The sequence below is a fragment of the Anastrepha obliqua genome, chromosome 3 (genome assembly GCF_027943255.1).
Source record: "Anastrepha obliqua isolate idAnaObli1 chromosome 3, idAnaObli1_1.0, whole genome shotgun sequence".
NCBI classification, from domain to species: domain Eukaryota; kingdom Metazoa; phylum Arthropoda; class Insecta; order Diptera; family Tephritidae; genus Anastrepha; species Anastrepha obliqua.
In genome coordinates this window covers 75,850,841-76,123,892 of record NC_072894.1, presented here as the reverse complement: position 1 = coordinate 76,123,892, position 273,052 = coordinate 75,850,841, and the positions used below count along the sequence as shown (strand labels likewise).

The 273,052-nt window shown below is 36.4% G+C and overlaps 12 protein-coding genes and 1 long non-coding RNA gene across 29 annotated transcripts; 8 read left to right on the top strand and 5 right to left on the bottom strand.

Moving 5' to 3' along the window:
* Positions 1-2,698: 2,698 nt before the first annotated feature.
* On the bottom strand, positions 2,699-3,483 carry LOC129241030 (ribosome biogenesis protein SLX9 homolog). Its single transcript, XM_054877155.1, has one exon. It carries the CDS (start codon positions 3,373-3,375, stop codon positions 2,791-2,793), a length of 585 nt encoding a protein of 194 aa, XP_054733130.1. The 5' UTR covers positions 3,376-3,483; the 3' UTR covers positions 2,699-2,790.
* A 2,166-nt stretch (positions 3,484-5,649) lies between these two features.
* Positions 5,650-7,204, top strand: LOC129242632 (cyclin-dependent kinase 8). The gene has a single exon (XM_054879387.1). The coding sequence runs from the start codon at positions 5,740-5,742 to the stop codon at positions 7,042-7,044; it is 1,305 nt and encodes a 434-aa protein (XP_054735362.1). The 5' UTR covers positions 5,650-5,739; the 3' UTR covers positions 7,045-7,204.
* Positions 7,067-9,279, bottom strand: LOC129242631 (probable splicing factor, arginine/serine-rich 7). The gene is made up of 2 exons (XM_054879386.1): positions 8,646-9,279; positions 7,067-8,592 (listed from the first exon to the last, which is right to left on the bottom strand). Exons 1-2 carry the CDS (start codon positions 9,033-9,035, stop codon positions 7,492-7,494), a joined length of 1,491 nt encoding a protein of 496 aa, XP_054735361.1. The 5' UTR covers positions 9,036-9,279; the 3' UTR covers positions 7,067-7,491.
* A 1,190-nt stretch (positions 9,280-10,469) lies between these two features.
* LOC129242630 (DENN domain-containing protein 5B) lies at positions 10,470-23,093 on the top strand. Of its 2 annotated transcripts, XM_054879384.1 has the most exons (18): positions 10,470-10,871; positions 10,957-11,566; positions 11,655-11,764; positions 12,805-12,975; positions 13,036-13,274; positions 13,346-13,635; positions 13,698-14,754; positions 15,535-15,741; positions 19,573-19,747; positions 19,848-20,160; positions 20,232-20,267; positions 20,328-20,457; positions 21,316-21,566; positions 21,652-21,797; positions 21,857-21,975; positions 22,037-22,416; positions 22,469-22,718; positions 22,826-23,093. In XM_054879384.1, the coding sequence occupies exons 2-18, from the start codon at positions 11,191-11,193 to the stop codon at positions 23,013-23,015; spliced, it is 4,440 nt and encodes a 1,479-aa protein (XP_054735359.1). In that variant the 5' UTR covers positions 10,470-10,871; positions 10,957-11,190; the 3' UTR covers positions 23,016-23,093. The 2 variants fall into 2 exon arrangements, with proteins under 2 accessions (XP_054735359.1, XP_054735360.1); XM_054879385.1 differs by lacking the exon at positions 20,232-20,267.
* A 3,846-nt stretch (positions 23,094-26,939) lies between these two features.
* Positions 26,940-79,020, top strand: LOC129242591 (choline-phosphate cytidylyltransferase B). Of its 9 annotated transcripts, none has more exons than XM_054879318.1 (5): positions 26,940-27,047; positions 62,668-63,488; positions 72,381-72,704; positions 72,799-72,961; positions 75,640-79,020. In XM_054879318.1, the coding sequence occupies exons 2-5, from the start codon at positions 63,048-63,050 to the stop codon at positions 76,194-76,196; spliced, it is 1,485 nt and encodes a 494-aa protein (XP_054735293.1). In that variant the 5' UTR covers positions 26,940-27,047; positions 62,668-63,047; the 3' UTR covers positions 76,197-79,020. The 9 variants fall into 9 exon arrangements, with proteins under 9 accessions (XP_054735293.1, XP_054735294.1, XP_054735295.1 ...); XM_054879319.1 differs by lacking the exon at positions 26,940-27,047 and adding an exon at positions 57,410-57,497; XM_054879320.1 differs by lacking the exon at positions 26,940-27,047 and adding an exon at positions 57,712-57,885.
* Positions 26,941-42,867, top strand: LOC129242593 (guanosine-3',5'-bis(diphosphate) 3'-pyrophosphohydrolase MESH1). 2 transcript variants are annotated; one of them, XM_054879328.1, is made up of 2 exons: positions 26,941-27,047; positions 42,253-42,867. In XM_054879328.1, the coding sequence occupies exon 2, from the start codon at positions 42,277-42,279 to the stop codon at positions 42,814-42,816; it is 540 nt and encodes a 179-aa protein (XP_054735303.1). In that variant the 5' UTR covers positions 26,941-27,047; positions 42,253-42,276; the 3' UTR covers positions 42,817-42,867. The 2 variants fall into 2 exon arrangements, with proteins under 2 accessions (XP_054735303.1, XP_054735304.1); XM_054879329.1 differs by lacking the exon at positions 26,941-27,047 and adding an exon at positions 42,019-42,114.
* On the top strand, positions 50,678-55,894 carry LOC129242077 (uncharacterized). The gene is made up of 2 exons (XM_054878637.1): positions 50,678-51,849; positions 52,093-55,894. The coding sequence occupies exons 1-2, from the start codon at positions 50,678-50,680 to the stop codon at positions 55,892-55,894; spliced, it is 4,974 nt and encodes a 1,657-aa protein (XP_054734612.1).
* LOC129242594 (uncharacterized) lies at positions 67,134-68,569 on the bottom strand. Its single transcript, XR_008582194.1, has 2 exons — positions 68,088-68,569; positions 67,134-67,478 (listed from the first exon to the last, which is right to left on the bottom strand). It is a non-coding gene; the product is annotated as an uncharacterized LOC129242594 (long non-coding RNA).
* A 4,660-nt stretch (positions 79,021-83,680) lies between the features above and the next one.
* On the bottom strand, positions 83,681-87,217 carry LOC129240475 (RING finger protein 10). The gene is made up of 5 exons (XM_054876296.1): positions 86,613-87,217; positions 86,020-86,554; positions 84,835-85,961; positions 84,619-84,773; positions 83,681-84,557 (listed from the first exon to the last, which is right to left on the bottom strand). Exons 1-5 carry the CDS (start codon positions 86,698-86,700, stop codon positions 84,072-84,074), a joined length of 2,391 nt encoding a protein of 796 aa, XP_054732271.1. The 5' UTR covers positions 86,701-87,217; the 3' UTR covers positions 83,681-84,071.
* A 2,823-nt stretch (positions 87,218-90,040) lies between these two features.
* Positions 90,041-91,528, top strand: LOC129242734 (peroxisome biogenesis factor 10). 2 transcript variants are annotated; one of them, XM_054879537.1, is made up of 3 exons: positions 90,041-90,282; positions 90,349-90,668; positions 90,722-91,528. In XM_054879537.1, the coding sequence occupies exons 2-3, from the start codon at positions 90,360-90,362 to the stop codon at positions 91,349-91,351; spliced, it is 939 nt and encodes a 312-aa protein (XP_054735512.1). In that variant the 5' UTR covers positions 90,041-90,282; positions 90,349-90,359; the 3' UTR covers positions 91,352-91,528. The 2 variants fall into 2 exon arrangements, with proteins under 2 accessions (XP_054735512.1, XP_054735511.1); XM_054879536.1 differs by having other exon boundaries at positions 90,041-90,287.
* A 5,151-nt stretch (positions 91,529-96,679) lies between these two features.
* On the bottom strand, positions 96,680-156,169 carry LOC129240311 (probable WRKY transcription factor protein 1). 3 transcript variants are annotated; one of them, XM_054876034.1, is made up of 4 exons: positions 156,006-156,169; positions 118,906-119,022; positions 118,535-118,837; positions 96,680-100,956 (listed from the first exon to the last, which is right to left on the bottom strand). In XM_054876034.1, the coding sequence occupies exons 3-4, from the start codon at positions 118,675-118,677 to the stop codon at positions 97,293-97,295; spliced, it is 3,807 nt and encodes a 1,268-aa protein (XP_054732009.1). In that variant the 5' UTR covers positions 118,678-118,837; positions 118,906-119,022; positions 156,006-156,169; the 3' UTR covers positions 96,680-97,292. The 3 variants fall into 3 exon arrangements, with proteins under 3 accessions (XP_054732009.1, XP_054732010.1, XP_054732008.1); XM_054876035.1 differs by lacking the exon at positions 156,006-156,169 and adding an exon at positions 119,242-119,257; XM_054876033.1 differs by lacking the exon at positions 118,906-119,022.
* On the top strand, positions 136,893-142,671 carry LOC129242076 (uncharacterized). The gene is made up of 2 exons (XM_054878636.1): positions 136,893-136,925; positions 141,478-142,671. Exons 1-2 carry the CDS (start codon positions 136,893-136,895, stop codon positions 142,669-142,671), a joined length of 1,227 nt encoding a protein of 408 aa, XP_054734611.1.
* A 3,369-nt stretch (positions 156,170-159,538) lies between the features above and the next one.
* LOC129243063 (transmembrane protein 184B) lies at positions 159,539-212,248 on the top strand. 4 transcript variants are annotated; one of them, XR_008582238.1, is made up of 10 exons: positions 159,539-159,986; positions 192,455-192,722; positions 192,837-193,002; positions 193,075-193,333; positions 193,391-193,560; positions 193,630-193,796; positions 197,658-197,732; positions 197,791-197,875; positions 198,637-198,748; positions 198,812-200,159. XR_008582238.1 is itself a non-coding variant. In XM_054880153.1 (9 exons), exons 2-9 carry the CDS (start codon positions 192,456-192,458, stop codon positions 206,939-206,941), a joined length of 1,464 nt encoding a protein of 487 aa, XP_054736128.1. In that variant the 5' UTR covers positions 159,539-159,713; position 192,455; the 3' UTR covers positions 206,942-212,248. The 4 variants fall into 4 exon arrangements, 3 of the variants coding, with proteins under 3 accessions (XP_054736128.1, XP_054736127.1, XP_054736129.1); XM_054880153.1 differs by lacking the exons at positions 198,637-198,748; positions 198,812-200,159 and adding an exon at positions 206,667-212,248 and having other exon boundaries at positions 159,539-159,713; XM_054880152.1 differs by lacking the exons at positions 198,637-198,748; positions 198,812-200,159 and adding an exon at positions 206,667-212,248.
* Positions 212,249-273,052: the final 60,804 nt, after the last annotated feature.

Below are 273,052 nucleotides of genomic sequence, written 5' to 3'. Positions count from 1 at the left end.
AAAAATGAAAGCATAATATTTCTAAACAGTAACAATAGGAACATACTAATTATTAAATTAATTTTTGTCTTTCACACCTGAGCATACATACATAATATATTTAGTCTGAAAATACTTTGTAGATCTAAAGTCGTTATAAAACACTACTTGAACAATGTAAGAAAAAAGAATAAATCTTCATTATAATATAAAGTATACTCCTTGAAAAGATTAGTATTAATAAAGAAAATTAAAACTAGTTTTATTAGTTTAAATTAAATGTCGGAAGGAATGTTCACCCTTTTTACAAACAATTCGGCGATGTTAACATTAAGATGGGGTGAGCTCAACCTAGACACATTACGGCCGAACTCCGTCTCCAATATCTTGTATGTGCTTATGGAAAGATAACAGTAGAAATGCAATGGAATAGCTTTTCATAGAATGCGAAAAGAGAATTTTATTATAAAAACAACTTTATTTATATTGTCCAACCGTGATTCTGAGAGAGGTTGTCTTCCCGACCAATTTTCCCAAAGGCAGCACTGGTCCAAAGGGTCGAATTTTTTAACGGAAAGTTAACGTTTTACCATTTTGGTCGTAAGTGCAACTTTGACCCGCTCTCAAAACAGCTACATATAATAAAAGGCTGTTAAAAAAGCGAAATTTGTAAAAAAAATTTAAAAATTAGGTTTTTACGAACTTAGCTTGGATTAGGCTTTTTATGCACTTATCTTAAACTGTAAGAGTTTTTGATATACAGCAGTCCCCCGTAAAATTGTATACTCTAAATTTCCCTCTAATTACCCTTTTTTTCAAAAATCCCTATTTATATATTTGTTAAAATACAGCCTACAGAGCTAGACTAATTAAAAATAAAAAATAAGTTTAACTCAAACATGTGGTGGTCTACTGTGGCTATATATGTTTGCCGCATTCAATAATTACAGATATTTGGTATTACGACCCTGTTTTTCGATAGTTTGTTGCTGATAATCAATGGATTAGCTGTTGCTTGAAAAATTGGATCAATACCTTCGTTTCATTTGAACATAATTTTGAGCTAAATACAGAATATTAATCTACAGAGTAGTATTTATTAAATAAAAAACTTTATTTTCCTTATTCCTAAATTTTATACTGCGTTTGATAGGAAAGTCAATATTTTACTGACGGATGGTTGGTTGGTTGGTTAGAGTGGTGATTCATGCAGAATCCAACTAGCGCTTCCGCACCATTTTGTTGCCACATCCTCGTTACCAAATTGTTTAACAGTTATCTGCAGCAGGACTATATCCAGTCTGTGCGGTTTAGGAACCTTATTAGGTTGTTGACGTCTAAGCCAGACAGTTGTTCGAGACTCTCGAACAGCGGTTTGCCCAGGGTTAACATTCTGTCCTTCCATAGGGCAGGGCATTCACAGAGGAAATGGAAGATTGTTTCTTTTTTCTCCGGTTGTTTACAACTATGACAGTATGTGTTGTGAGGGATGCCCATTATGGCGGCTTGTTCTCCGATAGAAGCCAGTTATGACTGCCGTAAGTCTGCAGGTGTCCCGTCGTTTCATGTTTATTAATGCCGACGATTGCTTGAGGTTGTAGGTGGGCCATAACGTTCTGCTGATTTTGCATTTCGTCTGGTCTCTCCATCTACAATCTGCAATTCGAAGGTGTTTTAGGGAAATTGCATTCTTGGCCGCACCTAGTGGAGTGAATACTGGTACTGCAAGAGCGCTATTCATGGCAGATCCCCCTCTTGCCAGTTCATCAGCTTTTTCGTTACTCTATAGTTTTCACTCAAGTTGGTGAGGCTATTCCTACTTTGCTCCACCACTTTAGAGGTTGTTATAGTCGCGTCCAGCGCCTAGATTGCGGCTTGGCTATCCGAAAGAATAGCGATATTGCCCTTAAAAGAGAAATCTGCGATTAGTAACCTACAGGACGGAACAAGTGACAGAAATTTTGTAAGAGATCGTGATGCCATCTCATAGAAAGTAACACTGCCGAAATTATTATAGCTCCACTATACTCTTATAAAGTCTGACGAATTGTAAACTGTCAAGAAGAGTTTAACATCATCGCCAAATATTAAGCATTTAGCAAATTTAAAATGAAAAGGTAGGTAGGTAAATATTAAGAACAATAGCGATGCACAGGGTCTCTTGTGGAATATCTAATCATGCATCGACACCTATACTTGATTTTGGTAGAAGGATTAAATGATCAACTTTATCAAACGTTTTGAAAAAGTCCTTGAAAATAATTTCAAGTTGAGCACGATTCGCAAAAGTATTGAATATTTGGGTTAAGACTAAAGCTAATTAGTTAATTTTCGTATACATAGACAGAACCTATGTTGGCACTCAACAATATTAGCACTACTTATATGGTCAACTAATCCCTGATGAAATATGTCAAGTAGCTTAATCATGAGACCCTGCTTCACAATTGGCCTGCAGTTTCAAGCATCAGTTCTATTCCAGCGCAACCAATATATTTTTATTTATACTAATGCTTCATCTATTCGCCACTTATTAACGCTTGGCGAAAAGAAGTTTGCCAATTATAAAAATGCCCCCTAAATATAGTATGTAAATGCCTCCTTGCTGCATGCAACATCCAACGAATGAAGGAATCTTTAAAAAAACATATATTTTATTCCTTCGTCATGAATTCAGAGTACGGGGATTTTCCAAAGTTGTACGAATACGGACTCCGGCTTTCGTGGTATACCAGTTTTACAAAAATATATAACGATTTTATTCGATATACAAACATTTCAAATATACATTTATTAAAATAACCGTTTTGATCAATCATCAATGAGCCCATGTGTATATTTAATGTGATAGGAAATGGCATCGCGAGGATTTTTTTTGAAATCCGGATCTTTAAGTAAAGCAGTATAAGAAGTGACTTGGCGTATTAATTTTTCTTTTTTCTTCTTCAGCTTTTGCTGAACATTCATTTTTTTCTCCTCTTTTGTTGTGTGATTATTTCTGGTAGATTCGTCGATGTCTTTGGTACCCGTTTTTATATCCGATTTTTGCTTGCTCAACTTGAAGAGCTCGTCCAAAGAAGGCAACGCATCCTTTAGTGGTTTCAAATCACCAATAACTTCCGTCTTTTCCCTATTTCTGCGTGCTGCTTCCTCTTTACGTTTCTTTTTTATCAATGCAAATTTATTCATAAGTTGTTTATGCTTCCGTCGCACTTTCTCTCGTTTTGTAATTGTTTTTCTCTTGTTTGTTGGTGATTTTGGCAATAGTAATTTATCCTTCGTGATACTCGAATCGTCTGACTTTGCTGCTGCACGCACATGTGATTTAATATTGGCGGCCGCTATCGCAACCGATGCCTTGGCTTTCATACGGATATTTTTGCTGACTTTGACCATTTTTACTAAAATAACTGTTACGATTAACTTTATTACAATATATTTTGTATTGTAATTACAGAATATTTTGTTTAACTTTTAATACTAAGGATGTGAGTGGCATAAATACATCGACGCATTTCTTTAATTCGATCCTGTGAAATGTAAATCGATATTTTTCGATACATCGGAAATCATACATCGATGCATCTATTCGCATAGGATTTTTCAAATGTTGCATAGCTTGTTTTCTTGGAATATCCAGCACAGTGTCCTAATCATAGTATAATAATAATAATTTTTAGGGGTGTGAGCAACACTGACACAAAATTTCTGTTTGAATAGTAATAATAAATATCTATAATTACTCGGGGGTGTATTCTTCACTACATTTCCAATTATAATATAGCACGGCTGAAATGTAAATAGTAAAAATACATGCGTTTGTAACGTGGTGGGTCCAGATGGAAAGCGGTATCAGATGAGTAGATTTAAGGACGCGCATCAATAGCTGATTAGTATCGTGAGGACATCAGTTGAATATATCAAGGACGATTCTGGATAGGTAGGAGTTTAAGTTCCAGCAATACCTGGAACTTAAACTTACGGAATATTTAGTTTATACCTAATGGCATAGCATTTGAATTTTCTGTAAAAAATCCGTCATCTAAATTTTATTTATTTTTTATATACAGATTCTTCATTTTGTCTTCAGTATTTTTTTATTATTGGAATACATGTTTATAATATGGCCTGGCAGCTAGTACTCGTTCTTGTATTAGTTTTAGTATTATATATTAATTCCAATAAATAAATAAATAAATAAATCTTTATAATATGTTATGTATGTGATTATTTTATAATGAGAACTTGCAAAAAATTAGTTTTATTTTTAACCTCTTAGTCTTAGTCAGAGGGGCTTAGGATTTTGTTGATGTTCATTACTATTAAGAATTAGTTGACATAAAAAACAGATTTTTGAGCTTGTACTTAACTGTATTAAACTTTTTGGCTACAATGTTGCACTTTTTAATTTTAAATGTATGCACATACATATTTAAGTACATGAGTGGTTGTAAATACAATTTACTGTAATTAGTCACGCAGTCACGACCTCACCTAACTCACTCAAGAGTTTTATAATTAAATTCTTTGCGGACGGACAAGCAGATAACGACAACGAGGAAGTTTTGATAAAATACGTAATCTGTAATCAATTAAAAAAAAAAACATTTAATTAAATTTTATATACTTCTTTCATTTAAGCACTAATTTTTTGTTTATTTATGTATTTTATACTAATTGTTCTTACTTTTATTGCTTATATCTGTAGAAGGATATATAGTCTTACTGAGGAACCGAGCTCTCAATAATGTGGAAACTAAAAATTCATATTTAATGTTTCTTCCGGTGTGGCATTAGTGACAAATGTTTTAAAAAATGCATGAATGATAGAATCAAGCCGAATTTAAAATCCACCTTGGATAGAATATTCGGTATTTAATTCGCCTTGTAAAAAATGTACATAACAGAGTTTTCGGAAGAAAAAAGGGTTTCGCATCTAGTCATCTAACAAGAATGATAGAGAAACAGATTACGCATTCCGAATTCGCCATGTCGTAAAAGCGGATGAATAAACAAGGAAAAGGAAGGTTAATTACTTGTTTGTGAAGAGGAAGAGTAGTCGAAACCAATGGCAACAACCAAGCACAAGAAATTATACACACACACACATACTTTCGTGCCACGGCGCCTTCCGCATAAAAACGCAAACAAACTGCATTTGAAGACTTTATATTAATTTATGCTTTCACAATGTAACACACGGTATTTCGTTTTCATTAGTTTGATTAGTTTAAATCTCACAAAACTACCAAGCCATTCACTGAATTATGACAAACAAGTAATTTTTCCTACTTTTGTTTGTTTTGTTCGTTTGTTTTGTATTGCGAACTGAGCTGACGTCAGACTTGTCAAAATCGCGAAAAATAAAGTAACTGGTTTTTAATGACGCAACCTTAGTACTCAATTCGCCTTGGTCATCCAAGAATGATAGAATAAGAGATTTCGCTCTCCAAATACGCTGCGACATCATACAAACAAAAGGAAGGGAAATTGTTTGGCTCATTCATTGACTTTGAAATAAGTTTCCATTTTTCCCCCAACATTGCTCAAGAGTGAAGCGATACGTTCGGCGGAGCAGTGATAGATCTGTCATTGTGAAGAAAACATTTGATTAAAAAAGTGGTATATGGACCACCCTATACACATATGACAGGTGGGAAACAGCTGATAGACGCCACAACAGATATACAGTATAGTGGTTTTTTACCGCGGTTTATTAATTAATATTTTGGAAAATAATTGTTTGTCAACTATCTCATCATGGATTATGACTTTAAGATGAAAACGCAAATGGAACGCACAAAAGTAGAAGATATCTTCAATTACGAAGGTTGCAAAGTTGGACGTGGCACGTACGGCCATGTTTACAAAGCGAAATGGAAGGAGCGCAGCGATGGAAAAGAATATGCGCTAAAGCAAATTGATGGAACTGGATTGTCCATGTCAGCGTGTCGTGAGATTGCACTGCTGCGGGAGTTAAAACATCAAAATGTTATTACTCTCATTCGGGTGTTTCTATCTCACAACGACCGGAAAGTATTTCTTTTAATCGATTATGCTGAACATGATTTGTGGCATATCATCAAATTCCATCGAGCTGCCAAGGCTGCCAAGAAGCAAGTAATCGTTCCTAGAGGTATGGTGAAGAGTCTACTATATCAAATTCTGGATGGCATACATTACCTGCACAGCAACTGGGTTCTGCATCGTGATTTAAAGCCAGCCAACATTTTAGTCATGGGTGATGGCAATGAACGGGGACGCGTCAAAATCGCTGACATGGGATTCGCCCGTTTATTCAACGCACCTCTAAAACCGTTAGCAGATTTAGATCCTGTAGTTGTCACATTCTGGTATCGCGCACCGGAGCTGCTTCTGGGCGCACGTCATTACACGAAAGCAATTGATATTTGGGCAATAGGTTGCATTTTTGCTGAGTTGCTAACGTCTGAACCAATCTTCCATTGCAGACAAGAAGATATAAAAACGAGTAATCCCTATCACCATGATCAGTTGGATCGAATATTCAATGTAATGGGTTTTCCTCAGGATAAAGACTGGGAGGATATAAAAAAAATGCCGGAACATCATACTCTAACGAAGGACTTCAAGCGTTCCACTTATTCAACATGCTCATTAGCTAAATATATGGAACGACATAAAATTAAGCCAGATAGTAAAGCATTTCATCTTTTACAAAAACTCTTACTAATGGATCCGAACAAGCGTATAACTTCTGAGCAAGCTATGCAAGATCCCTACTTTCAAGAGGATCCACTACCGACTCAAGACGTATTTGCCGGAATGCCTATTCCCTACCCAAAGAGAGAATTCTTAACAGATGATGATCAAGAAGATAAGACCGACAATAAACGACAACAACAACAACAGCAGCAGCAGCAACAACAGCAAGAGCCAAGTGCTAAACGAGTGCGCTTATCTGGACCTCCTGGAGCGGGACCACAGCAACAGCAAGTGCAGCAAACACAAGACTTTCATCATCAACAACAACAGCAACAGCAAATGATGTTTAATCAGCAACAAAACTTTCAACAACGGTTCTAAAAAGTGAATAAGACTCTTGGTGTTGAGCTGGGTAGCGTTTATTTTTTTTTATTTTTTAAATTTGCAAATACGTAGACGTACATATGTAATTCGAAAAAAAACCATTCATTTTCCGAGTTAGTTATATCCACCACAATAAAGAGTACTTACTAAACTGAAACTTTGATGTATTACTTAAAATTTCGGAAATCATTAGGAGTAATGACAACCGCAGCTGCTACCACATTAAAAGTTTGTATATAAAAATTTTTGGAGTGGATAATCGAGTTGTTTTTATTGTTATAGCTTTGTCTGAGTTAACTTAAATGACTATTATGCATAAATCCCAAACTGTAATTATATGACAGAAAAATCATATACACTTCAATAAAAAATTACGGCCCTGGCGAAAAAAATTATCTTAAGCTTAAGATTGAAATGATTATCCATTCATTAATAGATACATAATTATGGTGAATTAGATATATCCATATTATCTGATTTCTCTACGCTAACAGATTTTCGCGGCTTAGAATCGACACTAGATCGTGTGCTTTTAACTTCAATATCTTCTGTAATGGGTTTTAACTTGCGATCTGGTGTACGCGAACGCCGTTTAGACGAAGATGATGACTTTAAGGGTGGAACAATGTCCTTGCTGCGGCTTGAACGTGATCGTGTTGATAGAGATGGTGAACGGCGTTTGCTGCGTGAACGTGAAGAACGGGAACGTTTTTCATCACGGGCTCGGTGTGAACGTTTACGTTCTCGTGATCGTGAGCGTTTGGTACGCGAACGAGAACGACGCGATCTGGATGTGCTACGACGATGCCGCGAACGAGAACGTTTAGCACGACGATCGCGAGAACGTGAGCGACGTTTAGAACGAGAACGGGATCGACTTTTACGACGTGAGCGAGAACGCTTTCTTGAACGGGAACGCTTGCGTGAGCGTGAACCTCGAGAATGTGAGCGAGAACGTCGCTTAGACTTGCTTCGCGATCGTTTACGAGTACGAGACCGAGAACGACGCCTTGAACGTGAACGATGGGAACGAGAACGGCTAGTACGACGATCACGAGACCTTGAACGTGAGCGAGAACGTCGACGTTTATCCTTAGCTAGCATTCCAATAACTGGATCAATTGCAGCAGATATCATATTTTGGGCTTCTTTTACTATAGTCATTGCTTCTTCAATTTCCGCCTGCGCTGCTTCATTCGATTTTGCTTCCGGTTTGGTAATAGAATCAGTTGAATGGTAAACGTTCAGATATCCACCTTTGAATTCTTGTCCTTGCATTTTAAGAGCATGAATAATACTTGGCTGATCGCAGAATTCGATCATGCAATACGTTTTACTATCCTTCTCGGCCCAACGTGCATATTTCACCTCACCAGCGCGTTGAAAACATTCCATCAAATCGTCTAGACGCCACTCATTTTTGACATCGCATACAATGATAGTCCTACGTATTTCCTCAATTTTTCGAGAATCATAGAAAGACGGCAAAGCCGGATACTCCGGTAAATTGTTGTCTAGTAGTTTGGGGTCGTAGGTCTTTATTACCTAAAATTAATAATATTGCAGTGAATTTAATAAATGAGTAATTTTATGCAAACCTGTTGCGGCGACTGGCCCTCAATGCGGTTTATAACTTCCGGAGGCAGTTTTGAATCGGGCCTCTGCAGCCCAGGTACAATTGTGCCATTTTTGGACATCTCCAATGCTCGGTATTCCTCAGGTATTGCCAATACAGGTATGACGATAAGTGCTCGATCAATAAAAACAGTGTTAGTAAGATGTTGGGCCACCGGTACATAGCTACTTTCGGCATACTTGACATAACATATACGTGACTGCACAGGACATGATACATCGCGCACAGTTGGGTATAATCTGATTTCTTCAATTTTTCCAATATTACCAAATAAGGTCTGCATTTGATCTTTAGTGGCCTGGGGTGCGATATTCGTCACTTGTATGACGCGAGCTTGATTTCCACCAGCCATGTTTTAGCAAGATTTGTAAAATATGTCCGAAATCAAGAACTTCAGCACATGGGCGCTGTTCTCCAGCCTAATCGCATGGGTGACGATTTTTTTTTAATTATCCAATTATATGGCCTTTGATTCTTTTTTTCATAAGATATAATGCAGTTAAAACACTAAAATGGATATTTTTTTAAATTTGCCGAAAATCACCATCACGAAAATGTAGCGCATTAAATTTCTTTTGCGACAGAAAATAGATCCACTGAACAGTAATACCTATAAAGGTTGCATTCTACAAGCAGAGTTGCATCGAAAATAAAATAAGTACAATTCACGTAAGCCCGCAAAGGTTAAAATGTAAATTATGACATCTGTAGTGGATTTTCTTGTTGAAAACATTGACAATTTCAGGCAAAGTATTAAGTTGGAAGTATTAGTGGAGCTCTTCTTAAATTGAATTTATAAAAGCTAGAAAAAGTATGGAAAAATCCAGGTTTAACCAAATTGTCTTGAAATATGAATGTGCGTCTCTATTTTGAATTTGTGGTCGCACCCTCTGTCTAGGGCTACCATAAATACTATTCAAACCCTCTTCCACATTAAGCATTAATTTTATAATAACTATATTTTACAACCAACAAAAATCTCTTTATACACAATGAAATATAATATTTTCTTTCACTGCAAAAACACCTGTTTTTTTATTATAAGCGTCTCATATTGCAGTTACTAATAGTATTTAGGTAATTCGTTATAAAACTTTCGGCACTGCCATCACCAAATTTAAATATACAACTTCTTTGAACATAAGTTATAAGATAACCAAAGCTAGTAGATATTAAACATAAAATCAATGTGCTTTGATGTGTCTTTTCTAATATTGTTGATGAAACATATAACAAATACATGTATTTCAGCTTCTCCTCTTCTGCAATTTGTTCATTTAGACGCAGCGCTGACGTCACTACGAATTTGTGATGCGCAATCTCGTATTCTATCATTCTTGATAAGCACTCAGTATTCACAGAATTTTGGTGTCATCTATAATATGATTATTGTACTGTGTGGTTCAAAGCATGACAAAAACACTTAAACCATTGAAAATAATTCGCATATTTTGAGGTTTCCATATCATTCAGGCTCACAATCTTATTTCGTCTGTTTTGAATTAAGAAAAACAAAAATTTTCATACACAATGAATCTTGTTTTACACTCATAAAAATGCCCTAAAATGGTTGTAAATTACTGAAAATACCACTGACGTCTCTCAATCTTGATAAATAACTAAGTCAATGAATTACATATACTTATCTGTAAAGTTTCTTTGTGCTAAAGGGAAATAAAACAATTAATTTCAACACCGGACATAATTGAGCTGTCAAGTCTCCTATTACGTAACAGTCAAAGTTACGCACGATTTTGCTTCAGATGGATACATTTTGTAATCCATCACTCTTAACATAATCCCAATCATGATATTTGTTGAACCTGTAGGGGTCGACTTAGAGTGCTTCTAGTGGTGGTGATGAATTGGTGTGCGGATAAAAAGTTGTTCGATTTTATTAGTAGCAGCCGTCTAATATAAACAAAATATACGGAGCTCAAATTAATAAGTGAACATTTGGGCTAATTTGACACACGAAAAGTGAAATGTATTGTTTGTGAGAAGAAATTTTGCGAAGTGAAAATGTTTATTGTGTATTTGGCGAAGCAGAAAAGAAAGAAGCAGGCGCAGAAGAGGCAGAAAGAAATAGAAAATTCAACATTTTCAGCACTTGGACTAGCCACAACAACAAGCCATTTGCTGCTGCCAACAACAATTGAACACAAACTACGTACGCAATACACAACATGTAAGAAAAGAAATTTCTAAATTTGTAGCTAGTTGGCAAAATTTTACTAATTGGCACTCGTACTGTAATTTAATTTTGTTTGTAGAAAAATCAATACCTTGAAAACAGTTTAACAAAGGAGTGGGTAAAAAAGCGAAAATACTGTGGATCACTCTATCTAATTATCTTTTGTAAGACAAAAATCCCTTGTCCTTCATAACACTGTTTTGCGTCCTTGAAAAACGCCTTCACTTTGCCTAGGGCCACAGTGCTCAGCCAAAACCACTGATGTTGCCGCAGGTGTCAGTGATTTTGGAGGCAGTATACGTAAAGTGAAATTATGACGACGGAGAACAATATTCAACGAATGACGAAACTCATGCTCGTCGACCAACAGCTACAGCACAATTCGCAAACGGGCACACCCGCACAGGCAAACTATAATCAGCTGGCTGGCACAGTGGTGATGAGAAAGCATAGTAATATTAATGGCGCAAGTGGCAGTAAAAACTCCAATAGCAATCGCAATGAAGTTGGAAACAGTGAGTCAACGGTCGACTGCTTGGCTACATCTCCTACTTCACCTGGTGAGATGAGCTCTAACGAATTATGCCAGTTGAAACGCGAATCAGACCCACAGTACTCGCGTTTTGCAGATTTTTTTGTGATATGTGGTTTGGATTTAGATACGGGCCTAGAGCCTGATCGATTTGCAGGTATGTGTAAAAATATGTTAAGTACTAAACATCATGCGCTAATTGATTTTGTATAAAATTTTAAATTTTTGTTTACTTGCTATTAAAGGTGATAATTTGCATTGTTCGCCTCTCGATCGCGCCTATAAGAGTAAACCGTTAGCTCACTATCCCGAAAACGTACCATGGAATCCATTTGATGCCCATGGCATTTGTATGGTATGTTATGTTAAATATATGTGTATATGTACAATCAAAATGAATGCCAACATTAAACATTAATTTAAAATGTTGAATAGAGAATAAGGGTAAAGTTGGAGGATCAATTTATCCAGCCGCCTTTCTGTAGTAAAATTTATATAAGAAAATTTATTTAGTGTACAGATATACATAAAGTCATATATGTATGAATGGTATATATACATATAAAATATGTACACACATATTTTTACATATTACAAACGAAGCTGCTTGGTTAGCCAGCACTCAATTGATTTCAATTAAATTTTAATTTGCGTCACTTCAGCGGCGATAGCGACGATAGGCAGACTATGATAAATAAAATATGAAAAAAATACAAGTTTGGTAAATTCACATTGCAATTTATTCTCGCATTAAAAAAAAACGTAAAAAATTTCAATGGTGGTAGTTCAAGAGTTACATTTTATATTAGCTCTCAATTAGAACTATGATACCAATTTTATATTTCGCTTTGCCCATTGGAAAAATACTATAGTAATCGAAGTCTTGTTTGATCTATGCAAGTAATCCTTCTTTTTTGTTGACCTTCACCTTTAAAAAAGGAATCGAATTACTACTTGCCGCGTAGAAATCTGTATATTAAAAATTAATTGTTTACGGACAAAAACGCTCGTCGGCTAGGTAAACTCTGGTGTGTATAAGCTTCATGGTTCTTATGCACACACAAGCCTTCCAATAGAAATAACTCCCAAAGGCAATCGGTTTTATATATACCATATATAACTATTTATATATGTATGGTATTATGTATAATTGGCGCGTGCATCCTTTATTAGGTGTTTGACTAAGTTTTTCCTCCAACTTGATTTTGTCGAACGAATGAAGGTTTTTTTTTCATTAGAAAACAATTGCCCATTATTTGAGGATTTATGCCCACAATGGAATTTGTTTTAGTAATATTTTAGAAACTATTATTCTCTTTATCTATCTCTACCTATATAAAACGGCTAATTAATTTTGATGACTAACGTATGTATATATTATATTTGTTTTCCAAGCTTTCACTACCGCAGGGGCTTCGTTTTCGCACTCAAAAGCACGACATTGAACCAAAGTTTCATTCGTTCGCTACTACCAGAGAAGATGGAAAGCGTTGTTATGGATTTAGCTTAGTGTTCTATGAGGAAATTCGTAATCGGAATATTTGTAGTGCAATGCACACGTTGCAGGTATTTTTTTATACAATTCCTTTTTGGTTGCAAAATTTGACTTCTATGTTTATTTCACAGTCCATGTTTATAACGGAACTCTCGAGCGGACAACAAACCCATTCACTTGATCGTGTGAGACAAAGTCCTGTGAGTCGTTCGCTCCCGCGTCATTTTAAAGTGGCCGGACAGGCACCACAATCAGCACAAAGTTACTATGATATTACGAAGGATAAGCTGTTTGTTGCCAAAAGTATTTCACTTATATGCCAAGTTCCATATGCATTCGCTGCCCAAGTATTTCTCAGCAACCTCTACAAGTTAGAAACTTCAATCATGCATATTTACTAAAAAGATTTATCGAAAAAAATGTATTGCATTTATATTCTAGATGTCTTCCACGTCAACCTGGTCCAGGTATCAGTCTCGAATCCTACGTCTACAATATTCTGTACGAAGTAATGTTGCCACAGCCTGGAAAATCAATACGAATTTACTTGCCGCCTCCTGAGCCGCACTTGCCGCCTTTGGCTGTGGTGTTGCAGCGCCCAGAGCCAAGCACTGAACTGCCATTACTAGACTTTCCATTACGATTGCTCTTCACGTACCTTGGTGTTGAATGTGTTATACAATTATTGACCTGTGTGTTGTTAGAAAATCAAGTCTTGTTGCGTTCAAATGGTAGGCATTGCTTTGTGAAACTTCTTAATTATTTTATTTTCAATTTATTTCAACTTATTCAGACTACCAAAAGCTAATGATTGTTGGTGAGTGCATCACTTCAGTTTTATTTCCATTTGTATGGCCACACGTATATGCCCCAATATTGCCTGCTTCCCTACATCACTTTTTGGATGCTCCTGTGCCATTTGTCATGGGCCTTCATGCCGATTGCGAATCCGCTAATAAAATTGGAACCGAGGCTACACTTTGTTTTGTAGACATAGATAAGAAAATTATTCAACTACCTGAAGAGTTGCCAATATTTCCGCATAAAGTCGATTTCATGGCAGAAATTATATCAATTTTGGACAAATTCGAAATAGAACGGGATCGTTCCTATGAACCAATACTCAAAAATGGTTATGCGACACGCGATCGCGACGTCATGATTAGTAGTTGTACGCTGCCGTCTGGACTACAAGCGGCACGGCGTAGTAAGGAACGCTTTAGTCAACTGCAAGAGACCGTTTACACGCTGGCCGGTAGCGGTCATGGCAGTCCAACTGGTGCAGATAATGGCAATGGTCATCATCTCGAATATCAACCACTCATTGCACATCCTATGAAAATCGATCATGTACCACGTATTGCTGATTTTTTGCGACGAAAAGGAGTGCGAACACAATCACCTAGTGCCGTGTCACTTAATGACACGACAAGCTTTGATGCAGTCGACGCAACAATGTCTCCTACAAAAGCTGCAGCAACTGCACGTAAAGACACAAAAGCGACAGCTATACTATCTCTGGAAGACCAATACTATCAGGACTTGCGTATTAATAATTCATTGCGTGAAACTTTTCTCAACCGGTTTGTGCATATGTTTTACGCATACGAATTTTTCGTCATCTATCCGAATCAAGCTCGCGACGAATGGCTATCAAACCGCGAGACATTGCAAAATTTTGATAAATCATCATTCTTATCCGATCAGCCTGAACATCATCGACCGTTTTTGTCGCGCTTTTTAGAATCTCAAATGTTTGCTACCTTAATCGACAACAAAATCTTGGCGATGTGGGAGAAGGAACCTGACGCTAATTTGCGCATATTCGATCAGCGCGTAAAGCTTTTAAGGTGATCATTGTTTTATTAAGTTAGTTAGATATTTTTACATTAACTTGTTATTGCTATCGGCTATGGTGTTGGACAATCATCTGGCAGATAAATCGAATAATGGAAAATGAGAGAGAGAGAGAGAAAGTGAATTATCCTGCTTCTCACCACGTATCGCTCAAACTGTTATGTACAATAATTCCAGTAGTTTTCAAAACATCCCGCCTGAAAGGATGTATTGAAAAATTACAATACACATATTGCATAGCGCGAGCCAACCGATATGCCACCATCCTCACTGCTTCAACGTTTTCATCTTTTGTTGACGTGCGTCATTGACATCAATTCGGCCATCTTTAAAGAGGTGGTACCTCTTATGAAATTTTTTTCACTCAAAGCAGTCTCATTGTGTGGCCTTGCAACATTTAAAGTGCTTTGGAGCACTTAATTTTACACAAAAGTTGAGTCAAATTCTTTGATTAAGTTTTTCGATAGCAAAAAATTATCGAGCACCCCAAAACACGTTTAACCTTTGTGTCTGTGAAAAACAAAACTAGTTGAAACTTAAACATATGTTCAGGATATGTGTATCAAAAACAACAAAATCGAATGTAAGTTGACCGTACGAAATTAGAAGTCACCTCACTTTTTGAACACACATCGTATTCTGTAAAATTTTTATTACACTCTTAGCATAGGTATATGTAATTGAACCCCATTACAATTTTGTATATTTTTTCAGAATAACTCAAAACGAACAGAAAAAATTTATATTTATTTTACTTTAATTTATTTCAATAGAAAGCGGCATGGAGAAAATATGATTTGCGCCACCAGTTACGAACCGTGCGTTATGTCACAGGAGGCGCAACAAGCGTACGAGAAACGTTTACATTGCATCGACATTGAAGTGACACCGCCCAGCGAGATACTCTCCAATAGAGCTGCTTACTTTCGAAGTTTTCCGCTACTCGAAAAGTCTGTGCTAAATCAGGAGTGTGCTTCTAGGTAGTGTTGTTATTGTTGTCGTGTTGTTGACATTTAAAAAGCATAACTAAAAATATTCAATTACCATGCACGCAATGTGGGGTTGAGAGGCAGCGTACATACATACACATACGTTGATTTTGTTCATTGTTCATTGTGTATAACTTAAGTCTTTAGATTTTCACGTAATGCAATGACGCTAAGCGAATGTTATTAGTAAAGTAATGATCACGATTATTATGAAAATCAAAATGTACATAGCTGTATAAGAGTTGTAATGTATTTAGTTAATTTTTTAATCCACTCATATGATTTTTTTTTACTAAATAAGCACATTAAGTAGTTGCGTCACAAAAATTGATATCTATTTATTTTGAACTGCGCATACCTAATGCAGATTGATATTATTTTATGTTTTAAGAACACTATTAAGAAAACTTCTTTAGAACATGCATATAAATTGAAATAATATTTAAAAAGAACACATTTAGTATTTCAATTGCAAAAGTCGTTCCCTAATATTTCTGTGAAAACATATATTTTTGTTTCGTTTGTTAAATTAACAGTTAATGAAAATAAAATTTTAATGCGTTTTAATATTGAGTAAAGTCATTTTTTGTTTTGTTGGCATGAAAAATATTAGATTAGTTTAAGAGATGAAAGATGTGGTTTTATTGTTAAATTGTACACTAAATTTCATTTAATTTGAAAAATAATTTCATGACTGTTTATTTATAGCTTCTTTAATCAACATGGAACTGTGGCCATTGTCGAATCGATTAGCTTATATTTAACGTTTTCCATTTATAGTTTTCACAATAATGTAATAATAGAAAGTGTGTCAGCCATTTTCATTTTTCCCTTAGCTTTAGATGCTGAGTTGTTACAGTTTTTTTTTTCAATATATAGCTACATGTTTAAATAACACTTATTTCTTTATTTTGTATTAATTATATATATATATATATATATATATGTAATTGGCGCGTGCACCCTTTTTGGGTGATTGGCCGAGCTCCTCCTCCTATTTGTGGTGTGCGTCTTGGTCTTGATGTTGTTCCACAAATGGAGGGACCTACAGTTTCAAGCCAACTCCGAACGGCAGATACTTTTATGAGGCGCTTTTTTCATGGCAGAAATACACTTGGAGGTTTGCCATTGCCTCCCTAGGGGCGACCGCTATTAAAAAATTGTTTCTTAATCTTGGTGTTTCACCGTGATTTGAACCTACGTTCTCTCTGTGAATTCCGAATGGCAGTCACGCACCAACCCATTCGGCTACGGCGGCCGTATTAATTACTTACTTAAAAAAAAAAATTCCCTATGAGGGTTAAACATTTTCTCAAGAGGTAGAAGAAAAAAATGACTAATACTGTCAAGGCGAATTCGTGAAAGGTGGTGTCACAACAGGCCAACAACAACATTTAGTACATTAGAATGTAACTCCAAAAAAAGTGATTTATTTATATAGAAGAAACTGCGCACTTCCCCATTATTTTATTTTATTATAAAAAGGCTTTCGAATTTAAATTCATTACAAAATTTCAGTCTGCGTACTAAAAACGAATATCATTGCAATCTGGCACACTTTATATCATTACATTATGGTTTTCACAAAAATCAATTTCTGATAATAACGAAGTGAAATAAGTACTTACATACATGACATTTAATATTTCAATAAAAAAACTCGATCTTGCTATTGAAAAATAGTTAAATTTTAAAACGAAGAAAACAGCTATTCGAACACTTGTTAAAATAATTATAACGGTGAGAGTGAATGGATTGTTTGTCGCTATTTTATATGTAGTACTAATATACATACATATATGCGTGCATATGTAAAGCAAGTGGCTTTTGATACCTCAGGTACAAGAAAAAAACACCACAATGTACACAAGTGAACAAAGTATTTATTTTCATGTTGTCAAATTAGCGTACTTCAAATACTTTTCCCACTTTGTACTTGTTTATTACTTACTTTGTTTAATACACTTTGGATAGTAGTATCTATCTCTGACGTCAGTCATAATGTTGACGTTAGCTTAAAAATAATGTAATTAAATAAAGTAAATAACTAATGAAAGTACAAAATGAATAAAAATATTGTAAATGTACACGTGTACATAGATTGGTTAGCTTGCGGCCTGAATAGTTTTGAAATGCCTTATAAAATGGTACAATTTTGCTACTTATGAAGCATTGACAGTCCGTTCTTTTGCAAATGGCTTCAAAAATATGTTTACACTTTCGGAAATCAATTGAATGAAATTTATGATAAAACTGTATCTCTTTATAACAAAACACACTACACGTCGTATTTTTATCCAAGTAGATTATTCCTTTATTATTATTATATATGTATGTATACAATGTTCTTTTTTAATCGATAGCACTGTACGACACAATAAACCTTTTTTCCAAAATAACAGGGCCCCGGCAGTGGATTATGGTTGAGGGGACAAAAAATATACGTGCATCGGCGATTTGAAAGTATACGTCTGAATTTTTTAATAAGGGGGTCAAAGTTTTCGCTCAATAAATAGATATTTCTTGTCTCTCACAAAAATACTCACAACAGAGAGATATAACGGTTAAAATGTTCCACAAAAATATTTGTCACAAGGTTCTACTATAAGTCTCTTGATACACCAAAGCTTAAAATTCAACCTGAACACAAGGAATAAGTCAAAACGAAAAATATGTAAGGGTTAATTGTGTTAGTGTTATTGAAAACATATTTTCTGTATAATTGCAATACATATATCGCACCCTAAATACAAAAGGGTCACAACTCAAAATACTAAGATTTTCAGGAGAGACGAAAAACGTTTTATGTAAAAATTATTATAATATTTAAAGAAAATATTGTTCCATCATGAAAATATAAAACATTGAAGAAGGTTCTACTATATTTTTTTCAATTTTATATTATGTTTGCGAAAATAAAACAAAATTTTGATTTATGACTCTTTAACTGAAATTTTTTCGATTAACTAGTGATATTATCTTAATTTGTGCCTTTTTAACTGATAAAATGTTGTAATTTTATAAGTTTCCTAACCTAATTGAACTCACTTTTCACAACTAAAGAGGCACAATGCAAAATAATATACCACGAGATTTATCACTTTTTACAGTTATAGAGGCAGAACTCAAAATAAAACTCTTTATGTGTAATAAAAGTAATCAGCTGTTCTTGAGCCCATTAACGCAACTCAAAATAATTCTCTTTAGTTGATCGTGCAAAAGCAACACACTTGACATAAAAATAGACATAACTGTATTTTTCCAGTTAAAGAAGATAGTTATGTGAACGAAATATTTGCAGCAGTGTGTACTCTGAATTAATTTATGCAAAAAACTCAGTTTTGGAAAATTTTTAGTTGTGACCCTTTTGTATTTAGGGTGTGATATGTATGTTATGTACTACTGAACAAATTATATATGTATCTAAAATGCAAAGATCGAATAGTTTACTAAGCCGATTTATTGAAACAGTTTAGAATTTCAAAATTTAGACAAACTTTCAAATACACGTGAATTTTTTTTTGTCCTCTACCATAATTAATTATCGGATCTTGTTACTTTTTTGTGTTGTACAGTATAATTAATAGTTTTTTTTTTTTTGATTAATCGAAATTAATACATATACTTGAATTTATAACCCATTCTTTTTAAAATTATACCTTTAGAAATTCTACAATTCTACAATCCTCCATTAAAACATTAACTCATAAGAAATCCTTATTGATATTCCCAACTAACTTACAAAACGCTGCCACAAATTCGCGCATTTTTTCTTTTCTTTCTCGTTTGGTTTTGTCCCGCGCGTATACCTTACGTTTACAGGGGCAACAGTTTGCGGCGGGTAAAGAATGGCAACAAATGGCGTGCTAAGGAAATTTCTATAGAGCAGAAATCAACGAATGCACTAAATCGTCTATCAGCAAATCTGTCAACCGCCGAAGTTAGTCCGGCATTGCTGGCACAGGCCAATTGGACTTTTGTGGAACGGCTGCTAAAAGTAAGTATTCCATAATTAACGTATTATATACTCATGAAAAAAAAAACTAAAAATAAAATTATAATATACTCAAGAGAATCATAAAATTGATTCTTTATAGGATATTAAATCGAAAACCAAGCGTATGCTTTTGGAGAAGATGGGAACCGAAGCGGTAGCTCTGGGTCTTAAGGGTGACGGTGTTGAGGAGAATACATTAATTGCCTCTTTATGTGATTTACTGGAAAAAATTTGGTCTCATGGCCTACAATCAAAGCAAGGTAAATCGGCACTGTGGTGTCATTTGCAGACATACTTGGAACTGCAGGATGCTCGTGCCAATAACAGCACTACGACGACTGTCACAAATGCTACATCCAAAGCGCTGGGCGGCAACAAAATTGGCAGTGGCAGTTACGCCGGCACAACGCCCGGTGAGTATGCAGCTAAAAATAACAAATGTATGTAAGTATGTGAATATAAATTCACATGTTTTCCTCTTTAGCACTCGCTTGGAATGTAATGCGTAAACGGATGGACTGTTAGTAGTTGACTCTTTTTAATGGGAAACATAATAATTTGTTGTCACTTTACTCTTTAGATTTATCAACATTCCAAACAGATGTCGATAGTCCACCCAGTCCAAATCGCAGTCGCTCGCGTGATCGTAACAAATTCGTTGGCCTCGAACAATTATGTCCATTGCCAGAGTCATTGGAGTTTGATGTCAAGTAAGTACATAATTATATAATCCACCTAATATTTAATCAAAATGTCAGCCACCATAACCGAATGGGTTGGTGCGTGACTACCATTCGGTAGTGCTCGGATTCGAGCCACGTTGTGGGCCCGATACCCCAGGCAATGGCAAGCTTTCGAGTGTGTTTTCGTCATGAAAAAGCTCCTTAAAAAAAAGCCAAGTCCCTCCATTTGTGGAAAAACATTAAAACGCAGACCACAAATTGGAGGAGGAGCTCGGCCAAACACCCAACAAAGGGGTGAGCGTCATTTATGTATATATTAGGGCGGGTCGATTTAAAAATCGCTCATTGCTCTGTGAAAATCGTATTCTAGGGATCAAAATAAGAAACTTTGCCGAAGGAACCGTACCTCTAAAACGAATTCTGATGTCCCCCAATTTGGGTCGAACGAAAAATCCCACTTTGACCCATTTAGAGTGCTCCAATCGAGTCCAAATCTATGACCGACCCCCACTAACTTTGGACGGCCGATCCACCCATGCCAGTGGCACACCCCCTGGAACTCCCTGGGGGTTCCCCATACAATCATTTCAAAATATCACCATTTTTGGCCTTTACATAAGAAAAGAAACTAAAAAGTTCAACCCAAATTGGGAGACATCAGAATTCGTTTTAGAGGTATGGTTTCTTCGACAAAGTTTCTTATTTTGATCCCTAGAATACGATTTTCACAGAGCAATGAGCGATTTTTTTGCCTCCCCACAAATCGACCCGGCCTAGTATATATATGTATATTTATATATATAAAAATATACTTATATAAAGATATTAAGCCGTAAAACCTAAACATTATAATTTATACCTAAACGTTATATATTTTTTGCTCAGAAACGTGCTGGCCATGGCAGATATAAAGACTCATATTGGTTATACCCGCGCCTGGGTGCGTCTATCGCTTGAGAAAAAATTGCTATCACGCCACTTTAGAACTCTACTTTCTGAAGACTCATTGCTGCGCTCGCTATACAAACGTAATGCCTTCCTGCGCTGCGAAGAAGAGAAGGAGCAATTTTTGTATCACCTGCTAACACTCAATACAGTAGATTACTTCTCATTCACCAACACGTATCCAACAACAAGTAAGGCAGTTGGCATTTCGAATAGTTTTCAATAGTTTATACGGCTACTGTTATATATAATACAATATCTTGCTTCATTATTTAGAACTACCCTATCGAGTAGTGATATTTCCTTCCCGAAAATATGGCTCCTATCATACCTCTAGCAATGTATGGATAATTGTATCCGGAACAATGAATGAGACACAACGGGTGCCTGTACCCAAAGGATCGCTGGAGTTTATTTTTCATGTGAATCACAAAAATACTTATATATGTTTTTCAGTATAATTTTACATTCATTTTTTCAGTATAAGAATCTCGGTTTGTTGACAACAATGCGCATTGGCCACGATAACTCAGGACCATCGCACAAATGGCTGGTTGAGCATGTAGTTATGCGTAATGAAGTCACCGGTCACACGTATAAGTACGAAAATAAACTTAAAAAGTAACTCAAATTTCTTGCAACACGATTTTATAAACTACAGGTTTCCTTGCGGTCGTTGGCTCGGGAAAGGCGTTGATGATGATTCTACTGAACGTTTACTTGTTGGGCAACGCGTTTCTACTAACTCTAAGAATACTGAAGTGCCAACTGTTGCCAATCAGACACCACCGCGCACGCGCAGTCCTAGTGTACAACGTCAGGATACGGTGCCCACTTCTGAGTTGAAGCATCAATTGGGCAATTGCGTAAATGTGATTGTAAAGTGGCACTATAGGCCAAGTCGTGATCGCGATGTCGGAACATTAACGAATTTGCTTTGTGGTGATGATGGTTTGGTGAAATGCCTAGAGCGAATATTCTTATGCGGATTTCGTTCAACGCGTTTCTTCGGAAAAAATCTTTATATATGGGATTATTTTAGTAAGTGTTTATGCAAAAAATGGAAAATATAAACTTATGTTTTTATTTTTAGCTAAAATCAAGGAACAATTCGAGCAGTACATGCATCACGAGCAGCAACAACAACTACATCAGCAGTTGGATGACTCTGCATCTAGTATGGACTCATCGTTTAGTGATGGTAGTGGTGCAAATAGTTTGCAACGGCGTGAATTGTCAGCCATTTGGCGTTACTACGTGCATTTGATGGATGAGATAAATGCGGCCGGTAGTCAATTGGGTAAAGATGGCAAATTTCAACTTCTTATTTGCCTCAGCTTGCGGTAAGCTAAAATATAGTGATGTGTATGTGGTACACTCTAAAACTATGATACACTCGAATATTTGAAATGATATTTATTTTCTAATATACCTTACTTAATGCTTATAGTGAGCATTTGCTAACGCGCATGATCAAGCCCATGGCTATGACGAAGGTCACACAGGAAATGTATGAAGAGGAAAGTTTTCTTCGCCGTAAAAATCTGCTGACATTTCTCATTCAAATACTCGAACCACTGGATGATTGTCATATTGTGCTGGAAAATTCAATTACTCAAGGAATTCCATCACAATGTTAATTTAAATAAAAAGCAAAATCGCACACGTACAATTTTAAGTTAGCCGTGCATTCATAGCTGTCTTATTGATTCCTAGAATTCAAGTTTTCGGGCAGCTAATGAAACAAGTCTTAATCTGTAGTCCCCTTTTGCGACAAACAAAACAAATTTAGTTATTTACATATTTGCACGTATTTTCATAAATGGCACAAGTTACCGCCACTCTTGGAAGCGTGTAAAATAGAAGTGAAGTCAAATTCTTGCCCAGTACGTTAACCAAAGACTTCAGCAATTACGAACTATTTTTCGTTAAATTGTATTAACTTAAATAGTTTATATTTTTATTATAAATATAAAGCATAGAAAACAAAGACTCAACAAAGACATTTGATTTCCAAATTACAAGTGATGTGGAAATTGTTGTGCAATTAATAGTTATATAAGACAAAAATTTCAAAAAAGGATAAGACATTTTTTATTCTGTAAATGTGTTTAAAAAAACACATTCGCACCGTGTCAAATACTTAAACTTTTTTTTAAATTAACGATATATTGGTTGCTTTCATCCTTACGTAATACATATTTCCTTAATATACCAAAGATATTTTGCATATTCACAAACTTTTGTAGTTTTTGCTCGTTATATACACAAATTTGTGTTATAAAGATGCTCTTTTTTATGAGATTATTTACATTTTTATATGTTGATATATTTAGTTTTTGTTTTTCAATTATATTAAGACATGTACATGATTAAATTTATTTTTGCTATGAATGATATTATTTACTTCTTTTTGAAGTGTACACCTTAAGAATTACAAAACAATGTACTTGCAACATTCGAATAACTTAACATTTAATACTCTACGGTGTGGCATGTTCTAAAAAATGTACTATTCTATACATGTGAACACCTAAATTGTGAATCTCTGCAAATTGTAAAAACATAAATATTATATGTAAAACTGGATTAAAATGAAATTTAAATATATAATGTGGTACATAGTCGTTAATAATAAAGTGAGTTGTTTTCCTCCGTTTTTAGTCTGATTGAAAATAACTTTAATAATTACAAGGGTAGCTGTCGTCTAGTAATTATTAATATAATAATACAAATTTTATTGTTAGACAATTATTTTTAATGGTTACAAGGAAATTGTATTGCATTTGTAAATACAATTTTCGCACATTTAACTTTTTAAAAAGTTTACCAGTGCCAAATTTGCTCTTTTTCAGAAGAGTGGCCTTCATTTTCATTGTTTGTTATTTTCACCTTTGTTGCAGCTGGATTACTTAACGTATTTTGAAATATTAAACAAATTGAAAACCCTAGTAAACAAATGTTTTACCTACCACAGCCGTAAACACCGATCCGTGAACATTAAAATTCATTATATACCGTGGCCAAATACCTGATGACGTTGCGTTTCACATTACCACTGAATAGTAACTATCAAAATTAAAGCATTGAATTGTCGTTTCACGGTAAAGGGAAAACTTACATATGGACCTACTTGTGCACTAAAAAGTGTCAAAATCTTTCAATTTTTCTTCGGTGTTATATTAATTGAAAAAAATAAATAAAAATTATTTTTGTGTAAACTGGATTTTGGGTAACTATGCGATCCAATAAAGTTTTGTGTTCCACCAAAATTCTAAATAATGTGTTATTTTGAGCAGCTTCTGTAATAATGGGTGTAGATAAATAAGATTCGTACATACAGTATCTCACAAAATTTCTTCAAGATACCCCAACTAAAACCAACAACCAAAGTTTGAACGATAATCTTTTCTCCAAACTGCTTGCTCTTATTGCAGAAATTTTCAATAAAATTCTGATCTGAAAACCTCTGTGAAAGGCATGAAGCACTGTGGACTCTCCATTTTTGCATGGTTTTTGGTCTTCATTACACGTATATGTAACCTCAATAGCCATTTTTAAATACACTTTTATATAACTCAAATATTTTTAACATGTCACAACAGCTACAAAACTTCTAATTAATTAGAAAAAAGAAGAAAATGCATACTGATGCATGTTGCGGAAAATCCTTCAGAGGTTCCTTTGGAAATTTGGGCATGACCGTTCGACATTTTCATGGAAGACAGATGGAAGAAGAATTGGATTATTATCATACTCGTGAGGTAAACATACAAATGTATACTTGGCATTTTTCATTAAACACTATTCTTTTTCATAAACGTAGATTTGTTTAGAAAATGCATAATTAACAAGAATTGAGGGGTTTTTGAAAAAAAAAAAAATTTCTAAATCAAGTGAACGCCGTTATTCAATACATATGTACATCATTGTTTACGATTGCCTCGATTTTATCTGACTTAACATATTTCATGCTGTTCTTTTTGCACAATTTGTTGTGTTTTCAAAATTTGAAGCCTATTTTTAAAATGGTTGCCGAAAAAGGCGTTCGTACTCGGACATACATTTCTGCACTAGATGCTATATGCAATAAATTGTGCTGTCTGCCTTGACAACAACAGGAAAATTTTCTACAAATAATTCCAGTATATCATTAGTTATCTTTACAATATCGTAAATGTGTCGTAAATTGCTCAGTACCCTATAAGCGCAATGTAAGAGCAAAAATTCATAGAAAATATCGTTGTGAATCCCAATTGCTCCTGTATAGGCAAGAACTAGTGAAAATTAGTGGTCTTCGAATTACATAATTTATCTAACGATCCAAGTTTCCGAAATTCTTTTTGAAAAAATGTTTTTTAATTTCACGAGTTCAGGATATATAATATTTTCGTTAAATTTGTTTTTGGAGTAATTCTTTCTGTTGTATCTTTAATTATTCAAGTAAGCATTTTTCTTGAAACTTTAAGGTTGATAAGCTGGCTAAAGGAGTTTACGTTACCATACTAAAGCCTATTTCTTCGAGCGGAGTTCTTTCATCTTTTTTTCTTTTTAAAGAAAGGTCTGCATCGGAAATCAAAGTGCCTTTAAACGGTATTATATGTTAGCATATAATGTGCACTTGGTGTAATCATTCAATACAGTATAACATTAATACATTATATTACTATTTATTCATTAATTAATTATGTGTTAGTGTATAATTTTTACCCGGTTTTATTCGAATATAAATATCTGCTAAATATGTATGTAAGTAAAAACGAAGTGTTTCCGCAGTTATTTTTCGCGCCTTATTTCTGGCAGCCCGTTTTTCGTCTATCAGCTGTTCATCAGCCCAGAGATTGCACAGTGACTGGATGTCAAGTACTCAAACGAGTTCATGGTTGCGCTCTCACATAAAATGTGAGAGATGCAGAAACGTATATATAAAGTGTATTTAAGTAGATTTTAATAAAACAACCACTTAATTCAAATTCAGAACACAATAAATATGCAAATTTTGGTGTTAAATTGCCAGTTTGTTTCCGATATCAAAAGCCGATTTTACGGGAACTAAAACCGATAAAAAAAGAAATTCGAACATAAAGATCGATACCATCGGATCGCGTAACATACAGGGAAACTTTTTTGTTTTAACTTTTCGAATTCTCATTTGATATTGTCTATGTCGTTTATATCGTAAATGTACTTAAATACGTTATAATATATTGAGAGAGAACTCCAATTTTTAAAACAGGTTCTTTGTGCAACGAATGCGACCATGTGTTTTTCGAACATAAAGTACAACAAAATTGGAAGAGGAGAAGTTGTTATTCGCACATTTAATTTCTTTTCAGATGCGATACAAACCAATTTTGTGTAAAGAAATAGTTCTAAATTATTAACATAAAAATAATTGATAATAATATTTTTATTTTTAGTTTCTTAAAGTGTTTAAATTTTCTCAGCATTTTTTTACATGCACAAAGTGAAATCATCTTTAAAGTTCAGTGAAATTTATGTGTTAATTTATCTCAATCGATTTTCCCAAACTCCCATTGGTTATTTTCACAAAGTTTTTTCTGAGTCAAGGTGAAAAGAGAAACAAATAATTGAGACGTAACAGAAAATAATTATAAACAAATTAACAATTGGATTGGATCAATTAAGAGTGCGAATTTGGATTAATAAAGGTAAGAAATTTCAATCTGTTTCTAAATATGAAGCTACAAACGCAAATAGTCCGTGTTTTGTATGCCATTTCAAGGATTTTCATGCCACTACGATAGCAGTAGAGGTTTAATGAGTAATGTAGAAAGGCTACCCAACGTGGACAGATTTCTACTATGCAAGCATTCGGCATATGGTCTTTTTGCTCCATAGGAATGGTTTACTTATACATGCCACGAATACAGCATAGCAATTAACGTGAGAGGCTAGAAAATATGTATTGCGCTTAGTAATTTATATCTATATATTCATATATTATATATACATACATACATACATATGTATATGCTGGTTTGCATTCATCATTTTATATCATTAATATCACATCTGATTGCATAATGCGTTTCGCATAATTTCTAAATATCTGGTGAATGACATTTCTATTTTTTTTTTTTTTTGGAATCTTATATCGAAACGACGTGTATACATATTTACAAAGTATTTGCTCACGGTTCAACCAATTTTCAAAAGGCAAAGGCCAATAATAGATAATAATATTTAATTTTAAAACTCAAACATAAAATGGAACAGTAATGAAAATAAAGGAAAATTGATGAACTCATATTTTGTGCAATATATCTTTGCTTGGAGTCTACTAGAGTTTTAATGACATCTCTTGGAATAATTTATTTTAGTCGTAGTACATTCAATAAAACAAAACGAGCCCACTCAATTTGCCGTCATTGCTATCCAAATCATAACCCGCCTGCCACAGTGTTTCACTGTACCCGCCACATTAGACGGATTGAGCGCTGTACCTTCCCTTCTCCAGACAAAACTACGGCCATTCGACCAAAATTTTGTTGAATTTCGACTTGTCGATGAAAATAACGTTGTTCGAAAATTCATTTGGCGTTCTAACGTTTTCTTTAGCATAGTAAAACCTTTCACTCACATTAATTCTTGAAAGAAGGGACGTGTAGGAGTGCAATGCCAATGGCGAAATGTGTTAAATAAAACTAACTTTTGCAGTTCAGTAATGAAAAAATAACGGTAAGTAATTCCGTTTACTAAAATTTGCTAAACATTAGAGTGTTCCATTCTTTGTTTGATTTTGAAAAATTACGTTATTGCTGTTATTACTTAAATAAACGGAGTTAATATTGAAATAAAAATTATGCTTTTTGAATAGTTAAAAATTAAATATATTCAACGCAAATGATTTCTTAAAAATATGTGAATAATCTGTGAACTGCATACATATCTATACAAAATAATCCAAAAAGCAACAAAAAACTTTTGAAAATGACCGAAGAAACTGTGCTGCCAAACTAACGTTCTGCTCTTGTAAATAAATTAACCCTTTAGCCTATAGCCACGAGTCTGACTCGTGGTAAAGAATTTGTGCCATAAGCGAAAACAACGAGTCTGACTCGTGGTAAAGACTTTGTGATCAATTGATTATGATTACTTCCTAGACATCTTAAAATTACTATTTGTACCTAAACATTGTTTATTATTTCACAATTCCTTTCGTTGCATTGAAATATATATGTTACGAAAAGTATACACTTTGCGCCAGTTCGGGTACACGGCTGAACAGTTGAATGGCACGGCGCGCGAACGAATTTCTTGCGTATTATAGCTCGCGCAATTGGTAGATATCGTGTAGGCTAAGGGGTTAAGCAAGATCTCTATCCGGATCAAATCGTGTTTGCTGCATTTGCGTGTAAAATTTATGCCCCGATAATCGGTTGTTGGAAAACAACTATTTTTGACGTGATAACGTCTTATAATTCGATTTAACAGGCTGCACGCACGAAAAAATGTGTCGTTACCTTGCTCATTAGTGTTACCTTGCTCATTTGTCGTTACCTTGCTCATTGCCGTTACCTTGAATGAACTGCAAGCGAAAGCGCGGAACGAACAAAGCAAACGAACGGCATCTTGCTCTCTCCTACTTAAGTGAGCGTATATATGTATGTATATGCGCATATGTACATATAAAAATTCACGTATTTGTATTTGCATATGCCTTCTTATTGATTATTATTAATTTGATTTACTTGAAGAATTTAAAATAAAACCAAGTTTGTTAATAATACCTGTTGTTTTAATGTTATTATTATTAATTTTTTAATTATATATGAAGGAAAAAATGTATGGTAATATTTACCACATACCTTATAAGATATGTTGTATACTAATATATGTATATAAACATGCATATATGTACATATACAATTTCGCGCAATTTTCAAAAAAAAACAAATCTATATGTAAAGATGCATACAAGTCATATGGACATATCAAATATACGAATCTATTCCGTACGCAAGCAAAAGTAAGCTAATGTGCTTGAACTGCAAGCGAGAGCGCGGAACGAACGACAAAGAGTACAATCGGTCCCCGCGTTCGGCAACGTTCGACATCTGGCTCTGTCCTACTTGAGTGAGCATATATATGTATGTACATATATGCGCATTTGTATATAAATTCACATACTTGTATTTGCATATGCCTTCTTCCTGTGTGCATGGTAATGAACCATTTCTCTGTTGAGAATAGGACGATGATAGAAAAAGTAGGAAATGAAAGGGAGTGTTTCGAGTGTAAAGTGTCTTGAAAAAGGCAAATCGATGATGGTGCCTCTGGTTGGAAGCACAATCGAAATTGAACATATCTTTCATGAATTTGATAAATGTTTCGTCATTTTTCACGTTTGTGTAAATGTAACTTGCCCTATTCCATTGCAATTCCATTTACCTCCTCCTCTATATCCATACAAAATATCTATCAAACAAATAAAATTAAAATTTTGTTTTGAAAATTCCAACCATTCCATCAATATTTTCTAATGACGTTGTCACGTTAAACTATCGTCAGTAAACCGAATTTACAGACAACCTCTTTTTTTTTATATGAAATAAATGCGCAACACCATCAAGAAAAAATAATCAAAAATCTACATATAAGTACATATACTATACACCATTCATACATATAAACCATCAAATTGTAGTTGCCGGTTCTCTTATGATTAAAATTTCGTTTCAAAGGTCGGTGCTAGGTATACATACATACATATATATATAACTGTATATATGTAAGTCCATTACTTCAATATATTCGAATTTAGAATATTTAGGTTTACAATTCTAATTTTTTGATTCCATATGAGTTCTTATATATTCGACATTAATAGCTGAATCGCAATTGGGTGTTTGGTCGGTAGCGCGTTGATCCTACCTATCTGCCGCGATGGATTGGCCCTCGATATTGTATGTGCTAAGAGCTGTCAAATCAAGACGAATGCGTTGGTGAATGGGTACAATTCGTTAGCCTAATATTTGCAATAATAGGATATGAAACATGAAGACAGAATCAATTTAGACGAAACAGGGTTTAGCTGAATTTAACTTTTCCAGAGATATACACGATTTTTATACCCTCAACTATGAGAAAATTAATATAACGATATTGAAAAATTTTACTTTTGAACAGTTACAATGCCTTAATCTTGCATAAGAGAAGTGTTCGTTAGGATACCCATATCTCGAACATGCCCAATATTACTGGTGTTAAGTAAGTTATACCTACATACCAAATTAGTAAAAAAAAAAAATAAAATCTTAAAACCCATACAACTCTATTAATTTTAATTCAATTACAGTCAAATATAGCTCATTCGACGCAAAATTAAATTTACTATAACAGTAGTGTACTAAAAAAAATCCTCAATATCGGATAATATCATAAAAATTATGTGAAAGTTGAAAAAATAGAGAAAAATTAAAAAAATTCCAAATACTTCCGCCTACAGTCTCGTCAGTTGTCATTTCAGAAAAATTGTCAACACACTGTCAAAATGGCTTGTTTTTGTTCTTTCGAACTAAAAAAACAAATTCGAAATCGGATGGAAATTGGCGAAGTTAGGAGTGATTCTTCACATCAACCTACCGAAAAACGGTTTTATGGCCATAAAATGAGATTTTGGGGGTGTATTGGAAATTTCTCCTATACCATTTTTCTTAGTTTTACTATACCTATAAGTTGTACTAGGTCTTCATAAAAGTATAAAATCACTGTCGCACAGTGTTATTAAAGAAATTTATCGCCACGTGTTCCAAGGTCTGCTTTGGCATAGATGGTTTAATTTGGTTGGAGAAATAATTTTTGAAATATGCAAACAAAAAACACATAATTGGGAAGGCTTGTATTTCGATTCAATTTTTTTTCTTTGTTAACTTCTCTCGGGAGCATAGGTCCTCTACAAGACTCTTCCATCGTGCACGTTTCTGTGCTGTTGTTTTTGCACCGTCCCATGAGATGTCGGCATCTGCTAGTTCGCGCAGCATCGACTTTCTGCAAGTGTTTTTTGGTTTGCCGCGGCCTCTGCTCCCTTGCGGATTCCAGTCCAGTGTCTGCTATCTGGTGGTTTACTCAATGTGTGACCAATCCATCACCACTTTCTGCGTTTGATTTGTCTAAGGATGGGTTCCTCGTTCGTTAGTCTCCACAGTGCGTCGTCATTGATAGTATTTGGCCACAAAATTCTGCTGATGATGCGGAGGCATTTGCTGATGATTCAATAGAGCATGGGATCTTTCTAATTGTATATCAGCTGTGGAAGAAATATATATTAATACTAAGTGTCCTCCGAATGCTGGTTTAAATTGTAGACCATAAAGGCCATCAACCGACTGTGTTGCTAGTTTCATGTGATGCAAATCATACATTCATGGCCGTGGACACTTCCTATGTCAAAGCTAAAGGGAAGGGGGAATTCTGAAGAATCTTCGTTTAGATAATTACTCTTAACAGGGCACTTAAATTTAAACTTCAGCGGTTTTTTCACAGAGTAATACACTATTAAATAATTATATGGTTGGCGAGTCTGCGTTTCCTCTAGAACCACATTTAATGCGACCATACACTGATTACTTTATGAATAGAATACTTACATATTTGTACAATTTGCGACTACGACGAGTGCCAAGGTTAATTGAAAACGTTTCGGTATTATAAGTGCACGGTGGTTAATACTTACAGTAGCTCTTAATATGTTACCTTAAAAAGGGAACCCGAGTGAAGAAAAATGGATTTAATTGTGTCTGAGTGCTGCACTTGCTAGTCTGTCCCGACAAAAAAAAAAACCTAAAAATGCATATGAAACAACAGTGGTTTTACATAATTTCTTCATTAACATCTTTTACAATTTTTCTTTATTTTTACATGTTCTAATAAAATTTTTATTTTTTTTTTTTCAACATTTTCATAAAAACATCATTATCATCACCTTTATAGGAAAATCTTCCATCATCTTTTGATGGGTTGCCGAAAAACTCCAAAACTGCAGATTGCTCTACTTATTGCTTCCTTTTAGTAAATTTTTGGCTTGTTGAAGGGATTTCGGCATCTTCTGGATCGAAATCTATAATTATTGATAGTTCCGGCTGAATAATTCCTGTTGACTGTTCAACCATGCTTAAGTTACCTACTTGTTTGCAATATAAAAAGGCTTACAGTAATATAAGTATAAATATTTAAGTTAAAAAATAATTTCAATAATTGAACATTTTTATATTTATTACTTACTCTCTATGCTAAAAGCCGTTATTTAAAAATTGAATAATTGGGAAATATTCTCGTTCCTCACATTTTTTTTGGTGGGTGAGGTGTGGTTCAAAATGTCTTCGCACTTACAACGACCGTCATCAACTGCGTCGTGTTGTGTGGCCACTAAAACAATCCCTCCTCTTCTGGGGAGACACCCTTCCCGGGATTGCTTTCTATATTACTTCGGGAAGGCCCAGAAAGGCATCCATAAAAGACCAGCTTTCATGCGAGGTCAATATTTTTTTTCGTAGTACGTTCTCGATGTATTTCCGCGTTACGGTTGTCCTCGGGTTCGAGCATTTTGCTGATTATGTTGCTTGGCGCGATGTCGCCTGCTCCCTCAGAGCATTTCTTTCCGCGAGCTATATGTCACAACTAACAGACGTGTGTTCGCTCAGCACTTCCCAGTATATCCACTTGGTTGAAATCGGTTACCTTGCCCATGCGCTGCAATGTAAGTCTGCTGAATTAAGTGTAAAAAAATATGCAGTTTATTTCCCCAAGCAAAACAAATCCCAAATTCTAAGAAATATTTATTATCCAAATTTCGGCTGGACATTGTAGAAGATTTTCTACTGAATAATATTTCTGAATACCCAACACGCGGAAGGACTTCTTAAGATAACACACCATTGCGTTTGCAGGCAAAACAACGGGGATATTTCCCACGAAAAACTCCACCTACACAAAGTAAACAAAAGCCTCAACGAAGATGTCAGGTATGCGCGCAAGAGAATAAATGCAGTGAAACTGTATGGGAATGTAAGAAATGTGCTGTTAGACTGCATATTCCTGATTGTTTTGAAATTTATCACACTGCACAAAATTTATACAATTAATAAAATTCTTTAAAATATAATTAATTTTATTTATATTTGTTTAAATATTGTGACTATATGTATTTGTTAAACACACTCTGCTAAAAGCTTTAATAGAAATTATTCAAAGCAAGCGTTCGTTATAAATTGGTTTATACGATACGGTCACCGGATTTTGGAAATTAATTTCCAGCGCAAGGCGTTCAAATATTTTTGTAGACGCGCGACTTTGTGTAGTATAAAAAGTTGTTTGTCGAAAACCCCGAAATGTTAGAGCGTTGCGTAGTACTGCCATTGAGCATACTATTATAGATGTGTAAAAAATCTACGATCAAACGTTTGAGATCTCATTGCGAGTCGCTTCTAATAAAAGGCTTTTTAATAAGAGGTGTTATTTTGATATTCAAAGAAAAATGCTATTTTTTAGTATAAATGATCGGATGTTTATTTTATTATAAAGAGGAAGGTATGCCGTTAATAGTGGAAAATAACATCAGGGAAATGACCACCACGACCACGCTTACAGGACAATATCCTTTTCATGAAATTTGTCATAACCGAATTGCAAAGTGGTCCCTATGTCCTCGATAACCTCACGAATTCCATCTTTGAAGTCTTGAATCGACCCTGGGCTGTTGGCGTAGACCTTCTCTTTCAGAAAAAATCGTTAATCATCTCTCGATAGCGCAATCCATTCACCTGTAACACTTGTTATTGGAAAACCCTTTATATGGAGCATTGTATATGCATTTCTAATTATCTGCCAAACGCGCGATCGAACGAACGCCTAATTACGATTCAGCTATAAAATGCAGATTTATGTACATATTCTTATGGATTTCGATATGTTAAAATTCAAATAAATCTTTAATAATAACCCCTCCCAGTGCGATCACTGGATTATCGAATAAAAGTCGCAACTTAATGGCAACACCATTTGTGTTACTATATTTCCCATACTTAACTGCTTTACTTTACACGTTCACCTTAAAGTCCAAAGTAAAGGTGCCATAACGCCATAAATTTGCTGGTCGAACCAACATACGGACAATACTGTCATCGATTAGAAGTGGCATGCCATAAATCCGTAGTTATAACCATAACCGTACAGACCAATTGAACTTTGGTTTTTCGCCGTAACCATAACCAGTATCATTGGGATTTTCTGCATTGTGGCATACATGTCATTCTCTTTTCTTTAGTTTGCGTGTAATATAGTATGTATGTGTATGTTTAATATGTATGTAAAGATCAGCCGCTTATGGTTATGACACCAACAATTAATTACATAAATATCGATGTGGCTAATACTACGGTTAAGATTATGGAGTTATGGTATGGCACCTCTACTTTGAGCTTAAGACTGAATTACTTTATTACTTCTTGTTTACTCGCTTACACGCTCAACCTACGACTCAACTCCCTATGCGCATGCACCCCTACTTTTATTCATGCAATTAATAGCTATCATAATTTCTAGACCTGGCAGCTCGTATTTTCTGGCGAGCTCTGTCCCGCCATCTGCTGCCGCCATCAAGGCGAATTCATATTTTTGTTTGGCTCTCATTCGCTCGTTATTGTTGCCAGTCGGTTCACGAATATAAAGTAACCTGGTTAGTTAATTGGAAATATGGCAGTTTAATTTACAAGAAAAATGTATACCGAAAAATGTTCCGGTCTCGGAAATGCTTTAACATTTTTAAAGGCGTCTCATAGCTGGATATATATGTATCTATGTACTGGTGGCAGAATTTGGTTTTAAATTTAAAGTTTCCATCGCTGAGCGTATGAGCGGAGAGGGACCGCGTTAGCTTCGTTATTCTTGCGGGTTATTTAGTCAAGAAGTCGCAATGGGCGGGTGAACACTGTGTTTTTGCAATCGAAGCGTATTTCAAGGCCAATGATGTTCCCAACAAGATTCGACGTTTACGTGATGACCCAAGTGAAGAAGGTTCTGGGCCACAATTTCGGTAGCAAACAGCCCACAGCGGGGGAACAAATGAAAATATTGATGTCAAGTTTGCATATTGATGTCCGTGAAAGCGGCTGTCCTGGTATTTCCAAACACTATTTTGCTCGAAATATTGAGGAAGAATCGTAGACATCCCCCTTCAAAGCTACTACAATAACAACGGTTTGGTATGAATTGTCAAGCAGTGGAATAATTGGACCATTAGTTTTTTTGGAAAACCGTCGAGGGCAAGCAATTTCTGTAGACGGTGTCTCTTATCAACGCATGTTGAACGATTACTTGTTACCCAATAATGAGAGAACAGTTTTCCCACAGTGCAGATACATTTTTTTAACAAGATGGCGCCACGCTGCATACGGCCAGCGAGACCATGATTATTAATTTTTTTTGTGGGGGTACCTCAAAAGTAAAGTCTATGAAAAAAGCCCAGCGACCATGTCAGCACTAAATGAAAATATAATTAAAATATAGTTAATTATATTCCGAGATCACTTTTTTAGCGAGTGGTACGAATTACGGACGTCCGAAAAAAAACTTCAATTTGCGATTAAAGATTTGAAAACAAATATTGAACTTTGTTTTGAATCGTACGATTCTTATTGTATAAGCAAGGCTTCAAACATATTTAGCGTGTTTTCGTGGGTGATCTGATAGTAGGACTCATGGTAGGACTGATATAAAGCTTGTGTTTTGTTAGTAATAATAAATATAAGTATTTGCGGGTGCATTCTCCACTCTATTTGTTGTTTACAACATGACAGCATTGAAGATGAAACATTAATATATGACGAAGAACCTGTAAATATTATACGACGGGTGTAATATAGTCTTTAAATCCGAATGCCGTACTAGTATTAACGACGAAAGAATAGGTGTGAAATGAGCGAATAGAATTCTGCTGGCCAAATCCTCTATGACGTGGCTATCGAATTTACTCTCACAATTTTCCTTTGGATGACAAAATCTTGTAATCGATCATCCTTAGGCCACACTTTTTGAATTCTCTCCACCGTGTCGCATATGTGCATACAGTGGTTCACGAAAATATTTTGCATACTTCCTTCCTTGTATGTACAATGGATATGGGTACACTACAGACAAAAAATTATTATATACAACTCTAAAATGCGTATTCTAGTTGCTGCATTACCTAAATAAATTGGGTAGTCTGCAAGCACAAATATTATACCGATGCGTTTATTAATATTATATATGCATGTTCGGAATAATTTCGTTTTTAATTGTAGTACTGTGCATATTGAAAATGGCAAAGGATAAAGAAAAAATTACCAGAAAGCAAACATTCTTTTATATCTATATATATATATGAAGAAAAATTTAGGAAAATATGTACATTTGTAATATGTTTAGTCGATGTCACCAAACGATAGAACACGAAAAATAAAACGGTGAAAAGAACAAATATTTAAGTTGGTTAGCAGACTTTTTGCGTTATGTGTATACCAGTGCTAAAAATAAACAACAAACTAAAGATAACACTTTACATCCAAATATCTGATGAAACAGTTCGTAGGGTACTCAGAAATAAAAATATCGGGTCGCGCGTTCACGTAGCACGAGAAAAGCCGCTTATACAAAAATAAATAAAAAAAACTACTTTTATTTCTCAACATCTATAAAGCAAAATGTTTTGAGTTTTGGAAAACTGTAATTTTTGCTGACAACATTTTTGGATCGGTGACCTTGTATGGTTTGACGGAAGTCAAATGAAAGGCTGCAAATAAAAAACTTCAAATCCATTGTTAAGTCCGCCATAGGTTTTTCCATTCTTTAGGCTTGCATGCGAGCTCAGGGATTCGGAGAATCAGTTTTTTTAGATGGCACGATGGATAAACATCATTTGTCCATTCTCAAGGAAAATTTATACCTATCTAGAGGATAAAGTGAGGGCAGAAGCATAGACGCTGTGTCCAAAGTAATGGTGAGCGTACGGGATTTCGGCAAACAACTTTCGAATACGTTTTTAGGCGATCCATTTTTTTTCGTTGGAGATACGATACTGATATTCTGAACTTGTTTTGGGCGTGAAATAACTATTAGTTTCAAAATAATTTGGGGGCAATTTTTCAGGAAATTTGTCTTTCAATTTCCATACATTCATCAACTTGAATACAATTTTGTTTTCAAGCGAATAGCAGTTTTTTAGTTTAATTCATCTTGAAACTAATAAATAATAACTATCAACTCATGTTATTTTTGAAAAACTTGAACGTTTACGCCGCCGTCCAGTTATGGAACATCGTTGCAGCGGCGGTGTTCGTCATCCAAGGAGTAATGTATAAAATTTGCATGGTGTTCAGACCAAAATATATTGTACAATTACGCCATAAAATTTCGGGAGGGTATTAGGTACCAATTTAAAGTTATTAAACAATTTTTCTGGAATATACTCATCGATCCTCGTATAAGGAATTACACGGCGAAAAATGCACTAAATCACAAGTTTTTACTTTTAAAACACAAGTAAAATACATTATTTAACTAATTATTCAAAAGGCATAATTTTTACAACAATAAATTGTTTAATTTATTTTTATAAAGGGTTTTCCAATAATAGGTGTTACAGGTGAATGGATTGCGGTATCGAAAGATGATTAACGATTTTTTATGGCCGGTATTGGATGGTATTGATCTGGACAACGTTTATTTTCAACAAGACGGCGCTACGTGCCACTCAAGCAACGAAACCATTGATCTTTCACGGGAAAAGTTTCCGGACTGTGTTATATCTCCAAGAGGTGATCACAATTGGCCACCGAGATCTTTTTATTTAACACCTTGTGACTTTTTTTTTTGGGGCCACGTGAAAGAGAAGGTCTACGCCAACAGCCCAGGGTCGATTCAAGACCTCAAAGATGGAATTCGTGAGGTTATCGAGGACATAGGACAGCCATTTTACAATTCGGTTATGGAAAATTTCATGAAAAGGATATTGTTCTGTAAGCGTGGTCGTCGTGGGGGTCATTTGCCTGATGTTATTTTGCATCATTAACGGCATACCTTCCTCTTTATAATAAAATAAGCATCCGATCATTTATATTAAAAAATAACTTTTAATATCAAAGTAACACCTCTTATTGGAAAACCTTTATATGTATGTGTTGCTGACCCACAATGACAAAATGCAAAATGGTGAACTTTGCCGTCACTACTCGTATATTTACATATATTATATTTGGTAATAGTACTGTCCTTTGCTAATTTTCGAGCGAAGTGAAAACTCACAAAACGAGAAGTGAGAATTCTAAACAGAATACAACTTTGGCTAAATTTAAATAAGTATGTGTAAAAATAGTAACTGCAGCTATTACTATTAATAATAAATTTTACTAGATTTTATGTATACATATATAATTTGCCCAAGCTCTCGAGTTTCTCGCCTTGCGTCAAAGCGAAGCGAACTTTTCTGGATTTATCAGGTCAGTCCATAAGTTCGTGCGTTTTTTAAAGGTGGTTTTAAAATTAATAAAAAAGATGTTTAAAGTATTTATTATATATATATCAATAATATATTTTCCTTCATTATTTACAATGTCTTCCCAAAGTTTAGGCAAATTTTTAACTCCCTTTTCAAAAAATTGGTTGTCCTTGGAGCAAAAATACGTTTCGATATCCCTTTTTATAGCTTCTTTTGAGGAGTAGTTCTTGTTACTCATATGGGATTGTAGTCTACGGAAATGGTGATAATCACAAGGTGTAATATCCGGAGAGTATGGTGGATACGGCATTAGCTCCCATCCGAGCTCGTTCAGCTTGCCTAATGTTTGCCTTCCGGTATATAGGTATTGCGTTGTCGTGGTGAAACAAAACTTTGCGTCTATTCACTAAAGACAGTCGATTTTTGTTAAGTGCCTCATTCAGGCTTGATAGCTGATGGGAATAATAATCAGCAGTTATCGTCTGGTTTGGTTCCAGAAGTTCATAATAAACAATACCGGCCATATCCCACCAAATAGACAGGAGAATCTTCTTAGGGTGATGGCCATCTCTAGGGGTCGGTTCTGGTATTTCATGTTTATCTAACCATTGGCGTTTGCGAACAGGATTATTGTAAAGGACCCATTTTTCATCACCAGTAACGATATGGTTCAAAAAACTCTCATTTTCAAGCCGTTGCAGCAGCTGAGAACACACATTCATTCTCTGCTGAAGGTTGGCGGCGTAAAGTCTATGCGGAACCCATTTCCCCAGCTTTGAAACCTTTCCTAACTGAACCAGGTGCCTGTCAACTGTTCCGTGCGATAAATTTAGCCTCTGAGCTATCATATCGACTGTCAAATTTGTCTCAGCTTCCACGAGTTCGAGCAACGCGTCGGAGTTAAAGTCTTCAGGACGACCAGCCCGCGGGGCATCCTCCACGACGCAGTTACCACTTCGGAATTTTGAAAACCACTTTTGCGCAGTCCTTATACTCACGGTAACCACTCCGTGAACAGTTTTTATTTCTGCAGCAGCAGTTGTTGCATTTTTACCACCTTTATAAAAAAAAAATAAAAAATATGCCTCTTATACGCGTTCGAAGATTCCATTTTATTTTTTAACAACACGTGCTTCTATTCGCGATTAAAATCACTTGTTGAATGCACAATATATCAAAGAAAATATAAATAGTTCCGTTATATTCCGCGAATACTTTTTTATATGCAAAAATCGTACATAAGTGAAAATATGGGTAAAACGAACGAACTTATGGACTGATCTGATATAAGTTTTGTTAAACAATGAGCTGTACTCCCTCCCGCACAAAAATAAAGAACATTAAAAAAAGAAGAAAATTGTCAAAACTGGTTGAAATGTTGCTGTGACATTCTTTTCTCGCGGAGTGTATATATGTATGTATGGACATGCATTTGACACATGAATAATCAGAAAGAATTTGTTTTATATATTATTATTTTCAAATGGAATTGCTGTTCGCAGCAGAAGATTTCGTCATCACTTTATTTCGCCTCATTCATCGTTTTATTTTGAGCATTACTCCCGGTATGTGGCGTGACAGCTTTTACTTCGTACCTTAGCGCATTACGCTGATCCACTCTTTTGATCGTTTCGGAATGTCAACGACTGGACTTTATTTCAGTTGAATTATTATTTGTTTGCATTTGATTAAATTTAGCTTTTGTTAAATTAAAAACTTCAATATGTTTATGTGGGTTAGTAGCATTATTATAATTGGTATGAAATGATTATTTAGAAGTTTCACAATAATACTACTTCTTGATTTATAAGTCACAGTAGGTGACTTTGATATAGAAGCTGATTTGATTTTTTCTAGCGATTTTCTGTCTGGAATGCCAAAGTGCCCTGCTTCTTTTTTGTTGCATTTTTATTTGCATTCTCATTGAAGCGAAGGGCTTTAAAAACAAAATGCATGTAAATGTTGTTGCTCTAACGAAGCCACCTCTACAAAGTCGCCCTGATAAAACGCTTATTATATACATACATCCGAGAATGATAGATTACCAGGTTTGGCCATCAGCATGGTGTCCATGTAACTTCGGCTGCCACATAGCTCATTTCGCTCATTCCTCTTATTTCACATGTATTTTACACGGTGTTCAGAAGGGCAACGAAGCAACGTGAGCGAAGGCTGTGTAGATTTTTTTTCGTATACCACTAATACAATTTCAGTTCTTTCGTAAACAAACCGCTACAATGACCCATATTACGTCAGCCAATCAGCTGATTACTTTAAATTCGCTGAGAGCCGGTTAGCGGTCCGAACTCGGCCTCACCTCTAAAATTAGTTAAATTCGTTTTTTATTGCTGTATGGGTGCTTTAGAATTCTGCTTTCAATTTTTACATCATTTAAAGCCTTTTGCTAGGGCTAAGGAAGCGTGTATTGATTAGTAATTGCGAAACGTTACTTAACTTAGATTTGGGTATACTTGTTCGTACCATTAATAATTCGTATTTACGATTTCTTCTCATATACACCCTGTTGCTAATTATAACTATATGTATATTGCTAAAAATCAAACGGTATTTTGTAGTCACTTGAAGCTTGCACTTTGTTATAGTAAAACCCAACTGTATGTATGTATACCCAAAAGAATTCCAAAAATTATATTTTAATAAAAAAAAATAGTGGTGTGTTTATAATTTTGCAACAGGGTGTATAGTACTCCATAATACAAAGAGATTTAGTAACTAAACGGAACTAATGTTTGCGTTGTCCGTGCACGATCAGCAGATGGCACTGCTTGGTAAATGCGCTTGACGGGCAAAACATTTTATGATGAAAGCTATTATAAATTTAATACTCGATTACTTAATATATGCATTTACGTAAATAATGATAAGTCGTGATATTCCAGTTATCGCGCCGAGCTGTCAATTTTCAAAAAACGGATGCACACATTGATTTCGAATTTAGCTTTATTAGAGCCTTTTTCGGAGGTATAGCACGCCACCACTAATTCAAGTCAATTAAAATACACGCCAATAAACAGCTCTGGGCTACAACAATGGCTAGTTACAATGAAACTTTTTAAGTACAAATTAATTCTGATTTATATACATATATTTGTATATGCTTCTTTACTGGCAGCGACTTTTTGGTGCAGCGCCTGGCGCCAAGTTGCTCGATGCTTCAGTGTTATGCACACACGTTTTTGTGGGTGTAGTTGTTGTGGTTACTTTTCCGTCTCTTCTATAAAGTAAGTGCAATATGAAAGTTCTTCTTATCAAAATTGCTTATCTGGCATTTGATATTACCAAATTTAATTATATGTACAATATTTATATTTTTGTTTTTAAAAACAATGCACTGAAACAAGTATTGATTTCACTCTCAGCTGGCCGATTAAATTGTCTCTGCTATGGAATCGATTCACCCAACAGCGAAGTTAATGCAAGGCCTTCAATTCGCTGCTAGCAAGCATCGGACACAACGGCGCAAGGACAATGAAACTCCCTATATTAACCATCCTATTAATGTGGCTACCATTCTTGCTGTAGAAGGTGGCATCTCTGATGAAACTGTACTTATTGCTGCTCTTTTGCACGACACTGTCGAGGATACGGACACTACTTTTGAGGAGATCGAAACACAATTCGGTGCTGAAATTTGTGGAATTATACGGGAGGTCACCGATGATAAGTCATTGGAAAAACAAGAACGCAAGCGTTTGCAAATCGAACATGCGGCAACCTCAAGCATAAAAGCAAAATTGGTGAAGCTAGCTGATAAATTGGATAATCTACGTGATTTAGACAGGAAACCGCCTATCGGCTGGTCCTTGGAGCGTCAAGAACAATACTATGTTTGGGCTAAAAAAGTGGTGGAAAATATGCGTGGCACAAATGCCGAGTTGGAGCGGAAATTGGATGATATTTTTAAACAGAAAAATTTACTTTAATTTCATTTCAAGAAAGCATTTTTCCACCACACTTTAATTACATTTTGTGGATAATAAGGAACGAAAAATGCTAAATGAGTTAAGGACATATTTTCACACGCACATTTTCATATATAAAAATGTGTGTGCATTTAATATTGTTGCTAAACGGAAGCTTTTAAAGCTATTTGAAGAAATCTTAATGCTTAAATAAATATAGTACATTTCAAAAATTAACTAATACTGTTCCATATTTAAAGCTTTGTTTACCTTTTTCAAACTGCTTATCAAACAAAAAAAATTGGTTATGAAAATATTACGTTAAAGATGGTAGTAGCATATGTCACTTGCATATACATATGTATAACGGAAACATGGGATTCTGTTATAAATAATTGACAAAGTAATTTAAATAGCTTATTGATTGAAGAGAAACGAAAACGAACAACTAATGGTGTTAAATTCATTAAGCAATAATTTTAAAAACAAAAGCTAAAGGTATTAATTTTATTTTTTAATTTACGTAAAAAATATTAACGGCTTATGATTGCAATTACTACGGCATAATTTTTGCTTAGTATTGAGTAGACCGAACCCAAATTTTGAACACAGCCAGTAACACAGGTCTACGAAATTTTTTTTCTAATACAAAACTTCTTCCCGATGCGTTTTTGTACGCCGAGCACGATTCTAGGGTGCGAGTACCTATGCTCATCACGTCGTGGTTCTGAAAACATCTGAGGTAAAATGCACAAAAACATACTAGCTCCAAAAAAAATTAACAACGTTAAATACAATAAGATTAACCCTTTCAGGTTCAGTGATTACGACGTTCTTAATATTGTTGTTGATACTTTCCTTAAGCTCATCAGCATTTCCAATGCTTTTCCGAAACCTTAATTTTCTTGCCAGGTTTCCCTATAAGTTCGGTGTCGGGGCTCAAGTCTGGGCTTAAGGCTGACCGTTATAAAACTGGGATGCCAACGAACTACTTTCCTGTAGAGTTTGCCATATGAATAGGCGCGTTGTTCTACTGGAATACATATCATCTTCCAAAAGGGTTATAAACAGAAGAAGGTATTTAAACAGTCGGCCCTGATACGCCAGAGTAACCATTCCGCATTTTCCGGCCTGGATTAATTTTTTAATGCTGTCCAGACCATCACAGATCCTCCCCCATCCATCTGGGTAATATAATATAATATGATGACGTGCTTACAAATGGTTCCCCTTTTTACGAATTCTTCGTTTCAGTCAACCATATTTAAAAAGTGCTAACAAAAAATTTGAACGAAACTGTTAATAGGTTTTAAATGAGTAGCAGTATAGACCACATTTCAAAAAATCATGTCATAGAAAAAAATGTTCTGAGTTCCGCTACCCTTGAGTTTATAATTATTTACAGGATATATCAGCACAAATTCGTTATTTTGTTTAAATAACCTAAATTTTTAATAGTGTAATACTCCTCATTAGCGAAATTATCATTTGCAAGAATACCACTTGTTTACTCTTTTAATTGCTTCTCAAAGGGGATCAACATATGTTAAAAATTTCTTTCTATAAATTTTTATCTTATATGAAGTGTGAAGATGTGCAAGCAGTTGAAATCTAACCACCTACTTTAGCACTCAACTTCAGTATACTTCCAAACTTACTCTAATACCAAGAGTGTTTTTTGCGTTCACAATAACTTTATTATATATGGCCTAACGCCAGCCATAACATTGACAGCAAAAGCTTACAAGTATTTCCCTGGAATTTCTCGCATCTCAGAGGCCATCCTATTTATGGCATGGTTGTGTTAGAAATTCACACCACATTAATTCCGACCGTTAAAAAATCCAAAATGAGAAACCCCAGAACTACTTGCTTTTCTTCTCGCATAAAACTTTAATATTAACTAAACTGAAGACTCATAACGAACTCCTCACGACACTAGTCGGTAACAATTTTACGGAAAACAGAGACACGTTGTTGGAAATATTTAAAACGAAAGCTTTATAACCGTCGAAATCTCTCATTAAGGACTGCTACTAGATGCCTTATACTTGAATTGTTTACTAAATAGCAAATCAAAGCTCAGCCCTTTATGCTATGTTATGAATTCTCCCATCTGTAAAAATAATTATTTTATGTCTGGTTAATTTACTAAAACGTATTTTATTAATTTTCACATTTTTGTGCATGTCTGTCAAACAAAAAACCAAACCGCTTTATATGCCACATCGTTAACACACTTGCTCTGAATACTTCTAATATGGCATTTACTGGCCAAAAGAGTTACGTCAGCGCTAACATCGAATTTTTTTTTAATTTCTACATAAATATTTGAGGGAATTTCTGTGCTTTCACGACTATATGAATATGGAAAAATATATATATTATGTGTACATGTTTGTTTTGCTAGCGATTTAATATTTGTATACATATGTATATTGGTAAACTTGTGTTTAAATAGACACAAATGTGTGTCATGAGCTCAGTGCGTGTTTCCTTGAGTGTTGGTCTGTGTTTTTATGTTAATTACGAAAATTTATATAAAAAAATATTTCGACTACTCGATACGTCGTATTGTTTATCCAGCTACTAGTTTTTTCTCTTTTACCGAAATTCTCATTTTCGGCTTAGTTACTTATTATAGCCGCGCACTTGTGAACAAACATGAAGGAATCGAGGAATAGACATATACACATTTGTATACCAAAATGCTGAGAATGACGGGGGAAGTCGATTTATCTATGTTATGTCTGTCCGTCCGTTTCTCTGTGCATGCACGATAACTTCAGCAATAATTGTAACATTTCAATGAAACTTGGTAACTCTTTATCCAAGTGGGTGATTGGCGCGTACACCCTGTTTGGGTGTTTGGCCGAGCTCCTCCTCCTATTTGTGGTGTGCTTCTTGATGTTGTTCCACAAATGGGGGGACCTACAGTTTTAAGCCGACTCCGAACGGCAGATATTTTTATGAGGAGCTTTTTCATGACAGAAATACATCGGAGGTTTACCATTGCCTGCCGAGGGGCGACCGCAATTAGAAAAATGTTTTTCTTAATTTTGGTGTTTCACCGAGATTCGAACGTACGTTCTCTCTGTGAATTCTGAATGGTAGTCACGCACCAACCCATTCGGCTACGGCGGCCGCCTCCCACCTCCCATATAACATAAATTTTGAGAAAAAGAAAAAAAGTAATATAATAATTCTGTTAAAAATGAAGCAAAATTATTCGAATGGGTAAAAGTGATAAACTCCCCAAAAAACAAATAAAAAAAACAAAAACAAAAAAATACGAGATAAGAAAACTTTTGAAAAATGTGCAGTGCCCACCTTTGGTAAATGCGTGTATTTCGATAACGACTTAATAAAATCCACCCAAACTTAGTATACGCATTTCTCACCGGATAAAAATCATGCTCACTTTTTATATGTTAAGACTTAATTTTCGTCGTCTGACGTTACAAGCTGCATACATGTAACTCTCATTGTCTATGAGTTTCCACAAAATTAACAGCCTGCCTAAACTAAATTTTACTAAAATATGCGCGGGTATATAAAGTTCGGTCCAAACCGAATTTAGCACTTTTTTCATTTTTATTTTTAAATTAAATCTCAGTGTATTGCAATGAAAATGCTAATTTAATATTTCTTCCTTCAAATTGGGTTATTGTCAACAGGGCATCGGATCAAACGATTTTTTATCGCTTTGCTCTATTTCCGCTCTGGTATTTTATTTCGGTCTGGGCACCGCTCCTAATAAAAAAATAAATAATTTTATTTCATATAGTTATTTACATGTTTTTACATATTACATAAGATTTATATTTATTTTGTGTGGTCAATAAAATGACAGATATTAAATCCTCTTGCAGAGAATGTCTTAGATCGCTAACGTTGGATTTGAAGGATGCAAATATGCGGTTTACTTCAGAATTTTATTTTATATGTGTATAATGTGTTCAGCAGCTCTATGTAAAAAAAAGCATCAGGAATATTTTTGAGGAACATTTTAGAACTAAAAATGCGCTGCACCGTCAAATTATAAAAAAAAAAAAAGTTTTCTAAAAATTCTAATTAAAATTTGAAAATTTTCTAATTTTTGTATAAAGTTTGAAATTGTTATTTATGTATGTATATACGATGAGGTATACTATTATAAAAAAATCAACATTCGAAAAACAAGTAATAAAAAAATGCAAAACTGGCCAAAACTGTTGAGGTGCTATCGCTTTGTCGCGAGCTGTATGTATGCAAGTATGCATCTTGGCAAGCTTCATACCCTTACTTAACAAAAATTATTACGTATACGCTCCGAAAACTGTGATAAACGAAAGTGGAACAACATCTACGTACATACATAACACGCACATATGAGTCCTATGACGTGTAGTTGGGCAAAATTAGCAAGCGAAGGCAAGGGTGAAAAATGCGAACTTCTTGCGTACATATAGGTATTTATTTAAAAAATAAAAGATAAAGTCAACATCACGAATATGTATTCATGTATTTGAATAATCGCACACAATCGCACATATCGCTTGCATCATAAGTAAATGAGTGGCAGCCAAATTTGTGTGAGTCAAACCAGTTAATCATTGTTTTTTGTTTTTGTTTGCAGTGCAAGTTGTCATTAGCTGTTTCGATTCACTAACCACCTAGCGAGTAATGAATAAAACAAAAAAATCCTTTGAACCCTACGTTGCGTATGATTTGACAGCACTGTATTATTTTTATTTTGAAAGTTCATAAAGAAAAAAATATTTTTAAGCAATTTGTTGTGACGAAACAAAAGCAAACGATGCAAAATACGTACACAAATGGGCAATGAACGATTAAATTTGGCAAGAATAACCATAATCCGAAAAATATCTACCTTCATATGCTTGAAAGGACTCGGTTTTAATCGCTTAATCAGCTTGTCGCTTAATCATCGCTAAACTGTTATTTTTTTCACATAACATTTTTTCGCTTTTGTTGTATTTGCTATTGTTAGTGCAGCAACGCTTATTTATACAAACATTTTTATATACAAATGTATGTATATATGTATATGTACACATATGCATGTATATTAAGACTGTATCAGATGTGACTGGTTGTTAACCGGCTAACGTGAGTCACTTATGAAAAAACCACCATGTAATACATCTTATAGTAAATCTATACTAATATTATAAAGAGGAAAACTTTGTTTGTTTGTTTGTTTGTTTGTAACGAATAGGCTCAAAAACTACTGAACCGATTTTAAAAATTCTTTCACCATTCGAAAACTACATTATCCAAGAGTAACATGGATTACATTTTATTTTGGAAAAAAATAGGGTTCCGTAAGATATTTGGATTTTTCGGACACAAACTGAAAAAAATCTTATATCTATACTAATATTATAAAGAGGAAAACTTTGTTTGTTTGTTTGTTTGTTTGTTTGTTTGTAACGAATAGGCTCAAAAACTACTGAACCGATTTTAAAAATTCTTTCACCATTCGAAAACTACATTATCCAAGAGTAACATGGATTACATTTTATTTTGGAAAAAAATAGGGTTCCGTAAGATATTTGGATTTTTCGGACACAAACTGAAAAAAATCTTATATATAAAATAAAGTCAACTTTTTGTGTGTGTTCGCTAACCGGCCGTGTCTGCACCGAATTAAACCAAACTTACATACATAGTTAAGAAGGTATTGAAGATGGTTTCCGTATAGTTTGGATACCTATTGGTGGATAGGGCTCGAGATATAGGTCAAAACGTGGACCCGGGTAACCTTCGGATGTGTATGTACAATATGGGTATCAAATGGAAGCTGTTGGTGAATGCTTTAGTTCAGAGTATTTTTCATGCCGCTCCGTGACTAGGGTCTCGAGATAGAGACCAAAACGTGGACCCTAGAATGTGTATGTACAATATGGGTATCAAATGGAAGCTGTTGGTGAATGCTTTAGTACAGAGTATTTTTCATGCCGCTCCGTGACTGGGGTCTCGAGATATAGGTCAAAACGTGGACCCGGGTAACCTTTGGATGTGTATGTACAATATGGGTATCAAATGGAAGCTGTTGGTGAATGCTTTAGTTCAGAGTATTTCCATCCGCTCTGTGACTAGGGTCTCGAGATAGAGACCAAAACGTGGACCCTAGAATGTGTTTGTACAATACGGATATCAAATGAAAGCTGTTGATAAGTGCTTTAATACGGGGTAATTTTCATACCTATTGATGACTAGGGTCTCGAGATATAGGTCAAAAGGTGGACCCGGGTAACCTTCGGACGTGTATGTACAATATGGGTATCAAATGGAAGCTGTTGATAAGTGCTTCAATACGGTGTAATTTTCATACCTATTGATGACTAGGGTCTGGAAATATATGCCAAAACGTGGACCCACCGTGTCTTTGCACCGAATTAAACCAAACTTACACACATTGTTAAGGAGGCATTGAAGATGGTTTTCGTATAGTTTGGATACCTATTGGTAGATAGGGTCTCGAGACATAGGTCAAAACGTGGACCCGGGTAACCTTCGGATGTGTATGTACAATATGGGTATCAAATGGAAGCTGTTGGTGAATGCTTTAGTTCAGAGTATTTTCATCCGCTCCCTGACTAGGGTCTCGAGATAGAGACCAAAACGTGGACCCTAGAATGTGTTTGTACAATATGGATATCAAATGAAAGCTGTTGATAAGTGCTTTAATACGGGGTAATTTTCATACTTATTGATGACTAGGGTCTCGAAATATATGCCGAAACGTGGACCCGCCGTGTCTTTGAACCGAATTAAACCAAACTTACACACATTGTTAAGTAGGTATTGAAGATGATTTCCGTATAGTTTGAATACCTATTGGTAGATAGGGTCTGGAGATATAGGTCAAAACGTGGACCCGGGTAATCTTCGGACGTGTATGTACAATATGGGTATCAAATGGAAGCTGTTGGTGAATGCTTAAGTTCAGAGTATTTTTCATGCCGCTCCGTGACTAGGGTCTCGAGATAGAGACCAAAACGTGGAGCCTAGAATGTGTTTGTACAATATGGATATCAAATTGAAGCTGTTGGTGAATGCCTTAGTACAGAGTATTTTTCATGCCGCTACGTGACTGGGGTCTCGAGATATAGGTCAAAACGTGGACCCGGGTAACCTTTGGTTGTGTATGTACAATATAGGTATCAAATGAAAGCTGTTGATAAGTGCTTTAATACGGGGTAATTTTCATACCTATTGATGACTAGGGTCTCGAAATATATGCCAAAACGTGGACCCGCCGTGTCTTTGCACCGAATTAAACCAAACTTATGCACATTGTTAAGTAAGTATTGAAAATGGGTTTCGTAAAGTTTGGTTGTAATTCGGAGCAGTGGCAACGGGTACAGCGTTCTTTTGAGCCAGCCATAATGTCGCTTACTTTTTTAACGCTTTTGGCGGAACTGAACTGTCAAATTGACAGTGTTAGTTACAATGTGTCAATATTTCTTTCTGATTTGGATGCCATAAGGAAAAAACGTAAGTGCAACATGTAAAAATTGTTTGTGAATTTTTTTGGAGTGGATTTTGGAACAGTGAATCATTTCTTACGAAATTTGAGAATTTAATGTTGTTCAGAATTCGTCCAGTCTGGCACCACCTTAAGATGTTCATCAATTCGTCCAGTCTGGCACCACCTCAATTTATAGCATTATTGGTATTATTTCTTCGAATTCATCTATGCACAGTTAGCTTTAAACAGTTATTGAAAAATGAGACGCTCAATAAATTTAGTGCTTGTACAGCATCGGAGTAATCAAGTCTTTGTCTTTTGCTTAAACATTTTGGTGCCTCCTGTGAGGACAAATAATTAAATTGTGAAATAGAACCGTTTAATTAAATTATTGTTCAGCTAATGGCAGAATTAAATTTGCGCGCTTCGGCAATAAAGGCCATTAAACGCATACACGATCGGGTGAGTGGATTCCAGCAGGGTGCATTTGATGAATTTCATCTTCAGCAAGAGTTGAAATCATTGTCAGCACATTATGCACGTTTCGTGACCAACCATGACCTGTTGGTGGGCAATGCAGCAAACGCCGAGTTGGAGGCCCACGAGAAGTTATGGGAAGAGGTTGAAGGTATTTACAACAATGCATGTACCCACTTGAACCGTGCAATCATGGGTGCAAAACCGAGTCAGTCTGCTGTGATGCCTGTGCGAGAATGTGAGGTTAAGTTAGAACCGCTTGCAATTCCAACGTTCGATGGAACTATGCAGAATTGGCTGGCGTTTAAGGACGTTTTTGAATTGCTTGTCCACAATACAGACTATCCTGAGGCCTACAAGTTAGGCAAGTTGCGGCAGGCAGTAAGCGCAAGTGCTGTACCGCTCGTCGGGAGTGTATATTCTGGGGGATACGCTGAATTATGGAAGGCGCTTAAAGAACGTTTTGACAATAGAAGGCAACTGGCTGAGACTCATGTGTCACGCTTACTCAATATCAAGCCGACAACTGAGGACACACCAACTGCGTTACTGTTCATCGTCGACACGGTACATGAATCACTACGAGCTTTACATGTCATGGGTCTACCAGTGGCCGAATGGGATGCTGTGGTCGTACCGATAATAGTTTCGAAACTTCCGATAACTACACAGCGCGAGTGGAACATGAGCTGTTCACCCACCGAAATTCCGAGCCTCGATGAGCTGCTTACGTTTTTGGGTCAGCGGGCTCATAGCCTCAGCACAACAGTTGTCACATGGAGCAATGGGGTTGAATTTACGTCCAAGAGTCATCATCGCGCTGGTGGTCCGTCAAGAGCTGTCAGATCACACGTCGTATCTGCAGAGGAGGGTAAATGCACATACTGCCAAGGTGCACATCGTATTATGAAATGCGCACGCTTTCTTGGGATGAAATACGAAGACAGAATTACTGCTGCAAAGACTGCACAGCTTTGTTTTAACTGCCTAAAGCAAGGTCATGCAGCAAGACAATGTCCGTCGGGGAACTGCCGTCACTGTGGTCGTAAGCACAACTCATTACTTTGCCGCGAATCATTATCTAAGAATCCATCAGAGTCAGTGTCAACGTGTCCGGAAGGAGCCGTCACTGCTATTGCATCCAGAAATTCGAATCTCTGACTAGAGCCTGCTGTGGTAGGTTGCCTTGCCAACGCGAGTTCAACAGTGTTATTGGCAACTGCGCGTGTATACGCATGCGGCAACTCTACCAATGGACGTCTGGCGCGGGTGCTCTGTGATCCCGGATCACAGGTCAGTTTTATAACAGATAAATTAACTAACTCTTTGTCTCTTCATAGGAGCAAATGCGAAGTTTCGGTGGAAGGAATCGGAACTTACTCCTACGCACGTACACGTGGGCGTGTCACACTCACGTTAAAATCGCTCTATTCCAGTTTCAGTTTGGAAATCGTTGCACTTGTCATGCAGTCAATTACTAAGGTCATCCCAACAGTGCATATTGACATGACACGGTGGCAGCATTTGAATGGTCTAGAATTGGCCGATACGCAGTTCGGCATTCCTAGCAATATCGACATTCTTATTGGTGCGGATGTATGGGGAAAAGCAGTCGAAGGGGACATAAGACTCGGTGGCCTCAATGAGCCACACGCCCAGCGAACCCGCTTCGGCTGGGTTGTCTTCGGTCCAGTGCCAGCAGCGCAGCCAGCAACGCCGCCAACTCTTTCCTTCATCACCCAGCAAGGCGAAGAGGACGCGCGCTTGGAGGAGCTAGTAAGAAGCTTTTGGAAGTTAGAGGAAGTGCCTTCACAAGATTGTAACGGCGAAGATGAATGTGAGAAAATCTTTTTGACCACACACTCCCGCACAAGGGAAGGGCGCTACATGGTTCATATACCATTTCATCCGGACGCACCGGCTTTGGGCAACTCATACGCCCATGCTTTACGACAATTTCACCTTCTTGAACGACGACTAGCAGCGAATTGTGAGCTCAAGAAAAAATACATTGCCTTCATGCGCGAATACGCGGACCTCGGCCATATGGAACCCGTTAGTCACATTGGAGATGGGGGGGTCAACTACTACATCCCTCACCATGCGGTTCTGGAAAAGTTCCGCGTTGTGTTCAATGCTTCAGCGCGGACCACGAGCGGCCTCTCACTGAACGACGTCCAGTTGGTGGGAGCCATGATTCAAGAACCACTTGTGAATATCATCTTTCGTTTTTGGGGTTTTCGCGTAGCATTAACAGCAGACATCGAGAAAATGTTCCATCAAATTCTGATAACTCCCGAACATAGGGATTTCCAACGCATTATTTGGAGAGAATCACCAGACACTGACCTAGCAGTATACCGTTTAACTACAGTGACGTATGGGATGGCTTGTAGCCCGTACAACGCAGTTCGCGCACTCAATCAATGCAGTTATGATAACTACAACGTAGTCGCAGATGGCCATCAGTCGATTGTTGCGTGCGATGCGATTCTGTCATCATTTTATGTAGATGATTTTCTCATCAGTTGTGACACTGAGGATAAAGCCTTCGAACTCGCTGTCAATGTGAGTGCGATTTTGTCGGCCGGACAGTTCCGTTTACGAAAATGGAGTTCTAATAGTGGTGAGGTTGTAAAGCGTTTAATTAGTAACAATTCCTCAATCGTAGAGTTAGCAAGTGAACCATCGACGGCAACTGTGCTTGGTTTAAGTTGGGACCCAACAACAGATGAGATCTTTTTCAAAGCGAATCTAAACCAGAACATCGGATGTCTCACAAAACGTCGGGTTTTAAGTGAGGTCGCCAAATTATTTGATCCTACTGGCATGCTTGCTCCAATTGTTATTGCCGGGAAGATATTTATTCAGAAGTTGTGGTCTGCTGGCTTAGAATGGGATGCACCACTCCCAGATGCACTTCAAAATACGTGGGTCTTATTTTACAGAGAATTTGACGTGATAAACCGTATCCGTGTACCACGATGGTTAGGTTTGGCTGAGGGTAAGACTACTATGCTACTTGGGTTTTGTGATGCAAGTCCACTTGCCTATGCGGCTGTCCTCTATACTAGGACAACAGACGGTGAAGGTCGGTCAACTGTATCATTGCTAACAGCTCGCACCAAAGTGGCGCCACTCAAGGGTGCAACGATTCCTCGCCTAGAACTTTGTGCGGCACATTTACTCGCATCCACACTTGACAGTGTGCGAACTGCTTTACGTCTAACGGACGCTTCTTATCATTTATGGTCCGACTCGCGAATCGTGTTATGTTGGTTACGTAAACCTCCAACTACTCTCAAGCCGTACATTTCCAATCGTGTTCGTCACATTCAAGAGCTGACATCACCAGATCGTTGGCATTATGTACGGTCTGCACAAAATCCGGCAGACTGTGCCAGTAGAGGTATCCGAGCATCAGAGCTGGTTGAACATCAGTTGTGGTGGCAAGGGCCAAAATGGCTTATGGACAAACAGCTACCAATTTCCTTTGGGATCGAATTAAAAGATGACGAGCTTGACATTGTACGTGGTGAACAGAGAGTGTCATCATTTGTAGCAACGACGGCCCACGCGAGCATTCTTACAACTCGACGTCTAGACGGCCAAATAATTCCATTAAGCGAACGCTTTAGTTCATTGCAAAAGCTTCTTCGTACCGTGGCAATCGTACTTCGGTGGCTACCAGTTCGCCGACATTTGCGAAGACTGATCGTCAATCCTACAGAAATGGACGATGCTCTTAACGTGCTAATCCGAAACGAGCAATATACCTTTGCGACTGATATGTCTCTGATTCGGAAGGGATCGGAAATATCCAGCTCCAGCAAACTAAGGTCATTGAACCCTTACATAGATTGTAACGACATATTGCGAGTCAGAGGTCGTATTGGTCACGCTGACCTTCCAGAAGATCGACGTTTTCCGATAATTTTACCGAAGCATGGGAGTTTGGTACACTTACTCATCCGACACGCACATGAAACCACGCTTCATGGTGGGGCGCAAATCACTCTTCAAACTCTTCGCGCACGGTACTGGATATTGAACGGAAGGCAAGCAGTCCGAAGCTTTGTGCAGACTTGTGTTATTTGCCGACGACATCGAGGCGTAACGTTATCTCAGCAGATGGCATCCTTACCCAGGCATCGCATTACTGCAGCACGGCCATTTATATCTTCAGGCGTCGACTATTGCGGGCCTTTTACAGTGCGCATCGGCACAAAAAGATCGCGTACAACGATCAAAACATATCTAGCTGTTTTCGTTTGCATGGCGACCAAGGCCGTGCATATTGAAGTTGTCGATGATCTTTCTTCACCTGCATTCTTAGATGCATTTACGCGATTTATAAGTAGACGAGGTCCATGTCGAGATCTCTATAGTGACAACGGTACTACGTTCACAGGTGCTAACCGTTTGCTTAAAGAAGACTTGGCTGCTTGGCAGAACGACAACAACCAACAAAGTTTGGCGAATCTCGGTACTCATTGGCACTTTATCGCTCCCAGCGCTCCTCATCAAGGTGGTCTCTGGGAGGCTGCGGTAAAATCTGCCAAATATCATTTGGTGCGCCTCGTTGGAGCGCAGTCATTATGGTATAGCCAACTTCAGACTTTGGCGACACGTATTGAAGCATGCCTAAATTCTCGTCCGCTAACACCTATATACGATGATCCCAATGATAAGTTAGCTTTGACCCCTGCCGACTTTCTGGTTGGCGCTCCACTGGTTGCAGTCCCTGAAGCTGACATCAGAACAATTCCGTCCAACCGTATTAAGCACTGGCTCTGGCTGCGTCAGATACATCAACAATTTTGGCAGCGATGGAGCGAGGAATATTTATCTACCCTTCAAACTCGAAACAAGTGGCAGACGAAATCAAGGGACGTAAAGATCGGAGACATAGTCATCGTAAGACATGAGAACTTACCACCAACATATTGGCGCTTAGGGCGCGTAACTGCGGTTCATCCGGGCAGCAATGGTTTAATACGTAATGTCACGCTTCAGACGGCGAACGGTATGATGACGCGTGCGGTACAGAAATTGTGCCGGCTTCTGGACGCAGAGCATTTTGAGGCCAACACCTCAACCGGGCAGGATGTTCAGAATTCGTCCAGTCTGGCACCACCTTAAGATGTTCATCAATTCGTCCAGTCTGGCACCACCTCAATTTATAGCATTATTGGTATTATTTCTTCGAATTCATCTATGCACAGTTAGCTTTAAACAGTTATTGAAAAATGAGACGCTCAATAAATTTAGTGCTTGTACAGCATCGGAGTAATCAAGTCTTTGTCTTTTGCTTAAACAAATGTGAAATCCGAATGAAATTATGTGTTCGTGGAAAAAACAATTTTTTTCGTTTTTTTTTTTTAAATATAAATGGATAATGGTTAAAAAAGCTCCAATGCTTAATAAAACATATAAATTGAAACGAAAAATTCATGGATGATCAGGAAAAAAGACGATTGTTTATTCATATGCGTTGATTTGAAATTTAAAAACAATCTTCTTTTTTCCTGATTTTCAATTTATATTTTATATTTACTCAAAAACAAATAGAAAAACAAAAAATATTGTTTATGCTAAAGCGTTTGAATAAAGAATAAAGAAATAAATAATATGAAAACCATATATTTTCTGTTCTAAACCATATCTATTCTATTTTAGTGTGCCCAGCGAAGGGGGCCGGGTTTGCTAGTATTTAAATAAATGAGGACTTATATTATAATATATATACATATGTAAAGCAAAACAGACGACACATACAAAACGGAAGAAACTTTGATCACGCCATGGCCGTAGTTGACTGCTTACCGGTCGCTTATCTATAATTCTTTGCCAACGTACGCATTGTTGATTTTTGCCGATGTCGGGCTGATGCACGAGTATTACGTATTGTTTCTCTGCCTGCTGACTGGCTGATCATGTTTGCGAACATTACCAAGAGAGAAAAGTTCGTTCTCTTTAACATTTTTATATGCATAATAAAATAAATTAAAATAAAAAAATATAATAATGTACATACTTACGTATATTAGGGTGCCTCACCTAAAAAAAATTTGCTGTTTTTCACCTTACTTATAAAAAATGTTTAAGAATTTAATCAGCGGAATCAACGGATGAGATTTTTGGAGGTACTTTGAAATCGGACCAGCTCACGTAAATCTTAAATTTTTCCGATATATTTAGGCGCAAGTGTAGGTAAGTTTTATAAACAATAACAATTTTTTTTGGAATGGAGAGTGATGCACCCTAATGTATACGTATAAAAGAATTGAGTAGCAAGTTTTGCTATTACCTCAGTTTTTTTCTGCGTTATGTTCGAAAAGTACTCGGCGTTTTGCAACAAAAATGAAAATAGCTAAATTCATATTTTTTTGATTCCCTGCACAGTAATGTCTATGATAACTATTATATCAGTTTTTTTTAGCTGCATGAGAGTTATCGGTATCGTGACTTGTTTTCTAAGTTACTCAAAATGAGAAATTCCAGGTACTTTTTGAACAGAAGTTACGAGATACATACATATGTATACTACAATCTTTTTCACTTGGCCTCGTCTGCATGTGAATATGAGTATGTATGTAATTTAGTATCGGTGCATGCATTCGTCGTCTTTCCGCCGGTCAATTTACTAACTCATCAAAAGCGCTTTTCAGTGTTATTTGACTGTTGCTAACGTTTACTCGCGTGTGCTGTTCGTCTTGCCCATGTCTGACTTGAGCTTTATTTAGTATGTAATACATTTTATTTCTACGTAACAAACTCGTATAGTATTGTAGCTTATTTGAAAGAACTATTTGGCATTGTGGTGAAAGCAATTGAGTTTAATTGAGATTTTGATTGCGCTCTTTCTTCTACGCAGTATTATAAATTTAGACAATTTTGTATACAAAAAAGTAATATTTATTTATAAAGATCACGTGTTTTCATTCAAATAATAATAAAAATTAAAAATATATTTCTTTTACTGTACACAATGATTGGTGCACAATAAAAACAACACTTGCATCAAATTGAGTGGCAAAACTATTTTTGTAACAACTGTGACGTTTAAGCTAATACATAGAATGTGTTTGTTTACACTGCAGTATGAATACCCCTGGAATTTGCAACGAATGGTACATACATATTTATGCGCATAAATTCAATATATTATATTACATTTTTTTGTAAAGAAATATAAAAAATAAATGTATACAATTACACGATATTATACATTATTTTTGTATGACGTATTCTGCAAAATATTTCTGTTGGGCTGATAATTACAAAGCAAATAAAAAAATCGAATTATATTAGCTTTAAAAAAAGAAACTACGGCTGAATAAAGATAATCTCAGATTATATATGAAAGTGTATAGCGGACGTTTCAGTACAATGTGATTAGTGCACAGATAAGAATTCATATTAAAGTATGTGTACATATGTAAATATAGTACCTAGTAATGAAAATATTAAAATGTATTCACTTACATATTGGTGTGATTGCTGCCTGAATTCCTTAATTTTTAAATCCTTAGGAAGGACCAATTCCGTTCAAAACAATTTTTTTCTAGTTTTGACCAAGTGTTGATTGCCCACCCAACAAACGCCCAATTATATAAAAGTCCGAGTGCATTCTGTATTGTTTCTAACAGTACACATACCAACTAATTCTTTTCTCGTAATAATGTTGCACTTATTCCTGCGCTGGGCGGTCAAATTTTGGTGTTGCACTCTGACTCTAAAAAGTGCGGGTGAACGTTGGTCAGCTGATTTTAATTTATCTGTGTTGTATTTTATTATAGTCAATACATGTTCATGGGTGATCAATTTAGAGTTATCGGATTTTAAATTGAAATAAAGCAACGAAAATTCAAATTGATTGGGCAATCTTTATTATTTTTGTGTAGAACCATTCACGACATTTATTTTTAAAGATAATCCCTTTCAAGCGTTGGCCGTACCTGCACCGTAATTCGGCCATCCGCAAACACTACTTTTCCGGTATCTCGTGAATAACTGTGTTGGCTTCCAGTGCCTCAATCGAAGCTGGTTTATCGGCAAAGCATTTAGGCTCTACATACCAACGCAAATGAAAGTGCAAGTGTTGGCGGCCAATTCATTGATCCGAGACGAGAGATAAATTGCTCATCCTTTCCGACGCAGTAAATCCATTGTTTCACAGGTTGTGTGCAAATGGAGATCACGATCATTAAAAAGTTGTTGTTGTTGTAGCAGCATAAACATTCTCCATACATATACGGGGAATGCTGCTGAAGTGACAGTCCTTGGCCGGATATAAATCCGGGTCGTTCCGGTTGCGTAGAACCGACTGTCGTGGGAACGATCATTAAAAAGTCGTTTATCATGGCGCGACTTGATTCGCCATTCATTGTTACATTGGCGCTAGCGTCGTCTTTGAATAAATATGGGCCGATGATTTCTCCAGCCCATAGGCCGCACCAAACCATTGTTTTCAATGGATACAATGGAGGCGGTATAAAACTGTAGGCAATTCCATTTGTGGAAAAATATCAAGGCGCAGGTGCTCGGCCAAACATTCATTGAACGGGTGTAAGCGCAGTGATTTTAGAGTAACAAAGAACACGGAACATCTATTTTGCAACCCTATCTTTCATTAATTTTTCTTGTTAGATTTCAATCAAAAAAGATGGTGCCCAAATCTCATTATTGAAAGAGCATTTCCACGGTAATTGTTGAACAAAAATGATGAATACATAGTAAATCATATTTTTTTCATAATTATTTGCAAATATATGTTATTTAATTATTTATTAATATTATTTTTACATAATAAACTTTTCTTAAAAAATTGAAGTTTAAAACCAAAAAATTATTTTTTATTTTCAACTTTTTGCCATTAACTGGAAAAAAGATCGCATTAAATGCAGGCAATAAGTATCTAATCTTTAGCAATGAAAATATGTAACTTTAAAAAATTACTCAAATTCAAGTGCTTATTTGTATTTCGCGTATAGTTTTTAATTGCTTGCTTTTAGCAATTTTTTATGAGCTCATCTAATGTATCTCCACAACTACGACTTTCACATTGAACTTTGTTATCTACAGTGACAGGCATAAAAATCGGTGTAGCAAAAACACTTTTGACAGGCGAATTTTGTCATACTTTTTATAGATAACTAGGTTATATATTTTTCCTTTAAATCCTGCTAGAGTTATATTGTGGAGTTGTAAGTTAGACTTTGCCTTTATACGATGCCATAACTAGGTTAGGTTAGGATAAATGGATGTCCATGCGAGGGGCCCACTTGGATAAACAATCAAAATTCGTCGATTGTGATGACATACGGAGGAAATAGTGGCTTTGCATTGGATGGCGACCAACCGTGGCTAATTACATTTGTATCATATTAACCGCTTCAAGCTACTGATGAAATTCATGCTACAGGATTTGCTACTGATGCTATATCTGCAGGTGTAGCATAAAGGTGAGAGCCCAGGTATCTGAATCTTTGCCCAATGAAAGCATGGTTGCTGAGAAGAAGGTGCTTAGATGATTCTACCTCATCTTCCAGACACAGAAACGACTTAAAGCAATCCCAAGTCTCACCTAACCGTTAATGACCGGTAAGGATACCCACCAAATTCGAGAGCTAGGGCCAGAAGGATCTCGCAACTTTGTTCGTTTGTGCACTTTCCAGAAGTAGTGCACAGGATCTGAAGGGAACCCCAATCCTCTCATTTCAGGGTCCCACTGTAACCGGGAAGCCAAATGAACCTAAGTATTCGGTTGCAGTCGAGAGAGAGAAGTCAGACATTCCCCGACTAATTTCGAACGCACATACAGGGCCCTAATTACCACTTGGCTTTCGGAGTAGATATTTACGTCCTTTACTGTAATCACGGAAGTAAACAAGCAATCCAGTGATTCTTTAATTGAGGCTAGCTCTGATTGGAAAACACTACTGTGGTCCGGAAGCCTAAATTTGAGCTTGATGGGGAGCTCCTCGCAGAAACTCCCTTACTAACTTTTTCATCTAGCTTCGAGCCATCCGCATACATGTTTGTCATAACCTGTCTCCAAATGTTGCATACCGCCTACTTCTCCCTTGAGGGGATATGAATGGAAAATCGACTGCACTCTGAAAGTACAGTGGAAACTCTAATTTTCTAAGAGTACTAGATTGTCCGTAGCTTAAGTCTAGCTTGTGGTCCGAACACATCAATCTGATTGCGACGCATAAAGCGGTATTTTTCACTGCGATGTCCATGGGTACTACATTCAGCATAGCGTTAAGCGCTAAAGTAGGAGTGGTCCGAAGCGCCACATTGAATTCTAATGAAGGCAAAACTTTGGACCCTCTCCATCTTCTTAACTGATGTCGTCCTTACCAGCGAGTTCCACCAGACAAAGACTACATCAGGGTTGGGTATAATGAAGTAAATAATTAATGGGCGGATTGGTAAAGCACTGAAAAATATTGATAATGCAACCCTTATTTTACTATCACTACAAAATTTGTGACAGTGCAATTTAGTGGTAGTGCAAAATTGGTTTTATAATTGTGTTATATAGCCAAAATGTAACTTAAGGAGGGAGAGAGAGAAAGTTCTCTAGGTTTTTCTGTTTTATTTCGGTGATGAAAATAACATAACCTTTTGATGGGTCTAACAAAGATCTGTTTGATACATTTCAAAAGAAACTTTTTCATGATAGAAATGCTTTCGTAAGTTTGCTACATTGCATTCATTAGACAAAAATATGACCAACAGCCACTGTTTTCACTTGATTTAGCTCCGTGTGATTTCTGATTATTCTATAAATAAAAATAGACCACCGTTCCGAACAAGAGATGCACCGTAGGCCGCTGCGTGAACAGAGTTTAACAATTGTTTTGGAAATTAAAAACGTTGATATAGAGAATGTACATGAAAAAAACTAGTCAATGCTATTTACTTGTCACTTGCGTAAAATCAACTGTAAATAGAAAAAAATAGTACACATATTCATACTGTTTGTTGTCATTATTAATTGAGGTATACATTTTTTGTAACTTCTACGATTTCTTCAAAATGTGTTCTGTTAAGTGTGAACTTTCGGAGAAAATTGTGTGCAAAAAGCGGGAAAATTGTCATTTGTCACACAATGGCATAGCAAAAACTTTAAATTGTGTTAAATTATGTGCTACAAAAGTTTAATTAAACGTTATCGACTGAACGAAGGCCTGAAAGTGGAAGAAAAACGGATTTTGAAAAGCAAAACGTTCATTACAACGGGCACTATAGTACGCTGAATAAATCAAGAAATTTATATGAAGAAGTGTTTCCCAAAATGTTTGCTGTTATTCATAAAACAATATATAGATTCAGTTCTGTTTTGGCCCGATTTAGCCGCCTTGCCTTGAACTGGTACGAAGACGACTCGGAATATTTTTCAAAAGGCTCACAACTGACCAAACTGTCCACAATTGCGACCTATTGAAAATTGTTGGACAATTGTTAACAGAAAACTGTTAAAAATAAAAAAAAACTTTAAAATGAGCAGCAGTTTAAAATGAATTTGCAGAGCGCGAGAGATACCGTAACAAAAACTAATGTCCATCGCCTAATGAGATGTCACTTCTATCTTAATTGCGCCAGTTTGTATAACCAAGAGAATTGATATGAGTTTTGGTTTAACATAGTACATTGAATAAAGAAGAAAATAAAAAAAAATTGGTTTCGATAGCTTACACAAATTTTATGTTATAATGATTTTAGGTAGATTTGATATCTGGTAAGATTTTTTTTTTTGCACTCTGAAATCTGTCCACTGTTGTGAGTTTCTCCAAATCATAACTACTCTTTTGAAGCGAAAAAAAATAGTACCTTTTTACAGACATACATACATATGCACCATACATATAACCATTATAATTTTTACTCTTTAATTGCAGGCCACTTCAATTAAATCGCGCAAATAATAAAAATCTCGCGATATAAGCACAACTACTGTCTAATTATTGCTTGAGCATTGAGAAATCGCAGCGACCGCCATAATTTATATTATTATATAATTGAATCTCCTCAGTCAAAGTCGCATAAACAGAAATAAACAAAAAAACATAATATTACGCAATTGGTTGGCGCACAGCTACTTAATAAGCTCGTCCCATCGGAAGAGGAAGACAACACAAACAGTTCAAAATTTTAACCACCAACCGGTACATTATTTTCGACCAGTTCATCCTTATCATCCCTCCTACCTCTTCTCGTCTACATCACTACTGTGTTGTTGATCCTTTAAACCATTTTGTGTTTTGAACGGTTTGCTGCTATGGCATCCTCATCAGTGCTAGCTAACAATCCAATTTCGAAACTAGCATCAGCGGTCGCTGTGGACTCCTCGTCATCTACGACTACTACCTCACCTACTCTAATTTCTACACGTAAACGCACTTACGAGACTGCAATCTCAATGCCCTCTGCCCCAACAAAAAGTAGAGGAGCAACTGCAGCTGTAGCAAAAGCATCAATCGCCAGCAAAATGAATATTAATGGCAATGATATTGCCCATAGTGATATATTTGTGGATGGTGTCTGCACTGCCACCAACGCAATAACAAATAAAGATTATACACGCACAGTTTCACAATGTGAACCGGACGAGGAAGCCTCCGGTTCGTCATCAATATATTACGATAGTCCGGTGAAAAGAGAATACGTACCAATACCACAACCTCTACCGACGATCAGCAGTGGCACATCAGATTTTATGGTGAGTAGTGTAAATCACGACTATATGAGTATTGCGGCCCAGAAATGTTTGCTATTATTCTTCTAGAGCGTTTAGAATTTAACTGTCAGATGACGTGTAGGATAGGGTTTTCAAAAGTGATATAACACAATTTTTGTAAAGACTATTCGTAGAATTTCAAATGATACAAATGATCAAGAGGCTTAATTTTTTTAATTATTTTGATCTTATAAAGGTGTTAGCCAGGGTCCTTCAGTAAAGTTCGCCAATCGATATTGGTTCAACATTCAAAAATTGCTTGCCGACAAATTGATCTAGTATGATTTCTTCTATCCACTACCAGTATCTGAACTAGAATTTGCGATAATAGCTTGGCTTTCCCCTACAGGGAATTGAAGCTATGTATAGTGTGTGCATAAATAATGTACAGTATGTACAATAGAAGCGTGATCGCTATGACTTAGAAACTATTTGACATTATATATGCATTACATGGGCTTATAATATTTATTATAAAATATATTCAATAAAAATGTATAGTCGCTACCATTAGTTATAATGACTTCACATTTATACTCGTAATGGCTTCACATTTGTTTTATTTTTTTCGGAAGTTGTGAAAATTATGCGAAAATGGAAAATAAGTCGAATTTGCCTTGACAACAGTTGGACCGTCCACATTTGTTTTCCTCTGAGTTTTTACTTAACATTTTCAATAGGTTTGACATCAGAGAAGGCCCATCCAGTATGTATATCCCAGTTCGTTGTTTCCACTCTAAATACCTGGGGCTTCGGTGCATTGGGATTGTTGTCTTTTGGGAAATCCAAGGTTAGCGAGTTCTTCCTAACATCTTCTCAGCTGACAGTAATAATGCTTTTTGATAAATTTTAATCATTAAAACTGTATTCAAATTGGCAGTAAACATAAATAAACGACGAATAAAGTTTTCGATTATAAGCAGTACACCAGGACCGACATATGCAACTATTCGCCCAAAAGGAAGATTCATCCGTTAATGTTACGTTTGAAAAATTCCGTTCTAAATTTACCTTAGCCCATTTTTTCAATGTGCTGCGGAATTTGAGGTCTTCTGCGTGTAAGCGTCCTCCAATCGTGACTATGTATATACATATTGACACTACTTTTCCTCAAGGGGTTAGAGGTAGTCAGAGGCCCGAAAAATTATGATTTTCAATAATTTTTTTTTTGCTAGTCAATGGCTTTATTTTACAAAAATAAAAACATTGCATTAATACATCATGTTTCTCCAGAAGTCCCTTGCGGTAATCATTACAAGGCCTTGGAGTTCACATCTAAAATCAATCGGACAAGAGAAATTAGTTTTATTAATAGTTAGTCTTGCGTAATAATATGGCAGCCTCAGGAAATATTTTTCAGATTTTCGAGAAAAAAACCGTCAATTAATTGTTAAAAAATTGCCTTCGATCAGGCACGAGTTTTTTATGTTTTTCAAAAACAGTGTACATTTTATTGAAATCTACCAAGCTATTTTTAAATACCAGTTCAAAAAACATAGTTTTGAGAAAACCGCATTTAAAGTTTTGCTACTTGCTCGAATGCTCCGGAGCGCCCGAGCGCCCTTTGTTAATTGTTGAATAACTCGAAAAGTATTTGTTGGATTCACTTAAAATTTTCACACAATAATTTTAAGATATTATACTTTAAGCAAATACAAAAAAATCCTATTTTTTGAAAATTCTGACTACCCCTAACCCCTTAACACCACTTTTCCTTAAAAGTGTTTCATCTTCACGCAAGTTTGGCTTTGTCACAAACAAATCAATGATCTTCTGCTTGGAAAGGTTTTTATTTTCTTTTTTTTATCTTGTCGGGGGAAGTCGGAACTTCAATATATCGTTGCACCTATTTATTTATGAACATCTTCGGTTCCTTTAAATACTATGCTGCGGATGCATGTGACATTTCTGGACCTTTAGGGTGTGTATAGAATACTGCAATAAATCGTTTTTCATATGCGGAACTCATTTTTTAAAAACATCCCACGTTTTTTAAATTTCTCGCAAACTTAACAAATTACACAACGCGTATTGCGAAACGGATACGCTTATTTAGCAGCATTTAATTTTCTTTATAACAGAACTCTAAGTTTGAATTTTCCCGGTCACGCTTCCATTAGACATACGGTATTTACACCATTTATAAACAATTTATTGAATAGATAAGTGTGTTTTAGTATTACTCAATACGTTTATTGTTTAGATTACAATAGTAAATAATAGTGCAATTAGTAATGCATTACTTATTACATGAGAATTATAATACCCTAAAACCTTATTTTTATAGGATATTTTCTTTTATAAGTAAAAGATATTTCAACAAAAAGTTTTATTTTAAATTGTAAAAGCAAAGTAAAGGATCCTAATTTTAATTCTTATTATTTTTATTTTGAAGTCAAAACTAAAGCAATGGGCTTTTTGGCGAATAGGGTAAGATCGGAGGCATGTGACAGTGGAGCAATGCGAACAATTTAATTAATCAAGTTACCCCTATATAAGTTAACAAAACATAATCGTGTTTGACAGTTCCAATTTTATGTGTCAGAAGGTAGCACGCATTTCATTTTTCTGTTCTTGCGATATTTAATGTAATTTTAGCAAACGTTGCTTACTGTACTAAATAAATATGAAAACTTTCTTGGCAGTGAATAAAAAATGCCATTCGAAAGTGCACAAGTTCGAAATCTCATAAACAAAGTGAAGTTTTTATTAAAAATTGTTTGTAAATAATTAGATAAAGTACTTTTTAAATGAATTGGTTAATTAAATTTATGCAAAGATATCAGAAAAAACATTTTCATTTCTTAAAAGTAACCAAACCACAACCCACTAAACATTTTGTTGGTGTCTCATACATTCGATCTTAACAATATTTATGTTGGTTATATAAATAAAGTGGCGTGTGAACCCCTGACACCACTCATTTTTCAAAATTTGTCTTTTGGACTTGTCATTTTTATCAAATTTGAGCAATTTTGCTTCATTATAGTCAGGATGTTATGCTTTTTTCGTTTTTGAAAATGACCGTTATATGGGACGGGGCGTGGTGCATTGGCGCATTTTCAATACCCATATACCTTGGATAAAGAATAATATGTGTACCAAGTTTCATTGAAGTGTATTAATTTTTGCTCAAGCATCGTGCGCACATCACACGGATGGACACACAGACATATCAATATCCTCATCATTCTGAGGATTTTGGTATACATGTGTGTATAGATATATATCTATAAGTCTATATATATTTCGATCTTTTTATGCTGTTACATATAACCGTTATGTGAATAAGGTTATAATTCCCGGGCACGTGGGTTTATAGTAGTATCATGTTTTCGTACGTTTTAATAACTTAAATAATAAAAATACGGGCCGATATTTCTAATATAAAATTCATCAAAAAGTGTGTTAAAAATAAACCGAGTAGTAGTGAAGTATTAGGGTAACCTGCTCAAGACTAAGGTGAATGTGTTCGTGCGTAAATCAATTGAACCTCCACTCAGCTGTTGAAAAATGGTAGAGAGAGTTTTTTATGAAGCCATTTGACTTGCGGAAGGATAATAATGCTAAAGAGTTCTCCATTTGAGAGATAGCGTGAAGACTCAAGCCATAAAAATGAGAAGTGTCTACGTTAATAATATAAGATGTGTGGCCTGCCTTTTATTTTCATTTCTTATACTATATTTACTTATTATAAACTGAATTATACACTCACTCCTTTGCTATACCTACAACGCTCCATTCGAATTTTCCATTGTTCGAAACAGTGCACGTGCTGCTTTCTTCTTTTAGAAAGGTGCTGCTTTCATCTTAAGAAACAGATAGAACTCACTGCTGCCTTTGCCTAGAAACCTCTTGATTGATAACGTGAAATGAGTTGGCGCATTGTTTTGGTGGAGAGCCCATGTTGTCCTTTCTCTTTAAAATTTATTATCAAAATCAGTGTCCTTTTCGCCAAATCTTCCGAATCACCTGAAGTGATGAGGTTAATTTTTGGTTAAGTGGGCAAGTAAAATGGCCCGATTTATAGTAATAAAAATCTACGGGAGATTCATTAGGCACAGAAAAAATCATTGCTTTGAATGGATATTGTTCGAACATGCACAAGGAATTACACGCCAATTACAAGGATGAGCTATTCGCCCGACATTTTATTTTACAAATATGATACAAAAAATTGTAGAACTATCACTTATACTATTTTATTTCATTTTACAGTTCTATAGCTCTCGGTCTTTAGTGTCCTATCCCGGAATCAAATGTAGGCTTAAATTAATTAGTCTCACAGGTTTGGTTGTTGGCGCAAAAAGTTATATGCATTCAAAACGTTTGACTCGTGTGATTTCCATTAATAAATACGAATTGTATATCATATTTTAACAAACGCTTAATTGATTCCAACCAGAAGGCAATTCGTCTTTATTTAAAAACATAATTGCTTTTTAAAAAATAGTAAATGATCGTCTATTTATTATCAATTAAATTCATCATAGCCTTACAATGTGATGCAAACTCGATGTTTATTGGAGTCTATACGATTCCTGCATGAAATGCTCAGTACAATAGCACATATGTACTTACAGTTATTAAATAAATCACAGCATATTTTTCTATAACAAACAATGGCCATCCGTTACGTGTTTGGCAACTGTGAGGCGCTCCAAATCTCTGAATAAAAAAGTGTCTATCTGCAACCCGATAATAGCTCCACATTAATACATATATGTATGTATACGGAATATGTTCAGGCTTTGACTAGTGGTCGTTTCTACTTCTAAAGCAAAAATGTAAGATTATCATCAAAGCGAATTCATGCAAGGTACTCGTAATAGCGGTATGCAAACACACAAACAAAATAGCAACAGAAAAAAACAGATAACTTTGACATTCAAACTACCAAAATGTAACAAAAATAAACAAATATGCTGTTCTATCACTTTGTATGAATTCGCCTAGACTGCCATATTGCAAGTTCTAACAGAGAAGAATAAATATATCAATGCGGTAAATAAGCTTAAAAGAAGATCTTGGCGTGCTTGAGGGGAGGAAATATATGTATACGTTTGTATATAAAATTGTATAAAACGAAGCCATCGGTGAACGCAAGTAGTCATTCGAGGATTAGATCGCACGGTGCATACAGTGACGTGGAGATATACGAATACCGTTTCCGCCATCTGTTTTGTTTAGGCTGTGTACCTCGTCGGCTTAATTGAATGGAATTGGCAAAGCTAAATAGTGATTACTCTATTAAGAGGCGATTGCTTAATTGCCTAATTGAGTGATTTGTTGTGGTGTTTTCTTTTTTCGTAAGAATGTCGCATTTTTTCTGTATCGTGGTCTTTCTCAGGGCTGCGTATTCTTTTCTCGAACTGTTACACTTTTGTCAATAAAGTGTATTGCATTTTCTACCCTCTATAAAAAGTGAGAGTATACATATAATTTATTACATAGATTAAATATTATATATAATTTGTGGAAGTGCAATACGCATCATTTTCGTAGGTCGTATGGCAACAATGCGATTACATTTTTTTCGAGAAAAGAAAATACTGTTAGTGTTTCGATGTAAATGCTGGTTTATTTAAAATTCTTGAGCTCAAGTGCTGATTTCGGTTTTGTCATTATGTGTATATTATGTACTTGACTCATAGTCATAGTCCCTCGCTCCCACGCCAGTCGGATCTGCGCTTCTGGAACAGCAAGAATTATGACATCCAACATGGATGTTTTATGTTACTGCAAAAAGAAGAACCAATTATCATTGTATCTATTTTTAGATTATTTATAATTCCAATATCAACGTAATTATTATAATAGAATCCTCCTATGCTTAAAAAGAAAGAATATTAAAAAATAAATAGTAAAGACAAAGTTGGCGGCCGCCGTAGCCGAATGGGTTGGTGCGTGACTACCATGTGGAATTCACAGAGAGAACGTAGGTTCGAATCTCGGTGAAACACCAAAATTAAGAAAAACATTTTTCTAATAGCGGTCGCCCTTCGGCAAGCAATGGCAAACCTCCGAGTGTATTGCTGGCATGAAAAAGCTCCTCATAAAAATATCTGCCGTTCGGAGTCGGCTTAAAACTGTAGGTCCTTCCATTTGTGGAACAACATCAAGACGCACGCCACAATAGAGCTCAGCCAAACACCCAAAAAGGGTGTACGCGCCAATTATATATATATATATATATATAAAGACAAAGCTTTTTGAAATTAGTTATTTTGTTGAGAGTTAATATATTGGGTCAGTGAACATACTACGTACGTATGTGAAAATATTTTTGGATTGTAGATAAAATCACAAGCCACCAAATGACACTAGTTGTGAACATGGTTTCTAGCTATTTAAATTTTCCTATAGGGCATATATGAAGAAACAAAAAAGTCGATGAGTAAAACAAACTGTACAAAGAGAAATTGGCAGTAATAAAACCATGAAATAAATGCAGCTCGCTGCTTGTGTGTACTAACATCAACCCGCTATTGTTTAATTTTTTATATACCTATGTATATATATATACAGTTGTGTTCATAATAATAGCAGTGGGGAAAATACGACTTCATTCAGAATAAACGAAATAAAATGTTTAATTTTTTTTTAATTGGAGAATGAAAGCAAATGTAATTACTACAACTTTTGCACTTTGCTCCAATAAAATGAAAATGCAGTGAAATTCAACAGAAACACAAAATGAAACGTGCAGTAAAGGTACAGCTAAAATAATATTTAATCGTATTCTGAGCTGGGTAAATGCAATTATATTAAAATTACAATAACATTTCTCAGTTTTTGTAATTGGTAATCAATTCCTTCAGTTCACAGCAAAATATTTGATTACTTTTTCAAATCCCTTTTTACCAAGTGGTTTAAAAGGAATTAAAAATATAATCTTTTGCTTACAATTCCTCAAAGGATAAAACATCCGTATTTGACCCTGAAATATATATAATATAATATATAGAAAGAGCAGAAATAAGTGCAGATAGAAAAATCTAATAATTTTTTTCCTACCAAATCTATTTTTTTCATCGACAAATTTTGTGGAAAGAGTAGATTTTGATTGCACCAGACTCTCGTGTACTGATCTCTTGGTCATCAGTCAACAAATTATTTAAGAAATTTCTTGGATTACATTTTAAATTACTTTAAGGAATCGCAAATGGAATTGGGAGCAAAAATATATTTTTCAATTGCATTCAACGGAGATGAAAAAATTGATTATATTCTTAGTTCCTTTCAAAGTAAAAAATCGTTTGAAATTACTTCTTAGAAATTGAAAAAGTAATCAGTTCCTTTTCTATTAACTGAAGGAATCGATTACTAATTACAATTCTTCGTAATTTGTAATAAGAATAATTTTATTCCAAAAGGAATCATTACACCACAGCTCTGGTCGTATAGCTCTTATTTCGAATGCATTAGGGTTGATTACCCGCTTTTTATTACATCCTGACGCCGACTTTTCGAACCGAAAAACTACACAAAATATTTCGCCATTTTGACAGTGCCCATTGGCGTGAATATCTAAGAAGATTAGCTTATTCTTCAAGTGCCGCTTTCAAATTTGACTAAAACAGATTTTTGCTACTGCACTCACATTAAACTGTAGCTCTTTTTCCTTAATCTTTCGGGAAACTGGCTGTCGTCTTACTGAACTGTTTTGCGGTAAATTTTTTCATTCTTTAATCGTTTTAGATCACGAGTTTCAGGAGGACTCTTGAATGTTAAAGCATTGGACACCATTTTCGCCGAACAGCTAATTATTTATTGTATTTATTTGTAGGTTTTATCCTCCTAAATTTTTTTATATGACCCTTATTTTTATGAATTCAAAGTTTTCATTTAACCTTATCACTCGAAGACTGTTACATACCAAACAAATTTGCTCTAGGGCAGGAATACTTTTTTTTACATTGCTTGCTCAGGGGCGATCGCTGTTAGAACCAACCTCCTCGATCATTAGGTCTTTCATAAATACAGCTATTAACTAAAGTTAAGTTCTTGGTGGAAATAGGCAATTATATGCGACAAAAGACTAGTGAATCACTCCAATACACTTCACCCGAGATATTCAGATATTTGAATTGAATTGATTTAAAAAAAAATTGCCAGAATTTTATTTTTCTCTGATTCTTTCGTCTTTACGCCAATTCCTAAAAAAAGTACGTTTAATAATAGTTAGTCGAGTGAAATTCCTGGCAGTGGTTCCATCATATTTTTTGCCATAATAGAAGAGCAAATAACTGTGTCTTTGGATATTTAAGCCTAAACTGTCTGTATACCTATAAATAAAATATGCACTTCTTCAAACCCAATCGAACTCAACAATCAAATTTCGCTTTGTGTCACAATCAAAATGTTTACTTAAAAGCTGACAAATGAATAATGAACATAACCAAAAGTACTCCTTTTATTCGAAAATTTAAAAATAAAATCGACTTTGTCTCATTTTTAATGCTATAAAAATATTCGCATTTTGACATAAATTCATAACTTCAATAACTTATAATGAATAAAAAGTTTTGGGAAGAGAATAAAATTATATATTTACTGAATAAATCAAATTAAAAATAACAACGTATTAATCGCCATCGCAAAGACAGAGTTTTGTCCATCTCAAATTCTATTTCTGAAAAGTGTATAGTCTGAGCGAGCCCAAAGGGAAAATAAACAATAAGATGACAACAAAGTTGGTAACGGCTAAACCAATGGCCATTAAAATGCTACCAATGCAAATGGATTTTAAGGAATATGTAAATGCAAAAATTTAATTTATAAAAATTTTATAAAAATAAATTTGTTTCAGTTTGAAATTAAGAACTCTATTCTCAACTCTCGTTTAATATATAGTATACCATCTTTTTTCAGACAATTTGTAAGCCAGCACCTCTTTCCACCGATGAAGAGGCCGTTGTGGAACGTGAGAAGTGTGATTATAATTATAAAATCACCTATCAAATGGCGCGTTCTGGCCAGACGAAACGACGTGTACGTGTTTACGCCGATGGTATTTACGACCTCTTCCATCAAGGTCATGCCAGACAACTAATGCAAGCCAAGAACATTTTTCCGAATGTTTACTTAATTGTGGGCGTGTGCAACGATGACTTAACACATCGCATGAAGGGGCGTACCGTCATGAATGATCAGGAGCGTTACGAGGCTTTACGTCACTGCCGCTACGTGGATGAGGTAAGTGGCAGAAATGATCAATTATAATTACTACTACTTTTATTTGTAAGGTTCTATGCATATACATTTGATTGATCGCGCTATTTATGTACAGATCGTTCCAGATGCACCTTGGACTTTGTCGGATGAATTTGTAGCAGCTAACAAAATTGATTTTGTTGCACACGATGACATTCCATACACTGGTGATGGCATGGAGGATATATATGCGCCACTGAAGGCTAGAGGCATGTTTGTGGCTACCGAACGCACCGAAGGTAATAAAATCGATTTTTTTAGTCGAAAAGTCCTTATCGAAATCGCTTGATTTCTGACAAACTTTCGAGTACATACCTGCAGTGATAAAAAGGTACCTTCAGTCGTGTTTGATAACACAAACATTTTTAAGTTATTCCTAATTTTTGCAAGAAGGTGTTCATTAGCGCCAAAAAATTATCCACCTCTCAAAAGTTGAGAGAGCAAAGTGACAATTCGATGCAAGAGATATGTTAATTTTGTGCCAGAGAAAGTTCAGCCACCAAAATTATCCATCACGAAAACAAATAATTTGAAAGCATATGATTGAACTTCTCGTAAACAAACGTATACATTTCTTGAGGAATCTGGTATTTTGTGCACCTCTGTCTCGTGACGCGGTTTGTAATTAGCAGCACGATGAAATGTAAAATTTATAAAAAAAAAGAAAAATCGGAACTTATAAAGTCAATTTATGATAATTTTTTGCCCAACACAAAAATTAAACAATTCCAGCTGACATGTCTGCTTCTTTTACTGTTTTTTTTTTTTTCAAGTGATGCACGTTGAATTATCTTCGCTTTTTCTGCGTTTTGGGAGGCAATTTTCGCTTACGCTCTTGATATAGATTGATTTATCATGATGGCTAATTTTGTTATTGAACACAACTATAAAAACAATTTTTCGTTCGGATGTGACGCGCTATACAAGTTTGAGGAAAGCTTACCGAACACATCTTTTAGGCTATTCTTATTTTTTCTTTTTATGCCCCAGTGCCATTCCTAGACTTTTTATTTTTCTGATGAAAGTGTGATAAATATTGGATATGGGAATAAGTTTCCGTCCTTTCTTAGTCAAAGTTACGAATTATTTAAACAATTATGTAAATAATACATGATATTATGTGAAGTACAATATGTGCCATTGGGAGCTATAACTTTACTCCATCTTTCAGGCAGCATACGGATTCCTCTGACGAAAAATGCGAGCTCTTTTGACTTAATCCATTCAATGAGCTCGTTTGCGATGCTCTCGTAAGAAGTGAACCGCTCTCCAATGAGGGCTGACGGCATTGGTGGGAACAGATGGTAATCAGAAGTTGCAATGTCTCGGGAATACGGCGGATGGGGCAAGATTTCTGGACCGATTTATAACCGTATGACCTGGCGTTGCCATGCAGCAAAATCAGTTTGTCATGCCTACTGTTCCATTGCGGCCGCTTTTCTTTGAGAATTCGATTCAAATGCATTAGCTGCAGTCGGTCACGGTCACCAATGATGGTTTCAGATGGAGTTCACAATAAATGACACCCTTCTAATGCACAACATAACCTTTGAAGCATGAATATGTTTTTTCGCTGTCGATGGACCTGGTTTACTTATCAGACTACAACATTTTTGACGCCTTTTCTTTTCTGCCATATCAAGAAGCATCTCACACGTCAACAAACGTCTCTCGATATCCCCCTCCTTCATTTGATGTGGTACCCAATTACCTGCTTTTTGGACCATACCCATCGCTTGCAAATGTCAACGACGGTTGATCAGTCAACTTCCAACTCTTATCATATCAACAAGGGTTCGACATGTGCTGTCATCCAATAATTGTTGTAGTCGATCTTTATCACTCACGTCGATGTTGCCACTTTGGAAGCGTCGAAATCCCTCTTTAAAAGTTGTATTTGATGGAGCCCGATTACCGTAAATATTGATCAATATACGACATGTTTCAGCTGCACTTTTCTTTAAAAGGTAATAATGAAGTATGACTTCCCGTAAATGCTGTTTTTTCGCGACGAACATAAACATTTTTGACGTCAGATAAAAAGGATTTTTACGCTTCAAACGAATGTCAACTACTGCGATAGAGACCTCACATATACACCTTCAAATCTCCAGTATATTAAGAGAGTGAACACAAAACTAGTATCAGCAGCGACGCCTCTTTTACGAAGGCGGAAACTTATTTCCATACCCAATAGCAATTCAATCCTATTTCATATAAGGCTGATATTGAGTTTGAGTTCTTTCTGTTCTTTAGAACGGAAGCATAAATTATTTGTACCGCTTTGAAAGTAAATGTCTAATGTTTACTTGAGAGAATGCCAAAGTTTTCATCCTTTTGTACATTCTTCTGATAAATCGGTAATTTTAGATATCCGATGTGTTCAGCAGTTCTATATAAAGAACGACGCAGAACATTTATGTGGAATATTTAAACTCTCTATCTCTTTAATAGATGGGTACTTTTTGACTCATTTGCGGGGAAGGACGAAAAATACTAATAACAAAGGAATACAAAAAAAATGTTTGCCATCAAATTATACTGTATATGGGCCCATACACGATAGCCACCGAGAGATTGTGCCGTCAAGCACGATCCACATACCGCAATAGTAAACTTATGTGCACTAGCGTGCACAATACTCATTTCTTTACAAAAAATTCGCGAAGAAGATCATTAGAAATAAATAAAAATTTGTGCAGTTCAGAACCTTCAATTTTCCATAGAATTCGATTAGTTTACCCTAAACGTTTTTTGCTTTAGAATTCATATCGAGAGATCAAAATCACAAATGTTATTTTTTATGTATATATTATATTTATATACATAATAGTACTGCATATAATATATATAATATTAAAAACAGAGTTCATAAAAAATCATATCATTCATATTATTATCTCTTCTATACGATTAGGCGTTTCCACATCAGACATTGTAGCACGTATTGTCAAGGACTATGATTTATATGTTCGTCGAAATTTGGCGCGTGGCTACTCAGCCAAAGATTTAAATGTCTCATTCCTTTCGGAGAAAAAGTTTCGATTTCAAAATAAAATGGATGAGCTGAAGGATCGCGGACGTCGGGAGCTGACCAAAGTGAAGGATGATATCATCACAAAATGGGAGGAAGCATCTCGTGATTTCATAGACGCATTCCTTTTACTTTTCGGACGGGAGCGTCTCAATCATTTGTGGAATGAATCTAAAGGGAAATTGATTCAAGCACTTAGTCCACCCGGCAGTCCGAGTGGTTCAGTGAATGGCGATGATGAAGACGATGGCGATTATGAAGATGACACTGATTTCGAAACGGCACGCATTCCGGCAAGTGCTGCGCGGATTCGTGTCCCTGATAGTCCTTCAGTGCGTGGTAGCACCGGACGTGGATCATCTGCGACTGCCGCCGCCGAAGCGGCTCAATTGGACAATGAAGATGACGATGATGGCGAATATGAGCATAGAAGTAATTAGAATAATAGATCACCAAATATTTCGTAGGTAATATTATTATTGTAACGCAAACATACGAAAATAATAGAAAGAAGAGTTACATTAAAACTAAACACAATTATTTGCAGACATGTGAATGTCTTTGAAAACTTTTCGTCAGTGATGAAGCATAAGATAAAAAATACCTACTAAATAAAAGCTGAGGTTGCGCAAGTAAAAAAAGTACCAAGACCACAAAATTACTTAGAGTTCTACTTTTTGTTAGTTGACCAAAACAGAAGGGAGTGAGGCAAGAGAAGAGTTATGCTTTCAAATAAACCGTTATATTAGTACAACATATTTACAGATATGTGTATATTCGCATTTTGAAAATCTGTACTCCGAGTTAGTCGAGTCGAATACACAAAAGTAGGATTACTAAATATGGCCGTGGCCCACGATATTGCACATCTTTTATCTTTTTACTCAGCTATAATTGATTTGACGACAAACCGCCAACATTTCAGAAAAAGAAACAGCAGCAACAAGCCACAAAATACGATGCTATTTACTCTACAATTTCTAAGTAGTTTAGTCTATGGTTACTTCTTAGTCTTCAACCCTATGAATATAGTTAGTAAGGAACACTTGTTAAATTACTGTGTATTTATGCTTTCATAGATAACTGTGGACATTTTACAAAACTTCGTACTTTCTACTTGTAATCCACAAGTTTTTAAATTTTTAGGGGAACATTTAAACTTTTAATCATCCACAACTGACGTTTAGGAATCCAAATTAATAAAACAATTTATATAATTATATTATTATATTTTTCTATTAGAAATCAAGGTTTATGGTATTTAAGCGAAAAACGATTTATTGTTAAAAGTCCACAGGTATACTCGTATGTATACACCACATACACATATGGTCACCGAAATAAGTGCATACTATATACAATATAAGTAAATCGCTCAGTAAAGTTTTGCGATACTTTTTTGAAAACATTACAAAAAACAATTTCTCTTGTTTTAATTTTACAAAAACTAATTTAAAATTATGCTTTGATGCGTAGGAATGAAGTTTTCAAAGCTATAAGGCAAAAAAAAATTGTTGAATAACCCACGACTGCCTTCTGACTTTATTCGAATGGGACACCTGCGAGTGCTGTGAAGTATTGCTAATAAAATTCATCATAAAAAACAAAATCAATTATCTGATAGTGGTGCTATTATACAAATTTCTCAAAACTAAGAGCTGGTAATCTATTATTTCTTCGTAAAGCGAATTTTTGGAAGAGGAGGGAATTTTGTGTATAAAAGATAGTCAGACTTATCACTTAGTGCGTCGTAAAAAGAAAGCTACGAATACAATAACCCTTGGGAACTCGAAAAATGTGCTGTAAAACTCGAATGCCAAATTTTGATTTTTCGGAACCAGCTGGTACGTAGCAAACAAACAAATTTAGTTAAAAAATGATTTCTTTCGCGTTATTTTGTAACTTTTTTTTTGTGCGATTCAAGTGAATTCTATTGGAACTTGTGTAATAATAATTTTGAATGAAAAGAAGCAGCAACATTTAAGAATACTTCAATGCAGCGGAATGATGTCACTTTGTAAGTATGACACTCTGAAAGGAAAATTGGCGGTCCCAAGCTGTTTACCTACTCTTTTTGGCATTTGGTTTAACCATCTCCAATTTCTGGATGTTCTTGTAATAGTTCCAGTAACTAAGCGTTTTGGTGACGCGTTAAATTTAGTACTCACACTTTAATTTACCGTATTTTTGTAAATTGATAAAATATAAGTGGTTATTCCTTCTGAATATTATTTTCCAACTTTTCTTCGATAACCAAAACCCTCCGTAACAAATTCGTTGAAAAAAATTGTGAATTGCTATACGAATTTTGAATTTGCAACGTAGCCATTCGAACTCGTGATGCCTTTTTCGTAGAATATACGAAAACTGCTGAACTCGATGAATTCAGCGAAAGGGCTGAGTATATGATCCGCCAGCCTTAAATACACCTTTCATACATATAATATATCATTTATATATACAAATGAACACATCTACATAAATATATGTATATATAAAAATGTAAAATGCCAATGGAACGTATCTATTTTAATGGCCATATGTGTATATGCATATGTACATAAGCCCCGTTAAATTAAACAATACATTACATATTTAAATGTATCATGGATAATTTAGGAACTTGCTAATCGCAGCTATTATGTAGAGGCTGCAGAACTTACGCAAAAGTTGTAACAATGAAAAATTATTGTGTCAACCTAATAAATATGTGTATGTATGTACGTATGTATGCAAGTGTAAGTGAACTGCTATTTAAGTTTTATAAGAGCCTTTACATGATTCAGACAAGAATGTAAGTGAAGTATTAGTTTACATTCAGGATTAAAAACAAGCTTAATTTTTGAAACGAATTATGTAGATCTGAATGGTTAATTGAAAAAATGTAATTTCCTCATCTTATGTCTAAGTATAGAAATTGGCATACACAGATATATGTATGTGTAGATATACTTATGTACATATATGGTATGTATGGTTGATGGCATTTTATGATTCTTTTTTCATGACTGATTTCTTATATATATTATTAAAAAACTAAATGAAAAATTAGCAAGGCAAAGACAAACGTTTGAACGAAGATTACAAAAACTTGATACATGGAAATGAGCGTTTGTGCCCAAAATACCAATGTGCACACAAGTGGAGAATTGATAAAAAGTTTAAAGTACGTATGTCATGTATAGAATGTCATAAATAAATATATAAATTCGTGTGTCTCACACCGAAGTGTTGACAAGGATCTTGAAATGTGCTTACAACAAACTATTGCGTTTTTCATTATTTTTGTCGTAGCAGCATTACTCAAACTCTGTTATGGTGGATGAAAATGCGAAATATTGTCATCGAGATCGTCTAAAGGCAGAACCATGAGTGGTCTTCGACATAATGAAGTCGCATGATAAGGGGTAGGAGGTGTTCGGTGAGTTAATTTAAATGGGTATCAAAAAGGATCGTTAGTCTCATCTTCAATGAGGTGGCAATTGCGATTTTAATTAAAACTGGTATATAGTATGTTGATATTCCTACAAAAACTCAAAATATCGAACAATTTCTCTTGCTACAAAAACTGGGAAGACTATACAAGCAGATCACAAGTAAAAATAAATATTTAAAACAAAGCAAAAAGTAAATTGTGAAGGCTTTACTTAATATTCTCCAATTAGATAATATTATATTATGGCACACGTGCGTGGCCCACCATCTGTTTTTTTTTTTATTTAAAGCGGTCATCGACTATCTCTCATCTATTCAGACGTGTGCTTAACAAGTGTACTTCGTTCGCGAAATAATAACAAAAAAATATCCGTTAATCGTATATTGTCATTTCTCGCTTTTGTACAATTTCGCATCTGGTGATTCTTACACAAACGCAATTTAACAGATTGGTTAACCTCTACAGCGTACCAACAAGCAATAAAATGCAAATACAATCAGAGCCGCCGGGCATATCAGAAAACAGATTTGCACTACTAAATAAATTAAAAAAACACCACTCAAAATACCAAATAAATAATGAAGTACAAAAATTAAGTCCAGTCCGTTCGTCATAAAAAGGAGCATAACTCACTTAAACTCACATGAAAACAAACCGAAAACAACGCATGATAAATGCTGATATTATATGGAAGAAAACACAACACCGTCAGCAAAAAAATTTCCAAAAGTCAAAGCGATCTTTGAATCACTTGAAGCTTACACTTTATTATACAAAAATTCAATGAGCTATAAAACGGCATGTTTATCTAAAGATTCTGAGTGAAAAGTTTGAAATTTTAATGAAAATTTGCGGAATTTTTATAATTTTTGTATACTGGTGTTTGCCGCAGTGAAATTGAAAATTAAAAAATAAATAATTAGTCAAAAATTGTTGTGGCGCACTCTTTCTTTTGCCGGTGACAGTACTTCAAAACCTCCACTACTATGTAGTGTTTTACCATTTACAAAAAAAAAACTTAAAAACCATGAAATAAAAAGGAATACTAATGAAGAAGAACCCAAATTATAAGTAACCAAAAAAATAAATAACAAATAAACCAATTAAATATTAACAGAGACTGTAACTTTTATAATTTTTCAAAAGTTTATAAGTTAAAATTTTACTTTTATTTCTTCAGTCAAATATGAAAGTTAAAATCTGGAGCTTTATTTTTCGATCAAAAATAAAAGATCTGGCAAATATTATTCACCAAAAGGCAGCGACAAAAGTCAGTTTAGAACGCACATTCTCAGTGATTTGCGATGTAATTTGTTCGAGCAGGGCTCTATATATTTTCATATTATTATTATTTGTATTGTACAAGGAGAAGTCCAAAATAAACAAGACTGGTGCCATAAGAATGTTTTTGTCCAGTTCTCGGTAGATGGCGGTAGTGATCGATCCCTCGTAAAGCATCGATCAAACAATTTAAAGTTTATGCTCGTTGTTAAGGTGACATTTCACACTAAAAAAATTATTTTGTTGTTTTTTGTTTGCTCCATTCAGTTGTGAGTTACAGGGTGTTAACAATCGAAGTCAACAAAGAGAAAATTGGGTACATTTTACTGCTTTTCTTTGATAAAGGCGAAAATGCAACCCAGGCCGCTGAAATTGTGAATGGTGTTTATGGAGCCGCTACTGTAACAACCAATTACGTGCAATTTTGGTTTCGTTGATTCCGTTCATCATTTTTGATGTCAAAGAAAATATCGCTAAAATCACAGAAATAATCAAAGTTGACGGTCATGTTAGTAGTCGTAGCATCGCCAAAGAGCTAAAAATCGACTATGAAAGAGTTTCACACCATTTGCGCAAAATTTTTACGCAAAAATAATGGGTTTCTTTTTCCTCAATCAATATTTACAGAAGATGAAAAAAATTGAGATTACTTTGATTTTTTTTATTAAAAACTATTTTTACAGAAATGTAAATTACTATTCTGCATCGAAAAAATAAAATCCAAATTTTAACTTTTACATTTGACCTGAAAAATAAAAGTTAAAATTTAACTGCCATTTTTTATTGGAAAATATTAATCACAAAATAACAGTAATTTTTTTTTTTTTTCAAAAGCAATTTAAATCTTGTAGGACTAATATTACTTGGCTAACAAGCATCACATTGCTATATATAGGGTGTTTTTTAGCTGCATGAGAATTATCTATATCGATAACTATGGTTTAATGAAGGTTTGGTAAGTCATCATGAATCGTTTAACGCCAGAACAATGTTTCCAAATTGTACTCGTACTTTGAAAAAAAAAAAAAAAAATCTGTTTGCGAAGTTCATAGAGCCCTGGCGGTATTATAAGCCCTTATTTCTTCTTTCTAAAGGAGCTGATGTTATGGTGAATGGCGAGCGCTATCGAGCCATACCGACTGAATTTTTGTTTCCAAAAATTAATGAGCTACGTAGGTATATACGATGACATTTAGTTCCAACAAGACGGCGCAACTTACCTGAACATTCGATGTATTGCAATTCAAGCCACCATTGACGGCATACGGACGAAATTGGATTGATCGAATGGACCACGTAACTCGTAGCCATGGCGGACATATGCCGGATATCATATTCAAAAAATAAATGCCATGCAATTATCTAGCAGATTATAATAAAAAACAATTTTCCATTTTAAGTTTTTAAGCTCTTAGAAAAATAACCGATACAAATGTTAAATAGACAAATTTTTTCCGACTGATTTTTTGAATTGAAATTTCGAGAATAACATTATTTTAAAAAAGCTTCTCATGGAAACTATGTATATGTATGTATATCAGATAATATGTAAAGCTTATTATTATTACCCATATTCACCACCCATCTTACAATCACAAACCCGTCTTACATCAAAATATAAAACAAAATTGCTTTGCATTGATTTTTTATTACATTTAGAGTATTACATTCTTAACTGAAATTGGTAACATTTAAGTAGAGGGATACGCTGAGGGCTTCGCTGTGTGATGTGGCTACGAATTTTGAATTCAAATGCACACACCTCATTGGTTTATAATTCAAAATTATAATCTTTGGATACTACATTTTTTTTTTTTTGCACATTTCATTATTATTCAATTCTTAACATAATTTATATATCAATTTGTAAAGTTCTGAATAATGATTACCATAACCAAATAAACACAAAATTAAGCAACATATTCAATAATAGGTATTCACGATTTTTTTAAATCAGTGAAATGGCATATATTATTCGTAAAGATCGGACTATATGCACTTGCGTGTTTGAGGCAGGTAAATATAATTAAATTCTCATTTTGCAGAAGTTTCATGGGAAACCAACAGTAATTAAATGACTTTAAAATTGCAGATGCATAAGCAAAACGCAAACTAACCAACTTATAAGTTCCATTTTTGATGATATTGAGAATTGGTGTTGGGCATATTTACTTTGCAATAAAATTACATTTTTCTGTTGTTAATATTAAATGATAGGTCCAGTTATTACTTTATAAAAATTTTATATTCAAAAAATAATTTTTAATTTATTTTCAAGATTGCAATTTTAACATTTTTAAAATCGCAATGCGAAAAATGTTTAAAAACTTAAAATAATTTGAATGATAATTTTCTTCTGTATGCTGAGGAAAACGTAAAGTGCATAAAATTGTAAATATCTGACTGGATATTTGTAATCAAAATACAACTAAAAATCTTGGATTCAAAAGATACCTAGCACCCGGGAGGATACAGGATTAATAATTCTGAGCATTCTGTGTCTGAACTTTACAATAATGATTTTAAGTTTTGCTATGAACTCTGTGAAGTAATGGTTTTTGCTAGTATTCCATGGAATGCGTTGAATAATGAAAAGTTAAAATCGTTTCTTGGGTAGTATGTGAAAAGAAATGTACCGGGTGAAAGCACTTTAAGAAAAACATATTTTAACCAGTGCTACGAGGTAAAAATTCACAATATTCGGAAAGATATTGGTGACAGCTCTATATTTGGATATTAGAACTATCAACTCCGCTGAACGTTAAATAGCCGATTTGGTAGTTAGAAAAATTGACGAGGGTACACCTAATCGCCTGTGAAGAAATTGATGAAGTAAATAATTCATCCTATGCACGGTATGGTACTCATTACTGGTTTGGTGAACCGCAGAAACACTGCAATATTGTTCTGGTGGGCAAGTACATAACAGTGGTAAAGAGAATTTTTTTAAGGCACCAACTCGTGCACCGCTTCATCAAAAACATATTTGAAATACTACCGACAATTCTGACATCTTTAAAATCAACATTTTTGTCTTTATGCTAGAGAGATTAATGAAAACGCTCATGGTGACTTAGGCGAAAAATTAAAAAATATATTTGCAAATATACTTCAACGAAGCGCCGATTTAACTTCCGCGATGGAAACCAATAACGTATTGTCTAAGGTGGACTATATTTCTCCAGCCACGGATAAAATACAACATGTCAAAATTCAAGTATGCGCCATTAACTTTCGCAAAAGTGGTGAGAAGTTTCTTAGCTTCCAGCGATAACATGGAACATTTTTTAAATTATTAAAATATAATAATACAATAAAATAGCACTTATATTAAAAATAAGAGTTTAGATCGTAGTATCAAGTACTTTCTTTTCAATTAATTGATTGCATATTTCGAATATGCACATGACATATTTATTGTGTTCTTAAAATATGTTTATATACCAAAAGAACAAAATCGATTGTAAATTAAAAAATTGCATCTAATCCGATCTCTATTGGGTAATGGATTTAATATCTGAAACAGTTCTAAGGTAAGATTTATGGGTACGCATAATGGGTCATTCAATTTATTTTCTGTTTTGTTCTTGAAGTGAATTTATTTACCAGCGTTATTTATGCCAGTTGAGAAGAGTGGAACCATTTTTTTAGCTTTCTTACTCTTTTTTCCTCCCATTCCTCCAGCATGCCCAGCATTAGTAGCTGCAGGACCCGGCTTCTTTTGTGATATAGCCATGGCAAGAACATCGCCTAAATCTGTTGGCTTTGGCGAAGTAAAATCATTATCTGCTAAAGATTCCTCAAGCGATTCACATTCACTGGAACGCTCAGAATTAATGTTGCGATTTGTTGTGTTGCAAATAGCAGATTTGCCCCAAGTAGATAATTCCTTGTACATGTTGTTACTATTGTTTCTTGGAGATGATAATGTGGGCCAATACTCACTGGTGTTAGGCGATTCACCTCCCACAACCGCTACTGTTGAATAAGTTGCCTGACGTTTGATTTTGGGTATATCGGTTGATTTGCTGTTGGGTGCATTTTCAACGCCCCCAACGCTGGGAAGTGCCTCTTCAAACCCCCACTGAAAATAATAGTAACATATGAAAAAAAGAAGAAAAATAAGTTTCAAGCGATTCCCTTACAGTTGGAAACTCGTGTGCGGAAGTTAAATTCAAGTTTGTTGTGCTAGCAATAAATTTTCCCATTTGTCGATCGTTAATTTCATTTATCTTCCTTTCGCGGCGACTCTCCTCGCGTTCGCGACGTTGGCGCTCTTTCTTGCGCGTAAGTATATCCTCTTAATTATAAAAAAAAAATTTACAACTTTCTCGTCCATACTCTAATTTATACTAACATACCTCTAAATAGACGCAATATTCCGCTAGATACAAAAGGCGGTTGTAAATCTACCTCAATAATCGCGAACTGACATGTTAAAGGTAAATGGTTTAAGCATGTGAACTTGCGTCGGTGCTCTTCATCCATGGAGTGATGCTCCTTTTGTAAAACAAGTGCGCTAATTACTGACGGGGCATGTTCCAACGTGCCATAGCAAGCTTGCAGCATTTTAACATTCAATGGATGCAGATAAATGTTTTGCCCATCCACCGATTGATAAAAGTAGTAATATTTTCCACTCAATTTTTCGCCTCCAGCAGATGATAGAGTTAAAGTACTTATGTTGTATAAAGTATCCTCATTGCTAATACTGCCTTCAGAATTTGAAGCATCGATATCCTCCATATTTTGCAAACTCTCAACATTTTTCCCGCCTTCAGCATTATAATTTTCGTCATCTTCAATTTTTATATTTTCAATTTCAGTGGTTACGCGTTCACATTCATCAAGCAAATCCATTTCATTTTTGCTTTCTATTTCTTCTTCCATTTCTTCTTCTACCTTCTCACGTCGTTCCTTTAACAAATCTAAAGCTTGTTGTATGAATACATACTCTGGGCATGTAGGGTCCTGGCCAACAACCAACTCACGTTGTTCACGATCGATTATTTTTAAAATATCATTCCGTTTAGCATACAAAAATTTTGAAAATTTTGATTCTTCACCGGCCGAAAGTAGTGGATAGCTATCTAGCTCGTTTCGATTAGTACTTGCCTCGAATTTTTCTATCATCATGCATCCCTTTTTGCGACGCATTAACTGAAAAGTAATTTCGTCGCCTATATTAAATTGACGTTGTTGGATGATGGTTGTACTTTTCAAGTCAGCCGTATGGATAGCTTCGTAGCAAATTGGACATTTACGCCAAGTTTTATCGCTTAGAGCCAAATAGTGCAGAATACAAGGCCAGCAGAAGACATGACCACAACGTGTTAATTTAGCTGCAATGGGAGGATATAGACAAATAGGACATTGCGGCTCCTCTTCAGTTTGTATATTAATTTGTTCAATAAGATGCCAATCGATTAAATTGTCGGGAGATGCACAAATACTCAAATTAACACCCGATTTTATAACGAACTGAAAACTAAATAAGAAGATTTAATTAACATATTATTGCTGTAAGTTATGAAAGGAAATCTCACTTTGCTTGTAAAAACTGCTCCTTATTGTAGCGATGGCGTTTGCTTGCGCCACTATTGCCTCCATGACGATGAGTAGCACCAGTTGCACCGCTACCACCGCTACGTCCAAAAACGTTAAAGCTAAAAGCGTTGTCAGCGTCGCGTGGAGCATAATGAAAGTTTAGCAGATGGTTCAAATTCTGTTTTTTGCTCCCTGGCATGTACACTGAATTCAGCTTGTAGTCAACGTATTGCAGAGATTTTTTTTTGGCCAAAGCACCGGTCACCACCGGTTCCACAATATTGGCTAATCCGGTGCTGGTAACAGGAACATTGTCAGTAGTGCATGCAAGGCCGTCTTCGTTATTGTCAGCTGCATATACGTTACCAGCTTTGTTCCCACCGCCACCGACGCGGTGACGTGGTCGTTTATCAACATTGGGACGAGTTTTGATCGAAGTGTATTGCTTAGAATTGCGCTGAGAGTCGCTACGTGTGGAAGATGGCTGCTCACGACGTCGTGAGTTGCGAGGCCAAAGCTTATTGGCATCTAAATCTATTTATATACGTAAATAACATATTATGTAGAATATTTGCGATACAACAAAATTTACCTGAAGGTGACTTGCGGACTAAAGAATCAGTAGGTTGACACGCCTTCGAGCGTGTAAAATTGCTTTGTTGCTGTTTCTTGTTTTCCATTTTTATTTAAAAAGTTACTTGCTGAAGCGCAGCTCGCGGCTGCACGAAGGGAACTGGGGAAGGTGAAAATGAAGGAATTCGTCGACAGCGAACTGTTAAAGGTGAATTTATCTCCAAATGGAGCGTTATGCACTGTATTATTTTTAAATCGAGACATTTTTACTGAGCCATGATTTTATTTAAGAAATACACGAAAAATTACGTCGCGTATAAAATTTTTTGCACGAAGTATTTTTACTTCCGAAAACGAGATTAAGACTCGTAGGTGAGTAGACGTAGCAAACCAACGGACGACGTCGTTGATTTCTTGATTATATCCGCAACCTTTTGTGGCTTATTTTAGCACACAGAAATCTATTACACTATTATATTAACTTTTCTACTGATTTACCGTAAAAAATTTAACAAGAAAGTTAAAATACCCTAAATATGTATATGAAATCTTCACGTTTTTGCAATTCCTAAACGAAATATGGAAACGATGACGACGAGCTAGAAATTTTTATTCAACGAGTAAAAAATTTCCAATTGTCATTTGCCTGATCTATGACGAATTTATATAAGGTGATAGCAGAGGAATAGTCGATTTTTTTTTTCTGCGATTTGGTAGTTAGAAGGTCAAAGCCATCTGTTTTTTGTTGCTATTTTGTATACCTCGGTATAGCGCAACTGTCGTATGCTACACTGGAGATGATTCTAAAGCTAACTCTGTTTTATATAGTCGTTCAGTAGCCAGCCAATCGTATCCTGTTTAACATGACTAAGGAAGGTTCCGGAAAAAAGTGATCTCATCAAAAAAACATGGAATCGTTGAACGTGCAGCTCCCACTTCCCCAACTTTCCAGAAATCATATCACGGAGCGCATAGTTTTGGAGCAGTCGTTTATTATTAGACTGGACATTGAGGCAAACTGGAGTACCTTCTTCTGGAAGAAGGAGTAGATTTCTCGGCCTGATACAGTTGGAAGAAAATAACATTCGCTCAGCTCCCTCCATTATTGAGGGAACTGTATTTGGGTGAGATATTGGGGTGAGTAGAAAGATAATTAGGTTGAAGTGCAAAACTGCAAAAATTGTTTAAAATCAAGGTAACTCCTTGAACGTGGCACATTGACTTGAGTTATTATTTTATTTTTTTTTCCGCTTTCATTTCGAAATATTTTCAACAATATTAGCATTTAGATTTATTTGGGAACATGTCAGAAACATTATTTGTTTGTTTACACATTTTGCGTTGAAAATCTACTTCGAAATCATTGCTTTTAAAATCCAGGGAGCAAAACTTTCCGTTTTCAAAATTAACTTTCGTCAAGCAAAAGTTAGCCCCACTGTTCGCAGGATTTTTAGGGAACTATAAAAATTAACCAAGTTTTCCAAATTTGTGTTTAAAAATGCCCTTAATTATTTAGATCTTTATTTTAAATCCCGGATTGTTCGCTTGAAATTACTTATATTTTTGCTAGATTTAAATATTGTGCACTTCATTTTGAGATTAGTCGATTCGAGTTTTTTCAATTATATACAAGTAATATTTGTGGGATTAATTAAGTAAATCTAATTTTGGAATTAATTTCTACTTATCCTTCCATTTAAAGCCGGTAAAAAGCTATTGCGGTAATTAGCTTCTAAGCCAATTTGGATTCTAATAGAATTTGGATTTCGAGCATTAAACATCAAATGATAGAAGAAATTTTTTCTAATAGCGGTAAGTCCTCGGCAAGCAATGGTAAACCTCCTAGTGTATTTCTGGCATGAAAAAACTGCTCATAAAAAAAAATTCTTGCCGCTCGAAATCGGCTTAAAACTGTGGGCCCCTTCATTTGTGGAACAACCTCAAGACGCATGCCACAAATAGGAGTAGGAGCTCGGTCAAACACCCAATATAGGGTGTAAGCGTCAATTATGTGCGTATTTAGGGAATATATTCCCACATTTACCATATGACGTATCTATTTTTTACACGACTTCTTTTGCACGCTTTTATGAGGAACGTATCTACCGTGTACAAAAAAGGTTGGGAGCCAGCTTGGCAATTTCATCGCTAGCAATCATCCGCTTGACAATTGGTATTTTTTTTATCTATGAGTTTGTTTATGAATTGCTTAGCATATAGAAGGGCCTTTTTTGCAAAGAGAATATTTTCATAAAAAAACGTGCAAAAGATGTAATAATGATATCAATATTTCATAAGTATTTATAAAACAAAAACAATTAATTTTTATCACAAAAAAAAAATTAAAATTAGTGTACAGTGAAAATTCAATCTACATATAAATGCAAAACATATATTTACATATTTAAATTATTCAGTAAAAAGTTATTCAAAACCAAAATTGGATGATTAAACTGTGTTATTTCAAAATCGTGTAAGCAGAGAGTTGGAAGCACACGTAAAACTCCCAAGGCGTACGTGCTTAATTGTTAGAGTTTTTATAGTACCATATTTGTATACATCAAAAATATGTACATATTTAATATAAGGCTTTAACAATTTTTTTATTCTGTATTAATTTTTTGCATAAAATATTATACTCAAATTTTTGTTCAAATGCTTAGTTCTAAAATATGTACCACTTGTTCTCTTTCATTTCAAATTAAAAAAAAAAATGTTCACTATGCCAGTTAAATATTTTTAGAAGAATGAACCAGAATAAAAACAAAAATGACTGCATACTGCCAAATCTGCGTACTGAAAAATAATGTCATTGCTACCTGGCACTCTTTATATTATTACACTATGGTCGTTATGAAACAGGTGAATATCATTTTGTTGTAATCTTTTTTTCGGTGAATCGTATACGATTAATAAATATCGCCGTATTTGGATTGGAATACTGGATCGTGATATTTGTCGACCGTGTAGCGTAAAATATCGACTGATCGTGATCGAATCGCAAAATACATATTTAAAAGCTTTGAAATCTGGATCACGATCCATTTTATGCCTGCTTATTTCTATAGTACGCGTAATTTTTCGTTTTTTCCTTGATGTTTCTTCATCCGTCGTTGCTGACGGTAACAAATGCGTTTCCATGTTAGTCGGTTCTACGTTCCCGGAACGATCTGGATTTACATCCAAGAAGGTCTGTCACTTCAGCAGCATGCATAGGAAATTTATTTTGTCATTAGAAACTCTGAATTTTCCCATTCCATTTTTCAAAATTTGAACAACATAGCACAAAAATTATAAAATACTGACGTTATTGCTTTATTCATTGAATAATGAACATACCAATGTACATCTATATACTATACATATGTTTTCCGTTGTACTGCTATCACCTTGTACGAATTCGCCTTGACTAGTTGGTTTTCTCGCTGAAATGAAACTTCAAGCAAAGCAAGCTGCGAAGTCAAGAATGATAGAATACATTATCTATGTAGAATACACCGTGCAGCAAAGTAATATAATTAAAATATAAGTTTTAAATTTATCAATATTGCGGTCTATATGTTGGCTAGGCTCTACATATCTAAAATAAAGAGTAATTTTTGAAGGCTATTATTAATGGACGAGCCATCCAAAACTAGTCATTCCGTTTAAGAATTTGTTTACATTTGTCTCGCACACAAAAACAACAGGTGCAGTACGTTTGTTAACTCTTTGTACTTTGGTCGGTCTATTTACCAAAACTAACGATTTTTCAGGTTTTTATAAAATGTTGCCTCGCGGTAAATTCATTGGAAAAAACCCTGTGGATTTTCGAAATGCCCGCGCTCGACAACCAGAAATAGTGCGATCTGTACAAAAGGATGCCAAATACACAGATGACCTTGCAGAGGATTTTTCGGATTTACTTCGCTTAACCGGCTCGCGTAGCTGGATAAAATATAACCACTTGTGCAAGCTGTTTGCTGAAATCGCATATCACGGATTTGCGTCGATTAATAATTTGCAAACGCTTGGGGAGGAATACACGGGTACTATTCAAGTGGATAGCGCTTATATGCATATTCCATCACGTTTGGTATGCACTTTGTTTAAATAACTTGTAACTAAAACATATTATATTATTTGTAGTTACAACTAGTTGCCATTATCCTTGAATTCGGTGGAGATGCTTTGTATCTGCGAATTTTACAGAAACTTGAAAAGCATATTGAGGATAATGAGGAAATCGTGACAGAGGCAAAGCAGAAGCTGCTAACAGCAGTTCGAGTAATGCGTTATTCCCCGCAGTACATCAAAGCATTACATAAATCGCTTTTTTACCTTCAGTCCAATAAGTATCAAATTTCCAAGCGCCTTACGGGCATTAATTATGTGCTGATACGTCATTGGCTACAACCAGAATTTTCGCTATACGGCTATAAAATACTTGGAATTATAACATTTTTACAAGTAACAGTATCACTAGTTATAAGCACATATGAAGCATGGAAAGTGCATAGAAGAAAGCGGTTAGAAATGATAAGTGACAAAACAAGACGTTTGCTCAGCATAGAAGAAGAAGTGCCGGAGCGTAAAAAATCTGAAGCACCACAGTGCATCCTTTGTCTGGAGCCACGCATTAATACGAGTCTCACGCCGTGTGGTCATTTGTTCTGTTGGAATTGTTTACTGGATTGGCTGGACGAACGTGATGAATGTCCGCTATGTAGAGAGAAGTTAAAAAAGTCTAACGTAATCCAGTTACAAAATTACTTGTAGTTTATTGGAATGTTGTTTCGAGTTAAAGGGGTTCATAGGATTGTGGGTATAAATAAATACAAGTATTTATCCTAAAGTTTTGACTAATATATTATATATAGATATATTTTAATAATGAAATGGCAAATTCAGATACATACCGTGAACCAAAAAAGAATAAAAAAAATTGTTAACCAATGGGTTTTGTGTTTGACATTCATTATCTCTAAAATCATTTAAATTTTAAAGTTGCAACCAAAAGTAGCTAAAAGGCTAATGTATTTTCTTTTAAAAAGAAGACACAATTTATTTTGATACATTTATTTTATTTCCCAAAACTTAAAACCCAACAAAGGGTGTAAGCCCCAATTATATACCTCGGAGAATAATCCTATATTTATCACATCTAACAGAGAGGAAGTTCTGGAAGTAAAAAATCGTTTTATGTAAGTTTTTTAGAATTTTTCCTTAAACGTTTTATTTTTCAATAAAATCACACAAGAATTTAAGAGTATTTACATCAAAATAAAGGTATTTTAATTACCTTTCTAATGACGTTTTCGATTTAGTAACGAAAGGTAATTGATATAAATATGAAATTATATTTATATATTGTATATATGTATATATAATTGATGCGTACACCCTTTTTGGGTGTTTGGCCGATCTCCTCCTCCTATTTGTGGTGTACGTCTTGATGTTGATCCACAAATGGAGGGACCTACAGTTTAAAGCCGACTCCGAACGGCAGATACTTTTATGAGGAGCTTTTTCATGGCAGAAATACACTCGGAGGTTCGCCATTGCCTGCCGAGGGGCGACCGCTATTAGAAAAATGTTTTTCTTAATTTTGGTGTTTCGCCGAGATTCGAACCTACGTTCTCTCTGTGAATTCCGAATGGTAGTCACGCACCAACCTATTCGGCTACGGCGGCCGCCATTTGTGAATTATATTTATATTATGTTAAATGGGCAATTTTCTAAAAAACAAATAATTTTATGCCACTTTTTTCGTGTTCTATAAATAAAAAAAAAAAATGCTTCATGACTGTATGTAATCCTAAAATTTAGAACGCATTGACCGATTCAGCAAATTTTTTGTTTGTTGAATTTTTGCAAGGACAAGGGCCATTTCAGCAAATCGCACGCCAGCAGGCGATGAAGTCGAGTTATTATTAAAAATCGTAATTATGGTCCGATTTGGTTCATATTCGACGTATGTATGAACTTATAAAGAATACGCCCCAAAAAATTTTGAACGTCGGCGAAACCGACAAACAAACCAGACCAAAGCAGACCGCCAATTACTGGATCGGATAGGGTGCAGACAGATAATTAACGACATTCATCAGGAGACTCTTACCAGCTTTTAAGCTCCCGAGCCCCGAATGCCGTCATCGGAGTCCAACCACCACCTAATGCAGACGAAGAGCTTCAACTTCCCCGAGAGTCCACACGACACTAACCACCTTTTCACATGCCCCATCAAACCCACTCATCTAACACCGCTCTCCCTCTGGACCCAACCTGTCGAAACAGCAAGTTTCCTGGGCCTACCGTTAGATGAGCGGTGAAGACGGCCGGTGATTTACACTACACTAACAGGGCAAAGTTACTGCTACAACAACAAATCTAACAATACGTAATGGGCGTTCGGCGTTAAGGTACGGTTCAATAGTAAATTACGCCGCGGATATATCGGTCGTCTTCGGAATAATGACCGATGCTATTTGATTTTGCTAGAGGTTTTGTGCTTGATGCCCGGTAAGATGTTGTACGAATTAGGAATAACAAGCGAATGATGGGCTTAATAAAAAATTTGACTTAATACAAGGAAATATTCCATTTCTCAGTAAACAGAAGAAAGCCGCCTGGTGTATGGTTCCATGTGTAGAAGTCAACGCAAGTCGGGAAAGTCGCCATCCACTTAGGAGTGACCAGGACGATTCTTCTGCATATGGTGCAAACAGCACACAACTTCCGGGCTTCACCCAAGTATCCTCTGGGTAGCCTCCGAACATTCGTCCGACAGTACGAAAAGAAGTTGCCTATATGCTGCGATGTCTAAATCCCAGAAAATATCGTGCGAGCCGCAGAACTTAACCGCTCAGATACAATTTTTTATAAGAACGTACAATTTCTGGACTTAACTTTAATTCTGCCTTTTCTTAACTGCATAAAAAAGCAAACCGAATGGGTTTGGTCGTGAACGAGGACAAATCGAAATATCTCCTGTCATGAAAGAAACAGTCGGCACCCACTTCAGTGTGGCCAGTTACCATTTAGAGGTTGTAAAAGAACTTCGTTTACCTAGGAAGCAGTATTAATAATAATATCGGCATTGAAACCCAACGAAGAATCTCTCTTGGACTGGACAAAGCATAATGCCTGTTGTTGTAGCAGTATCCTTAACCCTGCTAGTGTAGTGTAGATTACCGGCCGTATTCGTCTAGCTCATCTAACTCTTTGAAGTGTTTCAGACATACATACATAGACGTAGCCCAGCGAGTAAAGATACAACGGCTCCGTTGGCTGGGTCATGTCTTCCGAATCGATAGAAACGCTCCCGAGGAAGGCCTCCCCTGCGTTGGAAAGATCAGGTGGAACTTGGCTTCACTTGATGAGTCCAACTGGCGCACGAGAAAAACGACTGGTGCGTTTTCTTAAACTGGGCCAAAATTGCCTAAGCGGCTATCGCGTCAATCAAGAAGAAGAACAAGACCACATACAATACATTGATGAAAGCTGTCAACGACGGCTTAGGAACCGGTAAAACTTTCCTGGTTTCATTGATATTAGCTTCGCACAAAAAATTAAATACTTCTAGTTGTCGCATCCTTTGGCATTGTTGCAAAATTACTAGAAGGGGTACAAACAACTCATTCTGCGCTCAAACTATCACTGAATTTGTAAACGACATGAAACATTTCCAAAAAATATGTACCACTTGTTCTCTTTCATTTCAAATTAAAAAAAAAAATGTTCACTATGCCAGTTAAATATTTTTAGAAGAATGAACCAGAATAAAAACAAAAATGACTGCATACTGCCAAATCTGCGTACTGAAAAATAATGTCATTGCTACCTGGCACTCTTTATATTATTACACTATGGTCGTTATGAAACAGGTGAATATCATTTTGTTGTAATCTTTTTTTCGGTGAATCGTATACGATTAATAAATATCGCCGTATTTGGATTGGAATACTGGATCGTGATATTTGTCGACCGTGTAGCGTAAAATATCGACTGATCGTGATCGAATCGCAAAATACATATTTAAAAGCTTTGAAATCTGGATCACGATCCATTTTATGCCTGCTTATTTCTATAGTACGCGTAATTTTTCGTTTTTTCCTTGATGTTTCTTCATCCGTCGTTGCTGACGGTAACGACATGAAACATTTCCAAAAAATCAGCAATGACGAAAGCAGTATAAAGTAGCAAAATTATCATTTGGGCCCCACAAACGAGTATTGGAAGCACTGGATCGAAGAAAGACTTGCGCATTAATCAGAACCTCTTTAGGGGTACGATTCTACTGCTGGCCGACAGTTTTCGCCAAACGCTGCCAGACATTCCAAGATCATCAGCCGCTATTCAAAAGTATGCGAGTTGCATTACAAAATGGCTAAAGAGTGGTCATATTTCCAAAATAATTATTAGACATTTGCAATGGTAAAATTCAAGTTGACGATTTTTCCAGCCCCATTTCGTTTCACCTGATTATTGTCGAGACAATAATTGGCGCAGCAATCTATCCGATCGATATAGTGCGATTTACAAGGTGAAGTCCAAAATAAATAAGACTGAGCTAAAATAGAAACAACAGGAACTTTGTTCTGATAACGTCGAGTTTATTTATTCAAAATAGTCCTCTCTGGTCTCCTTTTAAACGATGTAAGAGTTTTCCAAAATAGTGTTTCAAGTAATTGACCGGAATGTCTTCAGGATGTCGGAAGAAGCCTTTTGGATAGCCTCTACGGACGCAAAACGTTTTCCTTTCATGGCCAAATGCAATTTTCCGAATGGGTAGAAGTCACAGGGAGCCATATCAGGCGAATACAATGAGTGATTGATGGTGATGGATCGATGAGATGGTGCATTATCATGCAATAAGCGTCACTTTCCTCCTTCGCGGTATTCAAGGCGAACTCCACGAATGCGATGCAACAAACGCTTCAAAACACCAAGATAGAAAATTCATTGACGGTTTGGGCCATTGGCACGAACTCCTTGTGCACAATTCCCTTGGAATCGTACAAACAAATGAGCATCGACTTGATTTTTGACTTCTCCAAACGCGGTTTTTTGAGTGGTGGCTCGTCTGGAGCCTTCCATTCGGCACTTTGAGCTTAGTGTCAGGTTCATGTTGGAAACACCACGTTTCATCACCTGTTACAATGTTGTAAAGGAAGTTCTCGTCTTTTCTCGCCTCTTTAATGAGGTCTTTCGAATGTTTAATTCTGAGCAATTTTTGGTCCTCAGTTAACTTGTGCTGAATGAAACGTGCACAGACCTTTTGTAAGCCGAAATTATCAGTTAAAATGCAATAAATCGATGTTTTGGAGATATTCAATTCCGATTCCATGAATTTCAACGATGATTTCGGTTCATTTTTGATAAATTTACGAACAATTTCGATGGAGTTTTCGGTGATGTTCTGATTTTGGGCGGCCCGTATGTTCATTGCAATTTATGTCCTCACACCCATCTCTGAAACGTGTAAACCACTCATGAACTCTGGAACGAGATAGACAATCGTCGCCATAAACTGTTTTCATCAATTCAAATGCTTGGGTAAACGTTTTTCCGATTTTAAAACAAAATTTGATATTAGCTCTTTATTCGAAACTCATTTTTGTACCAATGACACAAACATACTGACACTTTAGACGGAATAACTTCAGTTCCACTGAACTGAATGTCCCCAAGCTTTCACTGGAAGTCAGATAGGGATGTGACGCCAGTCTTCTTTATTTTGGACTTCACCATGTAGATCTATTGGGCCTTTGCCCTACGAGGAGATCAGGACAGCAGAAAGTAAGAATGCAGAGCTGCCTTATGGGCCTTTGCCCTACGAGGAGATCAGGACAGCAGAAAGTAAGAATGCAGAGCTGCCTTATGCTATTGAAACAACAAAATTAGAACTTTATTACGCGATTTACACTGTTGTAAGATAGCTTCCACCCCTTAACGTTAGAACCATACTTGATTCGAATGCTTATGCTGATCCTCATCAGCATTAGCAGAACTGCATATCTCTAAATAATAGTTACAAGCTTGTAATAAAATAGTATCAATATTTTATTCAATTTAATAGTATCAATATTTTATTTAACAATAAAATATCTACACAAGTAGATGAATATAAATGGTATGTACATAAATAGATATCTATGTATCTATAGGTATTTGTGAAATGGGTTAAATGGAGCTTAGGTAGTATTATATTTTTCAGAGCCACTGAAATAGTATGTTAAAGTACATCTTATATACGTATAGTACATATAATATAATAAGTATGATTATGATTATGATTATCCTTTTCAAACCATCAGACAAACACTCAGTTCAACTATTGATATAACGATTACAACGATATTTTTAAAATATAGCCCATGGTTGCTATTAAAATACAAAAGTAAACATTTCTATATATATTGTGTTATAATATTTTGGTTCCCTCTGAGCTAACCTATTTACATCAAAATAAACTCCTTAATTTATAGACAAAATGAAGAAAAGGCTTGAAAAGGTTTCAATGACACACCCACTCAACCAATTGCATTATCTCATTCATACAAGAAATTCTCGCACTTACGGAATACAATTATTTATGTTTAACATTAGTAAACTAAATATTAAAACTAGAACTTACGGGAATTAATTCTTATTATAATTCATATATAGCCCCACTACTAAATTTACAACCTTCATTACATAATTACTTCCCAGTATCCTACAGCAACGTTAAACGTATTGTGCGATTGAAAATCTGTTTTCTTCGTCGTGAATTGTAGGCAGAGCGCGCCATGGATGGAGTTGCGAAGGTCACACGTGCATCACCTGTTGCTGTGCCATCATCATTGAAACGTCTTATGATATCGTCAGGCGTAAGGTCAAAACCAGAGAAAAATTTTAGTATATCTATAAGCTCGGCTTTGTAAGGTACATTCTCCATAGATATCACGCAGCCGGGACGTGTGAATTTCTCTGGTATGCCACCATTTTCACTGCCATCATCACCGTTTGGACCATTATCAGCACTAATAATAACATCGTTACTGCTGTCTTCGATGATTTGAATGTCATCATCCTGATCTGAATTACGACCATCGTGGCTGGAGCCGCTATTGTTGTTACGACCTCCGTGATTGCGTGCACCGCTGCCTATATGATGATCAGAGCGACTACCACGACTCATCGGACCACAACCTCGTCCGTTGTTGTTATCATTATTCATATTATTACTGCCGTAGCGTCCGCCAAGACTACTGCCGTAAGCCATCATCGGCGGTGGACCATCGTTTAGTGTCATTTCATTGCTATTTCTTGAAAATGGGTTTCTGTCGAATGGACGCCCACTTGGGCCACCACCTCCGGGATAACAATTCATGAACGGCTTTCTAATACGGTCGGCGATCTCTTGCGGCATTATGGAGCGTATGCGTAGTTTACGTTGACGGAATGAAATGTTATTAAATTGGCGTATGGCGTTTTCTGCGTCTTGAGAATCTTGAAACTCGACTATGAACTCACCAGTCGGCATATTACGTTCACCACGCAATGGTTCAATGTGTTTCAGACGTAAAAATGCTCCCTGTAACAGTTCAGCGACATCATTTATACGCGTGTTGTAGTCGCAGTTTTTCATAAGTATAAAGTTATTATTCATTCCCATTGGATTTGCGTTGAAGTTCATGTTGTTATTATTCATATTGTTATTGTTATTGTTGCTATTCATCATCGGTGGCAAAAAATTTCCTCCACTGTTCATGTTCATATTCATACCCATGTTGGAGTTCAATCCCATGTTATTGATCATGTTCGTGCCCAAGTTCATACCCATGTTACTATTTAAGCTCATATTACTATCCATACCAATGTTGCCAGTTTTCATATTTGGGTTCATTTCGTCCGCCGGTTTTAATGGTTCAAAACGACTTGGTTTTTGTCGACGCAGGCGAGGATCGCTTGGTGCATTATTAAATTCATCACCTCTTGCCAGACTATCATCATTTTTGGATGAAGACATATCGAAAAGACTTGGTATCTTTGGATTACTGGGTTCTAAAGAAATATTGGGCTCATTTTGCTCGTCGTTGTTAGTATCTGCGCCATTTAGACTACTTGCATCATCTGCTACGTCCATATCGTCCTCTCCTTGGTTTTCCTCTTCTTTCAACCTCTCCGCTTCCGCTAAGGCTTCCTCTTCTTTCATCAGCTGTTCATTTGCTAGTCTTACTTTCTCCTTTTCTCTTTCCATTTCCTCCACTGTACCAGGACGTACACGTACTTTTCGATATCCAATCATATGCTTTGATTTGTCCTCCAAAGCTGCTTTGGCTTCTTCAGCACGGGAGAAAAGCACATGCCCCTTAAATTCCCGCCTATTTTCGCGACTCGGAGTCAAAAGTATGTCGAAAATAGTATACGATGAGAACATGCGCATTAGATCGTGCTCGACAGCTGAAGACGGTATATCTTCAATATAGATAACAGTAAATGGTTCACTTTTTGGTTCGAAGCCCAATGTTCCCTCGCGATCACTACGGTAGTTCGAGTTTCCACCGTTGTTGTCATCATCTTGACGATCGTAATCACTTCGACTGTCTTGATAGTTACGATCTCCTCGATCACTACGGTCAAATCGACCTTGAGGACGATAACTGTCTTCCACTTGCTCGAATTCCTCATCGCTCACTAGCTCCACTTTGACCAGTTTCGTCTTAAGTAACGAGTTGTTGCGCATTATCGCTTTATGCACGCTGGAGACCCGCGAGAATTGTACAAATGCTACTCCGATGCGGAGACCATGTTTATCGTTTACCATTTTAATACCGTTGTGTGGTATAAAGAGACCCATGAAGAATTTACGCACGTCGCTGTAAGTGGTACTGGCACACATGTTACTAATCTTGATGCAGCAGCTCTCTTTCAATGGCTCTTTTGATCTCTGTATTTCTGGTTCTCGAGCTTTCTGTTGAATACCACTTGGTTTGCCAATACTGGCGGCAGCGGCTTGTGCGAACAGATTCGGATACATCTGAGCATAGGGGTTTGTATTGGCGAAAGCTATTGGTTCTTGTGTCAGCTGGCTCACTGTTGCAAAATTAGATGCCGATGTCGATGGGGATGGATTTGTTTGTGGCAATTTTAGATCCGATTTATTCTCGATTAAACTGATACCTGAGAACATTGTGTTGCTGGGCTGTTGTGTTGGGCTGCGTGTTGTCGAACTAGAAGATTCTAATGAGTTTGTATTAATTGTAGCTTGTTGAATTGCAACAGTGTAGGGATTTTGCAAGGCAAAATGTTTGGCAGAGTCACTACTATTTGAATTAGAATTAAAAAAATTTATGCTGTAATTGTTTGAAGTTGAGACTGCAGATGAGCCACTTTGGAATGTTGGAACGGTGGTGGCGGCTGGTATATTTGCGGTGTTCGTGTTAGATTGAGGTTCTGGACTTTTATTACTTTTGGTGCTTGTGTAGGAGTTCGCCACTTGAGAGCTCCGTATACCTGGGATAGTGCCACCCATACTGAATGGATTCAATATATTATTGATACCGGGAGTTGTTACATTAAATGCCGTAGCGCTGCTTACGACAGTTGTACTGTCATTTGTAATATTTGTTTGGTACGAATTCATGGCAGGTATCCCCCACGAGGGAATGATTCCCACCTTGGCGCTAGCGCTCTCACTTGTATCCGTTACTTTTGTGGAAATTTTATTACTCGGGATGTCTTTCGAGGATTTACTAGATTGGTTAGCATTGTCTCGTTCTTTATTAATTGCATTGCTCCGACTCGAATTTCGGCTGCGCTCAGTACTACGATCACGAGTTCGATCATGGCTCCGTTCTCGACTGCGTGAACGTCGGCTGGATCGTCGACTCTTATAATCCCGATCTCGTGATCGGGAGCGACTTCTCTCACGTCGTCCTCGTCGCGAACTACTACGATCGCTTCGGTCGTTGCGGTCACGTGACCGTGATCGACGACGATCACGAGATACGGAACGACGACGATCGCGACTCTTTTCTGCGCTACTACGATATGTATTCGCAGACTCAGTGGTACTACTTTCAATCGGATTTTCTATCAAGGTGATACCAGCTTGTTTCTGGTAAGCCAAAAATGATGGTGCAGCACTTGAAAGAATGTTATGTAAACTATTAGGGGTAATGACTGGCGGCTGCGGTGTGGACAAAGATGGTGATGCTACGGTGGTTTTAATATTTGGCAAAGCACCTGCATTTTTTAGGGCTAACAGGGATTGTTGGCGTGCAGTTTCTATGACTTTTTGCATTTCAGCTCGCGAGGAGAGTAATAAACGTACTTGAACCTCATTGATTTTTTCACGATCAAGCATCATTGCTTGGCGGGCATCCTCATCGGTACTATAATAGATGAAAAAAAACAAAATGGTTGTATATTATGCTTATATATTCTTTAAACATCAATTAAAAGTCCAAAGCAAGATAAAACAATTGAGTCCTCTTCTTTTCGGTTTTTGTGCGGTGATATTTTCATAAATACTTTTTCTAATACATATATATATATTTGTTTTGGATTCAACACAGGACACATTTAAGTATAGTAAACTAACGATTATCAGGTAATTTTTTGTTTAAAACTTACCTTTGCCCATCTCGCTGGTTTGTTTTTTGCCCATACGTATGTAAAGAGTCATCAATTTAAAGATATCGGATTTTAAATTGAAATAAAACCACCAAAATTCAAACTGGCTGGGCAATCTTTATTATTTTTTAAAGATGTTCTCTTTCAAATGTTGGCTGTTTGTGGTCAGTATCTCGTGAATAACTTTAGTAATGTTGGCTTCCAATGCCTCAACCGAAACTGGTTTACCCACAAAGCATTTAGACTTTATATCCCCCACAAATAAAAGTCCACAGGTGTGATATCACACGGTCTTGGCCCGAGACGAGAGATGAATTGCTCACCGAACCGACGAAATCCATTGTTTCACGGACTGTATGGCTAGTAATGCCATCCTGCTGTAAATGTTATGGAGATCACGGGCTTAATAGCGCAATAGCGTTCGCCATTAAGTGTTACATTGGTTTCAGCCTCGTATTTGAAGAAATATGGGCCGATGATTCCTCTAGCCCGTAGGTTGTTGTTGTTGTAGCAACATAAACATTCCCCATGCACGGGGAATGCTGCAGGAGTGACAGTCCTTGGCTGGATATAAATCCGGGTCGTTCCAGTAACGTAGAACCGACTGTCATGGGAACGGTCATGCCCATAGGTCGCACCAAACGGTTGTTTTCAGTGGCTTTGGGTTGTTCTTCAGAACAATTACAGCAATTTTGCTGGTTGACGTAGCCATTAAGCCAAAAATGGGCATCATCACTGAACAAAATTGTTGGCCTGAGCGTGCGATAAAAACTTTTCGTCGTTTTTCGTAGTATAATTGTAAAATATGTGAACGTTGTTTAGGTGTAAGTCTTTCCATGAGTAAATGTCAATGAATACTGAAAAAATCATGTATTTACTTTGATAATAGTCACGCGTCATCTGTCAAAAGACCCTTATTGGAAAAGTACGTCCTATCTGATCACCCTTTATGGATATATCTATATGTGTGGGCATTTCCAGAGAAAACTGTTTTAGCAGTTATTTTGAAATAACACTACTTTTTCAGTAACTTTTGCAAATTTTAAAGTATTCTCAAAAAGAAAAATATTATATAAAAAACACGTACAAGAACGCAATATTTGTAAGTTCCATGGACAGCTGATACTTTGATTATTTAAATTAAGAAGGGTAGATTAGTCTCTAGAAAGAGTTCATTCGGTGGTCACAGATATCCGCTGTGGGTAAACTCACGCCGCCGGAGCCGAATGGTTTGTGCGTATCTACTATTCGGTAGAGCTCGAGTTCAAATATGAAGCATCAAATGATGTAAAACGTTTTTTCTAATAGCGGTAGCCCTCGTCAGGCGAGGACAAAACCCCGAATGCAATTCTGCCATGAAAAAGTTCCTCATAAAAAACAACCCGCCTTTTGGGCGCGACATAATACTTTAGACCTTCCCCAGTTGTGGAACAAAATCAAGACGCATAGCACGAATTGGAGAAGGAGATCGGCAAAACAGTCCACAAAGATGTACGCGCCGGTTATAAAAAAAGTTACTTTCTAATAAAAAAATTAATTTTTAAATTTAATAATATTATATACATTTGAAATAAAGCGCCTAAGCAATATCATAGAAAATAAACAAATAATACCAACACACCAATTTGGATTTCGCGCGCGCCACTCAACTATTGACCAAATTCACAGATTAACTCGTATCATCGAGAACACATTTGAAGAAAAAAATGTCTGTTCGGCTGTATTTCTCGATGTCTCTAAAGCTTTCGATAAAGTATGTTATGCTGGCCTGCTGTGGAAAATAAAGAATGTACTGCCAACAAAATGTTTTAATATCTTAAAAGCCTACCTATCTGAGCGCTATTTTCGCGTCAGGTACGAAGATGAGTTCTCTGAACTGAAAGAGATAAAAGCTGGTGTGCCGCAAGGAAGTGTGCTTGGACCTCTTCTCTATCTACTTTTCACTCACGACCTGCCAAACAGCAGAAATTGCTTTATAGCAACATTTGCTGATGATACTGCAATATTAACCGTCGGAAAGATAGAAATAGAGTCTACTACACAACTGCAGCTTGCTATCAATAAAATATACAATTGGACAGTTAAATGGCACATTAAACTGAACGAAACAAAGTCTGTACACATCAACTTTACAAACAAAAAGAATAACTACCTGCCAATATACATAAACAGCATTAAAGTACCATACTCTAATACAGCAAAGTATCTAGGTATGACGCTCGACACGAAACTTAGATGGAGTGCGCACGTGAAAAAGAAAAGAGAAGAACTGGACCTAAAATTCCAAAATATGCATTGGCTAATGGGTAAGCAATCAGCGTTATCCACACCCAACAAGATACTGCTTTACAAACAAATTCTCAAACCTATCTGGACCTATGGGATTCAGCTATGGGGTTGCACCAGCTATAGTAACACAGCGCATATACAAAGATTTCAGACTACGGCACTCAAGCATGCAGTTTGTGCTCCATGGTACATTAGGACGCAAGATCTAGAACGTGACCTCAATATTGATTCGGTTACGGCAACCATAAAGAAATTTGCTAAGTCGCACACAGAGCGACTAAGCAAGCATATTAACAATGAAGCGTTGATTCTTAACGATAATACACAATGGAAACGAAGGCTCAAACGTAAAAAACCTCTAGATTTAAACTAATAAATAAATAAAAATCAATTAAAAGTATGAATTGTATTTTGCTGAGGATTAACTTAAATTATTTGTTGTAACAAAACTCCACAAAAATTGCTCGTTAGTATATATATGTAATGTTATACTAGTTGCAATGAAAATACTAATAATAAAAAAAAAAAAAAAAATTTGAAATTTGACTGCGTATGACAATATGTCTTTGGCAAAACCCACTAACCCAATGAGACTTAAAAACATTCTTCGAATGTTGAATTTCGCACAGGAAGTGCTTTGAGTCACGCGTAACACTGGCACAATTGCGTTCGGGGTTTTGTAGCAGGTTAAACTGCTACTTATCTTATCACTCATCTAACACCCCTCTCCCTCTGGACCCAACGACCGGTGATATACACTACACTGACAGGGCTTATACCTGCTGCAACAACAAAAACAACAACCAATTTTCGATCTGTCTTCTGCGTCCATTGCGTGTTAGCCAAAAAGGGCACGATACCCTGCGGTTATCCATATTAGCCCATATCATGTTGGTAGCTAGGAAGAGGGACTGTATGATTCTATTTGCTTCTCGGAGAGACGGCGTGTTGTGGGACTGTTGGGATCTTTGCCCTTGTTGAACTCTTTTGAAGTTACTTGCTACCTAAGGACCTTAATCGCAGCTTGACTGTCTACGAAAACAAAGAAGACGAATTTTGAAGGACGGAGGTTCATTACACCTACCAGTTTTTTCACTATGTAAATTGCATAGATCTCTGCTTAAGAATTCTCCCAGGTCTACTTCTAATGTCCACTTACTTAAAAAGTGTCAACACTATATAGAGAAGTTAAGACCAACTTACTCAAATGTCTTCACAAAAAAATATTTACTTACTTTATTCTTTTTAGGATCATGTAGAAATGCGAGAAGTAAACTTTTAGAGACGCTGCCAAAACCACATGGCCGTAGAATGTCATTATATAATATAATCTATATGTACATGGCGCTTATATCGTTGTTTGATTATTTGGGCGAGCTCCTCCTGCAATTTACTTCCTTCCTCCACTCCTCATTTGGTATTTCATATCCGGGGTTTTGAATCCGTGCACTACGGAATAGTAGTGACGCCCCCATCCATTTGGCTACGGCGGCCGTGAAGGAGTATTATTATGACGACATTTACTACTGCGATCTGAAAGATCTATTATCCGCTTGATGGGTACATAGCATTTCTCTGAGCCCAACTTTACGCTCCAATTGACCACGCTCTTAGAGAATTCAATGAGATCTCGAGATCTATTCCGCTTGGCTTGTCGGTGTCAAAGAATGAATTTTATGAATTTCTAAACTCTTTTTTTTATTGCTCTAACAATTTAGTAATTTAAGCTCATATTAGTTCTAAGTGGTCTGTAAAAACTGTAATTATGTTTCAGACTTGAAATAAACGAAAAAAGAAAATTTTAGTATTTGTCCAATTTTTTTTATGTTCAGGTCCACCTTAACACATCACTTTTTAGTTAGTTTCAAACCTAATTGAGTTCTATTACATAGAGTATCTTCGAATTTCCCTCTACATATTATACTATGACTATTTCGTCAGCAAAGCTTTGAAATATCTAATTCCATGAAGAGTTCATATAGTACTAAGCTCCACATTAATGGTGATAGTACACTATCTTGAGGATGTATTTGCCGTTATGCTCCCCGAAATAGTTGCTATCTCTCGTGAAATAGTTGGTTTATCTAGAATTATTAATTTCGTTCCTACTTAGAGCTTTCCCAGCTTTCTTCTTTCTATACTGTCTCGAAGCACATTGGCAGTTGATCACCGAACCCAATTTGAATGTTGACATGAATGCAGTGGTGCATTTTGAAGGATCATGTCCCTGATGTAGTTGCGTATTACATTTTATTACCTTTTCTATCATTTTTAAAGTAAATGACGTAAGACAAATTGGTCTGAACGGTTTAGGACGATGTGGATCTTTTTCTCCTGCCTTCGGTGCAAACTTTTGCATCCCTTGTTCTAAAAATTCTGGTAAGTGGTTCTAGAAGCTATGCCTTTTTAGAGTAATGACGGAAAGATGCCATCAACACCAGGTGATTTTAGCGGCTTGAAGTTGTTTATCGCCCACCTCAATCTTGGTGTCGTACATAACTTATGGGCAATAATCCATTTAATCCTGTTAACTTTTCCCAGGCTTTCAGTATGCCAGTATAATGCACTAGATTTTCGGGAGAGAAACGGTGTTTGATGTATTGTGTAGCTCCCTCGATATTCCCTGTTCAGTTCAAGAATGGACACTCATGTGATATTCGATATAAATACTAATATATATTTTTTATTTGTATTGTTGTTTAGTTCTGTAATTCTCTGGGCATACTTTTTATAGTAATTTGCAATAGCGAAATTCTTCTATCACTCCTGAAAAAAATTGAACACAATACTCGTGACAACTGTGTTCATCATAAGGTGGTAAGTAGATCGTCCATAAAACATCGGAAAATACGACCCTAATACCAAAAAAATCACAAATAGACAGAGAATGTTTGACATTGGCTAAAGAGTTTGCTAGCTAAAGATTCTAACTTACTTTTTGACTGCCAATTTCACATAAAAAAAAAATAATATAATAATAATTGGCGCATATACTTCTGTTAGGAGTTCGGCTTCCGAACGGCGGATGATTTTCTATAAGGAGCTACACTCGGAGGTTTGCCAATGCCTGCCGAGGGGCAACCACTATTACAAAAATTTTACTGTTTTTCGCACGGATCTTCGAACCTGCACACTCCCAAATGGTACTCACGCGATAACCCATTTGGCTACGGTGGCCGTGTTTATGGTGCCTTTCTACGAGGTAGGCCGAATAGTTAGCGGACTGAAGTGTATGAAATTACTTTTTCGATGTATGCTTCTTTAAGCCTAATAAACCTCACACGTATTTAAGTTACACCAGAAATATAATAACTCCAGTGCATCATCACGAAAATTTTTTTTTTCCAGAAGCTCTCTGAAAAATGGCTGTTGATTAACTGGTTCGTACTGCAGATGAAATTCATTAGGCGAATGCATAGTAAAATAGTGGTGAGAACGCAGATGCTTAAATCTTTTTCACACAAAAGTAACACAGAGGGGAGGGTGCTGCGCAAAAGGGACCTTGGTGCACTTACTCAACAAAGGGGCAAACCAAAGGTAGTCAAGGGAGCCCTAACCCGCTCATTGTGCGGGTAACTTCATAGTCCCTTGTCTACCTAGCAAAGTCCTTGTGGTTAACACGTTCCCTGTCCGCTGAGCCACATATGGTTCAGTAAACGTGCGCCTGATAAGCACTGATACGTTCCTGAGCCATATGTGCGTCAGGGGGTATATGAACCACATGTGTTTCATGAACGTGCAGAAGCAAAAATGTCCCTCTACGCTCGTGGACCATATGTGTTACCCTACATCCGTTTTTTTTTTTAATTATTATTATTACTAAAGCTATAGGATACTCGACTACAAAAAAACAAATTATTCAAAAAACCCTGTTGGATTTGTCGGTCAATTTTGCATTTTTGTATTGGGACAGGGAACGTGTTAAATACCTATATCAGCTTAATTTCAAAGCACTCGGACGCGGTCGAAAGAACAGTTAGATAGTTATAATTTAGGAATTTTTTCTGAATCTTTAAATCTGTAGAAATGGTTTTAATTTCAAAGAATAATAGTACAGGGTCCGGCACCCGAAGTGTAACCAACTTCAGACCGCTCGCGCAGCTGATGCCCGATCATGTCTGTTAGTTGGCTAAATGATAGTCCAGAGTATTGTTTACAAGCGCGGGGAAACATTTTGCCGAGAGTAAACGCGAAAAAAGAAGATCAGTAAGGGGTTTCAAACGTAATAGTGTGATTGAATTATATTTGGCTGGAAAATCACAACCAGTGAGCACCTTAAAGTAAATAAGGTTTTTGTTTAGTGCACCATTACTCGTTACAATCATACTGGTAGCATCGCGAAACGTCATGGAGGTGGTCATCAAAACACTGCAACGTCACATAAAATGGTTCAAAAAATGAAGAAGCAACTTGAGCGAAATCCCCGACCACAAGTGCCAATCAAATGGCGAAAGAACTGAAAATATCTGACCATAGCATCCGCCGCATACTGAAAATGATCTCAAAGTTTGATTCATACGAGAATTTGAGTCATCGATTGGCCATCATGAGGCAGCACCCGCCACAGGTAATCGTTTGGGCCGCTGTAACCGCAGATGGGCATTCTCCAATCGCTTTCAGCGAGTCTAGGGTCAAGGTAAATGAGAAATATTATCGGGAAAGTATTCTGGAGGTTGCTTTGAAGCCAGACAAACATTTCGGTGACCATGGACGTTTCAACAGGACTCGGCACCGTTTCACAAAGCTGGAGTGAACCAAGAAAGGCTAAAAACTTCATAAATTCACTGGACTCTTTGGGTCATTTTCGAGAGCAAGGTCCGAACTAAAAGATTCACCAGTCTCGAGACACTGAAAAAAGCCATTGTCCGCGAGTGGCCCAAAATATCTGCAAACCACATTCGGGCAGTTTGCGATTCGTTTCTGGACCGTCTCAAGGCCATAGTCAAAGCAAAAGTTAATTGATTCTTAATTTTGTATTATTTTCACACATTTTTACTTTGAATTGAATAAAAGTAATTTTCCAAAATAAATTTATGGCCTTTTTAATGGGTTACACTTCTAGTGCCGGACCCTGTAAGTTTAGGAGTTTATAATATATGTGGTATATACATAGCCCATAAAATCTGCGTACAAATATATTTAAATTTATTAAAATCTCAATATATGTAAATGTATAATGCTGAAAACATATTTCATTTATATTATTTTTTCCCCCCCCTTTACATTCTTAAGTTACAAAACCAAAAGAAACTAGAAATAATTCCTCACTTCATTGTTTACATAACGGTAAGTAATTGCAGTAACATGTAAATATAGCAACCCGAAAGTCTGCGTACAGTTCATTTCTTTTAATAATACCGTTGCTTTATTAGGATTTGTTTTCTTTTTTCGATACTTTTCGTTATTTCTTATTATAATTGATGAGTTAGTGAACTCAGTTGCACATTTTATTTTTAAGTTGTAATAATATGAAAACACGGAAATCAAAGGAACAAAATTAGTGCATCAGAAAGAAAAACAAATTTTAATTTAGAAAGATGGAAATAGTTTGCGACGCGTAGTAAACAATTACAAACAAACCGTGATTTTAACATCTAAGGCCGGGTCTGGGCGTCCAAGAACACTATCGGTCCGAGAAGTGCGCAGCGTAATCGATATGGCAAAGGTTAGCTCTCGAATCACATCAATAACAATTTTTGAAAACGTTAACCAAATATTTAAAAAAGTATTTGTGCGGAAACTGCTAGAAAAATTTTACGTGAAGCTGGATACCATGGTAGTGCCGCTCCAAGAAAGCTGCTTATTTCACTTTTGAACAGAAGAAAGCGCATTGAATTTTCTAATAATAATAATTTGCCTTCAGAGTTTTGGAAACGAGAAATTTTTTGCGAAAAAAATAAATTTTGTATTTTTGGGATAAAAGGTCGTCAGGCAAATCTTGAGAAATAAAATCTTGTCGGTACAGTCAAACACGATCATGGTGGATTTATGGATGGATAAATGGGATTATTTGAACATTTTAAAAATAAGTTTGAAACAGGATGCCAGATATTTGTCTTATCAAATTGTCTTTGGTTCCAACAAGATAATGACCCAAAACACACATCCGAGATCGTTAAACTGTGCCTCTAGTACAACGCTACAAAAAATCCCACAGTCTCAACCTTATTGAGCATCTATGGCATCTGCTAGAAAAAAGAATTGGACATTACCTATGTAATAACAAAAAAGGAGGCTTTGAGAAGTGTTATGCGAGCAGAAAGTGCGAAGATTACAACTGAGGAAATAGATAAGTTAGTAAACCCAATGCCAAATAAATTGAGTGAAGTCCTAGGACATCGTGGCTATCCAACAAAATATTAATTTTCGTTTTTTGTATATTATTTATAAAGGTTTATTCTATATGTTTTAAAACTGTACGCAGACTTTCTGGTTCTATAATATACATATTGCTGCAATTACTTACCGTTATGTAAACAAGAAGTGAGGAATCATGGCTTCGTAACTTAAGAATGTAATGAAAGAATAAATAAATAAAATATGTTTTTAACTATAAATTTATATTCAGTTTTTTTGTTTTTTAATATTTGAAAGGTGTACGTAAACTGTATGGGCTATGTGTATGTACATTACAACATATAGTGGCACTCAATATGTTAAGAAACATTTATTGAGAAGCCCTCTCTGTTATTGTACCAATTGGGATATGATGGCCCGTACTATCATAGAACCCTCTCTGGCCAGTGAGGGTTCAGAAAATGTTGCCTCAGTAAAATTAAGTCAAAATGCTTGTTACTGTGGATAAATTCCTTATAATACAGCGTGGGCCATATAGCGTTTGCTTTTTGAACCACCTATTTTTTTGAGAATGGTAACACAAATGACATGCCAAATGTGTTCATAATTTACTTAAAGGTTGAACATTTACGAAATGGGACGGTATACCCTTGAACAAAATTGGGAAATATTGAAAACCTATTTCCAAAGTGGTGAGTCTTCTTCTTCTTTTCTGATGAAGCTCATTTTCACATCGGTGGCTACGTCAATAAGCAAAATTGTCGGATTTGGGGCTCAGAAAATCCACACGTTACTGTGGAGAAGCATCCACAACGAGTCACTGTTTGGTGCGGTTTTTGGTCTGGCGGTATCATCGGGCAATTTTTTTTCGAAAATGAGCGAGGAGCCACGGTTACAGTAAATGGCGAGTGTTACCGTGACATGCTCATTCCAAAAACTGAAGAGGATGACATGGACGACATTTGGTTTCAACAGGACGGTGTAACTTTTTACACTGCCAAAGTTACACTTGAAAACCGAATAATCAGCCTAAATTCCGATATCAATTGGCCGCCTCGGAGCTGTGATTTAAGCCCGTTGGACTATTTTTGGTGGGGACAAATGCTATGCGAACCATTCAGAGACGATTGATGCTTTAAAACACGAAATCGAAGTTGCCATTCATGAAATTGGAGCCCAAATAATCGAAAATGTGCTTAAAAATTGGGTTGATCGAATGGCCTACTGTAAAGCCAGTCGTGGCAGTCATTTGAACGATATTATTTTTCATTCATAAATGACAACGCTCAATCTTCAAAATAAAAAAAGTTTGAAAAATCATTGATTAGTTTTTTTTTTGCCGATTCAAAAAGCAAATTTTTCATGGCCCACCCTTTATATGGGCTGTGGCTATGCCTACCCTTAGATTTTTAGGATGCATGTTCTTAGATTAAATGGGAGGCTGTCGAATTGTTTTATGCCTACCGAACATAATTACAGACCACAAATGATCCTTACTAATACATACATATGTATACTCACATTCTTTATTTGTGTCCATAGGTATATGGTGGATCCGTGCAACGGGTGGCACAACGAAGGTACATAGTTCTGTATACGTGGTCGTATTGCTATTACAAAAATCAAACCCTGGCAAAATTACTATTTCCTCTTACATTGGTTATTTACACGTAAATTTGTAGAGACTTCTTTTGCAACACTTTACTTTAAGAGTGCCACGTTGTCGATAATCTTGCCGATTACTATGCCCAGTATTGGTATCTGAAAGCTCTCTGCATTAATCCGGCGTTATCTTATTTGTATTTAATTATTTTATATAGCAGTAAAGTACTCTGCACTTACCTCGCATAGATAAATATATCGTACAAAATGCAATATAAGTGTATGCTGTCTAAAACTCATATATCAATAATTGCTTTCTTATGCCTGATGAGAATTTTTGAGTACCATAATATAATATATCATATTTTAATTGAATGAACACTATAACTTCGGAGTACTAGTGGTTAAGATTCTAAGTGTGGGAGAATTCTAAACCACAATAGGCGTCCAATTTGCGAAACTTACTTGGTGCGTCATTACCATTCGGAATTCGGAGAACGTAGGTTCGAATATCCGTGAAACACCAAATGTTTTTTCTAATAGCGGTCGCCCCTCGGCAGGCAATGGCAAACCTCCGAGTGTATTTCTGCCATGAAAAACAATTCGTCGTTCGGAGTCGGCTTAAAACTGTAGATCCCTCTATTTGTGAAACAACTTCACAATACACGCCACAAATAAGAGGAGGAGTTCGGCCAGACACCCTAAAAGGATGTAAGCGCCATTTATATACTTAGTCCTGACATGAGTGCTGTGTTACAAGTTAAGTCCGTTATAGATATTAAATTATAATACTTCCTTAATGAAGTTACTTTTATTCAATCACGTAAATATTAAAAAAAATGAAATTCTCATTCGAATTGGTCACCATTTGCTTTTACACAAGCCTTCAAACGATTAGCCCATTCAACTATTGCAGCACGCACGATTTCCATGGATATTGACGTCGCTGCTCGAACCAAAGATTGTTTGAGACTCTTCACATTTCTGTCAGATCTTCGATAGGACTTGTTTCCAATTTCCTAGAGGATTCAGATCTGGACTTCCAGACGGCCCATCTTTTGCGGAATATTGTGTTTTAGCCACTGCTGGGTGGTTTTGCGTCTTTAGAAGTTTTCGCATAGATTTTGTCGTTTTGCTTCGTTAAAACTTCTTCAACAGTGAAAATCTTCTCATCTGTGAAAAGTATATTTTCATGGCCGTTGATCGCGTGCCACCGAAGAAGCTACTAGCATCTGTCGAGTCTAATTTTCTTTAAGCGCGTTGCCAAAAGATGACCAGTTGAGCCACGGAAGGCTTTCATGAGGAGATCATCTCTAATTAATTTTGACATGGATCTGGTCGATGCATTAATTTCCCTGGACATGATGTTCTGCTTTCTAAGGGGATTTCTGAGAATTCTTTCTCGAACGACTTCTATGGTTGCACTGGTTCGAACCACGCGAGGACGACCACTTCTTTTTCTGTCTGTGACTTCAGACGTTTGGGAAAAATGATTGATCGTGCGGTAAACAAACATTCTCGAAATATTAAGTTTTTTCAGCAATTCGTAGATCTCACGTGCACTTTTACCACACTTTTGTAATGCAATCACTGCAATGCGATTAGCTCCTTCTACATTGTTAACAAACGAATTTTGCCTCGAAGATGAGTATAATTTATGAGTAGTCAATGCACACGAACAAAAGCATGAATTTGTTCTCGCCGTATGCATTGTAAAATTTGTCACAGTATTTATGGCAAGTCTAAGTATACATATAATATGCCATAGCTGTTTATATTGGACACCTATTATCATCTCTGGAGACTGATGCTTACAGTAGCACATTTTGGAATTCACCTTATGTGTCCAACAATAAAAAAACGTGAAGCGACGTACAGAGGCGACGTACAAAGGCGGCGTCCTTTCTTCAGCAGTAACCTCAATAAATACAATTCGAGTTGGAGCATTTCAATCCATTCTTCCATCATCTAGGCAGCTGAGTAAATTATTTTTAAGCCACTGTGCTATAGTCATGACCTTGCAAAACTTAAAGACTTCACCATTCCATTCAATTTGGTGTACATTCTCCTCAACTCGTGAATGACCGTCGTATCTTTCAGATGTTGTCAACATCCAACGTTTTGCATAATACGAGCATAATAATGGACGAGCATAATGAAGCATTCACAAGGTGCGTTATATTGATCAAGAGAGTACTTCAAACCTCAGCTGCCTACTCAGTCCAAAATAACAGCAGAGCGATGTTCCCCCTTCCATTTCAACGTTAAATTCCTACAGAATGACATTGTGTGCCGAGATTAAGAAGCGATTCGGAAAAAGCTTTTCCTGTAATCGGTGACTGGACCGAGCTATGATGATTTTTTTTTCGTCTTACAAGACAGGAACATAAAGGGCTATCTAATAAGAGGTGTTATTTTGATATTCAAAGAAAAATGATATTTTTTAATATAAATGACCGGATGTTTGTTTCATTATAAAGAGAGAGGTATGCCGTTAATAGTGGAAAATAACATCAGGCAAATGACTCCCACGACGACCACGCTTACAGAGCAATATCCTTTTCATGAAATTGTCCATAACGGAATTGCAAAGTGGCTGCCCTATATCCTCGATAGACTCAAGAATTCCATCTTTGAGGTCTTGAATCGACCCTGGGCTGTTGGCGTAGACCTTCTCTTTCACGTGGCCGCAAAGAAAAAAGTCACAAGGTGTTAAATCACAAGATCTCGGTGGCCCATTGTGATCACCTCTTCGAGAGATAACACAGTCCGGAAACTTTTCCCGTAAAGATCAATGGTTTCGTTGCTTTTGTGGCACGTAGCGCCGTCTTGTTGAAAATAAACGTTGTCCAGATCAATACCATCCAATTCCGGCCATAAAAAATCGTTAATCATCTCTCGATAGCGATGGATAACACCTGTTATTGGAAAACCCTTTACTAATAACCTGAAGCCTTTAGCTGCAAATAACTGGGCTTGAACGGATAAAAATTAATCCAAAACCAAGTTTAAATTGCATAGCTGTATGAGGTTCATATAAGAATACAAGATCCAATTGTCGTGGAAACACCTGCGTACATTCTCGCTTTGTGGCCACATAAAATGAGTCCATAAAAAAAATACCTAAATTGGTCATCACTCAATACGTGTACTAAAAGTTTATACAGCGGCTCACAGCCAAACAAAATATAATTAAATTTTTAAACACCATAATGAGATTAACAAAAAATAAAACAAATCTCAATAAAACATTTCTTATAACTATAATGGCAATATAAAGTTCAAGGCAGTAGTAAATTAATATTTGGTGAGGTAGCGCCTATTGTCAGTAACAGCCAGGACCCTCTTTGGGACCGATTCCACCAACTTTTTAGTATATTGAGAAAAAATGTTTGTCATTCTATTTTTAACGTATCTTTGAGGTCAGATGGGTTTCGAACTTCATGTTTTCGAATCCCTTTGTTTAGAATCGGCCAAAAGTTATCAAGTCCATGATCGATATGATACCAATCCAAATGAGCCAATCATTCAAGGGCCGATTTAAGCTTCGGATCGTTATATGATAGAAACTTAATTTTGCGGTACTTTGTTAAAAATTTCCTCTAATATATCCAAATATTTATGCCTATCCAAATTACTTTCAATAAAAGTTACGCTTCCTTCAGATGACACGCATCTCCATACTTTCATATGTTCTCCATGGTGCTTGATTGTGCTGCGCAGATTTTGTGGCTGTAGCTGTGTATTTGATTTCCTCAAAACAAAGCTTTGTCGTATGATCTGAAAAGGTTAAACTTGTTTTTTCGTCAGCAAAAATTATGATGTTACGAAAATTTGCATCTTTAGTTACTTGGACTCTTGCAAACTTCAATCTGGCTGTACGGTTTCGGCAACCCCAAAATGTCTTGTTGGGGGCTGTGCGTCTATGGAAATCAGCATCTCTTAGAACACTGCGAATAGGATGACAGGATGACACTTTTCCCCAAGAAATTTTTCAACTCTATTTGCAATTCTTGGAACGCAAGTATGTGGATTTTCCTGTACTCTTCGCAAGTTCATTGAACATCTTTTTATACGGAGTTTTTGCTTATTTTGAACACAATTTTCGCACACATAACGCTCAATAATGTGATGAACAGTGTCGGAACTTAATTTAACCATTTCAGTGACTTTTAAATATGATTGTTTTGTTGTTCTTAGACACTAATATCACTTACTGCGTGTTTTAAATCTGGCAGCGCTCTGTCACAACTAGCAGTAAATGTGTGCGCATAATTTTTGCTGTGACTGTTATGTATGGACAATACATATAATTGTTGTTTTTCTCCAGATTCCTACAATTTACTATTTCGCTCGAAAATTAATTAAAAAATTGGACTGATATTTTCGATTGTTATAATTCTATAATCGAAAAACTTGAGGCAAGTGCTCATGGTCGCCCATAGTGGCTATGTTACCAAGTTAAATTGTTATCATTGGAGCTAACACAATGCATAAGTATTCAGCCAAATAATCATGTATAAACCAAGATTGGCTGTTTGGTGCGGTATATGCCATGGCGGCATTATCGGAACATATTTCTTTGGAAATGAGGACCGTAAGTAGCACCGTTACTGTCTATGGTCTTCTGTAAAAAGTAGTATTAAACGACAAAAATATGGCGCTACATACACAGAAATTTAAAAATAAAGCTGGAACCAATTTTATATTTCACATCTTTATTGTTTTAATTAAATTACTTTCCCCATTGTCCTTCTCTATCCTCTCTTTTTCCATTTCTCCTTGCTAATGGTGTCGCAAAGGATGACGATTTATTGTCCAAGTGGACCCTCTTATGGGCAACCATAAACCTAACCTATCTGCTAGGTTAGGTTTGGCAGCCTCATCGCACATAGAGACAACGATGCCACTTAGACCACGAAATGGGTTCGTTGTGAGCCGCGGGAGCTGGGCTACATTTCTCTCTTCATATTGAACCATCCTGAGCTTTTGACAAAGCGTAAAAGGTGGTTGATACCTAAAGTGTATAGATTATCTATATTCGTTAAGAAGTAGGATTTTAAAAATCGGTTCCTGCTTCTGGCTAGAGCCGGGCATGTGCAAAAAAGTTGTTGAATTGTTTCCAATTCCACCTCATTTCTGCAGCTACGAAAGAAGTCATGCGTGTAAACGCCTTACCTCCTTGCATGATTTCCTATGAGACAATGTCCTGTGAGGGCAGCTACTAAGGCCCAGATTTGAAGTCTACTCAGTTTTATAATACTCTTGGACAGACGTAAGTTTAGCCTTGGCCATGTTTGCCTAGCAATTTCACAGGTGTTAGCGCTAATCCATCTTTGATTTGCAGAACTGATTAGTGCGTCCTTAATGAGAAGCTTACAAGTTGCGAGAGGTATCTCCATAAAATTACTTATGTCTGGCACGCCTTCTCCTGCAAGTTGGTCTGCCATACAGTTCCCTGGTATATCTATGAAACCCAGCATAAGATTATACGATATTGCTTGGCCATCTCATTTAGAGATTGGCGACAACGTAAGACACTACTTGATGTTGTTTGGAATGCATCCAGGGCTCGTAGGGCAGCTTGGCTGTCTGATAGAATGCAGATATCCGTTGATGATATTCTGTTTATCTTTAACCATTTTAAGGCTTCAGGAATAGCGTTTATTTCCACTTAAAAAACGCTGCAGTGAGTAGTTTAAAGGATTCACTAATAGAAAGCTCTTCGCAAAATAACCCTGATCCTACACCGGTGTTCATTTTGGATCCGTCCGTGTAGATCTTAACATGTGTGTTGGTTGTTGGATCTTCTTCAAGCCATTCCAGTCTAGAAGGGATTTTCATTAGGAAATTCCTTTCGAAGCAAAGAATGGGAGGGTGATAATCACAGCCACTGGGTATATCCGTGTAGGAGTCTAAGATGGTTGAATGTCCATGTGTGACAGTTCTCCATTGTGAGCTCGCTTTGAGCCTTAAAGCGGAGCAGGCCGCTGAGTATTTGCAGAAGAGATCTAGGGGTGGCAGATGTAGCATGATGTCCAAAGCCATGGATGGCGTGGTTTTCATGACGCCACATATTGCTAATTCCGCTACCTATCTGCTAACCTTATTTAATAAAATACGGCCTATTTTTTATTTTACGTGGGCATTGATGTTGAGATGCAAGAACGTAAGCGAATAAAGATTGCGAAGATCTACCAAGGAAATAGAGGAATTTGAAAATGTCGCACAATTTTTGGTAACTTTAAGGAAGGGTTTTAAGTTAAATAGGGTCATAACATAACTTTGTAGAGCCAAATCGGAGAAGTTTCGGTGCTTCAATTAATCAAGAGACTTTACTATTCGAATCAATGTAGATTGAGAGATTCCCAATTCATGTGAACGGCGTGGAATGAACAGGAACATTGAATAGTGAAGGGGTTGTAGATACTTATTTACAGCTCGCCTGGTTTAATTGCAGTAAGCGCGCCAACGAACAATGTCGATAATATTTTTTATCATTTTCTGAATGTTGCCTTTTCGTGAACTTCGTAAACCTTACCAATCCATAAAAACAATATACTTGTATGAGTGCGTCTACCTTTAAAAAGAAAACTGTTATATCCCCATAGGAAACCCCGTTATTAAGAACTCGTTGACTATGTCAGTAAACAAAATTGTTGCATTTGATAAGCGAGCTGAGCAAAGAGTAACCTCACAATTCGAGTTGATCAATCTTCTGCCCAAAATATTGCTGGCAATGACGTCACTCTCAATGATGTTCTTACTTACGCTTGATATAGAATACAAACACGAATTAATTCTGCCGCAATATATCATTACGAAACATGAGTCGGTGGATAGCTTCGGCATAAGAGCGTAGTTGAACTTAGTTGTATTTATATTTTATATATTATATATATTATACGAACCCCAAAAGTAAAACAAGTTTTTTAGAGTTATCCAATCATCAGTATATCTACTTATATAAAAATATAAATTACCAATGGAAATATTTTAGCTTACCTTTTAAATTTATGAATGCAACCTTCCTTATTTAATCCTTTTTTTTACATTGAATATTTCTTACCCAAATCAGAATGACTCAATTCATTTATCTTTCATCTTTTCTTAAAATTAATACTAAATTTAACAAGTTTAAATATCTACCTGAATGCGATAAAAGCATCGCCCATTTCACCACCGACAATGTGTACACCTCCATCCGGTATCGAGAGGCCTTTGAAAAATTGACGTATATCCAATGCGTTTGCCGACCACGGCAAATTTTGCAAACGAATTATAACACTCATGTTTTACTTGTCCGCGTACTCAATGTAATTATTATTTATTTTATTACAGAGTCAAAACATCCATTCATCGAACAGCCATACAATAACTATTCGCTAGGTTCAATTAAATATGTTGTCATAAATCCAATAATGTTAGGTCATATGTAGAGATGCCCGAACTCTGAAAAAAGAGGATAAATATACAGATAAACATAAAAAATAGCCTTACATTTATTAACATTAACATACATATTTTTTAATTCACGCGCATTTGTGCACAAGGGTATTATAATCTTGTTTCTATAGCGGTTGTATGTAACAGATAAGGTAACCCAGATAGATATAATGTTTGTTCGCCCAGTTTTCCTGTAAATATTATATTATAGCAGCGAAGTATGATCTGATCTCTCTCTCTACGATAAATATACATATTTACAAAAGTAAACGATCAGAAAAGCATTAAAAACTTGAAAGTTTCATTGAACATTAAAATTGAAATAAGGAAAGTGGAAAATGCAAAGCCCTGGACATATCGTAGTGTTTTCCCCAGGCATATTTCATAGAATACCAGGTAGATTTACTTACTTCTTTCATATTTAAATTCTTTACATTTACTTTTTCCAAAGCTGAATTAAATTTTGGTGGTGCGCTCGATCACAGTGTTTCTTATTTTGCTGGATATTTATTTACGTATACGAACTCCAAGAACTTATAGTTTTAGATAGTTATCAAAAAACGTTCAGCTTCGCGAACAAAACTATAAACACATACATACATATATGTATAACGGTAACTCAAGCAAAAATGTATATATTATATGAAACTTGGTACATGTGCTACTCTTTGTCCAAAGTATTGGTATTAATAACCACGCCCGCCTCCCATATAACTATAATTTTCAGAAAGGAAAAAAGCATAAATCTCTATTATAAATTATGCAAAATTTAGTAAAAATGATAAAACCAAAAAATGAAATACAACACAAGCCAAATATGTATTGAGACGTATATATGTATACCGATAACGCGCTAACAAAAAACCCAAAGTTGAATCCCATGACAGTCGATTCTACGGTACCGGAACGACCCAGATTTATATCCGGCCAAGGACTGTCACTCAAGCGGCATTCGTGTATGCAAGCATGTTTATGCTGCGACAAGAACTTGGTACACGTGTTGCTCCTTAATCAATTACATCCAAAATAAATATTAGTGAGATCGAATAAAAACCACGGTTCCTTTTTATATGTTGAAACTAAATTTTAGAAAGAAGTGTTAAATATGGAACGAGAATACCAAGACGAATATTTAAATTGAAAAAAATAGGCCCACAAAATTATGTCTTGTTGCGTATATGCGTATATAATTCAAATTCGTTTGTGTATCGCAATCGGCCGCTTGTATGACTATGATATTCCATTATAAACATGCGGCGAATATATAAAGTGTTTTACTTGTTAACATTAGCTTTTACTACACGTAGAGCTAAGACGTTCTTAGAGGGATGTTCGTTGTTAAAAAATTAATAATCTGCTTAAGAATTGCAGACAGACTGAAAAAGTCTTTAAGTTCCGCTCCTAATATTTTGTTCGATGACGAGTTCCCAACGAGATGCCAACTTCATAATGCCCCTCTTATAGAAGCTCGCTTCCCTATTGTCAAAAAACTCGGAGAGCCAATTTTCACAGGACTCTCTTGTGGACAACTTCCGACTACCAAACTCGTTCGCCATGGACAGAAATAGGTGGTAATCACTTGGTGCGAGATCCGGACTATACGGTGGATGCAAAAGAACCTCCCATCCGAGCTCCCGGAGCTTCTGGCGCGTCACCAAAGATGTGTGTGGCCTGGCGTTGTCCTGATCGAAGACAATTTGGCCTCTGTTGATCAAAGATGGCCTCTTCTGCATGAGTGCTGCATTCAAGCGGTCCAGTTGTTGGCAGTACAGGTCCGAATTGAGCGTTTGGCCATAGGGGAGCAGCTCATAGTGGATGATTCCCTGCCAATCCCACCAAACACACAGAAGAACCTTCCTGGCCGTCAATCCAGGCTTGGCCACGGTCTGGGCAGCTTCACCGCTTTTCGACCACGACCGTTTGCGCTTCACGTTGTCGTAAGTGACCCACTTTTCATCGCCAGTCACCATCCGCTTCAAAAACGGGTCGATTTTGTTGCGATTCAGAAGCGATTCGCATGCATCCATACGGGCAAAAATGTTTTTTTGCGTCAAGTCGTGTGGCACCCATACATCGAGCTTCTTTTTGAATCCAAGCTTCTTCAAATGGTTTATAACGGTTTGATGACTCATGCCCAGCTCTTGGCCGATGCTACGGCTGCTACTATGCCGGTCTCTTTCGATCAATTCAGCGATTTTATCGCAATTTTCGACGACAGGCCTTCCGGACCGTGGCGCATCTTCGATCACCTCTGCACCAGAACGAAAACGTTGAAACCATCGTTGTGCGGTGGAAATGGAAACTGTATCGAGTCCATAAACTGCACAAATTTTATTGGCAGCATGAGATGCATTTTTGCCTTTATCGTAGTAGAACTGTAAAATATGCCGTATTTTCTCTTTATTTTGCTCCATGTTTGCGACGCTATAACTCACGAACGACTAAAAGCAAACAACAATTAATCAAACACGTGTTAGCACGTGAAAAGAGCTTTCCAAAAAGCTCTAGCGTGAACCGATGCGACGAATACAACTAGAACTACGCGCTTGCAAAGACAAGCTTGCGGAAATACCGCAAGACTTTTTTGACAACCTTTATAACCAAAAACCGTTTCTACTTATATAATATATGTATATATTCACCTATGCATATGTATGAACATATGTATATAAAAAAGAAAAGGAAAATCTAAAGGGTGATTTTTTAAGAGCTATAGGAAAGTTTTTCAAAAAAAAACCCACGTAAAATTCAGAAAAATGCATGAAATTTTTATTTAAATCGATAGTACAGTTCATATAATTTAATGTTTGAAGATTATTTCATGCAAATGTTGACTGCGCTTCAAATGGTTCATCCGCTTAGTCCAATTTTGGCATACTCTTTCCAATGTTTCGGCCAGTGTCTCACATATAAATGCTTTATTGTTTTCTTCCAATGCGTTAATTGAAGTAGGCTTGTCTGAATAGACATGAGCTTTAAGGTACTTGACCACCTTGGAAAGCTAAAAAGTACAACATATTCAATAATTTTTTTTTCATGTTCTGAATAATATATTAAAATAAATTTTTTTTTTAATTTTTATTTAGAGCTTATATAATAAAAAAAAAATTGATTTATTAAAATTTCTTTTTTTAACATATATCCAGGAGGCGCCAAAGTCGAGGCCTGAAGAAAATCATGTCTTGCGGCGGACAGTTAATCTTAGAAATGGTAATTCTAAAACAAAAGAGAGAAACAAAATTTTCAAAAGGAAGGTTCCTTGCGTGAGAATTTACCACAAACTGACAAAAAAAAAAAATAATAAAAAAATGGCGGATGTTTGAAAAAAAGTTAAGAAAACACCCCTGTTTTTCACAATGTTATGCTTAAAAAGCAATACTTTATTAACTTTTTTTTTGCAAAATGTGGTAAATTGGCATACAAAACATCTTAACAAATAAAACAAGACCAAAATCATTAAAATCGGCTAAGCAGTTTCGGAGATCAAGTGTCCGCCATTCGAAAAAAAGTAATTTCTGGAAAAACGCGTTTAAAGTTAAAACTTGCTATTTTCTTTCCGCTGAGTCAGCAAGTAATGAGTGCAGGATGCGCCTGCACATTTTCACTGATTTCACTTTGTTAGAATTCGAATTTAAAAAAACAGTTTCAGGTGATGATTTTTAAAAGTATAAGGATTGAAAAAATGTAAAAAAAAAAAAAATTAATTTTTTGAAACTTATAAGGTGGTCAAGTACCTTAACATAGCCCCACAAAAAATAATCTAAAGGCGTTATATCGCACGATCTGGGTGGCCAACTGACAGGTCCCGAATGTGAAATAAAATGTTCACCGAACTCGCCTTTCAACAAGATCATTGTTACGCGTGCTGTGTGGCATGTGGCACCGTCTTGCTGAAACCACATGTCATGCAAGTCAAGCTCTTGCATTTTGGGCAAAAAAAGTTGAGTATCATTTCACGGTAGCGCTCACCATTCACAGTTACGTTACGATTCGCAGCATCTTTGAAGAAGTACGGTCCGATGATACCTCCAGCCCATAAACCGCAGCAAACTGTGACCTTTTCTGGATACATTGGTACCACTTGCAATTCTTCTGGCTGATCTTCACTCCAAAATCGACAATTCTGCTTATTTACGTACCCATTGATACAAAAATAAGCTTCGTCGCTGAACACAATTTTTCGATAAAAATGCGAATATTCGGCCAACTTCCCAAGAGTCCATTCACCAAAAATTCTGCGTTGCGGTAGGTCGTTCGACTTCAATTCTTGCACCAGCTGTATTTTAAGGGCTTCACACCTAAATCCTTTCGCAAAATTTTCCACGGTGTTGATTAACAGAGACTCAATTGCTGCGAACGGCGACGAATCGATAATTGATGGTCATCATTACCACTGGCCGATACATCTGCGATATTTTCTTCAGTTCGCACTCTACGTAAGCGTGTTGGTGGTTTGATGTCCAATAATGTAAATTTGGTTCTAAATTTAGTCACAATACCAAACCGTTAAATTATAGACCAAACTGAAGATGTTTGACAGTGAAACAAAACACGAAACGTGTGTCAGCTGTTTAAACTGTTTAAAAAGATAATAGCTAAAAAATTACCCATTAGTAATCGTATATCAAAAACTATACTACACAAACGATCTAAACTATGTCCCTTTGATTACTGAATTCAAATAGACGGCGCAGATAACACATGGGCTGAAAAGTGCCGGGCCTAACAAAGAAAGCGCGAAACAACTTAATTTCCATTAAGAGCAACGCAATAATTCCAGCGCCACTCTAACATTTCAATATCACTTTTGTAGAACGATTTATTTTTGCCTCAATACAGGCCTCAGTTTCAGCGATAACCTCTTCATTTGAGCGGAATTTCTTACCGGCGAGCATTTTTTTAGGTCTGTGAACAGCCAGTAGTCGCTGGAAGACAAATGTGGCGAATACAGTGGATGTGGGAGAAATTCGAAGTCCAATTCATGCAGTTTTGTCATTGTTTTGTTTGACTTATGACTTCTTGTTTTTGGTCAACAGTGAGAAAACGTGGCACCCACTTTGAACAGAGCTTTCTCATAGTCAAATGCTCATACAATATAAAGTCAACACCTTCTTTTGATATCTTTACGATGTCAGCAAACTCGCGCAACTTCACCCTTCGATCATTCAAAACGATTTTGTACATTTTTTTGGTGTTACCGCCTCATTTGGACGTCCAATGCGTTGTCAACATCGGTGACTCTACGACCACTTTAAAGTCGGCAAACCATGCGCAACCGTTTTATTGTTGCTTCTAATGGAGCGAAGTCCCCATAACTAGACATTACTTCGCTTGAACGGTATTTTTCCCATCAAGAAACGGTGTAAAATTAAAACACGAAATTCCCTCTAATCCATTGTTTTGAAAATATTAAAAGTAGCTTCACTCTTACACAATAACTCACGAACTAATTAATGGAATATCATGAAATTTGAAGGGCTAGATGCCTTTTTAAAGTTCGTACTAACTGGAAAAGAGGTGAATGCAATAAAACTAGTGCCATCTATGTTGGACTAGGCCCGGGACTTTTCAGCCCATGCGTTAGAATACTGTTAATATAGAATTTCATAGATATACTATATAAAACAAATAGATATTTCAAATAATAATAGTTTGATCCTCCAGTTAATTTTACTTGTTGAATAACTACAAAAAATCGGTGATCATGGAGCGATATCGGTAACCATTGTCTCTGAAGGTAGTTGTAATCAACCTATCTTCTACTTCCTCTGTGAATGCCCTGCCCTGTGGAAGGTAAGGATGTTAACCCTTGGCACACCACTTTTTGAAAATCTCGAAGAGATGGCTGGTATAGACATAAACAATCGTATAAGGTTCGTTAATCATACAGACATCAAAACTTTTCAAATAAACCCTTCGAATTTCAAAGTGTACGCTCTTAAGAGGACACCCTATACTAATCGAATTTATACAGATTGGAGTTAGAAGTAGAACTGTGATGTTGATGCGAATCCTTAAGTAAGCACTTTAACAACCGAATATGTATCAATGAAATTTACAACCTAAATTCTTTTCGATCTATTTTGGTCCCTTCATGGTAACATATATTTTCCAACACTTTCTGTGATTTTTTTGAAACTTTTTAATGTTTTTTTTTTTAGAGAACCTTATCTCTAACGGGGTTCCTACACCATTCTTATTGTTTAAATCGTTCGACAAACAAAATTATTACACTCCCCTTGCTCTATAGAATCAAATATTGTAAAAATCGAAAAAAATTAAATTGAAAAGTGGGAATATTCTTTATTGGACTACAATTCGTTCATTGTATGATACAATATTGTTTGGTCACTCATCCGACTTATGCAAATATGATTTGAACATCTTTCGTTTTCGAAATAATGCGTTTGGCAATAATCTCGAAACTAAACACGACGTGAGTAACTAACCTCCAATTACTGTATTAATGCTTTATTTAACCGTTAAATTCACGTTGCCACCTTATATGTAATGAACTGAACACTCGCTTTTACAGCCACTAAGTTTAGTTTTCTTTTGTTTAACCTAAATATATTACAAGTTAGAAATATAAGGAACACCTTTCTTTTCCGCCTGTCTTCGCAAAGTGAAATTATTAGCGTGATGTCTTAGGTTATCTAGCTCAGCATACTGCTTAATTCCAACGGAGACAACCCGGATCATTTTTATAGGTGTTGGCAGCACTGATAGAACCCTTCTTCTTTGTTAGTAATAATAGGCCTCTTCTTTTTGGCGGATATATGAAGCAACTGGTATAAATGAACATATCTTGGCAACGCTGTAATAGAGCCGTCTTATTATTATTATTATTAGAAGGCCATTACGCACTGCGACCAGAGCTGATCTATTGTGAAAGCCGTCTTAAATTACATGTGTTTGTAAGATAGTGAGTTATACCAGTTTAATTAGGTATAACCATATACGCTAACGGCGAATCTTGCTCGATAACTTTGTTGTTGCTTTCGCATGAGTACATGTTTACAAATAACGATATTTCAACTGGAAATCGGGTTTTCAGGAGGTAATTAATTTAAGTATAATATTATAAATAGTTTATGGTAGCACTAGAACATTCTGCAAAAAATTGCCGTAAATATAAAACTTCTTTCTGAATAAATTACTTCATTCACTTGTTGATGCTACCAATTAGAAAAGGCTGTGCTGCGAAACTACCGTCGAAAAAAAACGAAAAGAATGGATCATAAATAGAACCAGATCGCATATCAGAATCACGGCATTATTGTTGCACAGCGTTGCAAAATTTTTGTCCGGATCCCGATGAAAGACCATTTTAACACATCTGATATCAATAATAAAAAGTGAGTAAAATTGAGGTTAATTTTCGCAAGTGGTTGGTTTGTTGGTAAGTTGGAGTGGTGATTCATCCAAAATCCAAATAGCGCTTCCGCACCATTTTGGTGCCACATCCTCGTTACCAACTTGTTTAATAGTTATTTACAGTAAGATTATGTCCAGTCTGTGCGGAACTATTAGGCTGTTAACGTCTAAGCTTCGAGACTCTCGAGCAGCGGTTTGACCAGGTTTAAAATTCTGTCCTTCCGTAGGGCAGGGCATTCACAGAGGAAATGGAAGATTGTTTCCTTTTTTTCCGGTTGTTTACAACTATGACAGTATGCGCTGTGAAGGAAGCCCATTTTCGCGGCTTGTTCTTCAATAGACCAAAAGCCAGTTACGACTGCCGTTAGTCTACAGGCGTTCCGTCGCTTCATATTTATCAATGTATACGATTGCTTGAGGTTTTAGGTGGGCCATAACGTTCTACTAATTTTTGATTTCGTCTGGTCTCTCCATCTACAATCTGCGATTCGAAGGTATTTTAGGAAAATTGCATTCTTGACTACACCTAATGGTGTGAATACTGAGAATGGCAAGAGCGTTATTCATGGTAGATCCCCCTCTTGCCAGTTCATCTGCTTTTTCGTTACCTTCAATTTTCCGGTGTCCCGGGACCCAGTTTAAGGTTATTTTATAGTTTTCACCCAAGGTGGCAGGGCTAATCCTACTTTGTTCCACCACTTTAGAGGATGTTGTAGCCGAATCCAGTGCGTGGATTAGAGCTTGACCACAGAAGCGGAGTAATGAACTGCAATTTTTTGTGAAAAATTTTTTTTTTTTTATAGCAAACCACTTCTTAAATAACAAATGGGCATTTGAGGGTTAAGAAGTTAATTATTTCAAAGCCTAGTTGCGAAAAGTGACACAATAATCGTCAGTTTTAAATATATAATAACACTCAAGAAAAATCCAAATACCTACATACATTGCTATCATTATTATTAACTGTGCGTAGCCCAACTTAGTTGTTTTTCCTTATTGAGTGCAAATAATTGTAAAAATTCACAGACATTCCCAACATGAAAACACCAGACAATTCCGGCAAATTTACTTTTTTTTATTACTCGTATAAAAAAGGAGGAAAGCGAAATTAAGTTTGTTGCATTATCTCGTAATATATATATATAAGTAAGGAGTATATGTAATGATCGAGTGATCCTAAGAGACAACTTGTCGCAAACAAGTTCCTGAGATATCAAGCATATCAAACCAGATAGCAAAATGTACGAGCCATTAGCCGCAATGTCTGCATACGTGTGCATAACAAGCCGTAATTTACCATTGCATTTGTGTGAAGATCACACTAATGCCATTGTAACGTGGAAAGTATTTGAGTCAATTACAGAAGCTGTATAGGAAATCAATTTTTTTCAATATTTTCCTTTTATTTTTTACCGTTATCTATAAAAGCTGTTACAATGCATTGTATACGATTATATGAGATTTAGTCGCGCATAGTAAAGCTGGTGATCGGTAAAAATAAATACCTAAAAATAAAAGGAAATTATTCGGCTTAGTGAAAATGAATTTTTGTATTGTGAGTTTTATAATATTAATTAGTATGAATCACACAATCAAAGGGCAAACATGCAGAACAATGAAGCAAAATAAAAAGATACAAACAAATTAAATGATTCAGTTATTAAATGACATTTAAAAACGAAGTGCAAATATATTTATATTAACGACTTTCACTGAGGATCGGTTTTTTCAGTGCTAGTTTAACGGTGATGATTTTTTCCAACTGAGTTTAAGCATGCGAAATCGGACGTTTATACTTAGTTTAACGGAATGCATAGTTAAACTAGTGATGTATAGTACATAGTACCCTTACAATTTTCTGGTGACAAAATCTTATTTGATATATCGGAATAAGCAACTTTCGGTTTCGAAATCAGTGTTACACAAAACGCTAATCACTTATTGCAATTACGATAATTGTAAGTGGACTCTATCCTTTAAAAGTCGGAATTTTGGTTTCCTTACCTTCTGTGTGGGTCGGGTCCAACAAGAGGCACATATCTTGTAAAGTGATTTCATTAATATTGAGCAGGGGGTTAATATTATGAGTTCTTTTTCAACAAATTAACGAGATAATCAAAAGTAGGCACACCACTGAGTTTCATCTTGGGTTCTAGGTTACAAACAACTTCTTTAATATTGTATTCAAAAATCTCTTGAATAGTTTGTGAATTATTCGCATAACACCAATCTTTCACCATAACTCTACAAGGAGATCCCTAATGGTTGGATAAATCTTTTCATTTTTATTCTGTATTATATGACACTTACACCCTGTTTGGATGTTTGACCGAGCTCCTACTCACAATTGAGGGGAGCGTCTTGATGATTTCCACAAACGAGTTTTACGTTGCCTCTGAACGGCATATGGTTTTTTTATTAGGAGTTTTTCATGGCAGAAATGCACTCGGAGGTTTGCCATTATCTGCCGAGGGGCAATCGCTTTAGAAAGAACTTTTTCCATTAGTGTTTTGTGCCCGTGATTTCGTGCGCTTGTGCGCTTCCGAATGGTACTCACGCACCAAGGCTAGCCCACGGCGGACACGGCGAATGTTAGCACTGGATATTTCCTCTTGTGGATTAAGCCAATTTTTATATGAGCCTGACGCTGTAAAACATTTTAATTTGATTTCATAGACATTTACCTGTTTTCACCTGTACCACTCCTCTACCCGCACCGCGTTCTGCTATTATTCGAAATATAGAGGTTTTTTTTTGTCAACTCCTTTAGAACTTGCGTCACCATCTCTCTAACAGCTTCCATGGACTCATATCTTCTTCCTTTCATTGTAAATTTCAATTTAAGAAGCTGACAGAAATCTATGTTCTAACACCGTTATACCGTTCACCGGATACCGTTCTTGAAAACTTTTGGTATACAAAAGCGGTAAGAGAGGTGGAAAATGGAATGGCGAACTGATTGAACTCATCTAAAAATATGCAGTTTATCGAGATAGAAGCCAACGACGAAATAAAAATAATTTCTGTCCTCATTAAATTATTTGATGTAATAACTGACAGGGGTAGCTGCTCGAGATAATTTCAGCGAAGAAGCTAACAATTATACAAATATATAGTATATGTGCATACAACCAACGTTCTTTGGATTTTCCGAAAACTGAGTTCCCTTGGCTACCTAATGTTTGCTCTTGGATGTGTGGTTTTTAAGAGAAGTTAGCGAGAACGAAGCAAAAACCCTCGGAGAAATTGAGGGGTGCTTCCAAAGCTGCAATTCCCGATAGTGGCACGGGACGCCACCGAACAGTACCCGATTGAAGAGACTTAACACAACTTCCATTCCTTTCAGTGTGGAAAAAGTGTCTGCATTTATTCCTCAATTGTGCTGCATTCGCTAGACTAACATCCAGACATATTGGGGTGCCACATTTAAAATATGAGGCTTGGATATTAGCTGTATGCGAAATTTTCTCATCAGTACGCAGCGACGTTACTTCTGAGACTCCCAATTTTATCGCTCATACACATACACCATTTCTCCTTTTTTCATTTAATGGCACCACAAAGGACTGATCTATAGACAACCATCACGCGGAATGCGCGTCAGTTCTTTTGGCTTGCATTCTGCTTCCAAAAATGATTCTACAGATTTATTTGGTATTTTAAAATACCTCCGAATCCCGGATTGTAGATGGAGAGACAACAAACAGCAGAACGTTATGGTCCACCTACAATCTCAAACAAACGTCAACATTGCTAAACATGAAACGACGGAACGCATGGAGGCTCACAGCAGTCATAACTGGCTTTTGGCCTGTCGGGAAACAAGCAGCCGAAATGGGCGTCCCTCACAACACACACTGTCAGAGTTGTAAACATTCATTCCCATGGCAGCCGGTTTAACATTACCGGAAAGACTCGGGTTTTTCCCAACCAAGGGCTGCCGCCCCAGTAAACTAGCCCTGTCTAGTGAACCGGGTAGTGGGCGATTGCAGCAGCTCGCTTGATATAACAATAGCTAGCGCTATTCTGATAAATGGCATAACCTGGCGACCTATGCATCAGACCTCTTGCCCATTATCGTCTCTATTGAGAGATCTACCGACTTTGTTTCCGCGAATCACGGGTATTATATTAACTTTAACAAAGCTAATTGGGCCGGCTTCGCGGAATTCACCGAGGACATCTTCACCGCTCTTCCCATCTCCACTGATGTGTGTGTAGGCGAACGCGCATTCCGCAAGGTGCTCACAGCTGCTGCGGCTCGCTTCATACCTGCTGGAAGGCTCAAGGACATACATCTTAATTCCCCAGCCGAAGCAGTCAGTTTAGCAAACGAGCATGACTACCTACGCCAGGTCAATACCGAGGATATCCCTTACGCGGGGAATTGATAAATTCTGCAACTGATAAATCAACACAAGTGGACCCAATGGGTTGAGCACCTGAAGACCTGCAACGTAAGGTCCCTGTCGAACCCGACGAAGCAAATTGACAAGGTGGTCATCACTTTTAACTGTTGCACTTCGTCGAACCTGAAAAGATGCCCGAGCTATTTTAGCCGAATATTCACACTACATCCTCCGGCCGACAGATCCAAGCGTCGTGCCACCAGACGACTGCACAAACTGACGATCGACAGTGCGCCACTTACTTTCTCCTGTGATGAAGTTCAAGCAGCCATCAACAAAACCAAATCATCTTAAACCATTGGCCCTGATGGACTAAACATACTGATTCTGAAGCACCTGGGTCCATTGGGAGTAGGATTTCTCACAAGACCACAGGGAGAGTGGTCCCGCTACTTAAACCTGGGAAACCCGCCAACCAAGGGGAATCTTATAGGCCGATAACTCTCCTTTCCCAAGTAGTGAATACTCTTGAAGCCCTCCTACTCCCACTCCTCACGAAACACCTGGCCCCAGCCCCACAACAACAAGGTATCCGACGAGTGCGCAGCACCACCACAGCACTCACCGTCATAAACGCCCAGATAAACCGCGAGCTTAACCAAAACCGCCCCTGCGAGAGGACTGACCTAGTAGCGTTGGACTTGAAGAAGGCTTTCGATACTGTCAGCCATTCCACACTACTAGATGGTATTTATCAGTCGACACTCCCGCCAGGGCTGAAGAGGTGATCCGCGAACTATCTGAACGGTCGCCACTTATCAGTGCTTCTCCGAGACCAAACATCCAAACAAAGGAAGATCAAGCAGGGTGATGTCCTTTCACCCTTGCTGTTCAACTTCTATTTATCGAAACTCTCCCAACCATCAGGGGGATCCTCCCTGGTCTCATACGCTGACGACTGCACAATAATGTCGTCGGGCATTGACACTGATGGCCTGTGCGCCAAAGTGAACGTCTATCTCAACTACCTTTCTCGCTTTTTCACTGCGAGGAATCTCCAACTTTCCCCCACTAAGTCCACGGCAACCTTCTTTACCACCTGCACAACTCAATTTTGGGCGTTACCTTCGACAGTTTATTCTCTCTCTGCGCAATTGCCACTAAAGTCCAAAATCGCAACAAGGTCATCAAATGGCATGCCGGCAGAACTTGGGACATAGACAAAGAATTGTTGCTATCGACATTTAAAGCAATTGGCCGGCCGGTTCTAAACTATGCTGCACTTGTCTGGTCGCTGGAGCTAGCGACACACAGTGGATAAAGCTTCAGACTTACCAAAACACCGCTATTCGGACAGCGACGGGTTGCCTCTAGATGTCCCCAATAAACACCTTCACAACGAGGCACAGATGCTCTCTGTAATGGAGCACAATAAACTGCTCAACAAGCAGTTCCTGTTAGGGTGCTACCGCAGGTTTTACCCTTGCAGGCACCTGCTTGAGCCAGAGCCGTATCCCCCACAGAGCAATGGGCGTTGGCCGAGCTCCTCCTCCTATTTGTGGTGTGCTGCTTGATGTTGTTCCACAAATGGAGGGACCTACAGTTTCAAGTCGACTCCGAACGGCAGATATTTTTATGAGGAGCATTTTCATGCCAGCAATACACTCGGAGGTTTGCCATTGCCTGCCGAAGCCCGACCGCTATTAGAGAAATGTTTTTCCTAATTTTGGTGTTTCACCGAGATTCGAACTTACGTTCTCTCTGTGAATTCCGCATGGTAGTCACGCACCAACCATTCGGATACGGCGGCCACCGTTCAAGAGTGATAGTCGTTTAAAATTTTTCAACATATCCCTCAATGCAACTAACGTAATCGGCCAAGCACCGTACTCACCTGGAATGGCTCTGAGGTTTCATTTTCCCGAAGCTAAAATTACTGCGTACGGTCTTTTCTTAATCCGCCTACGAAAAAAGAATGGAAGATTGTACACCAACAAACCTCTTTTAATCCGAGGTATAAGATATTATCAGATTTCCATAACTCGTTACTCAGAAAACAAAAGTAAATTGCCTTTCAAAATGCGCGCCTAGATGTTTTAAAATAAAACATGTACAAATTAAGATTCTTTCAGGTTTCACTATTTTTATGCAAAATACAGTTTTTAACAATTATATGTGAAAAATTACATGAATTAAATGTCCACCATGAGCACGTCTACAGGTAAAATCCTCCAAACTACCGATTCATGAATGCCTAGTTGTTGAGAACGTCGACATATCGATGTTGAAGGTTGTTCAGCAACACCGTGTTCAAGCAGCAATATTCTCAACAGAACATCCAATTTCTGCGCTGCCAGTCCTTTTTCTATCCTCGACCGAACCAGTTTTCTGACATTTTTTCACCAACCTTTGAATTGTCGACTCAATGGAACGATTATTTCCACCAAAATAATTACGAATTTTTCGATATGTTTTTCTTAAAGATCGACTATTTTCATAATAATTTGAACGGGTTGTTCTATTGTGTAAAATTGTACATCTGTCTACTTGACAAATGTCAAAAATGACATAAAAAAAATACCGTCTAGGAATTTTCATTACTGGCATTCTGGGCGTCACTTTTGAAAGACTCTTTATTTACAAAACAGATCTTGGAAGCCTTTTGCGAAGAAAAAACAATGAGTAGGTAAGCCGTTTTTAAATTAAAGCAGTTTTTACGTCGGTCTTAAACACATCTGAAACATACGAAATGGACTTAGTTAGATTTAACGACAAAGTCGTCTGGACTTAAGCAGTTTTTAAAAGCATAGAATTAGCTAAAGGGTAGCGGACTTCATAGAGCCTCGCTTTCCATACAATTATTTAGGACTCTGAAAATATTAATATATACCATATAAAAATGCATGCTATAAGCTTTGAGTAGTTTATATAGTTTATTTTTACACTTATATTATTATGCATATATTATTATTATATTATTGCAAATGTCACGAAACTTAAATTAGACATATTTAAAATTTTCTCTGGAAACTGTGCAACCTGGTAAAGATTGATTCATTTGGACGTATATGAATTGTTTTGTGTTATTTTGCCTTGGATGTCATACAACCTTTCATGGAATTAATGTTTTTTTTCATGATTGTCTTCGGTTTTTGTGGTAGCGCTTTTGATGATTACCTGAAGGCCGCATTCATACCTTTGCCGATTTGCGAAACCGAAAACAGCACAAGGCCCGAACTGGGTTGCTATTTTCACAATATTGACAATAAATATAAAAATACTTACAATCTCTCCTGTGATTTTTGCTTTTTTGTATCTTTTAATAATATTTAATTTTTTTGTCTTATTCGATGGCAAAATTTTAATATAATCATTATTTATATCCATTTTTTCTTTAAGCACTCGCATTATGAGACTTTTCGATTTTGGAAATTACGTTAGATATGTTACAATATGTAGTGTCCGAGGGCAATACGATCTACTCGAATGGACTTAAGTAAATTTTGATTTACACGTACGGTAGGACTTATTCAGCTTTGAATGAATCGCCAATATCACAAACAATTTTTTTCCTACGGACATTAATAAACACATTGTTTTAGTTTAAATTATTTATTTGTTCGGCCAGGGTGCAATGCATCAAAAATCTGCATATATTTCGTCTGAGAATTTACGTAGTTTTTATATGTACCAACTCATATATACTCCTATTATCAGTCTAGTTTAAATTTAGAATCGTTTGATAGTTGGCAGAATACGGAAAATGCAAACTTCGCTCAGTAGCGCCTGCTATCAAAACTCGGATACTTATTGGTCGAGTCTGTTAGATAGATAGATCCATACTTTGCGGTAATTCCTTAGCTAACAAAGCAAATCTCCGGTGCATTGCCAACTAATGTATAGAAACTAGATTCTTACCAATTCAAAAACAGCTAAAATCTGATAGATTATACCTTTCGCATTTGGTTGCTATTGTACTAATTCGAAAATATTAAAAATAATGATATATATAACACCAGAAATTACGTCTTTGTAGTGCATAATCGTCTAAAATTCGACAGTTCCTCATATAGGAAAGGAAGAACACGTTCAAAATTAAAAAAAAAAACGAACCAGTTCGAAACTAGTGAATTTCCCAGAGGCAGATTAGGCAACGTTGCACTGCATGCTACTTCTAAATTTAGCAACAATTCGTTTTCTTAGAAATTGATGGCAACGATCCGACCATCTTACATTTTGAGCGGACTACTTCTAAGTATAGAATGACTTATTTATTTAAGTTTTTCTCAAAGTGCCTATTGGGTTGTTTGAACCTTTTCAGGACTCACTCAATACTCAAACTGACAAATTATTGGACTACATTTGGGACAAACTTGCAAATACGCAAACTTATGAACGCAGTTAGTCTGTAACAATAAAAGCCCTGAACAACGTATCTCTTTTCCGAAATTATATCGACCATTTTATCCATTATTTATATAAATTCTTTTGTAAATTTTATTATGTAAATAATAAACAAACATACAAGAACGGCTTACAAATAACACATCATATTTATTTTTTTATTATATTAAAAAAAAAAAAATGTAAACACCATTTATCGATTTATTGCGAGAGAAATTACCATTGCACTCTTTCAAAATAACGGCGACGTCCATATTCGTCTCGCATTCCCAAGCCTTTCACACTCACATCAGGGATACGCATTCAGAAATTGATGGCAGACGGATTCCATTTTTCTTCTTTTTTTTGGTTTGCAATTAATGTCACACAATATTTCTTGAGCGCTGACTGTTACTTTTGTACCGAATTATCTTTAAGTACAGAAGTAACACCAAACAGAATATACTTACTTACTTTGAGAATAGTCGTTTAATCTTTTGATAATGCCACAGAGAATTCTTAAAGGGGAGAATTCTTAAAAAGGAATGAATACGATATTCACGATTACCGGGAGCAGGTTGATCACTGCTTTTTATTTTTTTTCTCATGTACAGATATGTAAGTATTGATGCATCCTAAAAAAATTAACTATTTATTAGTTTCATCAAGATTTTACGAATTTAGCAAACGATGTAGTGCTTATGTCCCTTATATGCTTTAGCGTGGTTTTGTTTTTGTTTTTTTTTTCCCCCAAAGAATCCAAAATCTATGCAACACCCAAATCAGTTCGTTAGCAAGCGGATGGACCGGGCCAATTTCGACGACTTCTTATATATCTCGCCACTGTCTCTGAAAAAGGCCCCCCAAGAGTTCACGCAAAAAAATTAAGTTGCACTTCAATTAAGTTTCACAGAATTTGTATTAATGTGCCTGTATAAAAAACCCTATACATATTCCAATACGGACATAACGTAACTTTTTCTTAGTATAATCGAAGAAATTTCAATTAAAAGATTCTACTTCTTACAAAAAATCGCCTAATCGGCCAAAATCTTTTTGACTATTGTTCTCGTATCTGACCCATTCTCATTACCAGCCACCACATGCTTCAAAAATTGGTCAAGTTCTTTACGTTTCAGCAAAGAATCGTTGACTGTCACGAACTGAATAGTTCTTTTGCGCCAATTCGCGTTACATCCATACTTCGAGCCTATTCCTGAACCTCATGGGAATGATTGCAATTGGTCTTCTGACCAATCTTCAATTCCTGGGCAATAGAATAGGTGGTTACATTGCGATTCGATTCCACCATTTACATGATTTTATCAACATTTTCGAGGATTGGCCTATCATAGAGTGCCTCGTCCATATTACCAGATCGAAATCGTTCCTCCTGCATTCGATATTGTATTGGATCCATAAACAAGCCAGCTGTTCCAACTTTTCACATTAGTCCTAGTGGTGCTGAAGAATGTATAGAGTTTTCCCTTTTTTTGCCATCATGGAACTCTGTTCTAGCCCACTGGATTCACTAAACCCAAAACTGTCAAAGAACTTTTTTGTAAGAGTAGTGTGATCCTTTAAATCAAAGGTTAGAATGCATTGATGCAATGAATATATCGTGGGACATCTAGCGAAAAATGGTCAGAACTATTTACTTCACCCATACACGTAAAGGTTTTTTGAGATCATGAGGACATTTGCTTGTAACCAAAACGTAAAAAAACTTTTTAAATTTTTGTGTCTGTCTGCCTATCTGTTTGATCGTGCTAGTCCAGGTTTGGACGAGACTTTCACCGACACACAAAGTTTTCAAGGCAAGACATAAGCTTTTTGTACCCCGAAATTTGCCCGGCTATGTGAAAAGAAATATTTCTGCTTGAGGATATTAAAATTTCGGAGCAAAGGCTTGTGTGTTATACCAGCACGACTACAATGTAGGTCAGGAACCAATGGCAGGTGGCGTTAAGAATGAGAATGCAATTGTAAATTATTCGATAGAATGTTGGTATACGTTAGACTTACCAGGAATATCACCGCACAAACGCTGTTACTCAAAATTGGTGCGCTCGAAACCCTTTTCGGCAACTTATGTAAATAAACAACAATAACATGCCGGGCTTTCGCTAGTTTTCACATGAATTATAAATTTGGGTATCGAGAGTGGTGTTTGAAAAAGTTGTTTCATAAATTTTTTTAAAATTTCAACTTGGTATTTTTTGTCATTCAATTAAAACATGGCTCTTATTAGCCACAGCTAAAAAAAATTAATAATCTAATATTTATACTGTTGGTACACAAAACTTAAAAGGTTTAGTTCGATTTGCCTCCACAATTTCTGGCATGCGATAATATCTGTACATTAATGTGGACTTCGAATAGCAAATATTATTTTATTATGGTGTTTTAATGTCCGAAATGCATTTGGGAGGTGAAGTTGTGTCTTTAGCCTGCGACTGGTTGTGTGGAGCTTCGCATAATATATCCATCCCTCAGCCGCACTCATCCACCGAGTTCTACTTGGTGTAAGCTGTACTACTACCAAATAGCTTCTATACCATAGCAACAACGAAGCACCCACCCTACGACTTTTACGTCATACTTACGACTTTTTGTATTGAACATATACTCTTAGTTTAAATGAAGCGATAGCTTTGTAACTTCTACGTTCGTTTCCCACTATGTACATAAAAGCATAATCAATTGTTGATGGGTAAATCTGGACCCCTCCTATGGGCTAAAGGAGCTTCTCGCCCGATGCGACCAATACAACACACATTACTTTCTCTTTCATCTTATCTCAATTTCATCTTTCACAGCAAGACATATTCACCTACAGGGTTTGATTGAAAAATAATGAACCTTATTTTTTTAAGCAGTTTTATTAAACCTTTTGGCTTATACAACTAATATTCTTCAAAATAGGACCCTTGAGCGTCAATACACCGCTGGTAGCGGTCCTTCCGCTGCAGGAAACATTTTTTAAACTCATCCGCCGGAATCGCGTTCAATTCAGCTGTCATAGTTTTTGGGATCGCCTCGATGGAGTCGAAACGCCTCCCCTTCAGCTTTCTTTTCAGACGCGGGAACAAGAAGTCCGGAGGGGACAGGTCTCGGTTGTAGGGAGAGTGGGTAAACACCGGAACCCCCATCTGGGCCAATGCAGAGGTGCAGAGGAAGGCGGTGTGCGCCGGCGCATTGTCAAGATGAAGGGTCCAATTGTTGACGAGGTCGGGCCGAACCCGGGCAACGCGGTTTTCAGCCGAAGGAGCACTTTGTAAAATGCCGCGTTTACAGTGCTTTCTGGAGGTAAAAACACCTTGTGGACGATGCCTCGAGAGTCGAAAAAGATTATCAGATTCCAGATCGCTGTTCATCTTCGACGTCCTCCCGGCCTTCCTTGAACGACTTGTGCCACCGTTTTACCTGGGCACTGGACAGAGATTGGTCCCCGTAAGCCTCCTTGAGTAGCCCAATGGTTTCGGTACTCGTTTTGTTTAGCTTTACGCAAAATTTGATCGAGAAACGTTGCTCCAACGATCGCTGCATTTTCGCCACTGCAAAATCCTAACACACTTTTAAAGCAGCTTTCACGCGCGGAGCGATGTTGACTGCACCGCTGTTGCCAGCGAGCTGGGACCGGTTTTTAATGGCAGGGGAAGGTCCAACGATCATTTCCCCCACCAGCCGATTCGGTTGATCGCTTGGCAGACGCTCCGCGCAGGAAGGCTCATTACTTTTCAATCAAACCCTGTAATGTGAAACTTTGCCGAGTCGTATACAGATGTTTCATATGAAATTTCTTGAGTTGTACCAGATACGCCTTTATGTAAACAGCGATCGTACCTCGACGATATTTCATCCTAGCTTCCCATAGTGCTATTTTCCGATTCCTCTAGAAAAACTGCTATATCAGTTCATCTGTGCCTGCGGAGGTGCACTTATTGAGGTCCCTTCCGAATTTATCGTCGACATTCTTTAGCTACTTGGTGGTGCGCTTCCTCACGAAGCTTCCCGATATTTTAGTATAATTTGAAACCTGTTTGCAGGTTGTTGTTGTAACAGTATGTAATATTTCCCATACATTTTTGAAGTAATAATTTTAGGCGGGTCGTTCGGTAACGTAGAATCGCCGCTCGGGTGAACCTTTGTTGGCAGATCACTTTAGGACATTTAGGGTAGCTAACCGAAAAACACTCCAAATTTTATTGTAAACGCTTTACAAATTCAAAAGCCACTGTGAGTACGAAACATGAAATGATAAAGGTTTTTTCAGATAGTAGTAACTTTTAAAAATCGTAGGTAGTTGAATGCGGTTTTTAAAAAAGCAAACATTTTTGAAATCGAATTATATTTGAATTAGTAAATTAGATTTAAGTAATCATGTTGAACACAATCAGATCTCACATATTTTAAAGTTTGTTGAAATTTTTACTCGTGCCGTTTTTCAAAGCTAGATAGGCAAATAGCTTCTTATGGGAATGATTACTTTTCATTGAACTTATTACCTTTTCAGCCGTGTCATTTCCAACAAATATTCTTTATAATAATAAGCACTCGATATATTAAAATTTATTCTGCATACCAATATCTGGTTGAACTTCATTAATAATCACATTACAAATCTATTAAAACAACCATTAAACTCAGACACTTCATGTGTTTTCAAATAATGTGGTTAATTTCGAAAATAATTTTTTTTTAATAAGCCATATACGACTGGTACCCTAAGCCCTGAAAGATTGTGGTGCACTTAAAGACGTGGGAGTACCGAGATTCGGCGGCGCGATATCGATATTAGATACTCTCATAACAATATTGCTATGAAAAGAGTTTGTAGCGTAAATGCGCAACGTCTATGCTTTTTTCAACAGAATTTTATTACAATTAGTTGTCTTTATGCGGTTGATAAATACTACTTATTTAAAAAGAGATTAAGTCTATAATTCAATCCATGCAATAAATGAGGTAGTACAGATCTATGCGTTTTCGGTTCAGCACCTGGTCATGATAAATACCCAGCAAATATTTTATTATTATTATTATTATTTAGTGACTGGTATGAATACCAGTACTAAAATTATGTTTGAGCGTTGGCTGCAGGGGCCATCAGCTCTGTGTCGTCTGTGGGTGTCTGGATTATTTGTTATATTGCCAGCAAATAATTCTTAACAGTTTACCTGTGAACCTTCGCTGAAAAACTTGATACTACCTAGTCCTATGTACTGGGTGTGAACGGTATTCGAGGACAACTTAAGAGCAAATATTAGCTTTTATCTTGAACAAAATTTAATGAAACTTCACGAATTTTTACACAAGATTAACTTATTATGATTCTATATTATAATTATTCAATAAAATTTCCATTTCCATGTTCTCCTTGTTCATATTGACGCGTACCGGTATTAATTGTAGCCTTCAGAGAAGAAATGGTGTTATGAGGATGCTATTGGTTTCACGCGCAACTACGCCCTATACGTAGTAACGTAAGAGATTGAGGTGTAGGGAGTTAGGCGACCATAAGTTCGGTGTTATGTGATCATGGAAATTTTCAGCCACCCATGTTGCCATCGTTTTGTGTGAAGTAGCAGAGTCTTGCTGAAAAATGTATAGGCTGTCATCGCGTACACTACCACTAATCCAGGGTTTCATTACTATCTGAAATCTGGTAGAATGGAATGACCTTTATTGCTCACAACACGGTTGGTTGGTTTCCCATTTCTGCGGCCTACGCCAAAATTTTCGGCACAAAAACCATAATATCTCAGGCTCTTCAAGGTGTTTAATTTGTTTAGAAGGCATTTTGATCGGATAACTCGCTGTTCTCGTGTTTGCACCGACATAAACTGTCTTCTGTCTCCATGGGCAACTCGACGAATAAGACCCTCAAGCAAATTAAGCTCCTTCGCATGGGCCCTTATTAATTTTGAAGGGTCCTCGTCAATGATCACCTGTTGAATAAATTATGAAGATCCGACAGTGTCAAAACGTTCCTCGTGCTTTTTGCGTTTTGCAACAGATTCTGCATCGCCACCTGACGATGAACCTCATGATCGAATCAAGTGGTGCTCGTTTGACAATAAGAAATTTCTAAATCGGTGTAATTTAAAAATTTAACGACGATAACTACATGACTCGTCATTTCTTGAGTTAAGTTGTAGTCCTCTATGTCTTATCTGAAAAAGAGCAAAAGTAAAAAGAAAAACAATGGTTTCGGGAAGTTATAGCCACATAGCATGTCCTCAAGTACCGTATGCACCCTGTATAATAGTAATTTTAAATTTTTGCCGGCTTAACTACTAAGCATTTCAAAAAATACAAATTGTTGAAATACGACTGTCACACACTGTGCGCCTTTCAAACGGCATATATTACTGATAACGGTAATTTATTTATTTTTTTGGAGCAGTTAAATTTTTTCCCGGAGGAAAATATTACAGCTATTTTAGATATTATACCAGTATTAATATTGGACTTACCGTATTTTTTCTTATTATCGATTTAACACTCCATATACTGTTTCCCCTATCTTTACAGATATATTCTTTCATAATTATAGTACTCATACTAGTCGACGCTTCAACAATATTTAAACACAATCGTGGTTCCCATGTAGAAATATCGGACATATTCGGTGAAAGATTGGCAGACCCAAAATCTATGGGTCAGATTAAAAGGGACACAAGTCTTAGCTATGCAGCTACGAACATAGATTCCAAGGAAGGAACACGTGTGAAAACCATTACCGTAATTAAAAATCACAGTGGTAAAAATAATGGGAAATTAGTAATTAATCCAGAGTTCCATAAGAATGAAGAATGGGCTAACGCGTTTAGAGATAACTTTGATACCTACGGCGGTATACCGGATGTGCCAGGTATAGATGACCTGTTCGATTTTGTGAAAAAGAAAAGTAAAGATGATGATGGTAAAAAAGGAGCACCCAACCCAAAGTCCAAAGAAATAGGGAAAAAAGAGTTTACAAAGCCCGTTGATGAACCCTCCTCGGAAATTGAAATCACTACACCCCCAGTGCAAAAGATTAAAGGCGATGCTGAATTAGTACCAGGATTAAAAAAGAATCAAACTAGCGCACGTTCACAGTCGCTGGGATTGGATAAGGTTAAAACACGAGAGCCATTATCCAATTCAAATTATACCTCCTCAGAAGAATCCGGTGACATATTTTTTGAAAAATATATACAGGAGATCCCCAAAGGCTATGATTATCCCAAACCTTGTCCACAAGGAGGAAAAAGTGTCGTTAGTATTACGAATCCTTCTTCAGGACGCACATACGATATACCAGTGGAAGAAGACTCACCAGCCACACCGTACATTGCACCATCAATAAACAAAAAAAACCAATTGCCAGGATTGCAATCGCTGCAGAATAATACGCAAAGCGTTGCATCTACTTTTGTGCGACCGAATTTTTCAGTTAACTCCATTTTACCACCACTTCAGACGAATTCGGCAACAACTCAGGATTCACTGCAACCGCTGAATACTGTAAATTCACAAACACAAATTACACAACAACAAGGAGGAGGCATCTACACCAGTCAACGTCCGTATGTTGCGCCCAATATACGAAACAGCGTCAATACAAATATTGCATCTACGCTTCGGCCGTTATATAGAAATGATATAGCTACTTATCGTGGAAGCTCATTTCTGTTGGGTCCAAAGAGGGTGAATGTGGCAAGATCACGTGGCTTGAAATACTGAAAATACTACTAAATTCAATACACACTGATGCAGATTACCTCTCTAAGGGAACGAGCATGATTCAAGGTTTTTTCAACTTACGAAATGATAATTGAAAACTATCGCAAGAAAATAGTGAATCCATAAATGTTACAACACACAACAGATAATATATGTTATATTAGATAGATATCAAGAGAGTATTGTTTAAAAAAAATACTCAATGTATGAATTTTTATAGGTTAAGCAAACAGTGATAGTTTAATGCGATTACAAATTACAAGCGACTTATTAGTTTATAAAGCTTCTGAAAATTAAATACATATATTTAAGGCACTACTTTGTTGTCTAGATACAATTCGGGTGAAGGATTTTTCATCAATGGGTTTTGAAGCATTTAATTAGTGTACTATAAAAATTCTTGTTGAAAATATTACCGTACATATGTATGGAATAGCATATACATATAAATGTAACATTCGGCATTTAACATTTGAAGGGTATGGATTAATCAGGCGTAGTCGTAAATACATAATTGAAGCAAGGAGTTTATAGCGATTTATTAACGTTGAAATTATAAAATAAATACTTATAATAAACATTATAATAAAAAATGTTGTTGCAGCATCATTTGAAGAATGCAGCTGGCAGTCCGAAATCCACATTATGTTTATTTCTGTCAAGTAGTTTTCGAAATATCGCCAAATAACGGTTTTGGAGTAAATAAAAAAATATGTAGATCATACAAATTTATAACATATGGAGAATCGGGTAGCTGATAGGAAGAAGTGTTATATCAAATTAAGAGTAATAATCAATAAGAATGAAACGTTTACAAGATATTAATAAAGCTGAAAAAAAAAAATGTTTGTGAAAAAAATCTTCAAATAAATATAAAAGTTATGAGACTAGAAATACCCATTTTGCATTGACCATACTTAAGTAAAGTTTAACTAATGGCAAACCTAGGTTTTCCTAGTAACAAATAGCTTAGGTAAGGGTAGCAAAAGTTCAGGCACCAAATTTGAAAGACGAACTAACAACACCTCTTAAATATTACAAGGACAATAAATATGAATTCAATATTTTATTCGTGGTTATTTATAAAATTAATGGGCAATAAGTCCAAAAATTATTGTTAGTGTTAAAGGAACATATATATAATCTTTTAAATCTAAAATCCATTTATTTTGATTTTTCTTTGGCTACTTAAAGAATTTGCCTCTCTCCACACTTCGCCTGAAGTAGAAACAGGTTCACCTAAAATGCCAATAAAAACTGAAAGCGGCGATTTGTTGTCCATTTATAGTACTTTAAAAATCCGCTTGAATTAAAATCCTAGCTGATCCTTTTTTCGAGATAAGTGGATTTTAGCATTTTCGAAAGTTTTTTCATAATTAAGCGATATCTTTCCTCATCATCTAACGAGATAATATCCTGGCGCGTTTTTTTATATGGTATCCCCTGTAGGCCTAATCCACTTCAAAATTACTAACTTCTCACTATAAAATTAATGTAAGTAAAAAAGTAACAACCGCTTTTTTTAAAAGGCGGGAATATGAAGAATCATTTATTAAATTTATTTTGAATCTTCCCCTACATTAAATACAAACCCAGACCATCGTTGTTTAATAATGACATGCCCTCTTTCAAGTGATCAAGAATAATATGCAGTTTTAGAGTCTGAGATGTTCCTGTACTTTCTAGATATTTGCGAAGTTGTTTTAAGTTCTCATCTAAATCGGTAATATTTGCACGTTGCGTGGAGAAACAGTCATGTACAATTTTATTCATTGTCCTAAAAGCAGCGACGTATGGCTGTAATTTCAGAGAACCAACATGCTGGTTAATTTCAGGATCAAGTAGTTTATCCGATTCTTGCAGAAGTTTTCGGCAGGCATTACCCTCGAAAATTTCACCCTGATAATTTTTTGCTACTAACTTCAATTTTGATGGCCAAAGCAACACTTCTAATGAAATTGGTCATTTTATTCATTTGATTTTGAGATGCTCCAGTAGTCGATTGGAGTGTGTCTAACCCTTCAGTATTAAAAACAAATTCGTTTTCAATTTTTTTATTCAAAGTTACCCTCATTTTAGACCCTGTTGTATTTAATAAAATATCACCATCGTTCGTACTTGCTTCGGACCTTTTTCGTTAAATCGATGTTACAACTTGGTTTTGTTGCTTTTCTGGTAGTTTTTCTACTAAACTCAAGGCGTTTTCACGAGCACGAGATGAAGCAGGACCTGCGCCACAAGAATGACGCACACCTTGGCCAATTTTTTGAAAACATTTACTGCAAATGTTCATGGACGTTCTCTTTTCAGCAGTACTATGTCCAGAGGGAAGTTGAGCATTTGAAGCAGCTCCATAAAGACCACAACTTTCATCTATTATAGTATGAAAAATGCGTACATGACCATTGCCCTTAACTATTTTAGAGTGTCCTTTGTATCGTGCCGTTAGACATATAAAACAATTACAATTCTGGTTCTTGTTTCTTTTGCTAACTTCATGTCCTCGTAGTTAGGCATTGTTGGAAGTGGCCTCTTTGCATTACCCTTCTCTCGTTCCATTATAGTTATAGTTAGTACTACAAATGCTAATGGGAAATTTAGAATTGGACTCGTCAAAATTATCGTTGACATGCTTTTTAATTAAACCAGCCAGATTTTCAGTAATTAAAAATTCTGATCTTTGACAGTTGCCAAAAACGATTTTTTTACAGCATGTTGAGTTGAAAGAATATTTTTTTCCATGATCTTGCAGACCATAAATAACGAAATTTCTGAAGAGATTACTTGTTACTGATGAACAAGGTACAAATGAATATGAGCGGCTATGAAAAGAATAGGCTTCTATTTTCTGTTGCCGGAGTGCCCGGTATACAATGCGCTGCATAGCCGTGATAATAATAATAGCATCGCCAAGATACATTATCGCTTAACCAGTTAACTGTGGCGCTCCCATTTAAAAGTGCGCACAGTTTTGTGTCACCAGAATTGAGCTATGACGAGTATATTCGTCAATCACAGAGTAAGTTGCGCTGGTAAGATATTGGATAAAACAGATGGATTAATTTTATAATATTAAAATTTTATTTTCTTTGCTTCTTTGGTTAACATAAGCATTGTAATATATGTACATATTAAACTAAAAACGCAATAAATTCAATTAAATATTATACATATAAAAGTAAGAATTCAAATTCTTGCTGTGGAGTGATACTCAGCGAAACAGGGTATTATACATAATGCGACTTTGCAAATCGGGATTCCTTCCTGATTTTTGACTTTTGCCTTTGCCCCTTTTAGGTTAACATCTAAAAAACGTTAATAAATAAAACATAAATAAATTCATTTGCGAACTGGTGAACTTTTTCAACCAGTGCATACGGGGAAGCATGACATCATCTCAAACTGTTTATATTTTCTATTTGGTTGTTTTATTCCGGCATAGCCTCAAAATATTCTAAACATCTTGAAATTTGAGAATATGTGTTGTTTTTCTCAAAAATTGTAATTTAAATAGCCAATGGTCACTAATTTATACGCATGACGAGTATACTCGTCAATACACAAAATTTTGCCACTTATCCATGACGAGTATACTCGTCAATCACAGTTAACTGGTTAATTATGAAAATATTTTCGAAAATGCTAAAATCCACTTATCTCGAAAAAAGGATCAGCTAGGATTTTATATCAAGCGGATTCTTAATGTACTATTAATGGACAACAAATCGCCGCTTTCAGTTTTTATTGGCATTTTAGGTCAACCCGTTTCTACTTCAGGCGAAGTGTGTCTCATCACTCCTCCATTAAATAAACCTTGGTAATTTGCTCTATTACCTTCATTTCGTCACTTTCAGCTCCGAGATTCTTCGGTCTTCTTTTTGGCCTTTTACAATACATCCACTGGTTGAAAGTTACAAAATTCAAAATCAAATATTTTTTAACAAAACAAACTTAGCAAATAATGCAGATAGAAATTTCGGTTAGATAGAAAAGGATTTTTCTATTGGACTGTTGAAATAGTTTCTTTTTTTTTAATCAGATATAAATGTGACTGAATCTTCTAAAGGTTTTATTATAACCTAATTTCTAAATGGTTTAACCTTTCTACTGTTAAAGTCCTCTACATACATATGGTTATTAAAGCCTCGCTTCCTTTATCTACCGATTTCCCCCGAAAAATGTAGAGCTATTATCAAAATTTCGTCTTTTTTCTCAATGATATCTCTTGTTCGATGACAATTTAGAGACCGGTTATATTAAGTTGTGTTATTGGTTGCACAGATTCGGTTAATTTTTCGTGGTCACTCAAATAACGTAAGTAGGGAATTAGATAGTTCATTTAATAACTAATAATGTCTTTCAAAGAAAGTTTTGCCCAAGAGCACAAGTCAGGGTGTGGTCTACAGGGTAGGAAAAAATGGTACAACTTACTTTGGAGCGATGAAAGAAAAATAAATTTATTTGGAAATGATGCTGGGCGAAATATGAGACGTCCTGAACGACAAGAGTTTTTAACGCGCTTCACGAAAAACATTCAAACACGGTGGCAGCAATATAATGATTTGGGGATGCTTCTCTTGGTATGGAGTAGGGCCTATTCACCACATAACCAATAAAATGGACAAATTTATTTAAAACGATATACTTCAAGAAGTGATGCTACCATGTGCTGAGGAGAATATGCCACTTTGGTGGCTTTTTAGGCAAGATAAAGACCCAAAACACTCCTCAATGTTAGTAAGTGAATGGTTTTTACTATTATTTTGTTATAAAGTTATGGATTGTCCAAGCCAGTCACCCAAGCTGAACCACATTAAAATCGGGAAGGAAACATTTAAAAATAAGAAAGATTTGAGACAAAAAATCAAAGAACTATGGTATTCCACTCCGACAGAAACCTGCCGTAAGATTATGAATTCTTTGCCGAATCGAATACAAAAAGTCACTGACAAACAAGGTAGACACAGTGGTTATTTATTAAACTCCGATTATTTAAACACCATTTTTAATAAAATCATTGAGTTCTTTTTGTATCGTACCTATTTCTATTTCGAATATTTCCTTTTTGTTCCTATTGTCACTAGTTAAAGTTTTAAAAGATAATTTAATTGTTATTTATGTTTTTTATATTAATCTATGAAATAAAAACCAATTACAATTGAATATCTATTATTATTAATTTGAAAAACATGCATTTCCCGTAGGAACTTGGGGTACCTATTTTAATAACAATGAGTACATATATGCATTTAACGTTATTGTCCTTCATGGAATTTTCAACGAATGTGGTTAGTTCGTCTATCAAGTTTTATATTAATATACATTATTGCTGGTTATTTGTGAATATGTAATATATTTTAAAAAGAGGAAAAAAAATCGGGGATATTTTTCATTTTACTGCCTCTAATTTGATATATCACCTTTTTGGATCGGTTCATGGATTCTCCAGATACTAGAAATTTGTATGACCTTTTTTATCCAAACCCATTATTTGGCGATATATCCAAAACTACATGAGAAAAAAATTTTGTGAACTTCCGGGCTCAGCGACCGATTTTACATAGGAATGGGATGATCTGGTTCTTGAGTAAAAAGAAAATCATTAATTATTTGTCATTGGCTGAAACAAATTGCGTCATACCGGTAACGTATAAACCAAAAGATTTTATTAATGACAATTGATGCTAATAACATAATAAATGTACCCTAAAATCTATTGAAATAAATTGACAATTTGCTTACAAATAAAGCTAGAATATGCACATAGGTATGTTCCAAATATTGAGTTGCCGTTGTAACCACATGAAATTTCGTGCCGGTGGTGTATACCGAAACAGCAACTATAGTATCAATCAGTTTAATAGTTTCACTTACAATTTTATATGTTAGTATATATTTGAAGAACATTTTTTTATTATTTGGCGGACTTAAATCTACATTTTTTGCATGCATTTTGTGCCAAACAACAAATCAATGCAAGCCAGTTTTATGCAACATGTAAATATGTATTATGACATTAGTGATAAGTCTCGATATGGTACTAGGACGCTTCGCCATGTTCTTATATAGAGTATGCAATAAAAATCTGCGACGCTAAAAATTTTCATAATTGTAAACTTGGAAGATTGAATAATATATAAAACTTATAAACACTTTGTTAAGGTGTTACTATTATAAAAAAGATAAATCACTTGCGCTACCTTGGTTTTATATAACGCCCCCGTTAGGCCAGAAGTGTGAATGTGCAAATTTTTCAATTTTAAGGGGGTATTCTGGTCTAGAAATTTGAAAAAATCGATTTTTTGTTTTGCATATTTTCAAAGCTTAGAGCTTCAAAAATATGCCCTTCAACGGATTTTTCAAAATTCGAATTATTTTCGGAGATACAGCGGATTTTGTAACGTGGCGTCTAAGCCGACCGAGTGGAGCGAATCGCACAATGAACGGCAGATGTTACCGGACGACTTGAGGACTCGTTCTTTCCAGAAAATCTTTTGAATCCCACACATCCTTTATTTATTCTATACATATACACATATATACTTTATACTTCTATAATATATACCTGGAAATATATCGCCGATTAATCCAGAGTGAGTAGTAAATATTATGATCTAAGTTCTATTGGAATTGTTGCTCAAACTTCAAACGCGATTTTCTCAAAACTACTTTTTTTGAGATGGTCGTCATGATATCTCAAGTCCTACTTGACCGATCGCTTTGAAGTTTGATAAGAATTGTTTATTATATATCTGTCTATCGCGCCTGCCTCGGATTTTGAAAAATTCATGTTTGAAGTATTGTATTTTTAAAAAAGTTTAAAAGGTAAAAAAGAGGGTAAAAAAATGTATTTTTTTTTTCAAGTTGACTCCATTTTGATTTTTTTTTTTTTGATTTGGCGTAATCCGATAGCGAAGAATTTTTTTAATTTGTTTGTTTTAGATCACTACAAGGGTTGGAATCCTGTCAACTATGGAGCACCATTTGTATGTAGCCCCCACTCCGCTGGCCTGTATTCCCACGACTTTTTTTTTTATTATTGTAATTTTTTTTATACTTTTCCAATATTAATAAATACCATTAAAAAAATGGATAGTAAAAATGTTTTTCATTTTTTTTATCTTAGTTTTAAAAATACCTAAAATTAAGGCGTCTAGACCAGAATTCCTCCTTAAGTTAAAAGTTGACTTGAGAGCAAGAAATTTTCAATTTTCGGCCACCGTAGCCGAATGGGTTGTTGTGTGACTATCATTTGGAAGATGTAGGTTCAAATCTCCGTGAAACACCAAAATGAATAAAAATTGTTTTTCTAATAGCGGACGCTCCTCGGCAGATAACGGCAAACCTATGAGTGTATTCCTGCCATACAAAACTGCTCATAGAAATCTATCTGCCGTTTGTATGCGGCGCAAAAAAAAAACGGCCCCTCCATTTATGAAAAAACAAAAAGACGCCAAACACCCAAAAAGGGGTACAAGTACCAATTATATATATAGTTATATATATATATATTTATATATATATATATTTATATATATATATATTTATATATATATATATTTATATATATATAGGATGCATAGGCAGATGGATTTCTATGACGAGTTTTTTCATATATATATTTATATTATATAATAGGACTATGAATAAGTTCGTGCGGTTTTTTTCGAAATTTGAAACTTTATTGACGTAAAATGGTTACAAATTTAATATTCAAAGTATTGTCCATCGCTTACTACTACTTTTTCCCATCTTTCTGGCAATTCACGGATTCCCTTTGTGAAAAATTCGGTCGGTTTTGCCGCAATCCACGAATCGATCCATTTTTTGACTTCATCGTAATTACGGAAGTGCTAGTCAGCCAGGCCATGTTGCATCGATCGGAAGAGATAGTAATCGGATGGCGCAAGGTCTGGACTATACAGCGGGTGGGGTAGGACATCCCATTTGAGCGTTTCTAAGTATGTTTTGACCACTTGTGCAACATGTGGCCGAGCATTGTCATGTTGCAAAATAACTTTGTCGTGTCTATCGGCGTATTGCGGCCGTTTTTTCGCAGTGCTCGGCTCAAACGCATCAATTGTCGTCGGTAGACATCCCCCGTAATCGTTTCATTCGGTTTCAGTAGCTCATAATACACAACACCCAGCTGGTCCCACCAGATACACAGCATAACCTTCAGGCCATGAATATTCTGCGCCGACGTCGATGTTGAAGCATGGCCAGGGTATCCATACGTTGCCCGACGTTTTGGATTGTCGTAATGGACCCACTTTTCATCGCCAGTCACAATTCGATGCAAAAAACCCTTTCTTTTGTGCCGTTGAAGCAGTTGTTCGCATGCCATAAAACGGCGTTCAACGTCTCTTGGCTTCAATTCATACGGCACCCAATGGCCTACCTTTCGGATCATTCCCATGGCTTTTAAACGTTTGGAAATGGTTGATTGATCAACTCCCAAAGTTTTTGCAACCTCTTCTTGCGTTTGAGCCGGATCTTGATCGAGCAATTCCTCCAATTCGGTATCCATGAACTTTGGCGGCGCACCCTCGCGTTCTTCGTCTTCCAAGCCAAAATCACCACTTTTAAAGCGTGCAAACCACTTCTGGCACGTTCGCTCAGCTAGAGCATGCTCACCATAAACTTCCACCAAGATACGATGACTTTCGGCTGCTTTTTTCTTCATATTAAAGAATTCCCCGCAAAAACACATTATTTGGCACGAAATTCGACATTTTCAAGTGTGGTAAAAATATTGTTGTTTACGCTTCAAATAAAAAACTTATACTGACGTTTGTGCCTTACGACAGTAGCTCTCCAATGAATGTTTGGAAATGTGGATCGATGGAATAATAATCAAGTTACGCCATCTGTTGTAAAACTGCACGAACTTATTCATAGTCCTATTATGTTTATATAATCGTACGAAAATATTCACGGCTTAATTTTTTTTTTTTTTTGCCGAGATCAACTATTAAAACCACTGTGAAAATTCTAATATGGTTCACACATCAAAACGTTCTGAGTGCGTTTATGGTAACAATTGTTACAAATATCAAACTTTGGTATCCATGTATCCAAAATAGTTGAAAAGTAGGGGGAAAGTGAAAGAGAAAAATGACATTTCATTTTGAAGAGAAGTTTCAAGTTTTTACTGGATACATTTTTACCTGTAAAAATTTGCAAGTGAGAATAACAGCTGATCGTAAAGTAACAGCTGATCGTAAAGTAAAAATAAAAATTGCAATTAAAATGGAAAATGAAAATACACGCATTTTAGATAAAATTTATAAAGTTTACCTAAAGTTATTAAATAGGAATCGGTCAATGATATAGAGTTATGTACTTCTGAACCACACCGTTGCTGCAATTTCCGGAATACAAATCGAAGGCACTGAAGGTATCGTTCCCACGACAGTCGGTTCACGAACCGGAACGAACCGGATTTATATCCGGCCAAAGACTGACACTTCAGCAGCATTCCCCGTATATGCATGGGGAATGTTTATGCTGATACAACAACAATAAGGTGTCTTTTATGTTTTATCCTTGTACTTCTTGGTTATTAACTAATTTGGCAATAAATGAATATACTTTCATATATGCATTGCCGGAAGCAAGGAAAATGTGAAGAAAGCTGTAATTGCCAGAACAATATAATTGCTGATGGAATGTTCTTCATCTGACAACGATAATGAAATAGAACAAATTATTGTGGGCAAAATAAGATCATGTGATGATCGTTATTTTGCATTTTATTTGCTTTATTTTTTTCTATATAGTACGAGGTAACTGAAAATTTTCTAATTTTTGTGATTTTTTCCCGTCTACAATTTAATCAGCTGTTGGTGAAACTTACAAATTGTTATAGTTTTTCGTTCATGTACTTTTTTCTGATATTTTTCTCTTTGAGGGCCAAATCTCGAAATTACGTTACCAGACAATTTTTAAAGTTACTGGCTAATTTTTACATGAAGTTACTGGATAATTTTTACATGAACAGACCTTTTGGAAAACTTCTCAAGGGGAAATCAGCTGACAACACTAGAAGTGCCCGAAGCTATATATAAAAATAGCAACCTCCATATGTATACAAGGTGAAGGTCCAAGATTGGCGTTCCCACGACAGTCAGTTCTACGTTACCGGAACGACTCGGATTTATATCCGGCCCATATATGTATGGGGAATGTTTATGCTGCTACAACAACTGGCGTCATAAAAATGTATTTGATGGTGCCATCTTAGCTGACTTCCAGTGAAAGCTTGGAGACATTCGGTTCAGTGGAAGCGAAGTTATTGTTACAAAAATTAGTTTCGAACAAAGAGCTAATATCAAATTTTGTTTTAAAATCGGTAAATGATTACCGAAACATTTGAGTTGATGAAAAAAGTTTATGGCGATGATTGTCTATCTCGTTCCAGAGTTCATGAGTGGTTTACACGTTTCAGAGATGGATGTGAGGACATAAATGGCAATGAACATACGGGCCGCCCAAAATCAGTAATCACCGAAAACTCCATCGAAATTGTTCCTAAATTCATCAAAAATTAACCGGAATCATTATTGAAATTCATGGAATCGGAGTTGAATACCTCCAAAATATCGATTTATCACATTTTAACTGATCATTTGGGCTTACGAAAGGTCTGTGAACGTTTCGTTCCGCACAAGTTAAATGAGGACAAAAAATAGCTCAGAATTCAACATTCGAAAGACCTCATTAAAGAGGCGAGAGAAGACGAGAACTTCATTTACAACATTGTAACATGTGATAAAACGTACTGTTTCCAACATGAACCTGAAACTAAGCGTCAAAGTGACGAATGGAAGGCCCCAGATTTGCCAGCATCCAAACCGTCAATGGAATTTTCTATATTGGTGTTTTGAAGCGTTTGTTGTATCACATTCGTCGAATTCGCCCTGAATACCGGGAAGGAGGAAACTGAACCTTATTGCATGATAATGCACCATCTCATCGATCCATCACCATCAATCACTCATCGGATTCGCCTGATATGGTTCCCTGTGACTTCTACCTATTCGGAAAATTGCATTTGACCACGAAAGGAAAACGTTTTAAGTCTGTAGAGGTCATCCAAAAGGCTTGCACCGACATTCTGAAGGAGTCTCCGGTCAATGACGTTAAACACTCTTTCGAAAAAATTTTAGATCGCGCAAGTGCGCAGTGCATCGAGGCCAGAGGGGACTATTTTGAATAAATAAACTCGTTTATTTTGGACTTCACCTTGTATACATATGTACATTCTGTCAAAGGGAGATGTTCATTTAAAAAGCGCCCGTTACACATACGAATATCGATTTGTTTTGCTGGAATGTTGGTACAACTGTCCTCTATAGTGTCGTAGAGTTTGAGCGTGATCTGTCAATTAGCTTGTTTTTGGCATTTAATACATCAGTCAACCGTACGTGTGCACTGCGATTTTCACTTTGGATAAAAATATCGAACAAAGAATTTGTCTTAAATTTTGTGATTTGAACGGTATTTCCTGTGCCGAATCGGTGAAAATGTTGTAGAAAGTCTATGGCGAGTGTGCTTTATAAAAAACACGGGTATTGCAGAGGGCCCAGAAGTCATGGAAAATTTGCCCCCATCTGGTCGCCCATCAACGTCTTCAACGGATGAAAACGTCGACAAAGTCAAGGAAATGATGCTGGAAAAACATCATTTACCTTTGATGGAGGTAGCTCATGACCTTAGCTTGCCTCACGAATAAATTCGCGTGGCTGCTCGACTCGTTCAAAGAGTTGAATTTCTTTCAAAAAATTCATCGGAAGAAGGTGGCTGAAGACATGATTGAGCAAAAGAAGTTGTACCCAACGTTTATCCAGCGCATCATAACAGGTGGGCATATGACTTTGACATGCAAACAAGTCAACAAGCGGCTGAATGGCGTTATCCACATGAGCAGAAACCCAAAACCAAGACAAAGTCGGTCAAAACTGAAAGTCATGCTACTCTTTTTCTTTGATTATGATGTGCACTCGGAATTCGTTCCAAATGGTTCTACGGTAAATTAAGAATATTATTACTTTTTCCTTTTCCCAAATTGCCACTCCGCAAACGCCGCTTTGAGTCGATAGAGGCCATTGAGGAGAATTCGCTGAAGGAATTGAAAAGAATTAGAACGCCTTTGAAAGGTGCTTTGATGACTGCACTTGCGAATGGAGCCTATTTTGAAGTTTATTTTGCGTTTTATTGAACAGTTCCGGGTACTTTTTTGACAGAATGTGCACGTGTATATATAAATATTTAAAGGAAAACAGGACAAGGAATAAGCGAGTTTAGTTTACAAATAAAAACCTTGGGATATTTAACTCCTTGGGGAAGTAATGAAAAGAAAATATTGAGAAATACAGATGAATAGCTGAGTATGGAGCAATTGTCGGAAGTACGGTTGCTTCGTTTACCAACCACGATTTCAAATGTTCTTCTATTTTAAAGCCCATACGCTACTGATAAAGAAGCGTCAGCTTGATAAAGTTTTCAACGCTTCATCTAGAGCCACTCATTATACAATGAAACCATTCTTACTGAGGTGAAAAGATATGTAATAATTGAATAAATGAATTAATGCATGTATCTGACGGAAAAAATTAGTCACGATAATACGCAAGATACGAAATTTTAGGGTCGCTTTAAAAATAATTATACAATTTCTAACAACGCAAAAAGAAAGAAAATACATAATGCAAACAGATCATTAGAGATTAAAAAAAAAATAGCATACGTATATACTTTTGGTAGAATTCCTAAATAAAATGTTAAGTTGGCTTAAGAAATATCATCCCTACCAAAGGTATATCTATATATTATGTTATCGGTTGCACAGTGTACTTAAGTCCAAATAGGTCACCATGTTGCTGGTCATAACTGCGTACTTGCCATCGTGCAGCTATGTAGTATGCATATATGTATATAGAAATTTAAGTCCTGATGTGAATCAATCTCAATTATGTTAGAAAAGTAAACAGCCACAAAAACTTTAAAGAAATCAGTCGGGGCTCGTGGAAGTTAGCCAGCTGCTGAATAGAAAAATCAATAAATTGTTTCCAACACACAGTTCTCACGTATCCATAAAGCCAGTTAATCACAGCACATTCACAAAAATCAATAACTACATAAAAACGTATGCTTCTCTTTTATCAGACGTGAGTTTAGGGACTCCGCTGGCATTAAAAACACAAATAAATACGTATACATTTTTTTACTTTGGCGTCGGCCATGGCGTTAACGCAAAAGCAGCGGCGCCATATTTTCACTCATTACGAAACTTTTCTTTTAGAAATTTTTTCTTAACAAACTTTACTCACCACGTAAACCAATAAAACTGAAAACAAACTATTCCAATGAAGCCACAATGAAATGGACGACCTTTTTTGACAAAAATATATTTATTAATTTTCCTAAAAATGGTTTTAAACCTCCATCGAAATTTAACTGCAGCAGGAAAATGTTTTACCACGAAATTTTTTCAGCAAATGACAGATGTATACCTTCGTTAAATAAGTGGTTGCCAAGGCAAAGACATGCAGTCAGGGTTGCCTTTGCTCTTTAATTGATGAATTATTTTTTCCAAATGGTTGTAGGTACAAAAAGAAGTATTTGAAATAAATAATGTAGTTTTTAAAAAGAAAAAATAACTTTTAGCTTTTTTGGTTGCAAATGTATTATTGCTTAATTTTTCATCGGATTTGTAATTTTATTAAAAAAAATTAATATTTAGAAATATTTATATAAATATGAAAGAAAGATTTAATTATTTCGAACACATAATATACTTTTTTACATTTCATCTAAACTTTCATAACTGGGAAGTTGTTGACATAAATCTTATAAGTCTAATCCTATTTGTATTTATCCTATTTCGACATGCGAACGCTGATAGCATACAAACCATCTCATACAACATAATGCAAATTGGTATCGCTTTTCGCAGACCTCAAGCGCTAAATCGCAAAGATGAGATTTTCCGCCTGAAAGGAACTTTGGTATTTTGGCAGGTATACTTCCATTTAGGCGAAATCTTTGTAGTGGCAAATGTTTCTTCTATTCCTATAAGCCTATGCAACATTTTCCGTTTCATAAATTTTTTTCTTTTGATCGAGCACTCCTTGCATGTATTTGTATGCAATTTCTTTTTTAATGAAATTTACGATAGTTGTTCTGCATACTATGAAATTCTTTAATTTGCATACTATAACTCTCGGTTGTAGGGGAATCTTCGACCCTACTTGGTTGTGGACGAATCTTCGACCACCTGGCCTTTTGTGCCCTCCGAACGGCAGGTAGTTTTTTTAGGTGGTTTAACATCGCTAAATGGTGATTCAAAAAATTGTTAATAATCATAGTAATGGTTTCTCCATTTATGGAATAGCATTAAGACGCTCACCACAAATAGGAGAAATCTAAAGTTTCAAGCTGACTTAGAACGGCAAATGGCTTTTATGAGAAGCTTTTTTATGGCAGAAAAACACTTGGAGGTTTGCCATTGTCTGGCGATGGGCGACCGCTATTAGAAAGAACTTTTTCTATCAATTGCTGTTTCATGCACGAAGATTCGAATCTACGCACTCCCGAATGGTAGTCACGCACCAACCATTTGGCTACGGCGATAAAATCGCTTGTAGTGCTACGAATAGTCTAACTCCGTCAGTGCGAGACTTTTAATAGAACTAAACCTCCTATCATCAAAGTACCGATCTCCCCGGAATGCCGTCAAGTATTTCATTAGTATACGATTTAAGACTTAAATATTGTAGAATTTGCGTATTACCAAACACTGTTTAAATCACTTGAAGAGTGAGCCACCCCTGTCGGATCAGTACTCCCCTAAGTATCATGTCTCTATCCTCACCATAAAAAGGCAAGTCTGTAAGTCTAGTTCCGTCAGTTTCCCGGTATTTCAACATTTTCTGATCTTGGCGCTCGCGTCTCCACATCATGCCTGCTCGCTATACCCGGAGTTGCTGCATCACTTCGGCATCCCCATGCTGTACATCGTTCCATGTGTCGTTGCTCTTCAGGATCATGGGCACGAGATTCTCGGGCGTGACGCTACAGCCAATCTTACCTTCTAGTGTTTCCTTAAGTCTTTTAAAACGGGAACATAAGAAAAGCACATGGCCCGTATCTTCGTCGATGCAGTCTCTTCATGTCCAAAGCAATGAAGGTGGGCTTTAGAACATCAATGTCCATTAAGGAATTGGGTAAGGTAGTAATCTTTCTATCAAGCCATTTAGAACGCAATAAATGAACCAATATTCAGAATAGCAATTTATTGATCTCTATGCACTTGAAATCCCATCGTCGAAGAAATTCAGAAGGTGTGGCCAATATCAAACCGCTAACCGACTCTCAGCAAATTTCAAAAACTAGCTGATTGACTGACGTAACCGGGGTCATGACAGCGGTTAATTTTCGAAATAACTGAGCGTGACAACCGAAGTTACACACCCAAACCTCGTAACCTATCATCCTTGCTTCTTACTTTACAATAAAGAAACGGACAAAATGTTTGAATGGAAATGCGGAACCAGTAGATATAATCATCGAATACGGTACTATTTAGACGGTACTTATACCCCAGAAAACTTTTATGTATTCGTTTCTACTTAAAGGAGAGTTCCTACAAAATAAAAATATGGCTGCCAAACTCTCAAAATGACATTTAACGGTACTGTTAAAAAATGAGTGTCCTTCCAACCAAATCTGGTAGGTTTACCAGCGAGTCCAGGTGGGCGGCTAAAACAACCTGAACCATTGTCCAGGAAATTTTGTGAAAATAAAACAAGTTCACTGATATTTGCTAAGCTACATATAACCCATAAAGTTTGCGTCCACCTTAAAAGGATTTTTAAATTGATTATAAACACAATATGAATTTATAGCTCAAAGCATATTTTTTTTATTTATTTCTTCATTACATTCTTAAGTTACAAAAGCAAGAAATAATAATAATAATAACAGATTCTCACTTCATTTTTTACTTAACGATAAGTAATTGCAGTAACAAGTAAATATAGAAACCAGGAAGTCGCAAGAGATGTTTAGCAGAAAATGCAACTTACATCCTTAGCGCGAGGATATAATCAAAAGTGATTTAAGTCACTGTCATTCTCACTGGGTCAGAATATAGTTCAGCGAGGGGAGAGTGGCATGAGAATAATAATAAGAATTTATTTGCGCAATTGACTGCTAGTAAGAAACAGATGGAGGAAACCTGTAAACAAAATTTTACTGAGGTTTGAAAAAGTTATGGCAGCAATACGCATGCGAAATTTTGTAATTACATTTTATCATAAGTTATAAGAAGATAAAGCGTTTATGAACACAGATTTTTTCTGTAATATGAATGCAAATGTTTAATGTTTAACAAAATTGTATAAGAATTATACCTACAAACCTTTTTTCTTTACCGGCGTCCATTTTATTTAGTTTTTACTTTGACACCGTCTTTACTTTTGACATTCGTAAAAATAATTATCGATAACACATGGTTGTATATAAAAAAGTATGGTAATAATATCGGATTATTTATAAAATCAGGTTTAGGGAGAGACATTTTGTATGGGTAATCTCGCTTATTAATTACGGATTGGAAGTTAAACACGAAAATGTAGATAATCTAGTTATATGTGAACGTATTATTAGGCATTTAAATTAACCAAGCTAAAAGTATTAGCTTTTGCTGGTGATATCAAACACGCCTACTTTCTAAGCTGTGTGAACTAGTTTAAAAAAATATAATACTTAACGAAACTCTCTGGGGCGGCACCTGTTGGTGAAAAGCCACTATCGGGTTTTGGCAACACTGCTAGACAGTTACTTCGTATTTATTTTTCACACTAATCAGTGGGTTTTTTCTTCAACGTCCACGGAAGTTGGTTGCTGAGTTATTAAAAGTAATTTCATTGTTTTAAAAATTGCAAAATTAAGCACAAATCAAAAATAAATCGCGCACAATTTACGTGTAAACTGTGTTTGAAGTTGGAAAAACGTATTTTCACAACAAAAGTGAAGTGAGTGCATATTCACCAATAACTCAAAAAGATAAAGCAAAAAGAAAAAACGTCATCTTTTGCAAATTGAATCGTTGGTGACTACGACGACAACCAGCAGGAAAACTGTATTGGGGAAAACTTACAAATTACAAAAATCTGTCAAATGCGAATTGGTTAACTATTCTGCTGCAACAGAATAATACGCAATCAGAATTAGAAAAATAATATAGTAAAAAGTGACGGTAACAAAAAACAAACGCAGCACATATCTACAAAACGCAGTCGAACAAGGTTAGTGTGAATTGGAAAGTAGTGAAACAGTGCAAAAAATGTTGGTGCGTTGCATATTTTTTCTACTTAAAAAGGGAAAATGAAATGTAAAGTGCGACAGGTTGCTGTTATTATTTATAAAAATGTATCGAAATTAATTTTACAATACGCGTCTAGTTGAGACCAGTTCTTGCGTAGTGAAAAGTTGGTGCGGAATATAAATATTCCCACAACTAATGACGGTATCGTAATGTAGTAAGGAGCTGACAACACTTTTGAGGCATTTATTGCGTGTCGGTAACGCCTCGAGAGTGAAATCATTAAATTGCAAAAGTCGAAATAAATTCTCATAACATACATCATACGTTCATGAAAAAAAGGAGTATTGAATTGTATGAGCCAACGCATGTGCAGTATTGTAACAGCTGAAAGGCATTAGAGCTAAGTAGAGACAATAAAGTGTTGACTATTTAACAATGAAAATCCCATTTATTTATTTTAGTTTTGTTAGAGAAGTGTTTTTTATGTGAAAAGTTACATGCATATTCCAGTTTAAGAGTTAGAAGAGAGGCTCTGCTTGTTGTAGATGGAGATCTTTTGATGAAATCTATGCAACACCTGTTATTGATGTGCTTAACAATTTGGGATATGGGACGTTTTTGCAGCTCATAAAAAATTCTTCAAAAATGCGTTCAATTGCAAGCATTCAGAAGCGGTCACAAAGCGATGACTATTTACTACTATCGGTCAATAGTCACGCGCAAGAGAAAACTGTATCTCTCTGTCATAAATTAAGCGAAATTACTCAAATTTGGTTCAGGTATTGCTCGCCGTCTGATTTGAATATATATCGGATACAAACCAGGTCCATTTTTTTATTTGTTTACACAAATTTCCGTCCGTCTGATGTTACAAGCTATAGCTCTAATTGTCAATGAGTTTTGAGTTTTGTGAGTGGTTTTATAAAATTTAATGCAGATTTAAAAAGTAAAATACGAACTTTAACTCCTTTATGTATTTGCACATACATGTTGAGCCATCTACCTTTTTCAACTCAAACTGTTGATGAGTTTTAGGGTGTCAACTGTAATATTTTTTTATTCAACGAGAAAGTTGGTTACCAATTGCGGTTTACGAAAAGGTCGATTTTTACTTGACAACAAAACTGCACAAAAATTACGTTCTGAATTTGGTAGAAAGAAGGGGTTTCCGGACAATTTCTGCCTAAATTTGTGAAACGTCAATATAATACAGCTCCATAAAGTTGAAATGTTGTGTGCTTTAATTAACTGAAATAGTATAAACACAATGCCGACGTCACTTCAGAATGTAGCGACAGTCAAATTTTTCTTGTCTGCAGATGTCATCATAAAACCAGCTTCATAAATGTTTTGAAAGCGCCAGCGACAAGCATAACAGCTGATTTAGAGGTTTTGCGTTTTTATTAATTTAAAATATGAATGGCTAGCATTTGTGTTTGGATAAACAGAAACTAAATATGAACGATCAGGAACTTGTTATCAATCTCGCACAACGACTACTAAAATTCTGCAGATAACAAACACTGCTTATGAAGCGTATAACGAACTCAATGGAACCAAGCGTAGATGGAGGTTCATCCAGTTATTATGACTCGGGAGGAAGAAGGATTTTTCAGTGGCCGACTGCGCACTTCCTCCTACAAAACTTTGTCTACATTTCTCCACTTTTAAGTCTGAAATATATCTTTAAAATTGTTGGCAGTCTATTAATGTACATTTTAATATCTGCCTATCATCTGCCGTCGTCAATGAGTTTTTATACTATAAGAATTGTACTTTCAAGTTAAAAATACCACATGCCACCAAACAAACCGTTTTTTTTTTACTTAAAACTATTTTAAATTTTAAAGGTGACCCCCCTAGTGCTGTTCGGGTACCGCCTGTGTTCCTTAAAAGTATTGATGAAAAGGATCGATGCTATCAGAGATTTGTCCGATACTTAATGGTATCGGATTCATTCAAAAATTCACACAGATAAACCTCTGGTATTTTATTAAGGGCGGAAAACGCACCTTTAAAATTTTTTCTTGAAAACTGGCACTAATTGCCGGTAAATATATACGTTCAAGATCTTTTTTTGGGGGCCTCTGAATTATAATTAATTTAATTTCAAAACAAAAAATCTGGACAAAAAACAGTAAATACTTAAACGGCATATTCGATACCCACCTGAGTACTTCCACGAAAGAATAGAGTACAAAAAGTACTCATTACCTTAAAGTATCGAGCATTTATTCATCACCCGTATCGGAATAACATTAGGCTTACCTTGTATTTCTTTTTGTTATTGTCAATATGCGCGCACAAGTTAGTTGAAAACTACATGCACAAACATATGTATGTATTAGCGTGTTTCCCTAAGTTATCCCACGGTGAAAAAAATTTTGCACGTGTGGCCAATATCTGACCGTTAACCGGATTTCAGAGAATCAGCTGATAGGCTGACGAAACAGGGGATGTGTTTACAAAAAACTGAGATTTTGTTGTTGATATACGAAAAAATCAACACAGTATTTGCTTGTGTTACTTCGTTGCCGTAAAATCAACACAGCCTCCGCTTGTGTTGCTTAGTTATCGTCTAAACAACGTCTGATTGAACGACTGTGTAATTACCTGTGAAACGAGCGGGCAGAAATCGGCTGCCGAGTACCCTATGACGTGGCAGCCGAAGTTACTAGCACAATTTTGTTTGTCATCCTTTCTAATTCGCCAAACCTGGTCAATTTATCGTATTTTGGGATTCTCCATCGCCGTATCTAAAATAATTCCACTGGAACGGTTTTTTATGTGTGTTGACAGCACTGATTTAAAACTTCTGTTTTGGTAGTACGAAGCAGAGGAAACAAATGCGATTAGTTACATACTTCCACAACAATTGCTGTGGAAAATGCATTCGGGTTACTTAAAACTAGTTTCAAGCGATTACTTCACTTCAACAAAATTACATACTTAGACTTAATCGTTGAAATAATTATATAATTATATCTTATAATTTTATAAGAGCGTACAATTGCTGGCGTATGCCGATGATATTGACATCATCGGCCTTAACAACCGCGCTGTTAGTTCTGCCTTCTCCAAACTGGATAAAGAGGCAAAGCGAATGGGTCTGGTGGTGAACGAGGACAAAACGAAGTACCTCCTGTCTTCAAACAAACAGTCGGCGCACTCGCGTATCGGCACCCACGTCACTGTAGACAGTTATAATTTCGAGGTTGTAAAAGACTTCGTCTATTTAGGAACCAGCATTAACACCGATAACAATGTCAGCCTTGAAATCCAACGTAGAATCTCTCTTGCCAACAAGTGCTACTTTGGACTAAGTAGGCAATTGAGTAGTAAAGTCCTCTCTCGACGAACAAAACTAACACTCTACAAGACTCTCATCATGCCCGTCCTAACGTATGGCGCAGAAGCTTGGACGATGACAACATCCGATGAAGCGACGCTTGGAGTGTTCGAGAGAAAGATTCTGCGTAAGATTTTTGGACCTTTGCACGTTGGCAACGGCGAATATCGCAGGCGATGGAACGATGGGCTGTATGAGCTTTACGACGACATAGACATAGCGCAGCGAATAAAGATCCAGCGGCTACGTTGGCTGGGTCATGTCGTCCGAATGGATACAAACGCTCCGGCTTTGAAAGTATTCGATGCGGTACCAGCTGGTGGTAGCAGAGGAAGAGGGCGGCCTCCACTGCGTTGGAAAGATCAGGTGGAGAAGGACTTGGCTTCACTTGGTGTGTCCAACTGGCGCCGGTTAGCACGAGAAAGAAACGACTGGCGCGCTTTGTTAAACTCGGCCAAAATCGCGTAAGCGGTTATAGCGCCAATTAAGAAGAAGAAGGATATATTCTATACCACATTTGTTTTTAGGAACATGAAGATTAAAACCAGTATGAAAGACTTGTAAATAATACATATTTTCGACATTTCAACTGAAAGCCTGCGCTCTTCAAGCTAATCAATTCAAATGTTATCAGTTTGTCGTAATAGCTTATGCTTTATAATTATAACATTGAAATTGTTTGCAGAAAACCTCATTCAATATGAAATGTATTTCTGAAATAAACGCTTTGTTATTTTAATTCTTCTTCTTAATTGGCGTATCCATGCTGGATGTTCGCGATTACATACAAACGTTATTTTGATCTTAGCCGTACGGTTGTAAGGTCATATTAATAATGATGTCATTATATTTGTGTCTGTTTATCGCTCCCACCGTTAGTTCGCCGATTGTTTTGAGACCTGCCCACTCCTTGATGTTGTGTAGCCACGTCATTTCCTACCAATTCCTCTTTGTCCTTCAATTTTTTCTCGTATCAGCAGTTTTAAAAGATCGTATTTCTCACCTCTTGTGATGTGTCCGAAGCGACTTTTCTTCTTTTTATGTCCGTTAGCATGCTCCTAGATGTTTGCATTCTAATTACCACTATGCCATTTGATATTTTGTCAGTCCAGCTTATTCTCATCATATTTCTATAGCACCACATTTCGAAGGATTCTAGTCGGTGTATGCATGGTTTTCAACGTCCATATAAGAGTGTTGACCAAACATTTTAAAAATCTTGTCTCTCATTTAACATTCAAATATTACCTGAAAATTAAATAATTCTCTATATGAGAGGGGATGGTTTAAATCGATAAAAGTTATGCTGCCAAAAGCTCATAAATATATACGCATATATATGTATGTATACAATGCATTAAACATCTTTGTTTAAGTAGTCAGTAGCTTTGTGACAATTTGCTTCGATTAGCGTTTCGTAGGTTTTCGTTTTGCTCGTCTTAACGTTTATTGTTTGGCCGTGAGAAGCCTAAATTAGCGTGTTTGTTTTCCCCCATCACCTTGCAAAAAAGAGCTAATGATAAATAACAGTAAACATAGGCTTGTTGCTTTTTTATTTTACTTTGCACTTTTATTTTACTTTCTACATTTTTGTTATAAAGTTTGCCTCTTTTACTATTACTTCGCATGTTTTTATTCATTTTTACTCTCATTTCTTCGCCATCATCAACGAAACTTCACATTTCGCTTGGGTACGTGAAATCAGCTCCATTTATTTTCCAAATTAATGCTTTTCAGACGTTTTTCTACTTATATACTATATGAGTGTTTGTTGTTTTATTTTATTTTAATTTTCTGATCATGTAGGATGAGTCAAATCAAAACAGTTTGGTCATCGCTTGAATGAGTAACGAGTTTTTTAACTCTAAAAAAAGCAGGTTTTTTTGCCAGAAATCTTCATCGCGAAAGTCGAAAATGCTTGTATTCGTCTTCATAACTCGTATGTTTGTGAAGCTGAACTGAAAAGAAGGCAAGAAAAATCCATATTTGTATTACGATTGGTGGAAGTCGTTAAATTATGTGCGCATATTTCATTCATTTGACAAATCGTTTCCATTAGAAAACCCGTGAAAATTTTCGAAAAATATGGAAGCGAAGAAGAAACCAATTCGTTACTCAAATGATAGAATTTTGCAAAGGGAAAGAAAATTTTTCTCCGTGATATATAAAGGGTTTGATCGGATGTTTATTTCATTATAAAGAGAAGGATGCCGTTAATAGTGGAAAATAATATCAGGCAAATGACCAACCCGACCTCGCTTTAATCTTCCATAACCGAATTGCAAAGTGGCTGCTCTATGTCCTCGATTCCCTCTCGAATTCCATCTTTGAGGACTTGAATCGACCCTGTCACAAGGTGTTAAATCACAATTCTCGGTAGCCAACTGTAATCACCTCTTCGAGAGATAATACGGTCCGGAAACTTTTCCCGTAAAAGATTAATGGTTTCGTTGCTTGTATGGCACGTAGCGCCGTTTTGTTGAAAATAAACGTTGTCCAAATCAATACCATCCAATTCCGGCTATAAAAAATCGTTAATCATCTCTCGATAGCGATAACAACTGTTATTGGAAAACCCTTTAGTATGCTTCATGTCGCCGTCGATTAAGTATTCCTCTGGGTGATCATGTTCGGCTTTTCATAGCGATCGATGTGAATCCTGTGACTAGTATCCCAGAAAACAATCGCCATCAATTCGAATCTTTTGTATCTCTCTATTTTCGATTAGTATGATAAGTACAAAATTTTCACTATGCCTTAGTGGGTGGGACATGATGTTGCGAAACTTCGTCCATAGCTTCGATACATGTTCCCCATACATGCACGGCGAATGCTACTGGAGTGACAGTCCTTGGCCAGATATAAATCCGGGTTGAACTAGTAACGTAGAACAACTAACGTGGGAAGGTATGCATGTATATGGTAGGACTTTTAATATTTAGTTAATCGATTAGCAGAGCTATTCGAATACGCCATTTGTCGACTAGAATTAGCCGTATTCGAGTAGTCGAACTCTGTGGACTAATCCATTAACCAACACCTTTTTCGAACATTCGGTTAGTCGTTGGTTAGTCGATTCTTATGAATTCTTCTAATTAACTCTTCATTCTACGAAAATATATTCTAACCTGCGCAGCCATATCCGCACGAGGACAGGGAATCGGAGAACATACGTATCCTCTTTATCTATTTACTAAAAATGTTCCAAAATCAACATGTAAGCTATGGTATATAAAGTCAGTAGATCTATTAATGCTAACCCAACATTCATTTATTTATAGCTGTATTTTAAATTCAAGGACAGCTAATGACCTGTTTTTAATGTTGCACGGTTGCGCTGAAAATCTGTGCAATACTTAATAATAATAATAACAATTATAAAAGTCAACCAACATGCACGATTTGCTGCCATTTTTTTGCAACAATTTAAGGCGAAAATTCGTGGCGAACGTGTGTTCATATTAAAATCAGCTGGAAAACTCTTATCTTAATTTTTTGTAAAGGGTAAAAAAGTATGCCCATTTGCCCTGTTAGGCTGCAACAGTTCGAGAAAAGAACGCGCAATCGTAGGAATATACTGTAAAAAGAATACGAAGATTTGACAGCCCTGGCATCATTACGAGAAAATAAAACAAAGGCTATTAGGTATGGTAGATTTGCTCATGGTTTTTTAATAGTTTAACCCTGTACTAGCTTCCGCGCTCTAACCGCTGGGTGTGCGTTAAAACTCCTGTGATTATTCATTTATCTGAAATAATTTATCATATATCTGTCCCGGAACCCAATAAGCTCTACTGTTAAACTTCAGATGGCTGCTTTACTTTCGAATGTGGCCCTTGAATAATGACCGCTTGACTGTGAATTAAGGAGTCCCGGTGGTCCAGAATTTTCAAAAAATCGGTTTTTTTCGATATTTCGAAAGTTCCCGCCGGCAAGCGGCTGCAACTATGGCTGCCTTAGATCTAAACTATTTCTCTCCTTTTTGATCAGAAAACCGTTACAGCATTCTCAGAAAACCGCCCGATGAGATAATTGCGTATGTACCACCAATACGCCGTCCAATCGGATAGGCCTCAATGTACCACTTGTGGTACATGCCGGCGGGAGCGTGTTAAGAATATACTATAAAATTTTTGGAAGGATATTCCCAGTATTTTCGATTCTAGAGCCGTTTTAGCCGGTAGAGTTAGATTCGTCACGAGGCGGCATCAATGGAAAATATCCACTCTCAAAACTTTAAATTCAATTATGTCAACACTATTTCGGCCTGGTGTTGTCAAAAAAAAAAAACTATTCAACCGAATCGTCTGAAATTTTAATATGTTGTTCACAACGTCAATGGCTATCGCCTGTACTAGAATCATATTATTACTTCAATTATTTCGTATTTTTTTATTAAAAAACTGAAACAACCTCGATTTTTGAATTGTCAAATTCCATTTTGTCATTTTGTCTTTTTTTTTATTCTAGTACGGGACATAGCTACAGTCATACTGATAAATATTTTTTTGGTTCTTGCGGTTCAGATAAATAGAAAAGACAAAATTAATTAAAATTACTAAAATTAAGAAAAAAAGTTTTATCATTTTTGTATGTAAAAGAAGTTAAATAAAAAGCCTAAAAAATTCAAATATTGTTTTTAATTTTTGTTATTGTTAATAATTGTTTTCGAATATTAGCTCTGACGCTCTGACTTCTATTTAAAAAATACTGCAGCCATTTTTATTGTTACTCAAAACTTTAAACGCGTTTTTCTCGGAACCGTGTTTCAAAGTCGGTTGTCAAATGTTCTCAAAAACTACTCAACCGATCTTCATGAAATTTTACACAGGTGTTCTATATACAATTTACTCGTGCTTGAAGGAAGGATTTTTGTTTTTTTTTTTCAATTACAACTATTTAAAAAAAAAATGTCAAGCAAATTTGTCCGAATTTTTCATTTTTTTTGGAAAAATGTTTACCAAAATTCCAATTTTTAATTTTTTTCTTTCCTTCGGTCAAGCACGAGTTTATGGTCTTAACTAAAACTCTTATTTTTGTTTTTTCATTTTTGATGATCCTATCAGGAGTTATGCTCACAACGTCGGAAATGACGTCACAATGGAGGAGTTTTAATTTTTTTTTTTGAAAATATCAGACATTATTCTTTAAATATGTATCTATAAGACAGAAAAAAGTTTGAATTAAATAAATAAATTTTTACACAGAAAAAAAAAATATTGAAAATAGGCCTTTGTTTATCCGACGAAACCCATGTAACCCCTTAAGGAGTTCCACAAAAAATTTACGCCAAATGGTCTAAAATGCTTGAAAAATGTAGTCAAAAATTGGTATTCTAGGATAATGTACTTCAGATAAGTCCTTGTCATAAAACTATCTATATAAAAAAGGTCTTATTTTCCACTCACTTTTGATTTGTTTGCAATACTTTCCAAATACTTCATGATTTTTAATATATAAATCTACACCAAATCACCAAAGATTTGGCTTCAGTGAAATGCAAAATATTTGCTTATATTTATTAGGGGGGTTTTAGACGAGCTCTATCCGCCTCCGAAGGAGAACCCTATTCATATAAATTTTAATCATAACACTAATGTAGATGAGAAAACTGTTCTTTTTTTGTCGTGAAAAAACAAGCATAACTCCTAAATTAGATGTGAACTTATTCGTGTGAAATCGGCCGATTTGACTGCAAGGGATATACTGGGGTATTGTAAAAGAATTCCAAGACCTTAGGATTATTCTTATATTTCCTCTTGGAAGTAAGATTAAAGGTTTTCTATAAACAAAGTTAACAAAAATAATAACTCTTATCAATAACTGGGATAACTGCTTAAGTCTCTGCTCTCTAGTTCACGACTTCAGTAATTTCTAGCACTTATGTACATACATACCTACATTCGATGATCGCCTGTTTTCATTTTATGAATTTCGTCAACTATTTCTGAGACGGTGACCACTTTCATATGCCTTATCCGCTTACCATCAAAAATGCTCGTACTTCTGCATAAAATTCAGCTGTATAATATTTTATGACTCACTGCGCCGCCCAATGAATACGTGTAAGTTAACAAAAAAAAAATTATTAATTTAATTACATTACTTATGTAATTATATTACATATACATATATGTATGTGTATAATTAAATACAAAATTATAAATAAATTTTTTTTTCGAAAATAAAAATTTGCTCTTTTCCAACACTCCTTCCTAACACATACAGATTACCGCAGATGCGGAAAAAATTCATCAGAAATCAGCTGATTCAACACTTGACTTTACTTTTACAGTTTACCCACCCTCGTCCATGTTTCAGGCGTATTTAATAATTATAATCAACAATTGCAGTTAAATTGACCTTTTGGCGATCTGATAACTACGGATACTTGGCGTTTGTACCAAAAAAGAAAACTGTTAACTGTACACGTTGTTATTTTTCGCTTTGTTTTGCTTTGTGCTATTCTACATGAGCTTGTTGTCTCAGTCCGAGAGATGTTTTGCTACTCTCTGGCATATCCACCATAAATACAATTATCTGCAAACGTGTCGTTGGCGTCACTTTGCAAAGTTGTTGTTATCTGTTATTCCATTGTGTTGTGCTTGCTCTAAAATTTTATCTACTTATATTGTTGACTTCGCTTCTTTTATTCATCAAATTCATGCAGAAGTATGCAGTAATGTAACCATAACGCTTCTCAAGGCTAGCGGGTGTTTCTGGTTGAATGATTGACTGGCTGGCTAAGTGGTTGGTAGGTTGTTTGGTCGGCTGTTAAGCTACAGAGTCTGCAATGTTTTTTTGTCTGCTGTTTTCTGCATCTTCTTTAACTTTGTTGTTCACACTCATGACTACATTTTCTTGTGGAATTTGTTTTTATTTACAGAAAACATTTAATTAATTGTGCTACACCTAGCATGGATACATCTGGACCTACATCTGTGTTCAAAATAAGAGAAGCGCGACGAATTACCAAGTTTTTATTATTCTTTTTGTGTATTCAGTTCTTTTTTATTATGTTTTTATTAAAGTTGGATTCTACAACAAGACCCATATACAATAACTCAAAGCTCAAAACTTGTACGAAAGTAAAAAAAAATTTAAAAATTCCAAAAAAATATCCAATTTTAATCTAGCAAAGCGAAAGCTTTCAGTCAGTCAAAAAACGCGTTGATTTTTGAGAATTTTTTTTGCTTTCGATGTTATCCTTCCATATAGAGCACATGTTCGGAAGCTTTTTACATAGAAGAGGAGCTCAAGACCTTTGGTAAGGTAAAAAATTAACGACAATTTTGAAACTAATATGTCATATATTGAATGGGCTATACAACTGTATATCCCTAATTTTTTCAAAAATTTAGAATAAAAATGATTCTTTATGAATTTTGTTAAATTTTTGTGACTTTTTTTCAAAGTTTGTAGCTTTGATCTATATAGCTTTTTGTGTAGAATGTTGTAAAAACATAACGAAAAACAAAAATAACAAAAAAATTTAAATCCTACTAATTCCTTGCGCTCCTATTATTTTTAACACAGGTGCTCATACAAATATATTTTCTTGCTTGCAAAGAGTCTATACCTGCGTGAATAATATGCGTATATTATTCATACGTCCTGTATACCAGCAAGCACTTACTTAAAAGTAGATACTTATAAATATATGTATATATGACTGCGAGTGTATTTGTACAATATTTACCACTCATATGTAGAAAGCACATACATATGTACATATACTCCATACTTACTACATTGCGTCATATTTGATAGGTTTAATGTGGTGCTTTCAATGTCGAAGAGTCAGCGAACTACTTAGAGAGAGTCAGCCAGTTCGTCCACCAATCAGTTTACAACAACTCGTAGCTAGTTAGTTGAGTAGCGCCCATCAGACAGCTAGTCAGCCCTCCAGACGTCTCATTACGAACATATCATCATCATCATTACTGCGGTGTTGGATTAGCGCCTTTTTCAATTGCCGGTTTTTCTGTCTTTACCTCTCTGGTGTTTTCCTATTTATTTATTTTGTTTTCCTACATGTTTTTTTTGTATCCATGAACTCATTGCCTGCTCACCGCTTATTCCTCATTATTGTACGACTTATGTAGGCATCAGCTTCAGTTTTCTTTCATTTTTTCGCTACTGTTTTTTTCTTTTCTTGGTTTAATGAACTTTTGCGGGTTTGAAAATTACCTTCCTGCTTTAAATTGAAACATCAGGTCTTACATTGGCACTGTATTGGGCATTGCTTTAACTACGCACAGAAATATGGCAAAACATGCCAAAAAAACTTGCATGACTTGTGGTAAATTGATTATAGAAGCTTAACCAAAGAAATTCCGTTTCGTTTTTATCGCATAGAAAATAATATACGTCAGTTTAATTTAGCCGCATTAGGTGTTTATTATACACGATGAAATTCTCAGCCAATATTTAAAACACTTAAAATCCCTCGTGCACACATGACTCTCATTCCTCGTAAGGGTCTTCTTGTCAGTGTTCCTCACGGTGTACCATACAGAATAAGGAAGGTGGCGCCTTCTGAAAGCCGCAACTTTATTTAAGGCGATTTTCATAGCGATGACTTCTAAATGCGTGTGTGTATATATAATTTCTTGTGTTTGACAGCTTCCATTGCTTTCCGTTACTTTCGCTCTTCACAAACAAGTAATTTTATTTCCCTTTGTTTGTTAACGCTGACGTCACAGCGAATTCAGAAACCTCTGTCTTGTATTCTTGGGTGTGTCTTATAGTCTAGACAGACGGCGGCGTTAATCGGAAGATACTTCACCACCTGGACAAAGGAGGTCAAGCTGCAACTTAAGGTGAAAGTCGATGATACACCAATTTCGACTGCAAACAACCCCAGAATATTGGGAGTTACCTTCGACAGCTTGCTTTCCTTCTCAGCGCATACAACCGCTATTGCCATTAAAGTATAGAATCGCAACAAGGTCCTCAGCTCGCTTACCGGCAGCACTTGGGGATAAGACAAAGAAATGTTGCTATCGACTTTCAAGGCGATAGGCCGACCGGTCCTAAACTATGCTGCGCCTGTCTGGTCCCCTGGAACCAGTGATTCGCAGCAGACCTGCAAAACACTGCCATAAAGACCGCGACAGGATGTCTAATGGTGTCGCAAATACAACATCTTCACGACGAGGCCCATATTACTCAATAACGCGGACGAGATCCAGGACAAAACAGACCGACAGCTACTGGATCGGACAGTGTACAGACAGGAAATTAACGACATTCATCAGGAGACCCTTACCACATTTTTAAGCTCCCCACCCCCGACTCCCGAATGCCGTCATCAAAGTCCAATCACCACCTGTCGCAGACGAAGAGCTCCAACTTCCACGAGAGTCCCGCGTAACCTTGGCACAATTACGTTCTGGATACTGTAGCAGGTTAAACTCCTACTTATCCAGAATCGACCGCGACATACTAAACATATGTCCGGCATGTGAAGGCACTAAGCACGACACTAACCACCTTTTCACATGCCCAATCAAACCCACTCATCTAACACCTCTCTCCCTCGGGACCCAAGCTGTCGAAACAGCTAGTTTCCTGGGCCTACCGTTAGATGAGCAATAAAAACCACAACAGACGGTTGTTATGCGGATTAGTGAACAACTGATTTGCTTATTGGATAGTTTTGGCATAAAATATAGACCGCAGACAACAAATACGGGTATTAGCTGCCTTGACACTAAGAAACAATTATTTAATTAAATTAAATCTTGCAATTTTTCAAACTGCTCCGAAATATTAAAAAAAATAATGTAATTTCGAATGTGTAGTACAGTGTTTTCTTCTCTTTAAAACTTTCAGTATTTTTCATTCACAATAGGTATTAACTGTAATTTTTCGGCAATGTTGCCTTCGAAAATTCCCCTAATCCGTTTAAATTATGAGAACTACCTAATGTCTGATATAATTCCGAACTAAGTCGTTAATCCCGATTAACGCCACCGTCTGTCTAGCCTATTACAACTACATCGACTTCGTATTTACGGTTAGTGTACATTGGATACAATTTTAGAATTAGTAATAGTTACTATTATAGGACGCTCCTACAGCATCGGCATTCGTAATTCGCTCTCCAATTACGAGTCGATTGAAATAATTCCAAAATTTTGAAAGCGCATCAGCTAACTTGGTGCTAATTCAGTTTCAATTATCATGCGAATTATGAAAAATAATAAGGGAGAGAGTCAATTTATGTTTTTATATCTTCCTGCTTTAAGTATTGGCGTCCACATCCGATACACATCCCTGCAATTATACCGAAAACAATATCAGTTTTCGAGTCATGCAACAGTATCGAGTATCGATCGAGAGGAATTTACGATATCCAACTAACGACTGCCACTTCAGCAGCTTTTTTCAAAAATGTATGAGGAATGTTATCATTGTTCCCCATATATGTACGGGGTATGCTGCTGAAGTGGCAGTCCTTAGCCGGATATAGTCCTTAGAACCGGCTGTCGTGGCAACGCTGTATGTGGAATGTTTTATGCTGCTAGAACAACAACAACAACTACAGTAACATCACTGCGAATCCCCCCTATGTCTTCTTAGAAACGTAGACACTGTCTTAAGGGGCTAGGGGTAGTCAGAGGTCCGAAAAAATGATGATTTCAATAACTTTTTTGCTATTTAGTTGCTTTATTTAAGAAAAATAAAAACATATCATTAATAAATCAAGTTTCGACTAGATTTTAGCAAAAGTTAAAAAAAAAAAATAATAATTATAAAAGTTATTGCTGTTTCTGTAGAGCCCGTTTCTCCAGAAGTCCTTTGCGGTGATCATCACAAGTCCTTGGAGATTCATCTAAAATCAATCGGGCAAGGGAAATTCGTTTTATAGATAATCTTGTGCCTGATCGCAGTTTTTTTCTAAATTAACAATATGGAGGCCTCAGGAAATATTTTTCAGATTTTCGAAAAAAAACAGACAATTAATTTAAAAACAAAAATCGAAATTTTTGAAAAAAGTCCTTCGTTCAGGCACGAGTTTTTCATATTTTTCAAAAGCAGTATACATTTTATTGAATTCTACCAAGCGGATTTAAGTTACGGTGATCACCAGTTCAAAAAACATAGTTTACGAGAAAAACGCATTTAAAGTTTTGCCACTTGCTCTCGAACGCTCCGGTTAATTAAATCGAAAAGTATATTGCGGACTCACTTCATACTTTAAGAAAATGCAAAAAAAAATCTAATTTTTGGAAATTCTGACTACCCTAACCCCTTAATACTCTCGCTTTTAAGGCGCATAGCACACTTAACTTATATGTACATCGATTGTTGTGGTCGTGGTCAGTGAATTTTCTGAGGTCATTTTGTTATTCTCGATTGGAGGTGTTTTTGGTGAACCTTTTGTCTGAACCTCTATGTGTCCGACAAATAAAAACATGCGTATGTAGTTAAATTAAAAATAACATCTGGACATGTTATTCAAATAAACTTTTATCATTAGTAATTCTTTTCTAATTCAGCTAATCCTGCCACCCGACACCCTGCACATAATTGCAATTTGGATTATATTTATATTTATCTATTTATTTTTCTAATTTGTCGTTTTTTTCTTTTCTTGTTTCTCTGAATTCCCTATTTCCTTTACTTCTTATTACTTACTTCTTTTTGTTTTACAGCCACTTTCTCCACTCTTTAATTTATCCAAGGATTATTAATTTTCCGTTATACCTACACGTACCTATTACAGTACATGCAATATGTATCTACGTATTATATATAGACACTCATAAATTTTATGAAGACTCAAGTTGGTTTTTGCTCATGGCGTGCGTGACGTCGCTCAATTTAACGCTCAAGGATTTCAAGGTGTGTGATAGCAAGTTGTTGGTGTCGTACCTTCCGTTTCGCGTACACCATTGCCTCGCTTGCTTTCATATTTACCACCACTCATCCGCCATAGCCAAACAGTCTGACTGACACAGGAATATGCTTACTTACATACGTATTTATGTGGTTACAACTCTGTTCAAATATCCAGGTGGGTGGCTATTTGGTTAGGTTAGGTTATGGTGGTAGTCGGTCTGCACGACCAACTCACTTAGACCTTACAGGTCCGTTGTGATACCACTGTGCTACACGGGAACCTCATTTATCTTCCTTCGTGGAACCATTTCGTGGCTCTTATGAAGCGTAGTATTGATGCCAACCCCACGCCAGACAGTTCTGTAAGAGAATTAAAAAAGTATTTACCTAGACAACCTGCTCTGATTTTAGCTAGGGCTGGACAATTGCAAAGGAAGTGCTCAACTGTTTCTTCCTCTTCCTCATCTCTACAACTTCTGCAATATTCATGGGAGAAAACTCCTAGTCTCGAGGAATGCCTGCCAAATAGCCAGTGACCGGTTAGACAAGCCACGACCTTCGAGATATTGTCTCTTGAGAGACTAAGCAATTCCTTTGTTCTTTTCTTGTTTATTTGCGGCCATAGTAGCCTAGCTGTTAGACACGTATCCTCATTTCTCCATGACCTATTGGCCTCTTGGATGAAGTGGTTTTTTATCATTAGTTTACTCGTGGCCATGGGTATTCCGATGGTACTTTTATCACTAAGCAGTTGGAGAGCAGTACCCTTTCTGGCTAGCTCATCTGCTTTACAGTTTCCCTCAATATCTCTATGTCCCGGAACCCAAATAAGGCTGACCTTGAATACGTCACTAATGTCATTTAGGGCTGCCCGGCATTCCTGTGCAACCTTCGATCTTAGTAAAGCCGCATTCATTGATTTGATGGCCGCCTGGCTATCCGAGAATATGTTTATAATCGTTTTTGTTACGGCGTGCGTATTTAGGTATATAGCCACTTCTTTTATAGCTAGTACCTCTGCCTGATAGACGCTGCAGTAGTCTGGTAGTCGAACGGATAGTTCCAGTCCTAATTCCTTCGAGAAAACTCCGTAGCCAACCTTATCGTCTAGCTTGGAGCCATCTGTGTAAAAGTTTAATTCCCCCCTTTTCCATGGCCTTGTTGTATGCCACTCACTTCTTGACGGTATACTCGTCTTGAAGAGCCTTTCAAAGGTGAGTCTAGGGATAGAGTAGTCTATTTCTTGTTTATGACTATTCAGAGAGTGCAAAATGGAAGCGTGGCCAACACACCGGTCTTTCCATAGCGCCATACTTTTTAGTCTGAGCGCCGAGGCGGCGGCGACGTGTTTTCCTACCAGATTTAGGGCAGGTAAGTTGATTAGCACTTCCAGCGCTTTGTTTGGAGTAGTCCTTAAAGCGCCAGAGATGCATAAAAAAGCTGTTCTTTGGACCTTACTCATGATTTTAGCGTAAGTCGCCTTTTGAGCAGATGGCCACCATACAAGTATTCCGTACATTAGGATTGGCCTAACTACCGAAGTATAGAGCCAGTGCGTAATACGGGGTGTTAGTCCCCATTTGATACCGACCGCTTTTTTGCAAGTGTATAATGCAACGTTGGCCTTCTTTACTCTTTCCTCAATATTAGATTTCCACGTAAGTTTCCTGTCTAATATGAGTCCTAGGTACTTGACATTCTCTTTCAAAGGAATCTCCACACCCTTAAAAATTAGCGGGGAGATTGCAGGGAGCCTATGTTTCTTTGTAAAGAGAATTATTTGAGTTTTTGAGGGGTTTATATCGAGTCCCCTGTTCTCAGTCCAGCTTCTAAGCGTGGCCATGTTAGAGCGCAGAATATCCATAAGGGTATTAGGATATTTGCCTTTAACGGCTATTGCTACGTCATCTGGGTGGCTATTTGACACTTCGTTCTATGCACTTTCCGCGTTTTATTTTTCTTTTTCCTGGCCATCCATTTTCATCTTTCTATTGTAGTGCACACTTTTTGTCTGTCAAACTCCTTCATCACATATTCTTTGTTGGTCCGTTTTATTTTATATCTTCTTTGTATTCTTGTTGCAACATGTTTCGTGCAGCACGAGTGGGCTGAGTAGCTGTGTTCTTAAGTCAGCAGTTGTATTTTTTTCTGAAAATTTACTAAAATATGTATAATGTCTTATTCCACATTGTTACGAAAATGTGACCTAGTTTAACAAAACATCACTCGCTTTTGTTAAAACTATTGCACATCTGAATTTTTAATGCGACACTTTTCCTTTTCTTTGTTTAAGTTCACTAACCTGACAGATTCAAAGGAAAGCAAATTTTATGTTGCCTGTAGAATGCTTTGGGGTATCCTGTGTTTAAAGTAACTCGGCACGTCAGGTGAAAAATGGTCAAAAATCAATGAAAATTTTAAGTCACTTCGAACTTGCACTTTATGATATTAAAATTTAATAGACCATAAAACAACGGAACTATTTTTTTTATACTGAATAAAAGTTCGACATTTCTATGGAAATTTGCCGAATTTTTATAAAGTTTGGACAAAGTTTGGAACTTTCATTAGTACTTATGCTATTTGTTGTAGGATGAGCTCCTACATTGTATTTCTACAAAATTAATGAAAATTAAAAAAAAACGTGTATGTATCAGGTCAGTCCATAAGTTCGTGCGTTTTTTAAAGATGGTTTTAAAATTAATAAAAAAGATGTTTAAAGTATTTATTAATCAATAATATATTTTCCTTTATTATTTACAATGTCTTCTTAACGTTTAGGCATATTTTTAATTCCCTGCTCAAAAAATACGCTTCGATATCCGTTTTTAAAGCTTCTTTTGAGGAGTAGTTCTTGTTACTCATATGGGATTGAAGTCCACGGAAAAGGTGATAAACACAAGGTGCAATATCCGGAGAGTATGGTGGATGCGGCATTAGCTCCCATCCGAGCTCGTTCAGCTTGCCTAATGTTTGCCTTGCGGTATATAGGTCTTGCGTTGTCGTGGCGAAACAAAACTTTGCGTCTATTCACTAAAGACAGTCGATTTTTGTTAAGTGCCTCATTCAGATTTGATAGCTGATGGGAATAATAATCAGCAGTTATCGTCTGGTTTGGTTCCAGAAGTTCATAATAAACAATACCGGCTATATCCCACCAAATAGACAGGAGAATCTTCTTGGGGTGAAGGCCATCTTTAGGGGTCGGTACTGGTGTTTCATCTTTATCTAACCATTGGCGTTTGCGAATAGGATTATTGTAAAGGACCCATTTTCCATTACCAGTAACGATATGATTCAAAAAACTTTTATTTTCAAGCCGTTGCAGTAGCTGAAAAGTTTATGCGGAACCCATTTCCCCAGCTTTGAAACCTTTCCCAACTGAACTAGGTGCCTGTGAACTGTTTCATCCGATGAATTTAACCTCTGAGCTATCATATCGACTGTCAAATTTGATTCAGCTTCCACGAGTTCGAGCAAGGCGTCGGAGTTAAAGACTTCAGGACGACCAGCGCGCGGGGCATTCTCCACGTCGCAGTTACCACTTCGAAACATTGAAAACCACTTTTACGCAGTCCTTACACTCTCGGGATCCTCTCCATGAACAGTGTTTATTTCTGCAGCGGCAGTTGTTGCATTTTTACCACTTTTATAAAAAAAAAATAAAAAATATGCCTCTTTTACGCGTTCGAAGATTCCATTTTATTTTTTAACAACACGTGCTTCTATCCGCGATTAAAATCACTTGTTGAATGCACAATATATCAAAGAAAATATAAATAGTTCCATTATATTCCGCGAATAATTTTTTGTATGCAAAAATCGTATAAAAGCGAAATTATGGGTAAAACACGCACGAACTTATGGACTGACCTGATATTTGCAATACTTTTACTATAGCCGTTCCGTAGTCCCTATTAGCAACAACGCTGTTATTATGTTGGAGGCATTGATTTTTTTCCACAAAAGTATTTGATATAAAACGTGTCAAATATTTAATATAAAATATTTTTAGCCTTTTTGTTGTGGCAATGGAGCATCTCTGACAGATCACTTGATAATTTATCTTAGGAATTATACTCGCTAAAAGTAATATGTAGCAGATGAAAATATAATTTTAAGAGTAATTTTGTCGTTAAGTAATTTTACAGGAGTTACTAGAGAAAAGTGAAAGGAAAATGTCAAAACCACTTGTAAACAACAATGAAAAGTTCGATTTGTAAACATTGGATAATGGAAAAGCTAGCGAGTAGCGGTAGAACAACAAATCATATAAAAATTTCAAGGGCTTCGATTTCTTATTTCCCTCATCCTGATGCCCTGGTGGAATTAAGATTCCCATCCTTTTTCACTGTAAACACCAAAATTCTCAGGAAAAGTGTCCACCTGACAAAAAACTCTACTTGGATAGACGTAGTGTTTCCTCGATTTACTGGTGAGGAGAAGGTGTCAACTGATGGTCTAAAGTCATAAAAGGATAGTTAGGGAAAGTTTGTGGACACGCTCAGTGATCTAATACAGTTGTATCGAAATTTGTTCACTAAATGTCATCCTGATTGCAGACCACTTGGCGCACTTTGAATCATTTTTACTCTAGCTTTTAATGTTATCCCAGGCCCGCTAGTACAGTCAAAGTTGTAACAGCCCGTGATGGAATCAGGCTAAGGATAACTGGGTTAAACTTCGATTTCGTCCCCAGTGGATTGGGAAGGAACAGCAACTGGAACCAAGGTCTGGTGAACTCATTCACGGACAATTGGAAATTGGACGGAAGGATTAGATAATATGCTTATGTAGGAACTATTCACATACTCGTTAATAAAAAGTAGTTTTCCAGCTTATTGTAGTACTTTAAAAAGTGCTTCTGACTGGGTCATACCGGTTGCGGTTGAGAAAACTTAAGCACAAAATCGCACTTAATTATCGGTATTGATAAGAGTTTTTAAAGAGCACTGTCCGGAAGGAATCCATGAATAGATGATACTATACAAATAGCTGATTAAAAGCCTTCGAATTTCGATTCGTGTACACTCCTAAAGATCCATTTGCGCATCTGCGAGGCTTTCTTATTGACACTCAGTGTTTGTCTTATTATCGTCTCAGTTAAAATTCAAAATTTTACTATCTCCCAATCTTTAACTTTCTGCTTGTATTTCAGACAACTAAAAATGTGCGAATCCATGATTGTTTTGAGCGCTCTCTTGGCCGACTGCTTTATGATTACTCTTGGTTGGCTTTCCTTTGAATTGGGTGTTTTTTTAGCTGCGTGATAATTATTGATATCGATAAGTATGATTTGGCAAACCATCATGATCGTTTAACGCCAGAATTGTGGAAATTTACTTTGAAAAATAAAAATAAATCCCTTCGCTCAGTTTATTTAGTAGCTCTGGGAGCATCATCGGCCCTAATTTCTTTCGAAAAGAGGAAGGAGCTGTTCTTACGGTGAATAGCGAGCGCTATGGAGCTATGTTGAGTGAATTTTTGTTGCCAAAAATATTATTTTCCAAACATCGACGAAATTTGATTCCATGTAACTCGTGTCCGCGGATAAATGCCGAATAATATTTTCAAAAAACAAATACCATGAAATTTTCTACAAGATTATAATACAAAAAAATATCACAATAATATTTCGTATATTTTGTATATATATATATGGAAATGGATTCATAAATTACGCAATTTTCGTTTGCATTATGCTGAGCTTTCATCATTTAATCCATGTTCTAGCTCACTAACCACTTGAAAATCAACTCTTTATCGATTTTTATTTCGTATTCGCGTACTACATATTAAGAGCAACCGTCAGCCATTCAGTAATCATATTAGGTATGTATGTATGTGCGTATTCTATCATGCATTACATCTAGCAATACTTTAGTTTGTCATGTGGTAATTAGGAAAATTACATATTCTATATCCATTTATTTTAGTGACCATCGCAACCGTTTCTGTTTGGACGCCGCAAATCAGATGTTAATTTGACTGGCGTAAAACAATAAAAATTGTAAAAAAAAATTTTCTAAAGGTCCTGCTAGTTTACACTTTAGTTCCGTAACTTAAACTTACTTTTTCTTGATAACCGGGGTATGGAAAAATGTGCGCGTTTTCTGCCATATAAAAAAATATCGAGCTTTTGTTGTGTGGAGAAAATGTATGTATGTTGTATGGAAAAAGACCCCAAGAAAAAAACTATCAAAAACTAAGATTTTATTATATCGAAATTCAATGGGCTATCAAACTGCGTACTCAAAATTAGAAAAAAAAAATTGTTAAATTTTTTTTTTTATTTACAGAAAAGCTTGATCCTTGGATTTCTTTGGATGTTAGTTGGTTATTAAAATTAAATAAAAAACAAATAAACTCTCATAATTTGAACTAAGTCTCTGTGTTATACTTATTAAACGCACTGTATTTAAAGCTGTGTGAATTAGTCAAAAAACAACTAACTGTAAGAAATTTACGAACCTGAAGATTTTGGATTTTGAAGTTAAAAAAAAGGGCGACCGCTAATTGAGAACACATTGTATCGGCTACGATGACCGAATTATTGTATAAACCAAATTATTACAACGCATGAAATGTACATACCGCCTTGATCAAAAATTTTCGCGGAATACATTCAGAAAATTCAAAATACAAGTTTATTTCTCAAAAGTGATATGGCCTTCAAAGTATTCCCCATCAACACACTTATGCCAACTCTGGAAACATTTCTGGAACTTTATTTTCGCTATAGCCATCCGAGCCTTCTTCGGTTTTTCCATTAATTCTTTTCGGCTCTCCGTAGCGTTTTTTTGACTCGATCAAACAGAAAAAAAACTATGGATAATGACTGTGCGGTATCATGGTGCAAAATACAGGAGTTGTTTTCCCACAAATTCTTTCTTTTTTGGCAAATTGCTTCACGTAAACGACTCATAAAGCCACAATGGATGGACCTATAGTTTTAAGGCAACTCCGTAGGACAAATGGTTTTTTTTTGTGAGGAGCTTTTTCATGGCAGAGGTCCCACCGCTATTAGGAACAACTTTTTCATTTTGGTGATCCTTCGCACTGCCGAATGGAATCCATTCGGCTACGGCGGTCAGCCCAAATAATAGTCCTTATTAACTGTTTGACCTTCTGGGACAAAAAATCGTGGTGTACAATACCATTGTAATCCATAAAAACGGTGAGCATCGCTTTCTTTTTTGACTGAAAACAACGTGGTTTTTTTGGCCTTGGCACATTCGGAACTCTCAACTCACTCGCCTGATGTTTGGATTGAGTGTTGTACTCATAAACCCACGTCTCGTCTGCAGTAATGATGCGTTTGATAAATGTTGGGTCGGATTCAGTCTTGGGAACTACGTCTTTGGCGACATCAATGCGGTCCCTTTTTTGCATGAAATTCAGGTCCTTTGGAGGCAACTTTGCAGCAACACGGCGCAATTCCAAACATTAACTATTTATAATGTCCTAAGCGCGTCCACAAGCAATGTTCAGAAGCTGTGCTAACTCTGTGATGGTTTATTTGCGGTTATGGATTAATTTTTATTTCACTTAATTGATGTTTTCATCAGTTTTCGATAAACTCATGATTATTCTCGATGTACTCACGGTCTCTTCTGAAGCGTTCAATCTACTCGTAAACGGATATTTTTTGTATCATTGAAAATATTTTTAACGCAAAATTTAATACAAGCTCGTTGTTGTAAATTCAAAACCATTTTGAAAACTGAAAAATCGAAAACATGTGCAGAGGTGGATTTACTTTAGACAGCGCAACTTTTACAAATGTCAAGCAATGGCGATAAAATGTTTTTATTTTGTTGTTATGTTAACCACAGATGTGTCACCTTTATAGAAAAAAAACACACACACACTGAAATCAGTTGGCTTAGAGCGTCACCGGGCGGGTATTCCGAGAAATTTTTGATCAAGGTAGTAGGCATTTACTTGTCTACATAGTGAACGTCTGGCCGGTGGGCCCATCTAGACTACGTGCGACTGCACATATATGTACATCCACATACGAATGTATCTGTATCTACATACGAGTACATATGAACTAGTGACCATGACCATTTACGGACGTGACGTTGTTTTTCCTGTACCAACCTTCCGCTATTCCTTCACTCCTTTTGCTGTCAGGCTGCTTTTATAGTTAACATCCTATGCGCTTCACGATATCGCATTATATTATACTCAATATATGCCCACATGTATTTGTATGAGCCGATGTGCTTATTTCTATGTGCTGTTTGTCTGTCTATATTCCTCCTCCACTGCAGTGCCATTTTCACACGATTAATATTTAGCAAACAGTAGAGTCTGGTTTAACTTGAACACAAACAAATCAAGTTTGATGGACATTGGATGGATATACGTGGATGGATATGTCTAAGTTTATATTTATTTGATTATTGAAAAGAGTAATAATTATAATTTATTATTCCACTTAAAAGGTAAGAGAAAAAAGGAACAAGCACTGTCTGCTAAGGCCTTCGTGGATATAACCACTACTAAATATTCATACTAGATAACTTAGAAGCCTATGAAGTTAAATTTTTAATTTACAGCGTGATACAAATTGATTTATGTCTGCTTCAGAAGTTCAGATGATCTAATATTTTGGAGTCCTGAACATATATCCATGAAGTGAGATACGGTGAACTTGCTGAATCCACAAAACGTGCACGGGGGCTTCGGCAAACCATTTAGCAAATACGAGTGGGTTGAAATTGTATGCCCAATTTTCAGGCGAACAACGGTCTTAATATTTCGGCATGCTGAATTTGACGGGTATTGGTTTTTGGACCTCGAGAGATTGAAGGATTTGTAGTGATGTTGCTCCTTTTAGCTGCTGCGTGATAAGGCGTTTCTAGGCGTTTCAGATGGGTGTATGCGCAATGTCCGTAAATAGATAATCCGAAGTCTATCTTAGATAATATCACAGCTCTAGTTATATTTACCAGCGTTTGTGTATGAGCTAAACAGTGTTTTGCAGACAAGTAAATATAATTTAGTCATGATAAAACTGCTTAGTCTAAGATATATGTTCACAATAATGCTTAAAAGTTAATTTTTTATCAAATATAATTCCGAGTACTTTAAGGGTGTTAGTGTGAGGAAGTGTGACGTTAGAAAAGGATATTGAGGGGAAATACACTTATGTTTACGGCAAACGTGAAAAGTGGAGCTTTTGTTAATAGACATACTCCTGATGAATTCGACCAAAGTTCGAGTTTACAGAGGATGCCAGTGCATAGTTTTTGACAGTTGTCTAAGTTTATATTTAATTGATTATTACCACCAGTATAAAAAAGACATTTATAAAAAATATTTGTGTTATTGGTTTTTTTTTGCAACACAGTTTCGCTCATGTTTTTGTAGCATTCAGGTGCTTTTTCGAGTATGATGTTCGGTTGCTCACGAAATAGCTAATCCACGGCTTCCTGCATTTTAACATCAGGATTTCCCTGTCATTCTATTCTCAGGAACTCTATTCTATTCATTAATTTAAACGCGAGTTCTTGTATAAGTACTTCAGTAAAAAGAAATAAACATATGTACAAATACAAATGAACTCACATCTTTGTATAAAACGTGCTCATCTATTCAACAAGCAGTGAATTAAAAAAATTATGGCTTTCTGAAACTCTTAATAGGATATTATCTGCACCAGAGAATTGTTCAGACGTGCTTTTAAGCAAATTATTCCAAAATATCTGCAAAGCTTCCAGTTTTACTTTGGCCTACTTATGCGTTCCGATCGTAGAGTTGTTGCCTCATGTAAATACATTTTTTTTTACTGCATACCAAGAATTGTCTGGATTTGATGGTAACAGTAGAAGCTAATAAGCTTACATTGTAATACAACTTTAGAATTCTCACTCTTATGATAAAAGAAAAAGCACGACAGCCGTAGCCGATTGGATTGGTGCGTGACTACCATTCGGATGTTCGAAACTCCGGGCATGAAGCACCAATTGATAAAAAAAGTTTTTTCTAATAGCGGTAGCCCCGGAGCAGGCAATGGTGAAGCTTCGAGTACAATATATTTCTACTATGAAAAAGTTCCTTGTAAAAACTATTTGCCGTTCGGAGTCGGCTTAAAACTGTAACTCCCTCTATTTGTGGAATAACATCAAGGCGCATATCATAAATAGGAGGAGGAGATCGCTCAGTTAATTAAAGATTATTGTGTTAAAAAAGCCCATCAATTTTCCAAAAAATGATATTTTGAGAAGCGGCTAGACGTCGTCCGTTCCAGTCGCCAGATATATCTGTTGACGGCTATTAGAAACGCAATGACTACTTTCTTTTGAATTCTGAACTATAATTATATTTTTATAAAAATAAGATTCATTCAATAACGAATATCGTATAAATCAAAGTTTCAGACTTTGTACAAGATTTATGAAAATGCGACAAATTTTCATCGAAATTTCATACGTTCTAATCAGTACGCATGTTTTATAGCCCATTGAATTATAATATTATAAATTGCAAGTTCGAGGTGGTGTTAAGGCGAGTCCACTGTCCGCGATATATACATACATACATATATTTATTTTCGACGTGTTTTCGCTTCCCTCCACATTTTTTAATAATACTTCGAAAGCCTTGTTATTTGCGTCTATTCCAACGCTTCAGTTTTTATTTTCTTATTTATGATAATCTAATCACAAATCGTTATTTAGCAATATTTAAACATATGCACATAGTACATTCTCGCATAGTAGGTTCTCACTAAGTGACCTCTTCAACCGGTATTAGACAACTGTTTATACCAACAATGCGTCCAAATAGCATAGGCAAGGTCTGAGTCAGTGCATATATCACCTTCCAGTTAAAGTGGTGTTGAACACGCAGTAGGTGGCGAAATCAAGCTGTCAATTTAAGTGGTATAAATAGAATTAATTTTTTTTTTTTTTGGTCCGGGCAATTAGTAAGTACATGACTCACACGTACATTGTACTGCACTCGGGTTCCCTTTGTAATTTTCTTTAAATCTACCCGACTTCCGAAGAAATCTGAGTAGATCTTGTAGTGCGAAGGAGTCAAGGTGCCACTTTTTAACACATCAGTGCCAAAGACCTCAAGCCTGATTCGAGCGAAGGCCGGGCAGACGAACATAAAGTGGTCCGCCGTCTCATCCTCCTATCCACATGCCGGGCAGAGTGCACTGTCTGAGATGTCTGCCTTTTCCATGTACTCATCCATAGAAAGTGGCCCGTCATCAGTCCAACCAGCTGCCTACAGTCCCTTTTACTTAGTGACAAAGTTATTGGCATACTTTAGATTGGATTCATCGATCCATAATCAAATGAAAATAATCGCATAGCAGGGTGTATGTATGCATGGTCTCGACCTGCCGGAAAACTCTCGTATAAGTGAACTCTACTTCAAGAAAACGGCATTCCGGAGGGAATACGGCTAATAGGACCAAATTTTGTTCTACAGCAAGACAATGCGCCGTTCTAATCCCCATTGAATGAAGGTGATTGAGAATCGTTTTATGAACGCAGTTAATTTTTTTCGCCAAATTTGCGACTGGTTTGGCGACCGTTCTCTTTTAAAGTTGATTTGAGACGTTCTTCATCGAATTCAGAAGGCCTTCCGCTGCAAGACGTGTCATCGATGTCAAAGTCACCATTTTTGAACTTTACAAACCATTTCCCTGCTGTAGACTCGCCTATACCACCTTCTCCAAACTCGTCGCAAATGTTCCGGGCTACTTCGGCAGCTTCTTGACCTCGATGAAAAGCAAAGAAGGCCAAGTGTTGAAAATGTAAATTTTTGTCTCCTGGGTATTCCATTTCTACACCTCAAAACTAATCAAATTTTAATAACTCAGAATACAATTCACATAATTTAGTGGAGCAGAAAGAGTTCTATCGAATGAATACTTAGCCTTCGTCAAACAGCAAAGGCAATTCGTTGTAAAATGCAAGAAAATATAAAAACGCTATGAACTTATTCCCCAATCCAATAGTACGAGAATATTTGGGAAATTATAAGATCAACGTTTTGTAGTGGCCATCTTAGAGTTCCGAGCGGTCCCCTGTCAAGAACGCATGGACAACTCTAAACATGCTTATCGCTCAGGATAAGTCCCAAGGATTAGCTAATTTAATGAATTACACATTTCGGCGTTGGGCAAGGATGACGCTAATGAATTATATTCCACCTAGACTTTGCTCATTCCACTCATTTTACCACCTACTGCATGTACCTTTAAGCTTTATCGTCGTTTTCCATTTTCATTGTCGGTTTCCGAATATGACAATAAAAAGACAATTCAAGATGCAATGCAAATGACGCTGACGAGTGAGCGAATGAATTAGTGAACGAGTGAATGAGTGAGTGAAGGATATAATTCAACTTTTAATGTTGCACACATTAACATCATAGACATGCTCATGTACATATGTATAAAAAGTTACTCGTTTAAGTTTTATGTGTGCTAGCTAAATGCAGTTGCTGCTGGTTATTATCGTTACGATATGTTCATCTTATCAAAGTGATACAGTTTATAAATTTTATATTAGAAGTATAAAATCTTCAGATTAGAAGTACATATAGTATAAATCTTCTCTAGTTGAGGTGTGTTCGTAACTTATTTATTAATATTACATTCTGAATAAATTTTCCCGGAGCTGCTGGTTATTTGTAAATCAGTTATTAAACAATTTTTACAAGGTTCCAAACCTTATCCAGTGACACATTCCTTCTTCATTTACAGATCCATACATATAAGTCAATTACTTGTGGAATGCTATCGATTGATTTTGGCAGTATTGTAGGTATACCACAATGCCCGAACCTACTTTAATACCATAAATCCAACTTTTTACTTGAAGTTATGCCTTTATAGAGAGATGAAAGTATTCTCAAACAAAAGGGAGTCAAGATTCCACCAGTTTTAGGTGCAGTTAGAAATTATGATTTTGTCTAATGAATTAAGTGCGATGCAAAACAAACTTATTCATGTAGAGTAATGTGACAAACCTGAAGCAACAGATACCGACGCTATCAGTGTCAAAAAATTTGTAATGAAAAATCCGGCGATTTCATTTTTATTTTTACCAATTCGGTATTTAGGATAGGCGGTTGCCATTCGAAGGCGGCAAAAAACTGTATGACGCTTCGGGAGAAGCTAGAACAAGCACCGAACATAATGTGTAACAAATGTGGGTCTATCTTTAACCTTTCTTAACCGTTTCAGTTGATTGTGCTCTTTAGATTTTATGTCGGGAAAACTTAGCACATTTCGAACATTGTAGACAACTGACGATGCATGCGCTAGCGATTGTTGAAGATTTGCTGAAGCAAGTACATCACACAGCTCCTCCCCGCCCTCCGTTGCGCTACTTATCACTATAATTATCCATTGCGTAGGGCCTTTTACAAATTCCATGGCTAAAATTGAACATATTTACTCTACGTACTTCTGCTCAAATATGAACGAGACGGTATCAATAAAACGGTCCGCGGATGACATATGGCAAAAATAAATTTTTTGTTTTTTGGTAGGACTGTTATAAGCTCACATGGCAAATTTCAGCGTGATCTGTCACATAGTTTGTTTTCTGTGCTACTGTAAACAAGTCAAGCTCGAGTGTGCTCTTCGAATTTAACGATGGAAATTCAAAGAATTTGTTTGAAATTTTGTTATTCCAACAAAATTTCGGCTTCAGACGCCTTAAAAATGTTGCAAAGTATTCTATGATATTTAAAACGACTGCCATTAATAATACTGACTAATTAATTGAGCGAAACTACACAGAATATTAAAAGCAAAGCATCACGTGAAGCTATAGGCTGGCCCGTAGAAAAAGAAGCGAACTTTTTTTCAATATGAAGGCTCCGCGCGAGGGCCGGCGGGTTAAAATAGTGTGTTAAAATGGCGGGTTAATAATGCAATAATATATTACAAAATACAATTATTTGTTGGTATTGCCATTTTTCGACATAAACTCATTTAGAGAAAGCGTGGTTGCGCTGTTTGGGATTATTCGACAGTGTTATTTCAATAGCTCCTGGGACTTAAATGATCAATAACGCTCATGATAGGACAGTGCAGGCATACATACATATGAATGTGTATGTATGTACCTACAAAAGCAACTATATTTTTCGTTTTGATTTTTTGTGTGTTTGTTTTTTAATATTTGTATTACACAGATACTTACAGTGGAACATCTTTGTATGAATATCAGTTCAATATTAGAAAATAGAGATTATTTTTGAACTAACTAGAAATAAATAGAAGCTTTTGTAGAAAATTTGTTTCGATTGAAAACAAGTAAATTATGATGATGACATATTTCTTCGTATAATAAAATTCTCTCATACGCTCATGCACTCCGCTTTTGCATCGTAAAAATTAATATATATTTATATACCCTATGTTCAGAAAGTACCGGGAATGTTTAAATAAAACAAAGCGGAGTTAAATTTCAGGCAAATTTTTTTCTCCTTCAAAATATGACCCGTCTGAAGCAACACGCATGCCCCAACGTTTAACCCAGTCCTCCATGCACTCATGGTAGGCCGACGAAGGGATAGCCTTCAGCTCCTTCGTCGCATTCTCTTTGATCTCCTCTATCGACTGAAATCTCCTTCCACAAAGTAGTAACTTAAACTTGGGGAAACAAAAAGAAGTCGCTCGTGGCCATATCAGGTGAATACAGTGCTTGCACGATGGTATTTACTTGGTGTTTGGTCAAATAATCCAGCACAACTTGGGCTCGGTGCGATGGCGCGTTATCATCATGCATTTATTGACTGTCTGGCCCGATGGAAGGTACTCATGGTGCACTACGCCTTGGCAATCGAAGAAAACAGTCAACCTGGTACATTTTGATCATGGAGTATATATTGTATCATGCTTGAATAAAGTTTTCAAAGAAAATTCACTCAGCGTACGTTGCTATGCTGCAATAGGTATGTAAAATATTTTAAATTTAGCGCTGATAAGGCCAGGAAAAACCTTAATAAACTGCTTCTGATAAGACAATGTTTTTTGTTTTTCCGTCTTCAGTAAAAACAAATAAATTTGTTCGTTTGCAGCATGCAACATATAACTATATAAATATATACAAGGAGAAGTCTAAAATAAACAAGACTGGCGATGTTGGCGCGAACTTTTTAACGAGTTAGATCGTTGGAAGTTACATCCCGAGCTGACTTCAAGTGATTCAGAATGTTTGTGTCATCGCTACAAAAATGAGTTTTGAACAAAGAGCTAATATCAAATTTTGTTTTAAAATCGGTAAAACGTTTACCGAAATATTTGAATTATTGAAAAAAGTTTATGGTGATGATTATCTATCTTGTGCCAGAGTTCATGAGTGGTTTACACGTTTCAGAGATGGGTGTGAGGACATAAATTGCAATGAACATACGGGCCGCCCAAAATCAGTAATCACCGAAAACTCCATCGAAATTGTTCGTGAATTTATCAAAAATGAACCGAAATCATCGTTGAAATTCATGGAATCGGAGTTGAATATCTCCAAAACATCGATTTATCGCATTTTAACTGATTATTTAGGCTTACGAAAGGTATGTGCACGTTTTATTAGGCACAAGTTAACTGAGGACCAAAAATTGCTCAGAAGAGAAAAGACAAGATCTTCCTGTATAACATTATAACTGGTGATGAAACGGGTTTTCAAATACACCCAAAAAATTGCGTTTGGAGAAGTTAAAAATCAAGTCGATGCTCATTTGTTTCTACGATTCCAAGGGAATTGTCCATAAGGAGTTCGTGCCAACGGGCCAAGCCGTCAATGAGTTTTCTATCTTGGCGTTTTGAAGCGTTTGTTGCATCGCAACTCGCTCTGAATACCACGAAGGAGAAAGCTGGCGCATATTGCATGATAATGCACCATCTCATCGATTCACTCTTCTGATTGAGTTTTTGACTAAAAATCGCATTTTAACCACCAACCACTCACCGTATCTCGAAGTTACAAAGTTCCTGTTGTTTCTATTTTAGCTCATTCTTGCTTATTTTGGACTTCACTTTGTGTATATATATATTTGGCGCTTACACACGTTTTACGGGTGTTTGACAGAGCTTCTCCTCCCATTTGTGGTTTTTGATTTTGTTCCAGTTTTATGTTGCCCCTGAACGGCAAATTGTTTCTGTGAGGATTTTTTTCATGGTGGAAATACATTCGGAGGTTTGTCATTACCTGCTGAGGTGCGACCGCTACTACAAAAAAAGGTTGTCTACCCTTGCGCTTGCCCACTGCGAAAACACGAATTTTCTAGATTTAATCCGCACATTTAAAGTTATTGACCTTGAGAGAAAGCAAGACGGAAAGCCGTCGTTTGAAATCAAGCGGTATTTGGTCTCCTTTTGATTTTCCATTTTGAGTAAGTGCATCGATGCATAATTTTTGGCATAGCTGGCATGCCGACTTTGAGTGACAATTTATGCAGTGGCAGAAAGATTCAACGAATTCAAAAGCTACAGGATAAATTAAAACTGATGGCATCGGTACTAAGAATGAAGGAAGTTAAAGATGAGTTAAGCAATTGGTAATAAATCAGAAAATTTAAATAGTTTTAATTTTTTCATATAGTTGGTATATAAATGGCAATCCCATTAAAAATATTGTATGTTTGGACCATAGCTTCCTCAAACTGTTTTCGTTTGACACCAGTCATTTCCTGACGGTTTATGAAATGAAAATGGTCCTTCGGTACCACGCTTTGGTCCACTTCTCCGCGACCAGTAGAGATATTGAAAATAAGTTTAAACCATAAACAAGTATCTCTTAAAGGTACGAATTGTGCCAGCCTTATATACATTTATCCCATTCAAACAATTGGCGCTTACACCCTTTTTTCGGGTGTTTGACCGAGCTCTTCTTCCCGTTTGTCATTCATAATTTTTTCCACAAATGGAGAGACCTGCAGTTTTACGGCGCCTCCGACCGGCAGATAGTTTTTTCACGGCAGAAATGCATTCGGATGTTTGTCATATGTCTGCCTAGCGGCGACTGCTTTAGAAACAACTTTTCAACTTATCATTTGTTGCTTCATGCCCGGGGTTTACAACCTGCGCATTTCTATAGTAGCCGCCATTATATCCAATCACTAATATATGAGTACTGTTCTTTAAATATGAGCCCACATATGAAATATACTAATTTTTAAAATTTCCATTCTCTAATATTTTTCTTCGTCATGTGTTGCCCTGGCTTCATTTAATAATTGACGTTTTAACGGTCTACTCACAGTATGAACAGCGTTGTGAGTAGCACAGCGCCCAGTACAGCAAGCTTCATTGAACCGAATGGCACAGCAGCAGCCGCAGTCGCAGCCGCCGTATCGACGATGACCGAATCGACTACCATAAAACCGAATTTCATTGTACAAGCCAAACCAATGTCGTCGCCCATTGATCCTCTTAGCCACGTCGGTGATGGTATCTTCCTGCAGACAAAGACCGCCCAAGGACTTGCGACTGTATTCGTGTGGGCGGCCCTTTTCATCACATGCCAACAGGTGGGTGGATAGCAAATTTATTTGAAAATAACAAATTCAATTAACATTTCATTTCTCTCATTTCTCTCTCTCTCTCTCTCTCTCTCTCTCTCTTTCACTTTCATTCACTAATAGATTTATCAGCACTTGCGTTGGTACACTAATCCACAGGAACAACGTTGGATAGTGCGCATCCTATTTATTGTGCCCATGTATGCGACATACTCGTGGATCAGTTTATTTTTCTTCAATTCAGATAACGTATACGTGTATTTCTTTACCGTGCGCGATTGTTATGAAGGTTACCCAGCTGCTTTATTTTTTAAATTCGATTTGTAATTTGAAAAATATTTTTTCTTATATTTTCTTTTAGCTTTCGTCATCTACAGTTTCCTGTCGCTCTGCTACGAGTACCTGGGTGGCGAGGGCAACATAATGTCCGAGATACGTGGCAAACCCATTAAGAGCTCGTGTCTGTATGGCACCTGCTGCCTGAAAGGCAAAACATATACCATCGGTTTCCTGCGCTTCTGCAAGCAGGCCACCTTGCAATTCTGCTTGGTGAAACCGCTTGTGGCTTTTATTATTATATTCCTGCAAGCCTTTGGTCATTACCACGACGGCGATTGGAGGTAAATTTCTTATTAAAATTCGAGTATGCACAACCAATTAAATATTTACGATTTCAGCGCCAACGGCGGTTACATTTATATCACAGTTATCTACAATATATCCGTCACACTTGCCCTCTACGGTCTATATTTATTCTATTTTGCTACGCGTGATTTGCTAACACCATTTGAACCTGTTCTGAAATTTTGTACAATCAAATCGGTCATTTTCTTATCATTTTGGCAAGGTGAGTCATTCAATTTCTTTTGAATTTGTATTGCTTAGTACCATAATTATTTGCTTTCGTCAACAACAGGTGTGATGTTGGCCATTTTGGAAAAGGCCAAGGTCATCTCGCCGATTGTGGACAGTGCTGGCACTGTCACCTCAGCTGGTACGGTTTCGGCGGGCTATCAGAATTTTTTCATTTGCATTGAAATGCTATTCGCTGCTATTGCGTTGCGTTATGCATTCCCATATCAGGTAAGTTAAAATATTGGTTTTATTTTGTGTACTTTGTTTTAGTAATTAGTGCTCTTTGGAAAATAGTAAATGTTTATGAGTAATATCGACATATATCAACCTACATACACCAGTTGGTATCTACAAATATTTTACTTCTCATGCCATTGCCAGTTGCACAGTTGATAAGATAAGCGTGAAATAATGATAATTCACGAGCAATTAACACTTTGACTATTGCACACGTTCGCTTGGATCGTAGAAAGTGTGAAAACGGGCGTGTGTAGAGAGAAAATTGAATGGGAGCATACGAGTACAAGTATAATATGAAATTGCGATAGGCATTGGAGCGTGTCAAATATTTAGTATTCTTGTTTTTCTTTTATTTGCTTTATACTTGTATTTTCTTTTTTCTCGCCCATTAGATTCGGTCTTTTGGTTTAATATTTAATGCGCGTAGTACTCTTTGTTCAGGGTAGTTTGGTATTAAAAATGTTGGAATCGGTCAATAACCACATACATCTCTCATATAACGGTAATTTTCAAAAGTGATATATCCAAAAAAATAAATACAGGGAAAGCAAAATGTTGGAAAATTAGCGGTGCCACACGCATTTTTGGGAAATACCTGTATTATCTCGATAACGGCTTAATGAATCTTGCTTAAACTTAAAACACGTATTGCTTCATCGCATTTAGTTCCGTCATAAATATTATTGAGATCGAACAAAAACATGGCCACTTTTTTTTAAACGCTATAGCTAGAGAAAGGACTTTTTGCCCAAAACTTACGAAATCTGCAAATTATGACGCCTATTTTAATAATAATATATATATTTTCGCCAAAATTAAATTTTACTAAAATGTGCGCGATGCGAGACCGAATTAGAATTGCTATAAAAATGATTGGTAAATAGTAAAGCTTTTTTTATGGCGTTTTATAATGGGGAAGATTACAAAGTTGTATGAACACAATAGTAAGCTTAAAAAATCGTTCAACGTTATAACATTTTTGGCAAAAAACCTAACTTTCAAATTATTATAATAATCGAAAATGTCCACAAATGTGTCGTCATTTTGGTGATATTGAGCGGCACGCGAATTGTAACCAAATAAAAAGGCCAAACATTTTGTTTGGAGAATTAATTTTTATTAAATTAAAGTAAAAAATGTGTGAAAATAATACAAAATGAAGAATAAATTTGCTTTTGCTCAATATGACCAGCTGCCCGAATGTGACTCGCAGTATTTTGGCCCAATCGCGGACAATGAATCTTTTAGTTCGGACTTTGCTTTATAAAATGGCCCAAATACCATAATCCCGCGGATTCCCGTCTGGTGAATTTGAGAGCCACTGTGTGGACGTTGTGAAGTTTGGATCGTTGTTTTTTAGCCATTCTTGTTTCACTCCAGCTTTGTGAGACGACGCCGAATCCTGTTGAAACGTCCATGGTCTGCCACCGAAGTGTTTGTCTGCAACCTCCAGAATACTTTCCCGATAATATTTCGGATTTACCTTGACGCCAGGCTCCGATGACAACGATTGGAAATCTGCGGTACAGCGGTCCAAACCCGTACCTGTGGCGGGTGTTGCCTCCTGGTGGCCAATCGATTACTCAAATTCTCGTATGAACGGTCGTTCAAATAAACCCTATCGTTTTGGTAGTTTTCGAATTGCTCAATTTCAAAAATACTCTCATCAGAAAACAAAATATTCCGAAATTTACCGCTTTTGACCAAGCGAAGCAACTCCTCCCCTCTCTCAAGTCTGACTTCTTGCTGCTTTGGTGTGAGATCATGCGCCTTTTGGATCTTGTAAGGTTTGACTTGGTGATCATTTTTTAGTTTGCGGCGGATGCTACGGTAAGATATTTTCAGTTCTTTCGCCATTTGATGGGCACTTTGTCGTGGATTTCGCTCATGTCGCTTCTTCACTTTTTGAACCATTTCACGTGACGTGCATTCTTTTGATGACCACCTCCATGAAGTTTCGGGATGCTACCTATCATTGTAACGAGTAGTGGTGCGATAAACATACATTTTATTTACGTTAAGGTGCTCGAGTTCACGAACAATCGCTAGTTGTGATTTTGCAGCCAAATATAATGCAATCAAACTATTACTTTTGAAATCCATTACTGATTTTCTTTTTTCGCGTTTACTCTGTAAAATGTTTCCGCGCGCTTGTAAACAATACTCTGTAATGTCATCTAGTCAACCAACAGAGAACTGATACCCGTGCATCAGCTGTGCGAGGGGTCTGAAGTTGGTTACACTTCAAATGCCGGACCCTGTAGTTGTCTGAACTTATTTTTTATTTCATTTCGTTTATTTTCTATATGTTTTTTCTAATTTAGTTTTTCATCTATAGTTGTACCGAGATACTTTGCACTAGGGAGGATTTTTTATTTCATTGTTTTTTATCGTCAGTTTATGGTTCTTAGGCTTGCACCGTTTTATCTTTGTGGACTTCTATTCCCCATTTATCGAGCCTTATTGCAGTGCCATTTATTGTTTGTTAAAGGATATCAGTAGTTTTTTTTTTCTATTTTATCTGATGCCATTAAGGCCTTGTCATCCACGAATGTTATTGGGATCGGTATATCTGCGCTGAATATCAGGTACAACAGAGGCACCAGGACACTACCTTGAGGCTCGCCTGCTGTCATTTGCATCATACTTGAGCATTCGTCTTCAAACTTTATAAAAAAATGTCGGTTTTCCAGGTAACTATTGAGAATGGTGAAGTGATTCCGTGGTAATATTTCGTTGAGCTTATGCAGTAGCCCTTCATGCCACACCCTGTCGAAAGCTTTTGCAATATCTAGGTAGACAGCTACGCAGAACCTTTTATTATCCATGTCATCTAATATTTTGTTTATAATTCTGTGGACTTGCTGCACAGTTGAATGCTGTCGTCTAAATCTAAATTGATGGCTTGTTTGTATTTTGTCTAGTCTGGCAAAGAATAGTTTTTCAAGCACTTTTGAAGAAATGGGCAACAGACTGATAGGATGATATGATGTCATTTGCGATGCATTTTTACCTAGTTTGGGGATTGCCGTTATTCGTGGAACTTTCCAGAGGCGTGGGAAGTATTGTGTCCTTAATATGCCGTTGAATATTTGTTGTCTATGTATGTAATTGCTGCATCAGGTAGTTCTTTTAGGATTTTACCATTTATTAGATCGTAGCCCGGTGCTTTTTTACTCTTCAGATTTTTCAAATGATATCTTATTTCTGCTGAGGTTGTCATTTTTATTTTCTTTTAATAATGCTTTTTATGCAGTTGTTGATTTGTTAAATTTTGCCTTATTTTCGGGATAATAAGTAGTTTGCCACTTTTTACGGAGTTTCCTTTTTTGTTGTATTTTTTGTTTGATATGTATTGGAATAGATTCTTTTGTTAAATTTTTATAGTTTGTGGCGAAATGGTGAGGACTTTGATGATGGAATCCTTGAAAAAAGTTATTGCTGTGCCAATGCCGTTTTCCGTTTATGACATTTACGCACTAGAAATTCTAACGTTGCACTGCGCTCACTTGATAAGAACCACTGACACATGAGGTGTCCACAGATACTCACTTTTTTGGTACATTTTATACTTACCTCATAATAATTGGCCATTAAATACCAATAAATCGCTTATTCCGTAAGCGAACTAATACGCTGTTTCTGCCGTTCTATGCGGAGACGCATGAGTTTATAACAAATTTTTATTTTTTATTTTTTGTTCTGATCTCAAATTCTTCCAAACAGCTTGAAATTTAAGAAAATGTTTAAAAATAATTTTGCCACCTTTCCATGACGAGTATACTCGTCAAACACAGTTAACTGGTTAAAGAAAGTTGTTTTCCAAGCATTTACTCTCTTTCCTTTTAGGTTTACGCGCGTAGCTGTATTGCTGATGGCCAAGGCCGCTCTGTAACCATGCAGTCGATTTCAAGCAGTCTTAAAGTATATTCAAATCCCATACATTCTTTATTTAATACAAATATAATTTGCCCGTTTTTAGGAAACTATGAATCCCAAGGATATTATGACAGATGCTATACACAATTTCCATCCACAATACCAACAGTATACGCAGTACAGTTCCGGTAAGTGCTTTTCCGACACTTTCTTAGGTGGTTCACAAGGCATCGTAAGTGCCGCATTGTCGTATGTCGTTGGGTTTTTAGCGATTAAATAAACATTTAGAGGAATTGAAATCACAACCAATTACTTTTTAATTGTGTGAAAATTTATAATATGATTTATACGGTGCCTTGCGAAAGTTTACGATGTACGAAAATACGGAAACTGCGACACCCTTGTGAATATGTCTAATTCATATATGCATGTTTAATATGCATCATGCTTGTAATTATTGTGCTTTTTGCTTTGCCTGCTACAAACTCAATAGCAAAATCATTTAACAACACTACCATCATATCATATCATAATTCATACTCAACTAACGTTGTTTCAAACTCTGCTTTTATTCCTGTGCTGTTCTCTATGTAATATTTCTGTGTTTATTATTTATTTGTTTATTCAAAAACTGTTCCCAAGCGCGCTCGCTTTGGTTAGTTAGTAGTGTTTAGGTATTGGATATTCACATCCGATGTATCTTACATAGTTTAAAACCAATTACACTTTTTTCCATTCTTACACTTCCATCTATTTACCAACTATTACTTAAAATCGCACGCATATGGTCCACTTGTCCAATGCGTTTGTATTAAATAACATTTTTTTGTTTTTATTTTATTATTTGGGTTTCGGTTTTTACGTTTTGTTTTCAATAAATATTTTTTTATTTTGGCGCCTTGTTAGGTTTCTTCAAATTTGTTTCTTTTCTCTTGTATTCTTTTTACAGAAGTTACCTCGTCTCAGCGTTATGAGAAACTTTAAAATGAATGGCATTGTGCTAATGGGCTAAACGGAAGACACTTAATGTTGTGAGAGCGTTGAAAAAGGATGAAAAATTAGTACTTACTTATTATAAAATAATGAAACGAAATTAATTCTAAAGCGATATATTTTTTCCATAGTGCTGTTGTTGACAAAATGCCTTTGCAAAGTGCGTTTGCATACCAAAATTGCCTTATACAAACACTTATATCTACATACATATAAATTGCAAAACAAAAACGTCTAAAAGCGACAATTATAATAAAACAGTAAATTAAAAGTGAAAACTTGCATAGCTTTTAAGTTTATATGAAAAATAGTATAATACATAATCATATACATACCTGTCTGTATTGAGGAGGAGGTATGAGTATTAATTTTAATTTGTTTAAATACATTTTTTTTTAGTTTATATTTGTAAGTTTGTACGAGTGCTGACTAATTGCAGTGCAGCAAAAACACGCAACCTTAGTAGCTCAAAGTATAATACACCTGCGCAAAAAGAATTTCGTTTTTCTTTATATTGAGAAAAATTTAATACAAAATACTTGATAACAGCTTTCAAGACGCTTTAAGCGTTGAATTAAGTACACTAGGAAATTCTCCCAACACATTCCTGTTCCAACCGATCATCTTTGCCAAACATAAAGTAATTGAAATTTCTGTTTTTAATGCTATAACACTGAATCATCTTTTCTTTACTTCTGCTTTATTTGAATTCTTGTTATTTTATTTAATCTTTTATATACAATTAAATTTTTATTCATATATTTTGCCTGTTTCCCTGCTAGATAGCTTATCTTATTATTACATTACAAAATAATTTAATATTTTAATTTATCCACGCCTGTTATACCTATAGTTAAATACTAGTTTTTAATTAACCATTTTTTAGAAAATAGCTTATTTTTGTTGTGTTTTTCATAAACAATAAACAACATTTTTGGGAATTACTGTCGAAGTAAGCAAAAGTCGCATCTATGAGACGGATTTATATTGGGGCAAGCACTATCTCTTCAGCTGCATTCTCTAAAAAATGACAGATATCCGTACTGGTTATGGATGGATATAAATCTGGGTGGTTCCAATAGAGTAGCGCTGACTGTCGTTGGAACGTATATAGATATGTATTTTAGATAACTTTCGTGCTATGTTGTTGTAGGCTCTGTTAGTCCGGTATTGTCACCGATCGTCATCGTCTAACTCATCTAAAGGTCGCCCTAGGAAACGTGCTGTTTCGACAGGTTGCGTCCAGAGGGCGTTAGGTGAGTGGGATTGAGAGGGCGGGGTACCTTCATATGTATTGAGAATTATCGTGGTAAATTCTAGATAAGTAGAAGTTTAACCTGCTACAATATTCAGACCGCAATTTAGCCAGCCCCCTGTAACCGATTTGAATTAGGCCTGTCTAGTGCGTTAAACCTAATTTCATGTTATTTTGGTCTTTACATTACTTTATTAGTAATAAGTACTTAACTTGTACAATGATCTAAAAAAATATATATCGGAATGAAGTCGAGTTCATTATTGAGGAAATCTGCTAATCAACAAAGGTTTGCTAATGGTTTGTATACTTGGTCATCCCAGGACTATGCCATCAAAGTGACACTGAAGTTAGAACTCCATATCAGTTGTTGTTGTTGTAGCAGTAACTATGCCCAGTCAGTGTAGTGTAATCACCGGTCGTCTTCGTCTAGCTCATCTAACGGTAGGCCCAGGAAACTTACTGTTTCGACAGGTTGGGTCCTGACAGGATCAAGCAGGTGTCTGCATGGGTGTGACCTGTGGTAACACCCTAGCAGGAACGGCTTGCTGAGCAGTTTATTATGCTCCTTCACAGGTAGCATATGGACCTCGTCATGAAGAGGTTGTATTAGGGAAATCAAAAGACATCCTGTCCCAGTCCTTATGGCAGTGTTTTGGCAGGTCTGTAGCTTCGTCCACTGCGAATCACTGGTTCCAGGCTGTCTGGTCGCGTGGATAGCTTAGAACTATAGTACTGTCAGTCTCCATACCAGTCCTTTCAGGCGTTGGGGTTATTCAAGTCATTCAGAGTTTAAAGGAATTGGAGCCATTAGAAGTAGGTAACTCCATTCGATTATTTTCAGGTTTGGTATTTCTTCGTTTCTTCATTTCGTTGCAAATAACATTTGTGAATAATAAATAATTATTTCAAACAATTTTAATTAGTTTATTATATTGTTGACCCTGTTCAAGTACAGATTAGACCTTTCTATTCGAGTAACTTGACGAAAGATTTGCGTGTGAATGCAACAAGAAAGTTATCGAGTAAGATTCGCCACTAGCGTGTATGGTTATACCTCATTAAACTGGTGTGACTCACTATCTTACAAACACATGTAATTTAAGGCAGCCTATTCCAGCATTGCCAAGATATGTTCATTTATAACAGTTGCTTCATCTATGCGCCACTTGCTAACGCTTGGCGTAAAGAAGAGGGTATTAATATATTAACGAATCTTTCTATACAATTTGATTGCGTTAATTTCATGCAAAATTTTTGTTAAATGCACCAGAACTAATGGTATCAGAACTAATGTTCGAAGCAGCTCTTTACCACTAGAATCTGGAAGGTTTGTAAAAATTAGAAAATCTGGTTACCTTCAAGCTTTCTAGGCTTTTGAAGCTTCGCATTTATATCATGCGATATGCGGTACAGCTTGAAAGGACTTGGTATGGTGTTCCAACTTTAGTTGCAACGTGGGGTTGAGGCTAATCTAACCTACACCTTGTAACCAAAATAAATTTTTTTAAATAATATAGATACACTTATATTTACAACTGTGTTCAAGAAAATAGTAGTGCTTTTCAGTCATAACTATGAAATTGCATAATTGAATGATAATAAATTTTAATACTTTTCGAAAATGTTCATTTCAATGATATGTACATGGAAATGCATATTGGGCCATAAAATTTCGTTTGTTTCAAGTCTAAAATATTTATAATTATAGTTTTTACAGACCACTTGGAGCTAATATGAACTTAATTACACCAGATAGTTAAATAAATAAATTAATAATTAAAAAAAGTTTAGAAATTTATAAAATTCATTCTCTGACACCGAAAAGTCAAGCGGAATAGAACTCGAGATCTCATTGAATTCTCTTAGAGCGCGAGTAATGGAGCATTACGCGCATAATTCGTGTTGAGAAATTTAAGATGAAATTGATGACTGTTGCATAGAGATCTAGTAGAGATATGAAAGTGAATGCTCCGTAGTAGGCATTAACTATCAATGTATCCTTTAGTTACTCTAAAAACAAAAGACAATGAGAGTATAGACCTTCTACTCTCTAGAGACTTTAAGTTAATTAAAACCAAATGAGAATTATTGAAAGGGATAGGATTTAAGAATTTTAACGTCCTAAGATCACATTTAAGGAATTTTACCATGGATAGGACCAATGACAATGCACGAAACGCACGATTATACCAAAATTATCATGGTTCTGCATCAAAAGAAGAACCGCGTGGAATCTTTCGCTTTCGAATTATTGTGAATTATTCGACGTACTATCCCAGTTGTGCCCGTGAGTGATGTTCAATTATACCTACCTAGTGGCACGTATGCACGAGTACATCCTTCACTAGGTGTTTGGCCCAGCTTCTCTTCAAATTCGTGGTGTGCGCCTTAATGCGAAACAAAACTAAGGGTAAACGTTGTAAATTGTATGAGCTGTTGCACTACTAATTCCTTGAATAACATACAACTCTATGTAGGATTCTTGGCAGCAATCAGTCGAATTTCCCGACACTGATTTTTTTGTTTTATCTTTTGTGTATGAAATTGAGGCGCAAATTCTTTGCGGGCTTAGAAATTTGCTGTTTTTAAAGTCGGCTTATTCTTTATATATTTGCTGCCGAGTTTCTGGCTGCATGCATATAAAATTGTTTAGTCTAAATGTTGTGGAAAAGTCGATTATCTTGTCTCGGTTCCCCATTGATGAAGCTGAAATTCTTGTGTGCTTTTCTATATCTAATTTATATACCTGTATACATACATACTTTTGCATTTTAAGCATTTCTTAGATTTAAATCGGCGCTGTCTTTAATTTTTCGAAACACAACACGTTTCCTTCTACGGCGCCTGGTCTGGAAATTTACTAGTTTAGGGTTTTTTTAATCATGCAATTTGCAAAATTTCTTATTATTATTCGTTGATGTACATACATATGTGCATACATTGTGTTTATATATAAATATATGTATGTATGTCGTTTGCGTTTTTGATTTTCGTAAACAATCTACTTATTTTCAAAATTAACTTTCATTAAAAAAAAATTAACTTTCAAAACACCTGCTTGTTTAAATTAATTGTTTACTTTGCTTCAAAGTAAAGCTATTAACAATAAAAAAAAAAAAAAACAAATTATTATTCCATTATTTTAATATTTATAGCCTTACCATTTTTTGACTTTTCAATTTTAAGTTATTTTCTATTTTTTTATTTTGCTTTCAAAACACGAACACAAAAAGTAAATCGCAGAAACTTTGCTCACCCCTTTTTTTTGAATTTAAATGTTTTTGCAATTTATTGTATGTATTGTTTTTTTTTTCTCTTAAAACCAACAAAATATTTTTTTAGCTTTTTATGTGATAGCCTTTTACAATGCGCATGTGAATTTTTTTAATTATACTACAAATTATTTGCTACAATGAATGGAAGTTTATATAAATATAAAATTGCATATTAAAAAATAATAAATTTGAAATAAAAATATTGTATGAATTTTTATCAGAAAGTTTTAAATAAAAGTGTGTGCTTAAGAAAGGTTGAATTTTTATTGTATTTGTTAAACAATTTACATATTTTTTTACTATTTTGTTTTCCTTCGCTGTTGTTGTTGTATCACTTCGTTAAGTCCTGTCAGTGTGCTGTAGTCACCGATCAACATCGTCTTACATGTCTAACGGTAGTTCAAGGAATCATAAGCATGCTGTTTCGACAGGTTGGGTCCAAAGGGAGAGGGGTGTTAGGTGAGTGGGTTTAAGAAGAGCATCCGAATAGGTGGTTAGTACCGTGCGGAGTACCTTCATATGTCGGACATATATTGAGTATATCGGGGCCGATTCTGAATAAGTAGGACTTTAAGCTGCTACAATATCCTAATTGTAATTGAGCCAAAATTTCGCGGGACTCACCACGCAGCTGAAGCTCTTCATCTGCAGTGGGTGGTGGTTGGATAACGATAACGACATTAGGTGGTCGGAAGTATAGGAAGGTGGTAAGAGAAATTCTCGATGAATTTTTTTTAATGTTCGTGTGTATACTGTTTGATCCAGTAGTTGCACTTGCGCGTAGCCCTGGATCTCATCCGTGTAGTCGAAGAGATGGTGCTTGACTCGGCTGGGAGGTTGCTCAGGTTGTAGCATATAGTCCATATAGGAGTGTTTCCTGCGTAATTGAGCAAAAATTACGCGGATCTCATAACACAGCTGTAGCTCTTCGTCTACAAGGCTGGTAGTTGGACTCAGATAACGGCATTCGGCGGTCGGGAGTTTAAGAAGGTGGTAAGAGACATTCCCAATTAATGTCGTTTAATGTTTGCTTGTATACTGTCCGATCCAGTAGTTTCAGTCGTGTTTGGTGCTGGATATCGTCGCTGTAGTCGAGGAGACGGCTTCTGGCTTGCTGGAAGGTGGTGAGGGATTGCTTACAAAGCAATTTACTGTGCTCTTTAACCGCGAGAATGTCTTAATACCAGTATTCTTTCAGTTTTTTTTCGTCTTGTTTGATGCTATTTGGTGATAATGAAGTTGCTTTTCTATCATTGCCTAAGTATAAAGTAGATTTTTAAAATATTTCTAAAGTGTTGTGTGTTCATCATATTGAAATCTGATATTGAACTATTATCCTGGGACAATATGACTTAATAGCCCGAAAATTTCAAGTAGAACCTCAAAACTTCAAAAGAAGGAGGAGAACAAATAGCAAATAATATTCTCTCCAGCATTACCACAGCTGGTCAATATGTCAACTGTGGGATTAAAAATGTTTTAAATAAAGTTATATTTATTTAAGAGGGCAGGGCTTCAATTCAATGTGACGAAAATTTATTTCGTTACAGCTCTTCATTGATCATTACATTTTAAAGGAATCAAATTGGTGTCTATCGATATGCCATTAAAGCTCCTGATTTTCGTTAACGAAATAAACGTAATAAACATCTCTTCATATGCTCTCTGAAATCAATTCCTCTGTCATCCCCTATAGTCCGAGCCCGTCGAAAAAATAGATTTTTGGATCTATCGCGAATCCAAGACTTATTGGGACTCCTATCTAGGCAGGACTTAGTAAGACTACCACAACAACAACAATTTCTGCTGTTTTCTTTTATTTTCTACATTTTCCGCAATAAACGAAGTGACTGGGTGTATTTTGGATACGCTGCGACGACTCATTACAAAGCATGACTGCCCATTCTCTAATTTGAAAAGTTTAGGAAGTCTTTTTTTTTGTTTTAAACTGAGTTTGTGCAATAATATTAATGTGCAATTTTATTTATAGAGGTGTTTTATTAAGCGTGAAACACACACACAACAAACTTGTTGAGGAAGTTCCTAAGTTTTTTATTCAATTTGAAATACAATCGCTACAATTAAGTTTTCTATATAACATAATTAAAAAGGTCTCGAAGACTTTTATTGCAGCTCCAATTGTCGAGCACTTTTTCAACTACTATAAATCGGGTCATGTGTCACGAATATACGCTTTGTTGGCGCTTGAGTATCGTTTTTTATAGCATGACAAATGACTTCAAATAATCTCAGAGGACATAGCCAATGGTTTTCAGCAACAATTTCTTGGAGACCATTCAATGCCAATTTCTTTGAACAATCGTATCGCCTAACTTTCCCCGTAATAATTCGATGGTTTAAGCTGTGCGGCACGTAGCCCCGGCTTGTTGACACCAGACGTTGTCAACATCCCCATTTCGGCCAAGTTGACTATTGGCACCTGAACATTATGCAAAAAAGGTACGCATGAAATTTTCAACAATTCGATGAACGAGCACGAGTGGGCGATTATTACGAGCATAAACTGAGAAAAGGGCATGAAAAGTTACAACTGGAGTGCGATTTTGTGATAATAAAATGAAGTGATTTGTAAACTTTATATTGGTGTATATTTTTCCATAATGAAATTGTAAATATCACGGAATACAATGAAAAAGAAGTGACAGATCATGTCACATTAAATATGGCCGATACGCCATGGAGAAATCATAACACGCTTAATGAAAAACTTTTTATAGACACTCGTCGAAGATCCGGCGAATGAAGGCTACGGCTATTGTTTACAGAAGCGAGAGGTAATTCATTCGAAAGAAAAGACTTGGCGCTGAACAGTCGCTGCCATTGAGCGTCGTCAGTTTCGCTATTTAATAGTGTGACCATACTGAACGGAATTGTCAAAGGCAAGTAGTCCTGTTCTCTACATCTAGACAAAGCGGATCTCAATTCCACTCCTAAGTTTTTAGGATCTCACCAGAGTATGACAACGACTGAGATTTGCTATAAGTTTTCAAAACTACGCAGATCTATTCGAGGAGAAGGAAATAATAAGAAGAAGAGGGCTTCGAAACACGAAGAATTTTTGTCATTTTAATTATAACTACTAAGTCCTCAGAGTCAAAATAATTATAACAAAACATTAGAGAAGAAGTAGCGGATTAATAAGAGAACTTTTCGAAAGAAGAACTATAAAATCGTTTAAAAGCGTGTTTATCAAAGTAAAAATAATTCTAACACTAAAAACTACTTTTATTTTTTGGTTTACGTAAATGATTATGTTTTATTAATACAACTCCGAATTGCATGGTGCTAAAAATGGTTATACCTGTGATAGCAAAGTTTTTTAATTCAAAAATAGTTATTGTGTATTGTTCCGTTTGCTAAGTTTTGCACTCATACATTTTTATAGTCTTACAACTTTTCGGCGTCTATGAATATTTTTCTACTCTCATTTAGGTGGGAAAAATTCACGTGGCATACGAGTCTCTTCCTACGACCCAGACGAGCCAAGTGCCACACATCACGACGGCAATGCAGGTAATACCGGCACAATGGGCAGCTTGGGCAACGCTAGCACAGGCACACCCGGCGGCAGTGTTGGCAGCTGTATTGCATCGAAAACTTTGGGCAATCAACGGAAATTCATGCCAGGCGGTCAACGGGTCGCCACCATCAGCCAGAACTACAATGAGAAAACTATGCTGCTGAGCAGCGATGATGAGTACCAATAAAGGCCGAAGGTGAGGAAGAGTGAGTAATGGAAGCGAGCCGCCCTAACAGCACTTTTTAAATACAACAAAAACTCACAGATTAAACTGAAGAAAAACAAATTTTGGTTTTTGGACTTGTGTTGGCGACATAATTTGCTGTGTTGTGTCTTTGTTTAATATGTATGTATATTCCGTTATTATTGAAGCTTCATTCTGAAGTCAGAAACTTAGTTTACAATAATTGGCATCAGAAGCCAGAGGCGAATTTTGTATTATTTTTAATTATGCTACTGTGGTGCTTTATGGTAATTATTTTTATTTAAAATTTATTTCAAAAGTATTAGCAGTACAAATCAATTACTAGCATAAAATAAGAAAACTTTAAAAGCCAGTAAAATCCGCTAGGTGTTAATTAGAAGATTTCATACATTTTTTTTACTTCCACAAAAACTCGCTATATTCATTCAATGAGGCTATATTATTATTTTCGTTTTTGTATTTACTTTTTGCTAAATGCAGTATTTATTTATTGCTAAATGCAGAACTGAACTGCCTTCGATTGATTTTAAGTAAAAAAAAATTTAGTAACATAATTATGCTAGCAAAAATATGAAATCCTTTAAAGTAAACATAGAACGCTTCTCTGAAGCAAAACCAACAAATTCCCAAAATTGTTTTTATTAACATTATTATCATAGCCGCGCGCACTTGTGTACTTATACAATGGGTACTATAATTTTGTTCACATAACGATTGTATGTAACAGCATAAAATAATCGAGATAGATATAGATATATGAATACATATATACCAATATGCTCAGCATGATGAGAGGAGTCTGTTTAATTATGTCCGTCCGTCTGTGCGTAGGGCAACTTCAGCAAAAATTAATAAATTTCAATGAAACCTGGCTTTGCCTTTGTCCCTTTATCCCTTTGTCCAAAGTAGTTCGTTATTGAAAATGGACGAAATCGGTAAATAACCACGGCTACCTCTCATATAACTATAATTTTCAAAATAGAAAAAGCTGTTAGTTATGTTACGAGTACAAATAAGGCAAAACTATTCAGATATGGTACAAATAATGAACCCAAGAAAAGAAATAGGATTACAGAAAAAGATTGGAAAATAAATCGGTAAATACGTGCACCACCTTCGTCAAAGAGTTCGCGGAATATATTCAGAAAATTTAAAATACAAGTTTATTCCTCAAAAGTGATATTATCGCCTCAAAGTACACTCCATTAACTGCAACGCACTTAAGCCAGTGTTTGATCCAGCTCTCGAAACATTTCTGGCACTCTATTTTCGGTATAGCCATCAGATCTGTCTTCGAGTTTTCCATTACTATCTTTCGGCTGTTAAAATGAGTTGTTCGTAGCGGCCTTTTGACTCGATCAAACAGAAAAAAATTGGAGGGAGCCATATAAGGTGAACTCGATGGCGGTTGGTATTCGTTTCGTGCTTGATCAAAAATTCGCGGATAATGATGGCACTGTGTACTCGGTGCGACGATCCGTTATCATGGTGCAAAAACCACCAGTTATTTTCGCACAAATAATCCTTTATTTTTTGGCGAATTGCTTCACGTAAACGTCTCATAACGCGATTAAGTATAGTAATAGTCCTTATTAATTGCTTAACCTTCTGGCAAAAAATCGTGGTATACAATACCATTGCAATCCACAAAAACTGAGCACTCCTCTTTTTGACTAAAAACGACGTGGTTTTTTTGGTCTTAGTTCATTCGGAACTCGCCATTCGCCTGATGTCCACATTGCGTTTTTGATGAATGTTAGGTCGCCTGATGAATGCTCACCCTTGAAAATCATGTCTTTGGTGATATCAACGCGGTCTCTTTCTTACATGAAATTTAAATCCCTTGGGATCAACTTTGCAGCAACACAGCTCAAACCCGGATCTAGAAGCAATGTTCAAGTCCTCTGTCAATTCTCTGATGGTTAATTTGCGGTTCCTCATTAACTTTTCTTTAACTTTATTGATGCTTTCATCAGTTTTCGATCGATCGATCAATGGACTCACGATCTCTTCTGAAGTGTTCATGCGTAAATGACTGTTTTCTTTAGAGGATCATTACCGAAACAGTTTTCCAACATTTTTAAAGTTTTCGAACCATGGAATCCAATTTTAACGCAGTATTTAATAATTTGTTGCAAATTCAAATCCATTTTCAAAACTATAAAAAATCGAAAACACAGAGGTAGATTTACTCAAGGCGGCATAACGTTTACAAATGTCAAGCAATGTCGATAAAATTTTTATAGGAATGTCAATCGAAGATTTGGCAATAAGGTAGGTAGACAGGTGAAATTGTTGAAGTACCAATCTGGCACTCCTCAAGTAGCACTGAAGCGCCGTTTTGATACCACTATGAGACCTCCAACAGGAAAATATCTACAGCCAGCCAAAGCTGTTGATATGTATAATGGAGAAGATTGATGAGTTTTAGGTTGGCTCACTGGCCCAGGCTGTCGAAGAAAGGATCACCCAGTGACCTTAGTCGTCTAGCTCCCAAACCCTGGTATTTACAGGGAAAGTGCTCAACATACTCGTATATCGTATTGGGACCAAAGAACTTTCGAAATAGCACATGAAGCAATGGAGCTCCATCTTTTCTGCGCTTTCCTGAGAAATAATTTGTGCAGTTCCCCTTTAGCAATTGTCAGGGGGATGCTGCTGACCAGGTAGGGGGTCTCTGAGGTCAGTTCAGTCCCCTTCCTGGCAAGCTCATCAGTAATTTCATTTCCCTCTATGTTTTTATGTCCTGGAACCCAGATTTGGTAACCTAACAAAAAAAAAAACAACTTAAATCAGTTGATTTAAAGTGTCAAGTGGTGGTTGTTCCAGAAACTTTTTTTATTAAGATGATATCTCGATAACAGCTTAATAAATCTCGCTCAAATTTAGTACGCATATTGCTTACACACCTGATTTAGATTTGACATCAATATTGCGATCGGCTGAAAAACCACCCGCCCTAAATTTTCGCCCGTTCGTCTGATGTTATAGCTCTGATGTTATAATTCTATTTGTCTATGCGTTTTTTTGATCCCAAATAGAAACAGCCAGCCCAAATAAAATTTTACTAAAGTGTGCGCGGGTATATAAAGTTCGGCTTCGACCGAGTTTAACCTTCCTTACTTGTTATTGATATTATTATTAAATTGTATGTAGATACCTTATTGCTCACTTATTGCAGGTGTGACATAATCCTAAAAATTAAAATGTTCAGAAACGCGGCTTCAAAGTTATGTATTGTCGGCCTCAGTAAAAGTAAATGCATACATATTTTCATAATGATGTACTGATCATTGATATCTAAATTTTATATTTATGTCACCCTTGCAGTAAATGAGCGATATGTTCAATTGTATTACATGTATCTGTCGTTCGGTGGTCGTGCGTGAGTGTATATTTTAAAATAAATATATTGCAAGAAAAAAAATAAATAAAATATATATGCTTTGCATTAGAATTTTAAGCGAAATACTCGAATGTAGAATGTTTTAAAAATAGCAGGTGAAATAAAAGTGGTGCGGGAAGAGTTGACTTGCAAGCTTAAAAGGGGTATTGCAAAGGTAGTTAGATATAAGTTCTTCGGAAAACTTAAATAAAGCACTGAAATGAAACAAAAACGTATGTATACTAACTGAACAGAGACTGGAGAGAAATCCAAAAATACAAATCGCAAAACTATTTTTTGTATGCATTAGTAAAATTTTACAACAAATACATTATAATATTGCACATTACTCAAGAAATTTTGTATCTGTCCTAAAGTGTTTTTTCTGTCATTGTTTTAATGCGTGTAACGGAATTTTCCTTTCATTAACATTTTTGCACTTAAATGTAAAGCCGCAATTAAATCTTGAATGTGACAATGCAAGTTTTAAATTGTGATCACAAAGAAGTTCAAACAGCAACACATGTGTTTTGGTTTCGCTTATATGAATTCAATTCATTGAAAGCGCCGAAACACTTCCAATTGGGTTTAGCCAAACTTATGTTATATCCCTAATAGAAAAGGTATTATATTTAAAGCCTTCCGCCGAAATAATTCGGAAAAATATTAAGATTTACGTCAGATGGCCCGATTTGAAAGTATCTCCAAAAATAGTGTTTTTTTATAAATAAAATTTGTTCTTACAAGTATCACTATTTCGAAACCCTCTATAAAATTAAAAAAAATTGTATGCAGACTTTTTAAGCTTAAACTATTGTCAGAGTCTATGATTTTTGGAAACATATTTTTAAAATCTAATTTTATTTATAAAAATTTGCTGTTTTGAGGTATTTTCAAATATCGATCGGGTTCGTGAACCCATGACTTGCACCTCCGCAAACTGGGTAGTTTGTGCTTTGTTGCTTCATAAAATGTCAATATTCGTTGCTTCATAGATGAACTTAATTTTTTTCTGGAGAAAAAAAAAAACAACTCCAATGTGAACGGATGTTGCGGAGCTACAGAAGCGAGGGCTACTGCATGCGAAAGAGAAGGCTGCATATTCTTTTACAACAGCGTAAGATTTGTTTAATAATTTTTACCTTTGGGCTTTGAGACAGCTTACATGTTTAATGATTTATAGTCGAATTCGGTGCCGAATGTTTCTGTAGGACACACCAATGCTGCACCATATACATAATTTTTATTCTCCTTGTAAAAACAATAATTTTCTAATACAGAGACAAAATTAATATAATATGAATAAATTCTAGAAAGCATCCCGCAAAATTTTATTATCGGTTATCGAACATGAAAAATATGTACGTCACTGAAGGCATAATGGCAAAGTAAAGTCACCAGCGAAGCTTATTGTTCTACCCAATTCACAGACTTTCAAGGATTCGATTACATGTCTTTATTTATTAATTTCTATTGTTCTACTGAGTAAGCTCTCGTTCTGATTTTGTTTAGGTGCCGCATTTTTATTTTTTTTATACAAGTTACGAGTATATTTCTTTTGATGTTTTTTTAACACTGTTAAATGAATAGCACAACATCATTTAAAAATTTATTACTTTTACAATCTTGACCAAAATAAATAATACAACAAATTCATAAAAGCAATGTACAGTTCAAAAAAAGTTGCGCCCAATTTTTACTCTCCTGGTGGTTCAGTTAGATGCAGATACATGAATTTAATTATGTTAAAATTTAAAATAAATCAATAACTTTTTTTCTTATAAACAAATTTGTATAAAAATGTATGAATAAAGAATAATAAAACAACTGAATAAAAATACTAACAATGTATGGTATGTATGCACATATGGACGTTTACATAAGGAATACATATGAGCATTGTGAAAATGTAGCCTATTTATTCAAATAAAAACAATGAATAAAAACCTGAAAAAACCTTTAATTTATTTAAACATTTCCTAGTGATAATTTTAAGTAAAAAATTACAATACAAAACACACAACCAATGAAGGATTAAAAAGGGCAGTACGAGGTTTGCAATTCATATGGCCTTAGGCGTTTTTAGTGCTATCATGCGCGATCTGACGTTTCTACGGAAATGTAGACTTATTTTATCATAAACGCACTCAGAACGTTTCGATTTGCGAACCATATAAGAGTTATTTACAGTGGTTTTAAAAGTTGATCTCGCAAAAAATTGAATTAAATCGTGAATATTTTCGTGCGATTGCTTTTTACAATTTTCTACGTGGCAAGAATGCATCGATGAAGGCGAGCAATTACCGTTCGTTAGCGCCATATAAAACTATTACAATGAATTTTCATGATCGTTGTTCGCTAAACGACGAATTTGGGGAAGGTCGTCCAAAATCTGTTGTGGTGACAGAAAGTATCGATGCTGTATGACGCGAAATGATTGAGCAAGATCGTCATTCCACATATCGGGAGACTGAGGCATCCTCGAGTGGGATGCAACGTGGAAAACAAGGCCTGGAAACGCGACGGTTCGAGTGGTTCGAAAATTGGTTTAAACGAATGCAAAAGTGCAAATAATATTTTAAAAAACAATACAACAATTTTCAATTACCAATGTTTTTCCATCATTGGAGGATGCTTCCATATTTAGATTAGGCGGGACTAGCCCAAGTATCCTCTTGCTTCTAGCTTCTGAACACCCGTTCGGGAGAGAGCCAACGTGAGAAGGCGATACAATCCACGATATATGCTTATTCGCTGGGTTTGGGACCCGCCACGTAAAAATCCCCCTAAATGAAAACACGAACAAAGCTTCGGATGAGAACTTCTTGTACTGATGACCACCCTTGAAAACGAAATAAGGTCTACGATTTGAGGGCATGCCCCTGGAATGTCCGGTCCCTTAATGGGGAAGGTGCCTCTGCCCGGCTGGTTGATGTCCTCGTGAGAGTAAAGGCTGACATCACTGCCATCCAAGAGATGCGATTGACGGGGTAAGAAAAACATAGGACCTTGCGGCTGCCAAGTAAAGGAGCGCAAATGCGGTGTTGGATTTGTTGTGGCAGAGAGACTTTGTCGCCAACTACTGCTGCCTATAAAACCACGCTGCGATCGAGTGCAATGCGAGTCATGTGGGATCGCTACCGAGACTTAAAAAAGGAAGGGAGACGTATTATCAGAAAGAAAAAACGAGAGGCCGAAATACGTGAGTGTGAGGTGCTTGAGATGCTGGGAAATAGGAATAACTCCCGAAAGTTCTAGCAGAGAGAGCGGCGGCTTACAGAAGCTTTTAAGTCCGGGGCGTTTTCTTGTAAGAACAAAGACGGCGATCTGCTGACTGACATCCAGAGCATACTTAAATTATGGAAAAACACTTCTCGAACCGGTTAAATAGTGACAACTGCGCATGTAAAGATCACGATACCTCAGTCGTTGACAACGGAACTGGGGTTCCGCTACCCGACTATGACGTGGTGAAAAGAGAGATAATGCGGCTAAAGAACAACAATTATCGTAGGATTAGTTTTCTCAATATTGCCTATAAGATTCTAGCGAGCGTATTGTGTGAAAGGCTGAAGCCCATCATCAACCAACTGATTGGACCTTATCAGTGTGGCTTTAGACCTGGAAAGTCCACCATCGGCCAGTTATTCACAATACGCCAAGTCTTGGAAAAGACCCATGAAAAGAGAATCGACGCAGCGCCATCAGAATTGGGAAGGAGCTCTCCGAACCGTTTGATGCAAGACTAGGTTTCAGACAAGGTGACTCGTTGTCGTGTGACTTCTTTAACGTGATGTTGGAGAGCATCGCACGCGCCGCAGAACTTAATCGCTCAGGCACAATTTTTTATAAGAGCGAACAATTATTGTAAAATACTTCGTTTATTTAGGAACAAACATTAACACCGATAACAATGTCAGCCTTGAAATCCAACGTAGAATCTCTCTTGCCAACAAGTGCTACTTTAGACTAAGTAGGTAAATGAGTAGTAAAGTCCTCTCTCGACGAACAAAACTAACTTTCTAATACCCTTCCAAACGTATGACGCAGAAGCGTGGACGATGAAAACATCCGATGAAGCGACGCTCGGAGTGTTTGAGAGAAGTATTCTGCGGAAGATTTTTGGATTTTTGCCCCTGTGAGTTGCCCAATGAGCTGTATGAGTTTTACGACGACATACAGGGTGAACGATATGAAGTGTTACCTATTCAAAACACCATAACTTTTTTGTATGAAATTAGTTTTTATTGATTTCAAAGACAAAGTTGTTCAAAAATGATGGAAATTTTAACATATATTCACTTTAGCTCGATATGACCACCTTTTGCCTTGACTATAACCTTGAAACGGTCAAAAAATGAGTTGCATGCTGCACGACTGTGATCTTGAGGTATCTTGGCCCATTCTCGTATAATCGCTTTTTTCAGCGCATCCATACTGGCACATTTTTTAGACCTCAAATTGCTCTTCAAAATGGACCAGATGGAATAGTCTATCGGATTTGCGTCTGGCGAAATCGAAAGCCATTGTGTGGATGAAATGAAGAGTGGAACATGATTTTTTAACCATTCTTGGTTCACACGAGCTTTATGAGACGGTGCCGAGTCCTGTTGGAACGTTCATGGTCTACGACCGAAATGTTTGCGTGTCCACGGCTCTAAAGCAGCTTCTAAAACATTTCCCTGATAATAAGTCGCATTCACTTTTACATCAGGCTCGATAAAAAGCGTCCATTAGCGGTCACTGCGGCCACCATTACTTGCGATGGGAAATTGCTTCGAGTAGCCATACGTAGGCTCAAATTCTCGTATGAGCGTTTGGTGAAGTAAACACGATCGTTTTGAGTGTTTATGAACTGCTCAATTGCGAAATTTTTTTCATCAGAAAACACAATGTTAGGAAATTCGCCACGTTTTGCACCGAACTTTTTTTTGCTTGGGTGAAAGAACGTGTGCTTTTTGGAACTTGTAAGCCTTGACCTTGAGCACATTTTTCAATATGCGTCGAATGCTGTCTTGCGATATTTTAAGTACTTTGGCCATTTTTCTTCCACTTTGACGTGGATTTTGTTCAAGTCGAGCCTTCACTTTCCGAACCATTTCTGGCGTTGTTGCGGTTTGTTTTTGGTCCGCCTCCATAGCGTTTTGCAATGCTACCAGTATCATTGTAACGTTTTATAGTGCGATACACAAATATTTTATTCACTTTGAGGTGACTGAGCTCACGAACAATGGCTGGTTGTGATTTTCCACACTATTACGTTTGAATTCCATCACAGAAAAAAAATACAACAAAACTGAGACGCAAATGCTTTTGATGGCTTATAACCAATATATTGAACTGTCATTAGAACAATTTTGACGTTGATGTCATGAGCTGTTTTACAGATACAAGCAGTGTGAAGTTGGTAACACTTCATATTGTTCACCCGTAGACATAGCGTGGCGAATAAAGATGCGGCAGCTACGTTGGATGGCTGGACCCAGTCGCCGGAATGGATATAAACGTTCGGGCTCTGAAAGACGGTGGAGACAGACTTGGCTTCACTTGGTGTGCCCACCTGAGGAAGAATGTTTTTCCATCTTAGGCTAGAAGTATAATTTCGAGGGCTGCGTTTATATGTTGATCTGATAGTTACAATATTTTTTTACATGGATTATAGGTCTATTAGTGCACAACGAAAATGGAAGGGAAACTCGTAAGGCTTGACATAAATGAATAAATGAACTGCTTTCTAGCAAACTACGTTATAGAAAGAAAATGCTGCTAAATAGGTGTATCCTTTTCGCGACACGCGTTGTGCAATTTCTTAGTTTTGTGAGAAATTTACAAAGCGTGCGTTGTTTTTATAAAAATAATTCCTCATACGAAAAACGAATTGTGGCAGTATTTCTCTGTACACACCCTAATGTCCAAAAATGTCACGTGGATTTGTAAGCAAAACATTTCAAGGAGTCGAATATATTCATGAATAAATGGGAGCAATGGTATACCAAAGTTAAAAACGTTGACGACTTCCCCAAAGCAAGATCAGAAGATCATTGATTTGACTGTGACAAAGCCGAACTTAATGCTGCGAGAAGCTGAAGCAGCTTTAAGGAAAAGTGGTATCCAAATACACGATTCGCGGCCGTTTATGCACAGAAGTTTTCAAATTCCAGAGCACATTGAAAAAAGACTTGCATGTAAATTCAGAAGGGAATCTTCCTTTTAGGCCAATAGTTGCATAAATCGCTCCTGGTGCTCGGGTGACAATCGACAACTTCAAGGAAATGTTGAGCATCTAGCTAAAGTTCACGTTTGAGGCTGCTTCTCCGAAAAAGTAGTTGACCGTTTATTTGTATTTACCGGCATTTTGAACGCAGTTTTGCTGAAAAAAAATTACCAAAAACCTTTATTGCTTTCAGCTGCGAAGATGTTTGGAAGAACTCGCCAACCATCGAAGCCGAAGATGTTTAGAGTGGAAACAGTAAACTGGGATAGAAGTGTTGGATTGACCTTCGCAGTCGTCTGATGCCAATGGTAATGTTAAGCAAAAACTCAAAGGAAAACAAATATGGGCAGTTAAACAGTTATCCAGGCAGACTCGATTGTTTCAGAGAACTCCAGAACTTACGCAGAAATTAACACAAATATGACTCGAAGATGTGCAGCCCTTATAGCTAATGGTGGTGCATAATAAATATAAGTCCATACAATGCAGTTTGTTAGAATCGAATTCGTCAAATAGTTTATAAGTTATGACGGTCACGTTTCTATTCGACAAACTCTAAATGATAGGTTAGATTCTTTTGGCTGCGAAATCTCGAAGGTTGTTATGTTATATTTTATGTTCTATTTAGCATTTTTTAATTACTTTTAAATGAAATAGTTTTTGTTGATTAGTAATATGATTTATAAAATTAAGTATGGTAAAATTAATATCTCCGGCCGTGACTTGACTCAGCCTATAACACGTACAAGCCTAGGAAAGGGAATATTTAGAAGTTTTTTTGTCACTTCACTAGTACACTTCCGAAAAGCTTTCATATAGGGACAGCATCGATTAATCGTGGCAAGTCCCGCTCTCTAGTCATGATTTTCTGCCTTCTCAAAGAATTTCGACTGATTCGCTTCCGCACAGTATTTATGTTCTGACTCTGTCTTTTAAATGAATTGATTTTAAAAAACGCTATATCGAGTTATTAGCCGCGTGAATATTTGATTCACATATTTCGTACGGTTATGAAACTAAAATTGAAAATTCCGGAAGCATGATCTGGAAGTGGTTTGGATATACTTCAAAAAAAAAAAAAAGAAGTGGACAAAAAATATTTTTTTTAAATAACTTTAAAAATCGAATAGCTCGAAAACGTTTAAGTTTTGGATATTATGTTATACCTATAACCAAATTAATTAGAAATTACTCGAATAATAATGCCTTTAAGTATCTGGGACGGCTTTTCCCGGTAACACTGTATAAGTATATAATATACATTTCTGAACTGAATGACATGATACTTCATTTTAATAAGCAAATAATACGGACCTTTCAACGAGATTACAATTCCAAACTTATTCACTCTTGTCGCTTTTAAAATTAATTAATATAGAAGTTAAAGTTTTTAAGTAGGCTCCAGTCGCTAAAAGGGACAATTTCATTATAGTGAAGTCCGTTTGATTAAGTGTTTCAATTACTTTTTTATAATATTCATATATTTACGTACATACATATGCATAATAAACTTTACATATTTCTACAAGCACACATATGTACATACACACATGCATACGAGTAAACATATCATGTATACATATATACCAAATACATACATACATATGTAGGTACTAGCTCGTCCTTGTTGAATATTCTATAGCGCGGAAGTCAACTGAGAAGCATACAATTGCCAGTAATTATTTTCCAATACGTATCTTTATCACTATGCCAATCACCATTGCGTGCAGGAAACTCAAAATGGTTGCACTCCACTCCAAAGGGCGGAAGGCGATGAGTAAGAGAGTAAAAGAGCGAGAGGGAATTAAATGGTGGGTGAATGCAACTGATCGAAAAGGACAATTTACACGCTATGTGGAAGAACATTTGGGCGCCTGTCTGTAGGCACGTGGATATGCAAGTGTATTGTTACACACATATGCCTTGTGGTTATTATGCACACAAACCGATTTTCCATTAACTGCTTACTGGCCACTAACATATGTTCGTATGTATGCGTATATAAAATAACTCAGTAAAAAACATTGTAGCAGTGTCAAAAAAAAGGGGGAGAGTAGTCCCATTCTGTTTATTTCAGATTGCCTTAAAATTGATGTAAAATAAATGTTAGGTGAAGATGGCCCGAAGAAGTAGCTCTTCTCTTCACTTCTTTTGCCCTTTGTAATGTAATATGCAGGCGCCGTATCCCTGCGACACTTCGGAATCACACCATCTCGTTGATGCTTCAGCAATGTTTTTACTTCTATTAGTGATGGCTTTTTGAAGCTTTCATCTCTTTACGGTAATTTTAAGCTACTTCAAACCTCAAATTTAAATCTTTTTAGTTAAAATTAAAAAATGATTCAAGGTATGTGGTTTTATAGCCCATTAAATTTTGGTAAACCATTTTTATTTATTTATGTAGTCTGAGCACAATAGTAACTTAAAACTAAATAAAAAATAAATAAATAATGGAGGGTTTGCCATAGCTGCGCAGGGGCGTCCGCTATTAGGAAAAACTTAAAAGATCATTGGTTTGTTGCTTGTGTGGCACGTAGCGCCGTCTTGTTGAAAATAAACGTTGTCTAGATCAATACCATCTAATCCGCCAATAAAAAATCGTTAATCATCTCTCGATAACGCAATCCATTCTCCGTAACTGTTGCTCCAGCTTCATTTTCGAAAAAGTAAGGTCTAATGACTCCGCCCTCCGCCGGACCATAAACCGCACCAAACAGTCACACGTTGAGGATAGAGAGGCTTTTCAACAATAACTCTTGGATTTTCTCTTTATTTTTCACATCACTAGCTTATCTCAACAGCTCGAATCAAAATAACACCTGTTATTGGAAAACCCTTTATAATCACCATAGAACGTAAGTAGGTTACGAAGAGGATGTTGAAGAACAATAAATCTGATTCGTTCCAACAAAGACGGGCAGTTCCATCAATTGCAGTACTGATGATTTTAAAAGTAAAAGAAAGATTTAGAACAGAGCTACGAGTTTCAAGAGATTTAAAAGTGAGTAATATACTTGTACGAGAAGTATATGACGGTATGGGTGCACTAAAGTTTAAAAGGCGAAGACCGAAAAACAACAATTTTTTTAACACATCCAATCTTATTAGTGATAAAATGATTGGCCGGCCTCCATAAAAAAAACGGCGTATTCAAGATGTGGCCTAATAAATTATGTGAGGAGAAGCTGTAGGTATACGGATGACAGTACTTAGAGGCTTACGCCTTACAAAACCTAGTACGAAGTAGGATATTATATATCTTATATGCCTAATAAAACAGAGTCTGATATCGAAAGTGTCCTAACGCGCTTAAGGACATAATATTATAAACTGAAACTTGAAGGCAAATATCAATTCAATGTGGCGTTATGCATTTTCTTTCAAATAACGAATGCTCCAAGGTTTATTTTATATGAACCGCTAGGTTAGGTTAGGTTAGGTTATACTGTCTGGCCGAAGCCATGCACATATCATTCTGGCCCATTGCGATATCAGATCAGAGTCCTATTTAGCGAAAATATGCATCACTCAAGATGTGCGTACTATTCGTGAATTTTAGGAGTCGCTCGAGCTCTACTTCAGGGATAGATTCTAGCATTTCAAAGCTGTAAGCACCCAGGTAGCATAGTCTAGTTTCCGAGATAGCCGGTCAGTAGCATTGGAAATGCTCCAAGGTTTCTCCTGTACCCGGCTCATTACATTTCCTGAAAATTAAAATTCAGCTTGTGCACGTGTGCTGCATAAAGGCAGTGCCTGTTAATATACAATACCAACAAAAGTTCTACAGCTTCTACCATAGAACGATATAAGCGATTTAGTATACTTGTCATCATACGCGTGTTTACACACGATCCTGGCAGCTTTGCAATTGGTTAGGCTAAGCCATCTGTCTTTTGCCTTTCTTCGTATGCGTTCCTCTAGTTCTTTTTAAATTATGCGTAGAGGTTTAAGTATCTGACTTATTTCATCCCTGGCAAGTTTCGCGCCTTCTTTAGCTATTCCATCCACTGCCTCATTTCCCTCTATGCCTTTATGTCCAGGAACCCAATAAACACAAAGCCTGCGGTTGCGAGCGAGCTTGTTGATTGCTTTCTTGCATTTAAGGACATTTTTGGATGATATCCATATGATTTTATTGCTTTTGGCTATCCACGTAAAAGTTTATTGCGCAGTTAATTGCTGCGTCTGCACATACAAGCTCTGCTACTTTCTTTACAGCAAATATCTCAGATTGAAACACAGTACAATAGTTAGGGAATTTAAATGCTTTATTGATGCTTAATTCCGCATAATATATGCCAGCGCCAATCCCCTCTTCTATTTTTGATCCATTAGTGAATACATTGATGGTATTACTACTCGGAACCAAGCCTTTCACCGTCTTCAATAACGGCCTTTAGTGGTATGGACGGCTAGTACCCGTAGTTATTTGGACCGCTAGCCTACAGTACAGTTTAAACCCGGATCGTCGGGTAGAAGCCAACTACATGTAGAAACCCCCTACAGCGTCCGCCACAATAATTAAAACTATTTGCTAAGGATTGAGCGCTGAATAGTACTGTCTCAAAATGGACTAGTTCTGTGCTAGTCGGAGATGGCCTGATCTGCTACAGGGTGTGTATGCTAATGAAGATACATAAAAATATGTAAAATGCTATATATATGCATATGTATGTATGCATCTTTGTATATTGTATTTATGTGCATTTACATATGTAATGACAATGTATACCTTCTGATTTTTCCCCTGATTGTGATTTCCCCGTTTACCATAAATTGCGTGATTAATGTTCAATAAAACCAATAACCCCCTTCTGCCATTGAATAATTTCGTTCGACTGTTTTTATTGTTGCTACTCATACTGTTACATTGGTTATATTTATGCTTTAATTGTGACCAACCAACAAAATACTGTTTAAACCACGCATTTATATATGTATGCATTGTGTATTAAGGTGGACCACCTTGTTCTGGGAAATATGCCCAATGAGCGAAAATAGTTACAATTATTTATAATTGTCATTAGGTTAAGTAAGGCATAAATAAATAATTATGCCTATATAAATAAACAAACTTAATAAATATATAACCATGTTCTTTGAAACATTAGGAAAATGTAGGAGGGCATATCCAAGATATTTTTTTAAATACGGAATTCTTACAATAAATATGTACTACAGTATAGATTCAAGTGAAGAGTATTCCTGCGAACAAACGCTATCCAGAACTGGCAGTAACAGACGTCCACTAAACAAATGTCTTACAGTAATGCACTGAGTTGAAACAGACATACATGCAATGTAACTAATAACTTCGCTGTTTTTGTCAAAAATGCCTAAATTCTTGATTTTTCGGAACTCAGCACTCATTTTCTGAAAATTCGATTAAAATGATAAAAATTGTCCATTAATACCTATTAACAGATTTGTATTCAGCGCACTAAAATCTAAAAATAATCAAATAACAGGCAAAAAAAAGCTAACTTTATTTATATAATTGGCGCGTACACTCTTTTTGGGTGTTAGGCCAAGCTCCTCCTCCTATTTGTGGCTTGCGTCTTGATGTTGTTCCGCAAATGGTAAAAGCTAACTTATGTTGAATAAATCCAATTGAAAATATTCCCAATGCCCAAATACCATCCGTTTCCAACGACAAACTACCCTAACCAGGATAGATAATTATATCACATTAATGTTCCTCAGCTGATACTCTGCCAACTTGTCTTACGGCTAGAAGTAGTGGATGATATGTATAATCTTGAGACTAGTTTGAAGATGGAGTCTTGGTTCTAGAATAAAATACCAGCAGATTGGCTAAAATTCGCTCTCGGCCTGTTTGTGTCATCATTCAGATCTTACCTCTACCTCAAAGTTGGGAATACTATACTAATATACAGGGTGGGCCATATAGCGTTTGCTTTTTGAACTACCTATTTTTTTGAGAATGGTAACACAAATGACATGTCAAATGTGTTCATAATTTACTTCAAGGTTTGACATTTACGAAATGGAACGCTATACGCTTGAACAAAATTGGGAAATATTGAAAACCTATTTCCAAAGTGGTGAGTCTTCTTCTACTTTTCTGATTTTCACATCGGTGGCTACGTCAATAAGCAAAAATTGTCGGATTTGGGGCTCAGAAAATCCACACGTTACTGTAGAGAAGCAAATGCATCCACAACGAGTCACTGTTTGGTGCGGTTTTTGGTCTGGCGGTATCATCGGGCCATTTTTTTTCGAAAATGAGCGAGGAGCCGCGGTTACAGTAAATGGTGAGCGTTACCGTGACATGGTCAACAAGTTGTTTCCAAAAATTGAAGAGGATGACATGGACGACATTTGGTTTCAAACAGGACGGTGCAACTTGTCACACTGCCAAAGTTACACTCGAACTTTTGGCTACCGTTTTTGAAAACCGAATAATCAGCCGAAATTCCAATATCAATTGGCCACCTCGGAACTGTGATTTAAGCCCGTTTTACTATTTTTGGTGGGGACAAATGCTATGCGAACCATCCAGAGACGATTGATGCTTTAAAACACGAAATCGAAGTTGCCATTAATGAAATTGGAGCCAAAACAATCGAAAATGTGCTTAAAAATTGGGTTGATTGAATGGCCTACTGTAAAGCCAGTCGTGGCAGTCATTTAAACGATTTTATTTTTCACTCATAAATAACAATGAAGATTGAATCAAAATAAAAAAAAAGTTTGAAAAAATATTGATTAGTTTTTTTTTATAGCCGATTCAAAAAGCAAATTTTACATGACCCACCCTATAATATTAACATGTGACGTGATTACAAGTATTCATTAAATAACCTTATATACTTATGAATTTTGAATGTATGCAATTGTAAAGGATCCAGTTGAAAATACAGGGTTACTGCGAAAGTCGTCCTAGATACTTAAGGATATTATTATTTATATCATACATCATATATAATACACGAGATGTGTTCAAAACATAAGGTGAATTTTCAAATTTCGCGGGCTACGTACATTCTCGACTTTTGATTATTATTTTTGTTATGTTGGTAGACTGGTCTCGAAGATATGTTCATGGTTTTAGCAATATAGCAATTTTAGTTTGGGAGAGGCATAAATAAGACAGGTGTTTTGCGTACTCGGCGATTTTCTACTATCGACTCTTGGCTCTCCTGGACTCTCGCATTGGGATGACTGGGCTTTGGTTTCGATGTCATAACCATGTCATATCCATGATACGTCACCAGTTATGACCCTTTTAAGTGAATCTGGATCATCGTTGACGTCATTCAATAATTTGTGCGCGCTGCTCATGCGACGTTGATTTTGGTCAAAATTCAGCAATTTTGGAACGAATTTCGCTGCCACACGCTACATCCCCAAAATTTCCGAAAGGATTGCATGGTATGAGCCAACCGATATGCCGACATCCTCAGAAAGGGGTGTTTATGTTCGTATTGACCATAACGGTATTAATTGCAGTTTTCAGGGAAGAAATGGTGTTATTAGGATACTGGTTTTAGGCTCAACAACGTCCAACACGCAGTAATCCAGGAAATTAAGGTCAGGAGAGTTAGGAGGGCATAAGTTTGGTGTTATATTGTCATGGAAAATTTCAGCCATCCAATCTTGTGTCGCTATTGCTTTGCGTGAAGGAGCAAAGTATTGCTGAAAGATGTATGGGCTGTCATCGCGTACACTCTCAGCCCAGAGTTTCGCTACTTTCTCTAGAACGCACATCACTTAAACATTATAACAGTTTCTGGAAACTTCGTGTGCTTGATAACAGTAACCTTTGTAGGTTTGGAGCATATCCTCCTGCCCTTACTACATTTCTTGGCAAACATTTTTTTCATCAGAAAAAACCATAACATCTCAGGCTCTTCAGGGTGTTTAATTTTGTTTAGGAAGCGTTTTGATCGGATAATTCGCGATTTTCGTGTTTGCTCCAACATCAGCTGTGTTCTGAGCATAGCGTGGAATTCATACCGGAGATCTTCGTAGATAACTCGACGAATAAAATCCTCAGAAATATTATCGCGTCAAGAGCTCGCAAGCACTTGTGGAATAAATTCTATAAATCAGACAGTCTCAGAACGTGTTTTTTGCGCTTTGCAACAGATTCTGCATCGCCGCCTTATGCCTCCAATTCAAGGTGAACGGCATGAACGAATGAATGGGCGTATTTAAGAAAAGTTTAGGTTTCTAAATCGGTGTGATTTGCACAAATAGCGACGATAACAGCATGTCTCAACATTGTTTGAATTAAGTTGTAGTAACCCATGCCTTATCCCAAAAAGATAATGATATATGTATATACAGTCTGTGTCAGTCTGTGTCGTTGTCGAGTATAGCCTGGCATCTTCTTCATGCTTTGACGCTTTGTAGTCACTCGCTTTAAGCCGCGCTCGGCAACGTCATCAACAGTTTTGTACTCCTTATACCGCTGATTCTACATCACAACAAACTTTTTTGCTTTTTTAATCACTTTTGCGGCCGCGGCGTAAGATAATTTCGGCCCTTTCGAATGCGTGCATGAAAATACCGCCTCGAAGAGTTTCGCCTACTCCTCACTCATTTTTGTTTGGTTGAGTTTTCGGTAAAGTTTCGAACGACACTAACCTGAGTTAGCACTGGCATCGTAGCCCTTGAGTGGGACTATTATGCAGCAAAAAGCAGAGCGAAATATATCTTGAAATTACAATAAAAAACGGTTATTTTCTTTTGACACAGATTGTATGTCCTCAAATGCAGTATGCGCCCTGCATACAACATTTAATTAAATGTTTAATTTGGTTATGTGACATGTCATCCAAAACCTAATCGTTCACTTTTTTAATGTTGGTTCAAGTGGCCGATGTTTTAGTGCCAATTAACAAAAATCGCCAATAAAATGTTAACCAAGCCCTGACAATTGAAATTGACAGACAAAAACGAAACATCGAATCCATGCATTACTTGCCTAGTACCTGGCATAATTTAAACAACCGAAAAAGGTCGTGTGAATATTTTTTTGCGGTCGTAGGACCCTCCCTGTGTGCATGCCTCACGAGTATATCAAAAATTTTTAATTTTTAGACATCCAATTATATGCCCCAATTATTTAGAAATTACCTACATAAGGACTTTTATATATCTAGAACGATTGTGCACGTCATCCTGTATTTGACAATTCAAGTTAAAAATAACTTCAGCAAACCTCACTTTTTTTTGACAGTATGTATGTAGTAGGTAACAGGCATGACATTGCTTTATAATATACAAAAAACTACAGAAAACAAGCAGCTTAACTCGCCACTGTAGTAAATCTCAATGCTGTTCAATGAAAATTTCATGAAAATATAATAGCGAAAAAGAATCTGTAACTGTTCGCAGCTACCTGGAAATTGAGTTGCAATGCTGTCCATTTACTAAGTTGTTAAACAAGTGGACATACAGGGTGGTCCATGCAGTAGTTTTTCTTTTTAAACATATGTTATTTTTACAGGGACAGCTCGCTCCCGCTGGAAATCTTGAGAAAAAGTTTACTGTTCATACTTTCGTAGAATGGAATAAATCGCTTTAAGCTTGAAGAACGTTGGGAAATATTACAAAATTATTTCCAAGTCAATTTTGTGTAGCGCAGTGTGCGTTTATTTAAAAGAAGCCAATGAAGCCTGACGAAACGCATTTTAATCTCGGCGGCTATCTCAATCAGCAGAAGTAGCGCGTATGGGAATCGAAAACCCGCAAAAACTATGCATCCACAAAAGAGTGGATGGAGCGCTTGTATCATTGGCCCATTTTTTCTTTGAAAATGCTGTCACAAACGCTATCTTGTTGAACGGAGAGCTTTATAGAGCTGTTACCAACGGTCTCAGTGTAACATTTGGCCGCCTTGGAGGTGCGATTTGGCGTCATTAGACTTTTGTTGTGGGTTTCCAATAGTCCATTAACTATTCAGGCCTTTAAGACGAATATCGTTCAGGCCATTTGTGAGAGGCAGCACATGAAAGAAGCGCTGTTCCATAAATAATTGGAATATTTAAAAAATACAAAAATAATTGGCGCGTACTTTCCTGTTACGTGTTTTCCTGTGCTCCTCCTCCTATTTGTGGTGTTCATCTTAATGTTGTTCCACAAATGGAGGGTCCTACAGTTTTAAGCTGACTCCAACGGGAAATGCGTTTTATGAGGAGCTTTTTCATTGCAGAAATACACTCGGATGTTTGGGTGCTTGGGTGACAAAAGAACTTTTTCTAGTATTTGGTGTTTTATGCCCGGGGTTTCGAACCTACGCTCTTCCGAACGGCAGTCACGTATCAACAGCGATCGGAATATTGGAATAATTGCTCTTTCGAATAAACGAATAATATACCTAAAAAATAGATTTTTGTTGAAAAATAGAATTTTTAAGAAGAAAGCCCTATATGTACTATCCTGTATATATGCATGTATTTGTGTTTGCATACACAGGTGTGTGTGCAATTTGTTAGCATTCAAATACTAGTAAAAGCTCTCATGTACTGTACATACATATCCATGTATATGTACATAAGTACATATGCTTCTACTTTTATGAAATCCGTATGTACAGTACATACCAGAATGTGCTTGTAAATATATACAGGTTGTATGTGGATGCATACCGTTGGAATACACAAATAAATTAAGAATTTTTTATTCAATTTGTTACGATTGTTCCTCGTTGTGGGCAAATTTTTACGCTTAAGTATTTATTGTGATTGCGAATTTTGCGTCACTCATACGCACTGTTGAGCTGAAATGCATTTATTACCACTTAATTGAGTGCTATAAGAACACATTATCGTCCAATGTTTTGTTAAAAAGACTGTACAGCCTGAAATATCTTTTTAGGAATAACAATAAACGATTATATCATGTAATCGAACCTTACCTTATCGAGCCAAAGGCCGTTTTTGTCGTTTTCTCGTACTTTTCCTGAGGAAAAAATTACATTTCTGCAAAGTGAATGGCTGCCTTGACATTTATCTTTGATGACATCTCACAAAAATAGCATAATAGGTCAATTGACACCATGGGTTTGGATTATTATTGGATTTTCAAAGACAGTCTGCAATATATCGAAAATGAGGCTTTTAATGTTGAAGTTGATGTCTTTCTTTGTTGTTTGCACTTAGGGCACTTGTGCTTTGCGCAAGATTGAAAATCATGAAAATTGTGTAAAAGATAAATAATGACAATAGAATGAGATAACTAAAAATTTGTGCTGAATTTTTACTGCAATGATGGGTTCTTAAATCATCTGCATCTGTTAGAGGCTTTTTCATTTAGTGTGGTGACTCGTCTTTATGTCAAGAAGGCTCGGCTCTGGAGTGGCAGCTAGTAGAGCATACGAAAAAAAATGTGCCGGAGTTTGCGTCATCAGTTCTGATCGATGACCCCGGTTATAGCAGGTTTTGGCCTGCAGTTTAAAACGGTTCCAAATTGTTTCAGGAGAGTATAGAATTCATGTATACAAAAAGCGCTATGTAAGTTTTAGAGCAGCGTTAACTTTAAACGGGTTTCTATTGTCCAGACCACAGTGCTGAAAGAGCGGTGAAACAATGCACCGATGTGTAGTTCGGTTCTCTAATATCTGTTTGAAACCCATAGGTTGCTGCCGAAAACATTTAATACACCGACGCATAAAGATTTGTATGAATGATCGTGGCCAATTTTCCAGTAACGTCTGCGCGTGTAGAGTTGTTTGCATCCACCGTAGAACGTGTTTTCGTGTGTTTGCGCAATAAGCGGATTGCTGAGCTGACTATCTTTTTGCAAGATGATTGCGAGGCTTTCAAAGGCAGGTAAGTTATTGTTTCATTGTTATCGTTATCGTTTAGTTGCCCATTTAGACGTCCAGTATCCTCCACCATCGGATTAAGTCTTAAATGTTTACTCTTCGGCTTAGACCCCAGATTCCGTACCTTATTCAAAACTTCACCGCCTAATGACCCTGTTTCTGAGGCGCACTCAATTCACTTTGGTAGCTCTCTTTCTTGCTTTTGTTGTTTGCTTTTTAGAATAGGAACAGACCAACGAAAGGGCGTTGATGTAGATATAGGGCGTAATAAACGAGTTGCGCGACTGCTGGAAAAACATGCACATACTTTTAAAAATGGAGATGTGGAACCAAAGATTGGTGCACTTGGTGGTGGATGTTATTGCAAAACTTGAGTACCCCGAATCACCGAAGGCAATTTAACAAAAACCTCTTCGGAATAATAATTTTTTCACAGTATCTTTCTTTTAGCTTCTATTATTATGGTATGGGAATAAGTTTCCGTCCTTTCTTAGCTGTCCTGTCTTTCAAATAATACATGATATTATGTCAAGTATGTGCTATAACTTTACTACATCTTTCAGGAGGCTATAACTTTACTCCATCTCTCTATCATCATCTGGAAGCTATAACTTTACTCCATCTTTCAGACAGCATACGGATTCCTCTGACGAAAAAATCGAGTTCTTTTGACTTAATCCATTCAATGAGCCAGTTTGCGATGCTCTCGTAAGAAGTGAACCGCTCTCCAAAAAGGGCTGACTGAATTGATCGGAACAGATGGTAATCCGAAGGTGAAATGTCTCGGGAATACGGCGGGTGGGGCAAAATTCCTCAATTCAGTCCCTTTAATTATTTCTGGACTGATTTAGCAATATGTGACCTGGCGTTGTCAGGCAGAAATATCAGTTTGTCATGTCTATCGCCCCATTCCTGCCACTTTTCTTTGAGAGCTCGATTCAAACGCATTAACTGCAGTCGGTAACAATCGCCAGTGATGGTTTCAGATCGTTTAAGGAGTTCACAATAAATGCCCTTCTGATCCCACCAGATGCACAACATAACCTGTGAAGCATGAATATGTTTTTTCACTGGCGATGGACCTGGTTTACCTATCAGGCTCCAACATTTTCGACGCTTAGGGTTATCATAATGTGCCAATTTTTTATCGCCGTGTCGATCCGATGCAGAAAACGTTTTCTTTTCTGCCGTTCAAGAAGCATCTCACACCTCAACAAACGTCTCTCGATATCCCTCTCCTTCATTTGATGCGGTACCCAGTTACCTGCTTTCTGGACCATTCCCATCGCGTGAAAATGTCACCGACGGTTGATCTGTCAACTTCCAAGTCATAGGCATATCAATAAAGGTTCGACATGCGTCTTCATCCAATAATTGTTGTAGTCGATCTTTATCACTCACGTCGAAATTGCAACTTGGGAACCGTCGAAATCACTATTTACAAGTTGTATTTTATGGAGCGTGTTTACCGTAAATATTGATCAATATACGACACGTTTCAGCTGCACTTTTCTTTAAAAGGTAATAATGAAGCACGACTTCCTGTAAATTCTATTTTTTTTTGGGACGAACGCAGCCATTTTTGACGTCAGATAAAAAGGGATCTTTACGCTTCAAACGAATGTCAACTACTGCGATCGAGACCTCACATACACACCTTCAAATCACCAGTATATTAATAGGGCGAACATAAAAATAGTATCAGCAGCGACGCCTCTTTTACCAGGGTGGAAGCTTATTCCCATACCAATAAAATTTAACTTTGGTTTATTTTATATTTAACTCTGGTTATTATTTAACATTTCGTCGCCTGTTACTTGCTCTAAACTGCGACTGAATTTCTGCAATATTTCTTTTTGATGATTCAATGTTTATGCTATATTGAATGAGGGCTGGTCCCACTAATGCTCAAGGATGACTCTTGCGTTATCATCGAATGTTTCTGGTACAACTCTCGTTTTTGGGCGGTCTTCACGAAATTCATCTTGCAAGGATCGACGGCCACTTTGCAACTCGTTGTACTAATGTTTCAAGTCGAAGTAAGTTGATCAGTGTACTCCTATCTCGATAATCCATGTCGAAAATCGTAATAAATCATAACACCAAAATTTTCTTAAATTTTTCTAATTCCGTCTTTTGGGCGAGATGAACTTTTCAGACGTATTCGTAAGTGAAAAAGTTATATGCAGGCTTATGTTAAAAAATACCAAACTTTTTGATAAAAATCTGAAATTATCGCTCATCGCACATAGTGTTACAAAGTGAACTCTGCTAACAAACAACCTCCGTATTGAAATTTGAACTACGAATTTTTTTTTAACAGGAAGTAAATACTACAGATCGTCTGTATCCAGTTCTGAAATTAGGCAAAGGGTTGTTTCTGCTCTTAAAATTGTTTGCTAGGTTGGGAACGTTTTCACTATATTAAATGTCATTGTTGCCTGTTTCCTGTTGCCTTTTGCTTGCAATAATGTTCCGATTATGCTGATTTTACTTACTGTATGTAGATGGATACACGTGTGTTGGACTTCAAATATGCCAAGTAATACTAAATGCAAAGGGCAGTAAGCATTTGTGAATTTATATATGTATATGCATACATGGATACATGCAAGCACTTTGAGCCAAAAATTATAAAATAATAAAAAGCTTGTATTAAAAATAATCGGGGAGGTTGAAATCAAGACTTACATCATGCATTGAACGAGAAGTTCAGCCAAACACCTGCCATAGATGTATGCAACTACTACTGCTATTAAAATTTACTTACAGGCCCAGTTACTTACTTTAAAGTACCAAATCAAACCAATCAGAAATCAATATATTTAATTAAGCGAGTTGAGCTTAATTTCCTTTACGACCATAATACTGTAACAAGTTGCGGTTGTTTTTATCATTTCATCTTTCGAGCAGATTACTGCGTCGTTCAAGTGTGAAACGGTAAATTGAAAGCAATGCCTAGTAACAGTGCCCGAGCCATATGGCTCAATAAATGATGTTGGTATGCGTTAACAAACTTTATGAACTATCAAGCTCAAATGGAGGTAATCTTGTCTAAAACTCACACTCTGCTTCATATTCATATCCAACCCCAAAAGAAGAAAGCTATACTAACCAAAGCTACCATTGGTTCAGATGTTCATCAAAATCGCAGATAGTTTAATATTCTTGCTGAACTAGTCCCTGAAATCTCAATGCCATGGGACATGTTGCTACCGATATTCAATTGTGGCAAACGCCTTAAAACTGAACTGAGGTTATCTAAAAACAAAGGATAAACCATAATATGATAACAAGCGACAATGGGTTAAATTATTGGTCAGCGCTGGGAAAGAACGCAAGTACTTTTCAAGTGGAAGTCTGCACAATAGAAATAAGCTCCCATTTTAACCTTGAACACAACTATAACAACAGCAGCATAGCCAAGCAGTAATCAAGGCTCTCAACTAATTTTAGGTTACGTCAAAACTGGTACTTAATTTCTTGATAATCTGAATATCTTAGGTCAGAACAACCCGGTATGTATCGTTTATATGCATAAACCGATTTTGTAGCCTAGGAATGGCTAACTTCTCCTCTTTTAATCATAAAGTAGAGGAAAGACAAAGAAAATTATTATTAGGTACTATTAACCTAAACCGATTTAAGGATTGTAGGGAATCAGATAACAATTTTAGAATCATCAAAGGAATTCTATCAGGCCATTGTAGATTGAAGTATCATCTTACTAACTTAAGAATATACTCCAATGGAACTTGCAGGTTCTGTAGGGAGGAAGACATATGGCACAAACACCCGGGTAAACATATTTTACCAGAAAGGAAATACAATTTATTGAGGAGATTGGGCTCCGAGAAATACTCTGAATCCATGAAGGGGGATTAATAGATCTTTCAAATCGCAGTGCTCAATGACCTGATTATATTGTTAATTCACGCTCTTTTGTTTCCCCACTCTTCCTAAGCCAATCAGATAGAATAGATTTTTTCCATTTCAGGCCCTTCACAGCAAAGCGTCCAGATTAGCTTCATATACCTGCGCATTTTTGAGTAAATTTTAAATTGTGCTGACTGTTAATTAAAATTCGTAGGCAATGGGAGTAATATCAGAGTGACGAACGGATATTTAGTCCTATCATATAAAAAAGTGGGCATGGTTTTATCCGTTCTTAATAATATTTCTTTTATTTGGGAGGGTCTTTTTAAGTCATTATCGAGACATCCAAAGTGGGCGTAGTACCGCCCATTTTCTAACATTTTTCTTTTATCGTATTTTATTTTTAGGTCAAGTCTTCTATCAAATTTGAGGAGTGTTGCTTAATTTCAACATCATTCAGCCTGTTTCTCTTTGAAATTTAAAGTAACACGAGAGGTGGGTCTAGTTATCGACCAATTTCGCCCATTTTGAGCCTAAACCCACCTTGTATCAGGGTAAGCCTCCTTACTGAGTGATTATTAATCGATTTCGGCGATCTTCAATACCCACCTACTTTGGACAAGGAATAATATGAGTACCAATAATTATTGGCGAACTAAGGGATATACGAGTATATGGCTAAATCGATTCTTCTCGTCATTCTGAACATTTTGGTATAAGTATATTTACCAAAACTATATGTATATAACTATCTTCATTATTTTATGCTGTTATATATAACCGTTATGTGAACAAAATCATATAACGCTTTCGTAAAAGTGCGCGCTGGTAAAAAAAGCTAGACTACTTCAATTCAGGAACTGCATTTTTATTGAGTGCTGTTAGCTTTTTGGTTGTGTACAATTCTGCTGAAATGAATATTTCGCAAACATTAATTTATATTACGTTTCCACCAAAAGCAAACACCGTGTTTGCAGGAGTTGTGTTTGGGAGAACTGTCAACTGTTTCCACCGAAAGTTTGGGAGAAACTGTGTTTGAACTGTCTTTTGTTGACATTGTGAAGTAAGAATTATAAAAATTGATAAAATTATAAAATGGTGCATAAAATTCAATTTGTTATGTTGATTTTATCATTTTATTTTAAAATAATTGATAGTGAGTTGGTCACATATTATTTAAAAAAAAGGTTAAGGGAAAATAAAATAATTTTAAGCGTTGCTGCCAATTTAATGCGTTCGCAAAGTGTATGGTCTTTGGTATGGTAAACAGATTTATGATACATTACACAAAAAAACTAAATCGCACTTTTTGTCTGATGAATGACTTTTGATACTTGATGTTTACTAATTTGACAACACTGATTCTAAATATACCCTCATGTTTTTTGTAACAGCTCTTGTTTACGAGTTATAGCTATCACAAAAAAATCACTATATTTCAGTGTTAATTGACGAATATTTAAACAAATATTAAGTTTTCTTAATATTATTTGTTATGGCATCGTCAAGACGAGTTTGTATAAATGACCGGAATAGTTTTTGTTTTATTTGCGGAGAGTATATGTTTCAAGAAAACCGTTTGAATGTGACATCGTTCGTAAATGAGACGTACAAAAATTACTTCGGTCACCCAATGGAAATGAAAAATAGGCCTTGGATTCCACAAAAGGTATGCAAAACGTGTGTTGAGTTTCTACGTTTGTGGACGAATAAGAAAAGGAATAAATTTAGATACGAAACTGCTATGATCTGGATTGAACCTGTGAACCACCACGATGACTGTTATTTTTGTATGGTAAAAATAACTGGCATTAACCGAAAAAATCGAGGCAAATGGGAATATCCTTCCATACGATCGGCACATATACGTGTTTTGACCCCTACGATGTCATCTGAACCTCATCCTTGTGCTTCACAGGAAGAACTTTTACATTTTGAGGCAAAAACAGACAATAGCGATAGTGACTTTGATTGTGACCTGGGAACACCAAAACCATTTAACCAAGATGATTTAAACGACCTCATTAGAGATCTGGGACTGTCAAAGACTAGTTCAGAAATTTTGGCGTCTAGATTAAAAGAAAGAAACTTAGTCACAAAAGAAACTAAAATTTCTTACTATCGCAGAAGAGAAAAAAACTTTCCTTGAATATTTTGCTGAAGAAGATGACTTTGTATTTTGTAAAAATGCACCTGGTTTAATGGCTGCAATGGGATTACAAAATTACGTTTGTAGTGAGTGGCGTTTATTTATAGATTCATCAAAACGGAGTTTAAAATGTGTTTTCTTACACAATAGGAACAAATTGGGGTCATTGCCTATTGCACATTCTACTAAAGTAAAAGAAGAATATACAACTATTGCTCTGGTTTTAGACAAAATTAAATATGCGGAACACAATTGGGTCATATGTGTCGATTTAAAAATGGTAAACTTTCTTTTAGACCAACAAGGTAGTTACACAAAGTTTCCCTGTTTTCTTTGCTTATGGGATAGTAGAGCTAAAAATCAACATTGGATTGAAAAAGATTGGCCTGCTCGGGAAGCGTTAGTACCAGGACAACAGAACGTGATAAACCCACCTTTAGTATCAAGGGATCGTATAATTTTACCTCCGTTACATATAAAACTGGGGCTTATAAAACAATTTGTTAAAGCTCTTGACAAAAATGGAAATTGTTTTCTTTTTCTGTCTAAAAAGTTTCCAATATTGAGTGCAGAAAAGATAAAAGCGGGTATTTTTGACGGGCCACAGATAAGGTCGTTAATAAAAGACTCAAATTTCATAGACACTATGACAGTGATTGAGAAAATGGCATGGAATGAGTTTGTTTGGCTCAAAATTTCTTAGGAAATAAGAAAAGTTCTGACTATTCTCAGCACGTCGAACAACTAATAGGTCACTTCCAAAGGGTTGGATGTAATATGAGCATTAAGTTACACTTTCTTCACAACCATCTGGACTATTTTCCAGCCAATCTTGGGGATCTCAGCGAAGAACAGGGCGAGCGAGTCCACCAGGACCTTCGTACAATGGAGGAACGCTATCAAGGTTACTGGAACACACACATGATGGCCGACTATTGTTGGAGCATTAACAACAGTTCTATGCCTTCAACTTCAGCAAGGAAATCATATAAAAGAAAATTTTTTTAAACTTAAGAAGGCAATAAAATAAAATAGTCTTTAAATCTATAGTATTTTATTACAAAAAGTCAAATGTGTCATATAGAGTCATATAGAGGTGATACAGGAATTTCAGTTACAGATTTGAAATTGTCATTCAAAATTGGACTAAAAACATGTATCATAACCCAATCATCAGAAATGCTGTTGTGCAGTGTTATTTGTGTATAATGTACATGTATGTATATTTTAGGAACATTCCAGTACCTTTTGGGAAGTAGATGGAAAGATCCTGCTTTGAAAAATTGTGCAGCAAACTTGAAAAAATAGCCAAAAGAAAAACGAACTATCGAAACCCGATTTCACTAAAAAAGCGCGTGGCAATTGCTCTGTATGCACTAGGATCTTCTAGTGAATACAGATCAATTGGACATTTGTTTGGAGTAGGCAAAGCAACTGTTTGCAAAATACTCATCGAGTTTTGCAATGAAGTTGGGACATCTTTGGCTCCAATATATTTGAAAAATTTTCCACTGACAAGGGCGCAAATTGAGAATGGAGTCGCAGATTTTAATGCAATGGGCTATCCACAATGTATTAGAGCAATAGGTAGGTTTATAAGTAATGCGATAAAAATAACTTTTAATCAAAAGCATCTTTATTATACAGATGGATGTCATATTGAAATTCATCCAAGAAAGGAAGAAGCCATTGATTACTACAACTACAAAGGGTGGTATTCCGTAGTACTATTGGCTTTGGTAGACGCAAAATATAGATTTGCTTATATACATTGCGGCAGTCCTGGAAGATGCAACGACTCCGGAATTTTTGAAAAATCATCGCTAAAGCGCGAGTTGCAAAGTTGTGCACTTCTTGATGAATTGAGCTTGCTGTATGGATCCACAAAAATACCAGCCCATATTATAGGGGACTCTGCTTTTCGTCTCTCTCAGCATTTAATGAAGCCATATCCTACAAAGAGTCCAATTGGTTTAAATCTGAAAAACAACTTTTCACCAGAACAATAAAATTTGTAATACATAATTTTATAAAATAACATTTTATTCATTTTTGAAAAAAGATAGTAGTAGGCACTTAGTGCAACTTTAAAAGGCACAATTCATTAAAACTTAAATATCATTTCACATATTAATTTTTAAGCAGAAAAAAACTGCAGGCATTCGAGTTCAATCCCTATTTAGCACATTACTGCCGCCTTGATTTAAAAACTTGGTATCTTTTCTTTATTGAAAATAATTTGTTTATATCGTTAATCTGGAAAAAGCGAATTTAATTATGCATAGACTCATGGATACGAACTTTAAATCAGACGGCAGACTATTATCCTTTTAAATTTGGTGTTCATCTGGTTGCCCGATTAGCCACTTGATCCTGCTTCCACTCTTATGATACAATTTTCTAGAATTCGTGATCTGAGCATCCATTGACAGTGTATGAACCATATTGTAAAAAAAATCGCCACAACTGCTCGTACACATATGTAGCGTATAAAAATAATTACTCTTGTTTTCATATTAATTAGCTTTTTTCATTTTTACTCATTATTAATGTCTTATTTTATTATGTTTATTCTTTTGGTTCCATTTCTTCCATTCTGCCCATTTTAAGCAGCTGTGAGTGGCCATTCAATTTGAGATTTGGTCTGTAATGTAACACTGCCTCCCAGCAAATTTCACTTAATAATGGTATGGTCATCCACATTGCACCGTCGTATACGTTTTTCATCATATTCAATACCACCGAATATGTACATACAACCATTTTGACTGTGCGCTGAGGCATGGAAGTACAAAGCTTTTGGTAGAGAGGCTGTTTTTATAAGTGTCCATTGCTTAGTAGTAAAATTTAATCTCCATATATCTGAAAAATATACTTGATCGGCCTGCAAATGGAAAAGGGATATCCAACTTCAAATATAATTTAATAATACTAAATTTAATTATTACGCAACTGCAAGCCTCCCGTAATGAATGCTTCGACCTCACCATTCGATTTCGTGTGCTGTACGCAGGAAAAGCACTTTCGTGGGTTTGGATATCCGGAATTTTGTCGCTCGATTGTTAGATTTGTTTGTGATGTTCGATCGGGTAATGTGACGAAATATTCCCATCGGTTTGTAATTAAATTAAATGCAGGGATGCGTTGTAAATCATACACTAAATTCGATGTACCACCACCCAGCACATATATGTATTGCCCATCGTAGACAACTTCGTGACGATAACGACCCTCTGGATCTTCGCGTATATCTGGACGACAGATATATACGCATTCCCACACTCGTGTGCGCAAATTTAAGCGATGCACTTCACAAGAGTAATCATAGCCAGTTGTTCCCCCAACCGTATATAAATAATGTTCGTGTAAAACTATTCCCGGCCTATATTGCGGAATTGGCGCATCACCAGTAGCCTCTTTTCGCTTAACACTCGGTTTTTACCTGTTGTTTGATATATATAACAGTCGTTTGAGCAAGATTCACCAAATGGATAGCCGGTGCCTCAATCAAATGTCATATTGACAAATTGCAATCATTGTTGCCATGTTTCGATAAGAATGCAATAATAAATGAGGAAAATGAGCAACATTGCCACCACTTAATAATTAAATTTGTTTTGCCCACTCTTCGTTAATCACCAGACGCAATTTTCCTAATCCATATGAGAATAGTTTTTGACTAAAGAATAACACAGAAGAGGACTTCCAAATCTGTTTACAAAAAAGGAAGATTGATCGCTAATTTCTTTGATGAGAGTGACACATAGTCCTCTGGTCGTTAACCACCAAATTCATTTCTTTTAAACCACATGTGATTAATTTCAGCTTAAGTAATCATAACATATTACTTATATGTATTTAATCGGCCTGTCTAAACAATCGTTTAGTAAAAATGGCTCCAAAAAGTTGTTCTAAATTTTCTAGATCTTTTAAAATGTTATTGCGTTAACATGATTCCGTCGAGCTCAGTTCACAATTCAGTTCGCAATAGGGTTAAAGCATTCGCAATAGAGCGGTTGCCCTAACCGAATGGGTACGCACTCAGAAGTGCGTAGGTTCAAATCTCTGTGCATGAAATATCAAAGTTTTTTCTAACAGTGATCGATCTCGGCAGGCAATGGCAAACCTCCGAGTGTGTTTCTGCCATAAAAAAGCTCCTTATAAAAAATATCTGACGTTCGGAATCGGCTTAAAACTGTAGACTCCTCCATTTGTGGAACAGTTTTTCTTTAATAAAGGCAAAAATGCGATAATGTAAGTCAGACCGCTGGAATTGTGAATGATGTTAATGGAGCCGATACTGTAACACCTAATTAGTGCAATGTAGGTTTCGTCGATTCCGTTTAGACATTTTTGGTGTTAAAGTTGTCGAAAAGGTCGATAAAATCACAGAAATAATCGAAGTTGACCGTCATATTAGTAGTCGCAGCATCGTCCAGGAGCTAAAAATCGACCATAAAACAGTTTCAAACCATTTGCTCGGAATGCACCCAATAATGCCCCAATCTAATATATATAAGAATATTCACAATATCCACTATGTCGCTCAAATAAAAATATCGTTGATATAGATCGTTATTGGCATTGGGTTGTACCGAGCCTGGTATGAATTAATACATTGTTTCTTACTTGATCGAGCCAACCATTTTCGGCACTATGGTGCAGATGTCCAACGAAGTTGGAATTAAATTAAAATAAGATATTTTACAGCGTCAATTTCATTATTAGATGACCGCAATCCGAGTAACTAATTACCTCCCTACTACCCTTTATCATCGGTTGACTGAGTATTTTACCAATAGTCCAGATTTTCTAGCGAGGTATTTACTCTCATAACCATTCAGCGCTAAAAGCAATGAAATCGATAGAGAAAGAGTGAATAAATTTCAATGAATTATTTTTATGAAAGTGTAGCAACAGCCTTTTAAACGACAGCCATGCACACAGGACCACACAAATGGCAATCGATTGTGGGAAAAAAATCAGTTAACCACTGAAAATTATCCGCGTGCAGGTGGCAGAAAGCGCATCAACTAGTATTACGATAATTTTCACGGTGCGTGTATAGTGAGTGATTGTTCAAACTACGGGTGGGTGGTAATGGAACAATATATTGTGAAGCATCGATTACAGGCAATACAAAAGCTATTGTTGCTGGTATTGAAGATGATTATTATTTTCATGTTGACACGTAATGAGCAAACAAAAGTGCCAAAAAGTGGGCGAAAATGAATGTTAGTGCGTTGGCATCGGACAGCGTGTGGGCGGGGTTGAGTGCAGCAACGGTCGTGACCAAACAAATAAATTAAGAGCATTGAAAACCACATAAAGACAAACAAGCTGCTGCTCACAATGCATATGCGTATACACGTACATAGGTGTGAGTACATATTATTGTGAGCGCATATAGCAACTTATTTATATACATAGATGCAGTTGTGCGTGCACTCGCGCCACAATCCACCATGGTTGATCAAGCATTGGCGCTGAATGTGTGCGGCTTACAATGGCTTCGCGTTGTATATCGGAAGCGACGTTATTAGCCTGTGTGGCATATACCCATGTATGGGTTTAAACGGGCCACAAACATGCAACAAATCATAACAGTCGGTTGAAATTCGTTTCGTCAAACACTGGGTCGGTTGATGATTTCATTTTACGTTTTTCGCCGTCGAATAAACATGGACATTTTGCCATTTTTCCGCCCACGTGTTACTTTGAAATCTCAAGGGAAATAATAAAAATCGTCAACTTCGCTACTCCTACACAACCGACTGCAAAAAAAAAAAATAAAATAAATAAAATTTCTGTCGAATTTCAACCGTCGATTCACGCCGATCTATTTAAATCTATTTAAAGTGACTTTTACGATTTTTTGCGTGTTTGTAGCCCGCTTTATGTATTCATGTGCGTGTGTAGCTGTGGGCACTTATTTGTTGTATAGTCCATCGTATTAATACAATTAAAATTAATTAAATAATAAATTTTAAAATAATTACATTACATTGCACTTGTTTACACACGTCCGGCCGATGATGTGAAACCAATAAAAATTTGAATACATGTCGACTACAAAAACACTCAATAGCAAATAATCACATTTACGGTTATATAATACATAAAAGCATGTACTTAAGTGTTATAAATAGGCGTGCATGTGGATAATTCCTGCAGAGAAAGTCCGTCCTTCGCGAGAAAAAATCCTATTATTTTCTATCCCTCGTGGCATCTTGCTCCCTCACTAATTTTTGTTTTTCTGTTTTTTTTATGACACTGAATACTCCTTTCATTTAAATTTTCTCTCGAGGCAGATGAGTTGCAACCGTTTCTGGAATTACAGGTATGTGCTAACTGACTGCAGTGTCAAGAGAAACCATCTTCTGATATCTCTTGCGCGCCTTCGTGCACATAACAGAAACACGTGACATCATAAATCAATCTCACTAGGTACAGACGTATACATAGTTCTGTTAGAAGTTAAGTCTGTTATAGACATGAAATTATAATATTTTTGAAGTTGGTTTTATTTAATCATGGAAATATTAAAAAACAAAATTTTAAAATTTTATTCGAAATGGTTACATTTGGTTTTACACAAGCATTCAAACGATTAGGCCATTCAGCTATTGCAGCACGTACGGTTTCCCAATCTCCAAATTTCTGTGGGGTTTTCAGAGCTGGAGCTTTTGTATCCATTCGAAAGACATGATTCATCCAACGTAGACGCTTCATCGGATGTTGTCATCATCCACGCTTCTTCGCCATACGTTAGGACGGGCATAATGGGAGCCTTATAAAGTGTTAGTTTTGTTTGTCTAGAGAGGGCTTTACCAGTCAATTACCTACTTAGTTCAAAGTAGCACTTGTTGGCAAGAGAGATTCTACACTGGATTTCCATCTTGACATTGTCATCGCTGTTAATGCTGGTTCCTAAACAAGCGAAGTCTTTTACAGCCTCGAAATCATACCTGTCAACAATGTCGTGCGTGCTCCGACTGTTTGTTTGATGACAGGAGGTACTTCGTTTTGTCCTCGTTCACCACTAGATGATATTGTTATCATCGGCATACGCCAGCCATTGTATGCTCTTATAAATTATTTTACCTGAGCGATGCACAATCTTTTCCAGCATCAATTCCGCGGTAATTCGAACAGGTTGCAGGTTCTTGCCTCCATGTTTGAATAGCTCAAATGGCAGTCCGTCGGCTGCTGCGGCTTTGTTTTTACAGGAAAACGCACCGGTCATGAAAGCTTTTGATCTTTTGTAAGCCGCCGAACTTAACTTTCTAGTAGAATTTTCGGGTGTTTTTCCTATTGACAAGCATCTCAAGCACCTCGCACTCACGTATTTCGGTCTCTCGTTTCTTCCTTCTAACAATACGTCTCCCTTCCTTTTTTATAAATTTTTTTCGTCTTAGACTATTTGATTGACCTGTGTATCTTTTGATGCTGAAATCTGGTGCCGCAGACTACACGGATCCCGGCGAAGCCGATCAGTCTCTGTCCTTTAGCGAACGTTTCGAAATTTTACGTGAATGCCTGACGTGAAATAGTAATCCTTAGTTCGTTCGCAATGGCCGTCATCAGTGTAGGCAGGTCTCAACCGAGGCTTTGTTTTCGCTTTCATTGGGCAGAACTTTTACGTGGCGGGTCCCAAACCCAGCGTATAACCAGATATCGTGGGTTGCTTCGCCTTGTCACATTAGCTCGCTCTCGAATGGCTGTTCGAAAGCTATTCAGAGGATAATTCGGCGAAGCCCGGGAGTTGTGAGCTGCTTGAAGCTGTATGCAGAAGAATCGTCCTGGCCGCTCCCAAGTTAATGGAAATCAGGTACTTTCCCCATTTGCGTGGACTTCTACATATGGGAACATCTTCCAGCCAGGTATATTCAATTGTATATTAAGTTCGGCCTGGACCATATTTGTTTTCTTTAAGATTTAGTCACATTACGTGCAACTTTTTCAAAGATTTTTGTAATATTGTACATGTTGAAAGCGGTGACTATTAATTAGTAGCGCTTATCCTTCAAACATAAAAACACTATATTTCCACTTTTATAAATTAACTTTATATTTATTAAATAAATAAAAATGGCAGCCGCCATAGCCGAACGGACGACATGACCAAGCCAGAGTAGCCGCTGCATCTTTAACAATCGCGGTATGTCTATGTCGTCGTAAAGCTCATACAGCTCATCGTTCCATTGCCTGCAATAAGTTCCTAAACATACGAAGTCTTTTACAACCTTGAAATCATAACTGTCAACAATGACGTGGGTGCTGATGTGCGAGTGAGCCGACCTTTTTGTTTGATGACAGGAGGTACTTAGTTTTGTCCTCGATCGCCACCAGACCCATTCGCTTTTCCTCTTTATCCAGTTTGGAAAAAGTAGAATTAACAGCGTGATTGTTAACACCGATGATGTCAATATCATCGGCAAACGCCAACAATTGTACACTCTTATAAAAAATTGTGCCTGAGCGATTAAGTTCTGCGGCTCGCATTATCTTCTCCAACCTCAGGTTAAAGAAGCCACTCGAAAGCGAGTCCCCCTGTCTGAATCCTCGTTTGGAATCAAACGGCTCGGAGAGGTCCTTCCCAATTCTGATGGCGCTGCTGATATTGAGCAACGTCATCTTGAATAGCCGTATTAGTTTTGCGGGAATGCCAAATTCAGACATCGCATCTTCTTTTCTACGCAGCTCCAAAATCGATAAAAATATGGTGTGTGTCAATTCTCCTTTCATGGGTATTTTCCAAGATTTGGCGTATTGTGAATATTTGGTCGATGGTAGACTTTCCAGGTCTAAAGCCACACTCATAAGGTCCAATCAGTTGGTTCGTGGTGGGCTTCAGCAGAATTACGTTATATTTAGGAACTTGTGTACAGATTTCATATTGTATAAAATCACTGCAATTATTAAAAAAACCAATAGTTGCTCCTGGAGAGGTCATCGACTTTCGTACTGAGCACATATATGTATATATAAGTCTAGTAAATGGAAGAACGTGGCTGTGTTATGACTGCATATAATTAAATAAATATATCTACACGTAAGATCTCACGCCAAAAACACGCAGTTGTGTGTATGCAAGTAAAGCACATAAGCGCTTATACATATATATACATATATATATATATATATATACATATATATATATATATATACATATATACATATATCTGTAGATATTTTTTTATGTGCAATATTTTATGACACTCTTAAAAGCTATTACAGTAGCAACGATGGCATGAGCCAACATAAAATAAAGCTTAAGCACAAACACAAGCATACGCAATACCTCGCGCATGCGAATATATTTACCTATGTACTTATGTGTGTATGTACGCACAATGTGTATATATATATGTACATGCAAGTGAATAGTTCCAACTAGATGTGAATGTTGCAGTGTTAGAGTAAAAATCAGACTTTCCAGGTCTAAAGCCACACTCATAAGGTCCAATCAGTTGGTTCGTGGTGGGCTTCAGCTTTTGTACAATACGCTCGCTAGAACCTTATAGGCGATATTTAGAACACTAATCCCTCCGTAATTGGCACGAATTGCAGAATCACCCTTGTTATGGATTGAGCAGAACACACCAAAATTCTAATCCGCAGGCATCCTTTCGTCCGACCATATTTCGTATAGGAGCTGATGCATGCACCTGACCATCTTCTCGGCACTATGTTTGAATAGCTCACCTGGCTTCCGCGGCTTTGTTGTTTTCCAGCCACTTTCAACCTCTTTTCTTCTCGTCATGGTCGGATAGCGGAACGACTGTTCCGTTGTCAACGATTGGGATCTTCATATTCTGTGTGACATGCGTAGCTGTCACTGTTTAACAAGTTCTAGAAGTGTTCCCTCCATAATTTAAGCACGCTGTGGGGCTCATTTACTAGATTGGCATTTTTGTTTTTACAGGAAAACGCTCCTCCTAAAACTTTCGCTAAGCCGCCGAACTTTCTGGTAGATATTAATTCAATAGAAATATTTAAAGAATAAGTGGGGGAAAAAACTGTCAAAAGGTCAAGCAGAGCTCGAAAACGTTATTTGCGAGGAATGGCATAAGATACCTGAAGACTAGAATGGTCAAGAAGTGATTCAGTTTATGAGAAGCAGATTACAAGGTGTTATAAATGCTCGGATAGTTATACAAAGGGGTTTCTGAATATTTTTAAAGTATTCCCGGGAGTCTCGGACTCACTTTGAGGCATAGTTTTTTAATATGCCTCGATGCTAAAATTTAAAACTAACTGATTTAAAAAATCCCATATTTACAAATAGACAAATCTTAAAGTAATGCGGACACCCTGACATGGTGACAGCCATTGGGAATTAAAGCTAAATTAAATAATAATAATATAATAAAATAAATAGAATTGGGAATTAAAAGCTAAATTAAATAATAATTACTAATGATACAAATTTATTTCAATGTTTATTACAAAGAAGTCAAGTTCGGATTTTTCTTTTGGTGCTTAGATTGTCGCTGGATTTGTTTCAAAGACTGTACTTGTGAGGTTGGGTGGGTAGTTGGTTAAAGTAGGGATTCATCCAGAATACAACTAACGCTTCAGCACCATTTGGTTGCCACATCCTCGCTACCAACGTGCTTAATCGTTGTTTTCAGTATGACTATATCCAGTCTGTCTGGTTCATGAACCTTATTAAGCTGTTGACGTCTAAGTCAGACGGTTGTTCGAGACCCTGGAACAGCGATTTACCTACGGTTGACATAAGGCAGGGCATTCACAAAGCGAATAGAAACTCGTTTCCTATTTCTCCGTTTGTTTACAACTGTGACAGTGGGTGTTGTGAGGGATGCCCATTTTGGCTGCTTGTGCCCCGATAGTCCAAAAGCCAGTTATCATTGCTGTGAGTCTGCAGGCATGCCTTCTGAGGTACTGCTACAGGAAAAAGGTCATAGCGGTAAGATGAGACGAGCTGAGAGGACAGGATATATCACTGAAACGACTTATCTGTTTATTAGGGAAGAAAACCCGTATTATTGCCGTGGTCTCTCTGGCCGTGTGCTGCATGGTGGCATCTTGCTAAAAACATGTGTGTGACTGAAGGAAGGATTTTCTCTCATTATTGGCAAAGAACAATCGTTCAGCATGCGCCGAGAAGAGACACCGTCCACAAAAATTACTTACCTCGACGATTTTCAAAAAAATATAATCAAATTATTCCACTGCTTCACAATACCATTTTTTTGGGTTTGTGAAGTGCCTGTTGATATTTTAATAGTGGGTTCTACAGGGTCCGGTACTCGAAGTGTAATCAATTAAAAAGGCCAGAAATTTAGTTTGGAAAACTTCTTTTATTCAATTCAAAGTAAAAAATGTGTGAAAATATTATAAAATTAAGAATCAATTTGCTTTTGCTCGATATGACCACCTTTTGCCTTGACTATGGCATTGAGACGGTTCCGAAACGAATCGCAAGCTGCCCGAATGCGACTTGTAGGTATTTTGGCTCACTCACGGACAATGGTTTTTTTCGTACTCGTGTCTGATGAATTTGAGAGCCATTGTGTGGACATTATGAAGGTTGTATTTTAGCCATTCTTGGTTCACTCGAGCTTTGTGAGACGATGCCGAGTCCTGTTGATACGTCCATGGTCTGTCACAGAAATTACTTGTTGCTGCTTGGTGTGAGACGGTGAGATCATTTTTCAGTATGCGGCGGATGCTACGGTCAGATATTTTCAGTTTTTCGCCATTTGATTGGCACTTCGTCAGTGATTTTGCTCAAGTCGCGTCTTCACTTTTTGAACTACTTCACGTGACATTGCAGTCTTTTGATGACCACCTCCATGACGTTTCGCGATTCTACCAGTATCATTGTAAGGAGTAATGGTGCGATAAACATTTTACTTCATATTTACTTGAGCTGCGCGAGCGGTCTGAAATTGGTTACACTTCGAGTGCCGGACCCTTTATACTTGCTTACCAACAAGGGCAATTCTCAATACACTTCCATTTAAATGAGAATGAGCGTCATCTCTCCAAAAGAGAGTTTACTGTACGAAATTATTTCAATATTATTTCAAATATTTTTACGCAAACTGTCATTGTTAGGCTTGAATTGGAGATGATTTGAACTTTGAAAGGGTGAATTCTAAAATCCTTCCTCAATATTTCACACACAATAGTCTTTAGAAGACTTTAGGCAGTCGCTCTCTTCCGTATGGACTGACGCAGATTCTCGTGCAAACTAGCAGCGACGTGTTTAATATTTTCATTTATTCTCGATGTCCGGGCGGGCCTCAGCCGTGGGCTGGTTGCCATTTAACTTGGTGCCTGGAACCGTCGCACCTATGAGCGAATCGAATCTGCGGTTGGGACACCATGTAAATATCGAATATTGTAACGTGAACTAAATCGACGACGAGCAGTTGTATGCGCATCACTTACCTTAAAATATGCTTATTGCGAACGCACGTTGTTTATCTGCACGAATAATGAAGCTACCGCGGTCCCTCCCTTGCTCATATGCTAAGCGGTTAGGGAGAAACTTTAAATTGAAACAGCAATTCTGCTGCAGCAGAATTACGTTATATTTAGGAACTTGTGTACAGATTTCATATTGTATAAAATCACTGCAATTATTAAAAAAACCAATAGTTGCTCCTGGAGAGGTCATTGACTTTCGTACTGAGCACATATATGTATATATAAGTCTAGTAAATGGAAGAACGTGGCTGTGGTATGACTGCATATAATTAAATAAATATATCTACACGTAAGATCTCACGCCAAAAACACGCAGTTGTGTGTATGCAAGTAAAGCACATAAGCGCTTATACATATATATATACATATATATATATATATATATACATATATACATATATCTGTAGATATTTTTATATGTGCAATATTTTATGACACTCTTAAAAGCTATTACAGTAGCAACGATGGCATGAGCCAACATAAAATAAAGCTTAAGCACAAACACAAGCATACGCAATACCTCGCGCATGCGAATATATTTACCTATGCACTTATGTGTGTATGTACGCACAATGTGTATATATATATGTACATGCAAGTGAATAGTTCCAACTAGATGTGAATGTTGCAGTGTTAGAGTAAAAATCAGTTTTGCGAGTTAATAAAAAGTAAAGTTGAAGGAGATTGTTTTAGGTACAAAGGATGCTGTCGTTGTGGGTCAGTTGTCGGTTCAGAATAGCAAGTGATTGTGAATGCAAGAATAAACACACATGGCTACATACACACACGAAACTTTTTTTGTTGGACAATGTGAAACAAGTATCACACAAAATATATATAGAAAAGATATAAGGCAAAAACAAAAAAATCACAAATTCACCACACAGTACATATATTTTGGCTTTTGGCAAGGACAACGTGGCTATGACTACAAAATGCGTTTAACATGTAATTTTGTGAATTTCAAATGTGCACTGAAACTAAAACCAGTATCCTATATATTGGGTGTTTTTTTAGTTACTTTAGAAGGATTGATATTTTACATTTCTGTTTAGTGAGTTTTGAGGTTTTATCACGAAACGTTTAATTGTCTAAATTGAGGAAATTTACTTAAAAAAAATTAATCTATTCCCAAAGTTCATAGAGCACTGGTGGCATCATAGGTCCTTATTTCTTTCGAAAGGAGGAAGGAGCCAGGTTGACTGAATTTTTGTTAATCAGGTACACAGGTTGACATTTAGCTTTAGCAAGACGGCGCAACTTACCATACAGCGCGCTTAACAATCGATTTATTGCAATATTCAAGCCACCATTGACGACATACGGCCAGATTTATGGGAAAAGTAGTCTAAAATAGGAATGATCGAGTTGACCTATAACTCTTGGCAGCGGCGACATATGCCATGCCAGCTATAATATTCAAGTAAGAAAAAAATGCCTTGAAATTATCTACCAGATAATAATAAAATAATGCATTCCAACAATATTTCCGTTTTATATTATCATTTTAAGTTCTTAGGCACTTAAAAAGCACCCGATATCTACCTATATGTTTGTAGAGGTGTGCGTAGTATAAGAAATAAAGCCCCCCGGAGGGAAAAATGTTAGTTGCGAACGAGCACGGCGATACCTTACGAAATGTCAATCGTCCGGTCTTGCATTAGCAAAAAGCTGTTCATACTAGCCAAAAAAAAATAATCTTAGAAACCATCCATAAGAATTTGGAAACAAAGAATCCACCCACTACATTCTATTGTAACGTTTTAAAATATTCTCTAGCATATGAAAAGTGCTTACAGCGCAGCGTTTTTCTTAAAATTAAATGTAATTTCTTTCGGGTACAGCCATGGGTGAATCATTCAAAAATTCCTTCTAAGTTACACTATAGTAGCTCCCAAAACATTAAAACGAATTCTTCAAAAAACTAAAAAAGAAATAAAATTTAAGTTATTAATATAATTTTGGGATTATAAATAAAATTAATGCTAGTTTCGGTTTCATATTTTACGTGCCCGTGTGCTGCGAGGATTTTTCTGCATTGACCTTTGTTTTGAAAAAATCGTTTTATTTAAGTGAAGTGCTTTTATTAGTTGCATTTTTTGTTCATCGGCGTTGGTAAAGCTTATTATGGATTCTGAAACAAAATACATAAATTAAAATATATATGTACATTGAAATTAAGCAAAAGTTCTTTTTTTTCTTTGTTTTGAAAATTTATTGGGGAAAGAATGTTAAAACAGACACCTTACTGCAGAAATCTGTCAAAGAACAATGTTTGTGGGGGCTTATCTTCAAGATTTTCTTTCTAACCAAGTGTTTCATGTTATGATCAGATGAATTTTCAGTTTCCTCAGGCGACTCACGTCTGTATTATGATTGCAAGTATTCTCTGATGAGAAATGAAAAGAACCTACGAACATGCGGCATTGTCTTCTTCTTAAATTTAAGGCTGCAATATCTTAAATTTCTTAGGAAAACTGTATTGGTTGACCTATTAGAATGTACCTACCTTTGCTTTTTAAAAATCTTCTCATATCCTTCTTGCTATCCATTGCTGCTAAAACGGTTAAGGGGGTATTCTGGTCTAGACGCCTTAATTTTAGGTATTTTTAAAACTAAGATAAAAAAAATGAAAAACATTTTTACGATCCATTTTTTATGGTTTTTATTAATATTAGAAAAGTATAAAAAAAAAAAATAAAAAAATAAATAAAAAAAAAAAAATAAAAAAATCGTGGAATTACAGGCCGGCGGAGTGGGGGCTACATAAAAAATGGGGTTCGATGGTTGACATGATTCCAACCCTTGTAGTGATCTAAAATAAACAAATTAAAAAAATTCTTCATTAGTTAGGATGTCGCTATCGGATTACGCCAAATCAAAGAAGAAAAAAAAAATCACCATAAAATCTTTATACCCTCTGTTTTTACCTTTCAAATTTTTTAAAAATACTTCAAACTTAAATTTTTCAAAATCCGAGGCAGGCGCGATGGACAGATGTGTAATAAAAAATGCTTATAAAACTTCAAAGCGATCGGTCAATTAGAACTTGAGATATCATGACGACCATCTCAAAAAAAGTAGTTTTGAGAAAATCGCGCTTGAAGTTTGAGCAACATTTCCAATGTAATAACTTAGATCATAATATTTACTACTCACTCACTCTGGATATAATATATATGTATATATATATTTCCAGGTATATATTATAAAAGTATAAAGTAGGTATATATTGTATATATGCATAGAATAAGTAAAGGTTGTGTGGGATACAAAAGATTTTCTGGAAAGAACGAGTCCTCAAGCCGTCCGGTAACATCTGCCGTTCATTGTGCGATTCGCTCCACTCGGCCGGCTTAGACGCCACGTCACAAAATCCGTTGTATCTCCGAAAATAATTCGAATTTTGAAAAATCCGTTGAAGGGCATATTTTTGAAGGTCTAAACATTGAAAATATGCAAAAAAAAAATCGATTTTTTCAAATTTCTAGACCAGAATACCCTCTTAAGTCAAAATTGTTTACAATTTGGAAACAACCTCAGTAATTTTTGTAAATGACACATAATTTGTGGATGTATCGGGGGTTTTTTAAGACCTTGAGAACTTAAAATGATAATACAAAACAGAAATATTGTTCAAATAATTTTTTTTTTTTCATTATTATCTAGTACATAGATAGTCTAGTCTATAGTCAATATGGACTATATGGCTCCAGTTTTTATTGGAGAAAAAAGGTTTAATATTCAAAAGAAGGATGACATAAAAGCTTTAGCTCCAAACGCAAAACACTTAACTTTTATACGAAAGGCTTAAGGGGGGGGGGTAGGGTCACAAAATCGAAATTTTTTTTCTTCACTCATCTTATAGTAAATCATTTCAAGAATGTTGTGTCAAAATTTTATGTGGATCGGAGCATAACTCTCAAAGTTATAGCCTTTGTAGGCACTCTACCTCAAATGCGGAGCATCGATAATTTCTCAGAGTCATTTTTTCAAACGCGTTTTTCCCGAAACGACTTCTTAAAAGTCGGTGCCAATCACAACTCCGAAACTATTCAACCGATTCTTTTCAAATTTGGCACACGTTTTCTAAATCAAAAATACCTCCCCCCTACACTGTTTTTTTTTTATTTTTTGTTTTTTAAGGTTGTTTTTCACTTACAAATATGGCGAAATTTTTCGCCAAAAATGCTCGTTTTACGTTTTTTTGCCACCAAAACTACAAAAATGAAAAAAAAAATTTTTTATTAATGTAGGGGGGAGCATTACGTCATACTTTAGCTGAAAAATTCGACTTTTTTAGTTTCAGATGATTCTACGATGAATGCCGATTGGCACCGCAGAGCACCTCTCGAAAAACATATCTCCAAAAAAACTCTGGCATGGGCTTATTTGTCAATATTTTATTATTAATATTTTTTAAAAACTTATTGAAAAGATGTACAATAACATGTAACTGATTTTATTAAAGTATCTTAAGCCATATTTCTGTAAAAAATTCACAAAAAAAGTGTTTTTTTTTTAGCGCTAAACCCTACCTCCCCCTTAAAATGACTAGTGGAGTAGGCGCTGGGATATGCTGTCCAGAGTTAGACCTAAGACAGTCATATAAGCTTCCTGATCACTGCAGTGTATTCCACGTTGAGGTTTTCGCCATTGGAAAGGTAGAAGACCTATCTTGTGATACGCCCAAGATCGTTCGTCAGAGCAGGAGAGGCAGTAGACAGATTGACAGCGGATTATTTCAACAAACTAGACGAATACATGATCAGAGAAATCAGGAGGTATAGCTGGCCCATTGGGCAATGCTAATATCATGGGTAGACATGACGATCACAGTCGTACTCGATTTGTACTACCACTAAAACGAAGAGATTGTAGAACTATGATAGGCGTCGCATATCCAAGTAGCAGCGCATGCTTATAAGATAGGAATTTCGGACAGTGAGGAATGCAGGAAATGTAGGGAGCAGGGCTCAACGATATCCTGCGTTATTCCAAACACGCATAAAGTATCTGGAGGCACCACAGTTTGGTCTCAGCAGTGAGTTCTAAATTCCTCCTTAAATTCGCAATGGAAGCACGCGCCATGCGGGTAGCCTTTTCAAAAACCATAACTAATGAACTCCATCTGGTATAGCTATGTACCAAACCGGTCTACTTATATGCGTGACGCAAGTCAACCAGCTTAATCTAACCTAATCTGATAGATAATTTTATGGGATTTGTTTTTTGAATATTATAGCCGGCATATGTCGGCCGCTATTACGAGTTATAGATCAATTCGATCAGTCCAATTTTTGACTACTTTTTCCAATAAATCTGGCCGTATGGCGTCCATGGTGGTGAATATTGCAGCAAATCAACGGTTAAGCGCGCTGTAGGGTAAGTTACGTCATCTTGATGGAACCAGATGTCTTCCACGTTTAGCTGGTTAATTTTTGGAAACTAAAATTCAGTCAGCATGACTCGATAGCGGTCGCCATTTACCGTGACGGCAGCTCTTCCTCATTTCGTAAGAAATAAGAACCGACTATACCGTTATTGCTCTATGAACATAGCGAATATATTTATTTTCTTTTAAATAAATTTTCCCAATTTAGAAGCATCGTTCTGGCCTTAAACGATCCATGATGACTTGCCAAATCTTACTGAACAAAAATGTCAATGTCAGTTTGCAATTCTCAGCTGTCAAAACATAGTACCCGATGCATATGATTATGCTCGTACAAACGTTTTTCAAATAAATATATGTATTCATCATTATCTAATTATGCATATTCATTGCGATGCATAGATGCGTCCTTAGATGAGTCTTAAATATTCTTTAAAAAAAAAAATCAACTGTAGTAATTTACAAAGAAATTTATCATTTTACTATTGTAACTATTCTAGAAAACTATCCTCTATTGAGTACCAGTATCTGAACTCCCAGTACCTGATATCTTCATACTAGTTAAGCTTTTCCCTGCAGGGAGCTTACAGGCTGAAATACACATACAACCTTATAAGCATTACGAGCACTATGAGATGCCCTGTGGCACTGTGACACTTAAAGTGCACGTGTGTGTGTATGCATGATTATGTTAATATGCAATGGTCAGCCAGTCTGTAGGATACTATTTTGTACTCACTAGTGTGACCTGGAAACAAAACAAAAATCAACCACAAGGAAGAAGCAATAAAAATTCTTGATGTTCACTACCTGAAATTGCTGGTTTAACAATGTAAGTAACAACAAACAAAGGCAAAAAAATATAAAATTGTTATATAGAGCTGAATTGAGAAAGTTAGGGAAATTGTTTTCTGCATGCTTGTTTTTTAATTTTATTTTTTTCTGCTGTATATGTGCGAGACCACAGAGACTCTGCAGCCATCCGAGTGTATTAAATTCAATAGTAATCTGCAATGGACGGTGTGAGCACATTTTCAGGTATGAGGTCCACATATGTTTGCTATTGCACACCAAATTAATGTACAAAATACTTTGAGAAAAAAAATGTATTGCTCACTGAAGAACACACATATCCATAACATATATTTCGTTCATACATTTTATTTAAATACGAGCCTGGCGGCACCTCATAAGTAAATATTTAAATTTGTATTCCAAAGTGATTAGATAACGAATGTTGGAAAGAAATTGTGCAATGTTTTATCAAGATCAGAATAAAAATGTAAACTTGCGCGTCCTGATGGTATCGGGACCGTTTCCCTCAGTCATGGCTGAGATTTTGGAACTGGGCTGTGACTTGGGGCCTCCCCCAAATTAAACAACCGCGTTCTCCAGCTCTCATCGCAAGTTAGATATCTTGGAGTGATACTTGACTTCAAACTCCATTGGAAGCTAAACGCTGAAAATCGGGTAAAGAAGGCCAGTATAGCCTTCTACTCCTGTAAATCTATGTTCGGTAAAAAATGGGGACTCAAGCCACAGTGGTTTTGCCAATTTTAACGTATGGATGCCTGGTTTGGTGGGAAGCCCTTCGGAAGGTTTATTATAACATTAAACAGGGGAGGGTGCAAAGCACTGCATGCATTGGCATCACCGGAGCATGTAAAACTTACCCCAGTGCTGCCCTGAATGGCATTCATTTCCATCGCAACTCAAAGTGCAATCAGGTTAAAGGAGATAGGCCTCAGAAGGCAATCTCTCAAAGGACATGGTAGCATTTTTGGGCAGTTAACATCGTATTTCTCCGAACTTTGTCAGATCTCTCTATCCGCAAGCTAGAGTTTGAGGGTCGTGCTAGGGCAATCTTTCCAAATAGGCAGGATTGGATCGAGGGAAAAATCTGCACCGAAGCTTGCACCTCTGTCTTCACTGACAGTTTCAAGATGGAATCGGGAGTCGGAGCAGGGGTTTTCTTTAACTATATGCGATAGTCAATCCGCGATTAAGGCTCCGACGATGCCATGGTGCAGAACGACATTAGTAAACTCCTGTAAGGAGGAGACCAAATCTCTTGGGTGTGCAGGTAACATTTCTTTGATTTGGGTTCCAGGACATAGGAACATAGAGGGGAATGAAATTGCTGATGAGCTTGCCAGGAAGGGGACTGAATTGGCTTCAGAAACCTCCTACCCGGTCATCGGCATCCCCCTGACAGTTGTTAAAGGGGAACTGCACACATTATTTCTCAGGAAAGCGCAGAAAAGATGGAGCTCCATTTCTTCATGTGCTATTTCGAAAATCCTTTGGCCCCAATACGATAAACGAAGGACTCAGAAAGTCCTTTGGACTTTTGGGTTACCATTTAACCCCCATTGCAGAAGCTGTGGGGACCTTTCAGTGAAAGATAATGCAGAGACTGCATTTTCTCTGTAAATGTCCGAGTTTGGCAGCTAGACGATTAAATCCCAACAATCTTCTCCATGATATCAACCCGTCTGGTTGACTGTGGATACCTGCTTGTTGGATGTCTCATAATGGTGTCAAAACGGCGCTTCAGTGCTACTTGAGGAGTGCCAGACCGGCACTTCAACCATTTCACCTACCTACCTACGCGTCAATCAGAGACGAGTGTAGAAAATTCTATAGAGATCCCAATAAGCAACCTCGCACGCAAGAGTATTTCTCTTTTCCTGTCTTCAATGGGATACAGTTTCATTAAGATCGATTGCTTTGATTGTTATGATGATAAAATTTTATAATTTCGGACTTAACTTGTTTGGCTGCACTCAATATAAAAATGCCACCTAATATAATTACGAATTATATAATATTTTTCAACGAATGAAATGAAATAAATTAAACAGGGAAACAAAAATGTAATGGCATGTAAATGTAATAATTTCTGGTGTTGTTGCATTTTCTAGACGTTCCGCTTTAATGCTTATAGGAGCACATTTAAACTATCGAGTCTATCGATGCCCAGTTGAAAATCAAAGAGAATACTTCGTTAACATTTTCATCATATTTTTTATACATTTTTGTTGCTGATAAAACTTCCGAAACAAAGAAGTCCATATTTGCGTATGAGAAATAGCTCTTCTGGCTTAGGAAGCGATTGGTTTTTTTTTGATGTCAATAACATTAGAAGAACAACAACATTCCAAAAAATGCATGTGAAATTTCCTTGGGACTAGAAGTACTATATGTATGCTATTCCGAGTCGTAAATGGAAATATTTTTAAGTCATGTACTGCAGAATATAAACTTTGCTCTACAAGATGTGCGTTCCATTCAGTACACTGAACCTACATTTGCATTTCTATACGGCGGTTTTAAATGAGTATTAAAACACGTGCAAACAATTCCATTTTGATATACCTGAAAATTACTTTTAGCTACAACAGTACCTGCCGAATTACTTGGCTGTGTAAATTTCACCGATTTTATTTTCATAAAGTTACAAAAACTTAGCTAATAATTTATAATTAAGTGGATTTGCGCTTAGAAAGCTTCACTTAGCTATAAAATCTTCAGTAAACTGAGAAATCTAGCTTTTGAAGCAGGTGAAAATTCGAATAAGCAGAGTGTGTGTGTGTGGGTGTGCGATGAAAGGAATTTGTAGGGCTGCAAACAATCAAAACTATTATTTTCCAACTATTATGCATACAAAGTTGTATTAGAAGCATTAAATATCTGTTATATTATGGAAATATGTTGAACTTTAGTGAACTAAACGCATACCACAAAAATTTAACGCAATAAGTTACGTATACGCCCCATATGGGTGTGCATTTGAGTTGGATTTTATTATACGTTTGTATGGGTGTGATCAGAATTCCAGTAAATATAATACACTCATTCATAGATTTATTAACGAAAATCAAAACTCCTCACTTAAAATAAATTAACAATGACAATAATACTAGCAATTCGCCATTTATCCACACGTACACATACGAGTATGTGAAATCGAATATTGCCTTGAATAAATCTTGCGTTTACATATTTCTAAATGAAAATCTCAATTGGAAAAGTGAGTTATGTAAAAAAAAAAAACAATTGTCTTAACTGCAGTACACGATTGTTTGTATATAATATATTTGATATGAATTAGAGCTGTTACCAATTTAATTTAATTGCTGAATTGACTAACAAAGAAATCAAAACACTCGAAAATATTTCAATGAACCAGACGTAAGAAACAAATGCTAGTGATTGAGTACATATCTACACTAGGGTACTATCGAGGCTTCGGGCCGGTATGTGAGCAGTTATTCCATTACCCAGTATCCATTGGAGTATCAACTTTTTAAAGCATTTTCTGCTTTAATTTTTATTCATTTGGAACTTAAACATTGAAATATTAATAAAAATAGATATCACACTCGTTTATATTTTCTTAGTTACGTAAATCTGTGGACTTTTGATAAATCAATTCATGTGACTTTAACAGGGTTTGCCTTGAGGTCAATAAATTTTGATTTCTCATAGAAAAATGTTGTATTTCAGTGAACATTTATTAAGATGGCGACTTAAGCTATAGTTATTAATGAATAAATATTTTTAGAAGAGCATAGTGCATACTTTTATGCGCCTGTGGGGTCTTAAAGTCATGTCTCTGTATGGGAAAGCGACGGACTACCGGCTGAGCTATTCAAACAAAAAAATTAAGAATGCATCCGAAAATTGAATGTTAAAGTCTTTATTTTGAAAACACTGTAGATTTTCTATGTTTGGAGAACTTTCCGTGTCCATAATGAACTATTTGAATCATTCGAGATATGAGATATAAGAACATATGGAAAAATGAGAAGAAAAGAATCATAACACAGATATATTTTTCTTATTTGAAAAAAAAAAAAAAGATTTACTCTCATGAAGAAGAGACAATAATGAGTTCAAATGTTTTACAAAAAAATTACAAAAACATTATTTCTTAACACCAGACAACCTTGGTCATTTATATTAAAACTTGACCTTACCAACTACATTTCGCATTAATAAAAATGCTTGAAGTTTTACTAAAAATTATACGAAATCAGTATAAAATTTGCGATATCGATTTAATTTCTTTCGATCGTGCTCTATCGATCCAAATTCAAAAAATTAGCAAAAAGAACCTTCTTGAGGTCTACAATCCTGTGAATTTTAACCAAATAGTTAAAAAATGCGAGCTAAGCTAGGACAATAGTCAGCAACATTGGATTCGGCGTACTCGAATTAGGTTTTCTCGCTGGTTGCCCTCTAAGTATCAATTTCTCGTGTATGTGCGATTTAGAGGATCAACCGAGTCTAACCTGGGTGCTCTGCTTGACGAAAAAAATTTTCCGTACGTAACAAGAAACACCTTTCCCCATCAGCGCCAGCAACTGACATCCCTTTTAAGAAATTAAAAAAATTGCTCTACTCGCAGGATGAAATCTATTACCACATCATATACCAAATTTACGGTGACTACATCCGTAACCTACGACTCTACCAGGCGAGACTGGATAGTCATCCACACGGGCACTTTCATTGAAATTCAGTCTGTGCAAACAATTAGCTGCACATAAATTAAATTCATAATTCAATAACGAAAACGCTATGCAATTAATAATGCACCAGCGGTTACACCAACAACAAAGTGTAACAAATAGAGGCACAAAGAAAAAAAATGAACTCTCAAACACACCCTACAAACACGACATAAAACTGCATTTGAACGAACGCGTTGAAGCGCTGCAAGTGCAGTTGTCACACATTTGACAAGCTAAACGGCAGGCAAGTGGACAAGCGATCATTGCGTGGCTACGCATGCGCATTTTTGCCCACAAAGTAAATTGCGAAATATGACAGTAAATCATAACGAAAAAAAAATTGCGAAAAAATTAATAATAAACACTAAACGACGGCAGACGTAATTAACACGAAACCGGCAATCATGTCAACAGTCACTTAAAGCTCAGCGATCTTTGTTGTATAACAATTAAAAAGCGCCAAGAGTGCAGCGGCGGTAGCTGGTATAACAACTCTGGGACGCCAATAGCAACAGTACCATTAACGATAACAATCCTTATATGCATGCAACAGAGCTGAGGCTGCCACCCTGCAGGAAAAACCTTAGCTAGTGAACAAAGTTCTAGTTCACAACTAGTAGAATGTCGTGGTGTTAATGATGGTACGGCATTCTCGAATTTAATAAAAGTGCGCTAGAGTATTACAAATGAGTTTTGATAGAATTAAGAATTATTAAAAAACCATTATTTAAGAAATAGAAAATCGAATCTATAATCTTCTGAATAATGGCCAAAAGTTTTGCTTCTCATATACATATAGTTATTCACCCTAATTCTTAATAAATACTAGGTCGTTCAGTTTGCGGTTCCATAGGAGAAGGCGTTGCTACTAGACTATTTTTTTGTTTTGTTTGTGGTATGTTGGTACACTCTTCATATGAACGTGTATGAAATTTCATTTCAGTCTGTCAATTCATACTTTGCCAGAGCATTTTCTGCAACAGAAAAAATCAAGTTTCGAAATGATTGAATTTTCATGTTTGGAAGGTTTAAAAGCAAAGGATTTTTATGAACGAATATTGAAAGTGTGTAAGGACTTTTCGCCATCAATTAGTGCAAGATGGGTTGCTGAGTTTAAACGTGGTCGTAAAAACCTTGAAGGCGACGCACGTCAAAGACGTCTAAAAACAGCAACAACACCTCAAATTCTGAAAAAATACAGGATTATATGTTCCTCCACAAATAGAGGGGCCTACAGCTTCAAGCCGATTCCGATATTTATGAGGAGCTTTTTCATGGCAGAACTACACTCGGAGGTTTGCCATTGCCTACCGAGGGGCAGAAATTTTAGTGAATTCCTCCCTGAATTCCGAATGGTAGTCACGCACCAACCCATTCGGCTACGACGGCCGCCAATTTCATACATGTTCATATATTGAGAAAAAAGCTCTCTATTCTAAACTGCCAGTTAGAAGGTTTTCGCTGCAAAATTTGGAGTAGGAAATTCGAGTTAGCTTACGCCTTAGCTGAAAATTTCGAAATTTGCGAAAATTATTTAAAAAAGTTAAGACATGAGTGGTATCAGAGGAAACTTTTGGTGATGTTGAGAAACATATGCCGCCACGATAAGTTTCGTGATCATACAAATCCAATTGAGTTGTCTTAATTCTTGTGAGGATAAAAAATATTTTCTATTAGGGTTTCCATTAATTTTTCGTCCTTATTATTATTATTATCCCACGCTACTCTTCTCCCGCATACCGCGCGAGGCGGAATCCATTTTCATCGGGCTGCAAATCGTGTCGACATTATTTTTTTGTATTATTGGCTGCATGTTTTTAAATTACTGCATTTTATATCTTGTGCTGTATAATTAGTTCGATGTTGAGTTCCTTTAAGTTTTTTATAAATGTCTTGTTGATCAATCCAGTTGCTCAGTTGCTGAAGTAATAAATGGGATTGTTTTTACAGTATTCTGTTTCCATACTCGTCTTATTTCTTGAGATAGTTCCCCATATTTTTCATTTTTTTTCTATATATTTTATTAGTATGCTGGTATCATTTGGAGTGCTGATTTCTATAAACCATGTAATTTTGTTTATTTTTTTTTTATTAAAATAATATCCGGTCTATTGCTCATTACAGTTTTATCGGTGTGTACCGTAGTGTCCCAGTATAGGGTATATTCTTCACTGTCTAGGATGTTTGAAAGGGTATATTTGTAATATGGATCTTTGTTTTCTGTTAAATGTTGTTTATTGGCTATTTCTTGATGTATTATTTGTGCAACTATGTTGTATCTATGCGCATAGTCTGTGCCTGCTAGAACTTGACACCCTGCGGTTATTTGGTCTATTGCTTTTGGGTGTATTTGGCATCTTCGGCATTAGTCGTTAGTTATAACCGGGTCTTTGATTATGTATTTTTGATAGGTTTTGGTGAGAATTACTTCATTTTAAACGGCGATTATAAACTCTGCCGTTTCAGAATGAAGCTTTTGTCTATGAAGACAGGTACAGCTGTTCATTTTATCTTCCTTTAGGTGTAAGTGTTTGCCATGTAACTGTTTCTGTGCCCAATCCGTCTTCTTTTCTTCAACAGTTGTTTGGGTGATTGTTGTTTCAGTGTTTTGTAGGTTTAGTGGGGTGAAGTGCTTGTTTGCCAGGACTATGTCTTGTGTAGATCGGAGTGGAAAAATAGTTTTAATTTTGAGTTTTGGTTATTGTGAATGTTTTGGATATCAGTGAATTCTCTTCCTCCTTCTAGTCTTGGTATTTTAAGTCTTTGTATGAGTGAAGTGAAGCTTTCTATATTTGGTAAGTTGTCTTCTTGTTGTTCTTTCCCAGTTTTTTATTCCGTAGGAGTATGTGAATACTGTTATGGCGTGCGTGCTGATTGCTTTATAGAGAGTGTTGGAACTTAGTAGTGCTTTAAGCATTTGGTTAAAGTTTTTTTTTGTAATGCAGTGAAAGTTGGTTTTTAATAGAGGTGTGGTCTATTTGAGTATTTTGTGATCCAAGATATTTGTACGTTTCATGTTCTTCCATGGACTTTATTGTCTAATTGTTCAGTCAATATGTATCGATTATGTAAGTCCATTTTCCTTTTTTAATATGTTGTGCTTTAGATTTACTGATGTCAAAGTTAGTATTTACATCGTTCGTTGTTTGTTCTGTGGTTTGTAAAAGTGTTTTTAAGTGTGTTTGTGTGGATTCGTATAGTTCGATGTCGTCCATGTATAAAATATGCTTTATTTTATGTTTAATATTATTATGAGGGGATTTAGCACTGCGAGTTAAGAGATCTATTGTACATCCTTCATAAATTACAGTATTTCTCTCAGCCCAACTGTCTCAATAAGTTTTGGTGCATTTAGTAAATTTGAATACTCCTTACCAAATCAGGAAATATAAAAGTAAAAAAAAAACATTCCTTCCGACTTTTTATTCAAAAGAGGAAGAAAAAGGAGTACCCAGTTTCCCTATTTTGTGCCCCATGCTTCACTATGGAGCGGAAGGAATTAACATAATATGCGCAACTAAGTTCTCGCTATAATTTTGGTGAGAATACAACTTTATTCTGATAAAAAGGTTACAAGTGAATCATTGAAAGTATTGCCCATCGCTGGCTACTACTTTTTCCCATCTTTCTGGTAGATCTCGTATACCGTCGCGATAAAACTGTTCATCTTTTGAGGCTATGCACGGATGAAGCCATTTTTTGATGTCTTCATATGAATGGAACTGCTTGTCAGCTAGACCATGTGCCATCGATCGAGACAGGTGATAATTGGGCGGCGGAATATCTGGAGATTATGGCGGGTGGGGTAGGATTTCCCATTTCAGTGTTTCCAGGTAAGTTTTAACGGGTTTGGCAACGTGAGGGCGAGCGTTGTCATGCTGTAGAATCACTTTTTCATGCCTCTCCGCGTATTGCGGCCGCTTCGTCGATACCGATCCCCAGTGACGGTTTCACTTGGTTTTAACCGTTCATAATAAATAACACCATCTTGGTCCCACCAAATACATAGCATAACCTTCACAGCGTGAATATTCGGCCGAGGCGACGACGTAGAATCATGACCGGACAGTCCCCATGACTTTCTTTTCTTTGGATTGCTGTAATGAATCTATTTTTCATCATCCGTCACGATGCGATGAAGAAAACCGTTCCTTTTTTGCCGCTAGAGCAGTTGTTTACAGGCGAAAAAACGACGTTCAACATCCCTTGGTTTTAACTCTTAAGGAACCCAAGTCCCCTCTTCCTGAATCTTTCCCAAAGCATGCAATCGCTTGGAAATGGATTGGTTGGCGGGTAACTCCTAATACTGAAGCAAGCTCTTCTTGCATTTGACACAGATCCTCATTGTGCAATGTCTCCAATTCAGAGTCTTCGAAGGTTTTCGGCCTTCCTTCACGCGGACGGTCGTCAACAATAAAATCACCGTCTTTGAAGCGACGGAACCAATCTCGGCACGTTGTTTCACTTAAAGCAGCATCTTCATAAACTTTTTGTAGCTCTCGATGCGCTTCAGCCGCCGTGTTTTGCGAATGAAAGAGGACAATCAACACTTCCCGCAAATGACGATTATTCGGCACAAAATGAGACATTTTCACAAAACCAAAAGTATATGATACCAAAAAAAAATCAATAATGTGTCGAAGCAGTTTGTTTATCATATGTCTAAGCTTGGTCTATGACGTTTAGGTTATGTTAGAATCGACTAGCACACACTGCTGGCGGCATCTATTGACACACAGCGGGAACTTAGTTGCGCACCTAATATATATTTTTTACCCTGAAATTTGTATTATAAATGAAAATTTGCCCCAAATAGTTGGCACCGAATTTAGTTCATTCCGAACCATCGCTAAAGATATCTAGCGCAGAGATTGACAACTCCCATGTCATCGCCGTATTAGAAAAGAAAAGTAACGCAAACTATTTATGGTTCTAAATTCACTAGAGGTGCACCATTTTAATAGTAGCACATTTTCCTGCAAGATATGCACACGGATAACTACTGTGACAAACGCAAGTATGTAGCTGCAACATGGAATTGTAATCAATCAATCGAGGTGGCGAGCAGGTATTTCCTTAGCAAAAAAAAAAACAACAGCAAAACCATTTGCTGTAAGTGGCTAGAATGGTAAACCAGTTTAACAGTTTAGCTCTTCATATGTACCATATACACATATGCACATTCGTACAAAGTTATACTCCACATTCATTGCAGCGATTGGGGACATTATTGTGAAAATCCAATTCAGAATAAAGGAACCAAAAAATATGGCAGAAGTCAATTGGCATAAAGAAATAATAGCATAAAAAGAACTAGGTAAAATAGAATTTTAAATAAATCATGCTAGCTTAAAATGTAAACGGCTTCACACTTACCATTTAAAACTTCTCATTTGCCCAGTCTCCTTCATACCACTAAGACTTTGCAGACTACAGCGCTGTGCATGCGAAACTGAGTTAATTAATAGCTTCGTAAAGTTGCAACAGTACAGTGATGCTGTTCAAAGCTACTGCCGCAATTTGTGCAGCGATTAACAAGTGTATGTAACAGCAAAATGCTTCCATCTACAGTTATATTCATATTAATAGAAATATCTTACAAAATAATGTTGGCGCTATTTTGTAGGTTTTTGTATAAAACATCCTTTTAAATTTGATTTACTCCCTTTTATGCTAAATTGGCCTCAGAATAAAAAATCGAGTTTTTGCCACCTTGAATTTTCCACTACTGAACAAACTTACTTTTTCCTTTACAAGATCTAGCGATCGAAGAATTGACATATTCTAGCCATCAGGACGGCGTAACCAATGGTAATTGAATTCACAAAGTTTGTATGAGTAATCTTTTGACCAACCTTGGCTCTCTTCAATATTAACATGATAAAGTCCAAACCTTTCGTATAATCGTATGTGTGTCTTATGAGATCTTGTACGAACACGAATAGTGATGTTTTCGTTGACGTTACTAGTGACTAGTTGAAAATCTGACATTCGTGACTATTATCAAAATTTTTCTGATCAAATTTAAAAGTAATATGAAATGTGCTTTTTTGTGATTTCGCATCTCTTTCGAAGACAAGAATTTTAGGGAATGCTTACTCAAATCATCCCTGATGTAATATTCAGGCCTGCTAGGTCATAAGTGATATTATCTACGGTCAGGTGTGATGATGGACTACTATTATTAAATTTTTTTCAGCTACTACTTTATCAGTTACCATACAATAACAGTTGAACGAATTTTGGCCATACTAGTTTCATGCCCCTATTCTAAAATTTGAAGATTAAGAAAAAATCAATAAACGGTAATGCTGTAAAAAGAGGGTTAAGTGATAAATCTTGGGTAAGAATTTGATATAAGATTAAGTATTTCACCTTTAATGAAAGAGAAACCGAGGCGTAGGCGTAGAAGGAGTAAACAGAGGTCGGGTTATGAGACTAAAATTATCTTTTAACAAGTTCGATGGCATTTGACACACTTAAACTTCGTGGCGCCCGCAGCCGAGTGTATGGGTGTAAGACATGCATTCGTAAATGCACAAGTTCAAAACCCCGGATACGAGACACCGATTGTAATCATCTGCCGTTCGTAGGCGGCATAAAACTGTAAGTTCCTCCACTTGTCAAAAATATCAAGACACTTATCACAAATAGATGGAAAAGCTTGGCAAAACACTGAAAACGAGCTTAAGAGTTTATAAATAAAAAATAAAAAAAATAAATACTCTGTGTCATCGAATCGTGAGCACCATAACTTAGAAACTATTTGATCAATTTGTTTCCAGCAAACTGCATTCTACAGGCTTATAATATTGATTATAGGCAATATATTTTATAAAATCTTAGCCATTAGCTATAATGGCTTCACATCTTCGAGTTATACTTTGTTTATTTTTTTCGAAAGTTCTGAATTTATCTTAGCCCACGCAAGTATTTTTCCAATGCGTTCCGGAATTTGAAGTCTTCTGCACGTAAACATCCTCGAATACATTACGTCCTGTGGTTATATAGGGTTTTCCAAAGAGAGTTGTTATTTTGATATTCAAAGAAAAATGCTATTTCTTAATATAAATGATCGGATGTTTATTTCATTATAAAGAGGAAGGTTTGCCGTTAATAGTGGAAAATAACATCAGGCAAATGACCACCACGATCACGCTTACAAGACATGAAATTTTCCATAACCTAATTGCAAAGTGGCTATCCTATATCCTCGATAGCCTCACGAATTCCATCTTTGAGGTCTTGAGTCGATCATGGGCTGTTGACGTAGACCATTTCTTTCACGTGGCCCCAAAGAAAAAAGTCATAAGGATTAAATCACAAGATCTCAGTGGCCAATTGTGATCACCTCTTCGAGAGATAACATGGTCCGGAAACTTTTCCCGTAAAAGATCGATGGTTTCGTTGTTTGCGTGGCACGTAGCGACGTCTTGCTGAAAATAAATGGTGCAGAGCAATACCATCCAAATCCGGCCATAAAAAATCGTTAATCATCTCTCGATAGCGCAATTCATTCACCAATAACACCTGTTATTGGAAAACCCTATATTAACACCACTTTTCCTTCAAATTGCTACAGCTTCGTGCAACGATAAGTATGACTTTGCCATCAATGAGAAATCTAGGATCTTCGAATCTTGCTTTAGAAACGTGTTTTTTTTTTTTTGTGTTTAGCCCTTGTTCGGGGAAATCGGCAATGTTTTATAACAAAAGGAATACTCCATCGGATTCGCGTCTGGAGAATTTGAGGGCCATTGTGTGGACGTAATGAAGTTTTTTAGCCATTCTTGGCTGGCTCCAGCTTTGTGAGACGGTGCCGAGTAATGTTGAAATGTCCATGGTCTGCCACCGAAATGTTTGTCTGCCCACGGCTTCAAAGCAAATTCCGAAATATATATATAAATATAATTGGCGCGTACACCTTTTTTCGTTGTTTGGCCGAGCTCCTCCTCCTATTTGTGGCATGCGTGTGGATGTTGTTCCACATATGGAGGGACCTACAATTTTTAAGCCGATTCCGAGCGGCATTACCGAGACGCCAGCCTCGATGAAAACGATTGGAGATCGCCTTGCGTTTACTGCAGCCCAAACCATTACCTGTGGCTTTTCTGATTGTGGCTGACTCGCTGCTGCTTTGGTGTGAGATCATGTGCCTTTTGGATCTTGTAAGGCTTGAGATCATTTTTCAGCATGTGGCGGATGCTACGATGAGATATTTTCAGTTCTTTCGCCATTTGATTGGAACATTGTCGGGGATTTCGCTCAAGTTGTTTCTTCACTTTTTGAACCATTTTACGTGACGTTGCAGTGTTTTGATGACCACCTCCATGACGTTTCGCGATGCTACCTATCATTGTAACGAGTAATGATGCGATGAACAAAAACTTTATTTGCTTTAAGGTGATCGAGCTCACGAACAATCGCTGGTTATGATTTTCCAGTCAAATATAATGCAAACACACTAAACGTTTGAAGTCCATTACAGATTTTCTCGTTTCGCTCGGCAAAATGCTTCCTCGCGCTTGAAATAGATACTCTAGACTGTGATTTACCCAACTGATACACTGCTGAAGCACGGGCATCAGCTGCGCGAGCGGTCTGAAGTTGCTTACACTTCGAGTGAAGTCCTGCTTCAAATGGTTTTTCATTCAGAACTCATTAAAAAAAAAACAATGCGTATTGCGAAAAGCTTGAGCCTATTTAGCAGCATTCAACTGTTTTCTATGTGAAGAGTTTTGCAAGAGAGTGATGGAAGAGGAGTTTTAAACTTGAGATGGTAAAAGTGTAAGCCTAGGGATTAAAGTTTTACTTTTACCGGTTTAAAAATACTGCGCTTCTATTGATATGAGCACAACTGTCTCGAACATATCCATCTTGTTGGCATTACACTTTGAAATTACAGTTTCGTATTACTACAACATAAACAAATTGAAGTTTTTTTTAAACGTCTTTCAGTGTTTTTTTCCCTTTCCAGAATTTTGTTGATTTCTGCATTATTGTGTCCCTGTATTTTTTCAAAGTGGCTTTTTGCTATTTTTTTGGCCTCTTCGTCTACTGTTGCTGTATTAAAAGTCCTGTGGATGTCATCATTTTTCGTGTACCTGTCAGACATGGTCAAAATTCGAAGAATCTTCGATTGCTGTCGTTGAATTTTTACTAGGTGAGACTTTTTAGCCGTTCCCCATACCTGTAGTCCATATAGCCAGATTGGTTTAATCATGGCTTTGTACAATAATAGCTTGTTCTGTATAGTAAGTCTGGATTTTGTGCTGACTAACTAATGAAGTTGTCGAAGCTTTTCTTTTATTTGTTTGACCTTTTGCTTTATGTGGTGATTCCAATTTAGTTTCGAGTCCAAATGTATTCCAAGGTATTTCGTAGTTGGTTTAATTGTAATTGCTTTGCCATTTATTTTTATTGGAACTGCAGTAAATTTTGTTTTGGTAGTAAATATAACCTGTACGGTTTTGTCTTCATTTATTTTTAGCACCAATTATCGAACCATTCCTTAACTGCGTTTGTGTATCGCTGCAGTTTTTCAGTAGCGATAGTTAAGCTTTTATCCGATGCCAGTAGTATTGTATCGTCTGCGAACGTAGCAATTGATGAATTAGTTTCGTCAGGAGGTGGTATGTCTGCGGTGAATAAAACATATAGTAGAGGTCCAAGAACGCTTCCTTGCGGAACTCCAGCAGTTATTTGATGAATATCTGAACATTGATTATCATATTTAATATAGAAACTTCGATTAGCTTTTTATGATAAGATAGTAGTCAAAAGGAATCATTATTTTTATTTTGTGGAGTAAGCCTCTGTGCCACACTTTGTCAAACGCTTTAGCTACGTCTAAGAATACTGCCGCACAATAACGATTGTTTTCAAAGTCTGATTGGATTTTATTTGTAATTCTGTGGATCTGTTGGATAGTCGAATGTTTTTTTCTAAATCCAAATTGATGATCCGGTATTATACGTTTTTTCTCCAGAAATTGGGTTAGTCGATCATGCAGTAATTTTTCAGCAATTTTAGATATTGTCGGTAGTAAGCTTATTGGTCTATAAGATGATACGGTAGTTGGATCTTTACCCGGTTTTGGCAATGCAATAATCTCTGCCACTTTCCAGAGTTTCGGAAAATATTGCAAGCGAAACATTGTTAAAGTGGCGACAAAAATGTGGAGACTTATCTGGGTGTTTGCTGTATTTGAGCTCATTCAATGAATAACGCTGAGTTAATTAGAAACAATGAAATTTACACCTAGCCCACAGACCCGCTCAAATAAATTCGAAAAAAAAAACTGGGAAATCATGGAATTAAAGTGCATTTACTTATTTGGTTATTACTACATTTCAGCTTTTCAGCAGTTGTTATGTAAAGTTACATTAAAAATACCAGGTACGGGTTTTGCTTCCCTTCTTCGAAATAATTGGAATTTTTTAAGGTGCAGAACGAACGATCTAACTAAACCCTAAAGGTTATAGAAAACTTGATTGGAGTCTTCGTTACTGCCGAAACTTGCCCGACATGTAAATGGCATTCTACAGTGCAAGCACCAATGACTTACTATATGTAGACGTTGTCAATCATATTATATATACTTTCCTATTAGCCTTACCTGAAGTAACACCGACTGCTGACCTTGGTTTCTGAAGCAGTAAATTTTATTCTCTTGCGGATTTTTATATGTTATCCTATTCACTGAACTTAAAACAACGTAGACACTACCTTTACGAACCTCTCTCCCAGATTCTTTACTACTATCGTTTTTCCCACGAAGTTATGAAAATTAATTTAATCATATAAATATTTGAAGAAAGAATGTGTGAAATTCCAACATTCGTTGAATGCTAACAGTTTCACACTATTTTACTTGCAATAATTTTCCAATGCAATTTCAGTTAAGAATCTCGCTTTCTTAATTAACGTCAAAGCATTGTGGAAAATTGCTGCGCATGCGCATACAGACATTATTACCGACTCGTACGTAGAAAAATCGTAAACGGTTTTTACAACTGCATTTTTACTGCCATTTTTGTGCTCCTGCTGTGGCTTTAGAAATAGAGGCAATGTATGCACGCTGGAATTTCAAATGGTTTGGACGATGTCTGGCGGCCTGAAAGCAAATCAGACCAAAATAGTGTTTAGTTGCCTAGCTGCTGGAGGAAGTTGAGACTCAAGTGTGACAACTTGCACTCGAAACATTAAATATTCAAGATGCATTACGGCTGTTAGATGCGCCAGCAGCAGGAATAGCAATAATGCCATATATAGCTTTTCACTATATCGAGTATGCGACTCGTCATGGTTGGCCAGTAGTTGTACAGTTGATGGGGGTGAAGTAAACACATTTATATCTACTCGTGCATTATATACCTGTGTCTGTATATGCGTGTGTGTCAGACAGGTGTACGCTCTTGAAAGATACTAGCTGATATGGAGGTAACTGCTATTATTGTTGTTCTTGCTATTCATTTACCGATACATAGTTTCCCCGAAGAAGTAAATTAAAGCGAAATGTTAACAAAAGCGAATACTTTTGAAAAAGGAAAAATAAAACGTCTTATAATTTCTTGAAATGGCATTGCCAAGTGCCAATGAAGACATGAAGCTATTTGCGAATGTGTGAAGTAAAAGTGTTTGGCTCTGGACGCTTTTGTTGTAAATAGTTGGTTAAGTTGTAGCTTTTGCCTGTTTTGTCTACCTAATTGTTGTTGCCGCCACTTAGGTACTTTCCTGGACCAATCAATTAAGCAGGCGCTGATGCCTTTTTGCTTTTTTTTATAGCGGCGTGCTTTTAATTGGCAATGATCGTTTTGCTGATTGGCTTTCGACTGCCTTCAGCTCGTTTGTTGCACTGCGTATGCGCACCAACAACGCACAAGCCTGCGCCATATAATAACTACCATTACTTGCAGGCATTACAACATTATTTTGGGCGTGAAGTAATGATATGGTGACATCAGCGCTAAACAATGGTCAGGTTGAGTGTGTCCAATGGTGGTTATGCTAAGTTGGTTGTGCGCACGTATTGAGCGCTGATAAATGCATATATATTACATAAGACAATATATTGCTTTTGCTTCCTCTTCACAGCCGATAATTTTATTATTATTTTTTGTTTTTCAATTATGCACAGATCTTTTACCGGTGGCAGAATTACAATCTTGGGATTCGGCCGCTATACTCCGTGGCACGCGCTGGAGACGTAATATCAGGATGTCATTAACCTCGCGAACGATATTTTCTTTTAGCGCTGAGATGGTTGCTAGAAAGTCCAAAGGGGTCACCGAAACGACTTACCAATTTGTTAGGGAAGAAACCACGCAGTATCGCCATGGTCTCTCTGGCCGTGTGAGGCATGGCACCATCTTGCTGAAATGAGGTGTGTGTACTAAAGGAAGGATGTTATATAATTACCGGCGAAAAATAATCGTTCAGCATGTGCCTCCGACGATTTTCAAAAAAAATGTGGTCCAATTATTCCACTGCTTGATATGAACTGGCTGTTGATGCTTCAACAGTAGATTCTGCCCGATACTCGCCGTCGCTAACGTTCAAAGGACCAAAAATCTTCCGTAGAATCTTTCTCTCAAACACTCCAAGCGTAGCTTCATCGCATGTTGCCATCGTCTAAGCTCCTGCGCTACACGATAGGACGTGCATGATGAGAACCTTTTAAGGTGTTAGTTTTGTTCGTTGAGAGAGTACTTTACCACTTAAGTACTAGCAGAGAGATTCTACATTGGATTCCAAGGCTGACATTGTTATCAGTATTAGTGCTGGTTCCTAAATAAAAGAAGTCTTTTACATAAATCAGAATTGTCAACAATAACGAGGGTGCCGATTCGCGAGTGCGCCAACCTTTTGTTTGATGACAGGGGCTATTTCATTGTGCCCTCGTTCACCACAAAACCCATTCGGTTTGCTTCTTTATTCAGTTTGGAAAAGGGAGAACTAACAACGCGGTTGGTAAGGCCGATGATGTCGATATCATCTGCAGATGCGAGCAATTGTCCGCTCTTATCAAAAATTGGGCCTGAGCGATTAAGTTCCGCAACTTCCACGATCTTTTCCAATATCAGCTTAAAGAAGTCACACGACACCGAGTCGCTCTGCCTGATACCTGGAGTGCTATTGTCTTTCAGTTGTTTATTTTAAATAAATTCGGGGCGCCCTCTCTCACAAAATTAGAGAATCTTACTATAGTTTTGCACAAACCTTCTGAAACCACAATGTTGAATTTTCTGAAGTTGCTTCCAGATTTCGGGTGTGGGAGGATCTGCGTTATTATGTCGAAGTTAGTAGGTATACAAATTCTGCCGCGATATTTCTAGTTGTAATAAATGCGGTATATGATTTAGTTTTGCATATTGTTTTTTTAGAGCTGTAAGATCACTGTTAAGTTATCATTATGATTGCAAATTACTCCTTTGTGGAAGGTAGAAGTTTGAGTTTTCTTATATCCGAGTATAAGTTACTTCGCTTTCATCATAAAAGAATTTGGTCAGATGGGATTTTCCCAAAAATCGTTCACTCGGTAGCCCCAGAGGCTAGAATAGATTTTTCCAGTCCTGTCTCTACATGTTTCCTGGCGAATAAAGTCAATCCTTCCAGCAAGTTCTTAAAGAAGCCGTTCACTAAGAATCTTAATTGCATATTTGGAAATACGGGCATTTTATATAGGAAGTGCTGAATGAATTCAACTTTTTATTTATCTCTGAAGCTCCAACAGAAACCGTTGTGCAAGGTTTCGTATTGGGCAGACATATAACTAATAGCCCAGTTTATCACATTCCATTATCTGTTAGCTTGAGAGCCTCAGAAAGTTTAATGTTGGCCAAGTTGAATGCGATACTCTGCAAATACTTTTGAATCAAAATCAAGAGAACTCGAAATTACAACAATGGACAGTATGCACTGAAAGTGAAAAGTGTTTTTCTGACAATTTTTGAAAATAATTAATTAATAAATAAAATTTCAATTGAAAATTGGCTATTTTCAGAACACATTTTTGAACAATTATTTATTTAGTAGTGTTTTTACTTCTCGAAAAAATGTGCCTTATTGTGTGCCGACATCACCAAAATATTGTCATATACTCTGTGAAAATGTTGCGAAAAAGAACACCTATTAATTTCCTGATAATCTAAGAAAATACTCCAAGAATGTCTTTTTCAAATGCCATCACCAACATAAATATGTTTTGCAAATACAATATTCGTTGCACACTTAAAATGCGCAAACAATTTTCGCCACTAAATTGACCAAAGTGAAGCGACAACTTGTTTACCACAGCGCCCATTTACTTAAGTATTTGCTACAAGTAAATACCATTTAGCAGTTAACGCATGTTGAATTTAAATATTTAGATTTACTAAATAACCACAACGCCCAGCAAACCAACTTAAAGTTCTAAATGTAAACACAAATACGCACATACTAGCATTCATATACATACGAATGTATGCATGGATGTATGAGTGCAAAATACATATGCGAGCATGCACAAATATGCAGCCAATTATGCCAGAGGGAAAACAGTGGTAAAGTGTGGCGCAGCAACTTGCCACATGCTGTATGTTGCATAGCGTTTATGCTGCAACTGCGAAGCTGAGAGCTCCACTTAGTCGCCACAAATGCTGACTTTCTTCTTGGTCAACACTCATTATACGAGTACAAGTAGTTCTTTTTACTCTTTTATTGCAGTTTGCTTTTTGATCCGCCGTCGCGGTGATCATCAGCAAAGAAAGATTATAAAAATTTATAAACGCAGCAATAAAAATATATTATAAGAAAAAAAATAGGTAAAAGAAGTAAGCAAGAAAAAACATGCAGGTAGACAGTGGAAGAAAAAGTGACAGAATTGGTTGGCGGCGCTGATGGTGGTGGTGGTGGTGGTGGTGGTGGTGTCAGCGGTGGCGACAACGTGTCGGTGCTGTCCAAAGCGCATTGCTGCAAATAAAAATTCTTCATTTTTTTTTAAGTTGTGCATTTTTCTTTATTATTACCTATCTACTCCTTCTGTCCGAGTTGGTGGCTATGTTTGCCTTTCGTTTATCTGCGCATGCGCAACAGTTGAATGCGCCCGCGTTGAAAACGATGCCCTGTAATAACTCATCGTCCGCTCATTTGTGCGATGGTTTGGGCGCTTTCAGTTGGATGCGTTCTACCTGTCGGCCATTTGGAGTGACTGTGCGTCTGTCGGACTAAGCGACTCGTTGTTTACAGTCAGTGCTTTGTGTTTGGTTCGCAATACTGTGATTTTATTGTTGTTGTTGTGATACAGCAAC

What these genes read in the sequence shown, in the direction of transcription:
- LOC129240475 (XM_054876296.1), bottom strand. Translation starts at nt 86,700, where the DNA reads ATGGAAAACAAGAAACAGCAACAAAGCAATTTTACACGCTCGAAGGCG. An exon ending in AGTCCGCAAGTCACCTTCAG is followed by an intron (nt 86,555 to 86,612) that starts GTAAATTTTGTT and finishes GTATATAAATAG; the next exon opens with ATTTAGATGCCAATAAGCTT. An exon ending in CCGCACACGAGTTTCCAACT is followed by an intron (nt 84,558 to 84,618) that starts GTAAGGGAATCG and finishes TATTATTTTCAG; the next exon opens with TGGGGGTTTGAAGAGGCACT.
- LOC129242631 (XM_054879386.1), bottom strand. Translation starts at nt 9,035, where the DNA reads ATGGCTGGTGGAAATCAAGCTCGCGTCATACAAGTGACGAATATCGCA. An exon ending in AGGGCCAGTCGCCGCAACAG is followed by an intron (nt 8,593 to 8,645) that starts GTTTGCATAAAA and finishes TATTAATTTTAG; the next exon opens with GTAATAAAGACCTACGACCC.
- LOC129243063 (XM_054880153.1), top strand. Translation starts at nt 192,456, where the DNA reads ATGAACAGCGTTGTGAGTAGCACAGCGCCCAGTACAGCAAGCTTCATT. An exon ending in GTTATGCATTCCCATATCAG is followed by an intron (nt 193,797 to 197,657) that starts GTAAGTTAAAAT and finishes CTTTCCTTTTAG; the next exon opens with GTTTACGCGCGTAGCTGTAT. An exon ending in GTATACGCAGTACAGTTCCG is followed by an intron (nt 197,876 to 206,666) that starts GTAAGTGCTTTT and finishes ACTCTCATTTAG; the next exon opens with GTGGGAAAAATTCACGTGGC.
- LOC129242077 (XM_054878637.1), top strand. Translation starts at nt 50,678, where the DNA reads ATGGCAGAATTAAATTTGCGCGCTTCGGCAATAAAGGCCATTAAACGC. An exon ending in TTATCTAAGAATCCATCAGA is followed by an intron (nt 51,850 to 52,092) that starts GTCAGTGTCAAC and finishes GTCTCTTCATAG; the next exon opens with GAGCAAATGCGAAGTTTCGG.
- LOC129240311 (XM_054876034.1), bottom strand. Translation starts at nt 118,677, where the DNA reads ATGAGTGTTATAATTCGTTTGCAAAATTTGCCGTGGTCGGCAAACGCA. An exon ending in GATGCTTTTATCGCATTCAG is followed by an intron (nt 100,957 to 118,534) that starts GTAGATATTTAA and finishes CATCTATTATAG; the next exon opens with TACCGATGAGGATGCCCGCC.
- LOC129242591 (XM_054879318.1), top strand. Translation starts at nt 63,048, where the DNA reads ATGGCATCCTCATCAGTGCTAGCTAACAATCCAATTTCGAAACTAGCA. An exon ending in GTGGCACATCAGATTTTATG is followed by an intron (nt 63,489 to 72,380) that starts GTGAGTAGTGTA and finishes ATCTTTTTTCAG; the next exon opens with ACAATTTGTAAGCCAGCACC. An exon ending in GGCTACCGAACGCACCGAAG is followed by an intron (nt 72,962 to 75,639) that starts GTAATAAAATCG and finishes CTATACGATTAG; the next exon opens with GCGTTTCCACATCAGACATT.
- LOC129242632 (XM_054879387.1), top strand. Translation starts at nt 5,740, where the DNA reads ATGGATTATGACTTTAAGATGAAAACGCAAATGGAACGCACAAAAGTA.
- LOC129242593 (XM_054879328.1), top strand. Translation starts at nt 42,277, where the DNA reads ATGGAATCGATTCACCCAACAGCGAAGTTAATGCAAGGCCTTCAATTC.
- LOC129242630 (XM_054879384.1), top strand. Translation starts at nt 11,191, where the DNA reads ATGACGACGGAGAACAATATTCAACGAATGACGAAACTCATGCTCGTC. An exon ending in ATGCCCATGGCATTTGTATG is followed by an intron (nt 11,765 to 12,804) that starts GTATGTTATGTT and finishes TTGTTTTCCAAG; the next exon opens with CTTTCACTACCGCAGGGGCT. An exon ending in TTTCTCAGCAACCTCTACAA is followed by an intron (nt 13,275 to 13,345) that starts GTTAGAAACTTC and finishes TTTATATTCTAG; the next exon opens with ATGTCTTCCACGTCAACCTG.
- LOC129241030 (XM_054877155.1), bottom strand. Translation starts at nt 3,375, where the DNA reads ATGGTCAAAGTCAGCAAAAATATCCGTATGAAAGCCAAGGCATCGGTT.
- LOC129242734 (XM_054879537.1), top strand. Translation starts at nt 90,360, where the DNA reads ATGTTGCCTCGCGGTAAATTCATTGGAAAAAACCCTGTGGATTTTCGA. An exon ending in TGCATATTCCATCACGTTTG is followed by an intron (nt 90,669 to 90,721) that starts GTATGCACTTTG and finishes TATTATTTGTAG; the next exon opens with TTACAACTAGTTGCCATTAT.
- LOC129242076 (XM_054878636.1), top strand. Translation starts at nt 136,893, where the DNA reads ATGGCAGGTGGCGTTAAGAATGAGAATGCAATT. An exon ending in TTAAGAATGAGAATGCAATT is followed by an intron (nt 136,926 to 141,477) that starts GTAAATTATTCG and finishes CTATCTTTACAG; the next exon opens with ATATATTCTTTCATAATTAT.